The sequence below is a fragment of the Sturnira hondurensis genome, unplaced genomic scaffold, assembly GCF_014824575.4.
Source record: "Sturnira hondurensis isolate 20B ecotype Veracruz unplaced genomic scaffold, ASM1482457v3 Scaffold0009719, whole genome shotgun sequence".
Classification (NCBI taxonomy): domain Eukaryota; kingdom Metazoa; phylum Chordata; class Mammalia; order Chiroptera; family Phyllostomidae; genus Sturnira; species Sturnira hondurensis.
In genome coordinates this window covers 4,073,811-4,308,957 of record NW_028082350.1, presented here as the reverse complement: position 1 = coordinate 4,308,957, position 235,147 = coordinate 4,073,811, and the positions used below count along the sequence as shown (strand labels likewise).

Sequence of the window (235,147 nt, the reverse complement as noted above, 5' to 3'; positions counted from 1 at the left end):
TATCCAGCAAAACTTTCATTTAGAATGGAAGGACAGATAAAGTGCTTCTCAGAAAATGTCAAGTTCTAGGAGTTCATCATCACCACGCCCTTATTATATGAAATACTAAAGGGACTTATATAAGAAAAAGAAGATGAAAAATATGAACAGTGAAAGGACAGCAAACACACAGTTATTAACAACCACACCTAAAACAAAAGCAAACCAAGAGGACAGCTAGATCAGGAGTGGAACCATAGAAATGAAGAACACATGGAGGGTTAGAAACAGGGGGGTGGGAGGGGGAGAAGGGGGGAGAAGGCACAGAAAATAGCATAGATGGTAGGTAGAAAATAGATAGGGGGGAGGGCGAGAATAGTGGGGGAAATATAGAATCTAAAGAACCTGAGACAGGTGGTCATAAACTAAGGGGGGGGAGAATGGTGGGGGAGGGAGGGTGTGGGTGGAGGGGAATGAAGGGGGGGAATAGAACAACTGTAATGGTATAATCAATAAAATATATTTTAAAAAATTGTAATTCCAGATTGGTCCTGCGAGGTGGTTAGTGTAGCTTCAACTTACTCCTCCACCATTTTGAATCTTCTCCAAACCTTGTCTTTTCTTTCTTTTTCCTACATGTCTTGAGAAAGATACTTGGTATGCATAGTTTAGGCCTATTTTTCTGTCAGTCTTCTGTTTTACTAAGGAGCATTTGGTTTTTCAACCACTGCCTTCTCTTTAATCTGGTGTTTTGTTTTGGTTTTTGTCAAGTGAGGTGGTACCTGAATGACTTCCAGTTTTGGAGGATGCATTCTAGCAGGAAGTTTGCTGGGATCAAGGCCTGGTTACTCATAACCTAGAGTTGGGGTTTCAGATCTTCTTCTAGCTTCCTAAAGAATTGGAGCATAGCCCTGGCTGGTGTGGTTCAGTAGATTGAGTGCTAGCCTACAAACCAAAAGGTCACTGGTTTGGTTCCCAGTTAGGGTCTGTGCTTGGATTGTAGGCTGGGTTCCCAGTGGGGGGCAGGCAGGAGGCAGCTGATCAGTATGCCTCTGGTGCATGGATGTTTCTTTCCCTCTCTTTTTCTGTCCCTTCCCCTATCTCTAAAAATAAATAAATAAAATCTTTTTTTAAAAAAAAGAATGGAGTGTTGGTTGGTGGGGATACAGATACTACCACTACTTGCCAAAAGGAGGTTGTAGATCCTTCCCAAAGCTAAATCATGACCAAACTGGTGAGACAATGGCAAAGCCTATTGTTCTGATGCCAGTCACAAAATTGGCATGTGCATTAGCTGAGGTAAGGGTGTCTGGGCTGGTCCCTATGGGTGTGAGGCCTGTGATGGAGTCAGGGGTGGGGTTCTTGAGGTGGGAAACACAGTTGTGACTGACTGAGTTGAAAACCCTGGGGATAGATATTGCCTCAATTCTGAAGAAATGGGAGAGGACAATAGAGGGAATTGGAATAAGGTGGGGGTGGTGGTGGAAGGCACATAAGCCAAACTATCTTCTCCTTTTGCTTGTCATATATAGGATGTGAGAAATGGAGGAGTGTTCTAGGCTAATAAGGAGGAAATATCTTATTGATCTTTCCATGAAAGTGGTGGTGGTTTTCTCAAGAATCAGGGTTGCACATCTTTTTTGTCATTTTATGATCCCTTCTTGTCATTGGCATGGTGATTGTCACTAGTCATGGCACGGGTAGGTAAGACATATAACATAGAGACTAGATTATAATGAAGTTTGAGATCCTTGGGAGGTCAGCTCTGTAGCCATCTCTGCTTGAACTGATTTAAACTTTACTCTTTTTTAAAAAAAGATTTTATTTATTTATTTTTAGAGAGAGGGGAAGGGAGGGAGAAAGAGAGGGAGAGAAAAGTCCATGTGTGGTTGCCTCTCATGCACCCCCTACTGGGGACTGGGGCATGCAACCCAGACATGTGCCCTGACTGGGAATTGAACCAATGACCCTTTGCTTCACAGTCTGGCACTCAATCCACTGAGCTGCGCCAGCCAGGGTTTATTTAAGCTTATTCTTTATGGCTCACCATGGGCTATTCCATGCCCAGATAAAAAACAACAACAACACAGCTTTATTCTGCCAGGTGCCCTAGCAGCAGCTGAGAAACACAGTGCTGTGATCAATGCTGAGCCATCAGATGGCATCACTGCTCAACATTAAAAAACACATACTCCCTCCACTTCAGTTTGGGGGTTTCAGCAGCACCTGTGGACTTTGGGAGCAGAGCCCCTAGACCAGATCTTAACTGTACCATTGGAGACCTCAGCACTACAGTGGAAACAAGTGGGATTCCCAGCATCAATCACTTCTATGAGAAAAGCTTGAGCCAGAATGCATGAGCTTGCTAGATTACGCCCTTGCCAGATTACCCCAATGGTGATTAGAGGTCCCAGCACTAAGAACACCCATGTGTTTGGACATACTACTGCACCCACCTGATGTCTCATCTTTGAGGGTATGCCCAAGCAGAGCTCTCTTCCACTAGAGGGCCCAGCTCCATTGCCAGCAAGGCAGCCTCTAGTAGGGTCCAGGTCTCCACCCCCAGCTACCCTGCCTATGCTTCTGCAGTGGTACAGTGATGGAGAACTTTGCCACTAGGGCTCCCCTATCACTTCTCTAGGATTTGGTTGTACAGAAAACCTTTGGGCCATCAACCTAGTCTTTTTTCTCCAGGTCGGGATCCACTTCTTTGGGGTCTAACAGGCAAATGGCCTGAAAGAACGGCTTCCTCCAGAAAAAGCCAGTGTCTACTTTCCTCCCAGGCTGGACAGCATTTGGACCCTATTTATATGTGTGACAGAGTTCTAGCCCTGACCTCTGCCACCTGGAAACAAACCAAGTGCCCAGAGATACAACAACCCAGTTGCAGCCCTGCCCTGCTGTTCTCTTCCAAGCTGGGTGGTATGATGTTGTTGTCCAATCCCAGTGATCAGAGGCCTCACCACCAAATATAGATATATATTTAAATATAGATATAAATATATATCTATATTTAGATATAGGTGCTTGGCCAGTTCCCTTTCGGCCTGGAGCAGTTGGGACCCCCTAGCCCTCTCTATCTACAGTTAACTTTTTCCTCTTTGTTTTTTTTTTACCTCCCTGTACCCTTTTGTCTTATCTATAGTTTGTAGTAAAATTTTGTTCTTGTTTTTCTGTATAAATCTCAGAAAAAAGATTTACACAGAAAATCTTTGTGTTTGTGTCTGTGGATCAAATGTATAAAAGCACTGACTAGCATAAGCAGTGATGTGGGAAGCCAGGCCTATTTAAAGTTCCCTGTGGTCCAGCTAATGGATTATGGTGAGTGTTTTTAGCACTGATGACACAATACCATCAAGGTTGGCCTGTTGTATTCTGTGTGGCTGAATGTACCAAACTAATTATGTCCCCTCACCATCAGTTCTACTGGAAAGGCTGCAGCCAGTCATTTCTGTTCATTAGGGGGAAAGAACTTGAGCAAGAATTCCTGCCCTCAGGAAAATATTTCAAACATGTTACAACCTGAGCAGTTTTTGGTAAGAGCTGGACTTTTATGCTATAAAGGCAGAGGGGAATTACTGCTTAACAGGACAAAATCTCCCTCTTTGGCCCTCTTAGGCCCTCTTTGCCAGAGATAACTTGACTGACTTTTGCTTTATGAACCTCTATCCTCAGGACTAGAAAATTTCTGGAAGCACCCTGAAGGCATGAAGGTTCCAAGAACTTACAAACCAGATGTGCCTGGCCGCAACACCTGGGCCCTGCACCAAAGATAACATCAAAACAAGCTGCAGCCTGTGAAAGACCAGTGGAAACATCCTGCTCTACAACCACCCCGATTACCTAAGAAAAACTTAAAGGACCTACATTTTGTTGTTGGTGTATCTCTTTACACCAAGCCCTTCCCCTCTCTTGGAGAGTGAATAAAAACTTTATTCTCTGCACTTTCTTCTCTTTATGAATTCTTTCACAGCCCGTGGCACTGGCCACCGTAATATTCATGGTATTCTAACATAGGCAACAAAGCTATGAATAAGAATCAAAGAAACCCACTGACCTTGGGATTTTTCAATTAACTTCAGTAATCATTCATTCAGTAAATACCCTGTAGGCAATGAGGACCAAGTTGTGAGCAAGAGAATCTGGTTTGCTCTTTTTGTGTGTGAATTTTGAAAATTTTGCCTTCAATAAAGAGCCGTAAGGACTGTAAACTCAAGTTCAGGTCCAGTTCCTTGTAGCAGAAAGTTGTGATGAATGTACGATGCACGAAAGCAGGGACAATGTCTGGGACAATGGCAGGGAATGTATGAAGCAGGAACAGCAGAGCAAGAAAGTGTAAGATTTCACAGAGGATCCGAAAAGACAAATGGGATTCAGCAAATGGAAAGGGGGTGGAATAGTAAGCACATTACAAGAAGATCTGAAGGCTGCGGTATTTCAGGGAGTGGTAGTGGGGATGGAAATACAAGGGGAGTAGTGAGAAAGAAGACAGGATAAAATCAGAGATGCCTCAACCCATAGTCACATTGAGAAGACTAAACTTTAACCACAGACACAGGGGTGGGAGACCACTAGAGGATGTAAATGGCAGAATGACATTGATCTCCAATGAACTCTTCTTCATCTATAGCACACCTTAATAGGTACTAATTAAAATCTTTCCATATTCCTTTCCCATTTGGATTTTAATTCATAGAATCAAAATATTGATGAGGATGGGACATAAAGTCTAATTACTGACTAGTAAGATTCTGATATGCCTGTTAGAAATCACGAAAATTAATTTTTTTGTCATTCAAAGGACATTATCAAAAAATGAAAAAGAGAGCAATGTAGAAAAATTTGACAAATTTTATACTTGACAAAGAACTTATACCTTGAATATAAAAAGAATTATTATAATTCAATTACAAAATTCAATGGACAAATAAGCTAAATAGACAGTTCTACAAAGAAAATAGAGAAATTGCCATCATGCTCATAAATAGATGCCAACCATCATTAGCTATCAGGGAAGAAACAAATCAAAACCACAATCAAAAGCACTTCACATTTTTTAGGATGACTATAATCAATAAGACAGGTAACTGTCTTGGCAAGGATGTGGAGAAATTTGAAACCTCATATACTGACTGGAATATAAAATGGTATAGCCACTTTCTCTAGCAGTAAGCACTCAATAATGAAACAGTTACCATGTGACCCAGCAATTCCACTCCAGTTATACATAAAACAAAGACAGATGAAAATATGTCTCCTGTCTCAGCTTCCAGTCCTACCAGGGCTGAGGAGCTGAGGGCTGCAGCTCCTACATCCAGAAAGGAAGCCCCGTTCCCACACCAGGCCCCGTTCCCCTGGTGCCCCACTGTGTCACACTGAGGGATGTACGAGTGCCAAGGAGGAAGGTGATGCCCAAGCAGGAACCTGGCAACCCTTTTCCCAGTGAGACTTTGTTAGTCACTTCATGTAATTGAGATAAAGAAGCTGAAATGCTCAGCCAGTACTAGGCATAGGATGATATCCTAAAATAGCACTCACTATTAAGATTTTTGTTCTTGATTAAACATGAGCATTGATAGCAGTGGACTCCAAGCAGTTTGTGGAGAAGTGTAGTTGGGCTCGAGATCAAGCTCAGAAGTAAGTAGGCTGATTCTCTAGAAACACTGCCTATATAATGCACTGCCTATACATGCCTGGTACTATGCTGAGTGCTTTATACACAACATCACCTGGAATTCTCTCAACAATCCTGAAATTTGGAAACTCAGTGAATTAGCACTTTGGAAGCATTAACAAATAATAATAATAATATAAAATAAATAAAAATGGAAGCTCCTACAGTAATATGAGTAGGCAGGAACCCTAGTTGAGTATTAATACAGGACAAAGGTCAAAGAATATTAATCTCATATTTCTAGATCTTAATTCTCTTTGCACTGAGTTGCTTCTTTCTGGAAAATAGGGGGCTGGAAAAATACTGAATGATTGATCCTGCTATAGATGGGATGCCTCATTTTTTCTTAAATAAAACTTTTTATTTTGAGATAGTTGTAACTTTGCATGCAATTGTAAGAAACAATATAGACTTTTCTTTTTTGCCATCTTGAAGTCTGTAGAGCCTGCCAGGATCAGGACTTCTGCAACAACAAATATCTGGAAGGCTGTGGTCCAAGGCCAGTTTTTCTGGCTATAAATGGGGTCTCCAGAACCAGAGGGAGCACACAGCTCTTCTTAAAATTGAAGGTGTTTATGCTCGAGATGAAACTGAATTCTATCTAGGCAAGAGATGTGCTTATGTGTACAAAGCAAAGAACAACACAGTGACTCCTGGTGGTAAACCAAACAAAACCAGAGTCATCTGGGGAAAGGTAACTTGTGCTCAGGGAAGGAGTGGCATGGTTCATGCTAAATTCCAAAGCAACCTTCCTGCTAAGGCCATTGGACACAGAATCCATGTAATGCTGTACCCCTCCAAGATTTAAACTTACTGAGAAATAAATAACAACCCTGACAGTGTGGCTTGGTTGGGGCCCTCTGGCAAAGCGAATGATTCCAGGTTGGGGGACATGGTTGGGTTGCAGGTTCAGTCCTTGGTCAAAATGCAAAGGGGAGCCAAATAAAGAATGTTTCTCATCTTTTCTCATCTATGCTTCTCATCTTTTTCTCCCTCCCTCCCCTCTCAAATAAGTAAATAAAATCTATTTTTAAAAGTTGATACAAAAAAGAAACAATACAAAGAAATCCATATATCCTGCACCCAGACTTCCCCAATGGTAACATTTTGCAGAACTATAATAGGAGATACTGATACTGCTATAGTCCAGATACAGGACAGATCCATTACCACAAGGATCCCTCATGTTACCTATCTATAGCTACACCCATCAACCTCTTATTTGTTTCAAGCATATTCTTTTTTAAAAAATATTTTATTTATTTATTTTTAGAAAGAGGGGAAGGGAAGGAGAAAGAGAATTAGAGAAACATCAATGTGTGGTTACCTCTCATGTGGTCCCCACTGGGGACCTGACCTGCAACCTAGGCATGTACCCTGACTGGGAATCAAAACAGCGACTCTGGTTCACAGACCATGCTCAGTCCACTGAGCTACACCAGCCAGGGCTCAAGCATATTCTTAATTGCTTGTTTGAGCATTTTATGATGGCTGCCTTAAAACTTTTGTCTGATATTTTCAATACCTCTGTCATCTCAGGGTTGGCACCTATTAATTGTATTTTTTCTTTCCATTTGAGATTTTTCTGGTTCTTGGTATGCTGAATAATTTTTTATTGAAAACTGGACATTTGGGGTATGAAGGGGTATGAAGTTTAAATATGACTCTGAGTCATATTTAAACGCTCTATATTAGCTGAACATTCTGGCACTGCCCAAATGGTGAAGGTTCTATCTCATTACTGTTCGAGCATTGCAGACTTTCAGGTTCCCTATTTAGTCTTTATTAACCCCTAAGTGGTGAGGTTCTCCTTAGTGATGGAGAGGTGGGTTCAGTTCCAGCTCCACCATCAGGGATCCAGTGGCACCTAAATGGCAGGGGCCAGTACTGAGAAAGCCTGAGCCTCTCTTAAGTAAGACTGCTGTTCACTTTTCTCCCCCCACTTTAAGCCTCTCCTACATAAGGTTCAAGTTTCTCTTCAAGTACCATCCAAGAGCTCTGCGCTGTGCATGCTCTAGCAGACACTTGACTGAAAAAAGCTAAGGTTTCCAGAAAAGAAGAGTTCACCTCTCCCAATTCACTGGTTGACATGAGCTGGTTAAAATAAACAGTTCCCCAAAGCAGAGCTCCTCTCTGCATAGGTGCTGGTGGACACCTGCGGTGGCAGGGGTGGGCGGGCAAGGTAAACAAAGGGTCCTGGAAATCAGACCTCTGTTTTGGGCATGCACTGGCTGACACCTGCCAGGCAAAGCCAAGGGTTCCTCAGAAGCAGAGCACCACTCTGCCCATGCGCTGATAGACACTTGCCCAGGAATGTAAAGGGTTTCTGGAAAGCAGAGCTCTGGCATGCACAGGTGCTGATCCACCTACACCTCCTGATGCTAGCAAAGATCTCTTGAAAGTAAAGAGCTCTTTTCTGTAGCTATGTGGTAGATACCAGTCCATGGAGGAACCAGAGAGCAAAAATGGGAACCTAAAAAGCAAAGAACTTCATGCCTGCATGAGGGTTCACATACCAGCTCCCAGTGGGAAACTATTTTTTTCAAGGTTTCAGAGATTAATTTTTTTTATTTTAATTGTTGTTCAAGTACAGTTTTCTGTCTTTTACTCCCATCCCAGACCACCCCCCAGTGCTCCCCACCTCCCTCCCATTTCTACCCCCCCTTAGTTTTTGCCCATGTGTCCTTTATACTTGTTCCTGTAAACCCTTCCCCTTTTCCCCTGAAATTCCCTCCCCTCTCCCCAGCAGGGTACTATTAAGTTAAAAAATCTATTCTGAGCATGTATTGGAGAAGTGAGACCTGTATAAACCAGACCCCAGCAGCATTTCATGGATCCATTATTCTGTTAGTGTACACTCCCTTGATCCTTGCTGCATCACGCTCTCTCCCTTTGTTTTTCCCACCACTCCTTTTGCATCTGTTTTGTCTCTCTTGATTTTTATCTTAGGGCCAAAAGAGGGCCAGAACTTTTATGCCAGGGCCGTCCAACTTTTTGGCGTCTCTGGGCCACACTGGAAGAAGAGTTGCCCTGGGCCACACATTACATACATTGTGACATGTAATCACACAAAAAAAGTCTCATAATGTTTTAAGCAAATTTATGATTTTGTGTTGGGCCCCGTTCACAGCCATCCTGGGCTTCACGCAGCCTGTGGGCCACAGGTTGGAAACCCCTGCTTTTATGCTAGTAACAGTGTGAGTGCTTCATTGGTGCTTCCGTGGGACATCGCTGGTGCCATGGGTAGGGAAAAGGCCTCTCTGCCTCTGTGTGGTGGGAAAGCCTCCTCCAACACCACTCCAGTGAAGAGAGGGTAGACCTCTTTACTGCTGAGTGGAGGCTCTCCCCAAGATCCACTGACACCAGGGAGTGGAAGGCTGCTTTCATTGGTATTAGGCAGGGATCAATGTTCTGGCTCCCCACTCAGCCTTGTCTGACACCACCGCCAACTACTTAACCCCCAGAAAGGAGCTGAGGTGCCTCATTACAGCCTGGCTATGATGGAAGTCAAGATTCTCCACTAGGTCTTTGCTGGTGTGAGTGGGTGATTTTTTTAAACAGTCTGTGGTTTCTAGTTTGTGCCTACCTGTACTGCCCTGACTCCATGATACAGATGAGAAACTGAACAGCTGGCTTCTAAAAATTAGGTCGGAGACTAGTTGTCTGAGAATGATAAGGGGAAAGGTCAGAAGGGAGAAACAGGGCTTTCAACCTAGATTGAAACTTCAGTTAGTCCCTGTTAATGAGGAAACTGAGTAATATGTTCTGGCAAGGCAGCAGCGGGTGATAGCTGTGAACAGGAGCTTTGGAATCAGACAGCCCTGGGTGCAAATTTGAGCTCTTCCATTAATTGGCTGTATGACCCTGGAGAAGTTATTGAACTTCTCTGAACCTCATCTATAAATATGAGAATTGTTCATTTATCATGCTTTGAGCCCCCATTCCTTATAAATAACTGTCTGCTATTATTTTTATGACTACTTAGTCACTGCCCATTGCTTTTCCCAATATCTCTGCTAGGGACATTGTGGCAAATTGCAAAAATGCCTGCAAATTATTCTGCTCCATCTAGTCCTCCCACACTGACTCCAGCCTTGACCACATGACTTAGTTGGGCCATCGGGATGTTGGCACACATGACACACATGTGGAAGCTTGAAAAGTACAAGAGGTCGCTCTCTTTTGATACACTTAGATCCCAGCCACCATGTCAGAAATCCCAGGCTATCCTGCTGTATGATGAGAGTATCATGGCCCAGTAGCACCTCATTCCTCCAGCCAGCAGCCACCAACCACCAGACATGTCAATGAGGACATCTTAGATCATCCAACCATGAGATGACCTTCCAGCTGACCACAGATGCAAAGCAAACATATAGCCAAGCCAGCCCCCAAGGAAGTGAGCTGAATAATGTATGTTGTTTTAAACCACTAATACTTTGGAGTGGTTTGTTACACTGCAATAGATAAATGATACACGACCTTTGCCTCCTACTCTATGAATGAATAAACTGAAGCTCAGAGAAGCTTGCTAGAGGTCATGGAACCATGGCTCCGTGTCTTGCCGTACATCTTGCAGTAAGGGCCCCTTTATTGTCTACAGCCCTCTGAAGCAGGGACAATTTTTGGTAAGATAGCTGACAGGATGAGAGCTCATTGACCTGATGGAAGATCTGGGCCATGCCCTTGGCCATATTAGCCTAGTGGAAATGTAATGGGCTGTTCAGAGCTCTGTAGAGATAGGTCCAGCCGGAAGCATGGGGTGGAGATCCACACAGTGAGCTAGAGGATGCCAGCTCGTTGAGAACCTGCCATTCACTGGGGGACCTCCAAATGTTCATCATTGCCTCTGTGTCCTGGCTACCTGCTCTATGTATTTGACAGCCAGTATGGAGGAGCACAGATGTATGAAGTTTCTAAAATTTGTATGAATGAGAAACACTTACCTTGGAGAAGGTGAATTAATAATGCCAAAAAAGTCTACAGTATCCTCCACAGAGCATGCCCCGTATGGCAGACTCTGGATTTGGCACCATATATGCGTCACCCAATTTCCTTCCCCTACAGAACCCAGTTTGGCCCACAAAGCCAGACACCAGCTAATCCTGCCCAGTCATCACATTTTGTCCACCCACATTTCCAAAAACCCAATCTTCTCCCCATAGTCACAAGTTCCCCAAACTTGCATAGTATATATGATCTCAATGAATGGCAGAATCTTATTTTTGCCATTAACAAAAAGAAAAAAATCTTTCTGGAATTTTGTTGAAAGGGTTGTGATTAGGTTGGCTTATAAGTCATATCATTGAACTTATAGCAGCTGTCTGTTCCTTTGAGGCAGGAGATAGAATAGGTAATCCTGATACACTGCCGCTGTCATCAGTCAGCATCCTGATTTCTGAGAGTCACCTTGTGACACTAAATAATAATTAGCATTATGGTTTCCTCCCTGAGTGGGCAATCAATGAGAATTGTGGGAAACTGCATGTATAGAAGATTAAGTAAAAACCCTATAAAGCCTGTTCAGTAAAAGAGTGTCATTTCCTGGCCAGAGATGGCTTGCTCCCATGTCTTGGGAAGTGTACTTTCCTTAATAAGTTTCCTGATTGCTTTGCTTTATAATATCTGTGTGGTCAGTACAAATCTTTTTGTTTGTGACCACCAAGAGGCTGGACCCCATATCCTTCTGCAGCACCTTAAGATCATTGGCCCAAACAAGTTACCCTCATGCAAACCTTTATCTCAGAGAAGCAAAGAGAAGCAGAAGGACATTCTCTCCCACTCCAGATCACATGGCTTCTCCCTCTTTCACTCCAGACCTCCCAGCCCATCTCTCTCACTCACTCCAGACCTTGTGATGGACTGCCACTTCTCTTTCAGCCCCCCTCATTTAAATGCTCAGCCAGGAACTTCCTAGGTGATCTCATATCTGGCCCCTCTGTGATGTGTTATTGTGTGCCCTTGTTGCCAATTCCCCTATATATGTTACCTCCTTTTGGCTGCCATATTTAGTTAGGGCACAGATTCCCAACAACACATGGACATCCAGGGTGGTCATCTGCCCCTGCCTCTCTCGCAGGTGCTATATGAGCTCCCCTTGCCCCCAGCTATGTCATGAGTCACTGTACACTCTTATAGTCACATACACAATTCTCTCTGGGCAGCAGCCCTCTTCCCTTCATAAAGGCATTAACTTGCATTTTGTCATGTAATGCGTCCTAATAACTGTACTTCCCACTCATCCCTGTATGCACCCCACCCCCAAACCTGCCTGAAGACAGGATTGGGGAGGTCTCCCTCTATTATCAGAGAAACCATGCTTTGTACCCCATTATATTACTACTATAAAACCAGTTCTCTGAGGGCCAGGGAAGCAGGTAGAATATGGATAATAGATCTCTATAAAATTTATGCTTTCGCTTTTTGTTTAAGAAAATCTGCTTTACCCCCAAATCACAAGGATAATCTATATTTTTCCTAAAATAACACTCTATTGTATAGTTTTATTATAAACTACCAGCAATTATGTAATACTAGAGAGCACTTCAAGGATTAAATGGATTTTTAGGGTTTGACCATGAAATTCAACACCCATTTATACAGCTTGATTTCTCCTGGATAAGCACTGACTTGCAACCCAGCTTTGCACACATCACCATAAACCCAAAGTGTCTTGACCATACGTCTAGTTTTTGCTCATTTTGCTAGGATGTAAGACATCTAACATTAGCTTAAGTGATTCAGGCTTTACTTGATGGCAATAATGGCCGCTGATGTTAAGACTGAAAAGGAAGGACATGTAGCTTTAAAGAATCTCTAAATAAAGTGTTGAAACCCAAAATTCAGGGGTGTTATCAGCAAATTATATGGTTCCAAACAAATTTTTTAAAATGTAAGTCCCTGTAGTTGTTTCAAAAGATACAACTTTGCATTTCTGGGCTCTGACTCTTCCACATACCTGAACTTCCTGGAGAAATTGCAACCTCTGCTGTCTGCTCTAAAGCTTCATCAGTGTCTTGACTTTCGGGACCTAATGCCAAAAAATCAAACAAACAAGAATCATTAGAACCAGAAATAGGAGGCATATTTTTTGAAGAATGGATTTGAAAGTGTTCAAGTGTTTTAACATGTGTTCTAAATAATGTTCTGTGGATTCGAGTGTGCTGTTTGCACTAAAGACATGCCATGCATACTACTCCAAATAACTGGATCTTAAAGTTCCCATTCCCACCTTTACAGGTATGTGTCAAATGGAAACTATTTGTCTGTAGAAGAGAAGAACATTATTTTCTCTTTCCTCTTATTCTCTCAACAATCTCTATTCTCAAAAGTTTAGGCACTCCTAGAATGCTATCTCCAACTATTCTGATCCACATGGAAAATGGCTAGAACAAAGTACTTATGGAGTTAAACACACTATTGGACAAACGATGGTTAAACAAACAATGGCCAAAAAAAATGGGGGGGGGCACATGTTCATTACATTTCCATTTCTGAATAAGGAGGAAAAGAGAGGGTACATTGCACATAATTCGACACTCCTTTTCTTTCTGCCTTTCTTAATCTTGTTAAGCAGTAAGTATTCTAAGTTGCATCTCTTTTTCCTAGTTTTATCCATTTATATTGTGGTCAGGGTGCTGTATTTTTCTAATGTTAAATGTACTTATTTCATTAGATTTCCTACCATGAGTGGCCTGGAGAATCTTATGAGACCAGTAGTAATTTTTGCAAAATCATTGTCTGCCATACTTAGTCATTGCTACTCTGTGATACCCATGTTCATCCTTTTTCTAATATTCTGTTTCCTCAGGTCAAGACAACCAATGCCAAAATTAAGGTTACATAAAAGACTAAGGTCAAAACTGTTTTGATTTTTTAAATTACTTGAGTAATATATTTAATCACAAAATATAGAAAAATACAAAAAATATAAAGTGAGTGATCATACTATGCATAGATAAGCACTATTAACATTTTAGTATACTATGATCACATTTTGTATGTTTATAAATTACAAGAAAACACTTTGTGTTCATCTATTTTGAAACTGATTGTAAACTTCCAGTGTTGGCCCAAATGTAGTAAGGCTCATACAAACTCTCTGTCTTACAACTTGCAACTCAGACTCTGGGGAGACATCAAAAAGCAACTAGTGGAGAACTCTGGAGAGTAAACAACAGCAGATGGATTGCAGACTGAAGTCAAAACTTGAACAATAACCTGTAATAATGGTGAGTATGGTGGAGCAAATTATTAATACATGCAAAACATGGATGGGTATCAAAAGCATTGTGCTAAATGAAGAAAGAAAGCCAATGTCAAAAGTTCATATACTATCCCTGGCTGGTGTGACTCAGTAAACTGAGCACTGGCCTGTGAAGCAAAAGGTTGCTGGTTCAATTCCCAGTCAGGCACATGTCTGGGTTGCATGCCAGGTTCCCAGTAGGGGGCACATGAAAGGCAACCACCCATTGATGTTTCTCTTCCTCTCTTTCTCCCTCCCTTCCCCTATCTAAAAATAAATAAATAAAATCTTTAAAAAATAATACATATATACAAAAATATGTTTCTCACCTTGACTGGTGTGGCTCAGTGGGTTGGGTATCATTCCACAAACTGTAAGGTTACTGTTTGGTATCTGTTCAGGGCATGTGCCTGGGTTGTGGGCCAAGTCCCTAGTTGGAGGCATGCAAGAGGCAACTGATTGATGTTTCTCTTCTACGTCAATGTTTCTCTCCTTCTGTATTCCCCTCCCATCCCCTCTCTCTAAAGAATAAGTTAGTAAAATATTAATTGTTTATGTAGACCAGAGCTATCCAACAGAACTTTCTCCAATGATGAAAATGTTCTATATATACACTGTCTGATATAATCAGGTGACCATTGAGTACTTGAAATGAAGCTAGTGTGACTGAAGAATGATATTTTTACTTTAATTGAATTTATATTGCTACATGTGGCTCTTGGATACCATGTTGGATGGTGTAGGTTGAGACATCACATGTTTATGGAATGACGTATGAAAAGCTGGTAATTGTGGTTCCCTCTGGAGAAAGGTTTTAGGGTCTGGGGTGCAACTAAGTTATATTTCATTGGTTTTTACTTTACTTTACTTTTATTTTATTTTATTTTTCTTAATTCTCACCTGAGGACATGCTTACTTACCCTAGAGAGAGAGGAAAGAAGGGAGAAAGAGGCAGGGAAACATTGATGCAAGAGAGAAACACTGATCAGTTGCCTCGCATACGCACCCTGACTGGGGACTAAACCCACAACCAGGCATGTGTCCTGAATGTGGATGGAACCCACAACCCTTTGATCTGTGGGACGGTGCTCCAACTAACTGAGCCAGGGCTTCATATTATTTAAACTGTGAAACATGTGCTTAATTTTTTAATCAATAAAAAGATGTAATACTCAGAAAAAGACCCCCATGTTTGGGGGAGACCAAGGGCTCCTTTTAAAATCTCTGGCTTCATCCCCACCTCAAGCATCAGGCATCAGGAGATGTAAAGCTCAACATTGATGCTCTTTCCAAGGTGGCTCCTCTAGGGAAAGGACAAAGCTGAACTATAGTTCTGGCATGGATTTGTTCCTGTTGCCAAGTTGTTTCTCCAGGTTTCAAAACCAGGCACAGCTCTGTGGGTCCACCATCAGTATCACTGAGGAGAAATTGGATCACTGTAGCAGGAGCCTGGCCTAAAACATCATTGTGGCCCATCACAGTGAAATAGCCAGGGTCCTATGCCCCTTGTCCTTCCAGGTCCAGGCCAAAAGAGCAATGAAGTCATCAGAGTGGACAGGCTCCCAGCTTTCAATGCTCTCAGTAAAGACAGCAATAGTGTAGGTCCAGAGAAACCAGTCAAAAGCTTAGGAGGTTTGGGAAAGTAAAAACCAGTGAGGTGAGAATACAGTTTATTCTTTTGAGGGCAAATGGGACTGGAGCTTTACTTTGAAGGTTAAGTCATCTCATGAACGAATGTGTTGCCGTGCTTGAGGGAAAGAGAAATTTTCCCAGATAATGGATGCCTGCAGAACCCAAGGAGGAGGTTCTTCTCTGAACCTTTGGAAAACACCCAGGCAAGCAAGCACTTCAGTTTATGAAGTCTGAACTAATTGGAATCATTTCAAAGCAGGGCTCTTAATGTCAAATTTTTAGCTCCAAGACTTACTAACAGTGTGACCTTGGGCAAGTCATTATATTCACAACCTTCAAGACTCAATGTACCAACCTGTTAAATAGTATAATAAAATTAAATTAATCATAAAAAATAGATAATATTTAACCATGTTTAAACAACAAAAAATAGCATTTTAACTCTTCCATTTTACCTTTCCTATTTTTGGAGATATTCTGAGGTTTCCATATCCTCAGAATATCCAAGGGCTAGTCCAGTACCTGGCACATGGTATATTTTTGGTTAATTCAGGTATTTAAAATTTATGTGACTTCATGTGGGCTACCAACCCTGTAGGCCTCCATGTTTCTGGTTATAAAATGGGAAGAATGCTGTAGTAAGGGTATTATGAATCATGTCTGCACATTCTGTATAGTAGTCCTTTCTCCAATCTTCTCAGCTCAGAGTGTAGATTTTTCTGACCAGGTATTTTCCTCTCCCAGGAAATTTTTTCTGCAGTCTAAATAAGTACCAGAAATCTATGAAAACTTAATAACCATCCCTGATCTGTATGGCTGCAAAGCAAAAGGTCACCAGTTTGATTCCCTATCCAGGCACATGCCTGGGTTGTGGGTTTGGTCCCCCTTGGGGCGTGCATGAGAGGCAACCAATCAATGTTTCCCTCTCATACCAATGTTTCTCTGTGTGTGTGTTTCCCTCCCTTCCCCTCTCTCTAATAATAAAAATGAATAAATAAAATATTTTAATCAGCAATTTGGAAGACAAGGTAACAGGAAACACCCAATCAGATCAGAAAAAAATGTATTAAAGAAATGAGCATAGTTTAAGGAAACTTTGGGACAACATGCAGTATAACAACATCCACATAATAGGGGTATGAGAAGGAGAAAAGAAAGAACAAGAGATAGAGACCCATTTGAAGAAATAATGGTCAAAATCTTCCCTACCCTGCTAAAGTAAAAATACACACAAATCCAGAAAGCACAGAGAGACTTGTACAATATGAACCCAAGAAGCCCACACCAAGACACATAATAATTAAAATGCCAAAGGTAAAACAGAGAGAATCTTACAAGCTCCAAGAGAAAAACAGTTACCTATAAGGGAGCTCTCAAAAGACTGGCTGTCAATTGATTTTTCAACAAAAATGTCCCAGGCCACAAGGGACTGGTACCAAATATTCAAAGTGATGAAAACAAGGGACTACAGCCAAGACTACTCCACCCTGTAGAACTATCATTTAATATTAAAAAAGAAATTAAGAGCTTCCAGACAAGAAAAAGCTAAAAGAGTTTCTCTCTTGCATTGATGTTTCTCTCTCTCTCTCTCTTTCTCCCTCCCTTCCCCTCTCTCTAAAAATCAGTAAGCATGTCCTCGGGTGAGAAGAAAAAAAAGAAGAAACAGAGGAATATAGTTAAAAGAATAAAATGGAGCCCTGGCTGGTGTAGCTTAGTGGACTGAGCGCAGGCCTGCAAACCAAAGCGATTCGATTCCCAGTCAGGGCACATGCCTGGGTTGCAGGCCAGTTCCCAGCAGGGGACTCACAAGAGGCAACCATACATTGATATTTCTCTCCCTCTCTCCTTCCCTTCCTCTCTAAAGATAAATAAATAAAATCTTTTAAAAAACGAATAAAATGGCAATAAACACATACCTATCAATACTCACTTTAAGTGTAAATGGCTTAAATGTTCCAATTGAAAGGTATAGGGTAGCTGAATGAATTAAAAAAAACAAGGCCCATATCTTGAGAATGATCCACGTGCATTTGAGAAGAATGCATATTTTGCTTTCTTGCTTAAAATGTTTTGTAGATATCAATTAAATACTTTTGATCTAGTGTGTTGTTTCATACACCTATATCCTTATTGATTTTTTGCATGGAAGATCTATCCATTGTTGACAATGGGGTGTTAAAATCCCCAACTATGACTGCATTGTTGTTGATCTCTTTCTTAAAATCCTCCAAAAATTTCTTTATATATTTAGGTGCTTTTATATTGGGTGCATATATGTTTACAAGGGTTATATCCTTATGTTGGACTAAACCCTTAAATATTATGTAGTATCCTTCTTTGTCTCTTATTATGGCCTTTGTTTTTCAGGCTACTTTGTAAGACAGAAGTATGCTACCCTAGATTTTTTTGTCTCCATTTGCATAGATTATTTTTTTCCATCACTTCACATTCTGCCTGTGTAAATCTTTTGTTCTGAGATGGGTCTCTTGCAGACAGGATACATATGGGTCATGTTTTCTTATCCATTCAGGTACCCTGTGTTGTTTGATTGGAGCATTTCATCCATTTACATTTAAGATTATTATTGATAGGTACCTACACATTGCCATATTTTTCCCTTTGTACCTGTGTTCCTCTCTCTCTCTTTATTTCTTCTTCTTCAAGCAGACTCTTAAGCATCACCTCTTGTGGTACTGGTTTGGTAGAAATGTACTCCTTCAGCTTATTTATGTATTTATTTATCTAGGAGGGTCATTTCTCTTTCCATTTTAAATGATAGCCTTAGTGGATAAAGTAGTCTTGGTTGCAGGTCCTTGCTTTTCATTACATGGTATATTTCATGCCAGTCCCTTTTGGTCTGTGCTGTTTCTGTTGACAAATCAGCTAACAGCTTTATCAGAGCTTCCTTATAATTAACTAACTGTTTCTCTCTTGCTGTCTTTAAGATTCTCTCTTTGTCTTTAAAGTTTACCATTTTAATTGTGATGGGTCTTGGTGTGAACCTCTTTGGGTTCATTTTGACAAGTACTCTCTGTGTTTCCTGAACTTGTGTCATTTTTTTTTTTCCTTCTCCAAGTTTGGGAAGTTTTCTGTCATTATTTCTTCAAACAGGTTTTCTATCCCTTGCTCCCTTTCCTCTCTTTCTTTCATCCCTATTATGCAAATTTTGTTATATTTAATGTTATCCCAAATCTCCTTTAAATTCTCCTGGTTCTTTTAAAATATTTTTTTCATTTTTTTGCTCTGACCATTTTGTACCTTGTCTTCCAAATCTCTAACTCAATCATCTGCTTCATCTAGCCTGCTTTTAATTCCTTCTAGTGTATTCTCCATTTCAGATATTGTATTTTTCACTTTCCATCTAGTTCTTATTCATAGTATCTATGTCCTTTTTCCTGCTGATGTCACTCACTTTAAGTTTCTCAACCACCCTTATAAACATTGTACAACTTTCTTTTTTTAGACTTTATTTATTTATTTTCAGAGAGAAAAAAAGGAGGGAGACAGAGAGGAAGAGAAACATGGTGTGTGGGAAAAGTATCAATCAGTTGCTTCTCATACACCTCCAACTGGGGACCTGGCCCACAACCCAGGCATGTGCCCTGGCTGGGAATCAAACCAGCAACCTTTTGATTCACAGGCCAGTGATCAGTCCAGTGAGCCACACAACCAAGGGCTTATAAACATTACTTTGAACTCAATGTTTCATAATTTGCTTGCCTCAACTTCATTTTAGCTCTTTTTCTAGAAATTACTCCCTTTCTTTTGTTTGCAGTTTGTTTCTTTATCTCCCCATTTTAACTGTCTTTGTTTGTTTCTGTGTTTTAGATAGATATGCTTTGACTCCTGGCCTTGTGGGGTGGCACTATGTGCTAGGAGTCCTGTGTGGTACCCAGTGGTGCTAACTCCTTGATCTCCTGATCTGGATGTTCTAGAAATGCCCTTTGCGTGGGTTATATGGACACTTCTGTTGTATTTGGGTTCTGATTGTTGTTGGCTTATTCATTGGTGGGGTCTCCCCTCTGGCTAGCTGACTGATTCAACCCCAACCCTGTCTTGCATGCTGTTGTACAGGCTGGCAGAACAAAGAAAACCAGTCCCAAAATAAAAGAAAAACAAGTAACATCCCCAACCACAACAGCAATTTCAATGACACAATATCAGAGAATAATAAATGTGGAAAGAGAAATGGAATATTAGGGAAAGGGGAAAATAAAAGAAAAAGAATAAGAGAAGACCAAAGAACATAAAAGTGATTATGGAAGTAGAAAAGGGAGGAAAATTGATACAAATAATGAATTGAAAGGGGGAAATGGGACAAAGAGAAAGAATAACAAAAATAAGAAAAGGAAAAAAGAAGGGGACAGTGGGGTAATCAATAGTAAGAATAAAGTAAGAGATATGACAGAAAAATAGAGCAATAAAATAGTAGAAAAAAATAATGAAAAGGCTATGAAAGAGAAAAATAACCAAAATAATGAAAAACAACAAAGTGGAATTTGTCTCAGCAGAGTTTAATACTTGCTTACTGGGTTCTCCCTTTGGATACAGCTCTAATGTGTCTGAGGCAGGTGTCAGGTGCTGTCCACAGCTAGCTCTCAGCAGTTTGTTTGAAGCACCAGTGATCCACAGTTTATGGCAAATTCCTCTGGGCTTGGCCCAGCTGGGTTTTAAGAGCACTGTGTCCAGGGGTATGTCAGCAAATGACCCAAGACACTGCCAGATCTGCTTCTGTCTCTGCCTGCTGGCCTACTATCAACCTTATGCTAGTCATAGACCTGACTGTTCCTGAGAGGGTTTCTGGTGAGATCAGGAGGGTTGGACTCCTGGATCTACTATGGCAGGTGCCTTTCAGACTTCAGGGAACACAGGCTGGTTGTGTTCTCCTGCCCCCGCACCATTCATCTGAGTCTGTTTGGGATTATTTGCCTGTACTCAGCAGGGTAGGCCTCAAATGGGCTAGTGGGTGGGGCCTCCAGAGTCCAGGTTTTGGGTCTGCTGGAAACCAGGAGGGTTTCTATGGCACTCCTGTGAGAAGGAAGTGCCAATATGTTTCCCAGGAAAGTGTATGGGATGGCTGTCCACAGCCAGTCTCTGACACCCCCTGAATTGGTATGTTGCTGTCTCCTCAGCAGCGGTAAAGATGCAGGATGGGAGAAAATAAAAAAATAAAAGAAAAAAACCCACACAAAACAAAATAAAAATGGAAAAAAACACAAAAAAGGAAAAAAAAAGATGCAAAGTGGAGGGAGCAGAATTGCAGCAGTTGGGTGGAGGGATATCCCACAGGGAAGGTAATATCTTTCCCACTGGGAAGGGCTTGCTCTTCTCAAGCAAGACAGCTGCTGCAGAATCCAGGTATATTCTGGCACAGAAAACCCCACAGCCACTCCCCATGTCTTTCCCCAGTGCCTCCCACTCTATACTCTCCTTGTGAGACTGCAGTCCACACTGCCTTCACTTCTCTGGGGCCTAAGGTAAGTGATTGCAAACATAAGACCTGTGCTTTGTCCCCTTTAAGAATTAAGAAAGAAGAAAAAAATAGTGGCTTTGTCTTTGGCAGGTCTCATTGTTCCCTAACTGAGATAAAAGACAAACCCCTCGGCCTTTCACTACTGGGTGCTACATGGGGGCTGATGGTGGCATTGGCACTCTGTGTTTGGGAGACTGGTTTGTGTTCCCTGCTCTTTTCAAGGAGAAGCTCTGACAGCCACACTGTCACCTCAGCCTGCTGCCCTTTGCATGAGCCAGACCCTTTAATGACCTCACTCTTCCTACTGATCGTTGTGGGTTTTTTTTTTCATTCCTGGTGAAAAGCCTCCTTTTTAGGTAGTCTTCAGTTTATTTCAGGTGTCTAGTCCTCTCTTTGGTTTAATTCCAATTTGGTTCTGGGAGGAGGTAGCAATATATCCTCCTACTCCACGGCCATCTTTTTTCATGGTATGTTTCCTCTCTCTGTCCTTGGAGAAGGCTACAAGCAATGACACCCAGTAACAATGAGGACACCAACACTTAGATCTTGCTTTCTAATTTCATTTTTCAAATATATATTTTAGCTTGTCTTTACATTTTATATTCTCTTTCCTGCATAATACTCTTTTTAAGGTATGTAATTCATCTTTTTTTCTTTAAAAACATTTTTAAAAGTTTTGCATTGTTCTCTGTGTTGATATTAGAGACTCTTCTCAGGTAACTAATAATATTGGCTATCTGCTCTGTGCTTGACTAAGAGTGCGGGGCTAAATAGCTATGAAATCTCTGAGTATGTCCCTGGGGCTTGTTGACTTTGAGCTTCACTCTAGGAGGTGATCTGCATGGGTGATTTATTGAGAAACAAGATTCCCCAGATAGCCCTGGCTGGTGTAGCTCAGTGGATTGAGCGTGGGCCTGTGAACCACACGATCGTGGTTCGATTCCCAGTCAGGGCACATGCCTGGGTTGCAGGTCAGTTCCCAGCAGGGAACTCACAAGAGGCAACCATACATTGATGTTTCTCTCCTTCTCTCCTTCCCTTCCTCTCTAAAGATAAATAAATAAAATCTTAAAAAAAAAGATTCCCTAGATAAATATCTTTAAATCTCCTGCTTTGAAATAAAGGTGTGTGCTCAGAGAGCCAAATGGCCAAAAGGGATTAAGGGGTCTGAACATCCAGCATTCAACATCTGAACAGTTACTTAAACTTTCTACTTTACTATGCCTGCTATTCTCCAGTCCAGAACTTCTCTGACCTTCTCCAGAATATATCTCAAGTTATCTCCTTGGGTAAGGTATAGGCAGTCAACCAATGAAACTGAGTAGGAAATCTGTCTTTCTCACTTCATTTTCGTACAACCCTCCTTATTTTGGACCCAATTACACTTCTTTCCCACAACCACACCCAGTTCCAGAGGTACTTGCTGCAGCCAACTCCTATGCCTTCTAAAGATTTTGTGATGTGCCCTGGCTGGTGTGGCTTAGAGGACTGAATGCAGGTCTGCAAACTAAAGGGTCACTGGTTCAATTCCTAATCAGGGTGCATTCCTGGGTTGCAGGCCAGGTCCCCAGCAGAGAGCCTGCAAGAGGCAACCACATGTTGACGTTTCTCTTCCTTTCTTTCTCCCTTCCTTCCCCTCTCTCTAAAAATGATTAAATAAACTCTTTTAAACACACACACACACACACGATTTTGTTACGTAATTCAGGTAGGTTTCAGATTTCCTATTGTCATTTTAACTTTTTTATTTTTTAATTATATCTTATTGATTATGTTACAGAATGTATCCATTGAGTGGGCCCAGATACTGTTACTGAAACAAGCCCCCTCCCATTGGGGTCTTTCTGTACTATGGTTCTTGCCTGCCACCAGGCATTAGGAATTGTGGCTCTCAATGCCAGAGTTTGGTAAAAAGGAAAGGAACTATTTATTCAAGTTATATAGGTTTAGAATAATGGCAGGATGTCTCCATTAAACCTCAAGTCCTTTTAAAACACCCACAAACACACATACTCCTCCCTTCCCTCTTTTGCCTGGTCAGGCCAGTCAGGGGTACTGTATCTCAGGAAAAGAAATAGAAGTCTGTAGCTTCGCTAAACTCCCAGTTCCTCTTGGTAATCTGTGCTCAGATGGCAGGTCTCCCATAGTCCCCAACACCATCAGCTGTGTCTCTGTGATCTCCAGTTCTTAATAAAAAACCATGTGGCATGTCCTCATGGTCCACCAGTGAGAGTCCTTTCGCCCCTTTCCTTCTCCAATGGTCTCGAATTATCCTCCTGCATAATCCTGCATTGTCTCTCTTTCCACCTGGAGGCCCCCCTTTAATTTAAACCCCAGCCTGGAACCCCCTTTGTAATCCCATTTCTGACTCCTCCCACAATAAGCTACTCCTTCTAGTACCCCAATATTTTCAGCCACCCTCGGCTGCCATAGTTAGTACGGGCAGGCACGGCCCTGTGGTGAGGAATGAACCATTTCCAAGCTCTCACTTAGGCACTGTGACCAGGGGGAGCTGCCTCCCAGCTACATCGGGTCAAATTCATGCCCATCTCCCTCACTAGCCTGCTTTTGATATGCAAAATAACTTTCAATGGCCCTGCTTCACGTCTCCCATACCCCAGCCAGACTTTGGCAGGGTGGTTGGCACTGAATGCACCCCATTACAACTACACCCCGTATACAATTGTAATGTTATTACAGTTGTCCTCATTTTTCCCACTTTGTCCCCTCTACCCAGCACTCCCCATCCCCTCAGCAATTTCCCCACTGTTGTTTACGTTCTTTGGCTACTCCATTTCCTACAGTGTAATTTATACCCCTGTGGCTATTCTGTAACTACCTGTTCGTACTTCCTTTTTTAAAATAATGTTATTGACTATGCCATTACAGTGTCCCCTTCGCCCCTTCATTCTCTTCCACCCTGCACACCCTCTCCCCCACCATTCCCCCCTTTAGTTTATGTCCACATGTCACAAGTTCTTTACTTTCTGTATTTCCCATATTCTTGCCCTTCCTGCTGTCTATTTTCTACCTACCATCTATGCTACTTATTCTCTGCACCTTCTCCCCCCTTCTCCTCCTCCCACTCCCCTGTTGCTAACCCTCCGTGTGATCTCCATTTCTATGGTCCTGCTCCTGATCTAGCTGACCTCTTAGTATCCTTTTGTTTTAGGTTGTTAACAACTGTGAGTTTGCTGTCCTTTCACTGTCCACATTTTCTTTTTCTTAGATAAGTCCTTCTAACATTTCACATATCAAGGGCTTGGTGATGGTGAACTTCTTGAACTTGACGTTATCTGAGAAGCACTTTATCTGTCCTTACATTCTAAATGAAAGCTTTGCTGGATACAGCACTCTTAGCTGTAGGTCTTTGATTTCATGATTTGGAATACTTCTTTCCAGCCCCTTCTTGCCTGTAAGGTCTCTTTTGAGAAATCTGCTGACAGTCTTATGGGAACTCCTTTCTAAGTAACTGTCTCCTTTTCTCTTGCTGCTTCTAGGATTCTCTCCTACATTTTAATCTTGGCTAATGTAATTATGCTGTGCCTTGGTGTGTTTCTCCTTGGGCACAACTTCTTTGGGACTCTCTGAGATTACTGGATTTCCTGGAAGTCTATTTCCTTTTCCAGACTGGGGAAGTTCTCCTTTATTATTTGTTCAAATAAGTTTTCCACTCGTGGCTGTTCCTCTTCCCCTTCTGGCACCCCTATAATTTGGATATTGGAACATTTAAAGATGTCCTGGAGGTTCCTAAGCCTCTCCTCATTTTTTTTGAACTCTTGTTTCTTCATTCTTAAGGACAGTGACCAAGAGATAGCCAAACTATCAGATGCACAGTTCAAAGCACTGGTGATCGGGATGCTCATGGAACTGGTTGATTTTAGTCACAAATTAGAGGACTATATGAAGGCTAAACTAATTGAAATCAAGGGAAATGCACAGGGAACCAATAGTGGTGGGAAGGAAACTGGGACTCAAATCAAGGGAATGGACCAGAAAGAACAAAAAAATGACAAAACAGAACAGAATGAAGAAACAAGAATTCAAAAAAAATGAGGAGAGGTTTAGGAAACTCCAGGACATCTTTAAATGTTCCAACATCCAAATTATAGGGGTTCCAGAAGGGGAAGATGAACAACAACAAGAGAAAAACTTATTTGAACAAATAATAAAGGAGAACGTCCCCAGTCTGGCAGAGGAAACACACTCCCAGGAAGTCCAGGAATCTGAGAGTCCCAAAAAAGTTGGGCACAAGGAGAAACACACCAAGGTACAGCATAATTACATTAGCCAAGATGAAAACGAAGGACAGAATCCAAGAAGCAGCAAGAAATAAGGGAACAGTCACCTACAAAGGAGTCCCCATAAGACTGTCAGTGGATATTTCAAAAAAGACCTTACAGGCAAGAAGGGGCTGGAAAGAAGTATTCCAAGTCATGAAATCCAAAGACCTACATCCAAGATTGCTCTATCCAGTGAAGCTTTCATTTAGAATGGAAGGACAGATAAAGTGCTTCTCAGATAAGGTCAAATTCAAGGAGTTCATCATCACCAAGCCCTTATTATATGAAATGCTAAAGGGACTTATCTAAGAAAAAGAAGATGAAAAATATGAACAGTGAAAGGACAGCAGTGACTTCCGCCAAGATGGAGGCATAGGTGGAAACACTGTGCATTCTCCCACAACCAAGTTTGAATACAACAAAGGTATGAAGAACAAAGACACAGTCAAAGAACAGAAAATTGAACTATACGGAAGTCCGACAACAATGAACCATTCAACCAGGACGGTAAGAGGGGTGGAGCCAGCAGCAGAGCAGGGTCGGGCAGGAAGGATCCCCTGACCTAGGTGTGCAAGTGGCCCGGACCCAGGCAGGGTGTGGGGCAGACTGACAAGGGTCGCACATTCACGCACAGTGAGATGGACCACACATGCCCCAGAGGGCGAACCCAGTGGTGCAGGGCTGACGGTGGTGGCACACTCGAGTGCAGTGGAACTAAACGCGCAGGCCCCGGTGATGGTGGCAGCTAGGGCAGGAGGCGGCAGATGGGACGCCATTGCTCCTCTTTGACCCCGCCCCCACATACAGCGTCACAACCCAGCAACTGAGTTGCCCTACTCTGGTGAACACCTAGGGCTCCGATCCTGCTACATAACAAGCACGAACAGCCCAAAAGATGGTGCAAGAAGAACTCAAAGTCCCAGAGCCAATAACTCTAAGCAGCCGAGAAATTGCCAGCCTCTCAGAAGCACAGTTCAAAATACTGGTGATCAGGACGCTCACAGAACTGGTTGATTATAGTCACAAATTAGAGGAACATATGAAGGCTAAACTAATTGAAATGAAGGGAGATGTCCAGGAAACCAATAGTGATGGAAAGGAAATTGGGACTCAAATCAATAGAATGGACCAGAAGGAAGAACGAAACATCCAACCAGAAAAGAATGAAGAAACAAGAGTTCAAAAAACTGAGGAGAGGCTTAGGAACCTCCAGGACATCTTAAAACGATCCAACATCCGGATTATAGGGGTACCAGAAGGGGGAAAGAAACAGCCACAAGTGGAAAACTTATTTGAACAAATAATAAAGGAGAACTTCCCCAGTCTGGAAAAGGAAATAGACTTCCAGGAAATCCAGGAAGTTCAAAGAGTGCCAAAGAAGTTGGACCCAAGAAGGAACACACCAAGGCACATCTTAATTACATTACCCAAGACTAAAATGAAGGAGAGAATCCTAGAAGCAGCAAGAGATAAGGGGACAGTCACCTACAAAGGAGTACCCATCAGACTGTCAGTGGATTTCTCAAAAGAGACCTTACAGGCAAGAAGGGGCTGGAAAGAAGTATTCCAAGTCATGAAATCCAAAGACCTACAGCCAAGATTGCTCTATCCAGCAAAACTTTCATTTAGAATGGAAGGACAGATAAAGTGCTTCTCAGATAAGGTCAAGTTCAAGGAGTNAGCCCCTTCTTGCCTGTAAGGTCTCTTTTGAGAAATCCACTGACAGTCTGATGGGTACTCCTTTGTAGGTGACTGTCCCCTTATCTCTTGCTGCTTCTAGGATTCTCTCCTTCATTTTAGTCTTGGGTAATGTAATTAAGATGTGCCTTGGTGTGTTCTTTCTTGGGTCCAACTTTTTTGAGACTCTCTGAACTTTCTGGATTTCCTGGAAGTCTATTTCCTTTTCCAGATGGGGGAAGTTCTCCTTTATTATTTGTTCAAATACGTTTTCCACTTGTGGCTGTTTCTTTCCCCCTTCTGGTACCCCTATAATCCGGATGTTGGAACGTTTAAAGATGTCCTGGAGGTTCCTAAGCCTCTCCTCATATTTTTGAATTCTCATTTCTTCATTCCTTTCTGGTGGGATGTTTTGTTCTTCCTTCTGGTCCATTCCATTGATTTGAGTCCCAGTTTCCTTTCCATCACTATTGGTTTCCTGGACATCTCCCTTCATTTCAATTAGTTTAGCCTTCATATGTTCCTCTAATTTGTGACTATAATCAACCAGTTCTGTGAGCGTCCTGATCACCAGTATTTTGAACTGTGCTTCTGAGAGGCTGGCAATTTCTCGGCTGCTTAGAGTTATTGGCTCTGGGACTTTGAGTTCTTCTTGCACCATCTTTTGGGCTGTTTGTGCCTGTTACGTAGCAGGATCGGAGCCCTAGGTGTTCACCAGAGCAGGGCAACTCAGTTGCTGGGTTGTGACGCTGTATGTGGGGGCGGGGTCAAAGAGGAGCAATGGCTTCCCGTCTTCCATCTCCTGCAGTCGCCCCCACAGGTGAGGCAGCTGCCACCATCACTGGGCCCTCACGTTTCGTCCCACTGCACGTGAGTGTGCCACCGCCTCTCACCCTGGGGCCTGTGTGGTCCGTCTCACTGTGAGAGAATGGGGGACCGCAGTCAGTCTGCCCCACACCCAGACTGGGTCCGGGCCACTTGTGCACCTAAGTGTGAGGATCTTTCTTGCCCGACCCTGGTCCGCTGCTGGCTCCGCCCTTCTTACCGTCCCCTTTGAATGGTTAGTGGTTGTCAGACTTCCGTATAATTCAATTTTCTGTTTTTTGGCTGTGTCTTTGTTCTCCAGACCTTTGTTGTATTCAAACTTGGTTGTGGGAGAAGGCACAGTGTTTCCACCTATGCCTCCATGTTGGTGGAAGTCCTCCTGTTTGTACTTCTTAATCCCCTCACCTCTTCACCTATTCCCCTGAACCTCACCCAGTCTGGCAACCATTAAAACTCTCTCCGTATCCATGGTTCTGTCTCTGTTTTTTTTTTTTTGTTTGTGTGTTTGTTTAATTCGTCTTAGTTTGGTTTTTAGATTCGATTGTCAATAGATATGTATTTTTAGCCATTGCATTGTTTATAGTTCAGATCTTCTTTTTCTTAATAAATTCCTTTAACTTTTCATATAATAACCATTTGTGAATTTGAACTCCTTTAGTTTTTTCTTGTCTGGGAAGCTCTTTATCTGCCCTTTCATTCTAAATGATAGGTTGTCTGAGTATAGTAATCTTGGCTGTATGACCCTGCTTTTCATAACTTTGAATATTGCTTGCCGATCCCTTCTATCCAGGAAAGTTTCTTTTGAGAAATCAGCTAATAATCTGATGGGAACTGTAGGTAACCTACTTTTTCTCTCTTGCTGCCTTTAAGATTTTGTTTTTATCTTTAATCTTTGGAATTTTAATTATGATATGCCTTGGTGTGGGTCTCTTTGCGTTCATCTTGTTTGAGACTCTGTGCTTCCTGGATTTGCATGTCTGTTTCCTTCACCAAATTAGGGAAGTTTTCTTTCATTATTTTTTCAAATAGGTTTCCGATTTCTTGCTCTTTTTCCTTTCCTTCCAGCACTCTTATGATGTAAATGTTGGCCATCTTAAAGTTTTCTCTTTAACATGTCCAACATTTAAGATGTCCCTTTAAAGTCTGCTTATATTATCCTCACTTTTTGGACTCTTTTCTTCCTGTTGTTCTGATTTTTTTTTTGTTTCTTTATGTTCCAAATCATTGATTTAGTTCCCAGCTTCATTCAGTCTCCTGTTGTTTCCCTGCAAATTGTTCTTTCTTTCAACTAGTGTATCCTTAATTTCTGACTGAATCTTTCTTATGCCCTTGAGGTCCTCTCTAAGTTCCTAGAGCATCGTTATAACCAGTGTTGTGAACTCTGCTTCTGATAAATTGCTTATCTCCATTTTGTTTAGCTCAGAGGTGTCCAATCTTTTGGTGTTTTGGGGACACACTGTAAGAAGAGTTTCTTGAGCCACACATTAAATACACAAACTCTAACAAAAACTGATGAGCAAAGAAAAGGCCTGTGCATAATTTTCATGATATCTGCTACCACTGATAAGCAAAAATGCCCTCACATAACAACCCTAATTTTGCAGTTGCCCTTTCTCTAATCTTTTAAAATCATCACGCAGGTCTCAAGTTTGTGGTCACTAATATAGAAAATGTACATATCTAAGTAATAAAACTTAGTAATAAAACTAAATAATGTCTTAAGTAAATTTACAATTTTGTGTTAGGCTGCATTCATAGCCATCCTGGGCCACATGTGACCTGTGGTCTGTGTGTTGGACAGTACTGATTTTGCTCTTTTTCTGGAGTTTTGATTTGTTCCTTCATTTGGGCCATGTTTCTTTGTTTTGGCAGCCTCTCTGTGTTTGTTTCTATGTATTAGGTAGAGCTGCTATGATTCCCTATCTTGGCAGTGTAGCCTAATGTAATAAATGTCCTGTAGGGTACAGTGGCACAGCCTCTGCTCTCACCCAAGCTGGATACTCAAGGTGCATCCTTTGTGTGGGCTGAGTATACCTTTCTCTTGTACATGAGCCTTGATTGCTGTTGGCAGATCAATAAGAGGGATTTATCCAGGCCAGCTGGATAAATCAGCTGCAAGAAGTGCCTTTGACCACTTACCACCAACCTCCACCCTCTGTGGAGGATCGGCTGTGCAGGGGCAGGGTGGTGGTGCTCCAGCATGGTCTTTAATCATCCACTGAATGTGCAGGCTCTTGTATTTCCCAGGTGGTGCAGGCCAAGGTAAGCCCCCACCTGTGTTCTACCTGGGGCCACCTCAAATATGCTATAAAGCAACCTGAGATATCTGCTACTTGTGCTGAAATTAGAGATTCCAAAGCAAAGCCAAGCTGTGAATCTACGCTGGGTGCCCCTAGTGCCAGGTCTGGGGCTCACTGAGGCCAGCTGTTGCTTGTTTGAGGGGATTTAGGCAGTTGTAAAGCTTGAGCCAAGACCAGTCACTCATATGGAAAAGCACATTGGGTGGGTCCATAAGTTGTGTGGGATGGAGACTCTGGGGATCTCCAAGGAGGGTCAAACAGTGTCAGCCAGGCTAATGGTATCTCAGCTACGGCACCAGCTTGCCAGCTCTGTGGAGGGTGGGTTTAGAAAAGGAACAATGGCCTTTGCTCACCTTAATCCCAGACACTTCAGTTTCTCCCTGTATGTTGTTGGTGACTTTCAAGCTACCACCCTAGTGCTGGAGCTCAGAGGGAGTGAGTCTGAGTAGGTGAATCCATATGTGGGTTCTTCAAGAGGAATTGCTTGGGACTCTAGAAGTTTCTTCCACTGACTCAATCCCTGCTGGGTTTTGCAGCCAGAAGTTGTGGGCGCTTATCTTCCTGGCATTAGAATCTTGGGCTGGGGGGCCTGGTGTGGGGCTGGGACTCCTTGTTCCTGAGATACCACTCTTGAATTTATATCTGTTACATGTTGGTGAGGGGCCAACCCATTCTGTGTATGTACCCCTCCCACCAGTCTGGATGGATGTGGTTTCTTTAATTCCATACTTATGAGACCTCCATTCAGTTCCATTTCTGATGATTTTGAATGATAGTGTTCTATATTTTAGTTGTAATTTTGATGTAGTTGTGCAAAGAGGTGAGCCATATATACCTACACTGTTCTTTTGACTATAAGGCCCCATTACTATTTTTGGACCTAGCTTTCTCAGTTCTGCCAAATCAATAATCCTTTGATGATTGTCTACTCTTCTTCCTGTCCTAGTAGATTTTTTTCTTTTAACAATACCTCCTCTCTGTTAAAATTGTAATTATAAATAATTTTACTATAGTCATAGTGGTGATTTGAGAGGGAATGAAATTAGATGTGTGTTCAGTTTGCCATCATAACCCAAAACTGTCTTACCTTCATTCTTGTTTTCACCAAATCCTACTTATAATCTTACCTCTTACCAGAAACAAAAGTGGGATCTGGGATTTTAACACTCTTGCTGCAGAGGGCAACCAGTCATTCAGTTTAATGTTAGTGAAGACAAGGCCAAACCTATCTCCATCTGGGTCAACAATGAGATTCAAGAAGTTCTATCTTAGGGGTAAGTCCATCATATTATGATAGTGGTAATAATCAGTCAGTTAGTTGGAAATAGAACCTAATGATGAGGACCAGACATGGGAATTAACCCACAGAAAGAGTAGTCTAGAAAGAATTGTACAGTTTATCACTCAAATCAATGCTAAAGTTTTGTATAGGCCTCCAGTTTCAGTAAGAACTAAAGGACTAATCCTTTAGCAAGAACTTATAACAAGAGCAAGAACAATAGGTTCCACTTCAAAGGCCCCACACTTGGACAAGACTAATACCATAGAGACTGACTGTATTCTCAAGGTTTGTTTAGGTTCTTGCTACTAAGACTATGGTTCAAGGACAAACAGCCAGGATATAATCTGGTAGTTTGTTAAAAATGCATAATCTCAGGCTCTACACTAAGCTTGTTGTGTGAGAACATAACATATTAATGAGACCCCCAGTTGATATGAATATGCCAACAGCTTAAAGGTCTTCCATATCTACTATTGGGTCAGAGTGAGGATAACAGCAGCTACAATTAGTTATACTCTTAGAGAATTGAAGAAATTAAATTGAATTGAATTGATGCTACTTTATTCATGATGAATAAGTGAATTTTTCAGTGTTTGACTTGCTCAGAAAAAACTCAAGTATACCATTATGATAGGACCTAACAAGGTCAGTAAAATTTGGGGGGTAGTTGTATTTGTTTGATTAAAGCAGCAGAACCCCATTGTACCATTAGTATTAAGTTCATACTAAAAATAAGGCAAAGAAACATATGCCTATATTAGAATAATTCATAAAAGTTTAGAAAAACAAATGAAGAATGACCATCAGGACCCTTGAGAGCCTAGGAAACGGAATGTAGAAACATGATATTTAAAGTCAAAGATTTGATTTGATTCTGGTTTCATCATTTACTGGCTAAAAATTGGCCAAGTTATTCAACCTCTAGAAACTGAGTTTTCTCATCTGAAAATGAGGAATAATAATATCAAACCATAGGGTTATGTTAGCATTAAATAAGATGGTTAAGAAGACTTTAAAATTGTGGGATGCTGTGCAAATGTAACTTTTCTTATCATTAAGCCCTTGATTCAATTACAATTCTGTAAAGTAAAGTTAAAGCTATGACCAAACTATAACCGGAATTCTGGGGGATTAGACAATTAACTACATGTTGGAAGGAAGGAAGGAAAGAAGGAAAGAAAACAGAAAATGACAAGAATTGACAGAGATCCTAGGAGAAATTAAGACTGTTGGTGTGTGGCTAGCAGGAATGTGAAATGGTCATCAGTGTGGAAAACAGTATGTTAATTTTGTAAAAAAAATGAAACAAAGAATTAGATTACAATAGAGCAATTCCAATTCTGGGCATATACTCAGAAGAATGAAAAGTAGTGACTGGAACATATATTTGTACACCTATGTTCATAAGAGCATTTATCATAATAGCCAAAAGTGGAAATACTAATGTCCACTGATGCATGAATGGACAAACAAAATTTGTTATATGTATACAGTGGAATATTATTCAGCCTTAAAAATCAAGAAAATTTGGTAGTTGACTTCCAGCCAAAATGGAGGCAGAGGTAGATACACTTTGCCTCCTTGCACAAGCAAAACAAGGACAACAACAAATTTAAAAATAAAAAATAACTGCCAGAAAATCAAACTGTATGGATGTCTGACAACCAAGGACTTAAGGAAGAAACATTCATCCAGACCAGTAGGAGGGGTGGGAATGGTCAGCCAGGGTGAAGAGGACTAACAGCAAGGCGGCAGCTGGAAGACAGGAACAGGTGAGGTGGTGGCTGGCAGAGCAGGCAGTCCTACATTCACATGAGGATAAACTGGTAGGAACAACTGGGAAGCAAGATGGACTGTGTAACCCAGGCACGCAGAATGAAAAAATAAAGCCTCAAAATCTCTGACTGAGAAAAACATTGCGGGGTGCAGATACTGGAAAAACTCCCAGATGCAGAGAAGAGTTCATTGGAGAGACCCACAGGGTCCTAGAATGTACACAAACCCACCTATCCAGGAATCACCAGAAGAGCCCAATTTGCTTCTGGGTAGCAGAGGAAGTGACTGAAAGCCAGCCAAGGACTGAACAAGTGGCATTTTTCCCTCTCTGACCCCTCCTCCACATACAGTGCCACAACATAGCAAAATGGGTTGCCCCACCCTGGCAAATACCCGAGGTTCCACCTCTCACTACATAACAGGTTAGCCAAAACAAAAAAATATAGCCCAAATGGAAGAACCTATCAAAACTCCAGAAAAAAATACAACTAAGCAATGAAGAGATAGCCAACCTATCAGATGCACAGTTCAAAATACTGGTAATCAGGATGCTCACAGAAATGGTTGAATATGGTCACAAAATAGAGAAGAAAGTGAAGGCTATGAAAAGTAAAATAAAGGAAAATGTACAGGGAACCAACAGTGACAGGAAGGAAACCGGGACTCAAATCAAGTGAAACAAGCCAGACACCATGGTTTGGAGAAGAGGGAAGAAATAAACATTCAACTAATGAAGGAACAAGAATTCAAAACGAGACTTCCGCCAAGATGGAGGCATAGGTGGAAACACTGTGCCTTCTCCCACAACCAAGTTTGAATACAACAAAGGTTTAGTAAACAAAGATGCAGCCAAAGAACAGAAAATTGAACTATACGGAAGTCCAACAACAACGAACCATTCAACCAGTAAGAGGGGCGGAGCCAGAAGCAGAGCAGGGTTGGGCAGGAAAGATCTCCTGACCCAGGTGCGCAGGCAGCTGGAGTAGCATCGAGGACCCAGTGAGGGTGAGGGGCAGGTTGACCGTGGTCACACATTTGCACACAGATAAACCAGTAGAGGAGTGAGCAGTGAGACGGACCGCGCAGGCCCCAGCAGGCGAACCCAGTGAGTGTGCAAGGCGGCTGACCAGGGTCGCACATTCGCGCAGTGGGACGGATCACATGGCCCTGGCGGCAGGAGGAGGCACAGGGGACCGCCATTGCTTTCCTTTGACCCCACCACATACAGCATCACACCCAGCAATTGAGTTGGCCCGCCCTGGTGAAAACCTAGGGCTCCACTCCTTATACATAACAGGCAGGAACAGTCCAAAATATGGCTCAAGAAGAACTCAAAGCCCCAGAGCTAATAACTCTAAGCAACCAAGAAATAGCGAACCTCTCAGATGCACAGTTCAAAATACTGGTGATCAGGATGCTCACAGAACTGGTTGATTATAGTCACAAATTAGAGGAACATATGAAGACTAAACTAATTGAAATGAAGGGAAATGCACAGAAAACCAATAGTGATGGAAAGGAAACTGGGACTCAAATCAAGGGAGTGGACCAGAAGGAAGAACAAAACATCCCACCAGAAAAGAATGAAGAAACAAGAGTTCAAAAAATGAGGAGAGGCTTAGGAACCTCCAGGATATCTTTAAACATTCCAACATCCAAATTATAGGGGGACCAGAAGGGGGGAAAAAACAGCCACGAGTGGAAAACTTATTTGAACAAATAATAAAGGAGAACTTCCCCAGTCTGGCAAAGGAAATAGACTTCCAGGAAATCCAGGAAGCTCAGAGAGTCCCAAAGAAGTTGGACCCAAGAAGGAACACACCAAGGCACATCATAATTACATTAGCCAAGACTAAAATGAAGGAGAGAATCCTAGAAGCAGCAAGAGATAAGGGGACAGTCACCTACAAAGGAGTACCCATCAGACTGTCAGCGGATTTCTCAAAAGAGACCTTACAGGCAAGAAGGGGCTGGAAAGAAGTATTCCAAGTCATGAAATCCAAAGACCTACAGCCAAGATTGCTTTATCCAGCAAAACTTTCATTTAGAATGGAAGGACAGATAAAGTGCTTCTCAGATAAGGTCAAGTTCAAGGAGTTCATCATCACCAAGCCCTTATTATATGAAATGCTAAAGGGACTTATATAAGAAAAAGAAGATGAAAAATATGAACAGTGAAAGGACAGCAAACTCACAGTTATGAACAACCACACCTAAAACAAAAGCAAACCAAGAGGACAGCTAGATCAGGAGCAGAACCATGGAAATGAAGAACACACAGAGGGTTAGCAACAGGGGAGTGGGAGGAGGAGAAAGGGGGAGAAGGTAGAGAAAATAGCATAGACAGTAGGTAGAAAATAGGGGGGAGAGCAAGAATAGTAGGGGAAATATAGAATCTAAAGAACTTGAGACATGTGGTCATAAAGTAAAAGGGGGAATGGTGAGGGAGGGGGTGTGCAGAGTGGAGGGGAATGAAGGGGGGAATAGAAAAATGTAATGGTATAATCAATAAAATATATTTTAAAAAAGAACTCAAAACAATAAGGAGAGGCTTAGGAACCTCTTGGACAACTTTAAATGTTCCAACATCTGAATCATAGGGGTGTCAGAAGGAGAAGAGGAAGCACAAGAAATGGAAAACTTATTTGAATAAATAATGAAGGAAAACTTCCCCAATCTGGCCAAGGAAATAGATTTCCAGGAAATCCAGGAAGCTCAGAGTCCCAAAGAAGTTGGTCCCAATGAAGCACACACCAAGGCACATCATAAGTACATTACCCAAGATTAAAGATAAGGAGAGAATTTTAAAAGTAATAAGAGAAAAGGAGACAGTTACCTACAAAAGAGCTCTCATGAGGCTATCAGCTGATTTCTCAAAAGAAACCTTGCAGACAAGAAGAGGCTGGAAAGAAGTATTTGAAGTCATGAAAGGCAAAGACCATGAAAGGTATCCAAGATTACTCTATCCAGCAAAGCTATTTAGAAAGAAAGGGCAGATCAAGTGCTTCCCAGATAAGTTCAAGTTAAAGGACTTCATCATCACCAAGCTCTTACTATATGAAACATTAAAGGGACTTATCTAAGCAAAAGAAGAAGTTCAAAACTATGAACAGTAAAATGACAACAAACTCACAACTATCAACAACTGAACCTAAAAAAAAAAAAGAGAGAACAGAAACAAACTAAGCAAACAACCAGAAAAGGAACAGATTTGCAGAAATACAGATCACATGGAAGGTTATCAGCAGGGAGGAGGAGTGGGGAGAGTTGGGGGAAAGATACAGGGAACAAGAAGAATAAATAGTAAGTACAAAACAGACAGGGTGAGGTTAAGAACAGTATAGGAAATGGAGAAGCCAAAGAACTTGTATATATGATCCATGGACATGAACTAAGGGGGGCAAATATTGATGGGAGGGGGACTACAAGGCAGAGGGGAATAAAGGGGAGGAAAAAGTGAAACAACTATAATGGCATAATCAATAAAATATATTCTAAAAAATCAAGGAAATTCTCATATATACTACAATATGATAATCCTTAAAGATATTATGCTGAGTGAAATAAGCCAGACACCAAAGAACAAGTACTTTACGATTCCATTTATATGAGGTACCTGAAGTAGTCAAGTTCATAGAGACAGTTCATAATGGCATTGTCAGGGACTGAGGGAGAGAGGTAAGTAGGGAGTTATTATTTAATGGATATAGAGTTTCAGTTTGAGAAGATGAAAAAGTGCTGGAGATGGATGGTAGTGATGGTTGCACAACAATGTAATTGTATTTAATGCCACTGAATACTATACCTATGAGGTATGTCCTTGAGGAACAAGACAAGGGTATCCACTTTCACCACTTCTATCCAACATAGTACTGGACATTTTAGCTACAGTGATCAGATAAGAGAAAGAAATAAAAGGCATCCAAATTGGAAAGGAGGAAATAAAGCTGTCACTGTTTGCAGATGACATGATAGTGTACATAAAAAATCCTATAGACTCTACCAAAAACTACTCAACCTAATAAGTGAATTTGGCAAAACAGCAGGATACAAAGTCAACATTCAGAAATTAAAGGCATTTTTGTACACCAACAGTGAAATACCAGAAACAGAAATTAGGGTGAAAAATCCCATTTACTGGGATTTAATCCCATTTAATGGACATCCCATTCCCATATACACCAAAAATAAAATACTTAGGAATAAACTTAACCAAGGAGGTAAAGGACCTGTATTCAGAAAACTGCATAACACTGAAGAAAGAAATTAAGGAAAACACAAGTAAATGGAAATATATACCATGTTCATGGATTGGAAGGATTAACATCATCAAAATGTCCATATTACTCAAAGCAATCTATAGAGTCAATAGAATTCTTATTAAAATACCAGTGACATATTTCACAAACATATATCACAAACAATTTTTGAACAAGTATTTCAAAAATTGATATGGAATGGTAAACAACCCCGAATAACTTCAGCAATTTTGAGAAAAAAAGAATGAAGTAGGAGGAATCACAATACCTGATATCAAACTATATTAGAAGGCCACTGTAATCAAAATATTCTGGTACTGGTATAAGAACATGACGTATAAATCAATGGAACAGAATAAAGAGACCAGAAATAAACCTGTGTCAATATGATCAGTTAATATTTGACAAGGGGGCAGGAACATAAAATGGAGTAAAAATAGCCTCTTCAAAAAATGGTGCTGGGAGATCTGGACAGGTACATGCAAAAAATGAAACTAGACCACCAACTTATACCATACACCAAAATAAACTCAAGGTGGATAAAAGACTTAAATAGAAGTCATGACACCATAAAAGTCCTAGAGAAAAAGATAGGCAGGAAAATTTCAGATATTCCACACAGCAATATTTTCACTAATATGTCCCCCATGGCAAGGGATATAAAGGAAAGAATAAACAAATGGAACTACATGAAACTAAAAAAAATCAACAAAATGGAAAGGGAACCAACTATATGAGAAAACATATTTACCAAGAATATCTCGGACAAGGACTTGATCTCCAAAATATATAAAGAACTCACACTACTCCACACCAGGTAGACAAACAACCCAACTAAAAAAAAGGGGAAAGGACCTAAACAGACACTTTTCCAAGGAGGACAGATATACAGAGGGCCCATAAGACAAATGAAAAAATGCTCAATATCACTAGCAATTAGATACAAATTAAAACCACAACGAGATATCACTTCACACTGGTCAGAATGGCCATCATTAATAAATCAACAAACAACAAATGCTGGAGAAGTTGTGGAGAGACGGGAACCCTAGTGTGCTGTTGGTGAGAATGAAGACTGGTACTGCCACTGTGGAAAACAGTATGGAATTTCCTCAAAAAACTAAAAATGGAACTGCCTTTCCATCCAGCAATCCCACTTTTGGGACTATATCTTAAGAATACTGAATCAAAAGAATCTATGCACCCAAATGTTCATAGCAGTGTTATTCACAATAGCCAAGTGGTGGAAACAGCCTAAGTGCCCATTAGTAAATGATTAGATAAAAAAATTGGGGTACATTTACACAATGGAATTCTATGCCACAGAAAGAAGGAAGGAACTTCTACCCTTTGCAACAGTGTGGGTGGAACTGGAGAGCATTATGCTAAGTGAAGTAAGCCCAGTGGTGGAAGACAAATACCATATGATCTCACCTATAAGTGGGACCTAATCAACAAAGCAAAAAAATGAGTAAAATAGAACCAGAGGCTTGGAAATAAAGAACAAAATGACAGTAGCCAGAGGGGAGGGGGCGAGGGGGGATAATGGGGAAAAGAAGGGGAAGGGGCAAGCAGAGGAGTATGAATAGAGGATTCATGGGTACAAACAATGGGGGGTATTGACTATGGGAGTGAGGGGGACAGGGTAGGGGTGAGCAATGGGGAGAAAGGCGGGACAGCTGTAACTGAACAACAATAAAAAGAAAAATTTTTTTAAAAGTCCTGTTTACTTTCATCCTCCTCTGTTTTTCCTTAATACTTTTGAAAAGCTTTTCTTATTCCACACAAAGGCCTTGACTATTCTACATGAGTGGTTTGAATTTTAAATAACATAAGTTTTGGATTCAGAAAGAACTGGCTCTGAATTCCAGACCCATCACTTGCTGTGTGGCTTTTGGTAAGTTATCCGACTTCTTTCTGTCAATTATCTGACAACTTCAGTTTTTTTCCCTTACATGAAGATTATGATGATGATGGAGGAGAGGGCACAGGAGGAGGAGAAAGAAAAAGAGAGAAGAAGGTTTGAGTGTGTTTGAGATTTAATAAATATCATATGGATGTTCCCAGGATGTGTCTAATACCAAGTCTTGTCCCCTTTCTTCTATATGGGTATTTTCCACTTCTGCCAAGACTATACTATTTAGTGCCCTGTTGCTTTTGAATTGTTTTGCACACTTTCATTTTGTCTTACTACTAGATTGTTATGGAATAATGGAGTCTGCAGAAAGGGGCAAAAAAGTTTAGACTTAAATGTTAATGCTTTCCTACAAAATGAGAGAGCCAAGTCAACTAATTATTCTACTTACAGATGCCATTCTTTCAACATGCCTTTTGTATTCCTGAGGTGGCTAGCACAGTCTGACACATACTGATGTTCAATAACTGTTAACTGAATTACTAAAATCTCTTTATTATAATTTTTCTATTCTCTATTTGCAGTAGCGATATACAATATAATAGTATTTTATCAAGATCAACTAAGATAATGTACATGAAAGTAATTTAAAATTGTGAAGTTGTAATTATGTGTGTGTGTATATATATATATATAAAACCTCAATTATATGTATATTATATATGTATATGCATGAATATGTATTCTAAAGGCCTTTGATAAAGGCTGAGAAAGGACAAATGTCAGGGGGAACATGATTAGGGAGGCTCACTCTTCAAGAAAAAAAACAAATATAGAACTTCCGCCAAGATGGAGGCATAGGTGGAAACACTGTGCCTTCTCCCACAATGAAGTTTGACTACAACAAACGTTTTGGAGAACTAGAACATACCCAAAGACCAGAACACGGAATTATACGGAAGTCCAACAGCTACGAACTGTTCAACAGGGACAGTAAGAGAGGCGGAAACAGCAGCGGAGCTGGGTCAGGCAGGAAGGATCCCCAGACCTAGGCGCTAGGCGCTCGGGCAGCCCAAAGCCAGTTGGGGTGCAGGGCAGACTGACCAAGGTCCCACATTTGCGCACGGTGAGATGGACCACGCAGGCCCCAGGGGACGAACCCAGTGGTGGAGGGCTGACAGCGGTGGCACACTCCAGTGCAGTGGAACGAAACGCGTGGGCCTGGTGACAGTGGTGGCTGCGGTGCCGGTGGGGGTCGCGGCAGCAGCTGGCAGAGGGAAGCCATTGTCCCTCTTTGACCCCGCCCCCACATACAGCGTCACAACCCAGCAACTGAGTTGCCCTGCTCTGGTGAAAACCTAGGGCTCCGATCCTGCTACTTAACAGGCGCAAACAGCCCAAAGGATGGCTCAAGAAGAACTCAAAGTCCCAGAGCCTATAACTCTAAGTGACCAAGAAATAGCAAACCTCTCAGATGCACAGTTCAAAGTACTGGTGATCAGGATGCTCAGAGAACTGATTGATTATAGTCACAAATTAGAGGAACATATGAAGGCTAAACTAATTGAAATGAAGGGAGATGTCCAGGAAACCAATAGCAATGGAAAGGAAACTGGGACTCAAATCAATGGAATGGACCAGAAGGAAGAACAAAACATCCCACCAGAAAGGAATGAAGAAATGAGAATTCAAAAAAATGAGGAGAGGCTTAGGAACCTCCAGGACATCTTTAAACGTTCCAACATCCGGATTATAGGGGTACCAGAAGGGGGAAAGAAACAGCCACGAGTGGAAAACTTATTTGAACAAATAATAAAGGAGAACTTCCCCAGTCTGGCAAAGGAAATAGACTTCCAGGAAATCCAGGAAGCTCAGAGAGTGCCAAAGAAGTTGGACCCAAGAAGGAACACACCAAGGCACATCATAATTACATTAGCCAAGACTAAAATGAAGGAGAGAATCCTAGAAGCAGCAAGGGATAAGGGGACAGTCACCTACAAAGGAGTACCCATCAGACTGTCAGCGGATTTCTCAAAAGAGACCTTACAGGCAAGAAGGGGCTGGAAAGAAGTATTCCAAGTCATGAAATCCAAAGACCTACAGCCAAGATTGCTTTATCCAGCAAAACTTTCATTTAGAATGGAAGGACAGATAAAGTGCTTCTCAGATAAGGTCAAATTCAAGGAGTTCATCATCACCAAGCCCTTATTATATGAAATGCTAAAGGGACTTATATAAGAAAAAGATGATGAATAATATTAACAGTGAAAGGACAGCAAACACACAGGTATTAACAACCACACCTAAAACAAAAGCAAACCAAGAGGACAGCTAGATCAGGAGTGGAACCATAGAAATGAAGAACACATGGAGGGTTAGAAACAGGGGGGTGGGAGGAGGAGAAGGGGGGAGAAGGCACAGGAAATAGCATAGATGGTAGGTAGAAAATAGATAGGGGGGAGGGCGAGAATAGTGGGGGAAATATAGAATCTAAAGAACTTGATACAGGTGGTTATAAACTAAGGGGGGGAGAATGGTAGGGGAGGGAGTGTGCGGGTGGAGGGGAATGAAGGGGGGAATAGAACAACTGTAATGGTATAATCAATAAAATATATATTAAAAAATAGTAAGTTCTCAAAGAACTCAAAAATGTTCTAATGAATGAGAAGGTTATATCATACACATTTAAGGATAAGTTTATCAAATGCATAATCTGTACAATGAAAGCTACAATATGTTGCCAAAATTAAAGAAGATCTTATATAATGGTACAATAAAAATATCATAAATCAGAACATTCAATATTGTTAAGATGGCAGTTCTTTCCAAACTGAGTTATTGATTTGATGCATCCCAATCAAAATGTTAAAAGTTCTTTTAGAGAAATAGACAAGTTCATTCTACAGATTGTATGAACATGCAAAGGACCTTGAATTATCAAAACAATTCTGAAAAAGAAGATAGCAAAAGAAGTTACACTATCCGATTTAAAGATGTAATCTGATGTAACTATGTAGTTACAGTAGTTAGGACAGTTTATTATCAGTGTAAAGATAGAGAGCAATAAAACAGAATATAGAAACTGAAATTGACCCACATATATATAATCAATTGTATTTCAACAAATGGGCCAACATAATTCAATGGAGAAAAGAAAAATCTTTTGAACAAATATTGCTAGAACAATTGGACATCCATCTGTAAAAGCAATAACTTTTTCCTTTACTTCAGACCATACATAAAAGTTACCTTAAAAAGGATTACTAATTGAAATAGAGAAGTTAGTTACACAACTCCAAAAAGAAAATATAAGAGAAAGTCAGTGTAATTAAACACAGACAAAGATTTCTTAAATAGAACACAAAAATCAAAACCATCCCCTAGATGGTGTGGCTCAGTGAATTGAGTTCTGGTCTACGAACCAAATGGTCGCTGGTTTAATTCTCAGTCAGGGCACATGCATGGGTTGTAGGCCAGGCTCCCAATAGGGAGCATGTGAGAGTCAACCAGACATTAATGTTTCTCTCCCTTTCTTTCTCTCTCCCTTCCCCTCTCTCTAAAAATAAATAAATAAACATTTTTTAAAAATCGAAATCATAAACTTTTTTAAAAGATAAATTTCACTTTTTCAAAGTTAAAAACTTTTGTTCTTCAAATGATATTGTAAATATATTAAAAATACAAACCATAAATTGGAAGAAAATTGTTTGAAATACATACATTTGCAAAGAACTTTTATTCAGACTACAAAAGAATTTTACAATTCAACAATAGGAAAAAAATAACCTAACATTTTTTAATGGGCAAAGTGTTGAACAGGTATCTTTGCAAAAGAAGACATGCAAATGGCCAAAAAGAACATGAAAGGAGGCTTGAGAGTATTAATCATCAGAGAAATGCAAATTAAAACTACAGTGAGATATCACTACACATCCACTAGAATGGCTGCAATGAAAAATATTGACAACTTCCAGCCAAGATGGAGGTGTAAATGGAAACACTGTGCCTCCTTGCACAAGTAAGTTTAAAGACAACAAAGTTTTAGTAACAAAAACGCAACCAAAACATAGAAAATTGAACTGCACAGAAGTCTGACAATAACGAACCACTCAGCCACACCGATAAGAGGGAACGAGCCAGCAGCTGGTCAGGCAGGGTCGTGCAGAAAAAGGGGGTCAGATAGACCCAGGTGTGCAGGCGGCAGTTCGCATACCCTAGGCACGGGGTGGCAACAGGCAGACCCAATGAGGGATCAAGGCAGCAGGCTGACCACAGTCACACATTTGCATGCAGATAAACCAGGCAGAGAAGTGAGAAGTGAGACAGTGGAAACTAGGACCCCAGCACCAGGAAATAAAGCTGAAAAGCACTGACTGGAAAAACTTTTGGGGTTGAGGTGCCGGGAGAAGCTCCCAGGGTCACAGAGAGTTTGTTGGAAAGACCCACAGGGTCCTAGAGGGTGCACAAGCACACGGACTTGGGAACCAGCACCAGAAGGGCCCAATTTGCTTGCGGAAAGCTGCAGAGGGGACGGAGATCCGACAGAGAGCAGTGCAAACACTGTTGCCCCTCTCAGACTCCGTCCCCACATACAGCGTCACAACCCAGCAACTGCGTCGCCCCATCCTGGTGAACACCTAAGGCTCTGCCCCTCATAAATAACAGGTGTGAACAGACCAAAAGATTATGGCTCAAGAAGAGCTCAAGACTTCCGCCAAGATGGAGGCGTAGGTGGAAACACTGTGCCTTCTCCCACAACCAAATTTGAATACAACAAAGGTTTAGTAAACAAAGATGCAGCCAAAGAACAGAAAATTGAACTATACAGAAGTCTGGAAGTCCGACAACAACGAACTGTTCAACCCAGACCGGTAAGAGGGGCGGAGCCAGCAGCGGAGCAGGGTCGGGCAGGAAGGATCCCCCAACCCAGGCGACCCAGGTGACCCAGGTGACCCAGGCGCGCAGGTAGCCAGAGTAGCATCGAGGACCCAGTGAGGATGCGGGGCAGGCTGACTGCGGTTGCACATTCGCTTACGCAGATAAACCCAGCAAAGGAGTGAGCAGTGGGACGGACCTTGCAGCCCCAGCGGAGGTGGCGGGAGGAGACAGAGGGGACCACCATTGATTTCCTTTGACCCCGCCCCCACATACAGTGTCACAACCCAGCAACTAAGTTGCCCCGCCCTGGTGAACACCTAGGGCTCCGCTCCTCATAAGCAACAGGCACAAACAGTCCAAAATATATGGCTCAAGAAGAACTCAAAGCCCCAGAGCCAATAACTCTAAGCAACCAAGAAATAGCGAACCTCTCAGATGCACAGTTCGAAATACTGGTGATCAGGATGCTCACAGAACTGTTTGATTTTAGTCACAAATTAGAGGAACATATGAAGGCTAAACTAATTGAAATGAAGGGAAATGCACAGAAAACCAATAGTGATGGAAAGGAAACTGGGACTCAAATCAAGGGAGTGGACCAGAAGGAAGAACAAAACATCCAACCAGAAAAGAATGAAGAAACAAGAATTCAAAAAAATGAGGAGAGGCTTAGGAACCTCCAGGACATCTTTAAACGTTCCAACATCCAGATTATAGGGGTACCAGAAGGAGAAGAGGAACAGCCATGAGTGGAAAACTTATTTGAACAAATAATAAAGGAGAATTTCCCCAATCTAGCAACGGAAATAGACTTCCAGGAAATCCAGGAAGCTCAGAGAGTCCCAAAGAAGTTGGACCCAAGAAGGAACACACCAAGGCACATCATAATTACATTAGCCAAGACTAAAATGAAGGAGAGAATCCTAGAAGCAGCAGGAGATAAGGGGACAGTCACCTACAAAGGAGTTCCCATCAGACTGCCAGCTGATTTTTTTTGAAAGAGACCTTACAGGCAAAAAGGGGCTGGAAAGAAGTATTCCAACTCATGAAATCCAAAGACCTACAGCCAAGATTGCTCTATCCAGTGAAGCCTTCATTTAGAATGGAAGGGCAGATAAAGTGCTTCTCAGATAAGGTCAAATTCAAGGAGTTCATCATCACCAAGACCTTATTATATGAAATGTTCAAGAGACTTACCTAAGGAAAAGAAGATAAAAAATATGGACAGTGAAAGGACAACAAACTCACAGTTATGAACAACCACACCTAAAACAAAAGCAAACTAAGTGGACAGCTAGATCAGGAATGGAGCCACAGAAATGGAGATCACATGGAGGGTTAGCAACAGGGGAGTGGGAGGAGGAGAAGGATGGAGAAGGTACAGAAAATAAGCAGCATTATGGTAGGTAGAAAATAGATAGGGGGGAGGGCAAGAATAGTAGGGGAAATATAGAATCTAATGAACTTGAGACAGGTGGTCATAAACTAAAGGGGGGCAATGGTGGGGGAGGGTGTGGACAGGGTGGAGAATGAAAGGGGAAATAGAAAAACAACTGTAATGGTATAATCAATAAAATATATTAAATAAACAAATAAAAGAATTTATTGTAGAATAGGTAAAATTCTTTTTACCTATTCATGCAAGTGAATAGTATTGTTTTAGCCATAAACAAAACTCTGAAACTCTTTTTTCTGTAAGCCATCTGACATTGTGTTGTACCCACAGAAATTCACTGAATTCACACCATGTATTATTTCTCAGTATATAAGGTGTTTTTTCCCTCTTTCCATGCCAGAAATGCCCAGTCCTTTGAAATCCCCCAGTTTTATTAATGTAAGTAATGAAATACCAAGTAATCTAAATTCCAGGGCTCAAGGGTAGGATTTTGACACATCGTTCCCACAGTGCTAAGTTTACTCTAGCACACTGGAGATCTCCAATCAGTCCACACACGTTTTGTCAGGACTTGTATATTTTCTTCCTTTAGGCTGTCATTTAGTTCCAGCAGAAGCCAGACTGAAAAATCTGGATAGATTAACAAAACCTGTTATCATTAATGAAAAACAACTTGAAGGGCAGACTCTCCTGGTAATTTTCAATTTGCCTTATAGTCATCAGAAAACCGTTTCTTTTCACCTATCACCAGCTAGGACCTATGGAAAATACAGACTCTGAATGGGGTCCCAGGGGAAGGAAGGTTGTATGAAGGAATTGAGAAGGAGAAAGTGTGTATGCCATCAGAATTATGTTCCTGCATGTAACTGAGGGAAGGGTGGGAGTTTAGAGCTAGAAAACACCTTAGCAATAATCTACTCCATTATTTTTTTATCTTGCATACTAAGAAATAAAACCTGGAAGAAGTTAAATGAGCAGTAGATCCCAAGCAAGAACCCAGGGCACATTGAAGCCTACTTTAGAATCCTTTCCACTTTACCACCTGTAGATTTTTGAAAATGAATTGTTTGGAAAGTTAAAACAGAAAAATCAGGAGACAATCTCCCAATAAATTTCAGGGTTCATTGACATTGAGATTTTGTCAAAACACTAAAATCTGCCTAGATCATAAAGGTATTTAAACATTTGCCAAGGCTTGACTGGTGTGGCTCAGTGGACTGGTCATCATCCTGCAAACCAAAAGATCACATGTTCAATTCCCAGTCAGGGCATATTGTGGGCTGTGGACCAGGGCAACCAACTGACACACATCCTTGTTTCTCTCTTTCTCTCTCCCTTCCCCTCTCTGAAAATAATTAAATCTTTTAAATATTTTCAGAGGCTAGTTTAACTAGGTGTAGTATTCCCTGGGAGCATGCTTCCCTTATTTGTTTCTCAATTAAAAAGTTGGAAAAAAACAAGAAAATATGGGTTCCGCACAGCACACATTAAACACTTGATCACTCAACAGTATTTAATGAGTGTCTACTATGGGTCAGGCACCATGCCAGGTACTAGGAATCCATAGGACAAAGTCCCTGCTAGCTCAGAATTTACAAAGGAAGACAGTATGTTTAAAAAGTAATTACCACATTAGAGTATGTTAAGTATTAAAATTGGAGAAATGCTGTTTCTCGTCTGTTATTAATATATTGCTGGGCTGCCTCTTTACATTTTCTCTTGAGTTCCACAAACACAAACTCTTTCCAATAAAACACTTAAAACAACAAACATTTCCTGAGCATCTACTGGTGTGCCACATATGATGTGAACTTCTGTGAGAGAATTCCAAGGTAAACTAGCAATTTAAAAATCATTTTATATGACAACAAATTTTTTTTGGATAAAAAGAGGTCTGTCCAGAAAGTGTACAGCCATGTAATAGGAAAAATAGAGACATTTATTGAAGAAAATACAAGAAACATTTTACATAAGACAATGACGCCTCAGTCCCCTTCAAAGTGGGCACCTTGGGACCTCACACAGTTTTCCCAATCGCTATCAGCTGCCCCGTCGTATTTTCCTGAATCTCATCAATGATCTGAAATCTCTTCCCTTTCAAAGGTGATTTTAGTTTTGGGAAAAGCAAGAAGTTGTAGGGTGCCAAATCAGGACTGCAAGGGGTGTGAGTCACCTCCTGCAGGATGTTTTGCCAAAAAAAACTCTGCAGGAGATGTGATGCATGAACAGCACGTTGCATGAAGCTGCCAATCATCACTTGCCCACATCTGCTGCCTTCTGAATCATCCTAATAGTTTCCCGGAGGAATTTTCTAGCTTCATGCAAAATTTGATGCAGTTTCGTTGCTCTAATCACTCAGTCATTTTGAATGTGACAACCACACAGTACACATACTCACTCAAGGGTGTCTGCTGTCCCCACTGACTAGTACAGTAAAGTCATCATTGTTCACACACGTGCATTCCAGTGCACTCTCCTAGGCTGCCAGGTTACACTGATGTTGTGTAAACCATTCATTATATTAACTATGACTGGACTTTTTCCATACAGACCTCATATATGCCTGATAAATTAAGTGCTTGTGCTTGACAACCACAGATGATCTGAAAAAACAATTTGATATATCGTGAAACTTTAGGTTCCAGGTTTTTATAGTATTCTTAATGGATTTCACCAGCAAAACCAAAACACCTAATCATTTTCTGAGTGCTGGAGGCCTCTCCTAATTTCCAGACACAGGTCTGAATGGAGCCAGGCCAGCTCAGGGTGCTATTCCACAAACATTTGTTACAGCCCCTCTCCTCTCTACCCTTATCAGATCCTGCATTTATACAGCATTTCGTATAAATCTTCTTTTCAATGTTGACTTTATATGTGTATGTCTTCCTCTTGTGGATGAAAAGGGGTCACATGTTAAACCCGATAAGCTCAGGGGAGGCCTGCATGGCAGTCTTACAAACTCAAAGACCAAAGGAACCACATAGAATGGTCTGAAATCTAAACTTTCTAACTAAAAGCAGTTCATGCCAGGTAAGCATGTCCTAAGGCAGTATTTTTCCCTAACAAAGGTCATTCTTCATCCTAACTAACCAGTTGTCTTTTTGCATCTGAGGTAAGATTCCTTTGGAATAGCAAAGTAATTTCCTTCCCTCCTCCCCAAACCCCTCAAACCACAACCACCACACCAGAGCAGAGACCACAAATCCCCTCATTGTTATTGTGGTAATTGTTTTTTCTCTTTTTTTAAATATGTTTTATTGATAATGCCATTATAGTTGTCCCATTTCTCCCCTTCATTCCCCTCCACCCTGCACACCCCCTCCCCTTCATATTCCTCCCCTTTAGTTCATGTCCAAGTGTCACAAGTTCTTAAGCTTCTACATTTCCCACACTATTCTTGCCCTGCCCTGTCTATTTTCTCCCCACCATCTAGGCTACTTATTCTTTGTACCTTCTCTCTCCCCTCCTCCTCCCACTCCCCTGTTGCTAACCCTCCATGTGATCTCCATTTCTGTGGCTCCACTCCTGTTTTAGTTTAGGACCCTGTGTGTCTCTCCAACAAACTCTCCTGTGAGGCTGGGAGACTCTCCCGGCACCTAAACCCCCATAAGTTTTTTTGATCAGTGCTTTTAGGCGTTATTTCTCATTGCTGGGGCCCTAGGTTGTGTGGTCTGTCTTACTGCCCGTGTATTGCCTCATTTATCTGTGTGCGAATATGTGTCTGCACTCAGCAAGCCACCTTGCGCACCTCACTGGGTCTGTTCATTTCCTCCCTGTACCCGGGTCTTCCAACCACAGCCTTTTCCTGACAGGAACTCTCTCTGCTAGCCACCGACTCCACTCCTTTTACCCGTTTGTATGAATGGTTCATCGTTGGACTTCTGTACAGTTCAATTTTCTGTCTGTTCTGGTTGTGTTTTTGTTTCTAAATCTTTATTGTCCTTAAATTTGGTTGTGCAAGAAGGCACAGTGTTTTCACCCACGCCTCCATCTTGGCCAGCAGTCTGTGGTAATTATTGACTGTTAACTATTTCTTTTCCTACAAATGTAAAAGTAAGTTATACTCTTTTTATTTTTTATCCAATTCTAGAGATTTTCCTGCTTTGCTTTCTCTGGCCTCCCTAGTCTATCACCAAGGGGTCTCATGTAACCATCTTAGGCTCCCTCCTTTGATTGTAATGTAAAAATTAAGTTGCAAAACTGCTATTTTCCAGAGCATTTTCTCAACCCCTTGAGATTTTGCTGCTCAGCGATTGTCATCAGTTTGACCCAAATAAACTCATAAAAAATTCTTACAGGTTTGGACATTTCTTAGGTTGACACATTAAACTGGATGAATCATTAAGGAAAGGACTATGACTTGCCATTTTCCTGTGGTATCACCTTAAGAGGCTATCCCCCCAAATAGGTACATTCATTGTCGAAACAGAAATTCCACTTGTAATGTACAGGATTGTCTCATTAACCTTGGAGCTCTACTTCCTTCCCACTTTCAGCAACCTGGTCTTTCCTCTGGGGAGAGAAGGAAGCCAGGTTGGCTGAATGGGAAGGGTATGGTGTCAGCGTGAGGTTACACCACATTGTCCCGAGTGTCTTCTCCACTCTGTGGTGACATTAAGACAGAATTGAGAGATGAGGGGCTGGAGGAAAGATAGAGAGGACCAAGTCATGCAGGCTACAAGCAAAAAAACGGCAGGACACAGAATAAAGTGGGGAACCTCCTGGGTCAAGGTTGGAGCCAGCAGCAAACTCCATCAGCCAGGGAAAGTAGACAGCAGGGAGCCACCCTGTCCGGCAGGATTGGGCGGGACATCCGGAAGCCATTTGCCTGAGTGGCAGGGGAACCGGAAGTGGGAGTGCTGGGGCGAGGAGGGACACACAGAGTGGGGCTGCCGGACTGAGCGAGCAATAGACACGCCACCCGCCCACGCCGTTGCCGCTTGGGGCCCGGAGGGACCCTCTACCTGAGTAAGTGCCTCAAGGGTCGGCGAGAGCCTGTGGTTTAGAACTTGAGGTTGGAAGGGACTGCGATTTGTTATTGTGAGAGGCGCGCGACCTCCCCTCCCCCACCCCGCCCCAGCAGCCCCTTGTGGGGCCTCGCGCGCTAGCGCGCGCCGTCTACGCCGACCGGGTGTTAGTTCCCCAGCGGCCCTCGCAGTCCTCGGACCTGCGGGCCGCTCGCCCGCCCCCTTGGAGCCTTTCCCCAGACCTGTCGATTCTTTTCTGCAGCTGGCTGCTCTCTCCATCCCGCCTTCCCGCGTGGAGAAGTAACCATTAGCAGGGTGCACTGCCCTCCCGCTGTACACCCCCTGGAGGAGGCCTTCCTACATCCCAAGCCCTTTTGGCCACTGGTTCCCCACGGCGAGCACCATTTGTAGCAACTCTCCTGCCTCCAGTCTCAACTGTTTTCTTTCTCCCCCACGCCCCGACGTTGCACCTCTGACCCTCCTCTTTCCTCCTGTCCGAGGGCCTTTTAACGCGGCCCAAACCACTGTTGAAAAAGCTCAACTGTCTAGAAACTTCTCCATTTTCTCCTCTAATAATATATTTTTTAAATGCATAGACTATTAGGACTCATTGTTTCTTAGAGGCCTCTCCTCCGTAGCATCTTATTTTAGAGACGGGACCCAGCGAGGTTACTTTGTCCAAGGTCAACCAGCTAGTCAAATCTACCAGTGGACAGGTTTTCTTACTTTTATTTTGTTTTTTAACCTGATCCATGTCAACTTTCAGATCAGGACCTTCTAGTCTATAGGTTCGTGATAGACCCGTTACGCAGTTACTCACTGTTGTGCTTTCCATAACTACCTCCACTCCAGCGTTGCTTTTCGTAATATATATTTCAATACAAACCTTAAGAAAACCAAACACTTGATATTTGGCCTCTTTTTAGAGCTTAACCATGAAGAAAGGGAAGAGCACCTGGACCCCACCCTGGGACCTCATTTCGAACAACTTTAAATTGGGAGAGGGGAGATAAAGATGTGGAGAAAGGAAGGAGAATATACAGATGCTTATCTTTCCTGAACTTTTGCATAGCCTTTACCTTGGATGTGCCTGTGTCTTTAAATTATCCTGGGCACATTGTTCTCATAAAGGTTCCCTCCCTGTGGGGGAGCAAGGGAGGAGTAGGAAATCATTGTACTTTAATTTGTTAGCTGGGGCATTTGATAATAAATTATTGATGTGCAAGAACCCTGAGACACAACCACCAGCCCCTGAGGCAGGGTATTCAGAATAAGGCCTACTTTCCCCTTCAGAATACCCTGCTGGCTGACTCTGACACAAAATGAAGAGTCTTAGGTCTGAGTGCAAACGTTCAAATCTTTTCATTCTTAGTGCAGCTTTCCCCCTCCACCTGTTTCCTGGTTAAAGTAGAGGAACATCAGCTCAGCTTGAGAATTTATAATTCTTTGTTGTTGGAACTGGTTTCTGATTAGACTTCACCGTTGGTGTAAGTATCTGGAAATTGAGGTGTTATGCTGTCCTCAGTCCAAGTTAAGGAAAGAAGATAGAACATGGAGGAAAATTGGGATACCTGTATTAAGTCTCTTACTCCTCATCTTCCAGAGAGAACTCATTTTATGAACAATTAAAAGCTACCCTGGAATAGTCTTTCCTGGTCAGTTAACAGAACTTGTGTTCTTTAGGCCTTTATCTCCATTAGGCTGAGTTTTTCTGATTGCACCTGCTGTTTGTGATCTCAGAAGTTAATGCTGCACAGGGGAGATTGATATGAATCAGTAAGGTGAGATGGGAGTAAAATCCCTCCCTGTTGGTACTTTTTTTGCTGTGTTACTGATTACAGCTTGACCATTCTGAATACTACTGTTACAATATTGCTCTCTACCTGAGGGAGAAACCCCAAATCATTCAGATTTTTGTGACCTACCACAGACTGTTCTCCAGATAGCTCTTCATCCATTCTTCATTTTTATTTTCACAACAGTTTATTTTCTCTAATTCTCAAATTATTTGATTTTTCTAAATACATAATTAGGTTGTACATTTTCTCCTTGCTCTTAAAAGAGGAGATTGCAGCCCTGGCTGGTGTAGCTCAGTGGATTGAGCGCGGGCCTGTGAAGCAAAGGGTCACCGGTTCGATTCCCATTCAGGGCACATGCCTGGGTTGCAGGCCAGGTCCCCAGTAGGGGACACATGAGAAGCAGCCACACTTTGATGTTTCTCTCCCACTCTTTCTCCTTCCTGTCCCCTCTAAAAATAAATAAAAAAATATTTTTTTAAAAAAGGAGATTGCATGAGTTTGTGGCTATTTTTCTTTACCTGCTGTTGTAAAATGTTACCAAGCCATAGGCATTTGTAAAACTGAAAGCTACTTTGTATTATGAGATTTTGATTTGTCAGAGTAATACAAACTCTTGAGTGTCTGAAGGCACAAAGAAGTTTTTGCTCAAATGCTTTGCCTTTGTAGAGGAAGGAGGATGACCTTGTATTCATAGTTTTAAAAAATAAAATAAAAAGACTAGCTCATTAGAAATGTTATGTGGTTTTCTTCCAGTTCTACCTGCCTGGTAGTCTCAAATAAGTGACATTTTGTTTCTCACTTTTTCTGTTCGTACAACCTTTCATTTTGCCCAGGAAAAAAATGGAGGATCAAGGTGAAAGTATTTTGCTCAGGATATCAGAATGCTATACATTTAGGGTAGAAATAATAGACGATAGTAAGTAAATTTACTTAGTAAGTTAGAATTTGTCTTTGTACCATTTTCTCTTTTCTGATGTTCTTTGCTCAAGAGTAATATGCTTTGTAGGTTTTTCACCCAGAGTTTAAGTCCCAGCTCTATCATGAGTTCCCTAAAACTGAGGTTTGGTTTTATTTTAAAATACAAAGCTCCCAGCACAGTATGTTGTATATAGTAAATTCTTAGTAATTCTTATATGCATTTATTATTTTAGATCAGTTGTTTACCTGTTGGAGGAACTCTGAAAATCCATGTCTATAAAATGAGTCAGCTCTCAAGAGAGGGTGTCCCACCTACGGCCTACCAGCCACATGCAGCCAAGGATGGTTGTGAATGTGGCCCAACACAAAATCATAAATTCACTTAAAACATCAGGGTGTGTGTGGGGGGGGGGGGTGGAGAGAGAGAGAGAGAGATCATTCGTTGCAGTGTATTTAATGTGTGGCTGAAGACAACTTTTTTTTTCCAGTGTGGCACAGAGAGGCCAAAAAGTTGCATACTCCCGGACTATTGGTCTTGAAAATAGAGTTGTGCGCCCCCTGGGATGCGTAAGATGATACATCGTAATACAGGAGAAAATTTAGAACTTTTTCAATTTATTTTTTTGTATAAAAAATAAACTTTACTAATATATGTATTGTTATATAGATTAACAGTATAATTAACAATACAATGTGCAGGTTTACTATAATTCACATATTTAATTTATAAATAATTACACATTGAGATGTATTTTTAAAAGATTTTAAAAAATGTTTGGACCCCACTAATCTGAACCAATTTTTACTCATGTGCTTTAGTTCATCTTTATGCTTTCTTATTAGGTGTTCACCTAGCCTCTCTTTGAATCTTTTCTTTTTTCCATTTTTAAAAAAATATATTTTATTGATTATACCATTACAGTTGTTCTATTCCCCCCCTTCAGTCCCCTCCACCCGCACACTCCCTCCCCCACCATTCTCCCCCCCCCTTTGTTTATAACAACCTGTCTCAAGTTCTTTAGGTTCTGTATTTCCCCCACTATTCTCGCCCTCCCGCCTATCTATTTTCTACCTACCATCTATGCTATTTTCTGTGCCTTCTCCCCCCTTCTCCTCCTCCCACTCCCCTGTTGCTAACCCTCCATGTGTTCTTCATTTCTATGGTTCCACTCCTGATCTAGCTGTCCTCTAGGTTTGCTTTTGTTTTAGGTGTGGTTGTTAATAACTGTGTGTTTGCTGTCCTTTCACTGTTAATATTTTTCATCTTCTTTTTCTTATATAAGTCCCTTTAGCATTTCATATAATAAGGGCTTGGTGATGATGAACTCCTTGAACTTGACCTTATCTGAGAAGCACTTTATCTGTCCTTCCATTCTAAATGAAAGTTTTGCTGGATAAAGCAATCTTGGCTGTAGGTCTTTGGATTTCATGACTTGGAATACTTCTTTCCAGCCCCTTCTTGCCTGTAAGGTCTCTTTTGAGAAATCCGCTGACAGTCTGATGGGTACTCCTTTGTAGGTGACTGTCCCCTTATCTCTTGCTGCTTCTAGGATTCTCTCCTTCATTTTAGTCTTGGCTAATGTAATTATGATGTGCCTTGGTGTGTTCCTTCTTGGGTCCAACTTCTTTGGGACTCTCTGAGCTTCCTGGATTTCCTGGAAGTCTATTTCCTTTGCCAGACTGGGGAAGTTCTCCTTTATTATTTGTTCAAATAAGTTTTCCACTCGTGGCTGTTTCTTTCCCCCTTCTGGTACCCCTATAATCCGGATGTTGGAACGTTTAAAGATGTCCTGGAGGTTCCTAAGCCTCTGCTCAGTTTTTTGAATTCTCACTTCTTCATTCCTTTCTGGTTGGATGTTTCGTTCTTCCTTCTGGTCCATTCCATTGATTTGAGTCCCAGTTTCCTTTCCATCGCTATTGGTTTCCTGTGTATCTCCCTTCATTTCAATTAGTTTAGCCTTCATATGTTCCTCCAATTTGTGACTGTACTCCACCAATTCTGTGAGCATCCTGATAAATAGTGTTTTAAATTGGGCTTCTAAGAGCCTGGCAATCTGTTGGTCGCTTAGAGTTATTGGCTCTGGGACTTTGAGTTCTTCTTGAGCCATCCTTTGGGCTGTTTGCGCCTGTTAAGTAGCAGGATCGGAGCCCTAGGTTTTCACCAGAGCAGGGCAACTCAGTTGCTGGGTTGTGACGTCGTATGTGGGGGCGGGGTCAAAGAGGGACAATGGCTTCCCTCCGGTGCCCGCAGCCGCCGCGACCCCCCACCGGCACCGCAGCCACCACTGTCACCAGGCCCACATCTTTCGTTCCACTGCACTCGAGTGTGCCACCGCTGTCAGCCCTCCACCACTGGGTTTGCCCCCTGGGGCCTGCGTGGTCCGTTTCACTGCACACGAATGTGGGACCTTGGTCAGTCTGCCCCGCACCCTGCCTAGGTCCGGGCTGCCTGCGCTCCTAGGTCTGTCCTGTCCGACCCAGCTCCGCTGCTGGCTCCACCTCTTACCGTCCTCGTTGAACGGTTCGTAGCTGTTGGACTTCCGTATAATTCGGTTTTCTGGCCTCTGGGTGTGTGTTAGTTCTCCAAAACTTTTGTTGTATCCAAACTTGGTTGTGGGAGAAGGCACAGTGTTTCCACCTATGCCTCCATCTTGGCGGAAGTCTCTTTGAATCTTTTATTAAAGAAATCTACCTTGAGAAATAGGCAGTGCTGTTTTCAATCATATTTGTTCAGTATTTGACTCTTTATTTTCGGCCCTGTCTTCATCTTTGGGGACATGCAGATAAGTCAAATATCACTTCCTAGTAATCTTCCAGTACTTTGGCAGCTACTTACGTCCTGTGTCTTCCTTTTCCCCAACCAGTTTTTCTATAGCTGCCTAGTTTATACATACCCATTTTTTAAAACTATTCTGACAGATTTTTAAATTTCTTAACATCTTGACTTTTTTCCTCTAGAGATTGTCCTGTTCTTACAAATTCTTTGTAAGTTTTTCGACAAGGTCTGAACATAGTATCCCATGAACTGAAATGAGAATAAGGCCCTGAATTTTGTCTTTAAGTGGTGAGGGAGCAGTTATTATGAAGGTGCCTCATATTGACAATTTGTCACTCTTGTCGTTTAAACAGTCCCCTGTAAAAATAGTTTCAGCTCTGTAGTAGAGCAGGGCAGATTATTTTTCTCCTTAAGTAGTGGTCTCTCAATTAACTCTATGTAAGTTAACATTTGCCTGAAAACACCCACCATGTTAATTGTTTCCCTGAGTGGTAAAATAAATAAGAACAACCTAATGAAATGGTTGGGTTTCTTCAGTCTTTTAAAAGTGAGGAAATAGACTTTTTCAATTAGTGGATGGAAAATGGAGCTGCTGTTCTATGTCTTTATATTATCTGCCTAATTTTGAAATCCTAAGATGAGAAAACTGGTTGTCCTTTGTCTGTTTTATGCCAGTAAGATTTTTGATCAGCAGGGAAGAAAGTTACTTTTTAAGTTAAAACTGTTAAACATTATGTCATATTTAGCCTGAATAGCCCAAGCCCTAAAAATTGAACTTAGACCCAAAGACACTTTTACATAGAACATATAGATGTTTTATGGGTTTAAAAACACAAGCTAAAACCCAAGATTAAACAGTTCTATATGGCTATTTGTTTTAGTCCCTTTAAAAATTTTCCTTTATGCATCTTTTAATTTTTCCACACCTTTTTTAGACAGTGAAACTCCAAACAGATATCATACACATAGTCTGATTGGAGCTATACAGATTCACCTTGCAGTTCTTCCCGATTCTTGTATTTTAAATCTATGTTTTTAGTTTAGCATAGTATTTATATATGTCTAGTATTTAGTATTTATTTATTTATTTATATATGTTTAAAATATATGTTTTTAGTTTAGCATAGTATTTATATATGTCTTTTTAAAAAAGATTTTATTTATTTATTTTTGAGAGAGGGGAAGGGAGAAAGAGAAGGAGAGAAACATCTCGGGATCTGGCCTGCAACCGAAGCATGTGCCCCGACTGGGAATCAAACCGGCAACCCTTTGGTTTGTAGGCCAGCACTAAGTCCACTGAGGCACCCCATCCATGGCTATATATGTCTTTTGAATGAAATGGTTAGATATAAGACCCCCTTTAAGGAGTCACCATGAACTTTTTTCTGATCAGTGGGCCGGATGTGGCATAGTGGGTCAAACAAATCTAATTTTAGTCACATGCTATGCACATTTAAATTGTCTGATCCTTGTTTTTTTCATTGTGCAGCATTTTTGTGAGGATTGGAGGTGGTAGGTATAAAACATAACATATATTGTGCTTCATAAGTAACTATATTTTTTCTCTCTCTTTTTTTCTTAGATTTTATTTATGTATTTTTAGAGAGAGGGGCAGGGAGGGAGGAAAATGGGAGAGAAACATTAATGTGTGGTTACCTATTGTGTGCCCCCACCAAGGACCTGGCCCACAACCCAGGCATGTGCCCCAACTGGGAATCAAACAAGCAACCCATTGGTTCGCAGGCTGGCAATCCACTGAGCCACACCAGCCAGGGTGGTAGCCATACTTTCTGATAGTCACAAATTTTAGTCATCTAAAGAAATGTAGGCGGCAGATGGGACACAATTGTTCCTCTTTGACCCCGCCCCCACATACAATGTCACAACCCAGCGACTTAGTTGCCCTGCTCTAGTGAACACTTTAGGGCTCCAATCCTGCTATGTAACAGGCACGGACAGCCCAAAAGATGGCGCAAGAAGAACTCAAAGTCCCAGAGCTGATAACTCTCAGCAACCAAGAAATAGCAAACCTCTCAGATGCACAGTTCAAAGTACTGGTGATCAGGACGCTCACAGAACTGGTTGATTATAGTCACAAATTAGAGGAACATATGAAGGCTAAACTAATTGAAATGAAGGAAGATGTCCAGGAAACCAATAGCGATGGAAAGGAAACTGGGACTCAAATCAATGGAATGGACCAGAAGGAAGAACTAAACATCCGACCAGAAAGGAATGAAGAAATGAGAATTCAAAAAAATGAGGAGAGGCTTAGGAACCTCCAGGACATCTTTAAACGTTCCAACATCCGGATTATAGGGGTACCAGAAGGGGGAAAGAAACAGCCACGAGTGGAAAACGTATTTGAACAAATAATAAAGGAGAACTTCCCCAGTCTGGCAAAGGAAATAGACTTCCAGGAAATCCAGGAAGCTCAGAGAGTCCCAAAGAAGTTGGACTCAAGAAGGAACACACCAAGGCACATCATAATTACATTAGCCAAGACTAAAATGAAGGAGAGAATCCTAGAAGCAGCAAGAGATAAGGGGACAGTCACTTACAAAGGAGTACCCATCAGGCTGTCAGCTGATTTCTCAAAAGAGACCTTACAGGCAAGAAGGGGCTGGAAAGAAGTATTCCAAGTCATGAAATCCAAAGACCTACAGCTAAGATTGCTCTATCCAGCAAAACTTTCATTTAGAATGGAAGGACAGATAAAGCGCTTCTCAGATAAGGTCAAGTTCAAGGAGTTCATCATCACCAAGCCCTTATTATATGAAATGCTAAAGGGAATTATATAAGAAAAAGAAGATGAAAAATATGAACAGTGAAAGGACAGCAAACTCACAGTTATTAACAACCACACCTAAAACAAAAGCAAACCTAGAGGACAGCTAGATCAGGAGTGGAACCATAGAAATGAAGAACACATGGAGGGTTAGCAACAGGGGAGTAGGAGGAGGAGAAGGGGGGAGAAGGTACAGAAAATAGCATGGATGGTAGGTAGAAAATAGATAGGCGGGAGGGCGAGAATAGTGGGGGAAGTATAGAATCTAAAGAACTTGAGACATGGTTATAAACTAGGGGGGGAGAATGGTGGGGGAGGGAGTGTGCAGATGGAGGGGAATGAAGGGGGGGAATAGAACAACTGTAATGGTATAATCAATAAAATATATTTTAAAAAAATAAATGTATACACAGGGTGTGAATGGTATTTTACATCTTTAGTCAGATATGGGCCTAAACCTGAGCCTAATATTTTTTCTTTAAAAAAAATTTATTTATCTTAAGAGGGAAAGGAAGAAGAGAAGGAAATATCAGTGTATGGTTGCCTCTCATAAGTCCCCTGCTGGGAACTGGCCTGCAACCCAGGCATGTGCCCTGACTGGGAATCGAACCACAATCCTGTGGTTTGCAGGTCCTCGCTCTATCCACTGAGCTACACCAGCCAGGGCTGAGCCTAATATTTTTTAATATATTTTATTGATTATGTTATTACAGTTGTCCCATTTTCCCCCTTCATTCCCCTCCACCCTGCGCACCCTCTCCCACCCACATTCCCCCCTTTAGTTCACGTCCATGTGTCATACCTATAAGTTCTTTAGCTTCTACATTTCCCATACTGTTCTTACCCTCCCCCCTGTCCATTTGCTACCTACCATCTATGCTACTTATTCTTTGTACCTTCCCCCCCCCCTCCTCCCACTCCCATTGCTTACCTTCCATGTGATCTCAATTTCTGTGGTTCTGTTCTTGTTCTACTTGTTTGCTTAGTTTGTTTTTGTTTTTGTTTGGTGTGTGGTTAATAATTGTGAGTTTGCTGTCATTTTACTCTACATGTTTTTTATCTTCTTTTTCTTAGATAAGTCTCTTTAGCATTTTATGTAATAAGGGCTTTGTGATGATGAAGTCCTTTATCTTGACCTAATCTGAGAAACACTTTTCTGCTCTTCCATTCTAAATGAAAGCTTTGCTGGATAGAGCAATCTTGGATGTAGGTCCTTGCCTTTCATGACTTGGAGTACTTCTTTCCAGCCCCTTCTTGCTTGTAAGGTCTCTTTTGAGAAATCTGCTGACAGTCTGATGGGAACTCTTTTGTAGGTGACTGTCCCCTTATCTCTTGCTGCTTCTAGAATTCTCTCTTTCATTTTAATCTTGGGCAGTGTAATTATGATGTGCCTTGGTGTGTTCCTCCTTGGGTCCAACTTCTTTGGGACTCTCTGAGCTTCCTGGATTTCCTGGAAGTCTATTTCCTTTTCCAGACTGGGGAAGTTCTCTTATTTGTTCAGATAAGTTTTCCACTTGTTGCTCCTCCTCTTCCCCTTCTGGTACCTCTATAGTTTGGAGGTTGGAATGTTTAAAGATGTCCTGGAGGTTCCTAAGCCTCTCCTCAATTTTTTGAATTCTTATTTCTTCATTCTTTTCTGATTGGATGTTTTTCCTCCTTCTGGTCCACTCCATTGATGTGAGTCCTGGTTTTCTCCCCATTACTATTGGTTCCCTGTACATTTTCCTTTATTTCACTTAGTGTAGCCTTAATTTTTTCATCTAATTTGCAACTAAATTTAACCAATTCTATGAGCATCCTGATTACCAGTGTTTTCAACTGTGCATCTGATAGGTTGCCTATCTCTTCATCGCTTAGTTATATTCGTTCTGGAGCTTTGATCTCTTATTTCATTTGGGCTTTTTTTTTTTGGTCTCAGCACAGCTGTTGCATAGTGAGGGGCAGAACCTTAGATGTTCACCAGGGTGGATCAACCCAGTTGCTGGTTTGTGAAGCTCTATGTGGGGAGGGGGTTTGAGAGGGAACAATGGCGCTTTCTCCACTCTTGACGGATTTTAGTCACTTCCCCCACTTCCCACAAGCAACATAGGATCTTCTGGTACTGATTCCTATGTGGGTGTGTTTGTGTATGTTCTAGGACCCTGTGGGTCTCTCCAACGAACTCTCCTATGAAGCTGGGAGTCTCTCCCAGCACCTCAACCCCTATAGGTATTTTCAGTTGGTACTTTGAAGCTTTATTTCCCCTTGTTGGGACCCTGGGTTGTGTGGTCTGTCTTGCTCCCCAGTTTTGCCTGGTTTATCTGCACTCGAATGTGAGGCCATCCAGTCCACCAGCCGCCTTGTGCGCTGGGCCCCGCTGCACCCCACTCACAGTCTGCTGCCTGGTGTGCCTGGGGTCCTCCAGCCACTGCTGTGCTGCGACGACCCCTTTCTGCCCTTCCTACTGGCCTGGATGAATGTTTCTTCTTTAACTCCTTGGTTGTCAGTCTTCCATACAGTTCAGTTTTCTGTTGGTACTGGTTGTTTTTTGTTTCTAAACTGTTACTGTCCTTATTTTGTTTGTGCTAGGAGTCAATGTGTCTACCTATGCTTCCATCTTGGCTGAAAGTCGAGCCTGGTATTTTTAAGACCTAGTATCATTTGGAATTGAGCTACTTTGTTTGTATAGTTAGTAGTAAAATGCAATACTCTTTCCAGGAAAGCTTAACTGTATTTGAGAATGGCAAAAGAAGGAAAAAGCCTCCTTTTTTTTAAAGCCACATAGCCCTAGATTTTTCTTTTTTATCATCTTTTGCATTTGCCAAATGATCTCTTGAACCTAATGTCTGTAGTGTGTTTCTCCATTGTTAGTTTCTTATTCATCTTTCTAGTATATTAGAATTTATAATTTCTCTGAATTTCAGTTATTCTCCAGTAGCAGATGCCATATTTGGGCTCATTGTTAATAAAATGTCCTTAGTGGACTCTGTCAAAAGTAAAAATACCTAGTAAGTGTTAGTCAAAAACCAGAGCCAAAGCCTGTGGTCAATTTTATCATAATATGTATCATAGTACTGTTATTTGTGTGATGTTAGTAACTGGTGGATTCTAGTCATTGCTCTAGTAATTTTTAAGTGTATAAACTAGCATCCTAAAAGGCTATAATGTAGATTTCATTGAATCATAAGTGTCTAGTTTCTTGTGGCACTTAGGAGTAACAGTAAAACATAATCATGAAAAATTAATGTAGATGTATATAATAGGGGCAGGTTTTTTAAACGTAATGCATTGTTCCCAAGTGATAGTCAAACCTGCCTGGAAGTTTAGTGTTGCTAGATATTTATGGGACGTAATCACTTGTGTGGAATTCATCTCTGTTGAAAATAAAGTCCAGTGGTTTTGTTTCTGTGCAAAACCACAACAAAACTTAAATTTTATTTAAAACCTGGCATGTAGTATTTAAGTGGGCAGTAACAAATAAGTATTCCTGTTAATGAATGAAACATGACAGTCATTTTTTTCTTTAGGTCTAGAATGAGCCAAGGAGACACAAACCCAGCAGCCATTCCACATGCAGCAGAAGATATTCAAGGAGATGACAGATGGATGTCTCAGGTAAAAGTGCACATGGACTGTTCACATGAGATGAGTTTTTCAGTTTTTGAGAATTTTTTGACCAAAGCTGCAAAGGAGTGTTTTTAATGGTCAACAAGAATTTATTACTATAAATACGAGCCTGCGAACCAAAAGATCACCGTTCGATTCCCAGTCAGGGCACATGCCTGGGTTGCAGGCCAGTTCCCAGCAGGGGCCAGTTCCCAGCAGGGGATGCACCAAAAAGCAAAACCATACATTCATATTTCTCTCCTTTCCTTCCCTTTAAATAAAAAAAAATTTTTTTAAAAAGAAAGAATTTATTACTGTAAATAAAAACTGAACATTAGAAATCTCATGCCTAATCACTAAGTGATGTTGAAACTGAGGAATATTTTGTAAGCATGGTAATTGTCCCCTTTAATTTAAGACATAACAATGTCTCTATAGCATTCTTTTTGTAAGCTTTTTAAAGTTATACAATACTACAAAAAAGTTTTTAAAGAAATCTCTATGTCCTTCATCTGCACTTGGCAGTTAACATTTGTCACATCTGCCTGATTATTGTGTCTGTGTGTATTTGTGTGTGTGTCCTAATACTGCTTTTTTCTGAACCATTTGAGAATAAGTTGTAGTCCTCATGCCCCTTCACCTCTAAATATTTCAGTGTTTTCTAAGAACAGTGACATTTTTTCTTACATAACTGTAGTATAGTTATTAAAATCAGGAAATTTAATACTGATCTTATACTGTTACCTAATCTCAAAACCATATTCTGACTTCGCCAATTGTGCCAATAATGTTCTTTATGTCATTTTTCTTCCAAGTCTAATCACACATTGTATTTATTTGTCATATCTCTTTAATCTTCTTTAACCTGAAACATTTCTTAGACTTTGTTTTTTATTACATTGACAGTGGGAATAGTATGGGCCATTTATTTTTTATACAGTCCCTCAATCTTGAGATTTTTTTTCCTCATAATCAAGATTCAGAATATGTATTTTCAACAGGAATATCAGTGAAATGATGTCTCCAGCTCATCACATAGAAAGCACACGATGTTGATTTCTGTCATTGATGATATAGTAAGTCCTCACTTACTATCGTCAATAGGTTCTGTGACTTTAACAAAATGGTATATAATGAAACCAATTTTACTATACGCTAGTTGATATAAACAAGAGTTAAGTTCCTACAGTAGTTCATCAGCATTATAACAAAACAGCATTGAATGAAATGACATTATCTGAGGACTACTGTATTAACTTTGATTACTTAGTTAAGGTGGTATTAATGTAAACCAGTTTTTATTTTTTATAGTATGGACCCACAAGTTCTTATTTTATTCAGTGGGTTATAAACCATTGTAATTTTGAAGCTCAGACTGTCCTGGGTTTATTAGCAAGTGGGACCCCTTGAAGCTGGTCCTTTTGTCTTGATATGTTTCCCTTTTTTTTTTAGTACATTATGTTCTTCAATATTCTCAGCTTCCTTTTAATAAATTGTTATCACTTAACAGTAGCCTATATTTATCCTTTATCTGTTAGCTCTTCGATGTAACAAATTGCTATGATTTCAAGTTCCCAAAGTTTCATGTTTTAGTATTCTTAGTGTTTCTATTTATATACTTTGTAGTCATATAGCATTTTTCTTTCTGTTTTTGTCTTCCCAGGTTTAAAAATCAGTCTCTCAACCAGCTTATTCTGAGTGGTAGTTAGGTTTCTTCCACCTGTTTACATATGGATTAACTACTTGATTATTCTTACTTAATCTTACTCATTTATATCTTTAAAGAAATATTATGATAAATTGTGAGCATTGATGTATTTACCACATACCCTAAAAAAATTTCATAATAGCAATGCTGTTTCTTGTATACCTCTCAGTGATCACAGTTTCTTTCCGTTTTCTTTTTCCACCCCTGCAAACCAATATCATAAATTTGGGTTTTTTTCCCCCAAATATTTCCATACTACTTACATGTGTGTAATCTCTTTGTAATAAGCACATTTTAGTGTGCGCAGTTGTCAAATTATAATGCGGTATACCTGGTACTTACATACTGTTATTAAGCCAGTAGTGCCTCAATAAAAAACTTTAAAATAATATGTAGTATTGTTTGCATGTTTTAAAACTTTACATAAATAGTATCTTTCTAAATGTGTTTTTCTATAGGATATCATACATGTTAGAAGTGTAGCTATCATTTCTTTTCTCTTTTTAAATAGTATTCCATTGCTCTGTATGAAAATACCACAATGGATCTGTCCAGTTTTTTTCACTGATGGACATTAGGTCATTTATAATTTTATTAAAAGTAGTAACTAAAACAAATGCTTTTATTTATTTTAGTTAGCAGACTTTAAATAATTAGCCGTGACTGGAAAAAATTAGTCAAGGAAGAAAAGTATGAATATTAAAAATTTAAAAACCTTGTATAATACAGAACTAACTTTATGATTAAAATATGCACACAGGAGTTGATTTTTAAATATAGTTCTCCATTGAAAGGAACCAGAGCTTCTTGGAGAAATGATGGATTGTACAACTAGAATAAAAAAATAAAAGATGAGCCAGGTGCATCTTGTCCTGCAAGAAAGCAAGGAAGTGCTCAAAAGAGGAAAGGGAAAAAACGGATGGCAGGAACATCACTGAAGTGATGTGTCCTCAGCGTGATACTGGTTTGGCTCACCGATGATACAAATTTTGACTATTTGGAGCCAGTTTGATAGAGCACCTGAAATACAAAGTTGGAAAATTTGAGGAACATAATAAATGATGATGTTGGTTTATAATTCAAAAAATAAAGTGGATATTTATGAACCCAATTCTATTAAGTAAAGGATTGGATGAATAAATAAATAGGGACAAGTCTTCCTTAAGGAATTATTTTAATGGGTGAAAAGATTAATGATTAGCTCTGACTGGTGTAGTGCTGTTGTTCAGGCATCATTCTCACAAAGCAAAAGGTCGCTGGTTCAATTCCTGCTTGGGGCATATACAAGGGGCAACTGATTAATGCTTCTTACATTGATGTTTCTGTTCTTCCCTTCTCTTTATAAAAATAAAAATTTTTTTAAAAAAGAAATTATGGTTAAAACACCATATAGTAGTTACTGTAGGCAAGATCAATTGATGAATACTGAAATCAGTGGACACTTTAAGGAAGAATAACAGTATATTTGCCTAGCCTCAAGGTTTTCCCAGTAAATTGCTTTAGTGGTTTTAATGTATAACCACCTATGTTTTGATACCCTTCCCTCCAGGATGTGAAGGTTAGTTCCCCACACCTTTAATGTGGCCTGGATTTAGGGTGTTTCTTGTAGAGTAGAGTATGTAAAGAAAAATAATAACTTTATAGTAAAGGACCGTGGCAAACACTACCTTAACCGAGTGATTGATGTTAACATTAGTAGTAAAAAGTTATATTGCTATCATGTGCCCCCTGATAAAACAAGGGCACATCACCTTCCTGATAGTCTCTGAAAAGAATTGATAACATCAATCTATTCGTGAGAAAACATCAGACAAACCTATGTTGAGGGAGATTCTCTAGAATACCTGACCACAACAGGTTAAGGTGATAAAAGACAGGGAAAGACCAAAAAACTGTCCTGTTTTGAAGAGACCAAGGAGATGTGTAAACTAAATATAACACGATATCCTGGACTGGTTCTGGGAACAGAAAAAAACATTAGGTGAGGTTTGAATAAACTATCTTAGTTGGTGGTATTTACCATGTTAATTTTTTCGTTTTGACAAGTGTACCATGCTTGTGTAAGATGTTAGGAGAAGCCGAGTGAAGGATATAATGTTTAAGTGACAATCAACACTACCCTGGAACCTTGAAGTATTGCCAAAGTATGAAACGCTAATGTAGACTTAACTAACACATGTCGGGAAATACCTGAAAGAGATGAACCGGTTCACCACCACCACCTCAAGAACACAAACAACAAAGTCCAGACTATAGGTCAAATAGTCATATTCCTTAAAAAAATAACTTGGGGAAAAATAAGTTTGGAATATGGTGACAGAGGGGAAAGCTGTAGGTTCAAAAGGATTTAAGCCCTGGCTGGTGTGGCTCATTGGATTGAGAGCCAGACTGCAAACCAAAGGGCTGCAGGTTTGATTCCCAGTCAGGGCACATGCCTGCATGGCCGGCCAGGTTGCCAGTTGGGGGCTCTTGAGAGGCAACCGCACATTGATATTTCTCTTCCTCTCCTCCTCCCCCTCTCTAAAAAAGAGTAAAAGGGATTTAAGAGACAAATTGGGTCCTGATTTTTAAAAAATGTAAAACAAAAAATTTTGTGACATTGAATTTGGATATGTTATTCATTAACATTAAAGAATTTGTTAATTTGGAGGGGAGTAAAATTCGTATTGTGGTTATATATTTTTAAAAATCTTTTTAAGCATTCCATTCTGAAATATTTATATGTGAAATGCTCTATCCTCAGTTTGCTTCAAAATATTCTGGGAATGGGTAAGGTCAGGGAGTAACAAATAATACTGGCAATAAGTTAACTAATTGTTATAGCTGATGATGGATGCATAGAGGTTCATTGTGTTCTGTTGTATATGTATGATGTTTTCCATAATAAAAGGTTTCTTAAGGGTGATATTGAAAGACTTGACTGTAGATAAATTTAATACAAATCGTATCAAAACATTAACCAAAAAAAAAGAAGACTCAGCAGTAGACTGAGGGAACTTTTTGCAGTAAATATTAAAGATGAAGCACTGATATTTTTTGTTATAATACCTATTTGTAAGGTACCACTAGGCAGGTATTTCAATAAACATGACAGGAAGTGTTTAACCTTTTGTTTCCAAAAAGTACAGATTAAAACAATGGGGAAAGAAAGGAGGGAGAGGAAGAGAAAAATATTAACATCCAGTGCAGGAGCAAGTATGGTAAAACCAGCTCTGATACATTGCTGGAGTCAGTATAGGTACAGCCTTTATGTTAAGAATTTGGAAATATATCCAAGGCTTATGAAAATGTTAATCTCTTTTGATTTAGGAATTCCCACAATGTAAAAAATAAACTGTGTGTACATTTCTTCAACACAGTAAATAAGAAGCCTCTGGCAAATCTTGTCAATAGGAAAAAGCTTCAAAAATGTGTGTCAGTAGGTGTGTCCAGTAGGATATTATGTGGTTGTTAAAAATTATGGTTTTGAAAATCACGGAGCTACACAGAAAACTACATCTAGTATAATGTTAAGTGCAGCTATAATGGCTGCTATTATTGAGTGCCTATCGGGTGCCAGCCAGAAGCTGGGCTCCTTTCGTAGAACTTGCATCTTCACAACTCAGTTGCCAGCAAATGTGAAAAATGAGACTCAATCAAATTATATATTTGCTTAAAGTCATTGGGCAAGAAGCTAAAATTTGAACACAAATTTTTCTGTTTTCAACCCACTGTGCCAAAAGTAGCTATACTTCTATGGGGTGGGGGGAGGGGTGGCAGGGTGTGTGGAAAACTGGTGAGAATACCTGAAAATGGTAAGGTATTAATGAGTTGAGATGGTAGGATTATAGGTGTTTTGTTTTATTACAACTACTTGTATACTTTAAAAGAAATTATGGAATTCTAGAACTTTTACAACAGCAGAGCCTAAATTCCATGATATGCTATAAATGAGCTATTTTATTGGTATTGAAAGGTAGTTGGTACTATATATAGTACATGCAGTAGAAAGTTGACATGATGCAAAAGTGCACCTGTTTACTAGCTGAAGTTATATTCTAACTCATGTATCTCTTCAGTTTAAAAATAGTTATTGAGCCCTGGCTGGTGTAGCTCAGTGGATTGAGCGTGCATGCGCCTGTAAAACCACACGATCGTGGTTCGATTCCCAGTCGGGGCACATGCCTGGGTTGCAGGCCAGTTCCCAGGAGGGGACTCACGAGAGGCAACCACACATTGATACTTCTCTCCTTCTCTCTTTCCTTTCCCCTCTAAAGATAAATAAATAAAATCTTTAAAAAAATAAAAAATAAAAATAGTTATTGAAACAATAGTAATTTAAAAAAATATTTACACAAGATATGGACGTGAGAAAAAAAAAAAGCCATCCCAAATTCTGTCACCCTGAAAGAGAAGCTGAAGTGTTTTTATACTTTCAGTTTCACTACAGTGTCATCTGCCACTGGTTTTATCAGCAGATATATTTAATATCTCTCTACCTTAATCCCTAGGGAGAGCTTAATTGAGGGTAGTTTGAGGGGGAAAAAAGCAGGATTCAGACCTTTCCCTAGAACTGGGTTAGAAAACTGTTGCCTAAAGCATCATGTAAGTTTGTTTTGAGGGATGAACAAAAATTTGAAGCACTGATGGGTAAAATTCATTTAAAAAAGTATCTTGTACTTTAGAGCAAAGAGAAGCATTCCAGGACTAAGTCACCACTGCTTATAAACTTGGATTAGACAAAAGGCTTGAGTCCTAGTTTGCCAGTATCTCAGATTTGGAGTTAACAGGCATTTTCAAAGACATTAAAAATAGCCGAGTAAATTACATCCTCTTGACTGGCTAGATAGTAATCCAACTCTTGGAACAATTGGAAAGATTGACTATGGACTGATTGTTAGATTTCATGGAATTATTGTTCATTTTCTTAGATGTGACAATAGTTTTGTGGTTTCATGGGAAACTGTCCTTAGGAGCTGCATGCTGAAATATTTAAGGGTGAAGAATCACAGTGATTTCAGCTTACCTTCAAGTGGTTCAGCAAACACACAGATAAAACAAATATGGGGAAACGTTATTGTTGATTGTGGAACATGTAATGCAATTCATTGTATGATTTTTCTGCATGTATATCTGAAAAATTTTTTTTAAGATTTTATTTATTTATTTTCAGAGAGCGGGGAAGGGATGGAAACACTGATCAGTTGGCTCTCACATTCCCCCAACTGGGGACCAGGCCTGCAACCCAGGCATGTGCCCAGACTGGAATTTGAACCTGCGACCTTTTGGTCTGTAGGTCAGCGTTCAATCCATTGAACCAAACTAGTCAGGGCTGAAATTTTCTTTTAAAAGCTTGAGGGAAAGATAAGTTTTAAAAACCTGTTAAATACATTTTTCTATTTTGGTTTCAATAAAATTACAATTTCCTTGAGCATACTAGAATGATTAATATTGAAAGGGTAGAAAGAAAGTTCCAGCAGTTTATTGCCGATCAAGTGGAGTCAGCTTTAGGAGCAAACCAAATAGGGTGTTTAACAATACAGTAACTGGTTGGACAACTGTTCTATCTAGGCCAAGAGATTTCATGGGGGAAGAAATGCCAGTTTCTAATTTTTCTTTCTTCTTCAAACTAGCACAACAGATTTGTCCTGGACTGTAAAGACAAAGAGCCTGATGTGCTATTTGTGGGGGACTCCATGGTGCAGTTACTGCAGCAATATGAGGTAAAGTAGGGTGGCTCTTGGCTACTAATGTAAATCCATTCATCATGCAGACTTCATTTTGAGCTGAACCTGTAGACATCTGTGTGACACATGGAACAAGTAGAAAAACTCTAAGTGAGAATATAAGGGAAATCAGATACACCTGATGGACTTCTTTGTGCCACTAAGCATAATGAAACAAAAAAATATTAACATCGTTTAGAACTAAATCTCCTTTTTTGCCTTTGCTTCCAAGCTTCACATTACATTTATTATATTTGGCCTGCTCATGATTTTCAATTCTTATTTGTATTTTACCATTTTCTTATTTGTATTTGCTTTTATTTATGTTTGTCCTAGTCATGATTCTCAGTTTTTACTGTTCATGTTTTGCCGTGTTTTTACTTTATATGTTTTTGTAGTGGACTGTTCCAATTTATTTTTTAAGGCTTTAAAAGTCGATACTGCCTTTTTCCAAGGGAAGTTTAAAAGAAAAGATTGCTTTATTTCTTTTTTGCTCCAGACACTCTTAAATTTCATCTTGTGTCTCTACCCTATTTTTTTAAATGGCCGAATAAAGGGAAGGGAGAATTTATTGAGTTGGCAACTTGATTATTAATGCTGCTGCTGCTTAAGGGGTGACAGGTGGACTTGTGACTCGGTTCTTGAGTTGATGTGTGATGCTGCATGAAGAGCTGAGTCACACAATGGCATCTTCAAAGGCCTTCAGACTGCGGAGCACCTGTTGGCAGTGCTGTGTTCGACTGCACAGAATGGAAACTTATTTCAGATGCTCACAGCAAACACATGGCACTTGACAGACTTTATCTACCACTAATTTTAGCTTAAATAAATCAAAATTTTCTCTGTTTTAGATATGGCGAGAGCTTTTTTCCCCACTCCATGCACTGAATTTTGGAATTGGGGGAGATACAACAAGACATGTTTTGTGGAGGTTAAAGAATGGAGAACTGGAGAATATTAAACCCAAGGTAAAGTAAACATATTTTTTAAAATAGATATCTTATTTAATCTTGTATTTTTTCCCACTACCATTTAGATTCCTTAAACTCCCCTCTCCCAGTAAACATATTTTTTAAAGAGTATCATTATGCCCTGGCTGGTGTAACTCAGTGGATTGAGCGCGGGCCTGCGAACCAAAGAATTGCAGTTCAGTTCCCAGTCAGGGCACGTGCCTGGGTTGCAGGCCAGTTCCCAGCAGGGGATGCACGAGAGGCAACCATACATTGGTATTTCTCTCCTTCTCCTTCTCTTCCCTTCTAAGATAAATAAATAAAATCTAAAAAAAAAAAGAATATCATTAATTTTGAGTCTTTTTCAGATAGTTAAGTTGTCTGAAACTGGTAGTAAAAAAATTGCTTCTTTAAAGCATTATTTCACTGTTCTTTGGTTCTTGCCGCATTAAAATAAATGATATTGCTTAAGAGTATTCCAGACACACATTTAATTTAAGAAATCAGTGTATTTCTTGTTTGAATGTTATTGGTAATTGTTATAATTACCTTCTTCAGCTGTAGGAAGAGATTTGTTGCTAATGAGGTACGCAGTTCTTTGAATCAGGCCATATGAGGGCTAAACCACTCAGAAGTGGGCCATGGAGCAGGGCCAAGATTCACTTCAGGAAGTAACTGTGGATCTGTTTACCCATATAAACAAATTGGTAATCAAAGTCTCCAAGTCTTCTGAAGAAAATTTGGAGCAGATTGGACCAAAGGTTCACCATAAATACGTACCCAGTACCCTCTCACATTATAAATATCCTGCATGTATTTTTTTCAACCCCAAAGAAAAAAGAAAGCTGAGACACTGATAACAGCCACTTTAGTTTTATTTTCTCTTTGCCTTTCTAACAGAAAAAACTCATCCTTGTTCCTCTCTTTGTGACAGGATGGAAAATTACTTTGTCCAGTCATAGAAGCATGTCTCTGGGTGACAGACACGTTGTACAATTATTTGTTTAAGAGAAAAAACTGAGCCTGGCTGATGTGGCTCAGTGGATTGAAAGCCAGCCTGCGCACCAAAGGGTTGCCGGTTTGATTCCAGTCAGGGCACATGCGTGGGTTGTGGGCCAGGTCCCTGGTGGGAATGCGCAGGAGGCAACCACACACTGATGTTTCTCTCCCGTTCTTTCTCTAAAAGTAAATAAATAAAATTGTTTAAAAAAATTTTTTTTAAAGAGAGAGAAAAACCTATTAATATTAAAACTGCATCCAGCTTCCACACCACAGACTTTTCCTTGAATGCCATTGTGTGTTTACCCCTGTTACGCAGCTTTAGGTACTTCTGGGTTTTTTTTTCTTAGAAGGTACTTGTAGTCAGGGAGACTTTATGATGCAGCTAGCAAATATTTTGCCGCTTGTTTCTTAGATTTTACTTTTATTTTTTGACATGCCTAGGTTTTATTTATAGACACTTGATTTATTATTTTTTGTATAGTTTCTGGGTTTTAGGAAATTAGCTTCTAATTTCTTGATGATGAAAGAATTCTCATATTCTTCTAAAATTTTGCCACTTAAGTATTAATCTTCTGGAAATTTATCCTAATATATGAGATACGAATCACTGTTTTAAGGTGGCTGCTTAGTTGAAGTTACTCAGTACCATTTGAGAAGTTCTTTCATTCTTGGGTATTTATCTTACCTCTTTTCTCCCCCTCTACATTATAGGTCATTGTTGTCTGGGTAGGAACAAACAACCATGAAAATACAGCAGAAGAAGTAGCAGGCGGAATTGAGGCCATCGTACAACTTATCAACACTAGGCAGCCACAGGCCAAAGTCATTGTATTGGTATGTAGTCTTTGGGTAGGTGAGACCTTGATATCATTCAGTCAGGTGAGGACTCCTAGAAATGTGATTGTTCATGAATATAAAGAATCTTTAGGTAGAAGCAGTTTATGATACTCCTGAGAGCTTTTTTCTGACCTATTCCATTGTCTTACTGGTCTCATCATTTCCCAGACCAGCTGTGGGGTTCAACTTTTATCTGCTCATCCTTATTTAGAAGTGGAAATCCTCTTTGTTGTCTCAGGTAGCCTTCCGTTTTTTTAACTGTCTTATAATTTTAAAAACTGCGTATATGAGACTTCTCCTAGTCCTGAGTCTTTTTTTTTTTTATTAGCCCTGAGTTTGGATTGGCTTAGATGTAGTCTTCTGTTCCACTGTTAATATGTTAAAGGTGATGTATTTGTTGGAATCTCTGAATTCTCTAATGTATCAGAAATTCATCACTAATAACATAGGTACTTTATAGTCTTAACCCTAACAGAAAGCACTACTCTTTGTGGAGGTGGAACAGTACATCTTCATGGTCTCAGAGATAAATAGCTGTCTGCCTGTAGATATCCTTTGCCCAGCTAACAATGCATGTTTCAGCAAACTCTGATATGTGCTCAGTTCTTTAGTGGGATAGTGTTAAGAAGATAGTCATTCACACAAACGTGAGGATTACTATATATAAAGAACTGTCCTCGGTCCTGCATACATGAAAATGAGAAGACGTAGTCCCTCTCAAGGATCTCACATTCTTGTGGATGGCCCAGCAGTATAGAGAGAGAATTATTATACTGTGTAATTGGTCTCCAGACAAATGGGTATAGGAAAGAAGGCATTACAGAGCAAAAAAAGAAAATGATCAAAGGCTTATACGTGTTTGTGTGTGTTGGGTGAGTGAATATGGGTGCTGGCAGAATTGAATAAAGTTTGAGACTGAGATGGGTGTGAAAGAGGCCACAGACAGGTCATGTAGGGATTTGTATGCCATGTTAGGAGTTTGCATTTTATCTTTTAGGTGCTGGAGAACCAGGTCTTTCGGTGTTTTTTTTAAATATATATATGTGGTATTTCATTAATTTAATTTACTTGTATCTTGCCTTATTCCAGAAAGGATTACATTGTTGATAAGAGTTCACCTCTCAAGTACAGTGCCCAGTACATAGTAGTTGCTAGTACATATTTGTTGTGTGAAAGTTGTTGAGTAAATCCTCCATGAATATTCTTTGTTTGAACTAGACTTTTAAATTTGATATACGGTGGTTCTACTTACAACACTAAAACACTGACAGTAACCTACCCAGTCAGTTCCATGGGGAAGGACTGCATCAGTCATTTGTATAATACCATTAATCATGACAATTATGAAAACAATTTTTGATGTATTTAAGTGAAAAATTTGAATGCTAAATAATATGTATATTTTATTTAGAATTACTGAAAGTATGTATATGATTGGAAAAGGCAACAATTAATAGTTACACAGTTAAAGGATTAGGAGCATATGTTTCTTTGTTTTTTTAACGTAATATTTTAGCAGTTACTAATTATCTTAGGGGGGAAATCCCATGGCATACCCTTGATATTCATATGTTAAAGAAAATATATGTAAATATAGTAAGCTACTTCTCTCTTTCTTGCTTGAAAGTTCCAATAGGCATAGTACTCTGTTCCTGAGGCTTCGTCATTCTTTATGTCTTTGACTGCTGTGGCATTACATGAAAGTTAGAACAGCACATGTATTTATCATTCACTAGCCATCCTTCTTGGTTGCTCACTGTATCTCAACCAGACTTTGATACGTCAGCACTGACAGTCACTCCTATGTTAACTGTTACATGCACAGCCTTGTACTTGTAACAGTCACATATAAACTAGAGTTTAGGATGACCTTATTTATCTCGGACATTTTGGGGTGTTTAACAAGATAGAAGGAGGTGGACTAGGGTAGCAGAGTCATAATTCTCTTGGAAGTATACAATCACATAATAAAATGGCATTAAATGCCCCAACATTTTGCTGAAAAAATTTAAAACAGACATGAACAAGTACTTTAGACATAAAAAATTTTCTTTTCTTTTAATAGAATATCCACAGAAAATCTGTTTTTGTGAAATAGGACCTTTTACCATATTCTAGTAGAAATGGATGTCTGACAATTTTATAATAGGTTTGATTGTCTATAAGCCCATTTTTAGTTTGAGATGATAAGACATTGCTCTTACAAGACCAGGCTTTTATTTACTATAGAAAGACATTGATTTATCTGAAAACTATATTAGATTATTAACGTATAAGTTAAAAACAAATTCAAAGCATATCTCTGTTTTAATCTTCTAGATAATATGTGTTACTGATTCAACAAGAATCAGCTCTGGCCCTGGCTGGTGTAGCTCAGTGGATTGAGCTCAGGCCTCTGAACCAAACAACTACGGTTCCATTCCCAGTCAGGGCACATGCCTGGGTTGCAGGCCAGGTCCCAGCAGGGGATGCATGAGAGGCAACCATACATTGATATTTCTCTCCCTCCCTCCTTCCTTTCCCCTCCAAAGATAAATAAATAAAATCTTTTAAAAAAGAATCAGCTCTGTTTCTTACATGTAGTAGTATAGGTTCCATGTGACATTCATAAACAGATGTGTATTTGATCTAGATTTTCTAGTTGCTGTATATTGAAAATTATGTGAAGGAAAAGACAACACTTTCCTTCATAGAAAGGACTGGTCTTTCGACATAGAAAAAACAGTCAGGAAATTATACATTAATTGAGGTGTGAATAGTGTGATAAGTTCTCTAGCCATAGCAGTATATATAGTCAGAATGGAGAAGAAAAAATGAATAGGTTAGGAGAATGTTTAGGATGCAAAATATGAGTAATTTCATGACTAATAGATAATTTATATAAGAGACTCTGGGTGTTGAAATGACCAGTTGATACAGAGACTGTAGAAGGAGCATCCTTTGGGGGAAGGTGATGAGTTGCTCTTGGACATATTAAGTTGGGACTGCCTCAGGAACATTCAGGTTTGCTTCTGTAGCTGATGAGTTTAGTGTGAGTTCTGAAGTATCATCCTAGAGCAGGGGTGTCAAACTTATTTTCACCAGGGGCCACATCAGCCTTGTGGTTCCCTTCAAAAGGCCAAAATAATTTTAGGGCTGTATAAATGTAACTCCTTAACTGTTAAGGAGTTGAAATTACATTTGGCCCTTTGCAGGCAACCTCGAGGCTGATGTGTGGCCCCCCAGTGAAAGTGAGTTTGACACTCCTGCTCTAGGATGAGGTGTGGGCCAAAGTGTTAGAGTAGGAAGAACAATGAGCCAAGGAGGAGACCCTGAAGAATACCAACAATTCAGGGACAGGAGGGGGAAGGGGATCATGAAGAAACTGAGCAGGAATGGTCAAAGAACTTTTATTAAAACCAATTTAGTCCAGTATTTCAGAAATCAAAGGGGTAGCAAGTGCCAGATAAGTAGAAAAAAGCAAGTGACTCTTCTCATCTTGTGTTCTTCTCTGCTCTACCCCAGGGTTTGTTACCTCGAGGTGAGAAGCCCAACCCTTTGAGGCAAAAAAATGCCAAGGTGAACCAGCTCCTCAAGGTTTCCCTGCCAAAGCTTGCCAATGTTCAGCTCCTGGATATAGATGGGGGCTTCGTACACTCGGACGGTGCCATCTCCTGCCACGACATGTTTGATTTTCTGCATCTCACAGGAGGGGGCTACGCAAAGATCTGCAAACCCCTCCATGAACTGATTATGCAGTTGTTGGAGGAAACACCTGAGGAGAAACAAACCACCATTGCCTGACTGCCTCCTGTCAGTGTTAATTGCATCCCAGCTTCCTCAGATCAGTTATGTCACTGGCACTACAGAATCCTTCTCTTTCTTAAGGCACTTTGTATTGTAGAATGTTCCTGGATGTTCATATCTAGTGTTTGAAAGGGAGGAGGGATTTAAACTGGTCCTGTACATAGGTTTGTTTGACACCGGAGAAAAACTAGTTAAGGAAGGTGGTTTAAATTCATTTGAAACCAGAGGGGACTTTTTAGTTACATGTGTGACACAGTCATTGAATTTTCACTTTTTTCTAGGACAACATCAAGCCTGAGTACTGAACAGAATGAAGATTTCTCTTCTTGGCCTTTGTTTCTGTGGATTATGTCATACATAATAATCATCAGAATCACACATACTTGGCTTTAAAACATTTTTCCCCAATTTTTAAGGATCATAAGTTAGCCTTTTGTTTTTATTTTCCTATATGTATTCTTTTTAAAAATCATTTTTTATTGTTATTCTGTGTGTTCTTAATGTTTTCACACACAGCATCAGGTTGGACATACTTGTCATTCAGATACAGGGAGTGCTGTCGTTCCAAGTGCATTTGTTCCACTCAGTCTTTTCTGGACTTAGCAGCGAAAGATATGTTTTGCCCCATTTGGGGAAGTTTGTGGAGGGTATTATTTTTATGCTGCTGAGTATTATGTCTGTAATAGACCCATGCATGCACCCTTTCTTTCCTGTTTCTTTTGGTCCTTGTTGACATAACATGCTTTTAACATTTTTGATGTACGAGCTCTGTTGCTGGAAGTGTTGAGTCCCCAGCCAGTTACTCTCATGATCTTTCTGATGTGCAACTCAATTCTTGCACGTGGTATTCTGTGCTATAGGGTCTGTATAGTGCTATCCATATTCAGAGTTCTGGTTTGTTTTGCTTGTTTTTCCCTTAGGACCTGTTAGCAGTTTCCTTTGGGGCCAGGGGTGGGGATCAGAACTCATTTTTCATTCCGTAAGCCTGACATTATTTTAAATTTTATAGTATCTTAAGGTGGTTTTTTTTTATTGTTTTAGTTTTTAAATTCTAACAGTCCAGAAAAACTTGGCCTTTTCTAATGGGGAGACAAGTGAGCCTGTTCTTTCGAATTGACATTCTACTTGATCTCACTATTTTAGTAAAAAAGAACTAGATTTATTTAACTTTTAGGATTCTCCTTAATATATCGTCATCTCAGAATTTCTTTCCAGAGAGCTCTGTATAATTTTAATGGTTTGTCTGAACCACAGTAACTGCCATTTTAAAAATAATGGGACAAAAAATGGTTTATTATTCACTGTGCCTATGAAATGTGTACAAACTGGATCTACAAATATTTTAAACTGGACCAGGTAGATATTGAAGTAATTCATCCAGATGTGCTCTGCAGTGATTCTGCTTAACATTCAAGTTCAATAACTAAGGCATATATTTTATGTTCTGCTTGCAAGGCAAATAGCAGTGCTTTGTGTGTCAGAGAGGTGTCCTGATTTGTGCTATGAGCCACTTCTGATTGAAAGGGACAGAACTTGGGCTGTTAGGTTTTTTTTTTTTCCTTGTCAAGTCACTTTCTAGGAATTTTATTGGTTTTGTTTTTTGTCTTTTTTAAAAAACACAAACTTTTCTTAATGTATCATGTCTTCATTAACAAGAAAATACACATGATGTTTACTAAACTCATTTACCATATTAAAATTTTATTTTTATTAGCCCAGGTACTTGAATTTTTCAAGACTGATTTTTTCTTAGCTAGGATATAGTTCTAAGAAGAATAATTAATTAACCCACAGTTTTGTGTGTGAAAAGACAGTTTTCTCTCCAGGTCTTCTGTTTGTTAGGGTGGGAGTGTGGTCCAAACAAACCCGTAGGTTACTCCAGCAGCACAGGCTTTGAGCTTCTCTTAAGGATTAAATAGCCCTTTGTGTGCTGGCCTTCAGCCCCTTTGCTTATGTGTATAAACCTGAGATGTTATTACATTTTCTATCCACCAGAGCTATGTGAGCAATAGTATATGAACCACTAGCCTTTTAAATAAAAGTCTGCCCCAGTACTAATGTGCAGATGTTGAGTCTGCTTTCATTTCTTGCCAGCTTTCATTGCATTGCTTTAGGCAAAAAGTACCTGTTTTTCATTCATTGACATCCCAATTTGCTACAGTGATAGAACTTAATGCTTAATTTTTAGATTTCTCACTCTCAATCTCTCTCTCTAATGTGTGTGTGTGTGTGTGTGTGTGTGTGTACACACACACGTATATGTAAACTTAATGTACTCTCCAAGTGAAATGTCCTTGTCATTGTGATGAAGGGGCCAAATTTCCAGGCAGCTAGCAGAAGTAGTATTCTGTTACTCTCCCAGCAAATTTTAATTCATTTGTCCACCCATTCTGGGTAATTAAGTAGCAGCTGGTGATGGCCCTATAAAGATTTCTGTGTGGTCACATATTGAATGTGGCAGGTGAAAGATGCATACTGCCAGGGGTGATCTAGGGCCTGTTGTTTTGCTGCCCATAGTGCTCTAGACTGTCGTGGGCCTGTTTGTACTATATATTTTGTCAAAAACATGAACCCACCAGAAACAAATCTGGAGTAATACATGCTCCGCTGCTAAGAATTCTGTCTCATTGTTAACTCTAACATTTTTTTCTTTAAACCTAGCCACTGTTTACAGTTGTATGCTGAAGTCTGAAATATTGTTTGTGCTGTGGTATATGGGCACTGCCAACTTTATATTTATTGCAGTGAAGAAACTAAAAGTATATGAAAATGTGGGTGCATGTGGGAGAAGTGAGTTGGGGGTCTCGTGAAAGGAGGCTTTTTGGGGTGGGGTCTCCCAGGCTTCTCCTTGGTGTTCCTTCTTGGGGATCACTGCTGCTAGTTGACTAGACCTCCCCAATGGAAGTTTGTGATTCCACTTTGGCAAAATTTCATTGACTAGTAGAACTCATTCTGTGTTAGTGTATAGTTCAATATAAATGTGAACATTTCATTTAAACTTGCTGTCTTTCTGCCTCCTTTATCATAGTTTGAATTCCAATGGACAAAGAAGGGGTGAGTTATTCTCCTACCTTATCACAAGCAAATTGGATACTTAGATCATCCTTCTTCTTTTTTTGGAACTGAATGTGCCAAGTTGGCCCTCTTTAGTTAATCTCCTTGGACCAAGTGTAGGAATGTAGGGTGGGATGAACAGGTATCAGGAGTCCTAAGTAAATACATGGGAAATTTGTCAAAATCTTTCAGATTGATAAAGAATATCAAGTTAAAAAAAGCACTAACTCTTAAGCCAAATTGACCTTCTGACTCTTTTTTCTTATTTCATTATGTAGAGTTTATTCACATTAAATGTCCGAGTTTCCACTGTTTCTCCATTTATCACACTAATAATCACCTGTTTTCATTTTTTACACTTTGGAATATCTCTATTATTGCTCCCATTTTATACTTCAGTGCTCAAATTACTTGGAGTATTCTGAGTTCCTGTGCCATTTAGGAAGAAAAGCCTCAGGATATTTCCCATCTCAACCATCTAAGAACTTCTTGTAGGTGCATCCCCATTTTAATGTTGGCTGAGAGGCCCGGGGAGGTTTTGTATCTTGTCCAAGGTGAATCATGTAGTTGAAATGGGTGCTGAGATTTGACCCCAGCTTTACTTGACTTCAAAATTGTTGCCCTCACCACTGCTCATTCAACCTGGGGTATTTTAGCTCTAGATTATGATTCACCTGAGTCGATGACAAGATACATCCCTGGTTTCCTTACATTAGAAAGTCCTGGGAATGAAATGGTGATCTCACCTGGACTATGGCAAAGTTTATTTTGTTTTGTTGTTTTTGTTGGTTTTTTGTTTGTTGGTTTTTTGGGGTTTTTTTGCAGCCATACATTCCTTTTCATTTCCATCCTCCACGTGATCACAGAATTATTACCTAGCCAACCTTTTTCCTACCTTAAAACCAGCAGTAGGGATTGCATTGTGATGTTAGGGAGCAAGACTTTTTGGTGGTACACATGAAGGTATTCAAAGACTGCCTAGCTATGGTATTAACAGGTCAGTAAGTTCAGATTGACACTACTCCAGTAAATAAGTAAAAGTCTAAAAGGAAACAAAGTGTAAGTACAGTCAAAATAAATGACAGAAAAACTAAAATAGGAGATACCAGTTCCCATATTCTGATGGGTGGGCTTGGGGGCTGCAATTGTAAACGAAAACATTGAATGAGGTTCATAGCAGAACTTCAGAATACAGCCGTCTCCCTTGATGTCCAGTGTTATAATGGGTCCAGAACAGTTTTGCAATAAGGCTGACTATAACACTGTGGACCACCTCATTTGAACTGGGTGAGTGGCATCCGTCTCAGTATAACAAAATGTTACTATGGAGTCCAGGACAGGAGACTTAAATGGGGACACAGTTCTCATTTATCTCCCTCACCTCCCCAAGTGCAGCCTAAACTTCATGACTAGAACAAGGTTCAGTCACCCAGTTGATCATCAGGGCCTGTCCTTCTAACACCATAACCACCACCCCAGCACTAATTAGCAGATTGCTATGAACATTCACTTTTATCACTTCACTGCAGTAATGGCATTAGATTACAATGGTTTACTCCTAGAAGAGGGTGAAATTTGGAGGTATCAAACTGAGGTGTTTTTGTTCTCCTGTTTGTCCTCCCCCCCCCCCCCAATATCTTCCTACCTCTAGCTGCATTACCTTTGTGACTACTTGCAGATTCCCCTTAGGTCACAGAGCAGTGGTGGAAGCACCCTGGCTCCTGAGGCTTTGTAGATGGTCCACACTATTCCACGTGAATCTCTTCCATGGCCCAGCAGAAGTGGAAGAGACCATAGTGTGGTAAGGAGGGAAAGCTTCACCATATCTACATTGGGAAAAATGGGAAAAACAGACAAAACCAACAGAATATCCACTTTTCTCCAGCCATGGCAGGGATGAAATCCTAACTCAGCTACATATTTTTACTTAGCCATGAAGCAGAGGTCTTACATGCTTTGGTAAGCACAGTATTCTTGGCCTCATTTTATCCTATACTTCTTGCCTTTTGCTTGTTTGCTGGTTATTTTGGCTTAACTCGTCACATTGAAATACAAGGTGGGGGAGAAAGTAGGTTTAGAGTTTGTGTTGAAAATAATATAATAAATAATAGTCCAAAAATAAACTTTCATGTACTCACAACTATAAACCTATGTTTGCCCCATCCTGTATATATCAAAAAACACTATAAAATATATTTTTCCACACTGATTAAGCTTTGACAGCACACCTGTTAAGAATTCATGACAGTAGAGCAGCATGCTCATTGACAACCAGTGATAGTCCAAAGTGTTAAATATCCTCTCCATGGCCTGGGCCTCTTCAATTCATATCCTTACATTGCTTATCTTGAATTTTCATGCCAATAATATTGAACATTGAGTCATGCCTTTGCCCCAAGGTAAGACCCCCCTGTCTGGAATATGCTTCTGCTCCTACTCTTTTAAGAATCCCTCAGGGAGGACACCTGGAGTGTTTTCTGATTTCTGTTTTCAGCTCTGATTTGAACTAGGTCACCATCTCTGAGTTCCCTGTAATACCTTGGTATAAATCTTATCATTGCACTTACCACTATTATATGCTTACCTAGTTATCTACTCTGCTAGATAATGAATTCCTTAAGAATAGAGAATGTGTTTCAAGCATCTTTGTGTTTCCAGCATCTAGCTTAGTAATTAGTAGTAACTAGACACTGAATAAATGAAGGAATGAATAAATAGGAGATTGCTTTGTTCATGGTCTTCCAGTCAGTAACTGTCAGAATTTAAACTGAATACAAATCTGTTGACTACAGTTCCTGCCCTTTCAGTGGTATCATGCTTCTGCTTGTAAGAAAGAGACATTATTCTTGCTAGTGATAAGGGTGAACAAAATTCTCTTCAGACCAAAAAAAATGCGGTATATACCTATTACAAAAAATTTTGAAACATTTCCTAGAATATTTTGAGTAGAAATAGATGGAATTAATATAGTTTTTATAGGAAAAGTGAAGCTAGAAGAAAAGGCTAGACTGATTCAGAGGAACAAAGGTATGGTGAATGAGAAAATAACTATGAAGTCTCCAAGAACCAGTGAAGTAACAAGAAGCTATGGGCTGTGGCCTGTTTTTGAGCCCGAGTGTGGAGAAGGGACCCTTTCTATTACTGAGAGCAATTCTGAATAAAGGGGGTAGGCACATGATCTTTAGATATAACCAGGGAGGAGCTATATCTAAAAGGTTCCTCAGTTGCATCTTCTGATTTCTTAGCCAGAGACCCAAGCTTGCTTGAAACAGGAGGATGGCTGGCTCATTTGTATCTGATCTTTGGAGGCACAGATTGAGTTGATCAATTATTTATCTGCTTGTTTTCAGCAACCTGATGACCAGCCTCATTTCCTGGAAAGCTCTGATGTTGGTTCCATCACGTGGCCACATGGAAGCAGATGCAAGGCCTGAATGTATTTCCCAGTCTGAGTGATGAAAGCCCAGTTTCAGGAAATGGAAAGTGGCAGAAAGTCCTGTGCATTTAGTCAGAGCTGCTCTCTCATGACTCACCTTTTTAGACAGTAGTTCGTGATGATGATGCAACCCAGTCTGGCTCTGCTCTATGATATTAAGGAGGACAGTGAAGATGAGACACAGCTCCCGAAGGTTCAGAAGGTTTCATTTGCCTAAGATGCACAATGCAGGGCTTTAAACCTACACCTTTCTGATACCAAAATCCTCACTTTTTCCATAATACCATGAAACCATGTGACATATTTGATACCTTATCCCCAGAATGAGAGTTTAGTATCTTTAGCTGATTCCCAATCTATATACACCTAGTTTTCAGAGCCCTTGAAGGGAAGAGCCAGATACAAGGGCAGCCCTGGGAAAAAAAAATAGAACTTACATGATGGAAAAAAGTGCTGTATTATTGCTGCTAGGGCTGCCTATGTTCAGGATATTTCTCTTTGAGCTTCAAGTAGGTACACTGAGTCCCTTTTATGATCACGGTGAAAACGGACATTCAAGTCCATTTTTTTCCAGAGGGGTTGGTTTTACAACCTTTTTTTCTGGGTTAAAGTTAAACCATTACTTAATTCTAAAGTCTGATTTCATTCTGCCCTTCTCGCCAGCCCCCACAGGCATGGTCACTTCCAAACCCCCAGGTTCCTGAATTATTTGGTAGTACTCAGCTGATCTGTTTACTGTGGTTCTTACTGTGTTCTCTTAATAGAGTCTTAAGGTCATTTTAATAATACCCCTGGCCCAGGGAAGCTTTCTTCCTGTCCTTTTATTCCAAACCTTGAAATCCTGAGGCCTTGACATCTCTTTGCACTTAACCAGTCCAGCTTTGAGCTGGAGTCCTGCCCTTTCATGCTGATTGCTGCAGACTACAAAAAGGCTTTCTCTGCCAGAACTTGGAAGGGCCTTCGCAACTGGGTTGTGTGTTCGCTCCCTGGGAAGGTGGGACAGCAAGGCTGAGGAAGTTCTACCAACTTGAGAAAAGCAAGAAAACCAAGGCTGTTGCCCTATTCTGTCTGGAAATTGATGGTGCTGAGAATTCAGAGGTTAAGCACATCAGACTTTGTGAAAGGGACAAATGATCTCTGAACTTATTTGTATAGATTCCTTGTGAGATATCGCTAGGAGAAAGCGAGCACACAAATATTGATAGTTCACAATTGTTTGGCCCCAAAACAGTGGCTCTCAAAATTCATTGTGCATAGCAAACTTCTGGAGTGCTTGCTAACATGCAGATTCCTGGGCTCCACCTCCAGAAACTGTGGTTCAATAACTGTAAGTAGTGTCTGGATGTGCATTATAAACAGGCCTAGAGGTACATTTTGCTCCAAAGCCTAAAAGATAGACTTGGAATATGCCTTCCCCGGTTCCCCACCACCAGCCTGGGCTTATTCAGTAGGATCTCAGCACCAACCGGGCCTATAGCAGAGACCCTATGATCCTCAACTTGTGGTTCTCACAGTTCCCAGGAAAGTTCCTGGCACATCACAGACTGGTTGGATTTCATCTGGCTAAGTGGAGTGAGTGTTTCTTAGAGTTTCAGACTTACCAGCAAGGTGAGGGGGTTACAGTGAGGGTTTAGAAAGGGAGAAGTCCACTTGGAATGTGAAAATTTTACATTGACTCTCCAAACTGGGCTGCTGACTGCCTGGCAGGCTCATTATGACACCTGTTGTTATTCTGAGGCTCCTGCAGTTCAGGTTTGTTTGGGAAGAGCATTGGACCTAGGCTCGAGGGATGAGTCTTGTGAGCTACTCATGAGCTGACCTTTTCTGGGCTTCACTCTCTGTATCCGTGAAATGAGGGGTTGACCCTAGAGTCTGCTGAGGTTCTCCAGCCCCTGAAGCTTGCCTATGGCCTTCATCATCAAGTATGAATGCTTGTGCAGAGCCAGGTGTAAGTTTCCCACTCACCATTTGCCCAGTATAATTAGAACAGTACCTGGCATATTGTAGGTGTGCATTAAATATTTAGTGCAGAAATGAATATAATTGGTCATAAGGTAAAATAGTCATTAGAACAATGCCCAGGTAGTAGGGTGGGGCCAGGGGTGGGGCTGCTAAACTCTTAATCAGTGAATGAACTGATTAACAAGCCATTGGCCCTGGTGGCTTCACCAGGGTATCTGACTTCAGAGGTAGCCACAGTACATTTTTTATCTTTAAACATATATAACTTATGTTACAAAAGAAATTCATGTACATTGTAGAAAATTTATAAACTTTTTAAAGGTATTAAAAACTTAAAACCACCCAACCTGGCTGGTGTAGCTCAGTGGATTGAGTGCGGGCCTGCACACCAAAGGGTTGCTGGTTGGATTCCCAGTCAGGGCACATGCCTGGGTTGTGGGCCAGGTCCCCAGTTGGAGACACATGAGGGACAGCCATATATTGATGTTTCTCTCCCTCCCGTTCACCTCTTTCCCTCTCTCTAAATAAACAAAATTTAAAAAAAATTTTTAAACCACCCCAATACAAAGATGGGGGGGAGGGTTACTTTCCTATTCAAAGGTAATCATTGCTACATTTTTATGCAGTTTTTTTCAACATTTTTATGTTGTGTTTTGTCTGTGTTTATATAGTGTTATACTGTGGGTTCTCTCTGCTTACACATCCCTTAGTCTTAAGCATCGTTTTTTTAATGGAGTCATGATAATAGTGTGTTTAAGTTAACCACTCATTATGGACATTTAAGCTTTATGCTTTATATTATAAATATCAGAGTGAAAAGGATAGCAGCCCACACATTTTTATCTGTATTTCCTTAGGATAGAGTCTCAGAAATGGAATTACTGGGTCAAAGAGTATAAAGCTCTTGAAGCTTCTTGAAATACAGTGCCAAAATATTTTGTAGAAAAGTTTTCACCAATTTACACTGGAAGTCATTATCTTGCAGTGAGCTTTGTATAGAGAAGCTGCCTAAGAGAAGGGGAGAAAGCCCCTAAGCTTTTTAAGGCATCCCTGAAGCTGTGCGGCTGCTGCAGGGGGAGGTGAGATTGCACAGGGATTCCACCTGCAGTTCTGCTTCAACTACCCCACGGCCGTCGGGGCGATTGTTGTATTTGTTCCCTAATTCTCTGAGTTCTTCATTTCCTAAAATCTCAGAAGAAAAAAAAAAAAAAAAGGCGGCCCGGGTGGTAATGGCGGTGGGCATGGGCGGGGGGGGGGGGATCCTATCCCTAAATTTGAGCAAAGGGAAGTGGTTAACAAGAATCCAACACTTGGAGATCCTTCATGGAAACATCAGTCTATTCCAAAGTGAACTTTCAAAGAGGGGCAGAATAATGAAAGAGGAAGCAGTAACGGAAAAGGACTCGAAGACATCCGTCTGGAGTGCTACGGCCCCTTTAACTCCCAATCCGGAACCTGGCCTTTTAAATCTGTGTCAGTTTCCCCTGACGTCAGCTGGAGAGTCTGCAGCCGAGCTGTTTATCGCTTCGCGGAGCTCCACACTTTCCCCAGTCGCCAGCGCCGGAACCGCCCAGCCCGCCTACCTTTAAAGGGCTCGCACTCAACTCGCCGGGCCGCGCGGCGTCCAGCGACTACCAACTATTACGCCCCTCACCCTCTTATTTCCCTCCCTTCGTGGACGTTTCAGTGGCCGGCTTCTCCACCTTTCTTCCCTCCCCTTTCCCGGCGTCTCCAGGCTCCCAGCAACCAGCGCCCCCTCGCTCACGGCCCTGGCGGGCGGCCGCATGGTCTCGGAGCCGTGCTCAACCCCTCGCGATCTGGGGCCCCTGTCTGAGACCTGGACCCCAGTCCCCCTCCTCCTCCTTCTTGCCGTCCCTCCCCTCTGGTGCTCCTAGGAGCGTCTCTGCTGCTCCAGGGAGGGGACCTTTCCTAATCTCAGGCCGGGGTTAAAGTTCTGGTCCTGGTGAGATGGTGGCAGCTGCGGCTGGAGCCGCAACCTGTCCCGGTGTCCTGTGTCCTGTCGCTGCCACCGCCGCTGCCGCCCTGCTGGGGCCATGTTCGTTCTGGGCTTGCCCTTCTTGGCTCTTTTGGTGGCTTCGGTCGATAGCCATCCGGGGCTTCTGGGGCCCAAGAACGTCTCGCAGAAAGACGCCGAGTTTGAGCACCCCTACTTGGATGAAGTCAACAGCGAGCTGGTCAACATCTATACCTTCAACCATACTGTGACCCGCAACCGGGTGAGGGCTGGGGCTGGGGTGGGGCTGGTGAGTGAGCGAGCAGATGAAGCGGTTCTGTCAGTTCCCCATGGACGAGCTACCCCACGGGGTTCCTTCCATTTCCCTGAACCATGCTGGACCTTCTTGACCAATCTTCCTTCCTTTGCCAGCGTTGTTTCTCCGTAGCTCCCACCGGCCAGGCTCTGAAGGTGCCTCATTCCCATTTTCTCACTGACTGACTCCTTCCACCGGATGTGGGCTGAGCAGGACTGACTTGCTTACTACCCAACAACCAGAGTCTGATAGCTCTGTGGGGTCTGTGGGTGAGAGGAAGAAGGCTTGCCACTGGGCTTGACCCAGAAAACCCCTGGGGTATGAGACAGACTCTGTCTGCAAGGTTCTGCCCAGGCAAGAGTTAGAGCTGAGCCGCCTGGGGAATATAAATACAGGACTTCCGGGGCTGTCAGAACTGCTGGGAACATCCCAGCCCTCCTCCAGTCTTAGAAAGCCTTGTAAGATGCAGGTGGCAAAGATGAGGCCAACCCCCAGTTGGACAGGAGGAGAGAGGGAGTTTGTCTACTGTGTAGAATATGTTTCACCCTACTTCACTTATGTTTCTTCCCTGGCTGTGAGTTGACCATGGCCTTAGCTAGGTCTGGGAAATCTAGAGCTGAAATTTGGAGAATTCTTGCAGCCTGGCTTGTATGGTCTCCTTTGCAGTTCTCTCCATGACTGCATTTACTGGGAGGCAGTGGAGTCAATAATGGGAATCTGATTTTTTTTTCCAGGATGGGGAGGGATTTGGTTTCTGTGACAAGCCAGGATCTGCCTTCAGTGCCTGGTTCTGTAAAGCTTGATCTCCAACAGTTTAGAGTCTTTTCTTCTTTTTTCCCCATATCTGCAGTTACCCTGAGAGCTGTGGCTTCTGTCCCTCTGAGAAATGCTGCCCTAGCACTTGGGTTTCAGCAGCTCAATAATAAGATTCACAGTATTTATTTAGTTTTATTTTTTTCCTTAAACTCCTGCTGTCCTATATACCTTACTATACAGCACCAAGAGTGAGTGTGTCTCCATTTTATAGAGGAGGAAATTGAAGCTCAGAGACATGAAGTGACTTCTCCACAGCCCTAACCCTCGGTCAGAGCTAGGGATAGAATTTAGCTTTCTTGGCTCTTAACAACCCCCTGTGTGTTCATCCCCACCCCCAGTTTAGTTGTTGAATAGGAACTTCTAGCTCATAGGGAAGAAAGTGGAGGAGCAGTTTTCGCTCCCGTGTCTGTGTGTGTATATGCACATGTGTGCAAGCATGTGCATTCCATGAACATGGATAGGAATGGGATATTCTGGAGATGCCTGAGATCTCCACTTTGCTTCCTGTTGGGAGTGGGGCCCTGAGTTGCTTGGGTCTTGTTGTCCTGCCATCAGAAACTTGTGTCTCCCATAAGCCTCTCCTTTAAGTCAGCACTGGTCTCTCCTGTAGACTCAGGGCTGCCCTGGCAGAAGAAGGAGCATGGATAGCTTCTCAACCGAACCACAGTGGGGAAAGAACAAAGCGGTTGGCTTAATTGAGGTCATGGCTCACAGTCTCTGGGTCCATGTGTCCCAGGTGGCAGAGATAGATAGTATCACTACAGGCTTGACTGAGGGGCATTTCCATCTCATTTTGCAGACAGAAGGTGTGCGTGTGTCTGTGAATGTCCTGAATAAACAGAAGGAGGCTCCTTTGCTGTTTGTGGTCCGCCAGAAGGAGGCTGTGGTGTCCTTCCAGGTGCCCCTAATCCTGCGAGGGCTGTGAGTAGGACTTGGGGGTCAGGGAGGGAATAGGCCCAGGTCAGGCCTTGCTCAGAGCCTCACCCAGGTCTTTATCTGGGGCCTCAGACCACCCAGGGGACCCTCAGTCTTTCTTCCCCATCCCTAGTCCCAGGAGGCTGCTCAATGGCATGAGGACCAAGCCAGCTGGCCCAGAGTCTGTCAGCCCAGTGGGGTAGGGGTGAGGGGTTATAGACAACCAGAGTGGAGGAATCCTGGTTGAGGCAGTAGTCACATCCAGACTCTCTGCTTCGGATCATAGGTTTCAGCGCAAGTACCTCTACCAGAAGGTAGAAAGAACGCTGTGTCAGCCCCCAACCAAGAATGAGTCTGAGGTCCAGTTCTTCTACGTGGATGTGTCCACCCTGTCACCAGTCAATACCACATACCAGCTCCAGGTCAGCCGAATGGACAACTTCATGCTCAGGTCTGCAGGGAAGAGTGAGGGGACCATGGGACTGGCCTCCTTCTTCAGCTCTGGGAGTAACCTTGGGGACTCTTCTCTGCCCTACAGGACTGGGGAATACTTTAGTTTCAATACCACAGCAGCCCAGCCTCAGGTAAGATCCCCTGTTGACTGCCTCTCAAGAGAAGAAATGGGGAAGCTTAAATGTGGAAGTGGGAATGATTGGCGGCCTTTGCTGGGCATTTCAAGTTGCCTGGACTCTCCCCGGAGAGACTGGAAACAGAGGCTGTGGCCCCAAAGTGGTAGAGGCAAGTAGCATGGGAAGTGCAGAGACATGGGGCCTGGCTGCCCTCTTTCCAACTTGCCACGCGGGCACTGCCCTGAGTGCCCAGCTGAGGCTGAAGGAGTGGTATACAGACAGAAAACGGGGCTGCGTATAGCGAAGGCCTTTCTCCCCAGAGAGCCTCCAGTGCCCAGCCCTGAGAGAATTCACACCGTTCCCTTCTAGAGGGATAGAGAGGGTATCCTAATGAGACATGGCTTTCCTTGCCACCCTCCCTGTGCCCTCAGTACTTCAAGTATGAGTTCCCAGAAGGAGTGGACTCGGTGATTGTCAAGGTGACTTCCAACAAGGCCTTCCCCTGCTCAGTCATCTCTATTCAGGATGTCCTGGTAAGTGGCCTGTCCTTTTACATTCCACCAGTGGATAACAGGGCTGCTAACCAAAGGGGACAGAGCCCAGGTCCCTGCATCTGCTTTTCCCCTCCTCCTCTATAGTGCCCTGTCTATGACCTAGACAACAATGTAGCCTTCATCGGTATGTACCAGACTATGACCAAGAAGGCAGCCATCACTGTGCAGGTAGGAAACACACGTGGGCCTGTGGGAGATGTGGCTGGTGATTAGCTTTCCAATTCCTGCTCCTTTTCTCCTGCACCATTCCTCCCCTGTGCACAAGACTGAGTCTGGGCCCATTGGTCCCTGAAACTTTGGGTCCCTGGTATGTGTGCAAATTGAATTATAATCCCAATTGCCTTAGGGATAGGAAAACAACATACCGTTTCTAGTTGTCATATCTACTTCATTCAATGTATCGATAGCAAGGAGAGGAAAGGGGCCCTAGCTGAGGCGTTGTGCCTGCACTCGGCAAAGGCTGGAACCGATGCTCCAGGCAGGGAAGGGTGGCCATACATGCACCTTGCATTCAGTCATGCAGGTGATAGAGGCAACATGGCCCCTTCACTTCTTCTCCTGGCCAATGCATAGCCTGTAATAGGGCACCTGTGGATCCTGTGATGGTGAGGTATGCACATATTTGCTCCCTGGCCATAGTATAGGTCCAAGCTTTAGGCTCTGGAGTCAGGCAGTCTCAGCTCTGCAACTTCCTGTCTGTGTGACCCCAAGCTAACTGCTAAGCCTGTCCAACAGGGGTAATGACAGTGCTATCTCATAAGGGTCTTTGGAAGCATTAAGTAAAATAATATAAAAAGAGAGTTTAGCATAATTTATGGCCCAAAGTAGATAGTCAGGAAAGGATGGTGATGATGATGACAATAATATAATGATGATAACGGCAATGATGTTGTCGTCACCATCATCAACATTATCCTACAGCGCAAAGACTTCCCAAGTAACAGCTTCTACGTGGTGGTGGTGGTGAAGACAGAAGACCAAGCCTGTGGGGGCTCCTTGCCTTTCTACCCCTTTGTAGAAGGTAATTTTGTGCCCCAGGCCCAGCTGGGGGTGGAGAGGTCTTGGTCACTTCCTAGGAGGTAGACAGACTGTGTGACTGATTGATGGACATGGTGGGACACACATTTTTGGTTCCAGACTCTCCCAGGGCTGGTTCCACCAACTCTAGCTAAATTCCAGGTAGCCTTTTGTTTGCCAATTTGACGTTTTACTTCCAGATGAACCAGTTGATCAAGGGAACCGCCAGAAAACCCTGTCAGTGCTGGTATCTCGAGCAGTCACATGTGAGTGCGGGTGGCTGAGTGGGGATGGACTGGCCTCTGGCTCTTTCTTTCAGACCTAGGGTAGGAAGGGTGATGAGGACCTACTCAGCCAGGCTGACAGGGTAGCAATAGAGCAGTGTTCTTGGTAGGCCTCATGATGGGAGGGCCAGGAGGTAAGTCCCAATATAACTTCATACATAATATATGATTAAAGAGTAAAGTACTGAGTTCTAGTTCTCTCAGTTCTAATTGAGCCTCAGTTACCTGGTCTCTCTAACAGAGGTGTTAAGATCTGTCACATTGGTCTGATTAAGTTGTGAGGTTTGGCGCAAAATCAGTAGGAAAGTACCAGGCCCCTTCTTCATGCTCAATAAATATTTACTGAGTACTTGAATGGGACCCTTTATAAACTGAAAAGTATAGGGTAAAAATAAGAGATTGTGATGGGAGGGGAAAGAAGCTGCCTCTCCTATGCGGATTCTTTATTCAGCAAATATTTGTCGAGCACTTTCTGTGTGCCAAGTGCCTGCTGCAGCGACAGCCCTCGGGGAGCACCTGGCCAGAGGGACAGGAGCCTGTGGCTGCGGCCGCAAGGGAGCTGAGAGCTGTGATCAGCAAAGGATAGGTCACAGTGGGAACACAGGACAGACAAAGTTTCCTAGAAGACGAAGTCTCCAAGCTGTGTTTTGAAGGTTAAGTCAATATGGAGTTTTTGAGAAAGAAGTAGAGGAGAAAGTTCTTGCAGAAGGGGAAACATGAGTATAGACGGGAGTCATGTCAGAGTCTGGTGGATCTGGGGAGTGGCTGGTTGTTCACACCGGCAAGTCACTCCATCTGAGGGGAGAAGTGAGAGGTTCGGCTGGGCCCCATGTCATGGTTGATGTGTTCAGCTTCCTGCTTCTTTCCCAACAGCTGAGGCCTACGTGGGTGGGATGCTTTTTTGCCTGGGCATATTTCTCTCCTTCTACCTTCTGACCATTCTTCTGGCCTGTTGGGAGAACTGGAGGTAAAATGGAACTGCTGGGCCCTCCCCTGTTCAGGGTTGCATTGGGCAGGGCCAGGGTAATCTTCCACACTGTTCACAGGGCAGAGGGGACCCTAAGAAGCCCCTGTTAGGGTCTGTGGTCCAGGAGCCTCTTCTCTGGAAACCAACCCCTTCTCTCAACCTTTCCAAGCAGAGAGACTCCACATGGCTTCCTAGCCTGGGAAGAACCATAGGATCATGAATGACAGACAGGGTTATGGGATGGAGAGGGTGGAAGGCAGGCCAGCCCTGCATAGGAGGGATCCTTGTCCTGCCCCTCTGGTTTGCTTCTGGATTCTGTCCCTGCAGGCAGAGGAAGAAGACCCTTCTGGTGACTGTGGACCGAGCCTGCCCAGAAAGCGGTACCTGCAGAGGGCGGAAGTGGGAGGGCAGAGTATGCTTGATGTTTTGGAGGGGATAGTGATGGATAGCTCCCTTGGGAGTTGGAGGAGGCTCTCTGGGGGCTTCTGGGTGTTCAAGTCAGGAGTAACCTTTCAGGTAGATGTGGGGCCAGGATACTGTTCCTGTCTGTCCCTAGTATGCTCGTCTGAAAGGCTGCCACTTGATTGACTCTCTGGGTCTAGCTGTGCTGTTTGTCTGCCTTGGACAGTGGGGCTCACAGTCTCTGGGATTATTAACCTTTCATTCTCTCTTCTTCCCTTCTGTCCCTCTCTCTTTCTGTCCTCCCTCCTGCTTGGACCTTCTGTCTCAGCTTCTCTCCTTGGTAAGCTCCAGGTGCTGTGGGCAGAGGAGCTGGAGTCCAGAGTAGGGGAAAGAGGGGAAGCACTAGGGGTGCCTGGGTGGGACCCGGGCAGGCACTGCTGGCTGTCTGTGCTGCTGGTGACTTAGGTGCATCAGTTCCTTGAGATTTCTCTCTCTCAATGGGAAACACAGGGTGGCTAGTGTTTCCATTGGGGACACACATGGAAGGGAGGTCAGGGTGGGTGCTGGTGAAGGGAGTGAGTTATGTTTGCTGTGATCGGTGCTTATTCTTTGTTACTGCCATTGCCACTCTGTTTCTCTCTTCTCCCTGGCTTTCGGCCTCTCTCTGCTTCTAGGGCTAAGGGGACCTTGATGTCTTGTTGCAGGTCACCCTCGGGTCCTGGCCGACTCCTTCCCTGGCAGCTCCCCTTATGAGGGTTACAACTATGGTTCCTTTGGTACGTGTCAATGCCAGAGATTGTGCTGGTCCACTCACAACCTAGTCTCCTGAGGCTGCCACCTCCAAGGTGTAAATTGGTAGCCAGCCTCTTTGGAGCTCCTTGGGGCTCCTTGGGGCTCCTTGGGGATGGGTCTAGCATCCCCTTCCCTGAGGTCTGTGCTTACCAGTTTTATTCTACAGAGAACTGTTCTGGATCCACCGAGGGTCTGGTTGACAGCATGGATACCAGAGACCTCTCCTGCAGTTACCAGGGTGAGTGGGCCAGGCAGGGCCCAGTGGTGTGGTGCAGGGCTGGTGCTGGCTGGGTGAAACCTGATGATGGGTGGTCACCTCTTGTGCCAGACACTGGGACAGGGAAGGGCCTGCTGTCTCTCACCCCTCTTCTCCTTTGGCCCTTCCTCCTTGGCTCCACTTCCCTGGTAACTTTCCCTTTCCTTTGAAGGACACGACCAGTTCAAGCGGCGCCTTCCCTTTGGCCAGATGCGGCAGCTGTGCATTGCCATGGGTAGATGTGGGGAGGTGGGGAGCTGCTCTGCCAATCAGCTCCTGCCAGGGTGGTTGACTGGAGCCGGTAGGCTCTGGGGTCAGAAAGATGCTTTGTGCATGGCTTCCCCACCTAATGCCAATGATTGCCAGCTCTTGTGTCTTTTGAGATGAGCAGGCACTGGTGGGCTGGTATCCCTGCTACCCCCAGGCCAGATACTCTGGTTTGCTGTCATGTTTGCCAGCACCCTCACTCCCTGGCCCTTTGGGTTAGGGCTTGTGGGCAGGGGCACCATGTTCTGGCCTCTAGGGGCTTTGGTCAGTCAGGGTCACAAGAGGAAGCTTCCAAAGGCACAAGAAAAGAATAGGCTAAAGCAGCAGGTGCCCTTCCTAGAGGTAGCTTCTGACTCTTGCCTGCACCCAAGGGCCCACTGTGTCTTTACCCAGTGTCTTCTCAGAACCCACACAGCTGGGCACCTTTTAATCAGCATGACTTCTGCCAAATTCAGTCCTGCTGCCTGTGTCTAAGGCCTGGGGTCTGCTCAGTGTCCTGGCCTGGAAGCCTTAGCTCAGTGAGGGCAGCATGGCTGGAGCAGTTCCTACTGAGTGGCCTCTCTGCAGAGCCCACCCTGGTTCCCCTCAAGGACTTAGAAGGATTTGGTACCTCCCCCCAGAGCCTGAGCCCACCTCCATTCCTGATCTGAGCCTACAGTTTGCCTCTTTTTACTGCTTAGTAATTGTGACAATTGCCCCAGGTGGGTGGAGACAGGCCTCGAGCTCTGTGCCCACTGGGAAACCCTTCTCCCTGCTCACTCCAGACCGCTCTCTTGACCCTGTGGGCACACGGCCACGGCTAGACTCCATGAGCTCTGTGGAGGAGGATGATTATGACACACTGACTGACATTGAATCGGACAAGAACGTCATTCGCACCAAGGTCTGACACCGTAGAGCTGGCCCTGGTCAGGGGTTCCTCAAGGAAGGGAGATTCTGTGTTCAGTCCCTGGTATATTGTCCTCTGGGGAAGGAAAGAGCTCAGTTGGGGCAGGACAGGTTCCAGGGGAAACTGACTTGCCTCCCAGCCCTTCTGGGTTGCTTGGCCAGCAGCAATGGGATGGCTGAGCTCCCTGCCCAGCGGTGTCTGGCCTCTCTTGGGCTTCTCTTACCTGGGCGAGAGGGGCCTCTTCCAGGTGGTAGGAAAGGAGGCTCACTCTAGTTTCTCCCCAGCAATACCTCTGTGTGGCCGACCTGGCACGCAAGGACAAACGCGTTCTACGGAAAAAGTACCAGATCTACTTCTGGTGAGTGGATGGGGTGAATGGGACTTCCTGTTAGGTGGGGTGGGGTGGCCATTTCTTGGGTCCTACGACCTCACTACTGTCCTCCCACTCGTCAGGAACATTGCCACCATTGCTGTCTTCTACGCGCTTCCTGTGGTGCAGCTGGTGATTACCTACCAGACGGTGAGAAGGTGGGGCTGGCTCCCCTGGTCCCGCAGCTGCAGGCTCCCCTTCCCCAACTGCAGAGCCTCGCAGCCTGGGGCTCTGGAGCAAGCTCAGGTCTTAGGTCATCAGTACTGGGTTCAAATCTCAACTTCTATCAGCTGGGTGACCTTGAGCAAATCACTTAACCTCCCCGAGCATCAGTTATTTCATCTGCAAAGTGGGGGCAGCTCAGCATCTGTAATGGCACCTTCCCCAAGTTGTTACAGGGATTCATTAAAATGAAAGTTCTGGGACTTTGTAAGTCTCAGTTTCCCTTCCCTTTTCTTTGTACTGATGCAAGAATTTCAGTCATGGTCACACCCCAGAATTTTTAGCCATACCCAGAGAGGTGTGACAGTGACTGTGCCAAAAGGAGGACTTGCCTGGTATACATGCGCACACACATGTTGGCTCTGGTGGCACTTCCTATCCATGGCCGAATGGGATGGTGTGGTGTGGCCTAGGCTGGGGCCTAGCCCTTCCTGGCTGAGTTGGGTGCTTCAACAGCCCTGCTCCTGTTCCCACTCCCTGCTGCAGGTGGTGAATGTCACAGGGAATCAGGACATCTGCTACTATAACTTCCTCTGTGCTCATCCACTGGGCAACCTCAGGTGGGGATCTTCTTGGGAAGCCCCTCTCCCAAGTGAATGGTGAACCTGGGAAGTGGGTAGAGGCTCTGTGAATGCCTGCCATGGTGGGGAAGAGGCTAGAGCATGAGGCTGAGGCAATGCACCCTGTGTCGCCCATTCTAGTGCTTTCAACAACATCCTCAGCAACCTGGGGTACATCCTGCTGGGGCTACTCTTCTTGCTGATCATCCTACAGCGGGAGATCAATCACAACAGGGCCCTGCTGCGCAACGACCTCTACGCCCTGGTGTGGAGCCCCTGCCCCGCCTGCCGAAGTCTCTGCTGCAGACCCTCCCTGTCAGGCGTGCCCATCCCTGCCCTGTCCTGCCCAGCCCCTGGTCAGCTCAGCCCTGCCCAGCACTGCCATGCCCTGTCCTCCCTACATACTGCCTCTGCCCAAGCCTGTTCCTCTCTCATGAGCTCCCTCTTTGGGGTCCCTTTCTCCCTCCCTGCCTACCTCACTTCTCCCCTGTTCCTCCTCCCTGACAGGAGTGTGGGATCCCTAAACACTTTGGTCTGTTCTATGCCATGGGCACAGCCCTGATGATGGAGGGCCTGCTAAGTGCTTGCTATCATGTCTGCCCCAACTACACCAACTTCCAATTTGGTAAGTGGGGCCTCCCTCTTCCCTGGCTGAACCTAGAGCAGGGACCTGCCTGAGTTTTCCACTATCCCTAAGTCGCCTGCAGGGATCCCCCAGACTCAGCTGCACAGGAGACCCCAGGGCTGCAGTGTCTTCTGCACACACATCCTAGCTTACAAAGAATAGGCATCTGGTTGCTATTTCACTTATCTGTGCACCTTTCCTACAGAAAGACGTGTGGAAGCAGTGAGAAGGACAAAATAATTAAGATATGGTCCTTGATCTCAGGATGCTCAGACTAAGTTGTCTTGTCAGGGGAAGTCAGATGGTGGGTGACAGCCAGTGGGTGGCAGTGTGGTGTGGCAGGGACAGTTAAGGGACTCGAGGTCAATTGACAGCCCACCATCACTCTGTGGCCTTGAGGTAATGTAGGGGCTCTCTTCCACTCTGATTGTCAGGGCTGGGAGTTGCGTGCTGAGGCTCAGTGGATGTTATTGCTATAGCTCATGGCCCTGTCCCCCACCCTAGACACATCGTTCATGTACATGATCGCCGGGCTCTGCATGCTGAAGCTCTACCAGAAGCGGCACCCGGACATCAATGCCAGTGCCTATAGCGCCTATGCCTGCTTGGCCATTGTTATCTTCTTCTCTGTGGTGGGCGTGGTGAGGCCCTGACCTGCTCTGCTCACCCTGTAGGAAATGGTGCACGGCACGTCCACACACGTGCACATGCACACCCCCCTCCTGCACCTTCAGCAGGAGAGATCCCTGCTCCTTCCCTGAGGTGCCTTCCCCAGCCCCTCAGAGAGCCCTGGCCTGGCTGAGCAACAGCCTGGTTCCTCCGGGGGAAGGGTGGGCTGAGGGAGCAGCTTTCTTCAGTGCCTCTTCAGCTCTGCCCTTGGCGGCCTCTGGCAGGTTTTCGGCAAGGGAAACACAGCGTTCTGGATTGTCTTCTCAGTCATTCACATCATTGCCACCCTGCTCCTCAGCATACAGCTCTATTACATGGGCCGCTGGAAGCTGGGTGAGGGCATACCCAGGGCATGGGGCTGGGATTTGTTGGGCCTCATGGAATGAGTGGAATGTGGCCTTGGGGTCCTGGGTCCCAGGAGACTCAGGTTCTCATGGGGGCTCTCCTGGGGGGCCCAGAGGAATCACTGATGAGGAATTAGATGAGGCCCGCTCTCAGATGGTACAGGCTGGGGACAGGAAAGGAGCGTACTTTCTCTCTGCAGACTCGGGAGTTGGCCGTCGGATCCTCCATGTGCTGTACACGGACTGCATCCGGCAGTGTAGTGGGCCCCTCTACACGGTACCTGCCAGCCCCCCAGCCCCTGTTCTTCCACCCACTCTTCCCTCTGGAGAGGGTGGTGGTGAAGCTGAGGGCCTAGGGTGGGGGCAACCAGCTGACTTGGGCCTTCATATTTCTCTCCCTGTGTTTCTTCTCCTCTCAGTCCTTATGTCTCTGCTTCCCTCCAGGACCGTATGGTGCTGCTGGTCATGGGCAACATTATCAACTGGTCACTGTGAGTCTCCCCACTGTCTATGATAGCTCAGCTAGGTGGACAGCTGGAAACTTGGCCAGCCACTGGCTGCCTTGGGGACCACAGACAAATTCTAACCTTTGAGCGTGAGAAATGGAGACTGACAGGAGCGGTTGTTGGCACCTGGGGTTCTAGAATCTTCAGTAGGCCTCTGAAATAGCCGCAATCATAATAAACCATTGGGTTGGGGTGAGGCCAGGCCCTTCCTGCCCTTGCCCTCCCTTGCTTCACCAGCCTCCCTCCCACTTGCCAGGGCTGCCTACGGACTCATCGTGCGCCCTAATGATTTTGCCTCCTACCTGTTGGCCATTGGCATCTGCAACCTGCTTCTTTACTTTGCCTTCTACATCATTATGAAGGTGAATGGGGATGGCTGAACCAGCTCTCTGCCTTTTGGGGAAGGAGATGGGCACAGCCTGCCTGGGGCAGCACTGGGACAGAATTTTCCTGTCCATCTGTCTATGCCAGTGAGGTCTGAGGAGGGGAGAGGCTGATGTCTCTTGCATGTATCCCCTGGGAACCAACTACACCCTAAGAGCCACTCACTGTGCGCCTTCAGACTCTAAGAATGGCCCATGAAGTTGGTAGCACTGCAGGCCATAGTTGGTAAGAGCCTCATTCAGTGCAGAACAGATTGGAGAGGCAGGACTCACTGAATCTGTGGCAGGCTTGGGTCTCCGAGGGCCAGTTGTTTCTCATGGGACCCTCATGCCATCCAGTAGAGAGGAGCCCCCTGCACAGGAAGAGCACCCTGGCCAGTACACCCATTAGCACAGGATTCTGGGCACATGGAGGCTCAGCCAGGGTGGACATCAGCAGTGAGGACACTTGGCTGTTAGTGTGGGGACAAGTTGAACGGTGTAACTGTGAGGTGATAGTACGACGAATTCAAGAAGACTTCCTGAAAGCCCGGGGAGGCACCAGGAGATCAGCATCTGGGCAGGCCAGGAAACGAGTTGGGTGAAGCCTGGCCCTCAGGCTGCTCTTTCCTTCCCCACCCCCACTCCCAGCTCCGGAGCGGAGAAAGGATCAAGCTCATCCCACTGCTCTGCATCATCTGTACTTCAGTGGTCTGGGGCTTTGCACTCTTCTTCTTCTTCCAGGGACTCAGCACCTGGCAGGTGAGCAGTCAGCCTCTTGAGAGTGTGGGGGAGTCACCTACAGGCTCATCGTAAGCCAACACGTGTCCTGTTTTCTTTTCAAACACCATTTGTGAGTGCTCCCTGGGCCAGCACTTTTAGAGCCACTGTCTTGTTTAATCCTCCTACCATTCAACTTGCATGGAAGGTCCCCCTTGTACTTACAAGGCAGCTGAGGCTCAGGGAGGCTAAGGGACCTGCCCAAGGATACACAGGAGTGGCATGGCTGTGACTTAAAGCCAGAGATGTCAGGCTCTGTCTTTTGCCTCCTAGGGCACCTGCCATGGATCAGGTTTCAGTCCTAGGATCCAAACTAAGTCTCGCATGGGCTCTGCCTTTGAGGCACTTATAATCTAGTTCAAGAGAGGGACTGTTAGTCCCTGGCTCTCATTCTATAATATGATACACCAGATGAAGGTAAAGGCAAGATGGGCAAGGAAATGTCCAGAAGGGCAGTGGACAGGGGCCTCTGTGAGTTGGCCAATCCAGGAAAAGTTCCTGGAAGAGGCAGGTCTTGCTGTTGGCCTTAAAGACCTTGGGGGATGAGGAAGGTCCTCTGGCCCAGAGATGCACTGACCTGTGCAGTGATACAGAGGCAGAACTAGATGGGGAAGACTTGGGGCTCAAGTCTGAATGTACTAATTTGGGAGCCAGGTGAAGACTGTGAGCTCCTTGAGGGCAGGGAAGGTGTTTCTCGGTCCTCTCTGTGACCTTAGCATGTGGCACAGACTGCCCCCAGACACAGAGTGCAGTCCAGCCAGTGTTTCTGAGATAGAAGTCATAGACCTTGAGTGCCACAGGTCATGGCTGCTGTTGGGCTTGGGCAGAGCAGTGTGACCCGACAATTGTACTTTGGGAAGAAAATGAGCAGGAGCCCTGGAGGCCTGATCAGAACAGAGGGCAGAGTCCAAGGCAGGGACTGAGTTAGGAAGCTTTGTGGCCTTCTGGTGTCTCAAGGTCATGGCAGCCTTCTGCTCTCACATTAAGGGAAGAAGAATCTGAGGGGAGGAAGGTCTGAGTGAAAGAAAGGAGAGGGCAGAGTAGGGGAAATTTGTAACAAAAGCCAGTTCCTAGATGTGGGAGATGAGGACTAGGGGTGCGGCAGAAAGAAAGTGTTCTGCCACCTGGGGCTGGGAACAGGGAGAGCCCTGGAGGTAGAGCGGGTGCCAGAGCGGTATCAGCAGGCGGCTCTCTCTGTTTCTGCCTAGAAAACCCCTGCAGAATCAAGGGAGCACAACCGGGACTGCATCCTCCTTGACTTCTTTGATGACCACGACATCTGGCACTTCCTCTCCTCCATCGCTATGTTTGGGTCATTCCTGGTATGAGACTCTCCTGACTGAGCGGGGAGGGGAGGGTGCAGACACAGACTGCCCCCTTCCCTGTGCTTAACTTGACATCCACCCACCAGGTGTTGCTGACACTGGATGATGACCTGGACACTGTGCAGCGGGACAAGATCTATGTCTTCTAGTGGAAGCCAGGCCCCTTGCTTCACTCACGGGGCCCTGGGCTCCTCCGCCTCACTGCTGGAGTCTGTGGCACCAGGGGTGTGAGTCCCGGCCCTGCTACCCAGTGCTGGGTGGCAGCGGGACGCCAAGGCCTAGTCCAGACTTGACCCCAGACAGTCATGGGGGTGGCCTTGAGCCTTGCAGCTGCCCTCTGCCGGGGAGGAGGGCTGCTCACCTAAAATCCTAGCCATTAGCCAAATTGCTGCTTTCTTATCAGTGTTGGGGCCTTCCAAGGTCTCTGTCCTTGGTTTTCCATTTGTCCCTCTGCAGGAGAAAGGGGGAAGTATTGCCCTGCCCATCTCATGCCTTGAATTCTACCTGTCCTTCCCTTCTCCCCCAGCCTGTGGCCCAGAGCCCTTCATTCCTCAGTCTGGGGCCTGATTCTTTGGCCTGTACTAAGGCCCCTCTTCTCTGTGGGGTCATACCGGCCTATCATCACTGCCCACTCTGGTCAGCCAAAATAGATGGGGTGAAGGATTTTGGGGACTGGACAGGCTTATGGTGCTAAGACCTGCAAAGGGCCCTGGCCGGCTCTCTGGCAGTGAAGGTCAGTTCATATGTGAGAACTGCCTTTGATTTCAGGGGCTGAATTCAGAGGTCACCGTCCTATTCTATCAGTCCCCAGACTGATTAGCCCCAGGATTGGAAAGAAAAAGCAACTCACCCTCTTCCTTTCTCTTTCCAGGCCCTTAGTCCTGCCAAGCCCCAGCTGGGGATCTTTCAGTGCCATTGACATTGCCCAAGAATGTCCAGGGGCAAAGGAGGGAGGCTACAAAGAGCACAGCCCATCCTACCTCCTCCACCATCACGGGAGCCCCAGTGCCTATTATAGAAAGGGGCTCAAGGAAGGGACATGACATTTCCCTCTCTGTCCCTCATCCCAGCCTCACTCTAGGACCCAGGGCTGGCTCCTGAGTTCCATCCGGTCTTCAGCCAAGTTCTGTGTTGGTCACACCTGCATCCATATGAACCTTGAAGTTTACACTGAGTGGCCCCAGCTTGGGGACCCCTGGTAGCCCTGGTCCTGGGGTCCCCTTTGCCCTCCCTGGTCCATTTTAGATGCAGGGGCTGGGAGGTCAGGCCAGGCCTCTGCCTGGAGGATGGGAATGTGTTCTACTCTCCCTGGCTTGTTTTCTCAGCCCTCCCATGGGCTGGGGAGAGGAGGTGGGTATGGGTCTTCCCTTCAGAACTCTGATGTCCGTTTCCCTGCTATGGTTGCATTTCTGTTTTCTACGAATGAGTCTGCATTCAATTAAAAAAACAACAGACAGTTCTTAGGCCCTGTTTGCTGCTCTTCTGGGTGTAGATGTTGAGAATGTGGGGTCAGGCAGGGGTCTTCCATTTTCCAGTTCTTCTGGTCTAACTTTTCCGAGTCCCAGTCCCATTGGGAACAACAGTTCCTTGATTCCCTCGTGTTTTTCCTCTCCTTTGAGTAGTGGTGTCTGTTCAGTAAATGTTTATGAGAGGCCTGCTCCATGCCAGGCACTGTTCTGGGCAGAGAGGGTGGCATAGTGAAAAAACCTTAGCCGTGCCACCTGATCAGAGATGCTCGCCCCTGTCTGGCAAGTGGCAGTGACTTCTGCCCACCCGATCCAGTCAGGCAGCTTCACTTCTTACCTGAGCCCCTCCTAGCTTGACAGGCTGCAGACACAGTGCTCCCTGACATGGCTTTAAAGGACAGGAACATGCAGGTCAAGGCTGAAGTGGTGCTTGGGAAACACAGGATGATGGCTAGTGGGTGCGCGGATGACAGGCTCCAAGAGGAGGGAGTTTTGAAAGGACCCTGGAAGGTTGATGTGTATTAAAACAGGCTAAGGAGGATAAGATGTAGAGGATAATGGAGCTGGTGAATTTTCAAGACACAAGCAGAGGTCCACAGGCTGCTCTCTAGCTGATCTCCAGTCCTTTTCTTGCTCTTCCTTGATGATGCCACTAGGAAGCACTATAGCTCCATGCACCACTAGCCTGTGGGGCGTTGCTGGGGGGGGGGGGNAGGTCAAGGCTGAAGTGGTGCTTGGGAAACACAGGATGATGGCTAGTGGGTGCGCGGATGACAGGCTCCAAGAGGAGGGAGTTTTGAAAGGACCCTGGAAGGTTGATGTGTATTATAACAGGCTAAGGAGGATAAGATGTAGAGGATAATGGAGCTGGTGAATTTTCAAGACACGAGCAGAGGTCCACAGGCTGCTCTCTAGCTGATCTCGTCCTTTTCTTGCTCTTCCTTGATGATGCCACTAGGAAGCACTATAGCTCCATGCACCACTAGCCTGTGGGGCGTTGCTGGGGGGGGGGGGGATTCTGTTGAGTGAATGCATGGTGGAGAGGGTTAGCTTCTTCCTGCCAGGCTGTCCTAGGATGATGGGGGTGGAAGGAGTGTGCCTCAGAGGGCAGCCCAGAGACCCCTCTGAAAGTCTCTTACCTTTGTTACTTCTTTTTATCCCTTCCTGAGACCCCTGAGCCAGGTACCAGCAATATAGTAGTGAGTTTCCTTCCTGGAGTGAGGGAATCTGTTTTCAGGATGGGTGGGGACTGTTCTTAAAGGGAAGGAGGAATGATTGCAGCCTTTGAACCTCTTACCCCAGTGTTGGTGTCTCAGGCCCTGCCACACCTTAGAGATCCTCTAGATGGGGACCAGGGTCGACTGAGCTGCTGCTGAACCCTTAATTCTCACCCCCAACTAAATGTAACTCAAGACTCTCCCCAACTGAAAGTTCCCAAACTAATCTGGGTGGCACAGCTGGAATGGTGGGTCTGACAGCCTCTCCAGCTCCCCCATGGGTCTGCGGGGATGATCAGGTTCTGCCACTCACAACTCACCTTGTGGCCTTGGGTAAGATGCACTCTTAGCCTCAGTTTCCTCAGCTGTAAAAATGGGGGTGGTAATTAAGTTCTTATAGTGCAGCTGTGAATATTAAATGAGAGCATTTGTAAAGTGTCTGGCATGTAGTCATTCCTCAGTAAAGGTCCAAGGAGAGCTGAACGCCCTGGAGGAGCGGGTGGCTGCTTTGTCTCCTATAAACCCGGGGGATAGGCCTTTCCTCCCCACCCCATCCCCAGCTCCTTTTCTCTCCCTGGCCAGACCCTCTTGAACTTCCCCCTCCCATCAAACTCTGGGTGGGGGTTGGGGCAGAGAACAGTGACGAAGAAGCAGCCCTAAGTCCAGACAGCAGGGAAAGCCTTCGTGGTCCTGTCCATAAAAGGCTTTTCCCGCTGGTTCTCCACCAGCAGCATAGCCCCGCCCCACTCGCTCCATCTCCAAAGCACGCAGAGAATGTTTCAGGCAGGCCTGGCAGACTGCTCCAACTTGGTGTCTTTCCCCAAATATGGAGCCTGTATGGAGTCACTGGGGGGCCTGGGGGTGGGGAACGGAGCCCATTTCCTCTAACGGGGAGGGGACCGTGGGAGGAGGGGGAGGGGTGAAGCTGACATCATCACAGCAGCAGGCCTTTAAACCCCTCACCCAGACCGCGCCCATCCTGTCTGTCCACGTCCAGGCAGAACTGACTCCTTCCTGCGAGCTCTGAGGAGCCCCTGTAAGTGCTTCTTCCCCCCAGGCTTGGAGGGAAGTTGGGTTGGAACTTGACATGAGCAGTGGGTGTATTGCAGGCAGGAATGGGGCGGCCCACCCTCTCAGTCAGTGTTCATTCCTAGTCTCCAGATGAGGAGGTGGTCCCAGCAGATGGGTGGAATGGGATTGGTAGAATCTCATATTGCTCAGAAAAGGCAGCTTTGGGCCCATTGAAATGCCCGGGATGACTTGGTTGGTGAAGAGGTATTGAGGGCAGAAATTCGAACTGGAGCAAGAGGGTGCGATAGGATCAGTGTTGTTGGGTTAGACTCGGGCTCTATTCTCCATTGTCGGTCATGGAGGATGTCCAAGAAGGTGAGGAGGTGTGTGAGGACACCAGTGTTGGAGAGCAGTATCCCACTGTTGAGTCCCCAAAAGCCTGAGAAGCATGGCAGAGCCTCTGGGCAGCCCCTGAGGCAGTGGAACGGACCACCAAGCCCTTGTATTCTGGGTGGCAGGGCGCAGGGATAGGTGAGAGAGCTGGTTTTCTGGGTGTGCAGCTCTCTCCAATCACTGACAGTGGGAGGTCACCTCGCTACTGGTAGAGGAGTGGGGGATGGGCACTGCCAGAAGCTTCAACTGGTGGCTTCAGTGGCTCCCTCCGAGCTGGGCAGGCCTGGAACCCTGGTCCTTCCAGAAGGGTCTGGCTGGTTCCCCTCAGTGGTTACTATTCAAAGGGTAGCAGAGATTAGGACAGCTCTTCTCTGTCCCTGGATTTTAGACGAGCCGTGTCTCCTGCCGTCTTAGATCCACAGGTGCTCCCTCCTACTTGCTGTGTTTTATTTTGAAGAGAGAGGGGGCATGGCAATCCTGGAGAGGCCCCAGGTTCTGCTGGTTTTTTCAGGTCCCTGCTGGTAGGAGGTGCCCCCTTTGCAGCAACTCCCCCTTCTCCACAGCAGCTCCAAGCTGAGGCTGGGGAGGTCGGTGTCAGAGGCCTTGGAGGGATTTCTTGGAACTCGGCACTGTCCAGCGGCACTGTCCAGCGGCACTGTCCAGCGGCTTCTCCAGGAGGGAGCAGGGTGGGGGTGGAGGTGTGTGCATTTCATTCCCACCCCGCCCCCACCATTCTGATCAAAATTCAAATATTGTCTCTAGATTTAGAGGCTGCAGTTTTTGTGGCCTTGCCACTGTGAGCCTTGATACATGGGCTGTCTCTTCTGAGTCTCGAGACTGAGAGCTGGGGGTGAGGGGCACTCTGCTTCAGTCTGGGTGCCTGGACCCCAGGGAGATGTACCACCTTCTGGGATAGAAAGTGAAGCTGAAGTGGGGAGGAAGGAGGCAGGGGTGCAAGCAGAGCTGAAATCACTTGCTCCTGCTGCCGGGTAGGTTCTGACTACTGTGCTTTGCCCAGGAGCACTTGGGTGAGGGTGGAGCACTGCTGAGGCACAAAGTGGGGTGGGGAAGGGAGCTTGCTGTTTGTAACCAATGGGAGGGGGAGGGGGTGCTCAGAGAACCCTGTCCTCAGAGGTGGCCCTGCCCTCACTTCACAAATAAGGAGACAGACTAGGAGAGAAGTGAGTTGCCCAGCCTCTAGAATTTAGCTGAATCCATCTTATGTTCTTTCTCTCAAACTTTGTTGTCCTCTCAGGGGGCAATTTGGAGAAAGGGTAGAGGCTGGAATGGGAAGGACACTTACTGTGTTTTACCTCTCAGCCAGGGTCTGCTCTCCCAGGCCACTTTCAGGAGACCAGCCCTGGGAGGCAAAAGACTGATGTTTTGAGGAGCCCTGTGGAGGGACAGGCAGCATGTTAGGTTGTCACAGACAGTGTCTCATGGAGTGTTCACAGTCCTTTGAGGTCGATACCATCAACCTCACTGCGCAGGTGAGGAGCTCAAGCCCAGAAAAGTTGTCAGCTGTGGGGAAAGGAAGGGAAGGGTGAGTGGAGTTTGGCAGCAGGCCTGGGATGGCCATGAAGTGCTAATGTTCACTTTGCTTCCCACAGTGGAGGGTGTGGAGAGGGTCTCAACTCCCGATAAGAGAGGGAGTTGGGGGAACATGCTGACTACCTTCATCCTCAGACTAGTGTGCCTCTCTGAGGCTAGTGATGGGTTTGGCCTCATTTGGTACCTCTTTGCATGAACTCTGGACACCACCCCAGGGTGACCCCAGTGGCCAGGTTAGGTTCCTCTGGCGCAACCATACCCATATTTGCGCAGCATCCTACCTGTCTGGCCTTGCTCATGCGGTCTTCCCCTTCCATTAGTGGGGTTCTCCTGAGCAGGACCAGCCCCAGGTCCTCAGGGCAGCAGCAGCTGTTGGTCTAGACAGGCAGATTCTTGGCTCTGGGATTTCCCTGGAGAACTCTGGCTTCTTAGTTACTCAAGTTACTGCAATGGTGAGAGACTGGGCGTGAGGGGCCATCCATGGGTATACCAGTACATCTCTCTCTCTCTCTCTCATCTCATCTGGCTCCCCTGAGGAAATGCAATTTCTTGGCCAAAGGATTCACTGGATTCACTGTCTTCTAGACCTTGCCAGGGATGGATAAGTTTGAGCCTTTTTTGGCTATAGGTCAGAGTCTGAGCTGACCTGGAAAAGCATTAGAGTTTTGGAGTTCCAGCTTCTGGGCTAGAGAAAAAAAGGTGGGGAGAAGTAGGAGATGGAGGCAACTCCATAACTTGAGGTACAGCCAATAAATAAACCACCTCATGCCTAGTAGGACAGACTCCTGCTGGTTTGTTTGGGGGTGTGTGGTGGGATGCAGCCTCTCTTAGAAGGCCTCTCTAGTACCTCTATGGTCACTCTTGGCACAGAAAGAATGCTCTGGAATGAGGGTTGTTAAACTGGCTTATTGGCTAAATGGAGACTGTTGTCTGTGTAAATAAAGTTTTATTGGAACAAAGCTGTGCTCATGTATTATCTAAGGTTGCTTTTGTGGAACAATGACAGAGACCATATGGCCTTCAAAGCTTAAGATACTGCCTGGTCATTTACAGAAAAGTTCACTGAGCCCTGCTCTAGACTGCCAAAGAGCTGGTCTCCTGTTCCTCTGGTCTCCAAGTTTGGAGAGGCCCCTACGACTGAGGGGATGAGCCTGGCCCAGATGAGCAGTGCTGTGAGAACGGAATCAGGGAGCCAGGGGAGAAAGACAACGTCTAGAGTGGCTGGGCACCACAGAGCTGGATCTATCTGCCTGATGCAAGTGAAAGCAAAGCTGTTTTCTAACCCCCGATCTCTCTCTTCCCTGGCGGCTGCTGCTTAAGCTCTCCCCAAACATGGCCAACAAGGGACCTTCCTATGGCATGAGCCGTGAAGTGCAATCCAAAATTGAGAAGAAGTATGATGAGGAGCTGGAGGAGCGGCTGGTGGAATGGATTGTAGTGCAGTGTGGCCCTGATGTGGGCCGCCCGGATCGTGGGCGCCTGGGCTTCCAGGTCTGGCTGAAGAATGGAGTGGTAAGTGGCATTCTGGGAAGGGGTTTTGGGGCTGTGCCATCCTGCCAGAATTGTGGGGCAGGTACCCAGCCAAGTGCCACACTGCATTGCTGATGCCAATCTGCCCGGCAGATTCTGAGCAAGCTGGTGAACAGCCTGTATCCTGATGGCTCCAAGCCAGTGAAGGTGCCCGAGAACCCACCCTCCATGGTCTTTAAGCAGATGGAGCAGGTGGCTCAGTTCCTGAAGGCAGCTGAGGACTATGGAGTCACCAAGACCGACATGTTCCAGACTGTTGACCTCTTTGAAGGTACAGAGCAAAGGGGTGGAGGAGGCAGGTGAAGGAATGACCCCAACGATGGGTATGTATAGCAGGAATGGGCTATGCCAATGGAAGACCACGCCGTATTCACAAGGGTATACCATGGGACCTCCCTTGATTCTGGGCCTTTGATTCTGGGATAACCTTTGCCTTTGATTGGTCCTTTTTCTGAAGTGGGATCAGGCCCTGCCCTGGGAGTCTTCTTTATACAGTCCTGAAGGTTGTCTGCCCGTCCTCTTTCTTCTCACAGGCAAAGACATGGCAGCAGTGCAGAGGACCCTGATGGCTCTGGGTAGCTTGGCAGTGACCAAGAATGATGGGCACTACCGTGGAGATCCCGGCTGGTTTATGAAGTATGTGGCTACTCTACACTTGGGTCTCTGCATGAGAAGGGAGGTGGTCTTGGCTAACCTGTCAGAGTGAGTAATAGCTAGGAAGGTATGAAGGTCTCTGAGAGGGGAAATGGGTCCCTAATAGTTCTTGACTCCTCCATTTATACCCTACTGTGCTCATCCAGTCTCCCTTCCCTGAGGGACACAGTAGTCATGAATAAGAGAAGTGAAAGGGATCAGGCTAGGAAGTAACAGAGGGAAGAGAAAACAGGTGAAAAACACCCAGTCCTGGCAAGTTTTTGTCCCGATTCCTCCTCTTCTAGGAAAGCCCAGGAGCATAAGAGGGAATTCACAGACAGCCAGCTGCAGGAGGGAAAGCACGTCATTGGCTTACAAATGGGCAGCAACAGAGGAGCCTCCCAGGCTGGCATGACGGGTTACGGAAGACCTCGGCAGATCATCAGTTAGAGGATGAGGGCCAGCCCCCAGCCCCACCCTTCCCCAGCTCAATGGCTGCAGCCATCCTGCCTAGCCCACCTTACCCACACATGTGTAGTTCTTTAGCCCCAGCCAAGTTTCCAGGCTCAGAGGCTCCATCACTGAGCAAAGGGGACTGTGCTTGGGCAACTCCCCCCCACCCCCGACCCCTCAGCCTGACTTCTGACTCCAAACACTGCTCCCCAGACCTCCTCCTAGCTCCCTGGCCATCTCTACTGTCTCTCCCCATCCTGGGCTGAGCAGGGGGGGTTTGGGCTGGGGGTGGCCTGGGTGTGGGGCACGTCCACTGTCCTTGGCAGCACATGCCCATTGAAGGAGACCCAGCCCAACCTCCCTCCAATTTTTGCTGGAATATTTTGGGGGTTGAAATTCAAAATGGAAAAAAATATACATTAATCTTTTCTCGGGCCTGCCTGGCAGAGTTTGATTTGCCCTAGTCACTTCTGTGTGGTTCTGGGATATAGGAGCATGGGACAGGACCATCTGCACGGTCCTGGCCAATGTCCTCTGAAGAACCCCTTGCATTCCAGGATTCCAGGGTAGGGAGTCAGATTCTTTCAGAAGACCAGGCAGTGGAGGAGGAGAGTGGATCTTAGGGGTTGCCGGAAAGGAGGAATGACTTGACAACTTGCCTTAGCAGAGAAAAGGAGATGGGCAACAGCAGAATTGTGTGGAAGGCTTTTATTTTGGAAAAGCTCTGCAGAAAATAAATTCAATGAAAGTTGCTGTGGAAACAAAACCAAATCTTGAGTGTTAAAAACAAATACAAATCAACCAAGCAGCTCAGAAGAGGGGAGGAGGCCAAGAATGGAAAGAAAATCACAGCCTGTCAGGCAGACAGCTGGCTGCAGGTGGGTAAGGCCATTTCCCTGAGCACTTTTCAGAAGATAGGGTGGTCACAGGGCTGGGGCTGACAGTGGATGGCACGTGTCACAGTCCTGTGCAGACTCCCCTAGTGAAGCAGCACACCCCCGGGGCCCATGCCCACTCCTGGCTTTGCCAGGAGCATCGTACTGACCCTTCAGGATGAAAGGGGTGGGGTGATGGGGAAGGAGTCAGGGGTATGTTCATGGTTGGCTTCTGATGAGGAAAAATGGAGGCAGCTGCTTTTAGGGCAGTGCACCGGGCTGAGGGCCCACTGCCATACCAGTCTGTCCAAGGTCCAGGCTTAGGCAGGAAGGTGAGGGAGAGGAAAAGTCTGCTGTTTCCCTGTCCTGGGTCATTAGGACAGGCACATCCCGGGGCTCTTCCCCACCTCACCTCTGAGCTCTCTTCCCAAGTGACTCCAGCGATGTTTCTGCTGAGATGCTCTTCTGGCTGTGGCAGGCACCTTCACCTTCTCACCATGCACGCATGGGGGAGGGTCTCTCGGGCCCACCCCACTGACTTGCCCCACAGAAATGAGGATAGAGGCCTGCCCAACAGGGGATGGGGGCCAATCCCTTGTCTAAGGCCTTTTCACCCAGAGCCCCTGTTCAGCTAGAGAAAGATCCTGTGGCTGTTGTCACACAATTCTCTGGTGCCTTTCCTTTGCCACTTGTACCTTCAGAAAGCCCTGACCCTCCCTGAGCACTCAGAGGGCGCTCTTTAGACTTTGGATTTCAGATGTAAGCATCAGGAATGCCTTCTCTCCAGGGCTCCTGGGACTTTGGAGCAGCTTTCCAAGCATCCCAAAATTGGGGAAGGAAGAGCCTGTCTCATGCTGAGTCTGTCAGGCACTGTGTCAGCAAACCTGCTCCCCCTTCCCCTGCAACAGGTCTGGAGACAGGTGGTGATGAGGGCAGTCCTGGGCACTCCTGTGCTGGGACCGGCTCTGGTCCCCTTGATCCAGCAGGTCTAGGCAGAGGAGACCAGAGGCAGGGGGAGGCCCTTCATGCTCTGTCTCCACTCCATCTGGATCCTTGTTGCAAAGTGGCACTGATTCCAGTTCTGTCCCCTCCTCCCTGGCTTTTCGGCTTCTTTGGGGCCAGGGGCAGGATTCACTCCTACAAATGGAGTGAGAGGCCACGTTCCTCTGGCTCAGGTACACTTCCAGCATATAGTAAACAGTCCAGAAGATGGTAAAACAGCCGACCAGCACCAGGGTCTGGGAGGAAAGTCCACCACCTAAGTTAGGGACAGTTTCCCAAAGCCTGTAGCCTTGCTCAGCCCAGAACAGTGAGTTCTAAAAGTGTCTCTCCTACTAGGGACTGCCTCTCCCATCCCAAACCACTCACCTTACCTACATAAACACCCTCTGAGAGTTAGCTGGCAGGAGGTGCCCCAGTCTTCGCACTTCCTCTTTCCCCATCACCTGGAGCATCCCACCAAGGACCAACTTCCCTAGTACCCTCTCCCTGCCTCTAGTGTGAGTCTTAGCTCTAGTACCTTGAGGGTGTTAGGGGTAATGGTGTAACCTTCTTCCTCAGGAATTTTCAGCCCTGGGGGGCAGGGCAGAGTGAAGCCATCATGCAGGTATTGTCCACTCATGGCACCTTCTAATACTCTGGAGAAGAAAAGAAGCAGGGTGACCCTGGGGAACTTGGTACCATCTGCCCTTCCCCACCCTCCCTGCTTATAGCTGAAGAAAGGGAAGCCCCATGACAAAAAGGAGAGGGCACTCTGTGGGTTCCCAGAGAGGTAGCGTGCCCCAAGTGGCCTCCCCCATCCCCATGAGCCGCGTTCCCTCTGACATGTGTCCACACCTACCTTTGTCTCTCTCTGATGTCTGCTGCACTCCACACAGAACCATACAGGGTCAGCTGCCACTGCCGGAGGGTGCCAGCCGGGAGCATCTCATCTCCTAGGCAGCAAGTGAGGCGGTCCCTAAGCCATGCCCTCTGCTGGCCTTGCAAACAGCAGAGGCCCTGTCTGTCCACCCCACAAAGGGACCAGACCACAAGGTCTCCTGCAGGAGCTGTGTACCACTGAGCCTAGGGTTTGACAGTCTGTCTCACAGGCCCCATTCAGGGGTGGAAAGGGAAAGGTTGAAAGGTGGCATTCCAAAGCACAGAATTTTTGCCTGTATCTCTTTCATATTCTGGGGTTTCAGCAGGGATTTTGCTAGGGAAAGAAAAAAACTCCTCCTACTAAATTAAATGTTTGAAAACCACCAGTCTAGTGAATACCTAACTTGATGGGAAGCTGGGAGGGTTGGGTTCAATTTCCAGGCTCCTCACTGAAATACTGTCACCTTACAGAAGTCACTTCAAATCTCTAGGTGGGCCCGTTTCTAAAAAAATAATGATGAGAACTAGTCCTACCCTCATCTGCCTACCAGAGCTGGCCAAAGGATGGTTATATGAGAAAGGACTTGAAATGTGGTTTCAACAAGGAATCTTCATTGCTATCCTGAGGAAAAATGGATCAGCCACATCTCCAAGGATAGGAGTTGTATAAATGAACTGTTTTAGATATCAGCACCCATTTTTTGAATGAGGCTTATTTTTTGGTATCTATCCTGCTGGCCCAATGGCAATCCTATATATTACACAAGGGATAGTTTCTGTGGGGACTCAGATCCAGAGCGACCAGATAATAATCATGCAAGGCAGGGCCCTGATGGGAGGGTGGGCAGGCTCACCTACATCCCTGACAATGAGTCTGTAAGACCCTCTCGCCCTTTCCCCCCAGCATCGCACAGTGGAGAAGGTCCAATCGTCGAAGCCATTGGGATCCCTGGGGGTAAAAGAACAGAGTAGAAAACCTGAAAGGCTTGGAGAATGTTTCATGGGCTCACCCTGATGCCCAGAAACATACTTTTCTTACTGTAGTAGCCATAAAAATGTAGCAGCTGCTTTCTGAGCTACAGCCATTTGGTGGGGTGCTATGAGGGGTCCTCACATGCGGCCCCTTGCCCTGGGATCTCATGTGATGAGGGACTTACGTCGGTGTGCTAGTGGAAGAAGCAAATACGGAGCAGGCACTGCCTGGGCGGTCAGACAGATAGGTTTATTGTTACTTTCTGGGGCACTTACTAGCTCTGTGACTTACTTCCTCATTTGTGAAAGGCAGTTACAAAGGCTACTCTGCATGGTTCATATAAGAACTAGAGAAAATACATGTAAAATGCGGTGCTTAGCACATTGTGAGTCCTCACACTCAATCTGTAACAAACGGCTTACAGTTGCCAAGGCCAGCCAGTGCCATGGTGACTTAGGGCAGCATCAGTGTCCAATGCTCAATTCCTTGAAAAGGCCCTTGTTGCAAAGAGAACTCAGAAGGTACGGGCAGGTATACGTACGAGTCCATGCTGCGGGGGGCACCGATAAGGGACATCATGCCGCTGGGGCAAGAAAGTTTCAGTTCTAAGTTGCCACGTCGTGGGTGGGTGATGGACACTGTCACTGCCACGTGTTCCAGGGTCCTCAGCCCCGACATCTCCAGGTCCATCCTGCTGACTGTAGGAGGTCAGGCTGGGCGGTTGGGAAACCAGCCCCATAAACACACCCTTATTTCATCCCAGCACACCCAAGGCATATGCTCATTGAGGCCACAAAGGAAGACCCATAGCAACTCCGAATGGCACCTGGTGTGCACAAGTCAGTGGAACGCAGTGGCTGCTTCCAAGTACTTTACAATCTACTTTAGAGTCTAGTTGGGAAGACAACACCAAAGACACAGTATAAGAACCAAACTGTGGACTTCAACCACTCATTCATCCAAAAAAAATAATTTACCAAGTGTCTCCTACATTTTGGGCATGTACTAGATGCTGGGAATATAAGCTAAGGTGGACATGGTCTCTGCCTTCTACATGCAAGTGCAAAATCATACGGCTTGAGGTACACATAACTGATACTAAAACAGAGATGTGCAATGGTTTCAGCAGACAGTAGCAAGGTGCTCTGAAGAAGAAAATGAGTGTCAACTGGTCAACTGGTAGAGAGGGTGGCAAAGGGCATTCTTGAAGGGGGAATGGCAGGTACAAAGGCAGAGATGGAAATGAATAAGTTTCATACAGAATTTTTTAAAAGACTACTACAGTAAAGAAATTCAAGGAAATTATGCTGATTATAAAAAAACAAAATTAAGAGGATATAGTGTATGGTGCATTTATGTAACAGTCACATATAACACAACTGCAGAGATGGAGACCATACTTTAGGGATGGGTCAGAGGGGTGGGTGTGCCAAAGGGTGGCCCTGTTGAGACTGTCCTACATCTCCGTTGTGGTCATGGCTACACATGACAACACATGGTGAGGCTGCACACACGCACGAGTGCAGGTCCAGCTGGTGAGATACAAACAAGCTGAAAGCTCTCTGGATCTCACCAATGTCATTTTCTTGGTTTTGATATTGTACTATAATTATTTAGGACACTAACATAAACAGAAGGGTACCTGGAACTTCTCTGAACATTTCTTTGCAACCTCCTGTGAATCCAAAATTATTTCAAAATAAAAGTAGTTGAGCAAAAATGACAACAAAAAAACTCTCACAATTCTTGGTAAGATGTTGGTAGAAATCCATCTGGACTTCTGTGTATGTGTATATGTGCATGGGTATATTTTCTTTAGTTCCATCTGTAAACTCTACAAAGTCAATGTCCACCTTCTCCGAAAGTAGCACCCTGTCCTTCCACCTTCATTACTTCCTCCTTAGTCCCTTCATTGTCTTGCTCTCCAAGAAATCCATCAAGCTCCTCCTTCCAAACCAGCTCATCTCTCCAACAGCTCATCTCCACAGTTCATCTCTCCAACACTCTCTCAGTACCCTCTCAGCCTCCCTTTGCTTTCTTTTCCTCTCACAGTAACTATCTGGCAGAAGTCCAAAGCTAGATCAACCCAATTATCCCTTCTCTTGGCTAGATCCTCTTGCTTACATCTTTGCTACTACAAATGAAAAACAAGAGACAGAACAAATAAACCCTTTCTTAACTCTTCACTGCCTTCTACCTAGTGTTAAGAGTTGGGACTCTGGAAACATCCAGCCTAGGTTCAAATCCCACTCTGCCATTTACTATGAGAATTGGATTAGTTTCCTTAGCTGTAAATTGGGGTAGTAATAGTACTTACTTCATACAGTGGACAAATTAGTTAATAATCATAAAGTAATTAGAATAGTACTCAGCCCTGTTTGGTGTGGCTCAGTGGATTGAATGCTGCCCTGTCAACCAAAGGATCGCTGGTTCGATTTCCCAGTCAGGGCACATGCCTGGGTTGCAGGCCAGGACTCCAGTAGGGGGTGCGTGAGAGGCAACCACACACTGATGTTTCTCTCCCTCTTTTTCTCCCTTCCTCTCTCTAAAAATAAATAAATAAAATCTTTTAAAAAAGAACAGTACCCAGTAAATGTTAAGATTATCTAAGTATTAGATACTCCTTTTCTTTGCTGTTAAAACTTCTTGAAAAAGATATCTGTATTCACTATCTCTACTTTTTACCCTCCCATTCACCTGTGCCATTTTTTTCTATCACAACAGTTAATATACATGGTTTTTTAAAGTAAACTGGTTCTTTGAGAACTTTTGAACATACCCAATGTCGTCTGGCTTCCAAAGTTTCTGCTGATAAGTCAAAAGCTAATTTATTTGGCTTCCCTTATAAGTAAAGAGTCATTTTCCTCTTGCTGTTTTCAAAACTTTCTCCTTGTCTTTGACTTTCAGCATTTATTTATTTATTTATTTATTTATTTAGAAAGATTTTACTTATTTTTAGAGAGGGGCAGGGAGGGAGAAAGGGAGAGAAATATCAATGTGTGGTTGCCTCTGGCGCATCCCCTGCTGGAGTCCTGGCCTGCAACCCAGGCATGTACCCTGACTGGTAATCAAACCAGAGACCCTTTGGTTCACAGGCTGGTGCTCAATCCACTGAGCCACACCAGCCAGAGCAGACTTTCAGCATTTTTACAATGATGTGTCTGTGGGTCTCTTTACAATTATACAACTTGGAATTCAGTTCTTTGAGATTCCTAGATATGTAGACTGTTCTTCAGTAAATCTGGAAAGTTTTCAGTCATTATTTCTTTGACTATCTTCCTGTTCCTCTCTGTCCTTCCTTGAAAGTACTCGCATTACATGTACATTAGTTCATTTAGTGGTATCCAACGTTTCTCTAAGACTCTCTTCATTGTATTCAGTCTTTTTGCTCTCTGTTCTTCAGCTTGCATATCTATCTGTCTTCAAGCTCCCTTTTTCTTATTCTGTCAATTTGTATCTACTGTTGAGCCCCTCTAGTGAATGTTTCATTTTATTTGTTTGTTTGTTTGTTTATTTATTTATTGGGGAAAGGAAGGAGAAATAGGGAGAGAAGACATGTGCCCTGACTTGGGGAATCGAACCGGCAACCCTTTGGTTCGCAGGCCCATGCTCAATCCACTGAGCTATACCATCCAGGGCCCTTATTTTATTTTAAAGTATTTTTATTGATTATGCTATTACAGTTTCCCAATTTTTCCCCCTTTATCCCCGACTCCACCCTGCCCCCCACAACTCTCCAGCATTCCCCACCCCTCTTAGTTCATGTCCATGGGTTGTACATATAAGTTCTTTGGGTCTTCTCTTTCCTACACCAATTTTTATGTCTCCCCGTCTATATTGCACCTACTAATTATGCTGATTCTTCCCTGTACCTTTTCCCCCCATTCCTCCCTTCCCTCTCCCCACTGAACTCCCTCTGTGTGATGTCCATTTCTCTGATTCTGTTCCTGTTCTGGCTGATTGCTTAGTTTTTGTTTTCATTGTTTTTCTTTTCTTTTAGGTTAATTTATTGATAGTTATGAGTTTGTTGTCATTTTATTGTTCATATTTTTTCTTCTTTTTTCTTAGATAAGCCTCTTTAACATTTCATATAGTAAGGGCTTGGTGATGATGAACTCCTTTAATTTGACCTTATCTGAGAAGCACTTTATCTGCCCTTCCATTCTAAATTAAAACTTTGCTGGATAGAAGAATCTTGGATATAGGTCCTTGCTTTTCATGACTTCAAATACTTCTTTCCAGCCCCTTCTTGCCTGTAAGATTTCCTTTGAGAAATCAGCTGACAGCCTTATGGGAACTCCTTTGTAGGTAACTGTCTACTATTCTCTTGCTGCTTTTATGATTTTCTCTTTGTCTTTAATCTTGGGTAACTTAATGATGTGCCTTGGTGTGTTCTTCTTTGGGTCCAACTGCTTTGAGGCTCTCTGGGCTTCCTGGGCTTCCTGGAAGTCTATTTCCCTCTCCAGATTGGGGAAGTTTTGCTTCAAATAAGTTTTTGATTTCTTGCTGTTGTTCTGCTTCTGGCACTCCTATAATTTGGATATTGGAATGTTTCAGGTTGTCCCAGAGAGTCCTCAGCCTCTCTTCATTTTTTTTTTATTCTTGTTTCTTCATTCTGATACAGTTGGATGTTTATTTCTTCCTTTTGTTCCAAACCATTGCTTTGAATCCTGGTTTCCTTCTTGTCACTGTTGGTTCCCTGAATATTTTGCCTTATTTCATTTTGGGTATCTTTCATTCGTTCTTTCATTTTTTGACCAAGCTCAATCAGTTCTGTGAGCATTTTGATTACCAGGGCTTTAAATTCTCCATCAGTTAGGTTGGCAATGTCCTCAACGCTTAGTTCTGAGGTTTTGCTGTGTTCTTTCATTTGGGCCATATTTCTTTGTCTTGGCACCTCTGATAAGTTGTAAGGGGCAGGGCCTTAGGTATTCACCCAGGCAGGGCAACCTGTGGGGGAGGGACAGAGAGGGAGCAATGCAGCTGCCTGCTTGTCTCTAGCACACTTTCCAACAGACTCTTGAGTCAGACTGGAAGTATCTCTCACTGTGGCACCCCCAGCCATAGTCCACAGTCAGCTCTGAGTCTCAGTTTCCCCCTTAAGTCAGTCCCTCCTGCGCAGCTCCACCCCTCAGCCACCTCGCAGCAGTTTTTCTGAGTTGCCTTCCCCGTGGTGTCCGCCTTAACAGTCTGGTTGTTCTGGTTGATTATTTTTTAATCCCTTGGTTGTTGGAGTTCCTTGCAGTTTGATTTTCTGGTGCTTCTGGTTGTTTATTGATTTTAGATCGGTTGTTATCCTCCTTTTGGTTGTGAGAGGAAGTGAAGGGTTTCTACCTACACCTCCATCTTGGCTGGAACTCCGTGAATGTTTCATTTTAGTCATCCTTTTCAACTACAGAACTTCTACTTGGCTCATTTTTTAGAATATCTATCTTTTTATTGATATTTTTATTTGATGCAACATTCTCATCAAACCTTTCTTTACTTCTTTTTTAAAATATATTTATTTACTTATTTTTAGACAGAGGGGATGGGAAAGAGAAAGAGAGGGAGAGAAGCATCAATGTGTGGTTACCTCTCCTGTGTCCCCTACTGGGGACCTGGCCTGAGACCCAGGCATGTGCCCTGACTGGGAATCGAGCTGGCAACCCTTTGCTTCACAGGCCCGTGCTCAATCCACTGAGCTACACCAGCCAGGGTGTAGCTTTCTTTACTTCTTAATTGTGGTTTCTCACTTCTTTTTTACATGTTTATAATGGCTACTCAGTCTTTTTCTGAAAAATGCAAGATCTGGTCAATCTCACAGGCAGTGCTATCAACCAAGAGTCCCCTAGTCCTGCAAAGCTATTCTTCAAAAACGAAGGCACAACAGACAGCTCTAGATAAATAAGAACTAGAAGTTGTTGCCAGCACACTCCTTACAATATATACTAAATCAAGTTCCTTCAAATTCAAAGAAAATATGAAAGCACCAATAAATGTAATTGTGTCCTTACAGATGATAGTTTAAAGGAATAGTATTCCAGTTTCTGAACTGATTTAAGAAGCGATTACATACAATAATATGTACACAATGTACACAGGAATGTGCTGTATAAAGGAGGTCAGTGGACACAAGCCTGTCCTGGGCTGAGAAAATGGCTGCAGAAGGTAAAGTAGTCATGATGGTGTATTACTTGGTTTGCAACAACAGACATACTGTTTATAACAACACACCAAAGCAGTGGGTAAAGGAAATAGAGCTATACAGGAGTAATATGTCTGTATTTCTGGTATTAAGCTGGTACAAATCGGAAGCTGATTCTTTTGTTATGATGCATGTATTAAACCTAGAGCAACTGGTGGGGAGAAAAAGTAAACTGGTTCTGGGGTGCTTATAATATAAACAAGCAGCTCCCTACCCTGTTCCTCATCACCTTGGTCATTCACTCCCTAGAAGCAAACACTTTTTATTGCTTTTAGTGATTTTCTTCTGGGATCTACTTTCATATTCCATGTAATAAGCATGAATGGCTGTTTCATGGTTTATCAGTAAAGGCATCATTTATCTACTTTTAGTTACAGCAGGTAAGGACTTACCAGCAAGATCCCATCTTCCCCCTAACTTGCCCTTTCTTCTCCCTTCTTAAATTACATCACAACTTTTGGCTAGATCAATATTTTCTTTACCAAACCATGATCTTATAAATATATGGAATTTAGTCAAGTAGTATACAATGATTATATTTCATTCCCTGAACAATTTGTTTTTCCCTCTAGAGTTAATAACTGCCTTCTCTTTTAGTTTACTTAAACTCACGTCCCTATCACTACTTCTTACCAAACTGCACGAAAGATCACTTAACTTCTCTAGACACTATTCTTCAAGTGAACAAACAAGTCAGGGGTTCCCTCAATGCCAGTTTCCCCCTGGGGAGTCTCTCCCTGGCACCTTCTGTCCCATTTCTATCTGCTGCATGGCTGTTGGGTTAGGACCGTCCTTTACCTCTGACTTGGGCTTCACTTCCTCTCTGCTCTCTCTCCCTTTCTCTCTGCCTCCTCCCCTCCCTGGCTTTTCTTTCCTTCTGTCCTTTTCTTGGTTTCCTCTTCATTGTAGAGGAACACATCTTTTAGCAGTTTTTTCAGAGAAATGGAGCATAAGAAATACTTGCACATCTGAAAACACCTTTGTTCTACCTTTCCATATGACTATTAGCTAGATGGGGCTTTATCAATCAAAAATAATTGTCCTTAGAATTTGGGAGGTATTTGGAGCATTTTTTCTTTTTCTTTTGAGCATTTTTTCAAATGGCCAGCTATCCATATGATCTTCAAATGCCAGTTGGAAGCTCTAATCATGGGTGGAGCTTTTCAATTGGTGGGCTTCCCTAAAGTTAACTGAACTGGGACAGGACTGTTTCCTGGAGGGACACTCATATCAGTATCTATCAATCTTTGATAAGGGATCATTCCATTTCCCCAGAGAGGAATCTGCCAATATCCTGGCTGCCAGTGCCTTGGGATCTGAGCAGCTGCTTGGTAGGGTCTCCCACCCTCCGTATCCTCCCTGTCTTTCGCTTTCTGCAGTACCTGGAGTCCCTGGCTTTGGAGAATAAACTTCCCAACTCCTGCCCAGAGAAGGAATGGGCCCGATCCTGGCTGCAAAAAATGGGAGAAGGTCCTTGAAAGTCTACCTCTTAATTGATCCCTGTTTTCAGTCTCTCATACCTCATCTCTGTCCTCTGTAGCACACGAGGCCTCCAAGTCCTGTGCCTCTGGGACTCTGTGGCGTGACTGGGCTTGTTTCTCAGTACCACCCTTGCAGGTATTTGCTATGCAATTTTCTTAGCCCTGTTCACTTCTCCATTTCCATCTTCCAAAAATGTGATGAAATATGTCATTTGCTGTGGTCTCCTCTCTCATTCTCTTTGTCCTTGTGTTTATACCATTTTTATTCCTTTATTCTTATTTTGGTGAGGTTTTGGGAGAAAGCAGAAATAAAAGTCTGTGTTCAATTTGCAATCTTTAACCAGAAATCTTCTCCTGCCCCCATTAATTATTCAACCAACTGCAATCTAACTTCCGCCCCTATGAGTGCACTGAAACAACACCTCTCGATGCCTCAATGGCCTCTTTGATAAACCAAGGGGCAGCCTTCAGCCCTGTCTGCTTGCCCTTTCTCATTGTCCCAGTCCTAAATACCTGTGGTACTGTCCTCCTGATCTTTCTCCTACTCTCAGGATGTCTCTTTTCAGTTTTCTCCACAGGCTCGTTTTCTCTGTCTACTCCTTTAACGCTGTCTGTGTCCTAGGTCCTCTTTTATCCTGTATCTACCCAGTAATCTTTCCCAGACGGTTTTCTCTCATTTTTATGCTGGTAACTCCCAAATCATTACCTCCAGTCTAAACCTTCAAATTTGTTTATTCAACTGCTTCCTAGACATAACCTTTAGATGATGCACAGAAGCCTAAAATATGGCAAAGCCAGAATTCTCTTCCTGCTTTTCATGCTCAGCAGCCCTTGCCCAAATCTGTTCTTCCTTCTGGATTCTTAATCTCATTTGTTGGCATCACCATCTAACCAGTTGCCCAAGCTAAAAACTTAGAAATCTTTATATATATTAAAAAAGATATATGTGTATATATAATATTTATTTACATAAATATACACAAGTATATAGAAATTTTATTATAGGAAATTTCAGACATATATAAAAGTAGAAAGAACAGATGTTTTTAACATCTAACTTTATAATGAATATACAACCAACCTATTTTAGTAATGGTCCCCACTTCTTCCCCTTCCCAGATTCTTTTAACAGACTGCCCAGGTATCATATCACTTCATCAGTAAAGAGTATGTATCTCTGAAAGACAGGTCTTCGAAGTCTCTTTGACTGCTCTCCTCCTTCCTTATTGCTAATATCAGCTGGTGACAGTTTATCTCGAAGGCTGCCTGCAGGCTTCAAGATCAAGTCCAGGCTCCTTACCGTGGCACACATGCTGCTGCTGTTGCAGCCTCAGGCCTTCCTCTGCTCTTACCCCAGGCTTCAGCAGTACCACATGACTGGCCCATTCCCCGGGGGTCCACTGACTCTGCATGTGATGCCCTGCTGCCTGGATGTCTCTTTGGTCACCTTTTCTCCTAGCTAGCTTATGTGGTGGCAGGAGGCACCTCTCCTCTGATGCTTGTATCATCTCTGTGGCAGTGCTTATGACATTGCACTCTACCTGCAGAGTGAACTGTGTTCCCTACTACACTGTGAGCTCTTTGAGAGCAGGAATCAGGTCTTATGTCTGAATCACCAAAGCTCAATACAGTGCCTGTCCTGGCTGGTGTGTCTCAGTGGATTGAGCACCAGCTTATGAACCAAAAGGTTGCCGGTTCAATTCCCAGTCGGCACATGCCTGGGTTGGGGGCCAGGTCTCTGGCTGGGGGCATGTGAAAGACAACCACACATTGATGTTTCTCTCCCTCTCTTTCTCCCTCCCTTCTCCTCTCTCTAAAAGTAAATGAATAAAACCTTCAAAAAATACAGTGCTTGGGATGAGGTAGGTCTCATGTATTTGTAGAACAAATGAAGACATTTCAGGGAAACAAATGACAGACTACATTGTAGGAGACAGGATAGAGGAAAACCTGGGGATTGAAAACTCCTGAGTTTCAAGTCTGGAGCCTAGGGAATGGTAATGGCACTAACAGAAATGAGAGAGACTTGAAAAGCAAGCTGCTTTTGAGAGGTGATAATGATATCTAAATTTTTCTACATGTTAATTTAATGTATTGGTGGAATACCCTACAGCGCACAGTGATTGAGGAGTAGAAAGATGAAGGAAAGTATTCCTGGCACAGTTGGAGGACAGTATGAACAAGACAGAAGGGGCTTATAGAAAGGAAGTGACAGAACGTTGTGGAATGTATGGAGACCCAGAAGAGCCCTGTGTGTGCTTGTCTGTGTCAGCATGTGTACACAGTGGCTTTTTCTTATTGGTCTCTATAGGGGCTGGGTGGTCATGTACACGAGAACACTAGAATTACCATACTTTACTACAATTGAATGAGGTAATATGTTAAATGAGTTATTACTTAGAACAGTGTTTGCCACATAAAAAGCACTCAAGTCTTATTGATCATTATCTCACTATTATTATTTGGCCTTTGGTAACTTTTACCCTCTGACCAGAAGATCCCAGGGCTTTATTCACCCATCATCTTGTGGAAGCTATGAAAATCTCTATCCTTCTCCTTGGTAAGAGATCAGAATAAGAAATTTCCATCTAGGAATCATTTGGTGTGAGGTGGCAGCTAAAGTCCTAAAACCAAGTGCTCTGTCAAGGAAGAAAACGTCAAGAGAGAATAAAGAACCACGCAGTGACCCAGAAGGCACTGACGGCTGGGAGCGGTGGGACAAGCAAACAAGAAACCGCGTACTGCGGGCAGAGTTGCTGGAAGAGGCTATGGAGCCAGGAAGTCACGATGCTGGGGGAGGAGAGAGGCTGCCACAAAGGTCTTGTTAATAGGGTCAGAGCAACAAGGTCAGGAGCATGAACTCTGAACCAGCCCCTGGATCTGACCAGGAGAAGAGGTACCATGAGTAATGAAGTAAAGCTTCAGTGGTCAAGAGAGTATGTGATGAAAGCGAGCAATTGCTTAATTCATCTGAATTCATTTAATTCATTTGGTAATTCATTTGAAAAAGTTACAGGTTGAAGGGAGACAGGGACATTCATTTATTTCCTCATTGGTGAGCCAAGGATGTCTGAAGGCAGAAGGAGGAATCAGTGGAGAGAGGGCGAGACTGGGCTGGAGAGGGAAAAGACGGGAAGCAGTAAAGGAACAAGGATTTCCTGCCTAGGCAGAAGGGCAGCCACACACTCAGTCTGCAAAAAAGGGTGAAGGGTAAGTGCAAGTGGTGTTTGGGAATCTTCTGTAAATACACACAGACTCTCGTGTTTGAGACAGTCCTCCTGAACCCCACTCGCCCTCCTCCTTTCTGGTGGACAGTTTAGACCCCGAGTCAGAGCTAAAGGAACCCAGGGCCCTGAAAGGCTTTCCCCCATTCCCTCCTGCCAATAGGAAGAAATAAAAATCTGTCTTGCTCTAAAAGCTGCACTGCCCAATATGGAAGTCACCACCATACATGGCTAATTAAATTTAAGTATAATAAAGCAAAATGTTAGTGCTTCAGTAACACTAGCCACATTTCAAGTGTTTAATAGCCTTGTATGACCAATGGCCACTGAACTCAGCAGCACTGGTAGGGAACATTTCCATCACTGTACAAACTCTGCTGAACACCACTGCTCTCAAGTCTTACTGGTGTTTCACCTCCTCTTCTGTCTTATCCACGTTCGGCTCCCCTCCACCTTACAAAAAGTTCACTTTCTAGCACTCAGACACTGAATCACCCTGGTCTTGGTGGGAACAGACTACAGCTTGGCTACAGAGGAAGAGGTTTCCTGACTATCTTCCAGACTGAGTTGCTCAATGCTGTATTAACTGGACATACTTCCTTTAACCTCCAAGCACACACACAAGCTTGCGCCTTCTGTTTTGTCTACTTAGGGTTAAGTGAGTCCCAACAGAGGGGAAGACACTTTCACTGCCTCAGAAATTAGCAAGATCTTGTTTGTGGTCCCTCCAAACTGATGAGAGGCTCCATTAGCAAAACTTCCAAGGTCTCTACCTCTCTTGGCTTCATCCTCTCTCTTCACTAGCCCACCTCCCAGTCTCTTCTGCCCAGGACGGTTTGTTCTTTCTCGTGCTTCCTAGCAACAAACAAGCAGTTTCCAGATGCCTCTATACCTAGGGAAGTTTATCAGACATGCTGGGGCAACACTGCTGGTTCATGAGAGGCAGAGAATGACCAAGCTGGAAAGTACCCTAACCCTCCTCTAAGTCAGCCCCTCATTTGACAGATGTGGTTCTGGGTTACTTTGTTACCTAAATGACAGAAAGCAGTCATGGGGGGAGGTAAAAGTTAAAAGGTACACTATCTCCAAGACACACAAATTTCTAAGACAAAGCCTGGGGGTTTGGACTGATCTGCATCCCTGAGACTATTTTTGAACTTCTCTGCCTTGGTTGATGCTTTGTGCCCTTTCCAAGGTAGCACTTGTGTTACAAAAATTTCAGTGGATTACACCCCTGGGTTTCCCTCCAGTAGAGGCAGTTGGGCAAGCACTGGACATGGTTAAGAAGAGACGATTCTTCCCAGTGACACCTCCACCCTAGGGAAGGTGCCTCTGACCCTCCTTTGCAAGCTCCCTTTTTGGGCCATTCCTTCTCTTGTCATTGCTCTGGTCTGACCACTTCTTATGAAGAACAATAAAGTGAGGACACAGTTCTAGTTTGGGTACAAAACATACCGTGCTTCAATTTTCACAAAAAATACCAAATAACTCTGTCAAATTTTCTGAAGGAAAAAGAAAGTCCCCCAAGGAGCAGGAGGTAGGGAAACCCTCACATGGGAACGTTGGGAAACTGCAGACACATGAACTGCCAGAACAGGTTTCCCAGTCCTGCTGCCTCCTTGCTGGGAAGGTGCCCAACCTCTGTGCTCAACACAAAACCACATCTCTGACTTACAGACCTCAGACAACCCCAGTGACCCTGGGGCAGATGGAGGTGGGGTCAGATGAATAACTACAGTCAATGGAGACATCACCGTTCTCCTCTGTCCTGCCCCCAACAGACTCCATGTGATTCTCTCTGTATTAGACAAGGTTGAGAATCAAAGGAAGAAACTCCCGACTCTCACTTCACCCAAAGGCCACTGGGATGAAGAGAATTGTCTGGCAAGTTCTCCGTGTGGAATTCAAGAAACTATCGCTCATCATCTCCCCAAGTCCCAACCCACTGCCCCACTGGTCTTTCTAGCCTCTCCAGTTGTTCAGCAGCTCCTTTCCACTACCAGTAACTTGGGAGAAAGGTCTTGTTTAGGCAGCCAGGGGGCCAGCCAACTCAGAAGCAGCAACATGTCCTAAAATGGTCACAGAAAACTCCACAGGTCTGGCTGGAGCTCAGCTCCTAAAGGAGCGGGGTAGAACCCAGGGAGGATGAGTCCCCAATCACCCCGCCCCAATCTCAAGCCCAAGATTAACCCCCTTTCTGCAGACTACTTACCATTCCACAGTACTTCCAGTGAGTGAGGGGACATTGGGATAGCCTTGTTCTCTTTTAACATGGGGCTGACATAGGAAGCTAAGTAAGGGACAGATGTCCAGATCTGTTAAAGGAAAGGGGGTATGGTGGGTGAACCAACAAGACTGAAATCTCTCTCATCAACTTGACCTTTAGGGCCCATTTCTATTTATCTTTCCTCTCCTCATCACCTTCTTTCATTCTTGAGGCTCCTGCTGACATCATGGAGTGCTCTCTGGGGCACCAAATCACGGAGCCACAGGAAGTGGCTGTGTACAGGGTAGAATTTGAGAACAGAGCCCCCTGAGAGTTCCAAGGTATACTTAGGTCCCATTTACTCCCTACAAATGGCTTGGAAACTTAAATTAAAGTTAAAAACAGGTATCAGCTGGGATGAGGGCAGATGAATGAATGAACATTTATTAGCACTTATAACATGTCAGGCAATGGTTTAGGCCTTTGGCCCCTCCCTTGGTCACTCCACACAGGCCAACACCTGCTCACCTTGGCTGCATTAACGAGTCTCCAAGCATTGAGCAAGCCGAATCCATGCTGGTGGCTGTGGCTGAAGCCTGCCTCATTGGTGACCCAATCTGCGTGGCGATCCTCATACTGAGAGGACAGAGGTCCTGATTAGTCTCTTCATTTCCAAATGACCTCAGCAACCTAACTCTGGCTTACCTGCTCACCCAGCCAGCTGAAGCCAATCCAGACTCTCCCACCAAGACCCCTGGGAATGGATTCCCCAAGGACAAAAGGTCAAAGCCCCATGATGTCACCATCCCTGTGGCTTGCATCTAGAGAGGGAGACAGGAGTCACAGGCTCCAGAGAGGGAGCCCAGCCAGAGTTCTCCTTTGTAAGTAAAATGGCATCATCAGAATAGGTACAAATGAGTTTAAGTCTCTGGTCTTGATGGGGTGCCCACTCTTATTCTGCACACATGCAGCTCTGAGAGAGATTTGGCATCTAACCTCTGGAACATTTAGAACCTGAAGCCTCCTAATACCTGTAAGCCCTGGGCACCAGAACTCTGGGGTGAGCTGGGCCAGGTCACGTGTCTACCTGATAACATCTCACCTGGGTGGCTGTGAAGACAATGATGTGCTGGACATCACGCCACGTGAGACAGGGCCGCACCTGCAGCATGAGGGCTATCATGCCAGCTGCCAGAGGGGCTGCAGCTGAGGTCCCTGTGTGGCCCTCAGTGCAGCCTGTGCCCTTCTGCAGATCCCAGTCAGTGGTCACCTGGGAAGTGAAATGGAGGGCAGGGGAATTGGGTTAGAGATTGCATTCACAGGGGCTGTGGAGGATGGGGTACAGACTGGTCCTCAGAACAAGCATTTCAGGTGGGCTCTTCCTTTGTGAGAGCCGAGTCTTTAACCAGAGGGAGGCCCACCAGCAGGTCAAGACAAAAGAGAGCCTTAACCCTTTTGGGCCTCACAAGAGAATCCCTGGAGAGCTGAGAAAGGAGAATACAGATTGAAGAGTTGCTCAGAAGGGTCTCGCTGTGTGGGAAAGGAAGTGGAGGCATGGGAGAGGCCTATTGCAGAGGATAGCATCCTCACTCCTGCTGCTCTGATCACCCACCGCAGATTCTCCACCCCAAAGCCCAGTCCCAACCCTCCAGACCCCACAACCACACTAGACAGAAGGAAGTGGTTGGGGAGCTCCTGGCCCCAGCTGGAGCTGGGACAACAGCTCAGCGATAAGGAGATGCAATGACATCAATGTGAACAAAGGGCATGTGTTCCTGGGGAAAGGGGACTGTTCCCTTGCCCAGCCCATGGGCTTGGTATAGGGTCAGTGTCTACACTGCCTGCCTGCCCTGGCCTTGGCAACTGACATGACGAGCTGCATCACTGCTCTGCACCTGGTGCCTCTGTATGGTTTGCATGAGCCCCGGCTTCTCTGCCTGCAGTTTTGAGTGGGAGGGGGCAGGGGGGGTGGGGAGAAGAGTTGCTCAGCTCTCTCCGCCCTGAGGGGAGAGATGACATCTGCCTTCTATCAAGTTCTTTTGATGCTATAGACACCCCTGGAGCCACAAAGGCTTTTAGCTGAGGAGGGCCCTGCCTAACCCTGCCCACCCTGTGGCTCTTTGGCTCTAGCACATGGAGCCAATGCTAAGGCCAGAGGGTTTTTACTTTTCTTAAACTTTATATTTAGTGTTGACACTATTACAGATGTCCCCATTTTCCCTCCCTTTGCCCTCCTCTTCTCAGTCTCTGCCCACCCTTCCCTCTGGCCATCACCACACTGTTGCCCGTGTCCATGGGTCATACACATATGTTCTCTGGCTAATGCCTTCCCCTTCTTTCACCCAGCCCTTTGTTCCCCCTCCCCTCTGACAGCTGTCAGTCTGTTCCATGTATCCATGCCTCTGTTTCTATTTTGTTCTTCAGTTTATTTTGTTCATTAGATGCTATATATAATTGAAATCATGTGGTATTTGTCTTTCTCTTTCTGGCTTACTTCACAGACATTCTGTCTTTTTTACGGCTGAGTGGTATTTCACAGCTTTCTTTTTGTCCACTCATCTACTCCTGAGCACGTGGGCTGCGTCCGGATCTTGGCTTTTGTAAATAATGTGCATATATTCTTTCCTATTAGTGTCTCTGGATTTTTAGTATATATTTCTGGAAGTGGGATCGCTGAGCCAAAAGATAGTTCCATTTTTAATTTTTCCAAGCTTCTCTCCTGGGTCTGGTAGCAGGGCCCTAACTCCTGTCCAGAGCTGCCCTTTCCACACCGTGCTCGCTGCCTGCCTCCCCACTGTGACGGTGGCCGCCAGGAGCGGCAGTTCCCACTCGGATGCCAAGAACTTCCAGAAGGAAATGAGAAGACTCTCCCAGGCTGTCACCTCAAAGAGAGAGGGAGGCCTGGGCTGTGCCGGGGAGCAGACCGATTGTTTCCTGTTAAGGAAACGGCCTCACAGTGAGCATCTAGTGTGTAGCTGGGAGGCCTGGGAACTTGCCCGTGGAGGCAGGAGCCCCAGGCAGCCCCAAGGAAGTCCAGGGAAGTGCTGCTGGCAGCTGGACGGTGGGCAGCATGTGCCTGCACACCTGCCCTCAGGGAGACTGCTTTACTGAGCTGCTCACTGACCAGAGACTGGCAACAAGACTGGCTTTCCACGGCAAGGACATCCCAAAGATGGAAACTTGGCAGGACAAACTCTTTTCCTTTCTGGATGAGTTACAGTTCTGATGGAAGGTGGGGGTGGGGATACGCAGTGGAATTGAGTCGGGAGGACAAAAACCAGACTTCTCAGGGCAAGGCTGACAATTACGCCTGGGGACTCCTGTTGGTTCCTGGGTGGAGCCAGATGAGCAGGTCCCCAGAGCTCTGGCAGGGAGAGAAGAGCACAGTTTGTTCTTGCTCTTATTCCTAGTCCAGTCTGGCCTGGGGAGGCTAGGGGGGTGGAGGTGCCCTTCTGTACCCAGACCCCTGCCTGCTAACCAAAGCCTTTCTTGCTGTCTCACTTCAGTCCACTTCCTTTTCTCCCCAGGGTGGAAGGGAGGTGGGCAGGGGTCAACTGGCCCAGAGCCTTGGAACACTGTGTTAACCAGAAGTCATTTACTGACAAAACAAAACTTCAGTTTTGGAAAGTGAATTTGGCCCAGCAGGACACAGAGCAGCCTACTTCCCAGTGGCCCCAGAGAGACCTCCTGATCCTGGCCACTGGAGAAATCTCACACACCTGGACCCAGCCCAGTTCTTGCCTGGATCCCCCTCCCTAGTTTATTCTATTATGGGCAGCAAGGATGGGCAGGGAGCTCTGGGATGACAGCCGTGAGACTTGGCTTGAAGATGCTGGGATGGAGCGGAGCCAGACAAGTGCAGGCACTAGACCCTGAATTCTTGTAAAGGTTCCCAGAGACTGAGGAGCTCCACTCCCTTGCTGTGCCCAATCTCTTATTTGCTGTGGCCTCAATTCTAGCACCAAGGAAAGAGTTCTCTTGGGCTGACAAAGACATTCCCTGGACTCCCTATCCCACCCATCCCATAAATGCAACCACTAGCTTTACTCCTAATAATGACCATGAGCAAAACTCACAGTATTTACATAAGGGCTGAATAGCAATAGAATGATGATTTCTTTAAGCCCACAGAAATTATCCAAAAACCAAATCCTATTAAAGAACAACATTTCAAAGAAGTTCTTTAATCAATGTGATGCTGAGTAGTTCCTGTAACAATACAGAAATTTGTAAGTGAAAATTTTAAAGATAAAACCCATTTTGACAGATTATTTAGGGCCCCCAGCCCTGCTGTTTCAGCAGGAGCATATGGTTAATACAGATCTGCTAGGGAAGAGGGACCTGAGGGACTGGCCAGGGAAGCAGAGAACAGAAAGAAGCATCGTTGTGAGAGGTATTATGGGACAGGGGCGGGGAGTGGAGGGCCTGGCAGGTACTTACAATGCTCCGGAGCATTTTGTCCCCACCGCTGAAGGTGACTGCCAGCATGGAGGCACACTCCTCTGCATAGAAAGGCATCTGTCCCTCCTCATCCACTGCACCTGGGGACAGAGGAAGGGAAATGAGAGCTCAGATAAAAGCCTGATCACTTCAGAGTTATCGTTGAGTTATCTTTTGGGAAGTTGTCTGAGTTTAAAAAAGAACTTCAGTGGCCCAAGTGCCTCAGAGTGCCCACTCTCCTTACCTGAGCAGGCAAACTCAAGTGGCTGAGGGTATTCTGTGCCCTATATACCATTTTCTTAAGAGGTTTGCCCCAGAGTAAAACTGGGGGCATTCTACCTCTGCACCTGCTCATTCACTCATACCTTCATTTTCCTCAGCATTTATTATCTCCTGTGAGTCATGCACTGTGCAAGGGCCTTATGGAAAAGGACAGTCCTGATCTCACGATGTCTACAGTCAGGGAGGGAGTCAGGTAAGTAAAGAAGTATAATAGGGATAGCAAATACCATGGAAGGCAGCACAGGTGAGGGGCAGTAGGCCTACCAGTAGAGGGGCCAGAACACAGGTCCAACCAGCTGTGGTTGGTGGAGGTGGGGTGGGGTATCTCCAGAGGCTGGGCTGAAAGGGTTTCCAGGGAATGGTAACTTCTAAGGAAGTCCTGGAATCCTCAGAGAGCAAGTCTAGTCCCTCCTAACTATATGAATCTGAAGAGAAGATCGTGCTCATATACAAAGATAAACAAGAGCTAGGGCACACCAAGGTACACAGTCCCTCACCAGAGTCTCTCTCTCTCTCACACATACACACACACCCCCCAAGGTACACAGTTCCCACACCACAGAGTGACTCACACAACAAGACCCAGTCCCCTCACCAGTGTGTCACACAGAACCACAAGGTCACTACCTATGGTGACGGTGTAGATTGAGTTGGCGTAGCCATCATAGTTACAGTTGTCATTGTGTTGGCCCCCATTGCCACTGGCGACCACAAAGACACTCCCAAAGCCCTGGCGGCCAGCAATCACCCCATGTTGCAAGGCAGCCTGAGGAGTAAAAACACCCAGGAAATCAGTTGAGAAACTCCAAAGAAAGACCTCTACCTTCCATACAAGTTGCCCTCCCCTCCCCTTCCAGAAAGAACAAAGCCCAAAGGCACTAGGTATGGCAGGAAGAGATGTGAAGGTGGACAAAACGGGAGGAAGTTGTTAAGCAACTGTTGATAGATGTACTCTCCTTATCAGAGGAGGTAGGGTCAGAAATGGGGAGCCAAGCACAAAATCAAAGGGAAATCATCTCAAAGCACTGTTCCATTTCTCTCCCTCAGAACCTGTGAACCCCTCCTCCACTCTGCTGCCCCCAATTAGGAATGTTCTTCCCAAAAGGAGGTGGCAGGGTTACATGGCACAGGCCTGGCAAATGGGGGTGGGGTGGGAGAGGGACTGACTTGGAGTACTCTTCTAGGAACTGAATGAAGAGGGTGTACTAAGTCTCCTAGAGTTTTCACACAGATTAGTTACCTTTCCAAGCTGATGGGGGCCATCTACTGTCTTCCCGTCATCATCTGGTCCCCAGCTGTTGAGAAAATACCCAGAGAGAAGAGCCAGAGCCAGAGCCAGGCTGTGGCAGCACCCCCAGGCCCAGCAGTCTCAGCTGGCCACCTCTCTACCTGGGCTCTTCCTCTTCTTCCAAGGGTCCAGTTCAGGATTCCCATTATTAAGGGACAGAAGGTTCAAAGGTTCAGCTCCCACTCCAAAGTGGAAAAGAGAAGCATATGCTAAGATTCTTTCCCTTGGAAACTTTCCCAATTTGGCACTGTTTTAACCTGTTCCTAAAAATCCTTTCTGAGGTCCCAGGGAGCAAGAGACAGGACATAGTGGTAGACAGGGATGGGTGAGCCACCCTCTCCTTATCTAGGGATCTATTAGTAGGCATGATAGAAGAGCAACCATGAAGGAAGAATTCAATCTGTGTGAACTCTTGGGTCTGAGTAGTTTTCTGTTCCTTCTCTAAGAGGAAATGTACATTGTGGATGTCAAGGATTTAAGGGAACTACCAGTTACGGGGAAGAACAGGTTCCATCAGTGCCACGGGGGTAGCCCAATCTCAGTTTCTCTTCAATCCAACCCCCACCCCCCACCGCCCACCATAGCCACAAGCTAAAGCTGCAGGTGAGTTTATCTGTGTTGGGTAGAGGGGACTGGTGCTGGGCATTCAGCCTACCTAGTAGCTGTGAGTGGAAAGCCCACTCTCTCCCAGAAGCCTTATGAGTTTGTTAAATAGCTGGTGCACTCATGTGGCAACCTGATTACTGGGGTGACATGAGGCTTAAGACCAAGAACCCAGTGGCTGGGAGTCTGAGAAATGAGGGCAGTGGGCTTATAGGCTGAACCTAACAGGAAGACCTCTGCTGGAAACTGCCAGAGTCAGTTCATTTTGCTGTTCTTTTGTTGTAGAATTAGTTCCACGTGTCTGAGCCTCTCGCCCTCTCACCTGTTCCTGGCTCTTTCTCACCTGCAACTGTAGATGTCATTGATCTGATAGTGCTTGTTGAACGCCACAGCCTCCATGCTATCCGTGAGGGGTCCATCTAGTAACCGGATACCTAGGCAGCAAAGGCCACATCAGCTCCTCAGTGATACTTGACCCCTAGAAGGGGAACTGGGTGGGGGGCGGCATATGTGGAGATTTACTTTTCCCTCTAAGCGCTTTTCTGGTTTTTCTATACCACGTGTATGTGACTGTCCAGAAATATTTTTTAAGATAATGCTAAATCTTAGACTTTAGGGATCATGGGGTCTTGTGGAAAAAGAACCAGGCTAGACTGTAAGTACCTAGGTTTCCCTTATTTGCATCCTTAATCATGTAAAACACCAGTATGGTGCTTGATACATAGATGGTGCTCAGTAAATGGTGTTTATTACCATTAACTACACCTATGCATGCCTAATTTCACCCTCTAAAATGAGGTGGGTCACATTCTGGTGACCACGTGGAGGGACAAATGGAGCTTTCAGAAGGGAATTGGACCCTTAAGTTTTCTGGCTCCCCCATAGCCTCATTTACAGTGAGAGTTGCTGCCCTCTGCTGGAATGCAGGAGTAATACAGGCAATTTATTCAGTCTGTGGGTTCCAAGCGTTTTTGAGGAATCACAGGGAAAGCTTCCCCATTCATTCATTCATTCCCTTAACCTTTTGCTTTGATGGACAAAGACTGAGAGGTGAAGGAGCCACAGAACAACCCCCCAGTGGAGGCCAGGGCTTCTCAGCTCTCTTGAAAGGATGGGGAACAACAGTAATCATCAGAAGGGCTGGGAGCTGGAAAGCTGGGAGACAGAAGAGAAGCCTCAAGATATGTTTGGTCAAGGAAGAAGAGCAAATGAGGTGTTTGGCAAACTGAAAATACAAGTATAGTAAAGATAAGCAAAGGAGGTATCATGGCAATGAGGTGGGTTGTTGATGGGGCATAGCCAAGATCAGAAAAAGAGGGGACTGAGTAGGTAGGACTCAAGGCCTCCATCCCGCATCAAGAGCACTCCCGCTTTTGTCTGTTCTATGCGGCAGGGTTTGCTACTAAAAGCATGTCTAAAACACCGCTGCTCTGGAAATCAGTGAGCTGATTTGTCCTTTTAGTACAGACATTTATCACAAGCATCCTCTCTGTTCTGGGCTGTGTGTGCTGAGGGTGGGATAAAGGTGGTACAGGACTCAGGAAGCGGGGCAGGGAATGGAGACTGCTATGGTGGGAGAAACCCACTGAAGCCAGACTTGAAAATACCTGCTATGCGGCTCCCATATGCCACTCCCACCGCACAGAAGCTGTTGTTAGGCACTGCGGCAATCTCTCCCGCACACCGAGTGCCATGGTGGTTGCCATTCTCCACATCCGGGTGGGGCATGGGGTCAGGGTCATTAGAGTTGAGGTCATAGCTGCCCTCAGGGCTCTGAAACATTGGGGCAGGGCGGCATGTGGTCACTTACTGGTTATAAGGGGTCAGGTCTTAGAGCTCAGGAAGAGAGGGGAACTGGGAGTTTGGGGCTCTGAGCCAGGGCAACAGGCCCACATGGGTTACAAGATATGAGGACAGGACACACTGGGGCTACAGTTCATAGGAAAATTTTCTCTTGCCCATTATAGAAATGTGTCCAGAAAACTGCTCCATGACTTGGGAAACCTGGGATAAAAAAGATCTAGGGCTTCCTAAAGGCCAGGCTCTAGAGAGGAAGGTGCTCAGCACTTGTGTGGAGAGGGAGGCCTACAACCTGCACTCCTGACTACCCAGGGCCAGGAGCTGCGACAGGAACCAGCTAGGAACCACCTGGGGTTCTCTCCCTTGCTGAGGGTAGAGCCACTCCATTTCTTAACAGCCAGTCTGGAACACTGGCTGGGGAAAAGCAGAAGATGACCAACGCCACCCCACCCCCCAGGCCCTTTTGTTTGGCCCAAAGATCTCTACAAAAGGGGACAAGCCTGAGCCAATATCCAAAAGAAGGTAAGACATGGGGGTGGGAGGGGTCATTCCAGGGCCACTCACGTAGTTGGGAGCGATATCTTGGATGGTGTGCTCCACTCCATCGTCCACTACCACCACAGTCACTCCCCGCCCAGTTACATTGCGTTCCCAGACACCTGTCACGTTGATGTCTCTGCCAGGGCTCTGCCAGTTATTCTGCGGGACAGACAGGGTCCAGAACTGTTTCAAAGCCTTGGGATTCCAGTGACACACAGCAGAGCCCACAGAGATTCAAGTTATGTCTAGCATCTTCTTTTCATTCTTGGCTGCCATCAAAGAGCCAGATAGAGGTTGTACACCAATAGGTCTAGGTGGGGACAGAGTCATGGAGGGACAAGTGAGAGCTTTGCCACACCTAGGTCTCCAGGAGAGCTTGGTAGCATTCATGGGCAATAAAGATGAAATGGTGGCTAGGCTTAAGGTTGGCTAATACAATTATTATGCATATAGTGTTATTATATTAACATTGTATAATGCTAGTAGTTAACACTATAAAGTGTTTATCATGTGTCAGGCACACACAGCAATTCATTTATCCTTACTACCTCTACAAGGCAGGTACTATTACAGTCCCTGTTTCACAAAAAGAGGCACAGAGAGGGTGAGAAGCTTGCCCAAAGGCACATGCTAGTAAGTGGCAGAGCTGGAATGTGAGCCCCGGCCGCCTGGACCCAGCACCCACTCCCTAACCACTGCAGCCCACTGACTCTCTAGAAGCGACTACAGGGAAGGTGGAACCTGAGGAAGAAATATGTCACCGAAGTGCACAGAAATGTCTCTTCAGGCAAACTGAAAAGTAATATAGTCAAAACTTCACTAAAAAATTGGATACCCAGAACTGACCCATCTGAAGCTGAACACTACAGGGCTGGACTTACCAGATGCCACTGCTGTGGGAACTTGGGGTCATTGAAGTAGACGCTGCGCTTGGCTCGCTTTAGCAGCTTCTGCTCTGAGTGCCAGCGCACAGCGTCATGCCTGGCTAGCACGGCCTCTGCCTGCTGTCGGATGGCCTCTACCTGCTGGTCCAGCTGGTGCCCAGCTGGCTGGACAAAGAGGTAATGGCCTTGGAGCTCCCCGATGCGTCCGACATTCACCAGTCCTGCTGCCTGGGCCAGGGCATCAGCCTCTTGCTCCAGTGTCTCTTCTTCCCCACTGCCTTTCTGGCTGTCCAGATGCACAGCCCAGCTTAGCCCCCCTGGGCCCTGGGCGTCAGGCCCACCTGTCCCTGACAGGCCCATGATGCAGGGAACCAGTAAGAAGAGCCCAGCTAATTCCAGACAAAGGCAGGTGGGCAGGGCCAGGGGGGCATCCAAGTGTGGCACTTTCTGCCTCTCCTTCGGCATTAGAGCAGTAGGCTGCAGGCAAAGAGAAAGGACATGAGAGATAAAAGAGCTGATAACTGCAGTTCTCTGAGATGGGGACTAAGCCATCAATGTACAACTGGAAACCCCCAATCGGTGTCTTTTAAATTAGGAAACATGTGATCCTCTCTTTTTATTCAAGTTCATCTCTGTCCAACAGGGACAAGCCCCCAGGTGCAGAGTGGGCTGGGACTGACTCCAGTGAGCACCTCATCTCAACAGATAATCAAGCAGCACGTCCAGTTGCTAATAGGCAACATACTGCTTGCTCTTTCCCACCACTGCCATGAAAAGGTGTCAAAAGTCCTATCACTCCCACAGATTACTGGCAAGAATCATGACTGTTCTTTAGAGGAGACCCTCCTCCCTTATTTAGAGGGGGCCAAAAATCTTTCCCCAGCTGACTTCCTGGTCCAGATGTCTTCAGGGCTAACTCTTCCCACTGGGGCCCCATTCCCACCTGGACTGTATGTGAGGTTGAGCTCCTGGTCTGGCTAACCACCTCATGCTCATTTTGTGCAAATGGAGAAAAGGCATCACTTTCACTAAGAGTTGTGTTGACTCTGAGCAGAGATTGCAGACCTGTGGACCCCAAGAAAAGAAGAAACGGTGTCCTCCCAAACCTAGTGGAGCAAACAGAGGCTTGAAATGAACCCCAGGACCTGTAACCAAAGAAACTGGCCAATCATCAAGTATCATTTCCGGAGACCTCAGATAGGTCATCGACTGGAACAGAACTGGTACAATAAGGCCAAATTAGTACAAAACCCAGAAACTCTATTTGTTGTTCTAACCATTTACCCCAGAGACCTAAAAGAGGACTACTACCAAAAACCCCTCTTGAAAAAGTAGGTCATAACATTTCCTGGAGGTCTAGGTAGTAGGAAAGTAAGAGTAGGTGGAAGGCAGGGGAAAAAGGAAAATATGAGAATGCAAATGAAACTGAGCAGGCACAAAGGGCAAGTGGGTAACCAGGAGAGAAGAAATGCCTGGAAATCAGCACTACAGGGCTACCTTAGTTGCATTAAAGAGCTACTAACTCAGCAGGCTGGCTTGGAAGTGAGGGCTCAGACTTCAAAAATGGGAATGCCACCCATGGTTTGATAAAAGGGCCAAATTACAACTAACTCGTGGGCAACCATGGGGACAGAAACAAGTGAATGGGTGGCAGAACTTCTGCGCACCTACTGGTGGCCAGGCTCCTTTAGAAGCATGCACTCTCTACTGGTATATCTCTTAGTATTCACACAGATACCCAAATGGACCCGACTCAAAACATTACAGAAAAATGGGATGGGTGTTTCACTGAAGTCTCTTTGGAAAGGGAGAGGGAACTTATGCCAACATTTCCCTCCAAGGTTCAGCATTCCACAATTCCTCTCTGGTCGTTTTAGGTTTCCTACACTCCCTCTCAAAGTCCTCTTTGCCCTACAGCAGCAGCCTGCATTGTCCCAAGATATTCAGGTGATTTTGCCAGTGTTCGTACCTTACTAAGTAAAACACAAGCTTGTTTATTAGTAAGACAGTGACTCATCTAGGAAGGCTCCTTCAATCTCAGGAGATTCCCTAGATTTCCCGAAGGGAAGACAACCTGACTACCACTTCCTCCTTGCCCTCTGGCACAGCGGTTCTTTACCCCATCCACCCCATCACAGGCTTCCGGGAAAAGAATACTGAATACCTCTGGAAGCGGATCTTAACCTCCTCCAACTGCTGAACATATATTTATAGCTCTTAGGTGCCAAGGGAGAATAGGAGTTAATTTGGGAAGCCCAGAGTCCAAGATTCTGCTCCCGACAGACTGTCCTCCTCGAACTGTCTACACCCGGCTCCTAGAAACCAGGCTGCGTACAGGGGTCAGTTTCATCGAATTCCCCCTCCCTGGCCTCGACTGCCCCGTCCAGTGTACTCCTCCTCAGAGAGACCCAGACTGTTCTGGAATCCCTGATTCCGGTGCCCCACGTCCCTGGGCTAGTCCATGCCTGGAACGAGGAGCACTCTGTGCGGCTCCCTCATTCTCGGAAACCGGCTCCCCCCAGTTCTCAGTCACCTGGACTTACAATACTCCGCCCCCACCGTGTTTCCAACTCACCGGCCGGGCGGCCGCTCCAGCCGTGGCCTCCCTGCGGAAACTCGCGGCTTCCTGGGGGTCTGAAGCTAGTGACAGCAGCATCACTTCCGCCCGGCGGCGCAGCCAATCAAACGCGGGTCTCCGGGCCAGGCCGGACTGGGCCGACCCGGAGCAACCGGCGATAAGAGGCTGCTCTTTCGGGGATCCTTCGCCGGGAGAGGAGCGTGCGGATGTGGTGGGCGGGCTTTCCTCGCGGGCTCCACAGTCTCCAGGTCTCGGTCATCTTCAAGAGGGGATTCCCCAGAATCCGTCTGGGGAAAGAAACCGTCTTCTTCATGGTGTTCTCTGGAAAGAGCTTCTCGGTTGCGACATTTAAAAACACCTCGTTTCTTTTCTCTCTCTGACTGTCATGGTCCCGACTCTCCCTGTAACCTTTCTAGAAAGGCTTTTCCCTCCTCTGAGTCCCCATACTTCTCACGACTGCATCTCCTCTCTTCCCCACGTCCCTGGATAGTCCACTTGAATCTTGGGCTTCCGTTAAGTCCTGTCCCTTCGACGGCGCCAGCTCTGGTCGCCAGGGGGCGCTGTCGGGGGCGGCCGGCGCCACTTCGGCCTCTCTTATCCGGGCCTTGCCTCGGCCCCTCCACTTGTGCAGCCGGAAGTGGGAGGTGTAGCGCGCGGACTAGCGCTCGACCCCTCCCCCCCCGAAGCCCAGCCGCCCCCTCCCCCTGCTCCGCCCGCTCAGGTGCGTCCCGACCCTCCCCTTCTTTCCTCCCCCGGGCTAGGAACTCGAGGGGTGTGCGGGGTCGGGCTCGCGGGCTGGGGTCTACGGGCTGCGACGCCGGGAGGTGGGAGTTGAGGTGGGGGGCGTGGAGCGTGCAGTGAGGATGAGGTCGGAGGTCCTGGCCTAGAAGTGGCACGGGAGCCAGCCACGGAATGCTGGGCGGAGGGGAGTATGCGGAGGGTCTCTGGTTGGAGGCAGAGGACGGCTTAGCTAGTTGGAGGGCGGCGGTGGCCACCCGGCGCTGCTTTCACCCATTGTCCTCTTCGCGTCCGTCCCCCATTCTCCTCCGAGGACCCGTTGCTCACGCCATCACAGCCTCGCTGGCGGTCTCCGCCAGGTTGCGGTGCGGAGGAGATTCCCTAGGTACCTTCCACATTCCATCCCACACTGCAGCCCGATGTACCTGTCCCCTACTCCCTGGGCTCTCTAGCACGGAGTTGCATGTATGACCCGTGTCCTGTGGTTTCGATTTATCGGGCACCAAGGATCCTGGTCCCTGGGTAGTTTGGGGGCAGGATGTTTGCACCTGAGGTAGCGGTAACGGCGATTTAGGGGCCGATTTTCTCCTAGAAGCTTTTTATAATGCGTGAAAACTGAGGCACAGGGAATCTCTGGCTTGGGACTGAAGTGTTGACACAGCTGTCTTCGTACTTGCCAGGGGTGTATAGCTGTTACTATAACTAAAATTTTAAAAATAGAATTTAAACTAACTCTATCTTACACCACCTTACCCCCGATGTATATTTTTTCCCAAAACCATGAGTTTGTTCTGCAACATAAAAGATAAGATGACGGTGTAATCTAAGAAAGTCATCTATTCCGGTTCCTTTACTTGGATTGTCCTGTTTTCAGCTCATTTTCATGCTAGCATAATTTAGATTCTCATACTCTTTTGTACCGTTGTAGTAACTGTGAAGAGTTGTACTTTACTAAGTCACTGGTTGTCAAACTTTTCCCATCCGTGGGGAAGTACTGACAGTAAAAGATACTTGGGTTGCCCAATATAATATTGCTTTTCTTTCACACACAAAACACCTTAAAACTTCTCTTCATGGAGCATGCTTTTAATGTAACAGCAATAAAACAATTTAAAAATGTATGATATTGTTGATATTGGGCCAAACAATGTATCTTTTGTAAATGGTGTTAGGTAAGGTGGGCCATTTGAAAGAGTCTCAAAACTCTATTCTGATGTTTTAAATGACTGCATTTATGCCAAAAGTGAAGAGGACTTTGCAAGACTACTATGGTTATATAAAATAAATATGGTGGTTCCTGAGGATTGATGTCCACTGGGACCTATTGCATGAACTGGCTCTGTTAATACCCTCCTATAGAGTAAAGGCTCTTAAATATTTTCTCCTGGGGTTCAACTTTGTTTCTTTCCTGGAACAACTAACTGTTTTGTGGGCATTCTGAGGGGAAAAGATACATTTGTTTTAAAAACTTGAAACTCGTGGCCTGTAATTTGTTTCTGAATGTACAGAGCATGATGGCTGCGCCTGAGGTGGCTGGTGTGGTGGACAATGCCCCCAATCCTCCGGAATCCTCGTCTAGTGTTTGTGCTTCCAAATCAGACGGAGGTCTCCTAGGTGCTCTAAGGTAATGTGTGGATTCTTGATTGGGAAGGTGTTTTTTGGGTAAAGAGCTTTTGAGCTGGGTTTCTTATGGAAGTGTAGCTGCTCTTTTCTCTTTTTGGTTTTAGTAGCACTGCACTGCACTAGATTAAGATTCTTAAAGGTAGGGACTCTCTGGTTTATATTTTTATTTCTGGTGCATAACAGCATCTGACACTCAACAGATATGCTAAATGTTTACTGAATAAATAGATTAGAATACAAGGGGCCAGACTCATCCAAAAATGCAAATATTTCTTTACTCTATCCTACATGGATTATATGTTAATTTAACTACATGTTTATATATCACACACATGTGTATATATATACATACACATCTTCTATGTAATATGTACATAGATACATGTATATACATATATATGTGCATTTGTATTTATATAGCTGTATGTATCTCTATATAGATAGCTTTGGTAATATGGTTTACTGCTTCATGTATATATTTTGCTTACCACCCAAACTCTTGAGGGCAGGAATTATGATTATCCAACCTTATATCTTACAGTGCTTGACACATTGTATGTACAGTCTTGTACTAAATTGACTATAGATTCTACTTCAGCTTTTTCCTAGAGTATCTAGGACCTAATGCAATAGATAATGCTGTACTAATAGCTATTTATGTATTACATTTAATCCTCCCTACAATCCCAGGAGGTAGGTGCTAATATTATTATTCCCATTTACAGGTGAGGAAACTGTGACACAGAGAGGTTAGTAACTTGCCCAAGGTTGCCAAGCTATGTTGGAGTCAGGGTTTGAACCCAGGCTTGTCTGACAACAGAGTACTTTAATAAATATTTGTTTAAATGAAGAGAAGTTTGTTAGTAAATGAGTAATGGGGAAAAATGTTAAGTAAGTCTAACCGTAAACTTGGATCTTCAATTTGTAAATAAAATCAGCCACATACTACTAGTAATAGTAATACCAATTAAAGTTTATTGAGTGTTTACTATGTGCCAGGCACTGTACTAAATATTTAAGGTGCATTATTTCATGTGATCCTATTATTTCACAATAATCATATTAAGTAGGTGACAGTATTTTTATTTTACAAATGGAGTTAAGTAATTTGCCCAGAGTCAAACAACTAGTAAGTAGTAGAGTCAGGATTCACCTGTAGATACTATATGTGCCCAAATTTGTAATGAATTGCCCCCCTCCCAACTCCTCAACTCCCAGCAAGGAATCAGCTTGGAGTATTTATAAAGATTTTCATATTACATGATGTTCTCTCGGTTGTTTTATTTTGAGCAGCAAGTGCTACTAAGGAAAGAAAGGCATAGTGACCTGAAGCTTCAGTGTATGCTAGTTTGGGGTTTTTAAGAAAGGCAAAGAAATTTAACACAGATTTAGTCATTATTCTTTTGTGAAAAACTTAACAGTTGCAAATGTTGAATGTCACTGTAAATAGATTTTAAAGATCTCTTAAAAACTAATACATTAGGTCGCCGCAATAAACAATAAAACAATTAGCCCGGTGTTGTACCTGTGTGTCCTTGTCTGGGATAAAATTTCTACTTACAGCTTCAATTTTTGACTCAAAATTGTTTGTACTTATAACAGCTCAAAGTGAAGGTGCTATGCTCTGGAAAACTGTCAAAGAACCTAAAAAGTGGTTCTGGTCAGAGATCTGTATAGTGATTTAGAGTGAAAATTATTTTTGTGACATGTGAGTGTGGAATAAAAACATTTCTAAATTAATATTTTATTTATTAAAATATGTGTAACTAACTTAATACATGTAACAAAATGAAATATTCTAATATTAGGCTATTTCATTGGTATTATTCCTGAACGTTAGGAATAGTAATAAGAATTGAATACTAATTATTCAGATTGGCCTTCAAAAAGCTTTTGAATCTTCAGAGTCACGTGTGTAGTCATTTACTGTAGACTGTGTCCAAAATCCAGGTTCTTAACCACCAAGCTATACTCCCTATATGTGGGGTAAATATCACTGAATAAAAACTAAGTTTTTTCATTTTGATAATTTGGGGGGGGGTTATTCTTTTGTTCTTGTTCTTTTAGAGGTTGCATGAAAATCCTGGCAGAGGTTGCCCACTGCCAGGATTATGTATTTAATCCTCTTTAAGATTGGGTGAAGAGAGAAACTTTTTATCTTATGTTTTGGTAGCCCCAAAGACCCTGCACAGAAGCACAAGAACTCGCCTCTGTCAAGTGTAAGTAGCCAAACGATAACCAAGGAGAATAACAGAAATGTCCATTTGGAACAGCCAGAGCAGAATCCTGGTTCGTCAGCAGGTGACACTTCAGCAGCGCACCAGGCGGTTTTAGGAGAAAACTTGGTAGCCACAGCCCCCTGTCTTTCTGGCAGTGGGTCTCAGTCTGATTTGAAGGACATGGCCGACACAGCAGGAGAGGAGGGGGACACATGCCTCCGGGAGAGCCTCCACCCTGTCACTCAGTCTCTTAAGGCAGGGTGCCATACAAAGCAACTTGTCTCCAGGAATTGTTCTGAAGAGAAATCCCCACAAGCCTCCGTCCTAAAGGAAGGTAGCAGGGACTCAGGCTTGGATTTCCGACCTGTAGTACCTCCAGCAAATGGGGTTGAAGGAGTCAGAGTGGATCAGGATGATGATCAGGATAGCTCTTCCCTGAAGCTTTCTCAGAACATTGCTGTACAGGTCAAGTATCAAGTTTCTACTATTAAAATGGAATTTGGGCTTTTTTTTTTAGGGTAAGAGACATTTCTTCATGGTTGGCGGAGAACTACTCTTTATTATTTTTTTTTTTACTGGCAACTTGATTACTATTTCCATTTGGTGCTATGTGATGACTTCATTCTGGTGTTCAGTAAATAATAAAGCCAGGAGCCATTGTCTTATTAATTGTGGTGACTAGGAACTTTATGATCTACACATAATCTCTTTCACTGAGTAATTGATGAGTGTAGGTCATTCATATTCATATTTCCCATCTTTGTCCTTGCAGGAGGAATCCTTGTTAATTCTCTGACCTACATCTTAAGAAGTACAATGTATCCTGCCTTATAGTGACTGGTGTGCTTTGTTGTAGGAGGAAAGATGGGTGCCATAGGTTGTAGAGGGCAAAATTCCAATCTCAGACTTCAGGCTGTCTCTCTGTTAGTTGTTGGGTTTTGTTCAGGTTATTTGGTGGGATAAGTGCTCAGTGCAGTGTGGATGTCAGCATCCATTTGCCAGAACTACAGTGCTTCTCTTGCTGTGAAGCCAGTAAGGTAGTTTCTTAGTTACTTGTGGCAGATTTCTAAGTAAAAGTTCTAGAGTAATTCTTCCTCTTAAAATGTCACTGAATGGTTCTGAATATATTGTTTTTTTCTTTATAGACTGACTTTAAGACTGCTGATTTAGAGGTAAACACAGATCAAGATATTGAAAAGAACCTGGTAAGTAGGTAAACTGTCATTGTTGATATATAAAACCATTAATGCAGAAAATCTAGTCATATGATCTCAGTTGGAAAAGGTGCAGGAACCTCCTTTATACAATTCCTGATGGATAGTCGGCTGACTTCTACATGATTACTTCCAGAGATGGGAAGCTTACTGCTCACAAAGCAGCCTGTTGCATTTTTAAAATAGTTCTTATTGTTAGATCTCATTCTGAGGTGAGGACAGAACTTCTAAGACTTGTTGTAATTCTCCCTTGAGCTATGTAGAGTAAATCTAAATCTTCTTTTACTTGTTAGCATTACGTGTTTTTTGGAGAGGTGGGGGCACTGATTGAATTCAGCAAATACTTACTGAGTTCATATTATGTGCTTGATATTGTTCCACGTACTTGGGACACATCAGAGAACGAAACAAAGGTCCCTGCCCTCATGGAGCTTACAGTCTGGTGTTTATGATCACTTTGCCTGTGTGCTGCCTGTGACCCTGTGCAAGTCATAGCACCTCTCTGTGCCTCTGTCCTCAGCTACTTGATGCAGGAAGAAGCAAACCCAGCCCTGATGTGGGTAACATGTCTGGTGCACTGTAGATGCCAAACAAGACACCACACTCCCAAACTACCACCTGTACAGTAGATTGGGCTGGAAGTTAACTTTTAATAATAAAGTACAAGTGAGGAGGGCAGAAGAAGTGGAGCCGGGTAGCCTGGTGTGCTGTAGCACCAGGGTTTGGGCTAGCTACACCAACTGCTGCTGCTGCTATTGCTGCTTGGTGGCTGCCTTGCTGACAAGGTTCTTGGCCTTTTCTTTACTGGCAATGCCATCTCCTCTGCCTTCTTGGCTTTCTTGGCTGTCTCGAACTAGGGTTTTGGAAGGGGCCTCACCTTGCGCCTTGGCCAAAATATATTCAAAACCCTTCATTGTCTTGGTCACATTGCTTTTGAACTGGGCGACACCAAATTCCTGGACAGCTCTGAAGATGCCGAATAAGCTAGAGGAGACCCAGCCTTCCTAGCAGATTTCAGTCCAGCTGCTGTTATCAGTTCACACAGTAAACACATCATTTCTCCACACCAGCAGTTGGGCATGGTTGATATTCCAGGTGAAGGTAGTCATGGTCTGGTTCTGTGGTCCACAATAGAATCCTCCAGTATGTACACCGAGTGAGCAGCATTGGCAGGAAACAGGTGCTTGGCCTAGTGGGGCTTCCTGTGGATCTTGACAGGAGTCTCTGGGACAGGAACTTCTGGTCAGGGATCATCTCTTGGTGCATTGAGTCTTCTCTCAAGACATATTGGCTATAGGGGTTTGGGTACTGCTGCCAGAAGGCAGCAAACACTTGATCCCAGCAACTCCAGAGCATGCTGTGGCCCAGAAAATAACTTCACCATCATCCCCAGTCATGGGAACCTTGGCACCTGCTAAGCATCAGGGGTGCAAGGTGGGGCAGGAGAGAGGGCTTGTGCACAGGTGGTGGCATGCAGAGGCCAGGTTGGGTTTGGTGTACACTCGCCAACTTTGCAGCTCAGTCACCATCAGTCCATGCCCCAGGAGCTGCTGCCATCATAAGAAGTTTTCCAGTAGCCCTACATAGTTTTGAAGTTTTGTAGTTTTGTTTTTCCTTGCCTCTTTCTCTTAACTCTCAGGACTGAACCTTTCTAGTTGAAACATCCCCAGATGTTTTCTTTCATTTTAAGATTTTATTTATTTTTAGAGAGAGGGGAAGGGAACGAGAAAGAGAGGGAGAAAAACATTAATGTGTGGTTGCCTTTGCACGCCCCCCAGCTGGGGACCTGGCCTGCAACCCAGGCATGTGCCCTGACTGGGAATTGAACTGGCAACACTTTGGTTTGCAGGTTGGCACTCTATCCACTGAGCCACACCAGCCAGGGCCCCAGATTTTTTTTAACAGACCTTTTTTCTTTATGTGATAAGTTTCAGTCCTTTCATCATCTTGGTTACCTTTTTATCCAGACTGTTCCATCTTATCAATGTTTTTTTTTTGAAATGCAATACTGAAAACTAAGTGTAATAATCCAGACAAAGTGTAATTAATTTATAATACAATGGGGCTCTCATGCTCCAGCTTACTGTCTCGTAAGCTGTTGCCTTATTTTGGCAGTCTCATCACTTTCAGTCAAACTCCATCAATTCTTTATCTCTTGTGTGGTGGACTCCGGCCAGCAGAGTTGGCCTGTTGTGGCTGACATGAATGAATGCACAGGCGACAGCAATCCTGTGGAGAAAAAGGGAACAGCACCACTACTCTCTCAAGGGGAGAGTGTCTATGGGTGCCTCGGCCACTCCCTCAAGAGGGGAGCACCCCAACCCTTGCCTAGACAGGCTTTTATTGTTTTCCTCAGGTCTTACATCAGAGAAAGATTTATTGTCTATTACATAGAATATTACTGTCTGCATTTTAAGTATAATCAAGAAAATGAAAATAACAGGCAGAGGGGAATGGCGATGAGCTGATTAGCTCTGTCCTTGGGCAAATTCACACAAGCTTTGGATATTACCTTGAAGATAGACAATACGTATTTGTTGTCTTAGACCAGGGTGATGGAGTTTTAGCAAGAGCATAACAGTCTGTATGCATTTTCTAGGCCTGGTTCCTATGGGAAAACTCAGTTTGGAGGTCTGGCTCCTGCCCACCACCTTGCTTCTGTAGGTTTTCCATACAGAGCTGAGTCACGTTCGCCAGACTTAAACAACAGGTCCCCTACAATTCCCCCTTTTTTTCATTTTGTTAAGGCTGTTGTAGTGATGCATCCCACAAGACTTGCTACTTGCTGGTCTCTTTTGCAACCCTGGGTAAATAATTTGTAAATGTATCATAATATACAAAACATTATTAAAATCAGTAAACAACCAGCGGCTCCAGTGACCCACAGTCTTAGGTTGAGTCCATCAAACCAGTGTTTTTGCTTTAATGACAGAGATTATCATTACGGGTTTGAAGAATCTCCTGCTTAGTTAAGCGTTGAATGTCCTACAACTGTTGGTGTAACTCCAGCTGCAATTTATTGATTTGTCTCTTTAAATTAATAGAAAAAGCTCCTCTTAGATGATGTTGAATATCACTCCAGGAATATTGGCTGGAGTTCTATTGTAGTGGGGTGACACACAGTTTGGAGAAACCAGGATCACAGGTCAGCTGCTGACGGGTCACTAGTGCATCTGGTGTTCACCGATCCAGTTGAGCGCTGGTTCAACTGCAGAAAGTCGAGTCAGGATCACTCTGGGCCTGTTGAAGCATTTCTAAAGTGGAATTGGTTTAAGAGAATATCAACAGTATGAGCAGTTTGAACTGACTCAATGAGGACAGCGGTTGCTTTGGCTGCAGTAGCCACATCAACTATAGCAGAAACAGTAAGTGCAATCAAAGTGCCAACAAACTGTCGGACTGTTAATGAGGCCAGCGCATGGTTAAGCGCTATTATGCCATGGGGATCTTCCCATTCTCTGGTTACATTAACTGGTACCCATATCTGAGTTTGTCTTCTAACCATAAAAACTGTAGTGAGGCTTAACTAATACTGAGATGAGTAAGACAGCTGCATATATGGAGCCTGCAGGGACAGGCAAAGAATAAATTTTTGCTGATTATAAAAGACTTGAGTTGTTCCTGGAGTTGCCAAAAACAAGTAAGGGTGAGAGGTACAAACTGTGACCCAATCTTGTTTTAGAGGGCAATCCTAATAGAGGCTTTAAAAAAAATTTCTATACAGGTGTTTTCTAGCAATAAAAGGCAAGCCCATTTTTCAGGACTTGTGATGCCAAGGGCTAATGTGGTTGGGAGAAACAATTCTGATTATAGGTGTCCTGGTACCAGGCCCCTCCCACCACTATATTAGTATATGGGATTTGAAGCAGAGCCAAAGCTATTGTTGTGCCAAGTTTAGCCAGTATTTTCCAATTAGCTCCCCAGTTCTCCACTACAAAAGAACTTTTGGGGAGAAAAGCAATAGTGGCATTTGGTCCTCTGCACAAAGACCAAGAGACTGAGTCTTTATGATTTTTGTCTAAAGTACAAGGCGGAACCAAGGGGGATTAAGAGTATGATAAATCCCCTCCTGGGTACACAGGCCAATTACTGTATTGCTCTTTGCCTGCAGCATGAAGTTGTTCCTTTAAAGGAAAACACAAAGTGTCAATAAGAACAGAAAAATAAACTAGTAAATACTTAGCAACATAAACCATATTTTTTGGTACCAGAATTCAGTGTTTGTTTTCTTTAATGGGCTGTCTGGTCTGTTAGCTGATTAGTTTTCATTTCCAGGTAGTGGAGCTTGATGTCTGTTTTGTTATAAGGTTTCAATTCACCCTTTTAGCTGGAAGCCAGACAGGACCTGTAGGGGTGGAAACACATGCATACCCACTTCTCCATGTTAAGAGATCTACAGGGGCTTGTCAAGAACCCTGTCTCTCAGTGGATCTCTTTATAGGACTTGAGGATAAGATGACTTTGGTTCTTTCTTCTGAAAATGTTTTTCAGTTGGAGTACAGAGTGATTCATCACAGTTTAGAAAATTATAGGTAAACATAGTTAACATAATCAAATTTTGGGGGCTAGACTCCTCACTCCCCCTTTTTTGTTTTTTAAGAAGATTTTAAAAGGAATGATGCACCCGTTCAACAATTGCCTGACAAGTTGGATTGTAAGGTATTCCTGTTTTATGTTGGATATTCCAACGCTGAAGGAAGGCTTGAGTAGAATGAGCAAGATATCTTGGGCCATTATCAGTTTTAATTTGCTGAGGTCATCTTGAATGACTAAAGGTTTCAAGCCAGTGGGCTTGTATATTTTTAGCAGATTCTCCTGTTAAAGTAGATATATGTAGGGTACTAGAATAAGTATCAATAGAAACATGAATGTATTTGAACTTTCTAAAAGGAGAGTAATGAGTGACATCTGTTTGCTAAATTATTTGAGAACTTAGTCCTTGAGGGTTAACTGTTGAGGATGAAGGGGCCTTAGTAAGGGCTTGACAGTCAGGGCATTCTTTGATAGTTTGCTTAGCTTGGGAATGATAAAGAAATAGTCTTTTAACTTTTTCTATTACTTTTTCTGTTTAGCTTCGGGGGTCTGATTTTTGCCCTTCTGGAAGGGCTCCTCTTGGCTTTTAGCCCTTAACCCTTGGCTTTCTAGTTTGTAATAGGTAGGGAGCAGTTGGCTGAAAAATAGCCTCAGTTTTAAAAGTGCTATTTTTTTTTCTCTGCTTGGAAAGATAGGCCCTCTACTTTTTTTGTAAGCTGCAATGAGTCGGAGCAGCAAGTTAACTGTCTCGTTGTTTTTAGGACTTGGTGGTTCTTAGGTTTAGAATTTGTAAGGGAAATGGAGAGTATGAGGGGCATTCTGCCCAAACATGTTTTAGACAAAAGTGGTTATGTGCCAAGGGCCTTCATGACTCAACTGACTAACCATCCCTCTGGGAGAATAGGCATTTCTTCCCCAAGGAAATGATCAGTGTTTACAGGTACTGAGTTAAAAAATAATACTTAGTCTTCCATGGAGAAGGGCTAGTTCTCCCTGGGAGATAATATATTTTATTTTTACAATAAAAGGTCATGGCTCTGGCATAAACAAGGAGGATTCTTAATATTTGTTTAACACGTCACACCTCCTATCCCACTTATAGCATGCTTTAGATTGACAAATTTATGAACACATTCATAACTCTTAGAAACAGTTTTTCTCTACTGGCAAATACATTTATTTTATTTTTCTTGGTTATTACTGCATTCTTGCAATGTGCTCAAAGTGAGCTGTCTCATTATCTGGTGCCCTTGAAAAATTTTAGGGAGGTTGAAGAAGAGGGAGGGAAGATGCTAAGCTCAGCATACCTTGTTCCCAGGACTGAAGCAGTCCCTGGGTCTTCAGAAATAGGATTCAGAATGATTAAAAGACACATTTTCTCATTGTTTTTCTTTCTGAGCTTTTTACTGTCTGAGGGAAGTGAGATCTTTTTCTTTTTTTAATAATCAATTTAAATTCTTTCTGAGTAGAATCTTTATGATGTAACAATATTAGAGATCTCATTCTATTTATTAAAACATTTTGAATGGGCCTGGCTGGAATAGCTTGATGGATTGAGTGTGGGCCTGTGAACCAGACTATCGCGGTTCAATTCCCAGTCAGGGCACATGCCTGGGTTGCGGGCCAGTTCCCAGCAGGGAAGGAGAGTTGCCTCTCCTGTATGACGCAGGAGAGGCAACCATACATTGATATTTCTCTCCTGTCCTTCCCTTCCCCTCTAAAGATAAATAAATAAAATCTTAAAAAATGGGGGGGGTGGGCTTCTACTGAAAAAAAAAACATTTTGAGACTGAGATGTTACTTTTAAAACAGAAACAAAAATAAAATTCAGGCAAACCAGTATTTTCAAATTAACTCCTCTAAAGGAGGGAGTGAGACACTAGTCTTTATCTCACACACCTGGTGCTGTTTCAACTTTTGCCCAACTTTTCCTGAATAACTAAGTCTAAAGATCCCTTATCAGGGAGATATTTAGCAGCTTTAAAAAACTGCTAGATTAGCATAAAACATTGCTCTTTTTCTTTAAAGAGGCTATTCTTGTTGTTAAAAGGTTTCTTTTTTACTTTTGGTATCTGCCCTTTCAGACTCTGCAGCCTGTTCTAAACCTTAACTAATTAGCTATTGGGGAGTATAGTGTGGAGGGTCAAAAATGTACTGTTGGTGAAAACCATCAGGGAGGGCTGCTTGGTATCCAGGGTACCCTAACCCCGCTTATGGGTTTTAGGTTTTTCCCACACATCTAAGACTGCGAGTGGGGGCTCGAAGCGCCAGGTGACCAACCTTTATATTGCGCTCCCGGATGGAGCTGAGAGTTAATTACTGTTATTGGAATTCCCTGTGCGGCCCCTGCATATCTCAGGGATTGACCCCTGACACTCCGCAAGGCCCCTACTCACCTACGAACGCTTGAGATCTTAAGCCGTAGGGAGGAGATGCCTCTTATCTTCGGTGCCTCAGCAAGAAGCTGAGACACTCATAAACAACCTTGTTAGTAACAACTAACTCTGAGTTCTCAAAGCAATCTATGGAGTCCGGTTGAAACTGAAACACTCATTTACTATCTGCTTTTCAGTTTACAGGCAGGCAGAGGGAAAAGGCAGAATCAAAAGGGCTGCAAAAAGCAGATTTTAAAGAAAGAATACGCAGAGGCACTTGTTTAAAAAAGCTAATAGAAAGGAAAGTTCATTGCTCTCTCTCCCAAGCCTAAAAACTGATTGTGTAGCAGGGGTGGGCTTGTGAATGTTTTTTTACAGTGTGCCTCTCATTGCGTGGACTTTTGCTTGCAGTTGGCAGGAAACCTAGTGTTCTTTCCTGGTCCACTTCCAATTCATCCTGTTGTAGGTGGCTTTGTTGCCTCGAGCGCCCTTATGGCTTTTAAATGCTTGACCTGTACCCACGGGGTACGGTGATTGCCAGAGAGGGAGCAAGGCTTCTGCTTACTAAAGAGAGTGTGATCGCAAGAGACGGCGACCTTGGAAAGATACCCTTTATCTCTAAAGTACAACACACCCTGTGCCCTCCGAAAAGCACTCAGAGTCTTCGGCCCTTACTTAGCCTGTTGCACGCATTCCACCCACGTTGGTGTGTTGACCACAACCATGGCTGATAGCCTTTGCGTCCCTGTTCCTGGGCGCCAGATGTGGTGGACTCCAGCCAGCAGAGTCTGCCTGTTGTGATTGAAGATGAGAATAAATGCACAGGCCACAGCAATCCTGTGGAGAAAAAGGGAACAGCACCACTACTCTCTCAAGGGGAGAGTGCCTATGGATGCCTCGGCCACTCCCTCAAGAGGGGAACACCCCAACCCTTGCCTAGACAGGCTTTTATTGTTTTCCTCAGGTCTTACATCAGAGAAAGATTTATTTCTATTACATAGAATATTATTGTCTACATTTTAGGTATAATCAAAGAAATGAAAATGACAGGCAGAGGGGAATGGCGATGAGCTGATTAGCTCTGTCCTTGGGCAAATTCACACAAGCTTTGGATATTACCTTGAAGATAGACAATACGCATTTGTTGTCTTAGACCAGGGTGATGGAGTTTTAGCAAGAGCATAACAGTCTGTATGCATTTTCTAGGCCTGGTTCCTATGGGAAAACTCAGTTTGGAGGTCTGGCTCCTGCCCACCACCTTGCTTCTGTAGGTTTTCCATACAGAGCTGAGTCACGTTCGCCAGACTTAAACAAACCGGTCCCCTACACTCATGTATTATGTAGTTATAGCTTTCCATTGTATTCCTAGATAATTAGTTTTAAAAACTTAGAGACAGAGGACCCTGACCAGGGTGGCTCAGTTGATTGGATCTTGTCTCCCAAAGCAAAAGGTCTCTAGTTAGATTTGATTCCTGGTCAAGGCACGTGCCTGGGTTGTGGCTTGGTCCCCAGTCAGGGTGTGTGTGAGAGGAAACTGATTGATGTTTTTCACACATCGATGTTTCTTTCCCTCTCTTCCCCATTTTTCTAAAAGATAAATAAAATCTTTTAAAAGATGGGCAAAGATACAAGCAAACATTAAAAAAGAACCTTGGAAACATCACATTTATCTTTGTTACACTGGTCCCCTTTATGTGTCATTGGCATTTGGGGGCAAAAACTTCTACCCTTTAAGTAAATGCCTATCTAAATGTACATTTTTCAAGAGGATGGATAATTCTCTTGTTGGAAAAGCCACCTTGGATCAGGAAGAAGTCTTTAGGGCAAGATGTGTTGAGTGGAAAAAAAGGAAAAGTGTTTGTAGTAACCACATAAGAAAGTGACTGTGTGGAGCATGTTGAAGAAATTTAGAGGCAGATGGAAAGAAATAAATTATTGGGGTACATTAGTCAGACAAGGCCAGTAAAAACTTTTCAATAGAGAGTTGCTACTCGGGAGTTGTTAATAACAGGCAGGTGAAAAATCCTAGGGATGAGAAACCTCACGGAGATATTCTGGGTAGAAGAGAACCTCCAGAGAATAGAAGAGAAAGTCATCTTTTCTCAAGCACATATGCTAATCTGTTTATTTACATAAAACAGTATTTACATAAACAGTATTCATTTTGGTTTCTGTAATTTAAGATGGGGTTTGTATGACTATATAGTAATTGAAGGGGCCAACTGAAGTTGTAAATATACTTCAGTATCAGTCTGAACCTGGTGGTAACTGGCAAGCAATTGGGCCAAAAGAGGCCCAGAGCTGTGTTCTGTTTGGCTGTCTTCTTTTGGGTGGTGGTGCAACCTAAAATTTTTTAGAAAGGCGGTAGAACTAGGCAGGTGTTAAGCTTGGCAGCAATGCAAAAAACTTGGCTCCTGTTCTGCTTGCTCTCCTTTTCATGTGTTTATGGTAATTGTGCACTCCCTTATACCTATGTGTTGTAAATTGGCCCTCTGTAAGTTTTAGCGTCTCTTTGAAAGGTGACCATGGCTATTTTTGATTTACTGATTTGAGGGAGGCAGAGCTGAATTGTGATCCTTGCTTCTATTCCCAACTTTATACGAGAGCTTGCTGCCTTGCTCAACCTGTCCAAGTTTCCTATGCCTCTTAGTGGGTCTCTCAGTTTTCAGAGCTAATGATGTAAGAAATCCTGTTTCTGGATGCATTTTGATAGGTGATGTGTTCTTTGTTTTTGCCCATTGTTTTCCTCTTTCTCTTAATGAATGATAAAATGCCTCCTTCCTCTTATTCCCTAGAGTTGGGATTGACAAACTTTTTCTCTAAAGCGTAAGAAAATAAATATCTTAGGCTTTATGGGCTGTAGGGGCTCTGTTGTAACCACTCCACTCTGCTATTGTAAGGTGAAAGCAGCCTGTAAGCCATTGGCTGTGGCTGTCTTCCTATAAAACTCTACCTACAAAAACAGGCAATGGCTAGATTTGGCCCATAGGCCATAGGTTGCCAACTTCTGCCGTAGAGCAGTTTTGTACAGTAGAACTCCCTGTAATGATGGAAATATTCCCTATCTGTTCTGTCCAGTATGGTAGCCACTAGTCACATGTAGCTATTGAGCACATGGGATATGTCTAGGAGAAAAACTAATTAGATAAATTGATTAATTTATTTTTTAAATTAGTTTAAATTACCATAGCCATACATGGTAATTGAGCAGGCCCCTGGGGAATGTGCTTTGAGCAGGCCCCTGGGGAATGTTTCTTGCAATTATATTGGGGAACTACACTTTTTTTCTGTCGTTACCAATAGGATAAAATGATGACCGAGAGAACCCTGTTGAAGGAACGGTACCAGGAGGTCCTGGACAAGCAGAGGCAAGTGGAGAATCAGCTCCAAGTACAATTAAAGCAACTTCAACAAAGGAGAGAAGAAGAAATGAAGAATCACCAGGTATTCTGTTTATGTTATGATTGTCAGTAATTAAAGCTATAGTCTCTAATCAAACTTTAATTTTGTTTCCAAATTAGTAGAACTAGAAAAGCAGTATTTAACTTTTTAATGGTTATTGTAGAATTTTAAGGATAAAAACCTTTGAGGTCATCTTGTTCAAACTCTGACTTGTCTTTTAGTTCAGAGAGAAAAGGAATGTTTATTTAATATAGCTTTTTGACATAATTGATAGTCAACCTAGAAAATCATTTGATTAGACTGTTTTATCACATCATATTAAAAAGTACTATACTAGGTAAATTAAAAATCCACATATAAAAACTAGAAAAATCTTTGAAATTAGAAAAAAATTTAGGTAATATTTATAAAACCTCAAGTTGTAAGAGATCATTTTAAGCCAGGCAGAAAACCCAGAAGCCATAAAAAATTAATCAATTTAACTACATGTAATTAAAAAATTTTGATACAGCAAATGATTAAAAAACAGTCAAAAAGATCAATGTTAGGCTGAGAGAAAATATTTGTAGTATATCTGATTAAGGGTTTAATATTCGTGACACTTTGAGACTCCTATAAATTTTTGGTAAAATCAAATTATCTATAGAAAAAACAGGAAAAGTTATTGTATTGGCTCCCTATTGCTGCTGTAACAAATTACCATGAATTTAATGGCTTAAAACAACACAAATTTATTATCTTACAGTTTTTATAGGTCAGAAGTCCAACTTGATGTCACTGGGTGAAAGTCATAGTGTCAGCAAGGTCGTACTCCCTTCGGTGGGCTTTAGGAAAGGATGTGCTTCCTTGCATTTCCAGCTTATGGAGGCTGTGTGCAGTCCTTGACTTGAGGCTCCCTCCTCCATCCTCAAGTCGGTAGCATTGCATCTCTGACCATTCTTCTCTAATCACATTTTCCTGGGGTCATCATAGGGTTAGGTTCTTCATTTTTAAAGACCCATGTTGTGATTAGATTGTGCCACCCAGATAATCCACGATTACCTTCCCATTTCAAGATTCTTACCTAAGTCACACCTGCAGAGTTTCTTTTCCTGTGGAAGGTAACATATTCACAAGTTCCAGGAATTAGAATGTGTCTATATTTTGAGGGTAGGGGCTACTATAGATAGTAATTAGCAGAAGAGGAATAGCAAATAGATCATAAATACAAGAAAAGAAGCTCAGCCTCACTGGTATTTATTCATTCACTCAGCAAATGTTTTTTGAGTTCCTGATCCAGGCTCTGAAGATTTAGTGGTGAATGAAACATATTCTCTGCCTCCATTGACTGTTTCTTCTAGTTGGAGAAGACAGTAAAAACAATAAAGAATGGGGGTTAGGGAACCCCCATTATAATTGTTGGTTATAATTGTATTATAATTGTTAGTTACTCTTCCTCCTCCCCCAAGGACTGGCAAAAATGAAATAAGTTGTCAAGTGTGAGGAAAATGAAGTCTTTTCAGACATGGCTAGGAGTATGAATTATTATGACCTTTTTGGAAAAGTTGTTAGGAATTGTCAGTTAAAATTTAAAATGTACACATACTGTGACCTAGCAATTTCATTGTTAAGAGTCTATTCTACAGAAACGAAAGGTTTTGTATGAAAGTGTAGACATCTTGAATGTTTATTACAGTATTGGTTTGTTGTTTGTTTGTTTTTTTAATTTTGTTTATTCATTTTTTTGAAAGATTTTATTTATTTATTTTTAGAGGGGGAGGGAAGGAGAGAGGGAGAGAAATATCAATGTATGGTTGCCTCTCATGCGTCCCCTGCCAGGAACTGGCCTGTAACCCAGGCATGTGCCCTGACTGGGAATCGAACTGTGATCCTTTGGTTCACAGGTCCACACTCAATCCACTGAGCTACACCAGCCAGGGCTACAGTATTGTTTTTAGTTCCAAAAAACTGGAATCAATCTAAGGACTCTTAATAGAGAATGGTTGGGTAAATTGCATATTGGTGCATTATGTCATATTATGCAGCTATTTTTGAGTTAGTTGTATACTGACAATATGTTCATTTTAAGTGTAAAAAAGCAGGATAATAAAATGACCTCTTTTAAAAAAAATGAAAAAGCAATGAAATACCTAAGCATACACATGTTTGTGTGAGAATGGTGAAAGATGTGAAAAGTACAAAGCAATACGTTGATTACTTTATGGATGGAGGTGGTGTGCATTAGGGAGTGACTTAACTTTTTATTACTTCTTTTCATATATATATGTACTTGTTAATAGTAAGAAAAGAAAAAATTAACCTCACACATAATAAAGTGGAACTGTAACAAAACAAGACAAGACCATGCTTGTTGAAAGTAACAAACTGCCACCCTGTGCAAGAATACCTTTCTCAACATTCTTGACAGGTTCATTGAGCCTTTATTTGAACATTGGTAATGGAGAGCTTATTGCTTCACAAGGCAGCAAATTCTATTTTTGAACAATTAGAAAAATTTTCTCCTGTTGAATTGAAATCTGCTTTATTTTAACTGTCTCCCTTACATCTAAATACTAGCTTTTGGAACTACTCATCAACCAGATTCCTTCAGTACAGTTTGAATTTACTAAAGTCAGTATGTTAATTTGTGATAGTTGAAATTAACTTTCAGACCAAAATAACTAATTTATTTCCTTCCTTATTTGTGTGTGACTGTAATTGTATGGGACTCAGGAGATACTAAAAGCTATCCAGGATGTGACAATAAAGCGAGAAGAGACAAAGAAGAAGATAGAGAAAGAAAAGAAAGAGTTTTTGCAGAAGGAGCAGGATCTGAAAGCTGAAATTGAGAAACTTTGTGAGAAGGGCAGAAGGTAAGTGATGCTATTGAGAATAAAAAACCTATGTGTATGTGCATAAGGGGCCAGCCCTGTTTGTATCTCCAGTTTCTTTCAGTCTAATTTTTATTTCAAAAACAAGTACACAAGTAAATATCCTCTAGTGATTGTAGCTTTTGGACTAAAAACAGGTAATTGTTGGGTCCCAAGTTTGATCAAGATTTTGATACGCATCTAACACTTATTTTACTTGCTTTAAAACTTGATTTTTTTAAAAGTTTAGGCTATGAGAATACTTTGATTATATTTGTGCTATTCAGCACCAAAAGCAAACTTCAGAGAATAACACTGTAAGCTGTTTGGAGAGAATTATTTAGTGGATCTGTATCCTCTTCTGGGTATTGAAGCAAGAGTAAGGTGGACATAGAAGTCCATCAGATTTTCAATTTTTCAAGTTGCTTACTCTGAGCTGCCTGGGAATCAAGATAGTTGTGATGACTTTATTTAAATTCTACTAAAACACATTTTTATTTATCAAGAAAATCGTGGCTTGCTAATGTGTGAATGAACTAAGTGAAAAGTAGCAAACTCATTTGGCTGAATCATTTTCCAAGTATGAAAGATAATTATTAAAGGTCAACATGAGAAAGAATGTTTGGAAGAGGGCCCAAAGACCAATCAGTTCTTCTGAGAATCTAGTGATAGTGATTAGAAGATGGATAAGTTGTCCGTGATGATTCATATGCCAGCATTTATAAAGAGTATATTAGAAGTAGAACACTGTAGTAGGCTTATTGATCAAAGCAGCTACCACCACCACCCAACAAGGCCATTGCATTTATCGTCTACATGGGGGAGGATGAGGCACGGATAGGTATGTGTAAGCAGCTTAGCAGCAGGTATCTTAAAAGAGTAGAAATTGGGGAGGTAAGTTTATAATTTTATTCTAAGCTCCATGAAAGATTTCCTTTTGACATGTGCTCTCTGTACTCTATATATTTCTATCTTCTTTACCATCTAATTGGATAGCTACAATTGGTGATTGATACTAACAATTTCTGCTTGTAGTCTTGAAGATCTAATTGGTTTTTTTTATCTATGTCATGCTTTCTGTTATATTTGGGGTTCTTTTTTCTAGAAGTAGGAAAAAAAGTCTTCTTTGCAGATCTTTGTTTTAGCAGTGGTATAAGTTTTATTTAGCATTCCATTTATGATAGGAACTGCGGGCACAAAATTTTGGTCATTGTATTGGTATGCTCAGGCTGCCATAACAAAATACCATAGACTGGGTGGCTTAAACAACAGAAATTTACTTCCTCACAGTTCCAGAGGTTTGAAGTCCAACATCATTTTGCTGGCAGGGTTGGTTTCTGGTAAGACCTCTCTTGTCAGCTTGCAGACACAGCTTCCTTCTTGTTGTGTTCACATGGCTTTTCCTCTGTGCATTCACACTTCTGGTGTCTCTTCTTCCTATTAGGACACCAGTCTTATTGGATTAGAGTCCCATCCTAATGACATCATTCAACTTTAATTACCTCCTCGAATGCCCTAGCTCCAAATACATATTGTGAGTTAAGACTTTAACATATGAGTTAGGGGGGGCTGGCACAATTCAGTCCATAACGGACATATTTGCTATTCATAGCTCTTTTATTCATTCATTCAACCAACCTTTATTGAATATCTACTGTGAGCCAGATAGTCTGGGTCTGGAGAATAAAAAGCCCTCAAGGAGCCCTGGCAGGTGTAGCTGGGTGGATTGAGCACCGGTTTGCAGACCAAAGGGTTGCTGTTTCGATTCCCAGTCTAGGGCACATGCCTGTTTTATGGCATAATAAGTAGATAATTACAAAATAGCATAATGATACCATGATGGTGGTATGAAAACATTTAGATGAAGCGTGTAATCCAGACTGGGTAGAGGGAGTCAGAGAGGATTTCCCAGAGAAAATGATTCCAAAATTGAGTCCTAAGAGATAAGGGGAAGTGACCACTGAGTGCAGTGAATCACCTTGGTTTGATCCTGGGTTAAGTAAACTATACAGGACATTTTGGAATAATTAGGAGCATTTGAATATAGATTACATATTAGGTAATACTGTCAAATGCTAAATATTTTGAGTGTGATTATGGTATTTATGGATATGTAGAAGGTTGTTCTTGCTAAAGTTTTAGGGGTTAAGTTTTGTGATGTTTTAACTTCTAGGTGGTTCAAAGAGAGAGGTAAAGTAAATATAACAAAACAAAGTATCACAACCAGTGAATCCAGATGAAAGGCATATTTGTTCATTGTACCATTCTTTTAAAAAATTTTGTTATTGTATTATAATTGTCCCAATTTTCCCCCTTTGCTCTTTTCTGCTCAGCCCCCGCTCCCACAGTCAATTCCCACACTGTTGTCCATGTCCCTGGGTTATTCATACCTGTGCTTTGACTAGTCCCTTCCCCTTCTTTCCACCATTATCCCTCTCTCTGTTCCCTCATTGTACTATTGTATTAGCTTTTCTGTTTGAAACTTTCAAGAAAAAATTTGCAGTGGTGGGAATTAGCCAGGCAAAGAACTGGGAAAAGACCATGCAGGAAGGGCCCCGCAGGGAGAATAGCAGCTGAGATGTGAGATGGAAAGGAATGAGGCCAGCAGAGTAGTTAGAAACTGGATCATAAAAGACTCACTGCGTTAGGAAGTTTGGGGGTTTTTTCCTGATAGTGAGAGATACTGAAGGATTTAAAGGAGGGGGTAACAAAGGATGAGATTTATATTTTAGATTGATGACTTAGGCAGTTGGAAAATGGATTTGGTGTATTGTAGAGGACTCTTTAGGAGACTGATCTGTCAGGACCTAGGTTAGAATAATGGGGGCCAAAACTAAGACGGTGTCAATGAAGAGGCAAGATGTGAACATGTTTGTAAGATATTGGGGGTAGTAGCACCAGTAGGGGGACAGGGAAAAGTTAGAGTAATTCCCATATTTCTGGCTAAAAAATTGGGATTCTTTTGGAAAATGGGGTTCTTTTATAAGATGTCTTATCTATTTTACTCGTAAGTTTCTACTTAAATTCTACCTACTTTTACAATCTTCCTCATATTTCTTCCTGAACTAATTTCTTTATCCTCAGAACAGCAATATGCCTCTCTGCTCATTTAACAAATGTTTTTATATTATACTATGAATTTTTTTCCATCTGTGTATGTTTTTGCTGGCCATTTATATTGTAAAGCCTACTCTGTCTATATATACAGGCACAAATAACCCCCCTTTTTATTACAAAATCTTTTATTACAAAATGATAAGGATATAATTCTGTAACAACAGTATCACACTCAAGCACACCATATGATATTTTAGGTGAAATATTCACATTTAAACTAAATTATTATACCCATATTATTTTAAGTATATTTTATTAATTATGCTATTACAGTTGCCCATTTTTCTCTCCCCTTTATCCCTCTTTGCCCTGCACCCCCCTTCCCACCAGCATTCCCTCCCTTAGTTCATGTCCATAGGTCATACATACAAGTTCTTTGGCTTCTCCATTTCCTATACTATTCTTAATTTCCCCCTCTCTATTTTGTACCTACCATTTATGCTTCTTTGTACCTTTTCTCACATTCTCTCCCTCCCCCACCCACCATGTGTTCTCCATTTCTGTGATTCTGTTCTTGTTCTAGTTGTTTACTTAGTTTGTTTTTTGTTTATTAGGTTCAGCCGTTGATAGTTGTGAGTTTGTTGCCATTTTACTGTTCATAGTTTTGATCTTTTTCTTAGATAAGTCCCTTTAACATTTCATAGAACAAGGGCTTGGTGATGATGACCTCCTTTATCTTGACCTTATCTGGAAAGCACTTTATCTGCCCTCCCATTCTAAATGATAGTTTTGCTGGATAGAGTAATGTTGGATGTAGGTCCTTGCCTTTCATGACTTCAAACACTTCTTTCCAATTCCTCTTGCCTGCAAGGTTTCTTTTGAGAAATCAGCTGATAGTCTCCTGTGCATTCCTTTGTAGGTAACTGTCTCCCTATCCCTTGCTGGTTTTAAGATTCTCTCCTTATCTTTAATTTTGGGTAATGCAGTTATGATGTGTTTTGGTGTGTTCCTCCTTGGGTCCAACTTCTTTGGGACTCTGAGCTTCCTGAACTTCCTAGAAGTCTGTTTCCTTTGCCAAATGGGGACCTTTTCCTTCATTATTTGTTCAAATACGTTTTTAATTTCTTTCTTCCTCTTCTCCTTCTGGCACCCCTTTGAGTCAGATATTAGAACATTTAAAGTTGTCCTGGAGGTTCCTAAGCCTCTCCTCATTTTTTTTGAATTCTCATTTCTTTATTCTGTTCTGGTTGACTGTTTCTTCCTTCTAGTCCAAATCGTTGATTTGAGTCCCAGTTTTCTTCCCTTCATCGTTGGTTCCCTGTATATTTTTCTTTATTTCAATTTGCATAGCCTTCACTTCCTCCTCTGTTTTGTATCTGTGCTAAGTCATTTCTGTGAGTATCCTGATTACCAGTGTTTTGAACTGTGCACCTGATATATTGGCTATCTCCTTGTCACTTAGTTCTTTTTCGGGAGTTTTGATCTGGTCTTTCATTTGGGCAGTATTTCTTTGTCTCAGTGCACCTGTTATGGTGTAAGGGGTGGAGCCTTAGGTGTTTGCAAGGGTGGGGCAACCCACATTGCTGCATTTTGGCTCTGTATGTAGGGGAGGGGTCAGAGAGGGAACAGTGGCGCTAGCTCAGCTCTTGCTCCACTTTCAGTGACTTACCTTGCTATCTACACGCAAATTAGGCCCTTCTGGTGCTGATTCCCAGGTGGTGAGTTTGTTGTAGAAGGTCTCTCCAACAAACTCTGCTGTGAGGCTGGGAGTTTCTCCTGTTGCCGAAACCACCACAGGTTATTATAGCCAGAGGTTTTGAGACTTTAGTTTCCCATGCTGGGATCCTGGATTGTATAGTCTGTCTCACTTCCCAGTTGTTCCTCCCAGCTTATCCACGTGCAAATGTGGGACTACCTGGTCTCCCAGCCACTGCCTTGCCTGCCAGGTCTGTTACCTTGCCATGTGTCCTCTCCACCCCTGCTGCCCATCTCCACCCCACCTACCAATCTGAATGAATATTTCTTCTTTAACTCCTTGGCTATTGGCCTTTCATATAGTTCAATATTGGCAGTTCTAGTTGTCTTTCTTTTCAAATTGGTTATTGGTTGTGTGAAGAAGCAAAGCATGTCTACCTATGCCTCCATCTTGCTTGGAAGTCTCTAATCCTTTTTTTATTACACTCATATTATTACCCTACCAACCACACTCAAACAGGCATTACTTCTGCCAGACCCCTGTATTTTGGTTGGCCAAAATGTGCATATGCTTTTTTCCGTTAAATGGAGGACATATTTTTCATTGTCACCAATAACTTTATTGTTTTGGATATTTTGAGTATGTGGACTGTCTCCCACATGGTATAACATTTATTTTCTCAATTAATGTCTTGATTGGTTACTACCAACTTCAGTTTGTCTATCTAACCATGGAGCATGAGTGAGAAATCTCCAGCACGAAACTTCGCAAACCACTTTTGACATGTTCAATCAGTCACAGCACCTTCTGCATACACTGCACAAATCTTTTTTTGTGTTTTGGTTGTGTTTTTACCTTTTTTGAAATAGGAAAGCAGAATATGCACTGAAAATGTCACTTATTTTCTTCCATCTTCAATATTAAAATGACTACACAAAAATTCACCAATTTTGGTAAGTTTTTTTTGTAAATGCACACTGATGTGACAGCTGTCACAATACAATCTCACAAAATTGTTTTGAAAGAAGTTATAGACAACTAAGTGCTACTAGAGCCATCTTACAGAAGAAAACCAAGTGAACTTTTTGGCCAACTATCTGTGTGTATTAAAAAAACTTATAAATTTATATTTCTGATAATTATTTGACAATTATTTGTTGAACTATTGCATAGGAAATTAAGAGGATTTTTCATTGATATTATAGAAGGTAACATCATTAATAGAATTCTGCTAAGTTCTTTGTACTATTTGGAGATAGTCACTATGCATTTTAACATACTTAAATTTTTAAAGAAGGTACCTTGAACTGACCAAAAAAAACTCAAATATCTGGGTTAGTTACATATTTGATTTTTTTTCTGAACACCTGGATCCTTTGCCATGGATGCTGTCTTGCTTTTTGTGAGGATACTTTCTAGTTCCCACCTTTCATTCATCAAAGTTATTGCTGGCATTAGAAGGGTTTGGCTTGCATGCTAGTACTCTTCCAGAACACAACTTTTTAAGCTCCCTGCCTTTAATAGTGACTCATCGAGAATGGCAGCAGGTATGGCTCTTTCAAAATAAAAGATGGTGAACTTGCAGTTTAAAAGACCTCATCAGTTGATTTGTAGAAGTAGTAGCTTAAACAAGTAGCAGAAAAACAGCAGCAGTATCAAACATTTTTAAAAAATATTCTGAGCTTGTCTGATGAACTCATGTGATAGAGTGATTGATAAGTAGCAGATCAGGGGAATGGTTGTTGGAAACATTAACTTCGGGTGTGATATAAACATCTATGTATGCCAAATAGAAATTGATGGTTCATAAGGGATTCATTTAAAAAATTTCTCACCAAATGCTTGTTTATTTAATTGGTATGATTTGAACCCCTAATAACTTTTCTAGTGATCAGTAAATCTAGTGAGTGTTTCTTATGTGCAATATCAGTCAGGCTGTTGTTGCAGCATCCCACACTTTGACCTCAGCCTTCAGTCTTTCCAGCTTTCTGTATCATTCCCGATAAATCTACACTTTGACCACATCAAGGCCTCTTTCTTGTTCAGTGACCTCACTCTGTTTACATTAGGCTTTAGACCCCTGGAAGCACTTTTTTAGACAGCCTACATGCATGGCTCATTACTTTAATTATTTCCTTACCACTACCATCAGTTCTGTGGTGCCTTTTTCCTTTCCTTTCCCTTTCCCATAGTGCTCCAGCCCTGAGTCAAGTTAGTCACCTGCCATCTCTACTCTTATACCTGGTCTGCTAAGTGCTGCCGGAGAAAATCGTACGACTATGTGTCTTGGGACCAGGATAAATCTATGATTTCCAACATTATCTGGGTCCCTTTTCCTTTGAGGCCTGTTTCAAACATTTTAACTTTTCTTTCTAAGCCTCTTGTCTCTACCATTTTTCTCCTTAATCTTAGCAAATGATCTTTTTATTTTTATTTCACTGAAATAATAGAGGCCATCAAATAAAACTTCCCTTAGTTTCCTATCAGCAAACACAGCTGTCCTTTCTTTCTGTCTTTGTGCCTGAATCTAAACTTTCTACTTGTATGTGAATTTAATTCACTTTTGCTTCTACTGTTTCTCCATAAGTGGCACCACTGTCTCCTCCATTGCTGTGAGTCATCCTAAACTACTCTCTCTTAGCACTTCTCCACCACATGTGCATTTACCAAGTTCTGTAGATCCTTAAGTATTCCTTTTTCTTCATTCACTCTGCCACTGTCAGTTGAGGTTCTCATCAGTTCTAGATTACTGCATTTGGCTGCTAAACTTTGCCTCTAGTCTGCCTCCCTAGAAATCTGTCTAAGATACAGTTCTGATAATGTAATTTCCCTGCCTAAAATCCTTCATAGTGCTATACTGTTTTTCGATTAAAGTTTAAGCTCTTAGGATAAAAGGCCCTCAGTTACCTAGTCCCTGTTTATGTCATGTTTTTTCACCACTCCCTCAAACCACCATTCTGGTTTATACCTAATACTACATGCAGTTTTCTGAACTCATTTAAAACTCAGCCTGTATTGTCTGCTCTAGAAAGCTTCCCCAGATACTTCCTTTTCCCTCCCCTTCCCACACCCTAACCATTTTGGATGACTCTCCTCCATGCTAATCTAGCATGGTGTGTATACTTCTGTCTTACCATGTACTTCTGAAAGTCTTTTTTATTCACTTGAGTGCTTCCCCATATAGTTAGTTGCTTCTTTTTTTTCATGGCGGGAGAGTTTTATCGAAAAGTTGGTGAGTAAGTCTAAGTCTACAAGTGATAAAATACTTATAGAACATTTTTCATAGAAAAAACCCAGTAACTCTGACATTGAAAAATTAATATATTTATAAGCTTGTTATTTTGAAGTATGGAGACAACTATTAGGAAAAAAGAATTAAAAACTAAAATGGCTAAAGGAAGTAAGAGCCTATGACAGGGGTGTCAAATTCATTTTCACCAGGGGCCACATCAGCCTTGCGGTTTGCCTTCAAGGGGCCAAATGTAATTTTGGAACTGTATAAATGTAGCTACTCCTTAACAGTTAAGCGAGAGCTCAGCACTGCCGCCAGGTAGAAACGAGGCGCCGGATTCGGCCTGCGGGCCTTGTGTTGGCCACCTGTGGCCTATGATGTGTGAGGCATTGCAGGGAGGGAGGAGTTGCTCTAGTCATAAGCTTACAGAATTACTTGATATTTAACAGTATCTGAATGCATAATTTTAAAAAGTAAAAATTAAAATGAAAAGTTGATGACAGTGTCTATAAAAAGAATAGTGTACACATTAAGCCAAGTATAGATACAAAGAACAGCACGTTGATATATTCAGCAATGAACATTGCTTTCTTAAACTTGGAAACGAAATGGCCTGGCCAAATTTTTTTCGTAATCAAAGTGTAAATTAATCTTTTCATGGTTAGGAACTCTATTTTTTTTTTGCTAAGTATTCCTTTCTCCCACTTTTCTCTTGCGAGTTTATTCACTTCATTTTTTTAAAAAGAAAAGACATTCATCTTTCCTGCTATATTCCAGTTTTTTAAACTTAATCTTTATTTCATTTTTTTCCATCACGATTTAGTCCCCTTATACCTCTCTTCCCTCCGCAGTTGCCACACCATTGACCATGTCCATGAGTCCTTTTTCCTTTTTGCTCAATCTCTTTCCCCCCTAACCTCCCCACCCCTTAGCTGTCATTCTGCTCTCCATCCGTGAGTCTGTCCCCATTTTTCTTGTTAGGTCAGTTTGCCCATTAGAGTCTTAGTTAGCTTCTTGAGGATAGTTATTTTGATTATCTCCTGCTGTGTGAAAAAAACATTGTAACTTAATGTCTTAAAATGCATAATTTATTATTTCTCAAAATTCTTTGGGTGGTTAACTCTTTGATGGTTCTGCTAGTTTTCTTTGGAGTCATTTCTGTAGCTGCAGTTGGGTGGTGGCTGGGCCTGGAACTTCCAAGATGGCTCAGCTGGGACACTAGGATGTCCAGGACTTTCTCTCTCTCTCCTGTGTTTCCTCGGGGCTTTTCCTCTCCAGGCCGCCTCTTCATTAGAGAAGCCAGAGACATTAGGACAGAGAAAGAAGTAAAAAAAAAGGTCAGTATTTTGACCCTGGGTAACTATGTGCCACATGGACAGTAATTGGGAAGTAGAATTCCAGTTATAAGTTCTGCACTTAAAATAATAAATTTGGGCCCCTGACCAGTGTGGCTCAGTTGGTTGGGTGTTATCCCACTAACCAAAAGGTTGCCAGTTCAATTCCCAGTCAGAGCACGTGCCTGAGTTGTGGGTTCCATCCTCCAGCTCTGGTAAGGGTGCTTGCAAAAGGCAGCCAGTTGATGTTTCTCAACCTCTTTTTCTCCCTCCTTTCCTCTCTCTCTAAAATAAATGAATACATAAATAATAAAGATAAAATAATTTTTAAAATATAAAAAACTAATTTGATTTTATGAGATATGCAAGTTAAAATACTCAGTAGGCAATTGGAAATGAGGGACTTGAATACAGAAGAGATGCTGTGTCTCAGTTTGGTGTTGACTGCATAGAGACGATAGTTAAAACTACAGAAGTGAATTTTCTGTTTAGGGAAAAAGTTTAGGGTAGGGCTCAGTTTTGAACCTTGGTTTACACCCACAGTTTGGGAGTAGAAAGAAGAGAAACCAAAAAGAATAATCAGAAATAAAGGGAAAGTTCAGAATAGTATAATAGAATTTCAAAAAAGAGAAGATGATTAACAGAAACAGCTGATGTGTCAGAAACAGCTGGGATGTAAAAATGAGAACCAGGTCTGAGTAAAAGCCATGGTAATTATTGAGTATAACCAGTGGGATTTTTAGGCAGGGGTATTAAATTAGTAGATTAAATTAGTAAACACATCTACTAATTTAATACCCCTGCCTAAAAATATTTTATTATGAAAATTTCAGGTACTAAGAGAAGCTAGAAGTATTGTACATAAACATTTGCCACCTAGATTCAGCAATTAACATTCTGATAAATTTGTTTCAGTAATATCTTTCTATCTGTCCACCCCTCTATCCAGTCATTGGTTCATCTTTTTTTTTTATTGATGTGTATCAGAGTAACTTCACCTCTGAACCCATAAACATATATTATTAATTAGTTTAATATTATTTGCATTTCCTTGTTTAGTAATAAAGTATATGCAATTAAATACATAAATTTTAAGTGCACCATTGAATGAGGTTTTTTTCTAAAAAGATTTTATTTATTTATTTTTAGAGAGAGGACAAGGGAGGGAGAGAGAGGGAGAGAAACATTGATATGAGGGACTTCGATCTCTGCTTCTCACACACAAACCAGCTGAGGATTGTGCCCCAAACCCAGGCATGTTCCCTGACCAGGAATTGAATGGGTGACTTTTTTGCTTTGTGGGATGATGCCCAACGAATGGAACCATGCTGGTGAGGGCTACCATTGAATGAGTTTTGGTAAATGTATGTACCTGTGTAAATCAAACCTCATAAAAATATAGGAAATGCTAGTGGTAAATCAGATGGTCCTCTAGTGTGCCTTTCTAGTCACTCCCTGTTCCAGTTCTCTCAAAGGCAACTACTGTTCGATGGTTTCACCATAAATGAATTTTGCTTTTTCTAGAACATCACACAGATGAACTCATACAATATGTTTGCTTTTATGTAGGACTTCATTCAGCTTTTGAGTGTTTTTGGCACTCACTCAGTTTGTCTCTTTGTATTGTCAAGTATTCCTTTGAGTGAACCACAATTCGTTTAGCCATACCTTTGTTGATGGGCATCAGCAGTTTCAGATTTTAACTATTAAGAATAAAGCTGCTAGGGACATTCAAGTGCAAGTCTTGTGTGAACATACACTTTTATTTCTCTTGGATAAATTCCTAGGAGTAGAATTGCTGCATTGTAGGGTAGGTATACTGGGGTGGGCAAAAGTGGGGTTACAGTTGGGAGTACATAAAACATAGTTTATTCTTGTAATATTATTTATTAATTATTGTATTTTTTGCATTATAACTATAAACCTACTTTTGCCCACCCATGTATCTTTAGTTTTATAAGAAATGGCCAGATATATTTCCAAAGTGGGTATGCCATATTATACTCTACCTACAATGCATGAGAGTTCTGGTTGTTTCATATCCTAGCCATTCAAGTGGTTACAGAGTGGTATTTCCTTGTCATTTAAATTTACCTTTCCTTAATGACTAATGATACTGATCACTTTTTTCATGTGCTTTTTGGCCATTCATATATCTGTTTTGGTGAAGTTCCCAATTAAATTTTTTTTGGTTGAGTTCTGAGCTTTTTATTACTGTGTCGTGAGTTCTTTAAACATTCCACATACATGTCCTTTGTCAGTTATTGGGTGGTGTAAAAAGTCTATTTAGGTTTTCCGTAAAATAAAAAACATTTTTCATTTTCACCAATAACTTTATTGATCTGGATATTTTCAGTATGTCGGCTGTCTTCCACATGGTATGATGTTGATTGTTCTCAATTATTGTCTTGATGTGATGGCTATCAACTTCAACTGGTCTGCCTGACTGTGGAGCATCTACAGCATAAAACTTTGCAGACCACTTTTGACAGGTTTGATCAGTCACAGCACCTTCAATATACATTGCATAAATCTTGTTTTGAGTTTCAGTTGCATTTTTACCTCTCTTGAAATAATAAAGCATAATATATGAGAAATGTCACTTATTTTCTTCCATCTTTCATATCATAATGGCCACACAAAAATTCACCAATTTTTGATAAGTTTTTTTTTAATGCACACTGATATGGCAGCTGTCACAATACAGTCTAACAAAATAGTTTCAAATGAAGTTAAAGACAACTAAGTGCTACTAGAGCTATCCTATGGGAAAAAACAAACGAACTTTTTGGCCAACCCTACATAGTTCTGTGTAAATTTTCTCCCACTCTCTGACTCATTCTTTTTTTAATTGCATTTTTTGATGAACAGAAATTTTAATTTCAAAGATGTCTAATATATCAAGTTTTCTTGTATAGTTACTGCATTTTTCTGTCATGTCTGTGACACCTTTTCCTACTCTGAAGTACCAAAGATAGTCTCCAATGTTTTCTTATGGAATGGTATCATTTTAGCTTTTGTTTTTATGTCTGTGACGCATCTCAAATTAATTTTTGTGTATGGTGGTAGGGATTCAGGCTCATTTTTTCCCATGTGGATCTCCAGTTGTTCCAGCATTATTTCTCGAAAAGGCTTTCCTTTCCCCATTGAATTTCTGGACACTTTGCCAAAAGCCAAATGGTATGAGTCATTTGTGTAGTGGGTCTATTTCTGAAGACTAGTCCGTTGCATTGATGTTTTTGTCTGTCTTTGTGTCAGATCATGCTTGTCTTAATTATTATGGTTTTATAGTAAATAATGAAGTCAAATAATGCAAAGTCTTCCACTTTTTTCCTTCAAGATTGCTTTGGATATTATATTTTTTCATTTTTTAAAAATTATTTATTTATTTTTTTTTAGAGAGGAAGGGAAGGAGAGAAGGAGAGAAATATCAATGTATGGTTGCCTCTCGTGAGTCCCCTGCCGGGAACTGGCCTGCAACCCAGGCATGTGCCTGGACTGTAAATCAAACCACAATCATCTAGTTCTCAGGCCCGCACTCAATCCATTGAGCTACAACAGCCAGGGCATGGATATTATATTTTTTCATTTTGACATTTATTTTTTCATTTTCATATATTTTTAAAAGCAGCTTGTCAGTTTCTACTAAAGCAAAACAAAATTGGCGAAAATACGGTTGTCTTGAATCTATAGATCTATGCAGGGGATATTGACATAATAATATTGAATAATTCAATCCATAAATATACACATTTGGATTTATGTGAGGTTTTTTTTTTAAGATTTTTATTTATTTATCTTTAGAGGGGAAGGGAAGAAGAGAAGGAGAGAAGTATCAATGTATGGTTGCCACTTGTGAGTACCCTGCTGGGAACTGGCCTGCAACCCAGGCATGTGCCCTGACTGGGAATCGAACCGTGATCGTGTGGTTCACAGGCCCACACTCAATCCACTGAGCTATGCCAGCCAGGGCGAATTTTTTATTTATATTAGCAACATTTTATAATTATCAGTATATAGGTCTTACACATATTTCTTTAAAATTCTAAAGAAATTTATTCCTAAGTATTTTATGTTTTTTAATACTAAGTAGAATCAGATTTTTAAAAAATTTCCATCTGGCCCTGGCTGGTGTAGCCTAGTGGATTGAGTATGGGCCTGAGAACCAGAGGATCGTGGTTTGATTCCCAGTCAGGGCACATGCCTGGGTTGCATGTACAACAGGCCAGTTCCCAGCAGGGGACACACGAGAGGCAACCATACATTGATGGTTTCTTCCTCTCTCCTTCCCTTACCCTCCAAAGATAAATAAATAAAATCTTAAAAAAATTTTTTTTTTCATCTGGTCCTTACCAGTGTGGCTCACTTGGTTGGGTATTGTCCCACAAAGCAAAAAGTCTCTGGTTCGATTCCAGTCAGGGCACATGTGTAGGTTGTGGTTTCAGTACTGGTCTGGGCGTGTAGGAGAGGCAGTTGACTGGTGTTTCTCTCTCACATTAACGTTTCCCTTTTTTTCTCTCTCTAAAAGTCAGTAAATTTTTTTTTAACTTTCTAGAACGTAAGCGTACAGGTTATTTTTATATAGTAACCTTATACTTGATACTTTTCTAAATTTATGTATTAGTATATTAGTTGTTTTATAGAATCCGTGGCATTTTCTACATACAAAATCATGACTTCTATAAACATACAGTTTTCTTTCTTTCTTTCAAATCTTACGCCTTTTATTTCTTATAACTATTACTGCACTGGCTAGGACCCCCAGTACAATGTTGAATAGAAGTGGCAGAGCTGGGGGGTGGGCTGGGGGGTGGGCTGGGCTGGGAGTAAAAGACAGAAAACTTTACTTGAACAACAATTAAATTAAAAAAAGAGAGAAGTAGCAGAGTAGTAGACATCGTTGCCTTGTTCCTGCTCTTAGGAAAAATGTTTAATATTTTACTGTTTAGTTTGATAATAGCTATAGGGTTTTTGTAGATGCCCTTCATCAAATTGAGTAAGTGCTCTTATATTTCTACTTTTCAGAGAGTTTTTAGCATGAATGGGTGCATAATTTTATAAAATGGGTTTTCTGCATCTATTAAAATTATCAAAGGATTTTTCTCTTTGATCTAATATGGCGAATTGCATTAATTTATTTTCAAATGTTAACCCTTCATTTTTGGTATAAACCCAACTTGGATAAGATATATTGTTTTTATATATTTCTGGATTTGTCTTGCTAATATTATTTAAGGAATTTTATAGAGGCATACTATTCTGGTTTTTTTCTGATTTTTAAAAATTTAATGTCACTTGCTGAGGGATGGATGTTAATATTTCTATGATTATAGATATTTCTATTCTTTTTCAAACAGTTAATAAACTCTTATATTCACTTAATGACTATAGAAAAATTTATAAGCAAAATGTCTGAACATTTTCTTCTCTTATGTACAGAGTACACACAACACACACATATACACACTATTGGGTTACTTTGTATTTTACAGTAGAGGTATGGGAAGGAGAAAATCTTAGCCTAAGACATGAATCTTTTGATTGTTTTTACCAGGTTTTATTTTATTTTATTTTTTTTAATATATTTTATTGATTATACCATTACAGTTGTTCTATTCCCCCCCTTCAATCCCCTCCACCTGCACCCTCCCTCCCCCACCATTCTCCCCCCCTTAGTTTATAACCACGTGTCTCAAGTTCTTTGGATTCTGTATTTCCCCCACTATTCTCGCCCTCCCCACTATCTATTTTCTACCTACCATCTATGCTATTTTCTGTGCCTTCTCCCCCCTTCTCCCCCTCCCACCCCCCTGTTTCTAACCCTCCATGTGTTCTTCATTTCTATGGTTCCACTCCTGATCTAGCTGTCCTCTTGGTTTGCTTTTGTTTTAGGTGTGGTTGTTAATAACTGTGTGTTTGCTGTCCTTTCACTGTTCATATTTTTCATCTTCTTTTTCTTATATAAGTCCCTTTAGCATTTCATATAATAAGGGCTTGGTGATGATGAACTCCTTGAACTTGACCTTATCTGAGAAGCACTTTATCTGTCCTTCCATTCTAAATGAAAGTTTTGCTGGATAAAGCAATCTTGGCTGTAGGTCTTTGGATTTCATGACTTGGAATACTTCTTTCCAGCCCCTTCTTGCCTGTAAGGTCTCTTTTGAGAAATCAGCTGACAGTCTGATGGGTACTCCTTTGTAGGTGACTGTCCCGTTATCCCTTGATGATTCTAGGATTCTCTCCTTCATTTTAGTCTTGGCTAATGTAATTATGATGTGCCTTGGTGTGTTCCTCCTTGGGTCCAACTTCTTTGGCACTCTCTGAGCTTCCTGGATTTCCTGGAAGTCTATTTCCTTTGCCAGACTGGGGACGTTCTCCTTTATTATTTGTTCAAATAAATTTTCCACTCGTGGCTGTTTCTTTCCCCCTTCTGGTGCCCCTATAATCCGGATGTTGGAACGTTTAAAGATGTCCTGGAGGTTCCTAAGCCTCTCCTCATTTTTTTGAATTCTCATTTCTTCATTCCTTTCTGGTGGGATGTTTTGTTCTTCCTTCTGGTCCATTCCATTGATTTGAGTCCCAGTTTCCTTTCCATCACTATTGTTTTCCTGTGCATCTCCCTTCATTTCAATTAGTTTAGCCTTCATATGTTCCTCTAATTTGTGACTTCGTTCCTCTAATTTGTGACTATAATCTACCAGTTCTGTGAGCATCCTGATAAATAGTGTCTTGAATTGTGCTTCTGAGAGGCTGGCAATTTCTTGGTTGCTTAGAGTTATTGGCTATGGGACTTTGAGTTCTTCTTGCGCCATCTTTCGGGTTGTTCGTGCCTGTTCCATAGCAGGATCAGAGCCCTAAAGTGTTCACTAGAACAGGGCAACTAAGTCGCTGGGTTGTGACATTGTATGTGGGGGCGGGGTCAAAGAGGGACTCTGGCGTCCCGTCTGCCGCCTGCCGCCCCAGCCCTCGCCGGTGCCGAAGGGCAACTAAGTCGCTGGGTTGTGACCCTGTATGTGGGGGCGGGGTCAAAGAGGGACTATGGCGTCCTATCCGCCGCCTGCCACCACGGCCCTCACCGGTGCCGCAGTTGCTGCCGTCACCGGGCCCACGCGTTTCGTCCCACTGCATGCGAGTGTGCCACCACCGTCAGCCCTCGCCCCCTGGGGCCTACGCGGTCTGTCTCACTGTGTGCGAATATGCGCCCGAGGTCTGCCCCGCACCCCAACTGGTTCCAGGCTGCCTCCACGCCTGGGTCGGGGGCCCTGTCCTGCCCGACCCTGCTCGCTGCTGGCTCCGCCCCTCTTACCATCCCCGTTGAACGGTTAGATGTAGTCGGACTTCCATATAATTCAATTTTCTGTCCTTTGGTTGTGTCTTTGTTTCTCCAAACCTTTGTTGTATTCAAACTTGGTTGTGGGAGAAGGCACAGTGTTTCCACCTATGCCTCCATCTTGGCGGAAGTCCTCTACCAGGTTTTATATTCAGATCTGTTTGACTTGTACTCCTAAACTCAGTGAATATCACTTAGATAGGATATAGTCCATGTGAGTTTTTTAATTGAATTTGTTGAGTGACGTTGTTTAATAAAATTGTATAGGTTTCAGGTGTACAGTTTTACACTACATTATTTGTATATTGTATTGTGTGTTCACTACCCCAAGTCAAGGCTCCTTCTCTTGTGATTTATTCCCCCTATACCCTGTTCTACTTTCCCCCAACCTTCTTTCCTCTGGAAATCTCCAGCCGTACTGTTGCTGTGTCTATGAAGGTTTTTTCTTTTTTCTTTTTTTCTTAATCTCTTTACCTTTCTCATCCAGTGCCACAATCCCCCTCCCCTCTAAAAGCTGTCAGTCTATCCTGTATCCATGAGTCTATCACAGTTTTGCTTGTTAGTTCATTTACCTCGTTAAATTCCACATATAAGTGAAGTCCATGTTACTTCTCTTTCTCTGACTGGCCTATTTCACTTATAATGCTGTCCACATCTATCTTAGTGTTGTAAAGGGTAAGATTTCCTTCTTTATGACCAAGTAGTTAGTATTCTATTGCATAAATGTACCACAGCCTTTTTTAGCCATTCACCTACTAATGGACACTTGGACTGCTTCCAAATCTTGGCTATTGTAAATAATGCTTCAGTGAACGCAGGGATGCATATATTCTGTTGAATTAATGTTTAGGGTTTCTTTGGATATATTCCTCCAGGAGTGGAATTTCTGGGTAATAAGGCAGATGCATTTTTAATTTTCTGAGGTAACTCCATACTGCTTTCCACAGTGGCTGCACCAATCTGCATTCCTACCTCCCAACAGTGCATGAGGGTTCCTTTTTCTCCACATCCTTTACAACACTTGTTTGTTGATTTATTGATGATAGCCATTCTGACAGGTGTGAAGTGATATCTCATTGTGATTTTAATTTGCATTTCTCTGATGAGTAGTGAAGTTGAGCATGTTTTTATATGTCTATTGGCCATGCGTGTTTCTTCTTTAGAGAGGTATCTATTCAAGTCCTTCGCCCATTTTTAAATTGGTTTGGTTTTTTGGTATTGAGTTTTATAAGTTCTTTATAAATTTTGGAATTTAACCCTTATCAAATGTGTCACTGGTGAATATGTTGTCCCATTCAGTGGGTTGTCTTTTCATTTTGTTGATGGTTTCCTTTGCTGTGCAAAAAATGTTTTAGTTTGATGTGGTCCCACTTGTTTTTTCTTTCTTTTATTTCCTTTGCCCAAGGAGATATGTCATAAAAAATATCACTACAAAAAATGTCTAAGGTGTTACTGCCAGTGTTTTCTTCTAGGATTTTTATTGTTTTGAGTCGAAAATTTGTCTTTAATCCATTTTGAGTTTATTCTTGTGTGTTGTGCAAGAAAGTGGTGTATTTTAATTTTTTTTTTGCATATTTCTGTCCAATTTTCCCAACACCATTTATTGAATAGACTGTCTTTACCCCAAGGTATGTTTTTGCCTCTTTTGTCAAATATTAATGGACTGTAAAGTATAAAGGTGTGGGTTTATTTCTGGGCTCTCTATTTTGTTCCATTGATCTACATGTGTTTTTATACCAGTACCATGGTGTTTTGATTACCCTGGCCTATAGTATAGTGTGGTATCAGGCAGTGTGATTCCTCCAACTTTGTTCTTCTTTCTCAAGATTGCTGGCCAACTTGACTAGAAGTTGCTTGGTGACTTCTGGTCAAGATGGAGGCATAGGTAAATACAGTTGCTTCCTCACAACCACAGCAAAAATTACAACTAAACTATAAAACAGCTGTTACCCAGAACTGTGAGAAAATCAAGCTGTATGGAAGTCTAACAACCAAGGAATTAAAGAAGTCACATTTATTCAGATGGGTAGGAGGGGCAGAGACGCAGAAAAGCCTCGTCCTATATGCATATGTGGTAGATAAAAATCAGGAGGGAGTGAGGAATCCCAGCTCCATGCCATACCACCCAACCCAGGGTTCCAGTGCCAGAAGATAAATCCCCATAACTTTTTTTCATGACTAAGTAATTTATTTAGGCCACCTCCTGCTATTAGCAAAGAGATGGAGGATTAGTATACTCTACTCATCATCTGATATTAGGAAAGAAGGTCAGCTTAAGGTCCCATACACTTTTTTGGTCTGTGTGCAGAGTAATGGTCCAAACCAGTGCTGTGGTCCCCACTGGGCATTGGTCCAGGTTCTCTATTCATCTTCATAGCCAGTTGAAAGTGGATTCATGTGAGGGTTATGGAACAGAGTATGGTTACCATCTCCCCAGGGAAAGGGCTTGGATCTGATGAGGAGAAGGGGGAGGTGACAAACTCGGGCCTCTTGTGCTCTCTGTGATGCGACTTCAGAAAGACATCCAGCATGCTCACTCCCACCCCGGGAAGCTCAACGAAGTTGGTAAGGACCCTCCACATGTGAGCGGAGCCCTCTTCGCTGTGGCCACCACCTGACATAGACTGTGCTAGCTGTGGCTAGAAATGACCTAGCAGCTCAGAAACCTGGGGGGACCCAGCTGCTGCTGCCATTTTTGAGCAGGACTTCAAATCCCCATAACTTTTGGCTGTAAAAAGCAGTAGTGGGTGGGACAGTGGAAGAAACTGCAGAATTCTCAGGCATCTCCTCTTAAAGGGCCCATAATGCACATAGGACTTACACAGACTCACTCTCCCTGGGATCCATCACTGGGGCAGCAGCTTGAAGGGCATCAGTGGCACATGGGGGGAAACTGAAGTGTCTGGCATCAGAATGAGTGCCATTGGACAGCTTCCTCCTGGACAAAACTCCAGAGGCCAGGCAGTGGCCGTTGTTCCTTTTCTGATCCCACCCCCATACAGAGTGGGAGCAGCACCATATCTGAGACTCCATCAGCCTGGTTCACAAGGGTTGCCCTATGCCTGGCAATTACCAAAGGCTCTGCCACATCCAACTTACTACATTTTCTCATTATGCCATGCTACTAAGAGCTGCAAAGCAGCTCTACCTAATACGTAGAAACAAACACAGGGAGGTTGCCAAATTGAGGAGACAAAGAAATGTGACCCAAATGAAAGTACAGATCAAAACTCCAGAAAAAGAACTAAACAAAATGCACATAAGCAATCTGTCAGAGCAGAGGTCAAAACACTGGTCATTAGGTTCTCTCAGATCTAATTGGGTACTTCATCAGCATAAAAAAGACCCAGGCAGAAATTAAGTTTACAATAAGTGAAATAAAGAAAAATTTACAAGGAATCAACAGTAGAGTGAATGAAGCTGAGACTTAAATCAATAATTTGGAACATAAAGAAGAAAAAAACATTCAATCAAAACAGCAAGAAGAAAAAAATAATGCAAAAGAACAAGAATACTGTAAGGATCCTCTGGGACAACTTTAAATGTACCGACATTCCAATCAGAAGGGTGCTGGAATGAGAAGAGAAAGAGCAAGAAATTGAAAGCTTATTTGAAAAATAATTTAAAAACTTCCCTAAACTGGTGAAGGAAGTAGACATACAAGGCCTGGAAGCACAGTATGTCCCAAACAAGGTGGATGCAAAGCGGACCACACCAAACAAGACACATCATAATCAAAATGCCAAAGATCAAAGGTAAAGAGAGAATCTTAAAAGCAGCAAGAGAAAAGCAGACGGTTACCTACAAAGGAGTTCCCATCAGGCTGTCTTCTGATTTCTCAGAAGAAACCTTGCAGATAAGAAGGCACTGGCAAAAAGTATTCAAAATGATGAAATAAGGACCTACAACCTAGATTACTCTATCCAGCAAAGCTATCATTTAGAATTGAAGGGCAGATAAAGTGCTTACCAGACAAGGTGAAACTAAAGGAGTGCATTATCATCAAGCCATTATTATATGAAATGTTGAAGTGACTTGTTTAAGAAAAAGATCAAAACTATGAATGTTAAAATAGCAATAAATTTACAACTGTCAACAATTGAATCTAAAACACAAACTAAGCAAACAAGCAGAACAGAAACAGAATCATTGATGTGGAGATCATTTGGATGTTTAACAGTTGGGAGGGTGAAGGGAGAGAATGGGGGAACGGGGATTAAGAAGTGCAAATTGGTAGGTACAGGATAGGCAGGGGGATCTCCAGAATAGTATAGGAAATGGAGTAGTAGAAGAACTTGTATGCACGACCCATGGACATGAGCTAAGGTGGGGGATTGTGGTAGGGGATGGGAGGTGCTGGGTTGAGGGGAGCAAAGGGGGAATAATTGGGAGAACCGTAATAGCATAATCAATAAAATATATTTAAAAGAATAAAGTTCTAAAAGATGGATGGAAAAGAAAAAAGAAAAGATTGTTGTGGCTATGTGGAGTCATTTTGGTTCTGTGTAAATTTATGAGTGTTCTGTGAAATGTGCCATTGGTATCTTGATAGGAATTGCTTTGAGTAGTATGGAAATTTTAATGATGTTAATTCTCCCTATCCAGGAGCACGGTATATACTTCCACTTATTTGTATCTTCTTTAGTTTTTTTCTTTAGTGTCTTAATTTTTTGAGTACAGGTCTTTTTCATCCTTGGTTGAATTTATTTCTGGGTATATATTTTTTAAGTATTTGTGAAAGGAATTGTTTTCGTAGTTTCCCTTTTTAAAAAGATTTTATTTATTTATTTTTAGGGCGGGAGAAAAAGAGGGAGAGAAATGTCAGTGTGCAAGAGAAACATTGATTAGCTGCTTTCCCCCCGCTGTGGTGTTCCAAACCTGTAACCCTGGCATGTGCCCTGACCAGGACTAAACTGATGACATTTTGGTCATAGGCTGGTGCTCAATCCACTGAGCCACACCAGCCAGGGCTAGTCTCCCTTTCTGAAAGTTCATTATTGGTATATAGAAATGCATCTGATTTCTGGATAGTTAGTTTGTATCCTGCTATTTTACAGTATTCATTTATCAGTTCTAATAGTTTTTGGTGAAATCTTTAGGGTTCTCTATATACAGTATCATGTTATCTGCAAATAATGACAAGTTTTGCTTTTTTCTTTGCAATTTGGATGCCTTTTACTTCTTCTTCATGTCAGATTGCAGTGGCTAGGACCTCCAGTACTATGTTGAATAAGAGTTGTGAAGGTGGACATCCCTGTCTTGTCCTGATCTTAAGGGAAATACAGTTTTTGGTCAATTGGTATCAGGTTGCCTGTGGATTTGTCATATACCCTTTATTACCTTGAATATGTTCCCTTTGTACCCACTTGGATGAGAGTTTTTATCGTAAATTAGTGCTGGATTTTTTTTCAAATGCTTTTTTTGCATCTATTGATATAATCCTATGATTCTTATTCTCATCTTATGTATGTGGTTTATCACATTTATTGATTTGGGGATATTGTACCAGCTTTACACCTCTAGAATAAATCCCGCTTGATCATTGTGTATGATCTTTTTAATGTGTTGCTGGATTTGGTTTGCTAATACTTTGTTTAGGATTTTAGCATCTGTTTTCATCAGATATATTGGCCTGTAATTTTCTTTCGTTATAGTGACTTTATCTGGTTTTGGAATTAGGATAATGCTTGCCTTGTAAAATGAGCTTGAGAATCTTCCCGCCTGAATTTTTTTGGAATCGTTTGAGAAGGAGAAATGTCAGTTCCTAGAATGTTTGGTAAAATTCACTTGTGAAGCCATCTGGCCCAGGTGAATTTTTTTTGTTGGGAGTTTATGAATTACTGCTTCCATTTCACTAGTTGTAATCTGTCTTTTTGGATTCTCTGATTCCTCCTGATTCAGTTTTGGAAGATTGTATATTTCTAGGAATTTATCAATTTCTTACAGATTTTCAGTTTGTTGGCATATAGTTATTTGTAATATTTTCTTACTGTCCTTCATATTGTGTTTCTTTGGTGTCAGTTGTTAATTCTCTTTCATTTATGATTTTATTTATTTGGGTCTTCTTTTTTTCTGCATGAGTCTAGCTAAAGGTTTGTCAATCTTGTTTATTTTTTTAAACATCCAGCTCTTGGTTTCATTGGTCTTTTATATATATTTTTAAGACTTTATTTCATTTATTTCTGCTGTGATCTTTATTATTTTTCTCTCTTTTACTCACTTTGGGTTCTATTTGTTATTCTTTTTCAAGTTCCTTTAAGAGTAGTTAGATTGTTTGAGTTTTTTATGGTTTGAAATAAGCCTGTAACGCAATGAATTTCCCTCTTCTAACTAATTTTGCTGTGTTCCATAAATTTTGGGTTGTTGTGCCCTTACCTTCATTTGTTTCAAGGCATCTTTGATTTCTTTTTTGATCTTGTCATTAACCCACTCATTGCTTAGTAACATGTTATTTAGCCTCCATGTGTTTTTGTGTTTTTTAGGTTTTTTCTTGTGATCGATTTTTAGTTTCATACCATTATTGTCAGAGAAGGTTCTGGATATGATTTCAATCCTCTTCAATTTATTGAGATTCAGTTAGTGCCTTAATAACTGAATGGTCTATCTTAGAAAATTTTCCATGTCACTTGAAAAGAATGTATATATTTTACTGCTTTAGCATGAAATGTTCTAAGGATATTTATTAAATCCATCTGATTTAGCATGCCATTTAAGGCCACCATTTATTTCCTTGTTGATTTTCTGTCTGGAATATCTATCTATTGATGTCAATAGGGTTTTTAAATCCCCTACTGTGATTGTATTACTGTCAGTCTCTCCCTTTATGTCCATCAAGGTTTGCTGTTCACATGTGGGTACGCCTATGTTGGGTGCATATATGTTTACAAGAGATACCCTCTTGTTGGATTCTTGCATTTATCACTATGTAGTGTCCTTTGTCTTTCATTATAGCTGCTGTTTTAAAGTCCATTTTGTCAGTGTAAGTATTGTTACACAGCTTTAAAAATTTTTCAATTTGCATGAAATATCTTTTTCCACCCCTTTACTTGTAGTCTGTGTGTATCTTTCGTTCCAAGGTGGATCACTTGTAGACACCACATATGAGGGTCTTATTTTCTTTTTTTATCCATTCAACTATCCTATGTCTTTTGATTGGAGCATTTAAGCCATTTACATTTAAAGTAATTATTGATAGGTACATATTTATTGCCATTTTATTCTTTTAAGTATGTTCCTCTGTTTTTCTCCTTATCCTCTTCCCTCCTTCTTCTTAATCTTTGTCATCTTTCCTTGTTCCTTTTTCCTCTTTCCTTCTTCTTTCTGTCTTCTTCCTTCTCCTTCTCTTCTCTTTCTTTTTCTTTTTCTTCTTCCTCTTCCTCTGCTTCTCCTCCTTTTCCCAGTCCCTTTAACATTTCTTGTAATGCTAGTTTGGTGGTTAACAAACTCCTTTAGTTTTTTTCTTGACTGGGTAGCTCTTTATTTCTCCTTCAATTTGAAATATTAGGTTGGCCAAAAAGCCTCTTTAGTTTTCACCATAAAATAAAAGACACACTTTTCATCTACACCTATAACTATTGATTTGGGCATTTTGTATTTGCCAGCTATCTCTTGCTATTGGCTTCTAGTGGGTAGAGGCCGGGGTGCTGCTAAACATCTTTTAATGCATAGACAGCCCCACAGCAAAGAATTATTTGGCCAAAATGTCAGTAGTACCAAGAAACTAAACAAACCACTTTTGACCCTTTAATCAGTCACAACACCTTCTCCATATACTGCACAAATCTTTTTTCTTTTTTGCATTTCAGTTGTGTTTTTACCTTTCTTGAAATAATAAAGCATAATATGCTGAAATTTTTGCTTATCTTCCATTTTTAATATTAAAGTGGCTGCACAAAAATTCACCAATTTTGATAAGTTTTTTTAAATGCACGGTGATATGACAGCTGTCAGAATACAGTCTAACAAAATTGTTTCGAATGAAGTTAAAGACAACTAAGCACTACTAGAGCCATCATACTGAACAAACTAAACAAACTCTTTGGCCAAGCCAGCTCCTTGCTGGGTAAAGTAAACTTGGTTGTAAGTTCTTGCTTTTTCACTTTGAATATTTCATGCCAGTTCCTTCTGGCCTGAAATGTTTCTGTTGTGAGATCATTTGAGTGTTTGGGAGCTCTCTTGTAGGTAACTAACTGTCTTTTTCTTACTGCTTTTAAGATTCTGTGTGTTTAACCTTTTGCATTTTAATTATGATGTGTGTTGGTGTGGACCTTCTTGGGTTCATCTTGTTTGAGACTCTGTGTGTTTCCCTGGCTTGTATGTCTGTTTCCTTTGCTTAGGGAAGTTTTCCATCATTATTTTTCTCAAATAGGTTTTCAATTTCTTGCTTTCTATATTCTCTTTTTGGTACCACTTGATTCAAATATTGGTACTTACTCTTGATGTTGACCCAGAGGCCTCTTAAAATATCCTCATTTGTTTTTGGATTTTTTATTCCTTTTGCTGATTGGATATTTTCTGCTATGTTCTTTTCCAAATAGCTCATTCGGTCCTCTGCTTTATCTAATCTGATGTTGATTCCCTCTAATGTATTCTTCATTTCAGTTACTATAGTCTTCATTTCTGTCTGGTCCTTTTTAATGTTTTGTATCTCCATTTTTGTTTCCTATCTTTTGTTCTTAAAGTTCTTACTAAGATCATCAAACATCTTTATAGTGTTTTGACATCTGCATCTGGTAGATTGATTGTCTCCATTTTATTTAGCTGTTTTTCTGGAGCTTTTTCCTGTTCTTTCATTTAGGATGTGTTTGTCTCCTCAATTTGCCTGTCTCCCTGTGTTTGTTTCTCTATATTTGGTTGAAGTGCTTAGTCTCTTGGTCTTGGTAGAGTGGCCGTATGTAGTAGGTGTCCTGTGGGGCCCAGTGGAGCAGTTCCCTGGTCACCAGAGTTGGGCACTCTAGGTGTGTTCCTTGTGTGGGTTGTGTGTGCCCTCCTGTTGTAGTTGAGCCTTGATTGTTGTTCGCACATCAGTGGGAGATATTGACCCTCACACTGATTGGCTTTGAGGACTGGCCATGACTGTAGTGGAGGAGCTGTTGTGCAGAGGCAGACCCCGTGGAGCAGGATTTGCTTTAGTAGGTCGCTGGTGCCTGCCGAGTTCTCCCTTTCAGTGTGTTTTTTGTGAAAGGGGTTGGGTTGTGCTCTGGTGTGGTCTGAAGTTGGCTATGAGTGTGTTGGTTCTGGGACCTTTGGGTAGGGGGCCTTTAGTGCAGGCCAAGGACAGCTGCTGCTTTTGCTCTGTCTAGGGCTACCTGGTATAAACTAAATAGTGATCTGCAGATATTTGCTGCTTGTGCTGACGTTGGAGGTGCCTGAGAGAGGCTAAGGTGGGGACTGCAGCTGTCTCTAGAATCAGGCTTGAGGCTGCTTAGCAAGAAATAAGAGACATGCTGAGGCCAGATGCTATTTATTTGGGGTTTGTGAACCTTTGAGAGATTTTAGGAAATGTTGCAGCACTAGCCAAGACTGTTTGTATGGAAAAACCAGTGGAAATGGCTTGAGTAGGCCTGCAGTTTGGGTGGAGCAGGGTCGCAGGGAATCACCACGATGGGACAAAGAGTGTTAGCCAGGTTGATGGAGAGACACATATGGCACCCACTTGCTCCTGTAGAGAAAGGGCTTAGCAAAGGAATAAGGACTTCTGCTAGCACTTCTGTATAGGAGAAGGCTGCCCCTCCAGCCCTTACCCTGAAGCCAAATAATTCAATTTTTCCCTTACAGATTTTGAGCTGTTGCTTCAGTGCTGGAGCTCAGAGTGAGTGAGTTGGTCAGCATGTAAGTCCATGCACATATCCTTTAAGCAGAATGCCTGGGACTTCAGCAGCCCTCCATCTCACTTAGTCACAATCTCTGCAGTCAGAAGTTCTGGGGACTTCTCTTCCCTACATTGGAACCCTGGGGTGGGGCTGAGTCCCTTTGCTCTTTGGCGGACCTCAGCAGCCAGACTTTTGAACCAGTAGTGATTTGGGATTTTGAAGGGATTTTGAACCACTACACTTGAGTGTAGGACCAACCCCTTTTGCATCTCTGCCCCTCCTTCCAGTCTGGACATGACTTCTTTCTTATATCTTTAGTTATAGGAGTTCTACTCAGTTAAACTGTGGGTGGTTCTCAGTTTTGGTTGTTCAATAATTAGTTGTAATTTTTTTTAATTTATTTTTTAATATTTTATTGATTATACCATTACAGTTGTTCTATTCCCCCCTTCATTCCCCTCCACCTGCACCCTCCCTCCCCCACCATTCTCCCCCCCCTTAGTTTATAATCATGTGTCTCAAGTTCTTTGGATTCTATATTTCCCCCACTATTCTTGCCCTCCCCCCTATCTATTTTCTACCTACCATCTATGCTATTTTCTGTGCCTTCTCCCCCCTTCTCCCCCTCCCACCCCCCTGTTTCTAACCCTCCATGTGTTCTTCATTTCTATGGTTCCACTCCTGATCTAGCTGTCCTCTTGGTTTGCTTTTGTTTTAGGTGTGGTTGTTAATAACTGTGTGTTTGCTGTCCTTTCACTGTTCATATTTTTCATCTTCTTTTTCTTATATAAGTCCCTTTAGCATTTCATATAATAAGGGCTTGGTGATGATGAACTCCTTGAACTTGACCTTATCTGAGAAGCACTTTATCTGTCCTTCCATTCTAAATGAAAGTTTTGCTGGATAAAGCAATCTTGGCTGTAGGTCTTTGGATTTCATAACTTGGAATACTTCTTTCCAGCCCCTTCTTGCCTGTAAGGTCTCTTTTGAGAAATCAGCTGACAGTCTGATGGGTACTCCTTTGTAGGTGACTGTCCCCTTATCCCTTGATGCTTCTAGGATTCTCTCCTTCATTTTAGTCTTGGCTAATGTAATTATGATGTGCCTTGGTGTGTTCCTTCTTGGGTCCAACTTCTTTGGCACTCTCTGAGCTTCCTGGACTTCCTGGAAGTCTATTTCCTTTGCCAGACTGGGGAAGTTCTCCTTTATTATTTGTTCAAATAAATTTTCCACTTGTGGCTGTTTCTTTCCCCCTTCTGGTACCCCTATAATTTGGATGTTGGAACGTTTAAAGATGTCCTGGAGGTTCCTAAGCCTCTCCTCATTTTTTTGAATTCTCATTTCTTCATTCCTTTCTGGTGGGATGTTTGTTCATCCTTCTGGTCCATTCCATTGATTTGAGTCCCCCTTTCCTTTCCATCACTATTGGTTTCCTGGACATCTCCCTTCATTTCAATTAGTTTAGCCTTCATATGTTCCTCTAATTTGTGACTATGTTCCTCTAATTTGTGACTATAATCTACCAGTTCTGTGAGCATCCTGATAAATAGTGTCCTGAATTGTGCTTCTGAGAGGCTGGCAATTTCTCGGTCACTTAGAGTTACTGGCTCTGGAACTTTGAGTTCTTCTTGCACCAGCTTTTGGGCTGTTCGTGCCTGTTCCATAGCAGGATCAGAGCCCTAAAGTGTTCACTAGAACTGGGCAACTAAGTCACTGGGTTGTGACGTTGTATGTGGGGGCGGGGTCAAAGAGGGACAATGGCTTTCACCGGTATTGCAGGGCAACTCAGTCGCTGGGTTGTGACGTTGTATGAGGGGGCGGGGTCAAAGAGGGACTATGGCGTCCTGTCTGCCGCCTGCCGCCGCAGCCCTCACCGGTGCCGCACGCAGTTGCTGCCATCACCGGGCCCACGCGTTTCGTCCCACTGCACGTGAGTGTGCCACCACCGTCAGCCCTTGCCCGCTGGGGCCTGCGTGGTCTGTCTCACTGTGCGCGAATGTGCGACTGCGGTCAGTCTGCCCCGTACCCCAACTGGTTCCAGGCTGCCTCCACGCCTGGGTCGGGGGCCCTGTCCTGCCCAACCCTGCTCGCTGCTGGCTCCGCCCCTCTTACCATCCCCGTTGAACGGTTAGATGTAGTCGGACTTCCGTATAGTTGTGTCTTTGTTTCTCCAAACCTTTGTTGTATTCAAACTTGGTTGTGGGAGAAGGCACAGTGTTTCCACCTATGCCTCCATCTTGGCGGAAGTCTAATTAGTTGTAATTTTGATGCAGTCATGGGTGGGAGATGGTGAGCACAGTGTTTCCCTACTGCGCCATCATGAGTGGAGGTGTTTAGTTACTATTTTAGCTTTGATTTCTCTGCTGAGAACTCTTATTTGTTTAGTCCTTATAAGCATATTTTTCCTTCATGTCCTTTTGCATAGTTAAAATAGATGCTTTAAAATCTTTGCCTGCTTATTCTAACATTTAGGTCACGTTGGAGTCCTTTTCCATTGATTGCCCTTTTTTTCCCTAGGAGTTGGAATCAGACCATTATCCTAAATAAGAAACCAACATAAAAAAACTACACACAATGTAATTATATTCACATGAATTTCTAAAACAGACAAAACCACAGTGAGAGAAAGTAGATCAATGGTTCCCAGTGGCTTAGTGTGGAGGAAAGGGATTGACTGCCATATAGTAAATATTTTAAGCCTTACAGATCATACAGCATCTGTCACAACTGTTCACCTCTGCTGCAGCATGAAAGTAGCAGTAGAAAATATGTAAATGAAAAGAGTTTGTTTGAGTTCACAAAAATACTGATTTGCAAAAAGTAGGTGGCAGCCTGTAATTGACTCACAGGCTGTAGTTTGCTAGCCCCTGCCCTTGACTGTGGATCATGTTTTCTCTTTCTTCTTATGGGGGGTGATTTGGGGGTGAATCCTGAATATTGTGAATAATGCATTGTAGAGACTCTGGACTGTGTTGTATTTCTCCAAAAAATCTTGACTTAAAAAAAATTGTGTTGTCAGTCTGTTTCCTTGACTGGGCCTAAGTATCATACTCTTGTTCAGTGGGCAGCAGCAGGGATCTCTGTTCACTTTATTTAGCTTTAGGTGGTTTCCTTAGAATCTTTTTTGTGCTGCATGGGTTCAGGGATCATTCAGAGATTTGGACAGATTTATGTGCAGAGTTTAGGGCTTACCATTTGTGTTTTTTCATTTTGGGGATTTCCTTCTCATTTTCTAGTTCCCAATTTTATGGTAGCCCCTAACTTTTTTCTTTAGTTTTTCAGCTAGTAAGCCTTCAAGCTTTCTGTTTTAGTTTTAGCCATCCTAATAGACCTGACTGGAGTTTGCCCTTAGACAAATAATCATTAAAAAAATAAGCCAACCAGGAAACAACAGTGAAATTCACTCCTTCCAAAGGTTGTATCTTCTCCTTTCTCAGTTTCTTATTTTTTCTGTAGTGCCTTCAAATAGATGCTTTTTTACATTTTTAGAATTTATAGTTTTTGACCTGCAGTATGTTGGTCTATTAGGAGCAACTCTGCCCTTATTGGGAGTAGACATCTCCAGATTTGATTTTTAGGAGGTTAATTTCGGCTAATAATAAATGAGCTAAAAGTACAGATAAATTGGTGTCAGGAAAACAGAATTACAACAAGGTAAAATGAGGGCCTGAACTATGTGTTAAAAGAACCAAAAGGTGGGATATTCTGAGGTAGGGTTGATGAGATTTGTTGATTGTTATAGGGAGATGATGAGAAGTCCAAGACAACAGGATATCCAGGGTGGCCGAGATGGTGTATATTGGAAGTTCAGCAGGTTAAGGACAATGGCTTTGGAGGTGGAGGTTGTATATTCTTTTTTTAAAAAGTCAGTTTTGTAGAGATATACTTTATATATGATAAAAATTCACTCTTTATTTTTTTAAGTACATTGTATTGATTTTGCTATTACAGTTCTCCCATTTTTTGCCTCCCCTTTTTATTCCTCTGCCCTACACCCTCCTCGTACCAATATTCTCCCCCTTAGTTCATGTCCATGGGTCGTACATATAAGTTCTTTGGCTTCTCCGTTTCCTATACTGTTCTTAATTTCCCCCTGTCTATATTCTACCTACCTTTTATATTTCTTATTCCCTGTACCTTTTTCCCATTTTCCCCCCTCCAACTTCCCACTGATAACCCACCATGTGATCTCCATTTCTGTGATTCTGTTCTTGTTCTAGTTATTTGCTTAGTTTGTTTTTGTTTTGTTTATTAGGTTGAATTGTTGATAGTTGTGAGTTTGTTGTCATTTTACTGTTCATAGTTTTGATCTTTTTCTTAGATAAATCCCTTTAACATTTCATATAATAAGGGCTTGGTGATGATGAACTCCTTTAACTTGACCTTATCTGGGAAGCACTTGATCTGCCCTTCCATTCTAAGTGAAAGCTTTGCTGGATAGAAGAATCTTGGTATAGGTCCTTGCCTTCCATGACTTTGAATACTTCTTTCCAACTCCTTCTTGCCTGCAAGGTTTCTTTTGAGAAATCAACTGATAGACTCCTGGGCACTCCTTTGTAGGTAACTGTCTCCTTTTCTCTTGCTAGTTTTAAGATTCTCTTCCTCTCTTTAATCTTGGGTAATGCAATTATGATGTGTTTTGGTGTGTTCCTCCTTGGGTCCAACTTCTTTGGGACTCTCTGAGCTTTCTGGAAGTCTGTTTCCTTTGCCAGATTAGGGAAGTTCTTCATTATGTTTTCAAACAAGTTTCCAGTTTCTTGTTCTTCCTCTCCTTCTGGCACCCCTATGGTTCAGATGTTGGAATGTTTAAAGTTGTCCTGGAGGTTCCTAAGCCTCTCCTTATCTTTTAAAAACATTTTAAATATATTTTATTTTTATTTTTAAAAAATATTTTATTTATTTATCTTTTAGAGAGAGGGGAAGGGAAGGAGAAAGAGTGGGAGAGAAACATCAGTGTGTGGTTTCCTCTCACGTATCCCTACTGGGGACCTGGCCTGCAACCCAGGCATGTTCCCTGACTGGGAATCGAACCGGCGACCCTTTGCTTCACAGGCCTGTCCTCAATCCACTGAGCTACACCAGCCAGGGCTCTCCTTTTTTCTTTTAATTCTTTTTTCTTCATTCTGTTCTGGTTGAATGTTTCTTTCTTCCTTCTAGTCCAAATTGTTGATTTGAGGCCCAGTATCCTTCCCTTTGCTGTTCGTTCCCTGTATATATTTTTTTATTTCACTTTGCATAGCCTTCACTTCTTCCTCTATTTTGCATCCATGCTCAATCATTTCTGTGAGCATCCTGATTACCATTGTTTTGAATTGTGCACCTGATATATTGGGTATCTTGTCACTTAGTTTTTTTCTAGAGTTTTTTAAAATATATTTTATTGATTATTCTATTACAGTTGTCACATTTCCCCCCTTTGTTCCCCTCCACCCTGCACACCCTCTTCCTCCCACATTCCCCTCTTTAGTCCATGTCCATGTGTCTTAAGTTCTTTAGCTTTTACATTTCCCATATTATTCTTGCCGTCCCCCTGTCTATTTTCTCCTGACCATCTATGCTACTTATTCTCTGTACCATCTCCTCCCTCTCCTCCTCCCACTCCCCTGTTGCTAACCCTCTATGTGATCTCCATTTCTGTGGTTCTGTTTCTATTCTACTTGTTTCCTTAGTTTGTTTTTATTTTATGTGTGGTTGTTAGTAATTGTGAGTTTGCTGTCATTTTAGTATACATGTTTTTTATCTTCTTTTTCTTAGATAAGTCCCTTTAACATTTCATAAAATAAGAGCTTGGTGATGATGAACTCCTTCAATTTGACCTTATCTAAGAAGCACTTTATCTGCCCTTCCATTCTAAATGAAAGCTTTGCTGGATAGAGCAATCTTGGATGTAGGTCTTTGAATTTCATGACTTGGAACACTTCTTTCCAGCTCCTTCTTGCCTGTAAAGTCTCTTTTGAGAAATCAGCTGACAGTCTGATGGGAACTCCTTTGTAGGTGACTGTCTGTCCCCTTATCTCTTGCTGCTTCTAGGATTCTCTCCTTCATTTTTGTCTTGGCTAATGTAATTATGATGTGCCTTGGTGTGTTCCTCCTTGGGTCCAACTTCTTTGGGATTCTCTGAACTTCCTGGACTTCCTGGAAGTCTATTTCCTTTGCCAGATTGGGGAAGTTCTCTTTTATTATTTGTTCAAATAAGTTTTCCACTCATGGCTGTTTCTTTTCCCCTTCTGGCACCCATATAATTCTGATGTTGGAATGTTTAAAGATGTCCTGGAGGTTCCTATGCCTCTCCTCATTTTTTAAAATTCTTGTTTCTTCATTCTGTTCTGGTTGAGTGTTTCTTTCTTCCTTCTGGTCCACTGCATTGATTTGAGTCCCAGTTTCCTTCCCATCATTATTGGTTCCCTGTGCATTTCCTTTCATTTCAATTAGTTTAGCCTTCATATGTTCCTCTAATTTGTGACTAAAATCAACCAGTTCTGTGAACATCCTGATCACCAGTGTTTGGAACTGTGCATCTGATAGATTGGCTATCTGTTGCTTAGAAGTATTGTCTCTTGGACTTTGAGCTGTTTTCCTCCTTGAGCCATAATGTTTTGGTTTGTTCACACCTATTAAGTAAGAGGCGGAGCCTTAGGTGTTCACCAGAGCAGGGCAACCCAAGTCACTGGGTTGTGATGCAATATATGGGGGCGGGGTCCGAGAGGGGAAAAAATGGCGCTTTGCTCCGCTCTCTGTTGCACCCCAGTCTCTTCTGCCTTTTCCCCCAAGCAAACTGAGCCTTTCTGGTGCTGATTTCCATGTGGATGGGGTTGTGTGTGTTCTAGGACCCTGTGGGTTTCTCCAATGAACTTTCCTGTAAGGGTGGGAGTCTCTCCCGCTGCCTCAACCTCCACAAGTGTTTTCAATTGGTGTTTGAGGCTTTATTTCTTGGCGCTAGGACCCTAGGTTGCATGATCTGTCTCGCTTCCCAGTTATTTGCGCACGAATGTGGGACAGCTGCTTGGTCAGCCAGCCACCTTGTGCACAGTGCTCCACTTCTCAGTCGCCGCCTCACTGGGTCTGCCTCTTGCCACCGCATGCCTGGAGTCTGCCAGCTGCCACCTGGGTGCCCAGGGTCTGCCCGGTGCTGCCTTGTGTGCCTGGGGTGCCTTGCCTGCCCAGTGTCACCGCTTCCTATGCTGCGACCCCTATCCGCTCAGCTGCCAGACTCTGGATGAATGTGTCTATTTTAACTCCTTGGTTGTCAGACTTCCATACAGTTCAATTTTCTTTCAGTTTTGGTTGTTACTTTGTTTCTGAATTGTTGTCCTTATTTTGGTTATTCAAGGAGGCACAGTGTGTCCACCTACACCTCTATCTTGGCCGGAAGTTCCCTAGAGTTTTGATCTGTTCTTTCATTTGGGCCATATTTCTTTGTCTCAGTGTACCTGTTATGTCGTAAGGGGCAGAGCTTTAGGTATTTGCTAGGGCAGGGCAACCCACTTCAATGGATTGCGGTGCTGTATGTGGGAGAAGGGTCAGAGAAGGAACAATGCTGCTTGTTCAGCTCTTGCCCCACTTTCAATGACTTTCCCTGTGACCCACAAGCAAATTGGGCCCATCTGGTGCTGATTCTCACGGAGATGGGCTTATGTATAGTCTAGGACCCTATGGGTCTCTTTAGCAAGCTATTCTGTGAGGATAGGAATGTCTCCTGCTGTCTGCAACCCACACATGTTTTTATAGCCAGAGGTTTTGAGGTTTTAGTTTCTGGTGCTGGATCCCTTGGTTGTGTGGTCTGCCTTACTCCCCAGTTGTTCCTCCTGGCTTGTGAATGTGGGACTGCCTGGTCCTACAGCTGTGGCTTCTCCTGCCTGGTCCAGTGCCTTGCCATGCATCCTCTCTGCCCTGGCTGCCCAGCTCCACCCCTCCTACCAGTCTGAATGAAAGTTTCTTCTTTAACTCCTTGTCAGGCTCGCATATAGTTCAGTTTTCTGGCAGTTCTTGTTTTTTTTTGTTTTTAAATTTGTTGTCCTTCTTTTGGTTTTGTGAGGAATAAAAGTGTATCTACTTGTGCCTCCATCTTGGCCAGAAAAAAATTCACTCATTTTAAGTGATGAGTTTCGACAAGCATATGCAGTCATGTAACTACCACCACAATCATGGTATATAAAATAATTTCATGGTTATAAAATAATTCCACTACCCAAAAAGTTCTTTCATGACCCTTTGGAGTCCACTGAAAGCCATTGACAAACACTGATCTGCTTTCTCTCATTATAGTTTTGCTTTTCTAGAACTTCATGTAAACAGAATTATATAATATATAGCCTTTTTGTCTGTTTAGGATAAAACTTTCGTGATTTATCCATGTAGCACATATCAATAATTTATTCTTCTTTATTATTGAGTAGTAGTCCATTATAAGATTATACCTAATTAGGGTATATACCCACTACCAGATGGCCATTTGTGTTGTTTCCATTTTTTGTCACTTATAAATAAAGGTGCTCTGAATATTCAAGTGCAAGTTTTTATGTGGTTATGTTTTCTTTTCTCTTGGGTAAATAAATGCTAAGGAGTAGGAATGTTGGGCTATATTTTCTTTATAAGAAACTGCCAAACTTTTTTCAAAGTTGCTTGCTTTTCTATTTTGCATTCTTATAAGCAACAGATAAGTATTGCAGTTATTCCACTTCCTCACCATTACTTGATATTATCAGTCTTTTCCATTTTAGCCATTCTAATAAGTGTTTAATGATATCTCATTGTGATTTTTTAAATTCATTTATGTTTTAGAGAGAGGGAGAAAAAGAGGGAGAGAAACATCAATGCAAGGGGGAAATATTGATTGATTACCTATTGTACACCCCCAGACCGAAGACCAAACCTGCAACCTAGGCCATTTGCCCTGACCTGGAATTGACCCAGTGACATTTTGCTTTGCTAATATAGTGCCCAACCAACTGAGCCACATGGGTCAGGGTTCTCCTTGTGATTTGAATTTGAATTTCCCTATTAGCTGTTGTTGTTAGGCATCTTTTTATGTGATTATCTGTCATTTACCTTTTTATTTTTTGAAGAACTATTTGAGTATTTTACCCATTTAAAAAAGCATATTATTTTCTTATTATTTTATTAATCAATAATTATTTTGTTAGATGGATGCTTTGCAAATATTTTCTCCCAGTCTGTGACTTGCCTTTGCATTTCATATCACTGTCTTTTAAAATGGAAATGTTTACATTTTGATCAAGTTCAATTTACCTTTTTTTCCTTTTGTGGTCCAAGAAATCTTTGCCTAGCCCAAAGTAAAAATCAGTTTAGTTAGAAGAATGATATTGTTTATTTTAAGTATTTTTAACAGAAGAAGCTTAATTCTTCTATTTTTGTGTTTAATCTGTGTGTGTATGTGTATTATAAATTAATAGAAAGTAGCAGTGAGTACATATTGATTACAGTCCTTTTGCTGCAATCAAATCTTTTTGAAGAAAGTTCCATTCCTTCTGTTTTGATGTTGGCATCCAGCACCAAGGCTCAAAATGTAATAATGGTTTGAAAATTATAGGACTAAAGGACAATCTTGTCACTGCGTGCTGTCAACTGCATCTTTCATCTTTCCTGACCTTCAGATGAAATTACCCAAGTGAGTTAAGTCCAGAGAAGTGTACAGTTCTACAGACCTGTATGTTTTCCCAGAAGAGTTATATTGTCATTCATATTTCTCCCACAGTCAGCCAACACGAAGATTTCTTCTAAGGTTCTGAAATAAGGGAAATCTCCCCCCAGTGGAGTCAGTGGAGAGGAGAGGTGCTTGCTTCTGCTGCCCCTACTTGCTTAGGAGCAGGTTAGGAACGTTTGTATTCGGTTTATCATAGATGAAAGATGCTGCTGTGTTTCTTCTACTTAATCTACTTCATGTAAATATTTTCTAAAAGAAATAAAATTCTAACAGCATTTGGTGAGATGATCACATAGATCTGGTAAAAAAAAATCGAAGTAGCTGTATTTCAATTCCAGTCTTATTATTGGTTGAGTGATGCTGGATTAGTCATTTTTTTGCCAATCTGACGAAAAATAGGAATAATTTTTATTCTTTTGTATGGAACAGCTGTTGTGTTGGCTTTTGCCATGTTTTTATTTGACAAGCTAAGGAAAAAGGTCAGTGCCCCTGACTGACTAGTCAGGTATTGCATGTTTTTTTAAAGTGTTAATTTTTCAAGATTTTATTTATTTATTTTTAGGGAGAGGGGAAGGGAAGGAGACAGGAAGAGGAATATCTGTGTGTTGTTGCCTCTTGCACGCACCCTACTGGGGACCTGGCCTATAACTAAGGCATGTGCCCTGACTGGGAATTGAACCACCGACCCTTTGTTTCGCAGGCTGGTGCTCAATCCACTGAGCCACACCAGCCAGGGCACCATATTAAATTTTTTATGTGTGTTCTTTCAGTGAATTCTTCCACGAGTCCTGTGTTGTACATACTACTCATTTTTCAGATGAAGAAACTGAAGCCTAAAAAGTTTAACTCGTCTAGGGTTATACAACCAATAAGTAGAAGAGTTGGGACCTCTATGTTATATTCTGTATGTTTTGTATTTTCTAACTTTTTATAATTTGTATTATTTACATGATCAAAAACAAAATTAGTTTTATAATTATGCAAACATTGGGACCTACAGGTTAGGCTTGTACAGTCTGGTAGGATTTAGTCATTTGAACCATTGATTCCCTGAACTAACTATGCAGAATAACAGAAGCATGGGCTTGAAAAAAATGAGATCAAGCATTTAAAAAGTTATGATAGATTCATTTTACTATATCTATTCTACCAAAGATTTTTTTAACCATCTACTGCAGGGAATTGATTTTTTTCTAGCATGGATTGCAGGTAATACCCTTTAGTGAAATGAAATATGGTATGTATGTATGTATGTATACACACACACACATATATTATGATTGTTTAAGCTGTTTGCTAGCAGTTGTTGTGGTGGTTGTTGCTAGTAGTCCCTTTTGTCTTGTTGGATCCCAATGAGGTACATGTGGCCAAATGCCCAAAAGGAAAGCATTTTTTGTGTGTGAATATGTGGAGTGTTTTCATGGGCATGGTAGGAGGATTTTTCTAATATATATGTATATCTGTAGTTGGCAAATATATTTAATGAGGTTAGAAATATTCAGTGAGCATCTATAATCTTCAAAAATAACATTAATCAAAGAAAGCAATTGTAATGTTTTTCTACAATTATCCCATTGTCAAAGAGTGACTAGTAGGTACAGAGATCACTGATTGACCCCACATATTTCACATACTCTTATGGTAAGAGAACTTTGACTCCTCATTTTTCTGTCTGTGTATGGTTGTAACTGCTTAATAGCTTTTTGAAAAACATTGACTTTCTCTCACATAGCAGATTTGAGGTGGGGTCATTGTGGAAGGGAAACTTTAGCTCCTTTCTGCCAGAATCTCCAGTTCCCTGACCTTTTTATATGTCCATTATACCTGTCCTACTGATCTCCAGCTCCGTCCTCTGCTCATCCACCAGGACCACTGGACTTGCAAACACACGCACACGCGCACACATATTGTGTACTGCCTCTCCCATGAGCTGAGCCTGTGATGCTTTCCATCAGTCAAAAGTGTCCACTCTTTCATTCTTCACTATTTTTCCTCAAGTTCACTCTCCTCCCTGCAATTCTCCCATAGCAAATGATCCTGCTTCCAGTTTTCTTGCAGAAACTTAAGTTGTTTATTGTATTATAGAGCAGCAGTTTTTATTTTTGCCTTTAGGGTTTTTATTTTTATTGTTGACACTATTGGAGATGTCATCCACTATCTTCCCCTTTCCGCCTTCCAAGCTCCTTCTGCCCTTCCCCCAGTCCCTGGCCTTCATCACATTGTTGCCTGTGTCCATGGGCTATGCATATATGTTCTCTGGCTAATCTCTTCCAGTCCCCTGACCCCTTCCCCGGTGAGATCTGTCAGTCTGTTCCATGTATTCCTGCCTTTGGTTTTATTTTGTTCATTAGTTTATTTTGTTCATTAGATTCCACATGAGTGAGATAATATGCTGTTTATCTTTCTCTGACAGCTTATTTTGCTTAGCATAATATTTTCCAAGTCCATCCATGCTGTTGCAAAGGGTGACTCCTCATATATTTTTGAACTTGAGGAATTTGTGCTGTAACAGAAAAATACATCTACTATAAACCTTTATGGAAAGAACTGTTAGAGAACTTTTCCTCTGGCAGGAAGTTAATTTGAAGAGGCCAACACCTAGAGATTAAGGAAGAAAATGCCCACCTAGTCATTTCTGTTATATTAAGAAGACCTTTTCAGTAGAGGGACAGACTAATGTTAGTGAATCAATAAATATGTGTGTAACATACACACAAACACACCTATACTTTATCTGCAAAATAAAGAACAGGGATGTGTGGAGGATTGGGCCAAGTGAAAGAAGAAGAGCCCTCAACAATTTAAGTGAATTGTTCCCTTTCAAATATGTAAGGCTTCTAAAAAAAAACCAGAAGAGGCATAAAACTGCTTCTCTCACTGAAAAAAACTAGGAACATTTTTTTCTTTCTTTCTTTCTTTCTTTCTCTCTCTCTCTCTTTTAAAGGGGGGGTGGAGAGGGGAAAAACATCAATGTGAGAGAAATATTAATCAGTTGCTTTCCACATGCAGTCTGACTGGGGACTGAACCCACAGCCCAGGCAGGGACCTCAATTGGAAATTGAACCGGCAATGTCTCCCTTTATGGGGTGATGCCTGACCAACTGAGTCATGCTGGTCAGGACAAAACTGGGAACATTTTTACAATGTAACTTCTTTCAGCCTTTCCTTTTTATTTTCACCTTTTTAAAATATTTTAAACTTTTCCATGTTATTCTGTCCACTGTCTGGGTAATCCTATTGCTTCCAGCCATAAAACATATTACAGTCAAATGTAATGGAAAGAATTTCTTTTGCTGGCTCTGTTCCTTTATTGGCATTGTTAGTTCTAAGCAGGGTCCCCATCCTGGGAACTCCATCGGTACTAGGCACATGGGGCAGCTATCATCCTCATCCAGATTTTTTTCTTTTTAAAGAAAGTTCACCCTAAGAAAATAAGAAATTCAGTAAGCCAGTAACTATGTGCTTAGTAGTAAACTAGTGATTAGATTAAATGGACCCCCGTTTTTCATCCTGCATTGTTCAGTGCCCATGCCAAGAGTTAGGTTGGAAATAAGAGGAATGCCATGATGGTTTTGAGTCCTTTTTGAACACAGAAGAACATTCTGCCTTTTAGTGGATTTGGTTCTGAGGACAGTTCTTCCTGCTCTGGGTAACCTTATTTTAGCAAGTGGAGATATGAACATTTTTACTTTCAAATTTTACTTGCCTTTTTGCAGTACAGACTGTTTTAAACATTGCTTGCCTATTATCTGTAGTTCATATTTTAGAGTAAGACTTTCTGTAACATAGCTGGCAGTTTGGGGTTTTACTTTGCCTTAGTGTCTTTCTCCCCTTAGTTCTGTTCTTCATTGCTTATGTTACAGAGAGGTATGGGAAATGGAACTGGATAGACTCAAGAATCAGGATGGTGAAATAAATCAGAATATTATGGAAGAGACAGAACGGGCCTGGAAGGCAGAGGTGAGAACAGTTGCTATAATGAAGGCCTTGATTTAGGGCTTCCAGATGGCGTATCCTTTTGGTACAGAGTTATACCACTAGGACATGTAAGTATTACATCATACAGCCACTAAGTTTTGTTTCAACTAAACTTATGTATGTAAAGTTAATAAAGTGTGTGTGTATGTGTGGTTTCATTAGATCTTATCACTAGAGAGCCGGAAAGAGTTGCTGGTATTAAAGCTAGAAGAAGCAGAGAAAGAGGCTGAATTGCACCTTACTTACCTCAAGTAAGTACCTTCCCATTCTAGAATCTTAATGGTCCTGCAGTTGTGTGGGGGAAGGGTTCTTTTCTTTTTTTTTCTAAGGCTTGAAACCCTAGGCCAGCTAGTCTGGCACTTATTTTCACAGGAATTTCATGGTTATCTATGCACAGTAGTAATTGTTCAGTGATTTCTCTTCCCATATTCTAACTTCCTCATTCTCCAGCTCTTCCTTTTTACACTTCTGTAGTTTTGTATTTTCTGTTGTATTAGTTCCCATTGTATAAACAGTATCTTTTATACTGTCAAATCATTACAACTTTCTTTGTAGATTTGTTTCTTATACAGTCATTTCTCCTCTTTTTGCCATGGGATCTGGAGTTCCCATATGGCACTTACAGGCAAATAAGACCCCTGTCTCAGTGGTTGGTTCTCTTTCTCCAGTATTTGGCTTAAAAGATGCTGGAGTTAAAATGAGGCAAATGACCTAGATCTTTGGCCTTTTCTTGCATCTGGTTTGACCTCTTTTCTCCAGGCCCATTACCCAGTTACTGTTATGCTAGCTCAGAGTGTTGGGAGTTAGGTTTTCTTTAATTCTATAAATTCCTGTTGGTTTCTTGAAAGGTCAACTCCCCCAACCCTGGAGACAGTTCGTTCTAAACAGGAGTGGGAGACAAGACTGAATGGAGTTCGGATGATGAAAAAGAATGTCCGGGTAAGTGTGGTAACAGGGATCATTGAGTCTGAGTTAATCTATGCTGAAATACTTCTGGTGATAGAGAGGGACCTTTTAAACTGCCATTTAGAGCCTAGTCTACCACTCCCTTTGTTTTCTTCATATGGGATGGTGCTCTCTTTCTAGGGATGCTCACTCAGCTCAGTAGTAAAAGATAATCCTGTCCTTTCTCTCTATTCTAGGACCAATTTAATAGTCATATCCAACTAGTGAGGAATGGAGCCAAGCTGAGTAGCCTGCCTCAAATCCCTACTCCCACTTTGCCTCCACCCCCATCAGAGGTAGGTTGAAATGCTGGTTTTGGGGAATCATTTTTTTTGTGACCGGACCAGCATGTTTTGCTTGTTCTTTTGAAGAAGATATTGCTTTTATTATTATTATTATTATTGTTTTTTATTGGTATTATTTGATACAAGAGTTGCTCATTGATTTCAGCTATAGTTTCCTAAACTTTCATTTTCTTGCTTTCTCTTTTTCTTCTACTTCTTCCCCTCTGCAGACAGACTTCATGCTTCAGGTGTTCCAACCCAATCCCTCTTTGGTTCCTCGGATGCCCTTCTCTATTGGGCAGGTCACAATGCCCATGGTCATGCCCAGTGCAGATCCCCGTTCCTTATCTTTCCCAATCCTGAACCCTGCCGTTTCCCAGCCCAGCCAGCCTTCCCCACCCCTTCCTGGCTCCCATGGGAGAAACAGCCCTGCCTTGGGTTCCCTTGTTGGCTCCCATGGTCCACACATGCCCCCTGCTGCCTCCATCCCACCTCCCCCAGGCTTGGGTGGTGTTAAGGCTTCTACTGAAACTCCCCGGCCCCAACCAGTAGACAAATTGGAGAAGATCCTGGAAAAGCTGCTGACCCGGTTCCCACAATGCAATAAGTAAGTGTCTTTAAGTACTAAATTTGTAAAACTTGTCAGAGGAATTGATGGGCTAAAATAGGAGAAGTTTCATAGATATTCCCTACGAGTCTGTCTCTCCTTTTCTTTTTTAGGGCCCAGATGACCAATATCCTTCAGCAGATCAAGACAGCGCGCACCACCATGGCAGGCCTGACCATGGAGGAGCTGATCCAGCTGGTGGCTGCACGGCTGGCAGAGCATGAACGGGCAGCAGCCAGCACCCAGGTAGGACACACTGCTGAGGGCTCAGACCTGCCAGGATGTGGGGGAGAGGCAGCACTACAGCCAGGGGATCTAGTTTGCTATCTTCCTTTACCAGCTGGGTACTAAATGATTTCTTTTTGTTACATACTCTGTTACTCAAGACTCTTTCTTTACTCTGACACTGTTTCTGCCCACAGCCACTTGGTCGGATCCGGGCCTTGTTCCCTGCTCCGTTGACCCAAATCAGTACCCCAATGTTCTTGCCTTCTGCACAAGTTTCATATCCTGGAAGGTCTTCACATGTAAGGCTCATTTTCTTTGAAAACTAGGATTTGAAGGTGGGGGAGAGAATGTCGGTAAGAAGGGAGTGGGTTTACAGCTGAGTGCAGGAAGAAGCTGTTCTCTCATCAGCTGGGTTGTTGGCAGCCACAACTGGGAAAATGTAAGTACTTTTGGCAAGAATCTCTATATGAACTTTCACTTCTTCTAGTGTAAAATCTTTTTACTACATGGAAACAGTAGCTGGAATCATGGACATAAAAGGCTAAGAGACTCAGAGCTTTCTCGTTTTCTTATGCTCTTGACCATCCCTCCTTTGTTACGCAGGCTCCAGCCACCTGTAAGCTGTGTCTTATGTGCCAGAAACTTGTCCAGCCCAGTGAGCTGCACCCAATGGCATGTACTCATGTGTTGCATAAGGAGGTGGGTGCTACTTTCTTTCCTCATTTTCCACTCTTTCTTTTAGGTAATTTGATTTTTCTTACACATTTTAGTGTTGATGCTTATCCTTAATATCTAAGTGTAAGGTTTTTGGTAAATTGTGGCATAAGCATTAGCAGAATTCAGAATAGTGGAAGCCAGGCTTTCCCAGCTTCCTTTTATGCTGTTCTCTATAGAGGACTTGATAAGCAGTTCATAATAGAGCACTGATAGGTTACTTTCTTGAAAAATTGATAATATGATATACATATCTAACTGTTGTTTCAAATATAGCATTGTCAACAGACTTTGTGTAGGTGAGAGGAATGGAATAGAGAACCTGAATATGAGGTTAGTAACTCCATTAACGGAATAGTTTGAAGGCCTGCCTATTAGAGATTATTTATCCAAACTGACTAATTATTCCTATATTTATGGTTACCAAGCAGAGTTAAGTCTCTTAGCAGCCAGGATGATTCTTTTTTACTATTTTATTTTGCTTATTTTATTGCAACTAAAGGTAGAAGCTGAATTGACATCTAAATTTTTGATGAGGGAAAATCCTGAGAAAAATTTTAAGGTGATGTGAATTAGCAGATGGAAGCTCATTTGAGCCTAAGTGGATCATGAGAAGGAGCAAGCCTCACTATTCAACAAAAAAGCAGCTTCACACTATTATTAGTTGATTCATATTCCCTATAAAAAGAACAGGTTCTCTTGCTCTGAAGATTCTTTTGGGGGTAAGAGTAAATGTAATAGACCTCCTAGTCCCCCATGGTAAGAGCTTTTCTGACTTAGTATTTCTTTGACCCATTGAACCTTAATAACACTCTCTCCTCTTTCCTTCCATCTTTCCAGATAAACTTGAGGTATGTCTTTTTCTTTTCAGTGTATCAAATTCTGGGCCCAGACCAACACAAATGACACTTGTCCCTTTTGTCCAACTCTTAAATGACGGACCTGACTGGGGAGGAAGAAGAAGAGAAACTGATGTGAACAGGAAACGCGGGTTCAAGATTTCTAAAACTCTATATTTATACAGTGACATATACTCATGCCATGTACATTTTTATTATATAGGGTAATGTGTGTATAGAAAGTCTGTATTCAAATGTTCGTAAATGAAAGTATGTATATTATGCAGAATGGTCTGTCCCCTTCACCATGCAGTCCCTTTGGGGGATGCAGAGTGTAGCTAAGATGATGTTTAGTTTGACCTTGAAATTATGATATTGCTGCCTAAAGCTGTTTCCAAGTACAATATAAAAACCATTAGGAAGCTATTGTTGCTCTAAGGCTATCCTACTTTGATTTGGCTCAACTACTAGTCCATTTTCTTGAATCTTATGTGTGCAGATTTCAGCCCTGGTGCTCACCCACTGTCCAAATGGATGCCTTGCTTACTGAAAGCTTCCCAAGCCTCAGTGTGTTCTAGCAACTCTACTTCAAATGGAAAAATGAGACTGATTGAGGGAAAAAAAATGTAACTCTAATAGTCTGACTTTTCACTGAGTATATTACTCTGTTAGTGCTCGTTTTTTGTACATACGCTTTAGGTTTACAGAATATTCTGCTTTACATCAGAAAAATTCACAGTCTTAAGAATAACAGCATAACCAAGTCCCATTTCCCTCATGCTCTCATAAACTTCTGTTCCTAGATAGTCATCTCTGGAAATTAGCACAATCTACAGGTCTCTTCTGGCAAGCCATCCCTTGCCACTACAGACTTGGTCAACTTGTGAAGTCCTTACCTCTCTTCTTGGACTTCTGGTCTCCTAGTCTACCTAACCCTGCCCCCTGGAAAGTGAAGGCAGGTATTTCACAGTCAAGTTGTGTGGTGACCTTGAATGAGTTCCAGGCAGGCACTGGGGTGAAGAGGTGTCTGCAAAATTATTTTCAGAATGATCTTGAAATGCTGGGTTTTAAGTTTTGAAGCCAGAAAGTGACGGAGGGCACGTGTCCTGCCCTGGGTAAAATGGAGACCAAAGTGATGTGAAGAGAGCTAGGGTTTCAGGTTTATATATCATTTGTTATATGGACAGTATCCGGAACTAGATCATTTTTCCAACTCTACTTACTGAGCAATTCTGGTTTATGCTTAGGAAAACTGTGACTCTGTTAGAGCTCTGAATCTTTTTTAAAAAAATATCTTATTTATTTATCTTTAGAGGGGAAGGGAAGGAGAGAAGGCGAGAAATATCCATGTATGGTTGCCTCTCATAGGTCCCCTGCTGGGAACTGGCCTGCAACCCAGGCATGTGCTCTGACTGGGAATCGAACCGTGATCCTTTGGTTCAGCAGGCCCGCGCTCAGTCCATTGAGCTACACCAGCCAGGGCAGAGCTTTGAATCTTTTCTTATCATTTACCTTTACCCTTAGCAGAAGTGGCTTCAGCACCATTCTCTTTTGGAATTAACAACTGAAAACTAAGTGTTAATTTTAAAAAAATATCTCCATGGGAAGGATATTATTATATCACCAACAGCTGATTTTTTTTTTTTTACATTCTGGGTTCTGGAAATGCTTACTCACACTAGCAATACATTAGTGTAGCAAACACTGCTTGTTTTCATATTCATCTTATTCTCTCCTCTCTGTTTTTGTTATTCTTTTTCTTCTTTGTCTTTCATCCTTACCTATTGGCTCATGGACATATTCTTCCTCTTCTCTTGTCTTACTTGGCTAGATTTATTGACTGACATCAGTCTAAGGTACTGGATTTCCCAGAACCTCCTCGGATTTTTATAGGGTCATTGAAATGGCCTAGTGAGTTAATGAAGTGACATTAACCCACTTCCTTTGGTTAATAAAATATGAGTGTCTCCAGTGTGGTAGCTGTCATGATCAGGAAATGTGGTAAAATGGAAGAGCAGTTCCTTTGTTCTTTTTATTTGTTGGAGGATTCATTTTTTTATCTTGTAAAATTAAGATTTTATTTCCCCTCACTTTTGCAGCAGCCCTCAGGCTACCTGCAGTATATTTTAGTATCCCCTGAAAATTGAGAAATTAGAAGTGTATATGAAGAAGAATATTATGTTTCTTTTGCACAAGTCATTTAATCCAAAGGAGAGGAAAAGGAGGAAGTAGGTAGGGGGTTTAACTGATACCTAGCAAAAGCCCTTGAAAGCCAACTAGGCAGGAGAGTTTTAGAGAGTTGTGCATGGGAACTGGAGCTTTATTGTTGCTCTTTCCTTTTCCTTGTGCAGGATCGGTCAGAAAACAGCACTGAAGTTTTAGCCAGCCTTGTTCTCCCTTTCCTTCTGCCCGCTGGCCCGTGGCAGGAAAAGCCATGCAGTCAGTGAGAAAGGCCCCAGTACAGTGAGGAAAGTGGGGACAACCGTTTTCCTGGAGTAGAATTTGAAAATAGAGACATACAATACATATTTGTACAGGCAAGACACTGTGGTCAAGATTTTTCTTTGTATACTTAGAATTTATAGTTTCAGGGTAGAAAGGAAGTTAACTGTAAAAAGCAAGCCCATGTTTCCTCTTAAAGAAAAGCAGGACAGTGGAATTTACTAATGAAGGGATTGAGTTTTATGCCCTGGAAAGAACTGAGAAAAAAAATAGTTTTCCCCAACATGGGTAGAAATTATAAAGTAGAATGTGGCATTTTTATTTCATGGTAGCAATTCTGGAAGTTTATTTACACAGTAAGTTTCGAGCTGGAAGTAGACAATCTCCAGTCTTCTTGTCTGTCATAATAGTTCTATGGTGTTCCCAGTTAGCCAAAGAAGCACCAAGCCCAGGGGAATGAAGAGAATCCAGATAAAAAACTATGACTCAGTGTTCTTGATTTATTGGTTTATGGCTTGTGGGTAGCCAGCTGAGTCCAGGATTTCCAGAGGCCCTTCTTGTAATTCCCTCTCCCTCATCAGATAATTCCACACTTGACAGGTCCCATATCTGGAAATAGTGTGTTGACCAGGTAAAGAATAAGATCCAGTGGGTATACTAGGACAATTCAGCTCTTCTCACTAACACTGGTGTCATAGGTGACTGTGGTAGAAGTGATAGGTAATGAACTTGGTCACCAATATGTAGCCCAAGAACCAGCCTGGGTACCCAACTACTGTTAGGGGCGGGGAATAGAGAGCAGAACAGGAGAAAAGGGTGGATTCCATTGACGGGCTCTTGTGGTGAAGTAAGGAAGCCCTGAAGCTGCCATCCGTTCTCCAAGCAGCCTTGATACTGAAGGCAATGATGCTGTAACCTGAAAGCCCTGTGTTCCTGACACTCTTGGTATAATACTTATGCCACAAATAGACGGAGGGTGAGATATTAAAGAGGGTGAGAATGCATTGAAATCGCTCTGTATTATATAAAGGTCTTACTACAATTTAAAGCTGAACAGGAAGAAATCCAAGCATGGGTAAAGGGCATCACCCCTATGTCTGTTGAATAAATCTTCAGGATTCTGCTGTCAAGGATTACTAGGTAGGAGGGGTCTCCTGTCTTTTCTTCTTAGCACCTCAGCTGCAGAGCTCCAGAGGACTAGGGATTTGGGGGAGGGAGTGAAGAGGTACCCAGCAAGATGAAGCCCAGCCCTGCTGTTTTCACTGTTCCAGTTGCTTTCCATAGGGCACTAGGGTTTAGGAAAGTTGGGATATTTCAGTGGTACCTACCATATGTAGAGCAGGGCATTCAGATAGAAAGTAGAATCAATAAGGTAGAAATTTATCTGTTAGATGGAACTTCTTAGTGAACACTTTTCATTTAAGAGAGCTAAAAAGAGCTTTTTGGTTAAATAAGCTCTTCTTCCCATCTCACTTTTAGTCCAGCTGCAGCCACAGAAAAGAAAACACTGGGAAACAACACCATCTTATGGAGATGGGATTCTGTCTCGGAGATGAAGTCTGAAACTGGAACTGGCGAGCAGTCATGCTTCTACCTTTCCTAGCTTGGATCCCCTGGTGTTCCCTGTCTTTGCACTCCCTCTCCTCTTCTTCCAACCACTCCCATTGGTACAACTATTGAGTCAAACTATTTTTTGTTTAATTCAAGAGGCAGTCTTTGCACCAAGTTAGGCTCGTTAATACAGTTCCTATCTCTAACGCAAAAGCAAACTGCATTCACTCTTACTGACTTTGGCAGCAGGGAAACAGACTGGCCCTTTTCTCTTCCAGGTACTGCAGAGATGCCCACTGGGGTCACCTGGGTGGCAGCCATTACTTCTGGAACTAAGGAAAGAAGAATACTTTGGGTTGGGGGATTGAGAGGGATGGTGGGCAAGGACTCGGGGTTGAAGTTTCAAACAACAGAATTTCCCAAGTCAAGTTTGAGGTGACAGAGTATTCTTGTCACTAGTGCTTGCTTTCTTTCCTCTCATTTCCTACAGGTGCAATCCTGTAACCCACCTTGCCAGCTTTTACTTCTTTTCTGTCAAGGCAGAGGCATTTAGTGGGTGGGTAAGAGTCCTGAGGTGCTCTGGCCACAGGTGCCATCTGTTTCCTTGTGACCAAATTGGACCAGCCACCCAGATGTGGTCCAGGGGAATCTCTGCCTTCTGCTCATGGGCCTCCTCACTTCAGCAGGGAGATGTCATCAGCAAAGTCGTCATGTTGATGGCGTAGACAGCGGAGGCAACGCCACTGACACACCATGAGGCAGAGCGGCAGCATGAAGAGGGCGCAGATGGCAGCCATGACATAGGCTATGGTCATGAGGGTTGATTCATCTGTCTGTGGAATGTTGTAGCCACAGTCTTCCATGTCCAGGGTGACAAACGGGCCTTCTACCGCTGCTGTCCTGAACTCATCGTGCACTGGAGAAAGGGCACATGTGAGTGGGCAGGTGTCAGCATAGAGCAGTTTGCATTATACAACTAAAAGAACTCCCGGTAGGCCTTGAAATTAGCCCCTGAGGAAGCTGTTGAAAGCCAGTGCTAGTTGGAGGCATGTCTCTGCTCCCAGGTCATTGGGAGCAATAACCTTTTTCTGTGTATCTATCATGTAGGGATGATACTCAAAAGTCAGTTGTTCTGAGTTGACTAAAAAGTCGACCCCATATACACCTAGTAGGCTCACTTGACACTGCTAAAATCTAGTTGCAAGACTAGTTGCTACCATTCTAAAGTGGCATTCAACCTTGCCATATAACAGGTGACAAGGTCAATGTAGGCTCAGCCTGCTGCCCTTGGATCTAGAGCTTCCCGAGGTGCCAGATAGCTCTTGCTGCCCTGGGTATCCAACAGAGGTTACCAACCCAGGCAGACAGTACAAAAGAAGCATGAGCACTGACACTGGCTTTTACCCAGCATGTTGACTGGCTTGAGGCAACTGTTACTACCTCTCAGACTGAAGGGCCCAGGTATCCTGACTGCTGGATAGGGAGAACATGGATAGGTTGACCCCATACACTGGCATTCTCACCATGGCAAGCGCTGACAGCAAAACCAATTCGTTTTCTTGCCCTATCAAAGACAACGTAGAAGCCCTCCATGATAACTGCTCCCATAACCGTGCCCGTGGACGACTGTGAGATGGCGAACTTGTAGCAGTCATCTTGGGATGTAGCCACATCTTCCACTGGCCGCAGGTATTGCTAAGGACAAATAATCAAAGACTTAGACTCTTCACTCCATCCATCACCCCATCTCAGCATTCTAGGTATCTATGTCCTTGGGCCAGTTTTCCCTTTGCCATCCCTGAGCTCTGAAGGGTTGGTTTTTCCAAGAGCCCTTTACCACTCATCTATTTTGTCTTCCAAGTTCTGGGAAGCCATGCCTGCTGACTTTCTATATGTAGTGTGTCTTCCTGGGGTTCCACTAACTCAGGTTAGGGACATACCTGTGGAAGAATGGTGATGCGGAAGGACTGATTGGTGACCTCACTCATTAGGTAGAGTGAGATGACTGGGAAAATGTTCCAAGGGGTGGTGCCTGCTTGCCAGCACACTAGCTGCTCCCCTAGCCAAAAGCCGTCCGGGAACTTCTCTGTCTGTGTTGGTCAGAAAGGGATAATGAGGAAACAGCCTCTTTCACCATCTTGCCTCTCCCATTTTTGCGTACACTTACTGGACCTTTTACAGTGGAACCTTGGTTCTCAAACTTAATTCGTTCCAGAAGGCTGTTTGGGAAGTAATTTGTTCAAAAACAGAATCATACTCACACATTCTCTCCTTTGCTGCTTGAGAGATGTGTGACTGATCATACAGGTTACCAGCATGAAAAGGTTGTCGGGTCGAGGATGGAAGTTCTTGACAACCCAGATGTTTTTTCCATGAACAACTTGGTTGAGAACTGAATTGTTCAAGATGGGAGATGTTCGAGAACCAAGGTTTGACTGTATTTGCCTCTCCTGGAATATCCAAACTGGAGAAGGAAACTGACACCCAAGAATTAGAGGAAGAAAGCGGCAGAGTGAAGCCAAAACCTTGTAGCAGGGGGGATTGTGTGATGAGCACACAAAAGAGTTTTAAGAGCTCGCCCTGGCTGGTGTGAGCGCCAGACTGAAGGGTCACTGGTTAGATTCCCAGTCAAGGCATGTGCCTGGGTTGTGTAGGCCAGGCCCCAGTTGGGGGCACTCGAGACAACCACACATTGATATTCCTCTCCCTCACTCCCTCCCTTCTCCTGTCTAGAAATGGATAAATAAAGTCTTAGAAAACAACAAAAATGTTTTCAGAGCTTTTAAGTAGAAGGGTCTCAGAGTAGACATTTTGGCTCTTGTTAAAGAATGTGACTTTCACAGACTTCCTCTGACTCAGTCATTTCTGTGCCCCTGCCTTTAGTCCCACTGACCGAGGAGGCTGCCTTGATGGACTTGACTGCAGCTTCAAACACTTTCTTGGGCAAACGAAGATTGGTGGTGCCACTGTCCACGATGCTCTTATCATAGTTGTACTAAGAGGAGAAGAGAGGGTTAGAATAGTCAGGAGCCTTTTTTGATGCTAGGGTCTGGCCAGAGTCAGAGGGGCAAGTCTGACTGTGACATCCTGCCTGGGTTGGCATCTTGGCTTTGCCACTTCTTATGTATATATCCTTGGGCAAGTTACTTAGCTTTGCAGCCTCAGTTTCCAAATCTTAAAGGATGATAATAGTACCTACCTCAAAGAGTTATTTATAAGGATTAAATAAATTAATACATTCGAAGTGCTTAGAATGGGGCCTGACACACAGGATGCATTTAGTAAATGTTAACTCTTACGATGTTGGGTGGGAAGGCAGTCTCCAAATCTTGAAAATAAAAATATCTTTTCAAAGTACTTCTAAATCTATTCTAATTTAGCACATGTTAAGAATCTAAGGAAGCCCTGGCTGGCGTAGCTCAGTGGATTGAGCGTGGGCTGTGAACCAAAGGGTCGCATGTTCAATTCCCAGTCAGGGCACATGCCTGAATTGTGGGCCAGGTCCCCAGTGGGGGCCACATGAGAGGCAACCACACATTGATGTTTCTCTCTCTCTCTTTCTCCCTCCCTTCCCCTCTCTAAAAAAAATAAATAAACAAAAATCTTTAAAAAAAAATCTAAGGAAGACCCACATGGTTGAGCTGCCATTTATTGGTTACTACTATGTGCTAGGCATTGAACATTTTATTCATTTTCTCTGTCTTCACCACAGTCTTTCAAATGCTGTTTTTACCTGTTTTGTAGATGAGGAAACTGAGACACAACACAGTAACTTGCCTAAGGGCAGGTAGCCAGTACATGACAGAGCTAGAAACCCAAGTGTTCCTGACCCCAAAGAAGGACTCTTACATATATCATCATATCACACTGCTTTGCAAATGAATTGCCGAAGGCCATAAAGCAGGGCAGTGACTAGGGTGCAGATGTGCTGTTGTCATTACTAGACCATAAGCCATGTGGTCCCTGTGAAAGTGCTCTGCCAGCCCCTAACTCCAAACCCCAGGTCCTACCGTGTGACCCTTACGCTCCTGTTTGTTCTAGGTTCAGTGCCCCCCAAGTCTTCCTCAGGTCCTGAACCTCTGCCTTGTCCTCCCAACCTTATAAACCAGGGTCTGACCTCACACTGTCTTGCCTCCCCCCTTATCTCTCCCTGCTATCTCCTTGGTCTTATTACCTCCTTGCAGTCCATTTTCAGGTCCTGTCCATTGATCTCCACCCGCACAATGATCACCTCATAATACCACTCTCGCCGGATAGGTGTGTACCAGAGGCTGCCTGTGTACAGCGAGTGGTCGATACCCCCAATAATCTAGGGAGAAAAAGAGGCACCTAAGTCCCAGCACAGAAGGCCAGCAAGTCACCCTGAAAGCAAGTGATAGGACCAGTAATTTCTGGGGGTAGTAAGGTCCCCTACAGATCACCTTTCTCATCTGCCTGCTTCTAACCAAGTCATTCCCCAAAGTGACTTAGAGCTTCTTAAAATGTATTATGAATATATCAGGGGAAGAGACTTTCCAGGTTTTTAATCATTTGTTTCAGAATCACACAGTCCTTGATAAGAAGTTATTTAAACCTAAACTGGCACAATAAATATTGAATGAATGATTATTTGCTTCTATAAATTTTATTTTCTCTGTTGGAGATGGAGAACCATTTACCAGTTGTCCCAATTAATTAATAAATAGGTTTTTAAATTTCCTATATCTCTGCCTCCTGGTCATCAGACTAACTAATCTTAATCCAATAGGTCTTATTTTCATTTCCTTTGAAACTTTTCTAATTATCTCTGATCCTTTTCAAGTTTACCATAGGTACGTGAATCCTCTCCGGAATAATTCGGGGAAGAAAGGATGGACAAAGAAAGGTGGGGCTGGGGAATAGAAAGATACTAAATAGTGGAACCCAGGACTGTGGCATGGCTTAGTGGAGGGAAGGGAGGCAGATGGTACCCATCTTTCTGCCAGTGCCAGGACCTCCCCTCTCCTAGGACCTACTCACCATGCTCCCTCCAACCGAGGCCAGTACTTCTGACTGGTTGAGGGGGAAGCCAGCACCACATAGCTGCAGGGAGAAGAGGTTGAGAACGTGGGTCTGCTTTACCAGGGAGTCAAAGAAAGGCTCCAGGGAGTCGTCAGGCTGTGGCAGAAAGAGATGAGGAGTGAGTCCTCACACAGAGGACCCTAGTGGACTGAGGCCAGCTCCCTGCCTAAACTGGAAGGCAAAAGCAAAGACTTCGGGATTGTTCCTTGGGAAAGACCATCTCAAGGTAATGAGATGTGGGGGAGGGGGAGAGGGTTAGAAGGAGACACTGGCAATGCAAACAGGAGAGTACTAATGGGCCCACAGATCTGTAGGAGCTTTGATCCCCCGTGCCTAACCTGATTCAAATTTATGGGGCCCTCTTATTCTTAAAGATCTCATAATTAGTAACAAACACAGCCTATTCTATACCTACCACTGTGCCTCACTATAGTTCTGTCCTCCATAGGGATGAACTTCAGACTGCCTTTAAAACTGATTTGTTTCCCTCCCTTAGAAGTTCCTCCCCTTCTCTTTCCCCATTCCAGCCCTGTGTAGTGTGCAATGCAAAGACACAACGTCTAGAGCTAGGCCTGTTCCACTCACCCTGGCGATCTCAGCATAGGCCAGACCCAGGATGCCTTCCCAGTTGGAGCCGTTGATGAAGAACTTGTCCGACTCAGTGATGGCAGCAATGTTGGCACGTACAGTGACATTGGGGCCATGGGGAATGCTCACCAGGTCGGTACCCAGCTCCCCCTCCCACTTGCCCTGGGTGTAGGGCACATACACACCCTTCCGGAGGTCCCGGTATGTGCTGGACCTGTGAAAATGGAGGCAGAGATCTGTGGTTGCATGGCCACAACTGGTACAGGGATCCAGCATCAAAACAACTCCTGAATGCCTAGCCTCATCTCAGGGGCATTCTAGATAAGTAAGATAGATGTTCTCAGTCTGCTTAGCAGACTCCAGGGAGATCAATCACCTAGAATATAATGTAAAGTGACCTGGCCAACAAATGAGGGGAATAGAGCTATTACTGGGGCTTGCTCTCCTCTCTCCATAGCTTCTATTTCTAGATGTTGAGCTCAGGTCTTTTGAAGAACAAGCCTAGGCTTTGTGTATTGTGCTTGTTGCTGCTAAAAGGACAGCTAGTGGGCATCTCTTGCTCACCCCACCCTCAGCTCCATCATGCTCCCAGAGAAAAGGAGCCATTGATTCTGTTGCTGCCTTGGGACCCAGTGGTACCATCTAAGTGGCAGACAAAGCACCAGGCAGGACGAATGCGGAACCTCTACAACAAGTTCTTCCAGAGAGAAGCGATTTGCACAAGTATCTAAGCAGAACATGTAGGTATTACACACCACTTGTGTGAAACATGCTTATCAATATCCCCAGCTCTGTTTAATCACACCACTAACCAGGACTTGATGTGTCTCATCAGGGACAGTGACAGGACTGGGACAAGAACCTGGAATGAATTCCCTTTCATTGTGAGCACACTTTACTCCCTGACCGCTTTCTCTAGATGGGAAGTTAAAAGGGAGGCAGCCCCAAAAGGCAGGAGTTGGAGAAGGTGGCTTTGGCATCTTCCTAGAAGTCCAAGAATGGGATTCAAGCCTTTACTCACATGTTTTCACACAGAGAGATGCCTTAGACACTAGATGTTCTCATGCCACTTGCTGCTTTTATGCCTCATTGCCTCTATTATCTTAAAAACCCACTTCAACCCACCCTTCTTCCACCAGTTAGCTAAATCCAGCTGCTGGAGCTCTGGGTAATGCAGGAGGAGACATTTTAGCTTACAGTCCCTGAGGTTGGTCCAGGCAGTGGGGTTTATGGAAGGCTCTTTCTTCACCTCTGTGAACTGTGCAAAGCCACAGAGAGTGACCCCTCGGTGAGGACACAATGAAGCAAGCTGTCACAGCCTGCTCAGCCTACACTTAACTGGTGTTGTTTGAAAACTGAGAGCCACTGAGTGGGTGTGGAATGAAATCCCCTTGCCTCCTCATTCAGGAAGAGAGAAGGAGACCCTGACATTGCTCTGGGAGCTTTGGGGCTACTCTCCTTTCCCTACCTCAGGAAGCTGCCTGGCCTCAATACTGAAAACTTCCTACTGCCTCTTAACTCACCCTTTCCCATGGTACATCTCCTTAGATCCATCCCACCCCACTCTTCTGCCCTGGTTGCTGTTGCCTTCTTCTCCATCCCCTTCCCGAGCAGGAGGAAAGGGTCTAAAGACTAGTCTTTTTCTCTGCAGATCTCTTCTTTTCTCTAACCCTTCTTGTCCCTGTATCCTTGGGACATATTATCCCCTCCAGCTCTCCCCAGGACTCACAGCTGCCTCTGGTAGTAGCGATGCAGGAAAGGGTGGGGGGCAGCCCCCACTGCAAAATTACTGCTGCCTGTGTCCACCAGGATGTTGAGCTGTCAGAGAAAGGGGAAAGAAAGATGTTATTGACAGGGGCCTCTGGACTCACCCCCTCAGGTCCTTCACCCTGCCAGCCACATGGTCTCCCTTTGAAGCATCCATAGTGAAGCATCCCTAAGGCAGGATTGGGCAGCCTGGAAACCACAGACACAACATGGGTCCTATGGCATCCTCAGCGTGGCCTCAGAGACCTCATGTCTGCTTCTGTCTTCTCTGTAAAATCATAGCATTCTCTGTGTTATCAGAGCCATATCATCTCTGTGATGTGTTGTCTCTGTCCCTGTCTCTACCCTCAATTACCCATACTTTCTTTGTGTACCAATTTCTGTCTGCAGGGCTTGCCCTTTCCCTCCTTTTCTGGTTCTCCTAGGAAGCTTATCACCCAGCAGTCAGCCTGGGTCATCCAGGGCCTGGCTTTTGGCTTAGTGAATATGGACAGGTGTCTTTTGGTGTTCCTTGCTGTGTAGTTCCTGCTAGCATGTCTCCCACTTGTCCCCCCTTCCTCCTTTGACGCCCTTCCTCAACTCCTGTCTTCTAAATCTGCCTCCCCTTTAACTTCCCACTCAGAGAAAGCAGTCAGTACAGATGTTCTCTGAACCCTACAACACCCGCAAGGCCAAAAGAAGGAAGGCCCTGTCCTCAGAAACACAATTGTGAGTCCTACCTTGCCAACCTGCCGTGTCTACCAACCTCCCCTAACCTTAGGGCCTTTCATTTCTGTATCCCTTTTCCTCAGTGCAGTGAAGTCAGCTGGCCTTGGTTTTGGTGCAGGCTCTGACCTTGTCATCTTGGGCAGGTCACCATGCTTTTCTAGGCTCCAGTTTTTTCCTCTCAGCCACTCCTTCCTGTGGTCAGCAGTCCTCTGTGGCACTGTTGACCACACCTCCTCCATGGAGCTCGGCTTCATGGCCTCCCCATGTCCCCAAGGTCACCTGTCCACCAGTGCCCTGGTCCTCTGACCCCACCTCCGCCCTCCTTCCTGGGTCCCCCACTCCTAGCCTTGTTCCCATTTCCCTCTATGCCCTCTTCCCTGACTTCTCCCCCCCGTCCCTCTCCCTGGTCTCTGAGCAGCCACTTGCTCCAGATGCTGTGCTTTCAGAGAGAATCAATAAAGCTGGAGGCACAGCGATTCAGATTTCAATCACCCAGGTCAATGATTTAAAAGGCTTCTTCATCCCAGGGTCCTCACACCCACCTGCCAGAACTCTGCTCCCAGCACCAGGTCAGCCTCATACTGGCAGGGATCCCTGCTACCAACGGACCCCAAAGAAAGAGGGTGTCCTCCACCACACTGGTCCCACAGCTATACAAGGGAGAACTTCTGGAATGTGTGCCTGGTCAATTAAAGGAAAATGGGACCACTTTTTACACTGGAAGGGACCTTTTCTCTGGGGGCTCAGTGCCCCAGCTGTTGCAGACACAACCCCTCCTTCCCACTCCTCTTCACTCCTGCAGGGGCAGGGCTCTCTGCAGGCCACCCCATTCCAGTGACTGGCCTAGAGGTGGTCACTCTTGCTGCCTGCCTTGCAGTCCCAGCCTTTTTCCTTGTCTGAGGAAGGTTTCCACCTTTCACCTCAAAGGGGATCAAACCCTCCACTCCCTGCCCACTCAGCCTCCCTTTCCTCACCCTTGCAAGAAAATGGGCAACCAGAGCTAGCAGTTGCCATTTCCTCTTGAGCAAGGGTCTGACTCACTGTCTGCCTGCCCTTTGAATGTGATCTCTCCTCCGAGAGAAGTGATTTCTGGTCCTGTCCTTAAACATTTCCAGTACAAGCCTCCTGGGCAGCTGCCCACAGAGGCCTCTTCCAGGGCAGGGCCTTCAGCAACTGAGCTACCACACTCAACTGTGAAACAGGACAGTTAAGGGTGGCTGGAAAGAGGAAAATAGTGGTGCGAGGGCTGCGTGCCACCAAACCTTCTACACAGACACCCCAATCAAGGGAAGCCATGTGATGGGACCTTCCACATCCCCCACACCAGCCACTGCAACCTGCCTGCAGCTGCATGAACCAGTCCTTTCTCTCAGCTGTCCCTCCTTCCTTCTCAGACACCTACCCCATTAATCATCCCTGTCCCTCAGGTCCTTAACCACCTGCCTTCCCTGACCTCAACTCTCACCCCCAAGTCTGGATTCTTCTTACTGGCATTTACAAATGCTTTAGTCTACTCATTTCTTAAAAATCTTTTAAATCTCACATCCACTTCCAGCTACCCTCTTTCTCCTCCCTTCACAACCCAAATTCTTAGCCAAGCTGTCTTCATTTCTTCATCTCCCATGCATTCCTCAGCCCATTCTAAAACTGAATTTCCCCGCTATCCCTCTCTCCACTGTAAAACAGCCCTTACTACAGTTACCAATGATTTCATATCACCAAATGCAAAAGACATTTTCAAATCAGGCTTCGTGGTACCTGACTTCTCTGGAACATTCAACACTGCTGACCTCTCCCTCCTTGAAACACTCTTCCCTGCATCTGCCCCATGGTTGTTCTCCCAGCTCTCTGATCACATCTTCTCTTTGCAGGCTCACTCCTCCAGGCCTGTGCTTTGGCTCTCTCCCTCTCCTGCTGTACTCTCATCCTAAATCATCTTGCCCATGGCTGCAGCTGCAGTTATCAGCTCTGTGCCTAAGTTTGTAGCACTAGCTCCCTGACCCCACCAACTCCTTTGAGCTCCAGAAGCACATACCGAACAGCTTCGAATCTATTTCAAATTCAGGATGTCCAAAGCTGACCTTACATGGTCCTCCTGCCCCTCTGTCTTTCCCCAGTATTCTCTACATTAGTGAATGGCATCGCCATCCATCTGTTCCATAAATTGGCAACTCAAAGGCATCCCAATACCTCCTTCTTCTTCACACTTATATCCAAAGCCTCAGCAATTCCTGTCCAATGAACCACCTGGAAATTCTCTTGAATTTACTCATTTCTTGCCATCTCCCCTTGCCACCCCTAAGCCCCACTATCATCATTTCATCCTGGAATACAACTGACTGGTCATGGCACATCCTAACCTCTCTGACCTATTTTTGTAAGGTCTATAGTACCTTTTTAAGGTGCAAATTTGACAATGCTAATGCTCCTATGCCAATGGTTTATCTTTGCTATTAAAATAAAAGTGCAAAGCATGACCATTTTGAGCCGCTTGGTGATCCAGCCCTGCCTGCATATCCAGCCTGGCTTGCCCCATCTTCCCCCAAGCCCTCTACCTATTTGCCATTCTGGCCTCATTTCAGGCCCTGAAACCATCCTCCTTTTCACGTCCAGCTGTGTCTATTCCTCCTTCATCCTTTAGTCTGAGCTCAAAAGGGACTTCCTAAGAGAGAAAGACCAGGTCATACTCTCTTGTTTAAAGTGTTTCCATAGAACTTGGCAGTCTATTTTCACATTGTCTCTCACCTTGCCTTGTAACTAGTTTCTTAAAAATCCCCATTGTGTATCAAGTGCCTGGCAATAACTATTGCTTGAATTAATAAATGCTTAAAGGAAAGAAAATGAGAAAGAGCTCATCTACCCTATATTTAGGCTGAGGGAGGAATCTCTCAGCTGACTCCCAAGCTGTGGGAGTTTTTAAGTTAGAGCGTGGCTTTATCTGAGAACTGCCTTCCTCTCATCTGTTTCCCTGGTTTGACACAGGATGTCAGTCTTCAGGCAGCTTGAAGTCTGGAAGCCATCTTACTTCTTCCCCTTCCCTCAGGTCCCTGCCAACTCAGGAGTCTCTGTAGCTATCACCTTTAGATGCACAGGGGACTGAAGCCTGGGGGTCAGGGCTAGGTCATTGCCAATTATCGAACAAAGAAATACTCCCTTGGAGCCTCTGAGGGAAGGCAACTTTAGGGAAAGTGCTAACAAGCCCCACCGGAGAAGGAACACCTGCCCATTTCCCCCTGCAGACAAGGCTCCCCTGGAGAAATCTTCAGCAATAGATTTTGGTCGGTGAGATAGGTACTGAGCCGGTGAGTTCAGGGTAAGCTTTGTTCCCCAGATCCCATCTGCCTGGGCCCTAGCTCTCACTAGCATATTAGGATAGCTCAGATACTTCTGGATGAAAAGAGACAGGAGTCATCTGTTCATTAGCCTGGAGAGATGGGGCTGTTTCCAGTTCTGAAAGATCTGTATTTACTGAGATCCATAACCTTTCTTAGTAGTCTATCCCAGGGTCTTAGCAGTTTTGCAGGCCTCTGGGGAGGGGACTTTAACCCAAATTATCCTACTTCTAATTCTCCTAGTCTATTTCCTTCTGTGGAGGCCTCAGAGTTGATGGGAGGAGAGCTCTTAGATTCTTACATAACAAGCCTTTTTGCTAAACTGAGATGTGGAAGCCCTTCTTCCATTTTACTGAGGAGGAAACTGCAACAGTGTGAGTGAGCCACTTGACCCATCTTATGTTGGATACAATGAGCCACAAAGCCAGGACAGGGATCCATTGGTTCTAAGCCCAACTCTGGTCTTTTATCTTCTTGACCTTGCTGAATCTCTCATCTGGAGAAGAGATATATGGTAGATTGTTACATTAATGAATCACACCCCTGTATCCATGCCCTGATGTTATCCCCTCTGACACCAACTCTGGGCTTAGCCACATGATTTGCTTTGGCCAATGAGACATCATCAAAGGAGGAAAGTAGAGGTTTGATAGGTGCTTATGCATTGGGGATTGCCCTCTTGGAATGCTGCTCTGAGGCCACATGTGAAGAAGCTCAGTCTTGCCTCCTCAAGGGTGAAACACTTCATAAAGAAAGTGGTCCAGCAGGCCCAGCTTAGTCTGGTCCCCAGCTAACCCATCAGCTGAATTCAGCCACCTGATTGAGCCCAGGTAAGACTTGTAGAACCATGAGCCAACCCACAGAATGCTGAGAAACGAAATTGGCCTTGTCTTCAGCCACCAAGTTTTCCAGGCAACTGATACAAAACTATCTGAATTATATCCTGAGATCCTTGACTTTGGTAACCTCTAACCAACCATAGATCAACTCCAGCGAACTTCTCTCATCACTTTTTCTCTTCCTCACCACGCTTCTCATAAAATTTCTTAAAAGCACAACAACCTCTTACCTCTGTACCTTTGCCTATGCTGTTTCCTTTGCTTAAAATGTGCTCTCCCTGTTTTGTCTAACTTTTCTGTTCAACTTTCAAGTCACAGTTTAAACATCCTTTCTCCCAAAGGTCTCACCCCAATGCCCCCAACCAAGATTAGCTTCCTTCTCTTGCAGTCCTGAATAACATCTATGCTTCTTTGTATATCACTCATCAAACATTTAATCATTTATCTAATGCCCATATGTTCCATACTATGTGAGCTCCAAAGGGGTGGGAGTGTGTTTGTATTTTTATTACCTAATTCTTACCTAGCCCTCAGTAGTACTCCATACAATTACTTGAAGTGATGACAAATGCCTCATATACTGTAGTTCTCTGTGACACTACAGGTTCTTGGTATTAATTCTCAGCCCTGGGGTTTTTACTGAGGTGATTTCTTAGTCCGGTACAGTGCAGGGTGATGACCACTCATACCCATACTACCCATGCAATATCTACTCAGGCTCTTAGAGCAGTCATAGTGACTTCAGGACTTCTTGCTCCCAGAAACACTGGGCCAGCTTTATATGCTTTCCTAAGTGATGTTTCCAGATCTAAGTTTGCCCAAGGCAGAGAGGAGGAGGGAAGGAAGGATTGAGGAGCCTAACATCGGCAACTGGGAGTGGCTCAGGGCCAGCAGGGTACACAGCTCATGCATCAAAATGAATCTAGCGATTGGGTCTTGTCCAGGTTCCACCCATCTTGACCAGATCAGCTGACCCAATGGGAACAGATAGTTTTTCTCCAGACATGTCTCTTGATTCCACTTCTCTCTCTAGGATGAAGCTGGCAATTGATATCTGGGAATAAGCTGCCAGTCTCCCCACCTTGGGATGGTTTTGTTTTGTTTTTTAAAGGAATCCCAAGGTGGCTGCATCACGCCAAACCTTACCTCGTGTGCCCTTTCCCCTTTAGACAGGATGCTCCATTTTCCCCAGCCTCAAATCCAGCTCAACTAATATTTGTCAGGCCTTCTGACTCAAATCATATGGTGGATTCAAATAGTCAAAAAATAAACATGTCTGTCTTAAAGATCAGATGTAAGTCAATCATTTTCAAACTTTTTTTAAGCAGCAGAACCCTTTTCTGACCTTATGCGGGATCCTAGTGTACTAAAGAGAGAAAAAGCAGAGATGTTCTGCTTGAAGGAGAGGTGTTACCTCCTCTGTGTCTGTCCCATCCCCAGTGGCTCTTCAGACAACCCTTTAGCACCTTCAGCCTCCATGAAACCAGTCTGGAAAGCTCCAGCCTGTGAGGTATCATGGCTGCTATTGGCTACCTGTCTTTCACTGTCAGACAGTAAGTCCTTTCTGTTGGCTATCCATGTCCCACTCACAGGTGACTGGCTTTAATCTTCTCTGGGCCAGCACTCAGTTGAAAATGAAGCTAGTCTGTGGTATAAGCCCACTTTCCCTCTTGGGACCTGGGTCATGCTCAGCACATAGGTTTCCCTGCTTGAGCCTTTGGGAGATGCCAGGGTTCACTTCTTTTGCTCCTTGGCAAAAAGTGCACAGGCACAGGGAAAGAATGATTGGTGGGGTTCATAGCCCTCGAGAGGCAAATCACACAGACATCTAGCCTGGACACAGCGGGATTACACTTGACAGCACAGGGGGTAACCACAGGGCCATAACAATTTGTGAGGTCTGGGGAAGGACTGGCTGGGCTGGGGGAGAAAGGGAGCTCAGCCAGTTTGCTCTGAGGCTTTGTCACAGTCTGTGAGAGAAGACCTAGGAGCCCTGGCTCCCCGTGCCAGTCCCTGGGATTACTGATTTGTCACTCACCTCAGAGCACACACTTCCCTCTCAGGACCCACTGCGCACAGCACCTGCTTCCTGGGCCTCTGGGTGCATCCTGCCTGGGGAAGCTGAGGGCAACTCTAGCACCTGGAAAATGGTCTGGCTCTTTCCTAGGACACTCCACTGCCCAAGCCCCCCATAGAAATAGATCCCAGTAGAAAGAGAAGTTAATTGTCAGGTAGAGAGGGCTTCCCTGGCTCTTTTCCTGGATTTTCTACCAGAAAATCTCTGCTTTAGGTCTTCATCAGAGACAACAAGAAAGGTTCCTAACCTTCAACCTTAGTGAGAAAGCCCAGTCTTTCTCAGTGGCCCCCAATCCCAGATAAATTCTTTCTTTCCTGACCTGCGGAGGCAGAGGAGAAGTGAGTGAAATAACATCATAAGGGTTTTCAATCTTTTCAGTATTGGAACCTTAAAAATAATTTGGAATCCCACCGTATAAAAACAATAAAAGCTGAACTTCCGCCAAGATGGGGGTGTAGGTGGAAACACTGTGCCTCCTTTCACAATCAAGTTTAAAGTCAGCAAAGTTTCAGTAACAAAAATGCAGCCAAAACACAGAAAATTGAATTATATGAAAGTCAACAACAATGAACCGTTCAATCGGACCGGTAAGAGGGGCGAAGCCAGCAGCAGAGCGGGGTCGGGCAGGAAAGATCTCCCGACCCAGGCACGCAGACAGCCGTGGGCAGATCCCAGGTGTGGGGTAACAACGGGTGGACCCAGTGAGGGCATAAGGCAGCAGGCTGACCGAGGTCACACATTTGTATGTGCAGATAAACCATCGAAGGAGCGAGCAGTGAGATAGACTGCACAGGCCCCAGTGGTGGGAAGCAGCAGAGGGGACCGCCATTGCCCCTCTCTGACCCCACCCCCACATACAGTGTCACAACCCAGCAAGTGAGTTGCCCTGCCCTGGTGAACACCTAGGGCTCTGCTCCTCCTACGTAACAGGTGCGAACAGACCAAAACATGGCTCAAGAAGAACTCAAAGCCCCAGAGCCAAAAACTCTAAGTGACCAAGAAATAGCCAACCTATCAGATGCACAGTTCAAAACACTGGTGATCAGGATGCTCACAGAACTGGTTGATTTTAGTCACAAATTAGAGGACCATATGAAGGCTAAACTAATTGAAATGAAGGGAAATGCACAGGAAACCAATAGTGATGGAAAGGAAACTGGGACTCAAATCAAGGGAGTGGACCAGAAGGAAGAACGAAACATCCAACCAGAAAAGAATGAAGAAACAAGAGTTCAAAAAAATGAGGAGAGGCTTAGGAACCTCCAGGACATCTTTAAACATTCCAACATCCGGATTATATGGGTGCCAGAAGGGGAAAAGAAACAGCCACGAGTGGAAAACTTATTTGAGCAAATAATAAAAGAGAACTTCCCCAATCTGGCAAAGGAAATAGACTTCCAGGAAGTCCAGGAAGCTCAGAGAGTCTCAAAGAAGTCGGACCCAAGAAGGAACACACCAAGGCACATCATAATTACACTAGCCAAGATTAAAATGAAGGAGAGAATCCTAGAAGCAGCAAGAGATAAGGGGACAGTCACCTACAAAGGAGTGCCCATCAGACAGTCAGTGGATTTCTCAAAAGACACCTTCCAGGCAAGAAGGGGCTGGGAAGAAGTATTCCAAGTCATGAAAGGCAAGGACCTACATCCAAGATTGCTCTATCCAGCAAAGCTTTCATTTAGAATGGAAGGACAGATAAAGTGCTTCTTAGATAAGGTCAAGTTGAAGCAGTTAATCATATGAACTGCTTATTATATGAAAGCCTTTATATGAAATGTTAAAGAGACTTATCTAAGAAAAAGAAGATAAAAATAGGAACAGTGAAAGGACAGCAAACCCACAGTTATTAACAACCACACCTAAAACAAAAGCAAAATAAGAGGACAGCTAGATCAGGAGCAGAACCATAGAAATGAAGATCACATGGAGGGTTAGCAACAGGGGAGTGGGAGGAGGAGAAGGGGGGAGAAGGTACAGAAAATAAGTAGTATAGATGGTAGGTAGAAAATAGACAGGGGGGAGGGCAAGAATAGTCAGGGAAATATAGAATCTAAAGAACTTGAGACACGTGGACATAAACTAAAGGGGGGAATGGTGGGAGAGGGGGTGTGCAGGGTGGAGGGGAATGAAGGGGGGAATTAGAACAATTGTAATGGCATAATCAATAAAATATATTTAAAAAAACAATAAAAGCTGAGCTATGCGAAGAGGGCCAGGAGATTTGGGGTCAGGTGGGAGCAGGAGAGTTTGGGGAAGGGTGGAAGGTATAGTCTTATCTGCTTTCCTTTCTCCCAAACCTTCTCCCTCACACTCGTGGCCCCTTTACAGAATTCAACAAATCACAGCTTGAAAGACATTCTGAGTGCAGGGGAGGAAAACAACATGGCTCTTCATCGTTTCTGAGACTCTGAACTTTTATTGTTTTCTCCTTCCGTAATCATTTTCTCTTGCTTCCCTGACCCCTACTCTACACACAATGTCCATTTCCTAAGCATTTTTCTCTTTTCTCTCGATTCTTTCAAAGAGCAGTTCATTTGCTAACTTGGCTTTTTTTTTCAATTATTTACTTTTTAGAGAGAGAGGAAGGGAAGGAGAAAGATTGGAAGAGAAACATCAGTGTGTGGTTGCCCCTCATGCGTCCCCCACTGGGAACTGGCCTGCAACCCAGTCATGTGTCCTGACTGGGAATCGAACCGTGATTGGCTGGTGCTAACTTGGCTTTTATAACCACCTCTCTGCAGGTGACTCTGGGTCTCCCTGTCCAGACCTAACTTCTGTCTCCTGGTTTCCAGATCCCCATTCTCTGAGTTGCTGTGTCCATTCACAAGAACGGTCCAGTGGCATCTCGAAGTCAACCAACATGTCCTGGGCTGTAGAACATGAGAGAGGACCCAGTATTTGGACTTGGAATCCAATGACCTGGGTTTGACCTCTAGCTTATTTTTTCTTTAGGTGAGTAACTTTGGGCAAACCACTTAATCTCTCTGAGCCTCAATTTCCTCATCCCCAAACTAGGCATGCTAATACCTATGCCTTGTAATTAAAGCAGAATAATACATATAGAATTTTGGAAAATGATCTTGTGCTTTAAAAGCTTGCTCCTTTTGCTGTGTTCCCTGACACAAACACAGTCAGAGGTTGAGAGGAGAATCATCTTCTCTTCCCTTTCCTCACCTGGGCAGAGACCAGCTGGGTGAATTGACATGTGAATGCTGGATCTCTGAGGACCTGTCCTCCTTTCTTTTATTTATTTATGTTTATTTTTAAAAATTTTTAATTAAATTTATTGGGGTGACATTAGTTGACAAAGTAAAATGAGTTTCAGGTGCACAATTCTACACTACATCACCTGTACACTGTGTTGTGTGTTCACCACCCCAAGTCTCCTTCCTTTACATTCTTTTACCTCCCCCCGCCCCCTGCTCCTGTTCCCTCTGGCAATCAGAACTCCCCTCTATTTGGTCCTCATTGCCACTACTCTTAGGCCCTTGTATCTTAACTTTGATTCTCCCCTCAGACTCTAGAACTATCCAAGCTATCCTCCACACCAGCAATTTTCTACCAGCGTGCTGCAAGAATTTTTAAAACATAACGACCGACTATTTAGTCAGGGGCACTGATCTCTTTTCCCTTAGACTGTCAAGTTAAAAATAAACAAACAAACAAAAAACCAGACAACTAAACAATAGCCATCAGTGTGAATGAATCAAAATTATATTGTTAGGATCTGTGTGCCACAGAACTTCAGTAATTACTTTGTGTGCTGTGGAATGAAAGATGTTGGCAATCACTGCTCCACACCAAAGTTGTTTGTTTTCCTGGAACCGAAATCACACTAGACCATTCCCCTTCTCCTATGTTCAGCGGGACTCTCTCTTGTCTCTAGAATAATACGCAGACTACATTCAGCCTCACAGCATCCTGACCACAACTTCCAGCTTCTTAGCACAGCCTGTGCTTCTCTGCCTGAAGTGTTCCGCCCCACCACTCTCTCAACAGCAAAGAGTTCTCCTCCTTCTCGGCCACATTCATGTGCTACACTTTCCAGCAAACCTTTCCCAACACCTGCCACAAGTAGCTACTTCTTTTTCTTAACTTCCAACACTTATTGTTTTTCTGTTTGTTCCAAATGCATATGTTCTTTTTTTAAAAATATTTTATTTATTTATCTTTAGAGGGGAAGGGAAGGAGAGAGGAAGGAAACATCAATGTGTGCATCCCCTGCAGAGAACTGGCCCCTGCCGGAAACTGGCCTGCAACCCAAGCATGTGCCCTGACTGGGAATCGAACCGCGATAGTCTGGTTCGCAGGCCCGCGCTCAATCCACTGAGCTACACCAGCCAGGGCCAAATGCATATGTTCTTGTATGTTATTTAGGTGTTTATATGTCTGTGTCTCACATCAAATTTTGCACTTTCCAAATGCTAGAACTATGGCATTATTCTTCTCTTCTGCACATGTGAATGCTCAACAAACATTTGTTAAACTGAGTTGACTATCACCAGATTTCAACCCTAACAACTGAATTATTATCCTGTGCCTGGATAATGAGGTTCACATCATCCTAATGAGGTGCCATTCTGTCGGTGAGAAAAAAGAATGACAACACATTCACCAGGGCTCCAGCTTCACACTGACAGCTGCCCACCAACAGCTCTGTTTAGAAGTCTTACAGTTTATCAGTCACCCATTCAATGTTGTTTAGGGGTGTGTTCTGAGCCTGGTGTTGTTATAGATATTGGATAAAGAGAAGACACTGAAAAAAAAAGAAATTAAAAAATTTAAAAGATACTTCTCTCAAGAGCTTGATGTTTTAGGAAGGAGACACACAGTTACACAGTTGGATAAGTGTAGTGAGGGAGATATGAGCAGATATCATGAGAGACTGGAAGAGGGATGTTTGCAATAAATTCTTCTTCTCCCCAAGACACACAAATGGGTGGCATGGTGCAGCAGGAAGAACACAGGTAAGACAGCATCTTAGCTGACCGGCCTGCCACCTCGCCAACTGTTTACCCTTTGAGTCCCTATTCCTTCTGTTAGAAGACATGAATATAAAAAACAAAAGAATCTACATAGAATATACTTTACAGACTTTACATAAACTGTAACCATAAATACAAGTAGGTATTTGTATATAAGCACTGAGAAGCCATCCCCTGCTGCCAACTTGTCTATTCCCCCAAGTGGTCTTGTTCTGCTCCAGTTCACCTCAGATCAAAATCTCAAAATCACCTCTGACACCTTCTTTCTCACTCTTTGCACCTGTGTCACCAAGTCCTGTCCATTTGCTCATACTTCTCCTCTCACCCTGGTCTTCCCTCCCCTTTTCACCTTATCTCAGACTTGTGCCATCCTCCTCACAACACCTCACACTGGGGCTGTGTGGCAGAGCCTCTACCCTGTCTATGTCTCTCAGTTCCAGTCTTTCTGAAATTTAGATGTCCCTTCCTAAAAGACTGCCTTCTTTATGTCATTCCCCTGCACAGATAAATTCAGTTTCCCCCTTATATCTGTAGAACAAAGCCCAAACATTATTGATTAAGATTAAAGGTTTTTGCCCTGGCTGGTGTAGCTCAGTGGATTGAGCACGGGCCTGCGAACCACACTATCGCGGTTCGATTCCCAGTCAGGGCACATGCCTGGGTTGCAGGCCAGTTCCCAGCAGGGGACTCACGAGAGGCAACCATACAGTGGTATTTCTCTCCTTCTCTCCTTCCCTTCCTCTCTAAAGATAAATAAATAAAATCTTTAAAAGAAAGATTTAAGGTTTTTGGTAAATTGGCTCTCTTATTTACCCAAACCTGTAACATTAACTGGACTAGTTTTCTCTGTGTCTCCTAAACAAACATGCCTAAACCCAAACACATGTAACTCATTCTCTTGTTTGTTGTAGCCTCATCTGATCTAAGGGACACAGTGTCAGTGAGGGAAGAAGTGAACATATAAATAAAGTACAAGTACAGTTTGGTGGGGCGGGAGCCATTTCCCTACTGAGCATGGTCTCCCTCCTCTTGGCCATCCTTTCCAGATCATGCTAACAGCACACCTCCTCTATGGGGCCTTCTCTAATTTTACCTCGTAAACACCAGTGCACTTACTCTTTATACTACCGTGGATCAGTGCTTCTCAGAACTTGAGAGCACCTGAAATCTGACTCGTAAATCTGAGGTGGGGCCAGAGAATTTGTATTTCTAACAGCCTCAGATAAAAGGGTCTGGGGACCTCACTTGGAGTACCATGGCTGTGGATTAACTTGTACTAACATTTACACTTTCTTACCACACTAAACTCTTTCTGGGCAGAAAATGTATGTGCTATCTCTTTGGGGATCAGCTCCCAAACCAAGCAATTAATTGCTTGGAACATAGAAAGTGCTCACTTTTACTCAGTCAGAGGACCCTGCCATATGTGTTCTTATAAGGTGCTTACAATAGCCCACCAGGCAGGGAGATAGGGCGGACTGCCGGGAAAAGAATCCAAGTCACCACAGGGCAGAGATGCTGGTGTTGGCTCGGGCTTGCAGCCATAGGGCAATCCATAGTCCTTCTGCCTGTGGTCTCCCTGGCACTGGCTCCTTGAGCTGGTATTGAACTTTAAGCCCATTTACCGTTCTCTTAGACATTTATTGGGCAATAAATGTCTCTCTGCCAACATCTGGACTGGGAGATATAGGCATGATTTCAGGGGTCTAGGGAAGTATAGTAACTGGTCCCTAGTTCTACATGTGTAAAACACTGAGGCCCAGAACATCCAAGTTCTTATGCTTCATGGCATGGCCCAGAACAGGCAGAAGTGCCAGACAAATTAGGAGAAAGTGATTTTACATTTACTAGAGGTCAATTATGTGTCCAGCTACACAGTTCTAGGTACTTGTACCTATACAATCCCATTTAATCCTCACAATTATTTAGCAAAGGAGATCTCATGTTACCCATTTGAAACACAAGGCAATACTCTCAGAGAGGTTGTATCCTTCGCCCAAAGCCACAGAGCTGAGAAGAGGAGAAGCTGGAATTCCTGGTCTGGCTGACCCCAAAAACCCTCACTGGTTTCACAGCCCTGTTCTGCATCCATGTCATGGGGCCTACGTACAGTTTGTACAGCACATCATGGTCCCAGGTCTCCACCTGCCTCTGACCCAGGCCCCTGACCTGGGTGGGCCAGACAGCTAGGGGCCTAGATTCAGTCTCTGTCCTCACACTGAGGACTGATTCTTCAAGACCACTCCTGGGTAAGTTATGGTGCACAGTAAAGAGGAAGGTTAAGTGGGGGTGACCAGAGCCTTAGGCCAGCCAGGAGGCAGGAGGGCCCAAGTGGCAGGAGCCTAGGAGAGCCTAGGAAGGCTTGCTTCCTTCAGGTAATTGGGAGGTGGAGACTTGCGTTTCTCTCTGGTCCAGTGTATGAGCTGTTTGCGAAGCCCAGGGAAGTGGGCTTCCCTCTATGCATAAACACACTCCACCTTCAGAGACCCTTCCAAGGACAGGCCTCCTCACAAAGATGTTCAGGCTCAAATTCAAGGTGACACACACCAGCACACACAGAACCTTCCTGCTACCCATGTCCAGGCTCATCCCACAGAGGGCTGCTCATGCCCACTCTCCCGCCTACCCACAGAGGTGCAGATGGTGCAACCTCCACCAACCACTACTTGTCAAGAAGGATGGGGAGAACTGGTAGTATTTTCACCATTGCTGCCATGTCTGTCTCCTGCTTCCCCAAAGCACCTATCAGCTCATGGAAGGAGTCTTATTCTTAGAAGGGGGCGCTTGCTCCTTTGCTGTGATTTGTCCTTTCCCCAGGGTCAGCTTAGTCCCCTCTGGCCTGTGTTCCAGAGGCTTGAAGGCAGGGGGTGGGGGAGGGGCTGGTGTGCAGATGCAAACAGGGGAGAGGGGAGGAGGAGGGAGGGACTGGGGAAAGTAAGTCTGTTTAGGGTTTCTGGGCTAGACCGGAGGACAGAGTTGCTCAGAGATTTGTTGTTCCTGTGGCAGCCAGGACAGTGGGAGAAAAGGCCTGATCCAACTCTTCACAGTGCCAGGAATGATGGTGGGAACCTCAATTCTGGGAACACCAGAAGAGGTGCATCCAGAATTGGCCAAGGTTAGGTGACCAAGATCCAGAGTGGTGGGTCTGGGAGACCAGGTCCAGCCAGGGCTGACACCTGTTCATAGCACTCTTATGGCTTGGCTCCTTCCCTGGGCTAGGCTCTCTGTACTGAAGTGTTTCTCTTGCCCCAAATCCTACAAAGAGGTGAGTGTGTCAGATGGGAGAGCACTCAGACTAGGGAAACTGGGAAGCCTGTGAAGGGAAGGGGAGCTTTGGGAATGACAGATGATCCCAGAGGAAAGGTTTGGGAGAGGGGCTCTCCTGCCCACGCCAGCCCGCCCACTTTAGCAGGGGCCGACATGCTGCATCTCCAGCCTGTCCCCCTCTGCTCATGCTGATAGGAGAGTAGAGCTGGCCTGGCGACCTTACCGTCTGTGGGGGGCTGCCCACAGTCATCTCCACATAGTACCCCTGACCGGACTTGCCCCTCAGGTTGTCCACCATCTCCACAAAGCTGCCCTTCTGGCAAGGCTCCTCTGTCTCCTCCGTGTCCCGAGGCAGTCGCAGCCCCAGAGGGGTCCCCCCCAGCCCGCTCCGCAGAGGCAACCGGATGCCAGGCTGGGTGGAGTGAGCAGGCAGCAGTGCTGAGCCCATCCACAGCAGGAGCCAGGGCAGTGCTTGGGCCATTTCGGGCCCTGGCCTTCCGGCCCTCGGGGCTCCCTCGGGCCCAAGTCTGTCTCTGCTGCCCGCCCCCAACTCTGAGTGCTGGTGGTGGCTGCTCAGGAGAGAGAGCTGTGCAGTATCAGGGCTCCTGCGGGCCCTTGAATCAGCCCCGGTCCAGGCTGTAGGTACTGGGCAGGAACAATCCGCAGAGAGAGAGAAGGGAAGGGAGACGAATCTTGGCTACATCTGGCCAGCGGCTTCCAGCCTTAGCGTAGGTCCCGGCGAGGATGGCTTGGACCCCTTGTGGGACCTGGGAGGGGCGAGCATGGCAGGTCGGCCGTAACTGGTTTCCTGGAGCTCCAGGCCGGTCAGCAGCACGGGAACGGGCAGAGGCTCTGGGCTCCTGCAGCTGCGTTTGCTGGGCAGGCCACCATAATTCATCTCCCAGCTCCCAGGCAGGGGAGGCGGAAAGACTTGCGGCGGCTGCTGTCAAAGCCAGGGGTTTTCGCTGTTCCATGGGATTGCTGGGAGGTGTAGTCTTCCCAGGACAAACGGCCCAGCTTCCGGAGCTGGTGAGGGGTTTGGGATGCCCTCTGCCGAGACGGAGTCCACCCTGCAGGATCTTAGCGGGGAAGGTTCCCGGGGCTCGAACACAGTGGGAAGAGTCATCAGGATAGAGTGGGGGCTGACCTTTCATTCTGTTAGTCTTTACTTCCGCATTTATTAAGCACCCATTGTACGCCAGGAATTCTGCCAGGCCCTGGGACCACAGAGAGAAAGAAGCGCACATGCACCGTACAAAATGCTGAGGCCCTAAGGGTAGGGATTTGGGGGAAATCTGGGGGATTTGGGAAGACTCAGTGGAAGTAGGTGGTATTTAATTGGAGCCTTATAGAATGGGTGGGATTTCCACGAGCCTGCAATCTGTGTGCAGATGAGAGACACATTCTTTCTGTGCCTTGATCTGTTCTAACCTCCACTCCAGATGCTGTGAATTCTGGAGACTCTCCTGATTTCTGTGCTGTCAGTCAGACTAAGGATAAATGGCTATGTCAGCTTTAAAGTGTTATCACTTTAAAAGTAAATTAATTGGTAACAGCTTAAAATGGAAAAGCTCCGGAGCTCTAATAACTTAAAGGAGAAAAGCCATATGATTACATCAACATATTATTTATCAAATGTGGAAAATTGTTGTTAAAATCCAGTAGTCCTTCTGATAAAAGCTAAGGGAAAACATCTTAAACAAAGTAACAGAAAAACATAGAACACATAATAGTAACAGGCCGAAGTTATTCCCATCAAAATCAGGCTTGGGGAAGGGAAGAATAGTCCCACCCCTCTCATCCCAGGCAGTCTAGGCCAGGCTCGCTAACTCAGTAAGGTGAGAAAATGAAACAAGTGCTATAGATATCAGAAAGCAAAGGATTCATTATTTGCACATTATATGTTATGGGCAGAAAATTCTAACCAATAAGTGACTAGGCAAAAGTTAAAAATTAAAAATTGATATATCACTGTATATATGGGAATTTTGTATACATACAGCTGGAATTCGTATCAGAGGGAAAATACATTATTCAACGACTATTGTTGGGACAAGTGGTTATCCATTTGGAAGGAAAGAAAATTAAATCCCTGTCTTATCTAAAAATAAACTCCAGATAGATCAAAATGCTTAACATTAAAAATAAAACTACAGAAAAAAATAGAAGAATATTTAATATTCTTATGTTGAAGAAGGTCTCTGTAACAAAACTCAGAAGTTTTTTTTTTAACGGACAGGCTTAAAACTACTTAAGTTTTTAAAACTTCTGCAGAATTAGACTTCCATCATTTCAGTTATGGTTCTGCCCTCAGTAACTAAGAGAACCCAGGTTAGTCACTTATCCTCCAATGCCTCAATTTTCTCATTTGTAAAAGTAGTAACAACACTTCATACCTCATAATGTATGAGTGAAATGAGATAGTCCATGTAGATCAGAAAGAACAGTGTCTGGCATATTGTGAATGTTCAATGGAAGTTAGCTATTAGTGTTATTACCACTATAACTTCTGAGAAGAATGACATTGACAAAATTAAAATTTAAATGACAGACTAGAACATAACATTTGTCACATAATAGAACAACAACACACAAATATTTCTAACATACAAGGAGCTTCCATACGTCAGCAAAACCTCAAACAACCTGGTAGAAACATGAACAAATGATGTAAACAGGTAATTAATAGAAAAAATTCAAAAGGTCAATGAACATGGAAAAAAGTTCTTCACTAACAGTAAAAGGATGAAATTAAAACAACACTTAGATACCATTATTATTGTTGTTATTATTATTAGTTTGCCTCTCATATATGGGGTTACTGAAGGTGTTGGTTGGACTGTAAATTAGTCCATTTTTAGAGAGAAATTTGTCAATGCCTATTGGAATGTAAAAAACATACTCTCTGAGCAATGCCAATGCTAAAATACTATGCAGCAAAATAACAGTATTTCAACATGTGTCCATGTTTAGTCAAACTTTGAAAACAAAATAAATTATTATCAGTAAGGTAATGAGACATTCATTGAATGGTTATGAAGAATGGAGTGACTTCTTATGAACCTCACCTTGGAAGATGTTTATGACATGTTAAGTAAAAAAAGCATGTTATAGATTTCCAGCCAAGATGGAGGTGTGGGTAGATACACTTTGCCTCCTCACACAACCAAAATAAGAACAACAACAAATTTAGAAACAAAAAAATACCAGAACCGCCAGAAAATTGAACTGTATGGGAGTCCCACAACCAACGAGTTAAAGAAGAGACATTCATCTAGACCAGTAGGAGGGACAGAGATGGGCAGCCAGACTAAAGAAAACTCATGGCAAGCGGGTGGCTGGAAGACCAGGTGGTCCCATATTTACATGTGGACAAACCGGGAGGAACAACTGAGGAGTGAGACAGACCGCACAACGCAGGGTCCCAGTTTGGGGAAATAAAGCCTCAAAACCTCTGACCGAAAGAACTTGTGGGGGTTGGGGTGGCAGGAGAAACTCCCAGCCTCACAAGTATGTTTGTTGGAGAGACCCACAGGGTCCTAGAACATATACAAACCTACCTACTTGGGAATTAACATCAAAAGGGCCCCATTTGCTTGGGGGTAGCAGGGGAAGTGACTCAAAGTCAGCAGAAAGCTGAGCAAGCATCACTGTTCCCTCTCAGACCCCCTCCCCTACATACAGCACCACAATGCAGCGGCCTGGATTGCCCTGCCCTGGCAAATACCTAAGGGTCCACCACTTACTATGTAATAGATGCATTGAGACAAAAAAAAATATGGCCCTAATGAAAGAACAGATCAAAGCTCCAGAAAAAATACAAGTAAGCAATGAAGAGCTAGCCAACCTATCAGATGCACAGTTCAAAACACTGGTAATCAGGATGCTCACAGAAATGGTTGAGTATGGCTACAAAATAGAGGAAAAAGTGAAAGCTATGAAAAGTAAAATAAAGTAAAATGTACAAGGAACCAACAGTGAAGGGAAGGAAACTGGAACTCAAATCAATGGTTTGGACAAGAGGGAAGAAATAAACATTCAACCAGAACAGAATAAAGAAAGAAGAATGCAAAAAAGTGAGGAGAGACTTAGGAACCTCCAGGACAACTTTAAATGTTCCAGTATCAGAATCACAGGGGTGCCAGAAGAAAAAAAGGAAGCAAGGAATTGAAAACTTATTTGAAAATATAATGGAGAACTTCTCTAATCTGGCAAAGGAAATAGCCAGAGAGTCCCAAAGAAGTTGGACTCAAGGAAACACACACCAAGGTACATCACAATTACATTACCAAAGATTAAAGATAAGGAGAGAATTTTAAAGGAAGCAAGAGAAAAGGAGACAGTAACCTACAAAGGAGTTCCTGTCAGACCGTCAGCTGGTTTCTCAAAAGAAACCTTACAGGAAAGAAAGGGTTGGAAAGAAATATTCCAAGTCATGAAAGGCTAGGACCTACATCCAAGACTCCTCTATCCAGCAAAGCTATCATTTAGAATGGAAGGGCAGATCAAGTGCTTCCCAGCTAAGGTCAAGTTAAAGGAGTTCGTCATCATTAAGGCCTTACTATATGAAATGTTAAAGGGACTTATCTAAGAAATAGAAGAAGATCAAAACTATGAACAGTAAAATGACAACAAACTCACAACTATCAACAACTGAACCTAACCCCCCCCCCCGCCAAAAACTAAAGCAAACAACTAGAACAGGAACAGATTCACAGAAATAGAGATCACATGGAGGGTTATCAGCCAGGAGGGGAGGGAGGAAAATGGGGGAAAAGATATAGGGAATAAGAAGCATAAATGTTACATACAAAATAGACAGGGGTAGGCTAAGAATAGAATGAAAAATGGAGAAGCCACAGATAAGATCAAATTCAAGGAGTTCATCGTCACCAAGCCCTTATTATATGAAATGTTAAAGGGACTTATATAAGAAAAAGAAGATGGAAAATAGGAACAGTGAAAGGACAGCAAACTCACAGTTATCAACAACCACACCTAAAACAAAAGCAAACTAAGAGGACAGCTAGATCAGGAGCGGAACCATAGAAATGAAGAACACACGGAGGGTTAGCAACAGGGGAGTGGGAGGAGGAGAAGGGGGGAGAAGGTACAGAAAATAGCATAGACAGTAGGTAGAAAAATAATAGGGGGGAGGGCAAAAATAGTAGGGGAAATATAGAATCTAGTGAGCTTGAGCCACGTGGTCATAAACTAAAGGGGGGAATGGTGGGGGAGGGGGTGTGCAGGGTGGAGGGGAATGAAGGGGGGAATAGAACAACTGCAATGGTATAATCAATAAAATATAGTTAAAAACTTGTTGATAGTAGGACTGCATATATCTAGTACCACTTGCCCTTACCACAGTGTCTTGCGCAGACTCAAACTTTAATAAATAATTGTTGAATGAAAAAAAAAAGAAAAATGGAGAAGCCAAAGGACTTATATAAATAACCCATGGACATGAACTAAGTTAGGAGAATGCTGGTGGGAGAGGAGGTATAGGGAAAAGGGGAATAAAGGGGAGAAAAAAATGAAACTGTGATAGCATAATCAATAAAATATATTTTAAAAGGACATGTAGAACAGCATATACATTGTTATCTCATTTCTGTAAAAATTAAAAAGTATGTACATGTGATATGCATGTATGCATAAGCCTTAAAAGATCTGGTAGATAAGAAGCAAAATGTTTACAGTAGTTTTCTCTCAAGTGTGGGATTCATGTCTTCTTTCATTTGTTCGTTCATTCATTCATTCAGCAAATGTCTCTTGAGTGCTTACTAGATGCTAAGCACTGTTTTACACACTGTGGATACAATAATGAAGTGGACTAAATTCCTACCATTCTAATTCAACTTACATTCTAATACAGGGAGACAGACAACAAAGAAATAAATAGACAGTATTTTACATGGTTATATGTTCTATGGAGAAAAATAAAGTAGGGAAGGGGGATGGGAAGGCAGTTTGTGATTTTAAATAAGCTGGATGGGTAGTGTGGTGGGAACATTTCACTTTTTTTCAGTTTATTGCTGTTCAGTTACAGTTGTCCCACCTTTTCCCCCATTGCTCACCCCTCCCCCTCCCCTGCTACTCCCACCATCAATTCTCCCCATTGTCTGTGACCCTGAGTCCTCCATTTGTGTTCCTTTGCTTGTTGTCCCTTCCCCTTCAATTGTAGGATTAATGAGTGTTTTTCTTTCTCATTTAGTGGGTGATTATTTTGTATATTACAGTTAAATAGTATAAAAAATAAGAAATGTTTTAACAGTGGAATTTCTGACCTGGGATTAGGGCATAAAATTTGAGACTAATTGATTTTTTCTTCCCCCATCTTTGAAAAATGACCCCAAATTTTCATCTCTGGCTGCAGAAAATAACCTACTGTGTGCAATTCTCAGTTTATCTTCCTCACTTGTTGGGCATATTACTGGTACATCAGCTAGTGTGCCCTTTTTGTTCTTTTCCCTCCAAAGACTTGTGTTCTTAGTTGTTTGCCTAGGGGCATTTAAAAACTGGTTTGCATTTCTGAGTACAAACCTATATGGATATGTGACAAAATGTAAAATGCTTATTCCATTAATCCCAAGGGACCTTTATTTTTTTAGTTCTCCCCATGACAGAGCAAGGGACTCATGCTAAAGGACAGAAATTAAGAATTTTGATGGCTATTAAAGTCAACCAAATTGATTGCAAGTTCTTGGACTTGGGACCAAGTCTAAAAATGGTTTTTTAAATCCCTGTTTTGTGCAAGATCTGTGATGACTAAACTGGTGAGTCCTTCCAGTCCCTTCCCTGGCTGGTCCCTTTAGCTTCTGAAGGGAGAAGGGGGAACAGACTTTTAAGGAATGTGGAGAAGAAGGGGGAACAATGATTTTTCATCTGCAGGCAGAATAAAGGAAGTATAGGCAGAACTGCCACAAAAATATTTAAAGTTAAGCCTGAGGTCTACATTCTGGATATCTGGTTTGGGATGTACAGGAACAACCACCTGATTTCCTCATTCTGGAATCATTCAGAGCTAGGATCTGACTGGTGCTGGGACTCATTTCAGGAGTTAGTGGGAGCCTGATACATCTTCACAATGAAATTTACCAGGAGCTTCTTCAGGTGCTTCACTCTCTTTTCCACTAGTAACATCTCTTAACTTTCCTGTTCCCCAGTTTTCTGAATGATAATGGCCAGAGCTGTCTGTGCCACTCTTACCAGCTCTAGGAGGTTTAGGACATATGAGAGAAAGGAGATTTATCTCCTGTGTAAGCAAAACTAAAGCTCTTTGGAATTATATTAGTAGCAATCTTTTCTGCCTCTACAGGGTGTGTGGAGGGGCTACACACTGTGTCACTCTTTTTCCTCTTAAAGAGTCTCCTTGAAACTGTTAGGACAGATATTATCCCTGTTTTGAGACTGTGTTCTGGTGAAAAGATAGTAGAAACTAGTCTTATAACTCCCAGTCAGGTGCTCATTGATTTAATCAGTGAACAAGGGAGCCAGTTTTTTTTTAAATGATGTTTTAATTATATTTTTTTCATTACCATTTAGTCCCCTTTGACCCTCTTCTCCCAACCAATTGCCACATTATTGTCCATATCCATGAGCCCTTTTTCCTCACTCCCTCTCCCTCCTGGCTTTCAGCCTGCTCTCTATGAGTCTGTCTCTACTATTGGTTCAGTTTGTTCACTAGATTCCACATATAAATGAAAACACATGGTATGAATCTTTGAGCTTATTTCACTTAGCATACTTTTCTCCAGGTCCATCCATACTGTTGCAGAGAGTAAAACTTCCTTCTTTTTTATGGGCCAAGTAGTATTCCATTGTATAAATGTCCC

At 43.2% G+C, this 235,147-nt stretch overlaps 7 protein-coding genes and 2 pseudogenes across 24 annotated transcripts; 5 read left to right on the top strand and 4 right to left on the bottom strand.

Moving 5' to 3' along the window:
* Positions 1-3,491: 3,491 nt before the first annotated feature.
* LOC118994693 (60S ribosomal protein L35a-like) lies at positions 3,492-6,462 on the top strand. Its single transcript, XM_037057357.1, has 2 exons — positions 3,492-3,515; positions 6,096-6,462. Exons 1-2 carry the CDS (start codon positions 3,492-3,494, stop codon positions 6,459-6,461), a joined length of 390 nt encoding a protein of 129 aa, XP_036913252.1. The 3' UTR covers position 6,462.
* Positions 6,463-50,379: 43,917 nt separating this feature from the next.
* On the top strand, positions 50,380-79,353 carry PAFAH1B2 (platelet activating factor acetylhydrolase 1b catalytic subunit 2). Of its 3 annotated transcripts, XM_037057546.1 has the most exons (7): positions 50,380-50,502; positions 57,484-57,506; positions 62,289-62,376; positions 69,688-69,777; positions 70,632-70,748; positions 72,444-72,566; positions 76,074-79,353. In XM_037057546.1, exons 3-7 carry the CDS (start codon positions 62,296-62,298, stop codon positions 76,350-76,352), a joined length of 690 nt encoding a protein of 229 aa, XP_036913441.1. In that variant the 5' UTR covers positions 50,380-50,502; positions 57,484-57,506; positions 62,289-62,295; the 3' UTR covers positions 76,353-79,353. The 3 variants fall into 3 exon arrangements, with proteins under 3 accessions (XP_036913441.1, XP_036913440.1, XP_036913442.1); XM_037057545.1 differs by lacking the exon at positions 57,484-57,506; XM_037057547.1 differs by lacking the exons at positions 50,380-50,502; positions 57,484-57,506 and adding an exon at positions 51,467-51,505.
* Positions 79,354-86,633: 7,280 nt separating this feature from the next.
* SIDT2 (SID1 transmembrane family member 2) lies at positions 86,634-102,940 on the top strand. 8 transcript variants are annotated; one of them, XR_005068136.1, is made up of 29 exons: positions 86,634-87,044; positions 88,693-88,814; positions 89,095-89,259; positions 89,347-89,392; positions 89,809-89,910; positions 90,016-90,099; positions 90,853-90,952; positions 91,149-91,214; positions 92,106-92,199; positions 92,527-92,579; positions 92,930-92,941; positions 93,306-93,377; positions 93,560-93,631; positions 93,822-93,884; positions 94,681-94,799; positions 95,090-95,163; positions 95,259-95,325; positions 95,884-95,957; positions 96,099-96,222; positions 96,465-96,582; positions 97,087-97,223; positions 97,476-97,584; positions 97,796-97,872; positions 98,040-98,086; positions 98,358-98,463; positions 99,115-99,225; positions 100,452-100,565; positions 100,655-102,445; positions 102,750-102,940. XR_005068136.1 is itself a non-coding variant. In XM_037057524.1 (28 exons), exons 1-28 carry the CDS (start codon positions 86,862-86,864, stop codon positions 100,715-100,717), a joined length of 2,574 nt encoding a protein of 857 aa, XP_036913419.1. In that variant the 5' UTR covers positions 86,634-86,861; the 3' UTR covers positions 100,718-102,732. The 8 variants fall into 8 exon arrangements, 7 of the variants coding, with proteins under 7 accessions (XP_036913419.1, XP_036913420.1, XP_036913421.1 ...); XM_037057524.1 differs by lacking the exon at positions 102,750-102,940 and having other exon boundaries at positions 100,655-102,732; XM_037057525.1 differs by lacking the exons at positions 92,930-92,941; positions 102,750-102,940 and having other exon boundaries at positions 100,655-102,732.
* A 1,239-nt stretch (positions 102,941-104,179) lies between these two features.
* Positions 104,180-109,254, top strand: TAGLN (transgelin). Its single transcript, XM_037057544.1, has 5 exons — positions 104,180-104,287; positions 107,527-107,718; positions 107,830-108,007; positions 108,270-108,372; positions 108,675-109,254. The coding sequence occupies exons 2-5, from the start codon at positions 107,539-107,541 to the stop codon at positions 108,817-108,819; spliced, it is 606 nt and encodes a 201-aa protein (XP_036913439.1). The 5' UTR covers positions 104,180-104,287; positions 107,527-107,538; the 3' UTR covers positions 108,820-109,254.
* A 185-nt stretch (positions 109,255-109,439) lies between these two features.
* Positions 109,440-138,308, bottom strand: PCSK7 (proprotein convertase subtilisin/kexin type 7). Of its 5 annotated transcripts, none has more exons than XM_037057533.1 (17): positions 138,041-138,122; positions 136,409-136,530; positions 135,463-135,942; positions 134,606-134,740; positions 133,849-134,014; positions 132,585-132,675; positions 131,591-131,645; positions 130,978-131,116; positions 130,069-130,169; positions 126,731-126,898; positions 126,157-126,264; positions 125,635-125,737; positions 113,072-113,228; positions 112,412-112,506; positions 111,538-111,631; positions 111,217-111,334; positions 109,440-110,935 (listed from the first exon to the last, which is right to left on the bottom strand). In XM_037057533.1, exons 3-17 carry the CDS (start codon positions 135,928-135,930, stop codon positions 110,573-110,575), a joined length of 2,361 nt encoding a protein of 786 aa, XP_036913428.1. In that variant the 5' UTR covers positions 135,931-135,942; positions 136,409-136,530; positions 138,041-138,122; the 3' UTR covers positions 109,440-110,572. The 5 variants fall into 5 exon arrangements, with proteins under 5 accessions (XP_036913428.1, XP_036913429.1, XP_036913430.1 ...); XM_037057534.1 differs by having other exon boundaries at positions 136,409-136,571; positions 138,041-138,105; XM_037057535.1 differs by having other exon boundaries at positions 138,009-138,068.
* Positions 138,309-138,676: 368 nt separating this feature from the next.
* RNF214 (ring finger protein 214) lies at positions 138,677-201,448 on the top strand. 3 transcript variants are annotated; one of them, XM_037057539.1, is made up of 15 exons: positions 138,677-138,764; positions 140,290-140,405; positions 142,578-142,623; positions 143,769-143,828; positions 154,049-154,189; positions 156,860-156,999; positions 196,985-197,081; positions 197,262-197,350; positions 197,948-198,038; positions 198,242-198,340; positions 198,559-198,935; positions 199,049-199,181; positions 199,358-199,462; positions 199,767-199,862; positions 200,749-201,448. In XM_037057539.1, exons 2-15 carry the CDS (start codon positions 140,293-140,295, stop codon positions 200,812-200,814), a joined length of 1,653 nt encoding a protein of 550 aa, XP_036913434.1. In that variant the 5' UTR covers positions 138,677-138,764; positions 140,290-140,292; the 3' UTR covers positions 200,815-201,448. The 3 variants fall into 3 exon arrangements, with proteins under 3 accessions (XP_036913434.1, XP_036913432.1, XP_036913433.1); XM_037057537.1 differs by having other exon boundaries at positions 142,578-143,088; XM_037057538.1 differs by lacking the exon at positions 138,677-138,764 and adding an exon at positions 138,933-139,166 and having other exon boundaries at positions 142,578-143,088.
* On the bottom strand, positions 144,569-151,470 carry LOC118994680 (PRELI domain-containing protein 1, mitochondrial-like; annotated as a pseudogene).
* LOC118994787 (cytochrome c oxidase subunit 6A1, mitochondrial-like) lies at positions 175,983-176,350 on the bottom strand (annotated as a pseudogene).
* Positions 201,449-202,364: 916 nt separating the features above from the next.
* On the bottom strand, positions 202,365-228,285 carry BACE1 (beta-secretase 1). 3 transcript variants are annotated; one of them, XM_037057540.1, is made up of 9 exons: positions 227,536-228,284; positions 212,067-212,155; positions 210,335-210,551; positions 209,708-209,845; positions 208,884-209,018; positions 207,603-207,704; positions 206,650-206,799; positions 206,233-206,404; positions 202,365-205,625 (listed from the first exon to the last, which is right to left on the bottom strand). In XM_037057540.1, exons 1-9 carry the CDS (start codon positions 227,791-227,793, stop codon positions 205,384-205,386), a joined length of 1,503 nt encoding a protein of 500 aa, XP_036913435.1. In that variant the 5' UTR covers positions 227,794-228,284; the 3' UTR covers positions 202,365-205,383. The 3 variants fall into 3 exon arrangements, with proteins under 3 accessions (XP_036913435.1, XP_036913437.1, XP_036913436.1); XM_037057542.1 differs by lacking the exon at positions 206,650-206,799 and having other exon boundaries at positions 227,536-228,285; XM_037057541.1 differs by lacking the exon at positions 208,884-209,018 and having other exon boundaries at positions 227,536-228,285.
* Positions 228,286-235,147: the final 6,862 nt, after the last annotated feature.

Coding starts and splice junctions, on each gene's coding strand:
- LOC118994693 (XM_037057357.1), top strand. CDS start 3,492: ATGTTACAACCTGAGCAGTTTTTG. Junction 3,516..6,095: donor TACAACCTGAGCAGTTTTTG/GTAAGAGCTGGA, acceptor TGAAGTCTGTAG/AGCCTGCCAGGATCAGGACT.
- PAFAH1B2 (XM_037057545.1), top strand. CDS start 62,296: ATGAGCCAAGGAGACACAAACCCAGCAGCCATTCCACATGCAGCAGAA. Junction 62,377..69,687: donor ATGACAGATGGATGTCTCAG/GTAAAAGTGCAC, acceptor TCTTCAAACTAG/CACAACAGATTTGTCCTGGA. Junction 69,778..70,631: donor AGTTACTGCAGCAATATGAG/GTAAAGTAGGGT, acceptor TCTCTGTTTTAG/ATATGGCGAGAGCTTTTTTC.
- SIDT2 (XM_037057524.1), top strand. CDS start 86,862: ATGTTCGTTCTGGGCTTGCCCTTCTTGGCTCTTTTGGTGGCTTCGGTC. Junction 89,393..89,808: donor CCACAGCAGCCCAGCCTCAG/GTAAGATCCCCT, acceptor CTGTGCCCTCAG/TACTTCAAGTATGAGTTCCC. Junction 97,873..98,039: donor GTAGTGGGCCCCTCTACACG/GTACCTGCCAGC, acceptor GCTTCCCTCCAG/GACCGTATGGTGCTGCTGGT.
- TAGLN (XM_037057544.1), top strand. CDS start 107,539: ATGGCCAACAAGGGACCTTCCTATGGCATGAGCCGTGAAGTGCAATCC. Junction 107,719..107,829: donor TCTGGCTGAAGAATGGAGTG/GTAAGTGGCATT, acceptor TCTGCCCGGCAG/ATTCTGAGCAAGCTGGTGAA. Junction 108,373..108,674: donor GATCCCGGCTGGTTTATGAA/GTATGTGGCTAC, acceptor CTCCTCTTCTAG/GAAAGCCCAGGAGCATAAGA.
- PCSK7 (XM_037057532.1), bottom strand. CDS start 138,121: ATGCTGCTGTCACTAGCTTCAGACCCCCAGGAAGCCGCGAGTTTCCGC. Junction 132,676..133,848: donor ATATGGGAGCCGCATAGCAG/GTATTTTCAAGT, acceptor TTTGCTGCCTAG/GTATCCGGTTACTAGATGGA. Junction 111,335..111,537: donor GACATCAGAGAGAGACAAAG/GTAGGTGTGGAC, acceptor TTTCTTCTCCAG/AGTATTAGAAGGTGCCATGA.
- RNF214 (XM_037057537.1), top strand. CDS start 140,293: ATGATGGCTGCGCCTGAGGTGGCTGGTGTGGTGGACAATGCCCCCAAT. Junction 140,406..142,577: donor GGTCTCCTAGGTGCTCTAAG/GTAATGTGTGGA, acceptor ATGTTTTGGTAG/CCCCAAAGACCCTGCACAGA. Junction 199,863..200,748: donor CTCATGTGTTGCATAAGGAG/GTGGGTGCTACT, acceptor TTTTCTTTTCAG/TGTATCAAATTCTGGGCCCA.
- BACE1 (XM_037057540.1), bottom strand. CDS start 227,793: ATGGCCCAAGCACTGCCCTGGCTCCTGCTGTGGATGGGCTCAGCACTG. Junction 209,846..210,334: donor CCTATGCTGAGATCGCCAGG/GTGAGTGGAACA, acceptor TTTCTGCCACAG/CCTGACGACTCCCTGGAGCC. Junction 206,405..206,649: donor GCATCACCATTCTTCCACAG/GTATGTCCCTAA, acceptor ATTTGTCCTTAG/CAATACCTGCGGCCAGTGGA.